General features: G+C 42.6%; 3 protein-coding genes and 1 long non-coding RNA gene across 8 annotated transcripts; 1 reads left to right on the forward strand and 3 right to left on the reverse strand.

Moving 5' to 3' along the window:
* Positions 1-15,679: 15,679 nt before the first annotated feature.
* RPS15A (ribosomal protein S15a) lies at positions 15,680-23,473 on the reverse strand. 2 transcript variants are annotated; one of them, XM_030577760.1, is made up of 5 exons: positions 23,301-23,473; positions 21,646-21,783; positions 20,050-20,129; positions 17,106-17,191; positions 15,680-15,813 (listed from the first exon to the last, which is right to left on the reverse strand). In XM_030577760.1, exons 1-5 carry the CDS (start codon positions 23,446-23,448, stop codon positions 15,720-15,722), a joined length of 546 nt encoding a protein of 181 aa, XP_030433620.1. In that variant the 5' UTR covers positions 23,449-23,473; the 3' UTR covers positions 15,680-15,719. The 2 variants fall into 2 exon arrangements, with proteins under 2 accessions (XP_030433620.1, XP_030433621.1); XM_030577761.1 differs by lacking the exon at positions 23,301-23,473 and adding an exon at positions 22,495-22,606.
* A 20,890-nt stretch (positions 23,474-44,363) lies between these two features.
* On the reverse strand, positions 44,364-57,089 carry ARL6IP1 (ADP ribosylation factor like GTPase 6 interacting protein 1). The gene is made up of 6 exons (XM_030578052.1): positions 56,925-57,089; positions 51,663-51,796; positions 48,958-49,077; positions 47,703-47,820; positions 46,903-46,987; positions 44,364-45,515 (listed from the first exon to the last, which is right to left on the reverse strand). The coding sequence occupies exons 1-6, from the start codon at positions 56,958-56,960 to the stop codon at positions 45,397-45,399; spliced, it is 612 nt and encodes a 203-aa protein (XP_030433912.1). The 5' UTR covers positions 56,961-57,089; the 3' UTR covers positions 44,364-45,396.
* A 9,940-nt stretch (positions 57,090-67,029) lies between these two features.
* On the reverse strand, positions 67,030-183,012 carry SMG1 (SMG1 nonsense mediated mRNA decay associated PI3K related kinase). Of its 3 annotated transcripts, XM_030578576.1 has the most exons (63): positions 182,808-183,012; positions 166,494-166,657; positions 161,206-161,361; positions 154,166-154,302; positions 149,186-149,244; positions 146,431-146,644; positions 143,332-143,457; positions 143,163-143,235; positions 142,162-142,259; positions 141,025-141,198; positions 139,091-139,315; positions 137,991-138,092; positions 137,035-137,304; positions 135,227-135,357; positions 133,593-133,754; positions 132,989-133,107; positions 129,342-129,429; positions 129,152-129,253; positions 127,227-127,367; positions 116,989-117,188; positions 116,466-116,662; positions 114,806-114,970; positions 113,737-113,891; positions 110,893-111,038; positions 109,954-110,155; positions 106,528-106,637; positions 105,969-106,116; positions 105,330-105,489; positions 104,721-104,841; positions 102,672-102,920; positions 101,946-102,230; positions 101,048-101,192; positions 100,459-100,594; positions 99,855-100,085; positions 99,558-99,735; positions 98,539-98,700; positions 97,821-98,038; positions 95,090-95,244; positions 93,264-93,486; positions 90,076-90,322; positions 89,097-89,326; positions 88,158-88,406; positions 87,578-87,716; positions 87,385-87,494; positions 85,712-85,930; positions 85,067-85,257; positions 84,555-84,727; positions 84,051-84,330; positions 82,467-82,739; positions 81,018-81,252; positions 79,273-79,499; positions 78,603-78,753; positions 78,330-78,519; positions 77,600-78,069; positions 75,937-76,074; positions 75,352-75,504; positions 74,836-75,015; positions 74,388-74,615; positions 73,630-73,841; positions 73,316-73,422; positions 71,301-71,480; positions 71,101-71,207; positions 67,030-69,720 (listed from the first exon to the last, which is right to left on the reverse strand). In XM_030578576.1, the coding sequence occupies exons 1-63, from the start codon at positions 182,894-182,896 to the stop codon at positions 69,643-69,645; spliced, it is 10,983 nt and encodes a 3,660-aa protein (XP_030434436.1). In that variant the 5' UTR covers positions 182,897-183,012; the 3' UTR covers positions 67,030-69,642. The 3 variants fall into 3 exon arrangements, with proteins under 3 accessions (XP_030434436.1, XP_030434437.1, XP_030434438.1); XM_030578577.1 differs by lacking the exon at positions 166,494-166,657 and having other exon boundaries at positions 182,808-182,948; XM_030578578.1 differs by lacking the exons at positions 166,494-166,657; positions 182,808-183,012 and adding an exon at positions 161,755-162,039.
* Positions 183,013-183,102: 90 nt separating this feature from the next.
* LOC115658732 lies at positions 183,103-191,175 on the forward strand. Of its 2 annotated transcripts, XR_004002371.1 has the most exons (3): positions 183,103-183,334; positions 183,762-184,229; positions 191,099-191,175. It is a non-coding gene; the product is annotated as an uncharacterized LOC115658732 (long non-coding RNA). The 2 variants fall into 2 exon arrangements; XR_004002370.1 differs by lacking the exon at positions 191,099-191,175 and having other exon boundaries at positions 183,762-184,605.
* The last annotated feature ends 97,183 nt before the right edge of the window (positions 191,176-288,358 follow it).

The raw sequence follows: 288,358 nt of genomic DNA on the forward strand, positions 1-288,358 counted from the left end.
TATTAATTAGGTATCTGCTCGTGTGTGTGTGCGCGCATGTGCGCGCTGAGTTAACAAAGATGAATTCCTGAAAGCAACAAATTTTTTGGTTAAATTTTTGGAGGCCAGTCCGATTAGGGAATCGTGTAACTAGAACAGTGTTATAACCAAAACCATTATGCAAAATGAACAAGAAAATGCCATCTGTTTCCAATACACAAATGTAACAATTTCTTCCCTAACAAGGGCTGTTAAAAACCTTGTTTGTTTAAAGGTATCACCCCTGTCCAGCACCAATTGAAGCCAGGCAGGCATTGGGGCCATTTTCCTTTACTTGTAAAGTTTTAACCCTTTGAGCAGTGGACTTCATATTAGTCAAGATATAGTATCCCCAGTATAACTTAGCTGATTACACACTGTGGAATGTAACACTCCTCCTCTGTGAATCATATCACATTTACAGATCAAAAAACTATGGCACAAATCGTTTGTTACCTTTCATAGGTCCCATAGGTAGTCCATGGCAGAGCTGGGAATAGAACGCCTGACTCCCGGTACTGACAGGTTTGGCCAAATCTAACTTACAAGGCCACCTTTCCAGAAATGGTGCTTAGATTTGTATATTTACATAGAGCTCCCTTGAGGAGCTGACAGGTTACTCTTTAGTCCAATCCCCATTCCTATGGAAGTCAAAAACTCCCAATGACTTTGATGGGACCCTATCTATGTCCAGTTCCTTTGTATATTATGACAGCAATAGGGAATTTTTCAGTAAATTCTCCTTTGTTTCTGTTTTGCCAAAGATTTAGCTTATTTGCTTAGCACTCATTTACATAATGTTAAGTATGTGCACTGAACGCCAGTATAAGTAAAACATTTTATCTACAGTGGTATTCACATTTCCTCCTCTGTTGACATTGGTCCTGTTTTCAACAGAAGGGGTAGACTGGTATTCAAATAAATGACCTCATTCAATTATCCAGTTATGCTTTTAATGCAGTCTGCCAACATTTTGGTATATCTTTGTGATAGAAATACAATTTATAAACAAAACCAAATTAGATGTTTGTACTCAGGTGACAAAGAAAAAATTTCATATACACCCATCTTTACAAAGAAATATCACAGAGCACTGTGGTATTCTGGACCATTTGAATTTGATAACAGATTCTATTTAATCTTCACTTACTTTAATACCAATTTCCCAGTTAAAGTGGAGCCACTAGTCCTTAATATTCTTGCTGTTATACTTTTCTGTCTGCTACGGTAAATCAGCATTATGTCAAATTAGATAATTCTATTTATGTTTTAGAATGGAACTGTGTGTATAAATAGATTCCTTTGGCGAACAGAAAGCATTTGAATAGGTGACTTTCAGAATGAATACATACTGTTTCTGAAATTTCCTGAAATGAATTGGCCATTCCTCTGGACTAAACATTCAGGTTCTGTTTACCAAACCTATTGAGACAATTTATCAAGCTCTTGGTCAAATCAAACCATATTGTGAGATATTTAACATTGGCTAATCTTATTTATAAATCTGAATTAGCCTTTTGAAAAACTCAGGAAACCTTGTCATCTGAGACTATGTAATTTGTAATCATGAACCAATTGAGTAGCTCTTTCACATTTTCTGTTTGCATTAGCTTTTTACAGGATACGGATTTTCCTGGGGAGAAAAGGCAGACAAAAGCACTGGCCTTTTTAACAGGAGAAGGGCCCAGCCACACCTGTGACTAATCATCTGCCTCTTAGCTCAGGCCAGGGTCCACGAGGCTGGAGATAGTGAAAAGCACTAGGTCTTTATAAAGGCCAAGAACTGCAAGGAGTAGTGAAAGAAAGGAAAACTACAGGAGCCCCTGGATCAAGGGAGAGAACCCAGTTCATCAGTGACTCTCAGGTCAATGATCTGCAGGGTGTAATATTATTGACTACCAGCATCACTCCTCTTTGACTACATAGAGTCAGAAGACGAAGCCCTCCATCATAATTTCACCAGAAGGAGAAACATCACACCCTCGCATCTGACAGTAGTGTTTTGGGACACAGAGGAAGCTGAGATGCAGGCCTCTTAGCTGAAGCTTCCCTGAATTGAAAGACCAGTTAATGTACAGTCTGCTTGGGCTGGCTCCTCATGAGTCAAAAACTAAATAGCCTACAAAATGTGATGAGAGAAACATCTGCCACCTATACTACCTGATATGCCACAGACAAACTGAAGGGGAGAGGCTCCCAGCAACTTCTCATCCAAAAGCAGAGTCAGACATGGCCTGAAGTTTGTTACTAGCCTACCATGCAGATCAAGGACATAATGTTTACAAAATGAGCAACTGGAAATACCAAAAACTCATCAGTTCAAACATCCTAGAAATGCAGCCCTAATATAGCTCTAAAGAAGTCAATCATCAGCAGGGTAGCTTCTTCGTTAAATTTATCTTTTTCCCAAATAATGGATGGCACAGTAGAAGAGAGAACTTTCCTATCCAAAGTAGAACAGAGACATGGCAGCAAGACTGCAATCCATTCCCAATAAGGATAAAATCCTGGATTCAAGTCAATGAGAGTGCTGCTATTGACTACAGGGGCCAGGATTTCACTCCTATTTCATTTTACCTGTACGTAGGCAATCTGATGTCTTGGAATGTAACTTAGGTACTCTCAAGTAACATTTAGCTTTGCTCTTCATCAGACCTTGTATTAATAGTTATATATTAGACCAAACTATACCTACAATATTAGTAACCACCGTAATGTTATGTCTCATAGATGTGGGAACGCATTTCAGATTGCTACATGTACCCATCGTGCCAAGTTGTGTCATGACCACAGAAGTCTGAGCCAAATGCAGCAATACACAGTGGTGTAAGTGCTTTACTGCTTCCTAGTTCTGGCCTAATGTAACTTGCACTGATTTGGCACTCAATGGGTAGGCCACCTGGGATTTACATATCAAAGTAAAGGCTGGATGTAGTGGGAAAGATAAGGAGAGCACAAGAGAAAACCAGGTGCTCTGTTTTATCTTCACAATTCTATGAGTTTCACTTCCTATTATACCCACTCTTATCCCTCAACTTGCAATGATGAAAGTCAAAGCTTTGCCACTTAAACTTACCTACATCCATTTTCTGTCCAATTTACACTTGATGACTAACATCCATCAGTGTTTGTCACCACTGAATTTGTCTCCTAGAATCTCAAAGGCATTGACAGGAAAGCCATTGAAATAATTTGACTTTGTTCAGTTTAAAGGACAGTAAAGAGCTACATGTAATTACTATTAGTATTTCTGGTAACTGACCCATAAGTAGGGCCGTACCAAATTCACGACTATGAAAAATGTGTTACGGACCGTGAAATCTGGTCTTTTTTGTGTGCTCATACCCTATACTGTACAAATTTCTCCAGGGAGACCAGTTTTTCCTCAAATTGGGTCCTGACCCAAAAGAAAGTTTTGGGGGGAGGTTGCAAGGTTATTTTAGGGGGGGGGTCCCAGTATTGTCATCCTTACTTCTGTACTGCCTTCAGAGCTGCGTGGCCGGAGAGTGGTGGCTGTTGGCCGGGCACCCAGCCCTGAAGGCAGTGCCCCGCCAGCAGCAGTGCAGAAGTAAGGGGGGCAATACCATACCATGCCACCCTTACTTCTGCACTACTGCCTTCAGAGTGGTGGCTGCTGACCAAGGGCTTAGCTCTGAAGGAAGCAGTGCAGAAGTTAAGGGTGGCAATATCATACCATGCCATGCTTATTTCTGCGCTGCTGCTCGCAGCAGCTCTGCCTTCAGAGCTGGGCTCCCAGCCAGCAGCCGCCGCTCTCTGGCTGCCCAGTTCTGCAGGCAGCAGTGCAGAAGTACGGCTGGCAGTACCGCAACCCCTCCTACAATAAGCTTCGGGGTCATTACCCCTATAATTCTAACACCCTGAAATTTCAGACTGAAATATCTGAAATCATGAAATTTATTATTTTAAAAATCTTATGACAGTGAAAATCACCAAAATGAAAATGTTAGTTTTTAAGAACCTGAAAAAGTGTGCCATTCTTGATAGAACTGCTTTGATTGGCTTCTTCCACAAAGTAATTAAAACATAAGGGATCAAAATAATCAGTCCTGGTGTAAAATGCCATTGAAATCATTGGCGTTCCATCAGGCTTCAGTTTGATCCAGCATTTTGTAGATCAGATTTCTTTTTCAGTCCTTATTCTCAGGGCTGACTCTACAGTTTTCGCCACCCCAAGCAGCACACCGAACTGCCGCCGCGAATGGCGGGGGCAGTCCGTGTGCCCTTAGGGCGGCAGGCGCGTTTCCACAGCAGCGGCAATTCGGCAGCAGCTTCTATGTTTAGCTGAAGCCGCTGCGGACAGCTAAACATAGAAGCTGCTGCTGAATTGCCACCACCGCTGAAACGTGCCTGCAGCCCTAAGGGCACACGGACTGCCCCCACCGCCCGGGGCAGCAATTTGGCTTGCTGCTTGGGGGCAAAACAACAGGGACTGCCGCCCCTTGCAATCTGCCGCCCCAAGCACCAGGCTGGAATGCTGGTGCCGGCCCTGCTTATTCTCATCTCACTTAGCCTTGTGCAAAACAAACAGAAGTACACTAGTGTGAGATTAGAGTCAGGATCTTTCCTTAGCTACACAAAAGACAGAAGGACCTCATCATGATCCCAGAGCAAGGAAGTAATCAGCACAACTAGAATAGATGGGACTTGCAGCTCACCATTTAGCATAACCTTTCAAAAACTCTGGATAATTAAATCATATGCTACCACCTGCTGGTAGAATCTCTCACTGCAAGAGAAATACATATCCAGCAAAATTAATTTTTTTTTTAAATAAATTAAACTCTGAAAAAGAAATGCCCACAGTCAGTAAGAAAGGAAGATGCAGTTTCTATAGTGCATGCGATCAACAGAATAAGATGACAGTGTTTCTCAACCATGGGGGTACAGAGGTCTTTCAGGGGGTACATCAACTCATCTAGATATTTGCCTGGTTTTACAACAGGCTACAGGAAAAGCACTGGAGTACAGACCAGAATTTCATACAGTCAGCCTGTTTATACTGGTCTATATAGCTATATACTGAAATGTAAGTACAATATTTATATTCCAATTGATTTATAATGATATGGTAACATTGAGAAAGTAAGCAATGGCAGTAATAGTGTACTGTGACATTTCTGTATTTGTCTGATTTTGTAAGCAGGTAATTTTTAAGTGAGGTGAAACTTGGGGTATGCAAGACAAATCAAGACTCCTGGAAAGGGGCCCAGTAGTCTGGAAAGATTGAGAGCCACTGGTCTAGCAGATCACCTCCATTCATTCCCTGACTGCCCCAGACTTTTTGGCTGATCTTAGGTGAGTTATTTAGCCCCTTTAACCATTCCACCACTTTGAAATAGGACTAATGATGCTTACCCACCTTCGTAAATTGTGGGGGCATGAAAGTGAGAATACACTGTACATGTGGGAAGAACGCCTATTATTCGTGGTTTACAAATACTAACCATTCCTCAACTAGGCAAGCAGGTCTGCTTCCAGAAACACTTTCAAAGGCAATTCATGCAAGGAGTTGGATTTAATATAGTGGACAGCGTGCAGGTTTACGAATAGCAACTAGATGCAGTCTTTCAAGTTTCTTAGTCAGGTTAATGCTTTTCTCTAAAATCCAGCTCTGGCTAGCTGAGGGGAGGGGCACACATGCAAGTTCAGAAAACTTGTGTGCTATTGGATTTGGAGCTCTTCTGGACAATCTGCAAAGATCAGATTTCACTCAGCGAAATATATAGCTAAACCTTCTGAGCGCCGCCACAGGTTTTCAGCACCTCTCTCTTCCCATTTTCTATAGCCTGCTTCAGAAAAGACGGTTACTCACCTTTGTAACTGTTGTTCTTCGAGATGTGTTGCTCACATCCATTCCAGGTAGGTGTGCGCGCCGCGCGTGCACGTTCGTCGGAAACTTTTTTACCCTAGCAACTCCAGTGGGCCGGCAGGTCGCCCCCTAGAGTGGCGCCACCATGGCGCTCTATATATACCCCTGCCGGCCCGCCCGCTCCTCAGTTCCTTCTTGCCGGCTACTCCGACAGTGGGGAAGGAGGGCGGGTGTGGAATGGATGTGAGCAACACATCTCGAAGAACAACAGTTACAAAGGTGAGTAACCGTCTTTTCTTCTTCGAGTGATTGCTCACATCCATTCCAGGTAGGTGACTCCCAAGCCATACCTAGGCGGTGGGGTCAGAGTGAGAAGTCGCGGCACGGAGCACTGCAGTTCCGAAGGCCGCATCCTCCCTCGACTGCTGGACCAGGGCGTAGTGGGAAGCAAAGGTGTGGACCGATGACCAGGTCGCTGCCCGACAGATTTCCTGGATGGGCACACGGGCGAGGAAAGCTAGCGACGACGCCTGCGCCCTGGTAGAATGCGCAGTCACACGGCCCGTAGGGACATGGGCCAAGTCATAACAGGTCCTGATACAGGACGTAACCCAAGAGGATACCCTCTGGGAGGAGATAGGAAGCCCTTTCATACGGTCCGCTACTGCCACGAAAAGCTGGGGGGACTTTCGGAAGGGCTTAGTCCTCTCTATGTAGAACGCGAGAGCCCTACGGACATCCAGCGAGTGGAGCTGCTGCTCCCTGCCTGAGGAGTGAGGTTTTGGGAAAAAAACCAGAAGGAAAATCTCTTGGTTGACGTGGAAGGCTGAGACCACCTTGGGCAGAAAAGCAGGGTGTGGTCTCAGCTGCACCTTGTCCTTGTGGAAGACCGTATATGGGGGGTCTACCACAAGAGCTCGGAGCTCCGACACCCGTCTAGCTGAGGTGATAGCCACTAGAAAGGCAGTTTTCCAAGAGAGGTAGAGCAGGGAGCAAGTAGCTAACGGCTCAAAGGGGGGCCCCATGAGCCGGGACAACACCAGGTTAAGATCCCAGGTTGGAGCAGGGGGACGGACGTTAGGGAATAAACGTTCCAGCCCTTTAAGGAATCTCGACACCGTCGGGTGAGAAAAAACGGAGCGACCGTCCGCACCCGGGTGAAAGGTGGAGATAGCTGCTAGGTGGACTCGCAACGACGATAAGGCCAGACCTTGCCCTTTGAGGGACCAAACGTAGTCTAAGATTTCGGTTACCGAAACTTCCATAGGGCGGAGATTTCTCTCTACGCACCAACAGGAGAAGCGCTTCCATTAAGCCAAATATGTGGCTCTTGTGGACGGTTTCCTGCTGCTCAAGAGCACCTCTCTCACAGGCGTGGAGCAGCGCAGCTCGGAACCAGTCAGCCACGCAGGAGCCACGCCGCTAGGTGCAGCGACTGCAGGTCTGGGTGACAGAGGGTCCCGTGGTCCTGGGTAATCAGGTCCGGATGAAGGGGCAGGGGAACTGGGTCGGCTATGGCCAAGTCCAGCAGCATGGTGTACCAGTGCTGCCTGGGCCATGCCGGGGCCACCATGATCACGAGAGCCCTGTCCCTGCGCACCTTCAGGAGGACCTTGTGGACCAGAGGGAACGGGGGAAATGCATAGTACAGGTGGGTTGACCACTGGATGAGGAAGGCATCCGCTATCGACCCCGGCTCCCTGCCCTGAAAGGAGCAGAACGCTTGGCACTTCCTGTTCCCTTTGGACGCGAAGAGGTCCACCCGGGGATAACCCCACCTCCGGAAAATGGAGAGAGCGACGTCCGGGCGAAGGGACCACTCGTGTGACAGGAAGGATCTGCTCAATCGATCTGCCAGAGTGTTCCGTACTCCAGGGAGGAAGGAAGGAAGCCTGAGGTGAATGGAGTGGGCTACGCAAAAGTCCCAGAGTCGTATCGCCTCGTGGCACAGGGAGGAGGACCTGGTGCCTCCCTGCTTGTTGATATAGTACATGGTCGTCGTGTTGTCCGTGAACACGGCGACACAACGACCCTGAAGCTGATGACAAAACGCTTGACAAGCAAGGCGGACCGCTCTCAACTCCCGCATGTTGATGTGGAGCCCCACCTCCTCCTGGGACCACAGGCCCTGTGTCCACAGGGTCCCTAGGTGGGCCCCCCAGCCTAGATCTGAGGCATCCGTTGTCAGGGATACCGAGGGCTGAGAGGGGTGAAAGGGAAGACCCGCACATAATACGGACTGGTCTAACCACCAGCCGAGAGAATTTAAGACCTTCTGGGGGATTGTGACTAACATGTCTAAAGGTTGCCTCGCCGGCCTGTAATGACTGATAAGCCACAGCTGGAGAGGCCTCATGTGGAGCCGAGCGTAGTCGGTCACAAAAGTGCACGCCGCCATGTGGCCTAACAGGGTTAGACATGTCCTCACTGACGTCAATGGGGCTGACCGCAAACGTTGAACGATCGCCGCCATGGTCTGGAACCGTTGCAGAGGCAGCGAGGCCCTGCCCACAGTGGCATCCAGGACGGCCCCGATAAATTCCACCTTCTGCGTGGGCCTCAGAGTGGACTTGTCTGTGTTTATCAAGAGGCCCAGACTTGCAAATATGGCGGTGATCATGCGGACATGGCTGTTGACCTGCTGTTCCGACGTGCCCCGAATCAACCAGTCGTCCAGATAAGGGAACACGTGGACACGGTTGCGCCGAAGATGCGCCATGACAACTGCCATGCATTTTGTAAACACCCTCGGGGCCGTGGACAGGCCGAATGGGAGGACTGCAAATTGATAATGAAGAGCCCCCACAACGAAGCGGAGAAAGCGTCTGTGGCGCGGCCAAATGGCAATGTGGAAATACGCGTCCTGCATGTCGAGGGCGGCGTACCAGTCTCCCGGATCCAGGGATGGAATAATGGTCCCCAGGGATACCATGCGGAACTTCAACTTCACGAGGTATTTGTTGAGTTCTCGCAGGTCGAGGATAGGCCTGAGGCCCCCCTTGGCCTTGGGGATCAGAAAGTAGCGGGAATAAAACCCCTTGCCATTTTCGTTTTCCGGAACCGCCTCTATAGCTCCTTTGCTGAGGAGCGTCTGCACCTCCTGCCGAAGGAATTGCTCGTGAGAGGGGTCCCTGAAGAGGGACGAGGAAGGAGGGCGGGAAGGAGGAAATGAAACAAACTGCAGGCGGTATCCCGTCTGCACCATGCTTAAGACCCAGCGGTCCGATGTTATTTGGGACCACGCCGGGAGGAAAAACGAAAGGCGGTTGGAAAATGGGGGGGAAGGATCCATAGGGGAAACTGTTACCGCGCCCTCGGGCGCACCTTCAAAATGAAGGCTTAGGACCAGGCGGGGGTTTTGAGGAGCCTTGGTTCTGCCCCCCTTGGTTCCCAGACTGCCTGCGCCTGCCGTTCCTGCCGCGGCGCCTGTAAAGGTCCTGCCGCTGGCGGAACTGGGAAAACGGCCTACGTTGTTGCTGTTGTTGCGACCTAAAGGGTCTACGCTGCGTCACGGGGGTGTGCATCCCGAGGGACCGCATAATGACCCGGTTGTCTTTTAGACTCTTGAGTCTGGGGTCTGTCTTATCAGAAAACAGGCCCTGGCCTTCGAAAGGAAGGTCCTGTATAGTGTGCTGGAGCTCCGGCGGAAGGCCGGAAACCTGCAGCCAGGAGATGCGACGCATCGTAACTCCTGACGCGAGGGTACGGGCAGCCGAGTCCGCAGCGTCCAAGGAGGCTTGTAAGGCCGTGCGTGCGACCTTCTTGCCTTCGTCCAAGATGGCCGTAAACTCTTGGCGAGCATCCTGTGGCAGCAGCTCCTTAAATTTGTCCACTGCCACCCAGGAGTTAAAGGCGTATCTGCTCAGCAGGGCCTGTTGGTTAGAGACCCTGAGCTGCAGCGCCCCAGCCGAATACACCTTACGGCCAAGGAGGTCCATCCGCCTGGCTTCTCTGGATTTGGGGGCCGGAGCCTCCTGGCCGTGACGCTCCCTATCGTTCACCGATTGCACCACCAGTGAACCGGGAGTCGGGTGAACATGTAGATATTCGTATCCCCTAGAAGGGGCTATGTACTTTCTCTCGACTCCTTTCGCTGTCGGAGGGATGGAGGCCGGGGACTGCCAGATAGTATTGGCATTGGCCTGGATGGTCCGTATGAAGGGCAGGGAGACCCTGGTGGGAGCATCAGAAGAGAGGATTGGATCCTCTATCTCCGAGACCTCCTCTGCCTGCAGACTCAGATTTTGAGCCAATCGCCTGAGGAGGTCCTGGTGCGCCCTGAGATCCAGCGGGGGGGGACTGTTGGAGGAGGTACCCGCCACCGCCTCATCCGGGGAGGAGGATGATGAGACCCCAGGCACGAGAGTGTCCAACTGAGGGTCTTCCTCAGCCCTCGCCTCTGCCTCCGGAGCTGCAGCGGAGTCCTGCTGTTTGGACCCTTCCTCTCCTTCCGGGGAGGGAGGGGGGCGAGACAAGGAGGCTTCAGGGGCCCTACGCTCCGCAGTCGCCGGTCTAGCAGGGAGCTGCTGGGGGCCCTGGGCCTGATGGTATGCCCAGGGTGTCCAGAATCCCCACTGTTGTGGGCCTTGGTCTTGCAGCGGCGGATCACCGAACAGCGCCGCCTGCCGGTCGGTGCCCAGCGCATACCCGCTGTCCGTCTGGGAGGATACGGACGGCTGTCTCGAGGGCCACGGTGGGGCCGACCCCGGATGGTAAGGGTCTGCGCGGGCCGGCACGGAGGATCGTCTCGGTGCCGGGGACCGGTGCCGGGAGTCATATCGGTGCCGGGATCGGGATCGGGACCGGGATCTGTCACGGTGCCGGGATCCTGATCGGTACCGGGCGCCGCTTCGGTACCGGGACCTGCCACCAGCTCGGTGCCGGGAGGTCGACCGGGACCTACCACCAGCTCGGCGCCGGGAGGTCGACCGAGACCGGGACCTGCCACCAGCTCGGTGCCGGGAGGTCGACCGGTGCGGCGAGTAGCGTCGGGACCTGCTCCTGGAGTCGCGGTGCCGGTGTCGCCGACTGGAGCCTGACCGCGACCGCCTCGATGCCGACCGTTGCCGCGAGTGCGACCGGTGCCGCTGAGGGGAGCGGTGCCGGGACTGCGAGCGGCGTCGGGATGTGGAGCGCCCAAGACGTCGGGACCTGGATGGCGAACGACTGTCTCTGGGCGGCGCCGACATCATGGGCTTGCCTCTGGACACAACCCGCACCGGAGGTACCGGGGGTGGCAGCCGAGTGGGCTCAGTCAGGGCAATAAGGTCCCGAGCCGAGGCGAAGGTCTCCGGTGTGGATGGGACCACTACCTCAACCCCAGATCTCATGGGGGAGCTCGGCGGCACCGGACTCAACGGACCCGCCGGGCCCGGAGTCAACGGTGCTGACGGTGCCGGCGGCGCCGCGGCCGATGTCGAGGCCGGGCGCTCAAGCCGGGTCTGCCTGGCCGGAGTATCAGACTTCGACGGCCTTGGCTCTGATTCCAGTGCCGGAGAGGGTCGGTGCCAAGGAGTCTTCTCGGTGCCGGAGCGATCCGGTGCCGGTGCCGATACCACGGCCTGCGAAGCCGACGGGTCAAGTGCCGCCTCCATTAGGAGAGTTCGGAGCCTCTGATCCCTCTCCTTCTTTGTCCTCGGCTTAAAAGCCTTACAGATGCGGCACTTGTCGGATCTGTGCGATTCCCCGAGGCACTTCAGGCACGCTTCGTGGGGATCGCTGGTAGGCATGGGCTTCTTGCAGGCCGCACACTGCTTGAAGCCCGGCGAAACAGGCATGAGCCTGGCGCCGGGTGCCGGGAAGGGCTAAGCCCCCGGCGAAGAACTACTTAACAACTATTTAACTAAACTATCTACTTAACAAACTAATTAACAACTATAATGGAACTAGAGATGAACGATAGATAAACGATAGAGAACTAGGAGAGCTAGGGACGTGGAGGACAGCTAAGCCGCGCTCCACAGTTCCAACGACCGACACGGCGGTAAGAAGGAACTGAGGAGCGGGCGGGCCGGCAGGGGTATATATAGAGCGCCATGGCGGCGCCACTCTAGGGGGCGACCTGCCGGCCCACTGGAGTTGCTAGGGTAAAAAAGTTTCCGACGAACGTGCACGCACGGCGCGCACACCTACCTGGAATGGATGTGAGCAATCACTCGAAGAAGAACTGAAAGATTTTACAAAACCTTCTAAAGCAGCTCCATACTAAGGCATTGTGCTGGGTGATGTAATCCAACATGTTAGTTGCTGAATCGTTTCAGAAATTAAATGCATCTCTAGCCTTCAGCAACTAGCTAGTAGAACCGCAGCCAGAGATTATGGAAATCTTATGTTAGGCAGAGTTAAATGGGGACTATTACTGAAGCAAAACTATGTAGACATGCAATTTGATTTAGTATTTTACAGCTTTCAAGATTCTCTTCATGTTACCTCATTTTAGCTTTTCCATGTTGTATTGTGACATTTCAATTTCTGACTATAGATGCATCGGATATAGGATTATAACTTCAAAGCAGTATCAGCTAATGAGGATGAGACAGATTCAAACACAGCTTCCACAGAAAATTACTTCCACAGTTGCTTTTGCAGTCTCTTCACTTTTCATCAGTACAAAAGTTATTTTTTTAAAAAATGCAACTAATGCTGCTTCTTCCCTTAGAATCACGCCAGTGCTTGTGTATATGGTAACTTCAAACACTACAAGTCTGCTTTCAAGTTTTCCATCTGTGGAAGGCTGGCTGACCACATGGGTCTGCTCTCCCTTACTTTTACATGCTAAATCACATTAAAGAAAGCTGTGATTGCCACCTGGGTTTTATTTGATCATGAATGGGAAGGAAGCCCATATTAGAACGTAGTCCATAGTAGGCAAGTCTGGAAACTCCTTCTCTAAAAGAAACTTATGTACAGTAAAATCTGTCCTGGGACAGTGCTCCTGGTGCCACTACTTACAAACATGCCCTTCCCTTCCATCTGGTGCAGGGACTATTAATGAGAAGGAACAGATGCTCTAGGCCTGGTGTTAATAGTACTGGATCATGAAATAAACTGAATATACTCTAATACATAAGACAGCCTTAGCCTAAACTGAGAAGTCATCCAGAGACATTAAAATATTCTTCCATTTCAGAAGTTTCCAAAGTAGGATCACATCAATGAGGTGCTTGTATGAGGTTAAAGCAAGCACACCTACTGCAGACAAACTATTGGATAGAGCTATACACATGTTAATGGCTGATTTTTGTAATTAGACTTGGGCTCCATAAGCCACCACCAAAAGAAAATAATTAAATTAGTGAGCTTAAAACCAGAGTGAACCTCATTCGAGGGAATGCCTACCACCACAGCCTTGATGTTACATCTACATTTCAATTATTTCCAGTCTGGATGGCAACACCACAAAGCAAGGAATTAAAGAAAACTATGGTATATCGTAAGGTGGTCCCAAGAGCTTTATGAACACCAAGCTGTAAGACTGAGAGCTCGCAATGGGAACTGCACCCATCACCACTAAATAGCATAAACAGATATCCCATGCTTACAAACAAAATAACTTGAAAACTTTTTAGGAATACATTAATGTCTTCCAATTTTCTCTCAGGAAATATTTTTACACTAGAACCATTATTTTGCATTTATCAGTCTACTGCTACTCTTAAGTTATTGAACTCAAGCACTATGAATAAGGTTAGCTTTCCATCTTAGGCTCAGTTAAGGATTCTGCAGTGGAAGACTTCCATCTGATCCACAGTTATTTTTAATACAGTGATTGCACTGATGCCCAGGACACAAAGATAAGGAAATCTGCAAGCTGTATACTTGATTATACCAAGGAAAACTATACATTTAATGATTAAAACGTAAAGATATTTGTCTTATTCCAACAAGTCTAAGTGTAAGACGTGGTCTACACTAGAAAATTAGGTCTATTTAACTACGCCAGGCTGGGGTGTAAAAAATGCACACCCAAGTGGTGCTGTTAAATCAACCTAAATCCCTGTGTAGACAGTGGTGTTAGCCAGTGCATACACAGTACCAATCCCTGACAAAGTTGCCCTGACCTATTAAGCTGTTTTGAATTTTTTGAGTTAGTAATTTGTTTTATGAGCTAAAGTAGTAAATGAGATTCATTTGTCTCAAAATCATGTTCTTTTATAAGCCTTCTTTTTTAGAAAATTAACAACCCGTGCTGTTCCCTTTAATTGCTTAGAAGAATGTATAGCTGTGAATTTGTTTAACTTCCTCTGCTTGGCTGTTCTTTGTGTGAATGAGGTACGCAAGGATGTGAGTAGATGAGTCTAATCCCAAGACACCAGTGTCATCCTGTCCTGATGGCCGAAGGAGTGCAGATTGACCCTGAAGTGCAAGGCATCTGCCCCAAACTAAGAACCAAGTATAAGGTAAGGAGCAGCTGTGTAAACACCCAGCAAGTAGTTTGTGATTGGGATCCAAACATCACTGATGAAAGATGACTAAGAACAGATTTGCCATTAATGGATCCCAGCTGACACAGCAAAATCGATAGACTTACATGAAGGACAACTACTATAATAGTGGGCAAGAGCCAGGAGGCTTTGGATCATTCTGCAACAACGGAGAATCGGACGCGTTCAACGGAAGCCCAGATTCCCCTACTTGTGTTCAGTATAGCTGGCCACTAGGCTGACTCGACTTACAATAAGGACTGGTACTATAACACCAGATGCAAAACCCTTGTGGGTGTGTGTGCTTGTTTGAACATATGCATATACTTACTGATTTTTAATACTTGTTTAGCATTTTAAATAAACACAGTGTATTGCCTTGTCCCCAGAAAAAGATTTGGTGAGTTTTTATAAGCGTAACAGTGCTGATCAACGGAAGGCTTCTTCCCTCAACCAAGCTATCACCTCTTGGGGAGGTGGATTACCTATGCCAGTGACAGAACCCCTCATATCAGCATAAGTAATGTCTACCTTGAAATGCTACAGCTGCGCAGCTGTGCTACAAAGAAGCCTGCTTCACGTTCTCTGGTACTGTTTGAAATGAGCTCAGCAGTCTCTTCTCCTGTTACGGCATTAAAAAAAAATCCATTTTATCTTGAGGGTACTTGGACTTTGAAGAATGTGACCGATAACTCGATACTAATCCAATTTTTGTTGCTGCCTGTTTGAGATCTCAGGGTTTTTTGTCATTCTGGAATGGGTTCAACAGTCCCAGAACCTCACAACTCTAAATTTGAACAATTACATTGAGAAGGCATATACATTTGCATTTTTTTAAACAAGTTTTAACAAAAAGATTAATTGGAAAACCTAGGAAAAAGTAGATTAATTGTCCACTGTACTTATTTCCTGGACTAGTAGAAACTTCTATAAAATTAGGATTTAGATTTCAAAGCACATAAGCTACTTTGTTATTCCCTGGACACTGTCTTCACAGCAACTTGCAAACTATCTTTCATTACCTATCCTTAAGGTCAAACAATCCACATTAACAACCCTAGGCACTAAATATTCATACTTCCCAATAAGAGGTGGCCCCAGTCATAGGCTATAATACTGTGCAGTTTAACATTCCAGAATTTACACAGAGGATTTTGGGGCATTTTGGAGTAATTGGCTATAACTTGTTTCTTGTTGAACTGGAATTAACAGCTTGGTAGAATTAGAAAATTGTAAGCAGAGCAGAAGAGATGCCAAATCTAGAACTGGCTCAATTACAATACGTTTTCCATGTTTTACAGTGTGTGGCGTATACCATTAGGTCTTAAGTGTTATTACATATTGCAGTGAATCAGTAAGTGTTCCCAAAGGAAGAGTTCCAAACCATTAATACTGAATGCAAACAGAGTCTATTTGAACAATTTATTAGTATGCCCGTTTTACAAGTTTTAGAAAAAGAATCCCAGGATTTTGCCTCCTGTGTGTTTGCGCCTTGCTTCCTCATGGTCCATGATGCCAGCCGAAGTTGTCAGCACTATGTACCTATTAAGTAAAAAGTATTTTCAGTAGCATAGTATGGCAGATTTTCCTACCACTCATACAGTTAGAAAAACCGTCCAATCTCATTTTTGTTGTGCAATGTCTGTTTCTTTAGCCAGTGCAAGGAAATGTGACAACTTAGACTACAGCAGTCCTAATGTAAAATAGTTACACAAACCCTACAAATATGCTATTTTGAAATGCATGAGAATTTAAAATTGTACTAATGTCAAATTCAAATTTGACAATATGCTCTTTAAAGCAGACTTCCTGACTTCCCCACAAACCTTATCTACACCAGAAATTTTCATTTGACATTCATTTCTACAATGTAACAGGAACCAGTATTACCAGGGTCATGAGTCCCAACTCTGCAGCTAGATCATGTCACCATTTTCAAGCCCATGTCAATTACCTGTGTATAGCTGGCATTATGCCAGATTGCTACCTGAAAACTTCATATGGTAGAACTCAAAGTTGCTCAGGTTGATGCTGCTAATACTTGAATATTAGTCATCAGCTGGAGATAGAAATAACTAAAGTTATCTTGGCTAACACCTATCTATGGTAATTAGCATGCCTTCTGGACAAAAGTTGACTGTTAAGATTAACCTCACAAGAGGTTCTATTTAATTCACACAAAATATGCTGAAGTATATGTACTAGAATACTAGAGCAATGTTTAGCTACAGTTAACTGTTTATAGTAACTGTACATTTAGCAATGAATCATTCCTTGTCTTGGTGTGTCTGTTCACTTATTCACAAGATTCAGCGTTAGTGGGATTCTACTATATTGATTTAATGTAACAGCCAAGGCCTCTATTAAAATAAAGTCCTTAGTTTGCCATCTAGAGAATTTAAAAAAGACCTCAGTCACTTCTGATACTACACCTATACCCAAGTACCTGTTAATCTGTATTTTTATTACAACTTTCTTTTCAAGTGTTTCTACAGAATTAAGACCAACATTTGAAGGAACAAGAGTGAGAATGATGTAGATGAAATTAACTATATGAAGTCTTGTCAGATGCATAAACTGAAAAACGGAGATGGCTGTCTCTTGGTGCAAACTTTTAGCAGTAGTTAAATGCTTATATAAAAACTGATTTTTAAGTGTGTGTCCCCTTTCTGAAGAAGTGATCAGAACAGAGATCTTCAAAACAATGCTAGTTTCAGTTATGAAATTATCTTAAGAGGTTTTCTTTTGCACCAACTACTTTCACTTAGGAGAAATGCTATGAGTTGTTATATTTGTGAATTTCATCAATTTAACTCTGCATATCTGGCACTTACCCAAACTGACGTGAAGGCAAAAGGTTGTTCTGCCACTTTTCCAGGTCCTTCAACTGAACATCAAATCTGGGACTGATCACACCACACTATAAAACAAAACCCCAACAGAAGCTGAAGAACTTTGATACAGGAGGACTACTACATATATTTCTTCCATTGTTGTATTGTAGCCCCATTGGGTCCCAGGTTATGAAAGAAAAAGTGAGTGAGGTAATGTTTTATTGGACCAACCTCTCCTGGTGAGACAAAAGCTTTCAAAGCTACATGGAGCTCTTCTTCATGTCTGGGAAAGAAAATTGTTGTAACAAGTTATAAAACCATCTATAACCCATTAACACGCACTTCCATTTTCATCCTATGACTGCAGAGGTGTTAACAGGTCATTCTCCCTTGAATGGTCCATTACAATCTGTTCCACCACGCATTTTACTGTGAATACCTTTCCCAGACCTGAAGAAGAGCTCCATGTGGCTCGAAAACTTCTCTCTCTCACCAATAGAAGTTGATAAAATAAAAAAAATACCTTGCCTACCTTGTCTCTCTAGACAAGCTTGCAGCATTTAAAGGCATTCAGCGCTATGTCTCTCTCTACATCATTGATCAGAAGAGGATTAGTAGTGCCAATCAAGCACCCAACTTCTATGACAGGGAAAGATCAAAGTGTCCAAGAATGGCATTCCATTACTGCATCAACTTCATTCACCGTGCATACTCAGGTTGTCAGCTGGACTAAGCAAAGAATCTAACTATTCAGTCCTGAGCGGCTTTGATACTACTACCTTCTTCCTTTCAACTAGGTAGGTTGAAACTACATTACGGCTGGGGCTACAAACTCAGAAGGCAAAGCCATTTTGTGGTCAGTTGAGTTCTCAGAGAGCATACGAGCATGCTGTATACTACTTTAAAGAAAGCATTAACTCCTGAGCATTCTTACTAAGGAACTGAGACTACTCCCAGGTTCTTAACCATGGCAAAAAAATTGAATATGTACAAAGTTAACTACCTGGACACAAACCTTTAGGTTTTATGTATGTTGGAGAAATTAATAATCATGCCTAGAAACTCACCATCTAATAAGAAATATTCAAGTTAATTATACTAATCTTATGCAAATGATTAAAAACCAGAAGTATACAGTATAGTTAGAACTGCGAATATAGAGTATATCTTAGGTCAATATCATAAGTATTGAAGTGCCAATAACAGGCAGTGCTAATAATCTGGCCCCTAAAATGGAGCAGATAGCAACTTTTATTTTCACCATTTAATTGGTATTTACATTTATTTTAACAAGTCTTTGCCACCTACGCATGCACAAAACGTATGCTGTTGTTGCATTGTTCAATGCTTGACTGGCCCAAGTAACAGAACTGCTCTAGAAAAACATATTTGGTTGTGCCAAACATCACTCAAAAAACAATTGCCAAGTAGCTCAGTGACAGCAAACATCCTTATCCTAAAATACAACAGACTCCAAACTGTTATAAAGTTCCATCTGGTCAAATTATGAGACTCTACTACAGCACTTTTAGAATACTCAGCCTACTCCAGACAAGTAATTTCCAGCTGAAAGACATGTTTATTTGAAGTTCTTTATGGAAGTGATCCAAAATATGCTTGTGAAGGATCAACTTTCTCTGCTACCAATTGAGAATGTTGACATACCAGATGGGCAGTGTTTTCATTTAAACTATTTCAGTGAGAAATGGTTTTGAACCAATGGAGGAATCTGTTATAACAGATCATGATGGTAACTGTCAAGTTATATAGCCCACAGGATTTCCAGACAGTTAAAGAAATCTTCTTGACAACACAAAAACACTACATGAATATTTAGGAAGAAGTTATGCAGTGCACTGACATATCTACAAGATGCACAGCTCAATAGTTCACAGCAGACAAAATTCAGTTAATAGCAGAAAGGCTCGGCTTCTACGATTTTCTCTAGTCATTTACTAGTACACCTCTACCCTGATATAACACGGTCCTCAGGAGACAAAAAAACTCACCATGTTATAGGTGAGACCATGTTATATCAGGGCAGGGAGAGGAACTGCTCCCCGGCAGTTGTTTGGCCTGGCAGGCCTGGCAAGCCTGGAAGGGAGAGAGGGGTGAAAGAAGCAGAGCGGCAGCGGCGCACTCAGGGGAGGAGGCGAAGATGAGCTGAAGTGGGGAGCAGTTCCTTTTCATTCCCCTTCCCTCCCCGTTACTTGCTGTGGCCCTTCTCGGCCCAGCTCATCTCCGCTCCGCCTCCTCCCACAAGCACGCCGCCGCTCCACTTCTCCTCCCTCCCAGGTCTGCCGTGCCAAACAGCGGGCGGTTGCAGAGGAACCGCTTGTGGTAACACAAATTCGGATATAAGGAGGTAAAGCAACCCAGTCCCCCAGAGCGCTGTTTTACCGCATTATATCTGAATTTGCGTTATATTGGACCGCATTATATTGGGGTAGAGGTGTATTATGCATCACCTGGGTACAAGTTTAAACTTCTTAAACATTTTCCAAACAAAACCATTCCAAATGAAGTCAGTTTAAATGTTTAAGTATTCAATTTCTAGCTGATTATGAAATAATTAGTCTGAAACTATAATATCAGACTACACAAATATAAACAGGGTGTATGAGTGGACAATGAGTACTTACTAGAAAGCTCCTAAGGAAAAAGCAGAGAAAGTGGTGCTGGCAAGCAAAGTTCCCTATATATATTCCCACACAAGTTTCATTTACTTTGTTACGGTTGCTCAAACACATTTTTATTCAGCACAATCATTAAAACAGCTTCCACTTACGCCTCATGCCCTTATCAAATCATCTATCATTACACAACCACATTCGAAGAATTCCTTCAGAAGATTAATATAAATGCATATGAAGAGTGTATATTTCTTAGAATTACACAGCTTTCTAGAAAGAAAAAAAGAATTCAGCACTAAATCAAACCCTACCTTGTTCAGTCTGCCTGTCAGATTAACAACAATTTTCCCAGCTCTGTGATCATCAATGATCTCAAATTCACCAATGTAACCTGTGAACAATTAAATCAAGCAAAACCTTTATTATCTAAATTAGTGCACAGTCTCAAATGCAGACAAGTCAAAAACTTAACATTTAGGCCATGTCTATATGAGAGAGCTACAGTGGTTTAACTTAAAATCAGTTCATATACCAGTTCTATTAAACTGATGCCAAGCTTTTTTGGGCACCTACTTTGGTTTAAGACTGACTTATTTTGGTTTCACTTAAGAGTCCTAATCAACTTAAGCTAAACCAAATAAGCATCCACACATAGTCTTTTGTCTTGGTGTCACTGAGTTGGGTTAACAATCACCCTTAAAACTATTAGCACTCAACTGTTAAAATAGTGCAACTTTTTCATGTAGACAAGTCATCACATTTCAGCTATTACTGAATACACAACTATTATTCTCCATATAATGTACTTAAAACAATTGTCTTATATCCAGCAATATTCGAGGCAGCACTAACTTTGTAAGGTTAGTCCTGCATCTCTCCAAGTACTCTTTTCAACTTGGAAGTTTAAGAAGTTGATTAGCTTACTCTACAAAAGAGCAGAGTTGTAACTGATCAGCTCATTTTCCCCCAGTCAAACTCAATGCAACTTCAGTTCACTTGAAAAGGCAATGCATGCTTTACCTAAGGAATCACTCAGACACTGAACACTGGCCACTGTAGATAGCTTCTAAAAAAAAATTGCATTGTTGATTTTATCTTGGCAGCACACCCAAGTTCTTCCAATTCTATCCTTCACTACACACACCAAGCAAAAGACAATACACAAAGTATTTGCTCTTGCCCACTCCCCACCCTAAAATGATTTTTTTTTGTGCAGTTTGAAACATTGCAAATGATGCAATACCTCTTTGCTACAGGATGTCAAGTATCAGAGGGGTAGCAGTGTTGGTCTGGATCTGTAAAAAGTGACTAAGAGTCCCATGGCACCTTACAGAACAGCGGTTCTCAAACTTGTTCAGCCACTTGTGCAGGGAAAGCCCCTGGCGGGCCCATCTGTGTACCTGCTGCGTCCGCAGGTTCGGCCGATCGCGGCTCCCAGTGGCCGCAGTTCGCTGCTCTGGGCCAATGGGAGCTGCTGGAGGTGGTGGCCAGTATATCCCTCGGCCCGCGCTGCTTCCATTGGTCCAGAGCACCAAACCATAGCCACTGGGAGCTGCGATCGGCCGAACCTGCGGACACGGCAGGTACACAAACCAGTCCAGCCCGCCAGGGGCTCTCTCTGCACAAGTGGCAGAACAAGTTTGGGAACCACTGTTATAGACTAACAGATGTATTGGAGCATAAGCTTTTGTGGGCGAATACTCACTTAGTCAGATGTCACTACATGCATCTGATGAAGTGAGTATTCACCCACTAAAGCTTATGCTCTAATACGTCTGTTAGTCTATAAAGTGCCACAGGACTCTGTCGCTTTTTGCTACAGGAGATAGTCAAGCTTTACACTATTTTGGTGCCTCTTACCTTTTACAGAAATAATTAGATATGAATTTTACTTTCTGATGACTTACCATGCTTCATCATCACAGTTAAAAACCGCACGATTACTTTAGAGCACGGTCTAATGAGAACTTGACGTTTTCCACGTTTCTCTGCATTGTTGATGCTCTTAAGGGCATCAGCCAGAACATTCATGCGCACCATGATGCCTGCGTGTGGAACAAAGTTAGTTATGTGTGCTAGCTTCTTGCTTTCATGTTTAAGCAGGGACACTTCTAGAAAAAGTTAACATTGTTAATTTCAGAATATTTGAACTCAGAACAGCAGATATTACTATTCTGACAAAGCTTCGTGATGTTTTATGCAAACAACATGCAGGTCGGATTATTATTTGTGCATGTCCACCACAATTCAAATCCATAACTATATTCAACAGTCTACATTTTATGCCACAAAAAGTTTATCCAACATATACAGCATAAAACTTAGTGTTTTACAATAACAAATGTTCAGAGACAAAGACTTACAGTCTAGACTTAAAGCATATTTAAAGATGCTGCAAGACATCCCGACCAGGATTTTTCATAAGTGACCAGAGATTTCAGGTGTTCAATATGAGAAAGATGTAATTTCCAGAGATTAGCTTTACTTTCTGAAATCAATCACTCCAAGACTGAAGCAGTCACTAGTTATTTTTGGACCTATTGGTTAATGTGGGCTAAAATCTCACAGTAGGACCTAGACCTGTTGAGACTGCACTGGAGTACTGAGCAACATCTTAGACCCTGTTTAAATTACAGAACTGTTATACCATTACAGTGACATGGCTTTGCACTTGGGGGTGGGGAGGGGGGGGGGTTTACTAAATTACTCTCAACTCTTCATAGTGGGTTTCAAGAATCATTTACCCCGCATTATACCTTGTCCAAAACAAGGACAAAATCTTTCAAGTATTGTCCAATTCACCCATCTTTGGCAGAAATCCAGTTGCACATTGAAGATACTTGGGCACTCAAGCTTGTGTCCTGAGGACTAGGGCAACACATCCCATAGTTAAACAAGGCATTGTACTGTCACCCTATTTGCCATTACACTGTCAGCGTTGGGGCTATACAATTTTACAATAGGCTCAGAGGTGCTTGGAGTCCAGAGGCTGTATCAAGCCACGTTGCCACACGCAATAAACTCCTGCCTGGTGTATTTATCTGCACTGTGCATGGGGGCATTTACTGCTAAACTCAATCAGCACCCAGCGACTTAACAGGAGATAAAGTATGGGATATTTAGCGCGAACTCAGAGAGACTGACTGTGCCCTCCCGCCCCCCATTCTTCCTCCTCTTCCAGGGCCAAGCCTACGTCTGAACCTCCCCCCCCACCACCGCCTCTCTCAGGCCCAGGCTACTGTCCCCCATTCCCCAGCTCCCACCTCCACTTTCCCCTGGCCCGATCCCACCATCACGCTCCTCGGGCCCAGCCTGCCACCCGAACTCCCCCTCCCCCCACAGCTCCCTTCAGAGAGCGGGACTCCGGCTAGGGAAGCGCCTCCCCCCTCCCTATTCGGGGGGCTCCACCGGCGGCCGTGGAGGGCGCAAGCGGCTCAAACAGACTGTGCCGCTTGGGCGGAGTCCGGAGGTGGCGGGAAGGCGGGTGAAGACGCCGGCAGGGCCAGGATGGGGATAGTACACAGCGGATGGCGCCTAGGGCCCAAAGAGGCCCGTAACTCACCGGTGCCGCAAGATGGCGGAAAAAGGAAGAGGCCAGGCGCGTGCAGGGTGTTATGGGAACTCGGGGTGGTGGAAGGAGATCTCAGAGATCTCGCGATACCTGCTCTCCCAGTCAGAGAGAAGCGCTCTCCTGTCTCTCGTGCTGTCATTGGCTGAGAGCGGCGCCCGCCATTTTATTTGGCCCTTCCTCGGACAGGCAGTCTATACTTCCGCCAGGTATCCAATAGCAACCGGAATACTTCCGGTCCGGGAGGGAGGAGGGTGAAGGCAAGTGTGAAAGGACAAACTTAATGCCCGCTCACCTTGACGCAGCCGAGTGACCGCCTTTTGGGAGGGGCTCGCAGTCCGACGGGAGTTAGCTGGCTCGCGGGGAGTAGGTGAACTCAGCATCTTGTGGGGGGTGAGGAAGGAGGCTCAGCGTGAAGGCCTTGGCCCAGGGAAGCAGCGACTCGTCGCAGTGAGGGAAGAGCTCGGAGCTCGCATGCTTGTGGGGAGCCCTGAGACTGAGCCGCTCTCCCAGTCAGGGTGCCGGAAGTGGGGAGCTTAGTGCCCCACATGGTGTAGTCCACTAAGCGGGGACCTCCTGGCTAGGAAGCCATGGGCTGAACTCTGTGACTTGCAGTCAGGGGGACCTGGTAAGGGGGAAGCTAAACACGAGGGGGTCACGCAATGAGCTCTGTGCCTTCCAGTCGGGGGGCTCTGATGGGAGGAAGTTACCCAAGGGGACCATGGGGTGAGCTTTGTGCTTTGCAGTCAGGATGTCCTGGTAGGGGGGGAAGCTAGACACCTTAGGAGGTCATGGGGTGAGCGCTGTGCCTCGCACAGTCGGGGGTGGGGCCGCTGGACTCCCTAGGAAGTCATGAGATGAGGCAAGGCACAGTCAGGGGAGCCGGACACCCTCGGAAGTCATGGGGTGAACTCTGTGCCTTGCCCCATCAAGGGTGCCTCACACGTTTAGAAACATTCACAAGGGGAGAGCTTGTCAGCCCACACAGTTAGGGAGTCCTAACAGAGAAGTTTAGTAAGTACTTCAGGACCTAGAAGTGGGGAGCTCAGCAGCCAGCACAGAGGTGGAACTGGGTGGAGGGGAGCTTTGTGTTGTGCATCTGACAGCATTCCAAAGACATTAGGGAAATGACATCAGATGGTAAAATTGTTAATAACGATGCAGAAAAAGTAGAACTATTCAATAAATATTTCTAGTTTGTATTTGGAAAGAAACAGTATGATGTAATCATATATGAGGTTGATGAAGTAGTTTCCAGTGCATTAGTAACTGAGGAGGAGGTCGAAGATCATATACTAGGGATAAATATTTTAAAATTAACAATCCTGAATAATTTGTACTCAAAAGTCCTGAAACAGGTGGCTGAGGAGAACTTTAGTCACTGATGCTAATTTTTAATAAAATTTGGAATACCACGGAAATACCAGAAGACTACTAATGTTGTGCTAGTATTCAACAAGGGGCACGTGGGATGACCCAGGTAGCTATAGAGCAGTTAGCCTGACATAAATCCTTAGCAAAATAAGATAAAACATGGGATTACACTGATAAATAATTAAAGATATGAATGTAATTCATCCTATGATTTTATGGAAAATAAGTTTTATGACACAAACCCAATTCTGTGAAGATTACACGTTTACTTGAGAAAGGTAACTGTATGTATAGACTTCTGTAAACTGTTTGATTTAGCACAACATAACATTCTGATTTAAAAAATAGCATTAGACAATGGATTGAGAGCTGGCTAATTTATGGATCTCAAAAGGTAGTTGTCAATAGGGAATCATCTTCAAATGGGGATGCTTCTAGTTGGGTTCTGCAGGGATCAGTACCAGATCCAGTACAGTTCAACATTTTAATCAATTGCCTAAAACTAAATATAAAATTACTACTGATTAAATGAGTGGATGGCACAAAGAGTGGTGAAGTGGTAAATAATAATAAGAACAAGGCAGTCACACAGAATAATCTGGATTGCTTGGTAAGGTAGACCCATTCAAACAAAATATTTTAATTCATCCATCTAAGTTGTACATCTAGGAAAAGATGGTTACTCACCTTTGTAACTGTTGTTATTCGAGATGTGTTGCTCATATCCATTCCAGTTAGGTGTGCGCGCGCTGCGTGCATGTTCATCGGAGATTACCCTAGCAACACTTGGAGGGCTGGCAGGCGCCACCTGGAGTAGCACTGCCATGGCGCTCAATATATACCCCTGCTGCCCCATCCGCTCCTCAGTTCCTTCTTGCCGGCTACTCCGACAGTGGGGAAGGAGAGCGGGTGTGGAATGGATATGAGCAACACGTCTTGAAGAAAAGACGGTTACTCACCTTTGTAACTGTTGTTCTTCGAGATGTGTTGCTCACATCCATTCCAGTTAGGTATGCGCGCCGCGCGTGCATGTTCGTCGGAAACTTTTTACCCTAGCAACTCCAGTGGGCCGGCAGGTCGCTCCCTAGAGTGGCGCCGCCATGGCACCTGATATATACCCCTGCCGGCCCACCTGCTCCTCAGTTCCTTCTTGTCGGCTACTCCGACAGTGGGGAAGGAGGGCGGGTGTGGAATGGATGTGAGCAACACATCTCGAAGAACAACAGTTACAAAGGTGAGTAACCGTGTTTTCTTCTTTGAGTGATTGCTCACATCCATTCCAGTTAGGTGAATCCCAAGCCATACCGAGGCGGTGGGGTCGGAGTGAGAAGTAGCGGCATGGAGCACTGCAGATCTGAAGGCCGCGTCCTCTCTGGACTGCTGGACCAGGGCATAGTGGGAAGCAAAGGTGTGGACCGATGACCAGGTCGCTGCCCGACAGATTTCCTGGATGGGCACACGGGCGAGGAAAGCCAGCGACGATGCCTGCGCCCTGGTAGAGTGCGCAGTCACACGGCCCGTAGGAACGTGAGCCAAGTCATAGCAGGTCCTGATACAGGACGTTACCCACGAGGATAACCTCTGCGAGGAAATGGGAAGCCCCTTAATGCGGTCCGCTACTGCCACGAAAAGCTGGGGGGATTTGCGGAACGGTTTGGTCCTCTCCACATAAAACGCGAGAGCCCAACGGACATCAAGCGAGTGGAGTTGTTGCTCCCTGCGTGAAGAAAGGTTTCGGGAAAAAAACTGGGAGGAAGATCTCCTGGTTGACATGAAAGGCTGAGACCACCTTGGGGAGAAAGGCAGGGTGCGGTCTCAGCTGCACCTTATCTTTATGGAAGACTGTATACGGGGGATCTATCGTGAGAGCCCGGAGTTCCGACACCCGTCTAGCTGAGGTAATAGCTACTAAAAAGGCAGTCTTCCAAGAAAGATAGAGCAGGGAGCAAGTAGCTAACGGCTCAAAGGGGGGCCCCATGAGCCGAGACAACACCAGGTTAAGATCCCAGGTAGGGGCAGGGGGTCGGACGTTAGGGTATAGACGTTCCAGCCCCTTAAGGAATCTAGTCACCGTTGGGTGAGAGAAAATGGAGCGGCCATCCCCACCCGGGTGAAAGGTGGAGATAGCCGCCAGGTGGACCCACAGGGACGATATCGCCAGGCCCTGTTGCTTAAGGGACCAAATATAGTCCAAAATATTGGCCACCGAAACTTCCATCGGGAGGAGACCCTTCACGCACCAACAGGAGAAACGCTTCCACTTGGCCGTCGCTCTAGTGGAAGGCTTCCTGCTGCCCAAGAGTACCTCACATACCGGGGTGGAGCAGCGCAACTCGGAACTGGTCAGCCACGCAGGAGCCACGCTGCTAGGTGCAGCGACTGGAGGTCCGGGTGACAGAGAGTTCCGTGGTCCTGGGTGATCGGGTCCGGGTGAAGGGGCAGGGGAACTGGGTCGGCTATGGCCAGGTCCAGCAACATGGGGTACCAATGTTGCCTGGGCCACGCCGGGGCTACCATGATCACGCGGGCCCTGTCCCTGCGCACCTTCAGAAGGACCTTGTGGACCAGCGGGAATGGGGGGAACGCGTAGAACAACTGGGTCGTCCACGGAATAAGGAAGGCGTCCGCTACAGACCCGGGTTCCCGGCCCTGAAAGGAGCAGAATGCCTGGCATTTCCTGTTCCCCCTGGACGCGAAGAGGTCCACGCGGGGACAACCCCACCTCTGGAAAATCGAGAGGGCGACGTCCGGGCGGAGGGACCACTCGTGCGCGAGGAAGGATCTGCTCAGGCGGTCCACCAGCATGTTCCGTACTCCGGGGAGGAAGGATGCCGGGAGGTGAATGGAGTGGGCTATACAAAAGTCCCAGAGTCGCATCGCCTCGTGACATAGGGGAGAGGATCTGGTGCCACCCTGCTTGTTGATATAGTACATGGTCGTCGTGTTGTCGGTAAATACCGCGACACAACGACCCCGAAGCTGGTGACAGAACGTTTGACAAGCAAGGCGGACAGCTCTCAACTCCCGCATGTTGATATGTAGCTCCACCTCCTGTGGGGACCACAGGCCCTGTGTCCTCAGGGTTCCCAGGTGGGCCCCCCAGCCGAGATCTGAGACATCCGTCGTTAGGGACACCGGGGGCTGGGGTGGGTGGAATGGGAGCCCCGCACACATGACAGACTGGTCTAGCCACCAACTGAGAGAATCCAACACCTCCTGGAGGATTGTGATCAGCATGTCTAGTGACTGCCTTGCCGGCCGGTAATGTGCAATGAGCCAAGACTGGAGGGGCCTCATGCGGAGCCGTGCATACCCGGTCACAAACGTGCAGGCTGCCATATGGCCTAACAGGGTTAGGCATGTCCATATCGATGTCAGGGGGGCTGCCAGCAAGCGCTGAACGATCGCCGACAATGACTGGAACCTGGGCAACGGCAGAAGGACCCTGGCCACGGTGGAGTCCAGGACGGCCCCAATGAACTCCACCCTCTGCGAGGGGAGCAGGGTGGACTTGTCCACGTTGATCATGAGGCCCAAGGTAGCAAACAGGCCGGTGATCCTGCGGACGTGGCTGTGGACCTGCAGCTCCAACGTGCCCCGAATTAACCAATCGTCGAGGTAAGGGAACACGTGAATGCGACTGCGCCGAAGATGTGCCACAATGACAGCCATGCATTTTGTGAATACCCTCGGAGCCGCAGAAAGGCCAAATGGGAGGACCGCAAATTGGTAGTGATGGCGGTCGACCACGAACTGAAGGAAACGCCTGTGGTGTGGCCATATGGCAATATGAAAATAAGTGTCCTGCATGTCGAGGGCGGCATACCAGTCTCCAGGATCCAGGGATGGGATAATGGTCCCCAGGGATACCATGCGGAACTTCAACTTTACTAGATATTTGTTGAGCTCTCGCAGGTCGAGGATAGGCTTGAGGCCTCCCTTGGCCTTGGGGATCAGAAAGTAGCGGGAATAAAACCCCTTGCCTCTCTCGTTCTCCGGAACCGCCTCCCGGAACCGCCTCTATAGCTCCTTTGTCGAGGAGCGTCTGTACCTCCTGGCGGAGGAATTGCTCGTGAGAGGGGTCCCTGAAGAGGGACGTGGGTGGGGGGCGGGAGGGAGGAAAAGATACAAACTGCAGACGGTATCCCGTCTGCACCGTGCGTAAGACCCAGCGGTCGGATGTTATCCGGGACCACGCCTGGAGGAAAAACGAAAGGCAGTTGGAAAACGGGGGGGAAGGATCCATGGGGGATACTGGTACTACGCCCTCGGGCGCACCTTCAAAACGAAGGTTTGGGTCCAGGTGGGGCTTTAGAGAAGCTTTGGTTTTGCCCCCCTTGATTGCCCGACAGCCTGCGCCTGCCATTTCTGCTGCGGCGCCTATTAAGGTCCTGCTGCTGGCGGAACTGGGGGTACGGCCGACGCTGCTGCTGTTGCTGCGGCCGGAAGGGTCTGCGTTGCGTCCCAGGCGTGTGCATCCCAAGGGAGCACATAATGACCCGATTGTCCTTAAGACTTTTCAGTCTGGGGTCTGTCTTCTCCGAGAACAGGCCCTGGCCTTCGAACGGGAGGTCCTGGATGGTGTATTGGAGCTCCGGTGGAAGGCCAGAAACCTGAAGCCAGGAGATGCGGCGCATCGTCACCCCCGAGGCGAGGATACGGGCAGCCGAGTCCGCAGCGTCCAAGGAGGCCTGCAACGAGGTTTGTGCAACCTTCTTGCCCTCGTCAAGAATCGCCATAAATTTTTGACGCGCCTCCTGTGGCAGCAACTCTTTGAACTTATCCGCTGCCACCCAAGAGTTAAAGGCTTGCTGATTGGACACCCTGAGCTGAAGGGCCCCCGCCGAATAAACCTTGCGGCCGAGGAGGTCCATACGCCTGGCCTCCTTGGATTTGGGGGCTGGGGCTTCCTGCCCATGACGCTCCCTCTCGTTCACCGACTGTACCACCAGGGAGCATGGTGTCGGGTGAATATGGAGGTACTCCTAGCCCTTGGAGGGGGCCATGTACTTCCTTTCGACGCCTCGTGCAGTAGGGGGGATGGAGGCCGGCGATTGCCAGATCGTATTGGCGTTGGCCTGGATCGTCCGAATAAAGGGCAGGGCGACCCTGGTGGGAGCATCGGAGGAGAGGATGCTGACGACGGGGTCCTCGATCTCAGAGACCTCCTCAGCTTGCAGGCTCAAATTCTGTGCTACGCGCCTGAGGAGGTCCTGATGTGCCCTGAGATCTAGCGGAGGAGGGCTATTAGAGGAAGTGCCAGCCACCGCCTCATCGGGAGAAGACGATGAGGAGACCCCCCGGCAAGAGAGTGTCCAGCGGGGGGTCCGCCTCAGCCCTCGCCTCTGACTCAGGAGGGAGATCAGGGTCTTGTTGCTTTGACCCGTCCTCCCCGTCCGGGGAGGGAGGGGGGCGAGACAACGACGCCTCCGGCGCCCTGTGCTCTGCCGTTGCAGGCCTAGGAGGAAGCTGTTGGGGGCCCTGGGCTTGGTGATACGCCCAGGGTGTCCAGAACCCCCACTGCGGACCCTGGTCCTGTTGCGGAGGGTCTTGAAAAAGGGCCACTTGTCTGTCAGTGCCCAGCGCATATACACTGTCTGCCTGCGATGACACCGACGGCTGTCTGGAAGGCCATGGAGGGGCCGACCACGGCTGGTAAGAGTCTCCGCGTCCTGGCGCCGAAGATGTTCTCAGTGCCGGGGACCGGTACCGGGAGTCATACCGGTGCCGGGATCGGGACCGGGGTCTGTCTTAGACTCGGTGCCGGGATCGGGACCGGTACCGGCCGCTGACTCGGTGCCGGGATCGGGACCGGGACCTGCCACCGACGCGGTGTCGGGAGGTCGACCGGGACCAGGACCTGCCACCAGCTCGGTGCCGGGAGGTCAACCGGGGCGCTGATCGACGGCGGGACTGGCTCCTAGAGTCCCTGTGCCGGTATCGGTGGCTGGAACCAGACTGTGACCGTCTGGAGGTCGATCGGTGCCGCGAGTACGACCGGTACCGCCGAGGGGAGCAGTGCCGGGACTGCGAGCGGCGGCGGGATCTTGAGCGACCATGGTGTCGGGACCTCGACAGCGAGCGTGAGTCCCAAGACGGCGCTCTCATCATAGGTTTGCCCCTGGACGCTACCCGCACCGGAGGTACCGGGGGTGGAGGCTGAGTTGACTCAGTCAGGGCAATGAGGTCCCGTGCCGAGGCGAAGGTCTCCGGCGTCGATGGGACTAATAGCTCAACCCCAGATCTTACGGGGGAGCTTGGCGGGACCGGACTCGACAGACCCTCCGGGCCCGGAGACAACGGTGCCGGTAGCGCCACGGCAGATGTCGGTGCCGGGCGCTCCACTCGAGTCTGCCTGGATGGAGTTGCAGACTTCGAGGGTCTTGCTTCTGCACCCGGTGCCGGGGAAGGTCGGTGCCAGGGAGTCTTTCCGGTGCCGGCACAATCCGGTGCCGGTGTCGAGGTGATGGCCTGCAAAGCTGCCGGGTCGAGTGCCGCTTCCATGAGGAGAGTCCTAAGTCTCTGGTCTCTCTCCTTCTTTGTTCTAGGCTTAAAAGCCTTACAAATGTGGCACTTCTCCGATCTGTGCGATTCCCCCAGGCACTTTAGACACGCGTTGTGAGGGTCGCTGGTCGGCATCGGCTTCTTACAGGCCGCACATTGCTTGAAGCCCGGCGAACCAGGCATGAGCCCGGTGCCGGGAAGGGCTACGGCCCAAACCGGCTAACAAATATCTACAAATATTACTAATTACAACTATCAACCGAAGAACAAGGAGAGCTAGGGACGTTGAGGACAGCTATGCCGCGCTCCACAGTTCCAACGACCGACACGGCGGTAAGAAGGAACTGAGGAGCGGGTGGGCCGGCAGGGGTATATATCAGGTGCCATGGCGGCGCCACTCTAGGGGGCGACGTGCCGGCCCACTAGAGTTGCTAGGGTAAAAAGTTTCCAACGAACATGCACGCGTGGCGCACACACCTAACTGGAATGGATGTGAGCAATCACTCGAAGAAGAACAACAGTTACAAAGGTGAGTAACTGTCTTTTCTTCTTCGAGTGCTTGCTCATATCCATTCCAGTTAGGTGATTCCCAAGCCTTACCTAGGCGGTGGGGTCGGAGTGAGACGTTGCGGAATATAAAACCGCTGAGCCGAAGGCGGCATCATCTCTAGACTGTTGGACCAATGCATAGTGCGATGCAAAGGTGTGGATGGAAGACCAGGTGGCCGCGCCGCAGATTTCCTGCATGGGAACATGGGCCAAAAACGCGGCAGATGAGGCTTGAGCCCGAGTAGAATGGGCGGTAAGATGGCCAGTCGGAACATGAACCAAGTCGTAGCATGTCCGAATACAGGATGTCACCCAAGAAGCAATCCGCTGGGAAGAGATTGCCATGCCCTTCATACGTTCTGCCACCGCTACAAATAGCTGAAGTGAACTTCGGAAGGGTTTGGTCCTCTCGATGTAAAATGCGAGAGCCCTGCGGACATCTAAAGTATGCAGCTGTTGTTCCCGTCGCGATGAGTGCGGTTTTGGAAAAAAGACTGGCAGGAAGATGTCCTGATAGATGTGAAAGGAGGAGACGACCTTAGGGAGGAACGCCGGGTGTGGTCGCAGCTGTACCTTGTCCTTTTGAAACACCGTATACGGAGGATCCACAGTCAAAGCTCTAAGTTCCGAGACTCGTCTAGCTGAGGTGACAGCGACTAGGAATGCTGTCTTCCAGGACAGGTACAGCAGCGAGCATGTGGCTAAAGGCTCAAAGGGGGGCCCCATGAGCCTGGTCAAGACGAGGTTCAGGTCCCAGGTAGGGGCTGGTTGTCTGACCTGGGGATAGAGTCGCTCCAAGCCGTTGAGGAATCTGGAAACTATAGGATGGGAAAAGACGGAACTGCCAGCCTCCCCAGGATGGAAGGTGGAAATAGCTGCAAGGTGCATTCTTAGCGAAGAGATTGCTAGACCTTGCTCTTTGAGAGACCATAAATAGTCCAAGATGGTGGGGACTGATACAGACTGTGGAGAAAGGTCCTGCTGAGCGCACCAGTGACAAAAGCACTTCCATTTTGCAAGGTATGTTGATCGCGTGGAGGGCTTTCTGCTTCCCAGCAGCAATTGTTGCACTGTGGTGGAACAACGCAGCTCCGATTGGCTTCACCAGCCAGCAGCCATATGAAGGGACTGCAGGTCTGGGTGGTGTAGCCTGCCGAAGTCCTGCGTGATCAGGTCCGGGCAGAGTGGCAGGGGAATCGGGTCTGACAGAGACAGGTCGAGCAGCATGGTGTACCAATGCTACCTCGGCCAAGCCGGAGCAATCAGGATAAGGTGGGCTTTGTCCCTGCGCATCTTGAGCAGAACTCAGTGGACAAGAGGAAACAGTGGGAAGGCATAACAGAAGTGGCCCGTCCACGGAAGGAGGAACGCGTCTGACAGGGAGCCCGGAGAGCAACCTTGCAGGGAGCAGAACATCTGGCATTTCCTGTACTCCCTGGAGGCAAAGAGGTCTATTTGGGGAAAGCCTCACCTCCGGAAATCTGAATGGAGACTGTCCGGACGGATGGACCACTCGTGTGTCAGGAAGGACCTGCTCAGATGATCTGCGAGTGTGTTCCGGACTCCTGGGAGGAAGGAGGCCACAAGGTCTATGGAGTGGGCTATGCAGAAGTCCCACAGTTGGATTGCTTCCTGACACAAGGGGGAGGACCGCGTCCCCCCGTTTGTTTATATAATACATGGCCGTTGTGTTGTCCGTGAAGACCGCAACACAACGGCCCTGTAGATGGCGCTGAAACGCTTGGCACGCCAGCCAGACTGCTCTCAGCTCCCGGACGTTGATGTGTACTATCAACTCCTGGGACGACCAAAGGCCTTGGGGGCACAGGCTCCCGAGGTGAGCGCCCCAGCCCAGAGAGGATGCGTCCGTTGTTAGGGACAGGGAGGGCTGGGGAGGATGGAACGGTCGTCCTGCACACACCCGGGAGGATGTTCACCACCAGTTGAGGGAGCCGAGAACGCTCGGCGGAATTGTCAGAATAGTTCTATGGCGTCTCTGCGCGGCCGATAGACGAATGCGAGCCAGATTTGGAGAGGACGCATTTGCAGTCTGGCGTGTTTTGTGACGAATGTGCACGCAGCCATGTGACCGAGGAGACCAAGGCAAGTGCGAGCAGAGGTTGCTGGAAAACGCTGAAGACCTTGGACAAGTGAGACTATGGCCTGAAACCGATGGAGGGGTAAACTGGCTGTTGCAAGGTTGGAGTCCATATCATAACCTAGTCCCAGATTTGGACCTTAGCATCCAAAATATGGGGGTTAGCATGAAAACCTCCAAGCTTAGTAACCAGTTTGGACCTGGTAAAGCTGCCACCACCCAAAAAATTAGAGTGTTTTGGGGCACTCTGGTCCCCCCAAAAACCTTCCCAGGGGACCCCAAGACCCAAATCCCTTGAATCTCACAACAAAGGGAAATAAACCTTTTCCCTTCCCCCCTCCAGGTGTTCCTGGAGAGATACACAGAAGCAAACTCCGTGAATCTAAACAGAGGGAGTCCACCCTCTCTATTTCCAGTCCTGGAAACACAAGCACTTCCCTCTTCACCCAGAGGGAATGCAAAGTCAGGCTAGTAAATCTAACACACACAGATTTCCCCCTGATTTCTTCCTCCCACCAGTTCCCTGGTGAGCTGCAGACTCAATTCCCTGGAGTTCTCCACTAAAGAAAAACTCCAACAGGTCTTAAAAGAAAGCTTTATATAAAAAAGAAAGAAAAATACATAAAAATGGTCTCTCTGTATTAAGGTGACAAATACAGGGTCATTTGCTTAAAAGAATATTGAATAAACAGCCTTATTCAAAAAGAATACAATTCAAAGCACTCCAGCAACTATAGACATGTAATACAAAACAACAAACCATCTTTGTACTCACAACTTGGAAACAGAAGATTAGAAAGCAGGAAATAGAAAAAATCACTCCTCATAGCCGAGAGAGTACAGGCAGAAGACCCCAGAACAAAGGACTCACACACAAAGTTCCCTCCGCCCAGATTTGAAAAAGTCTTGTTTCCTGATTGGTCCTCTGGTCAGGTGTTTCAGATTACTTCTTTCCAGGTGAAAGAGACGTTAAGCCTTAGCTATCTGTTTATGACAGTCCAGCATTGCCCCGATAAACTCTATCCTCTGCGTAGGCACCAAAGTGGACTTGTCTAAGTTGATGATCAGGCCTAGACACAGAAAGAGGTCCTTGATAATGGCCGCAAGGCTGATGACTTGCGCCTTGGAGGCCACTCGGATAAGCCAGTCATCGAGGTAAGGGAAGACGTGTATCCGACGACGGCGTAGAGAAGCAGCGACAACCGCCATACACTTTATAAAGACGCGAGGGGCCGAGGAGAGGCCAAAGGGGAGGACAGTAAACTGGTAGTGTCGATGGTTTACCACACAGCACAGATACCTCCTGTGAGGGGGATAAATTGCTATGTGGAAATATGCATCCTGCATATTGAGAGCGGCATATAAATCTCTGGGATCCAGGGAAGGAATAATGGTTCCCAGGGATACCATGCGGAACTTGAACTTTTTGATGAATCCGTTCAGTCCTTGAAGGTCTAGGATAGGCCGGAGGCCCTCTTTCGCCTTGGGAATGAGGAAATAACGGGAATAAAACCCCTTGCCCCTTAACTCCGCCGGAACCTCCTCTATAGCTCCGATTGAGAGGAGCTTGTGGACCTGCTGGATGAGTAGTTGCTCGTGAGAGGGGTCCCTAAAGAGGGACGAGGAGGGGGGGTGGAAGGGAGGGAGTGAAACAAACTGAAGACGGTATCCAAGCTCCACTGTGCGCAGGACCCAACGATCTGACGTCAACTGGGACCACGCCGGAAGGAATGGGGAAAGGCGGTTGTAGAACTGAAAGGGATCCGGGGAGGCAATTGGTACACTGCTGTCAGGCGCACCCTCAAAAGTTTGGTTTGAGTCCTGGTGTTGATTTGGCGGGACCGGAACTGTTGCCCCCTTGAGGTACAGACTGACGTCTGCGATTAGTGCGACCTCGCCTCCTGGCAAAGTCTTGCCGTGGCCGAGGCAGGGGGCGGGGGGTAAGGGCGCTGCAGTTGGGAGCGGAAGGACTGTCTTTGAGTCTGGGGGGTATGCATTCCCAACGAGCGCATAATCACTCTATTGTCCTTGAGGCTCTGCAGTCTGGGGTCCGTCTTTTGTGAAAACAACCCTTGACCATCAAAAGGCAAGTCTTGCACCGTATGTTGCAATTCAGGTGGCAGGCCGGACACTTGCAACCATGATATATGGCGCATAGCTATGCCAGAAGGGACCATTCTGGCTGACGAATCGGCGGCATCTAACGAGGCTTGTAAGGAGGTCCTTGCAACCCTCTTTCCCTCCTCAAGGAGTGCTACAAATTCCTGGCGGGAATCCTGTGGAACCAACTCGGCAAACTTCCCGACAGCCTCCCAGGTATTGTAACTGTATCTGCTGAGGAGGGCCTGTTGGTTCGCTATGCGGAGCTGGAGACCTCCCGCAGAATAGATCTTTCGCCCCAACAAATCCATGCACTGGGCCTCCCTAGATTTAGGTGCAGGGGCTTGTTGGCCGTGATGCTCCCGTTCGTTGACGGACTGTACCACCAAGGAACAGGGAGCGGGGTGCACGTAGAGGTACTCATACCCCTTGGAAGGCACCATGTACTTCCGTTCGACCCCCTTGGCTGTGAGTGGGATGGAAGCTGGGGACTGCCAGATGGTGTCTGCTCTGGCCTGGATCGAACGGATGAATGGGAGAGCCACTCTGGTAGGTGTCTCTGCAGACAAGATGCTAATCACCGGGTCCTCCACCTCTGGAACCTCCTCTACTGGCAGGTTGATATTTTGGGCGACACGCCGCAGAATGTCCTGGTGTGACCGGAGGTGGTCCCGATGATGACGTCCGCGCTACTGCCTCATCCGGGGAAGAGGAGGATGACAGCCCCGGGACGAGTGGGTCCTGCACTGACGCCTGGTCCGGGGGGACCTCCGTCTCCAGAAGGTCATGCGGTTCCAGTGCATGCGCACTGGTTTCCTCTGTGTCAGCAGGGAGAGGCCGGCTGACGGTGGCCTCGGGCACGCAGTGCTCTGAGTGACCTGAGCGTGATAGGCCAGTCGGTTCGCCTTGGGCTTGATGATACGCCCAAGGTGTCCAAAAGGACCACTGATGAGGTCTGTGGTCCTGGCCACGGGCATGCGCATCTGAGTCCCCATAGGAGACACTGTCCACATGGGAGGAGACGGATGGGTGACGCGAGGGCCACGGAGGAGCCAAAGACCCTTGGACCAGGTCTCTGCGTCCATTGGACTCCTGTCTGCGCGGTAGCGGTGAACGGTACTGAGAGTCATAGCGGTGCCGGAAGCAGGACTGGGACCTGTGACCAGCACGGTGCAGGGAGGTCGACCGATGCCTCGCATCGCCGTGCCGAGATCGGCTGCGAGAGTACGGCGGTGCTGGGATCTGGACCGGTGCCGAGAGTACCGTGATGGAGACCGGGATCTCGAGCGGTGCCACGAGTACGACCGGTACCGGGATGGAGAGCAGTACCGGGACTGCGAGCGACGCCGAGAGCGAGAGCGATGGCGGGACTGAGAGCGTCCACGGAACCTGGATCGGGACCAGTGGCGTTGCGCGGTGTTCGGCGAAGATGGCCTCATCATGGCGGGCTTGCCCAGTGACTGAACAACTCGCACCTGCGGTGCCGGGGGTTGGGGCAGCTCGGGCTCCGTCAGAGCAATTAGCTCCTGAGCCGTGGAGAAAGTCTCCGGCGTCAAAGGCACGACAAGCTCGACCACAGCGTGCGCTGGGGAGCTGGTAGGCACCGGACTCAACGGTTCCTGAGAGACCAGAATCAACGGTGCGGAGGCAAGCGGTGCTGCAGCAGTTGACAGTGCCGGACGGTCCGCTTTAGATGTATGCTCCGACTGCAGCGTAGATACAGGTGCCGCAGGAGCCTTGTGCCTCTTGCTCCTCAGGGAGAGGGATCGGCATCTGCCAGAGGGTTGAGCCGATGAAGGCTGGTGCCGAGGAGTCTTCACTGGAACCATGCGTTCCGGTGCGGCAGAAGCACTCGTCCCCAGTGCCGGAGTCGGTGCCAAGGATGGAGGAGTTAGAGCTGCCTCCATCAAGAGTTGCTTGAGGCGAATGTCCCGCTCTTTCTTCATTCGGGGCTTCAACGCCTTGCAGATTCAGCACTTGTCTGCAAGGTGGGACTCTCCCAGGCACTTTAAACAGGAGTCGTGTGGCTCTCCTGTGGGCATCGGCCGATGACAGGCCGCACAAGGTTTGAAGCCTGGTGAACCGGGCATGGGCCCCGGTACCGGGGGAGAAGGGGTTAGCCCCCAACTCTCTATTTACACAACTACTACTAATACAAAAGTTAACTAGAACTATGGACACACTAACTATATAAACGAGCGAAGAGCTAGGGAGGTGGAGATCAGCTAAGCCGCGCTCCACTGTTCCAACGACCGACATGGGCGGTAAGAAGGAACTGAGGAGCGGATGGGCCGGCAGGGGTATATATCGAGTGCCATGGCGGCACCACTCCAGGGGGCGCCTGCCGGCCCTCCGAGTGTTGCTAGGGTAAAAATCTCCGAATGTGCACTCGGCGCGCGCACACCTAACTGGAATGGATATGAGCAAGCACTCCATTGTATGAATGCAGGCCATTCATACAAAATGAGGGACTGTATCCTGAAAGGGAGTCACTGAAATGAAATTAAGGGTCCGAGCATACAAGCAACTGAACATGAGCTTGCAGATCAATGCTGAGGCAAAAAGGGCTAATGCAATCCCTAGAAAACTAAACAGGAGTAGGAAGGTGATTTTCTGTCTATTTGGTATTGGTAGGACTGATACTGGATTACAACATACAATTCTGATATCCCGCATTTTAAAAAGGATTTTGAAAAATCGGGGAGGGTAAAGAACCACAAAAATTATTCAGTGAGAAAATGCCTTACAGTGAGAGCCTTAAAGAGCTCATTCTGTTTAGTTTATCAAAAAGATTGAGAGATTACTTAATTGTAGTGTGTAAGACCTTCACCAGAAGATATCAGTGGAGAAAAAACAGAGTGCTTCCCTTTCTGTAAGACACACTGTAGTTCGACACAAGTTACTTGGAGCATAAGCTTTTTGAGGCAGGGACTGTTTTTTTGTTCTGTATTTGTACAGTGCCTACCACACTGGGGCAATATGGTTATACAAATTATACTGTTCTCAATGCAGGAGTAACAATGAAATGAAAATGAAGCAGTGAGAGAGAAAAAGGCATCTTTTAAAAAATGGACATCAAATCCTAGTTAGGTAAATAGAAAGGAGCATAAACATTGCCAAATTAAGCGTAAAAATGTGATAAGAAAAGCCAAAAAGGAGTTTGAAGAACAGCTAGCCAAAAACTCAAAAGGTAGTAAAATGTTTTTTAAGTACATCAGAAGTGGGAAGCCTGCTAAACAACGAGTGGGGCCCCTGGACAATCAAGATGAAAAAGGAGCACTTAAAGATGATAAAGTCATTGCGGAGAAAAAGATGGTTACTCACCTTTGTAACTGTTGTTCTTCGAGATGTATTGCTCATATCCATTCCAATTAAGTGTGCATGCGCTGCGTGCACGATTGTCGGAGAACTTTTACCCTAGCAATACCCGGTGGGATTGGAAGGATCTGCTGAGGTGGTCCGCCAATGTGTTCTGGACCCCTGGAAGGAAAGATACCACCAGGTGAATGGAGTGGGCTATGCAGAATTCCCACAGTTGAATGGCCTCCTGACACAGGGGGGAGGACCCAGCGCCACCTTATTTGTTGATGTAGAACATGGCCGTGGTATTGTCTGTGAAGACTGCTACACAACGACCATGCAGCTGCTCCTGGAAAACTTGACAAGCCAGACGAACAGCCATCAGCTCTCAAACATTGATTTGGAGGGAGAGATCTGACTGGATCCAGAGACCTTGTGTCTGAGTGTCCCCGAGATGGGTGCCCCATCCCAGGGCTGATGTGTCCATAACAAGGGATAAGGAGGGCTGAGGGATGTGGAATGGAACTCCTTCGCACACCAATCGTGGCTCCAGCTACCATTGGAGGGAGGCTAGGACTCTCCGGGAGGGTGACCACCAGGTTCAGGTTGTCTTGGGATCAGATGGCATTCATCCAAGAGTTCTGAAAGAACTCAAATGTGAAATTGCAGAACTATTAACTATGATTTGTTACCTGTACTTTAAATCAGGTTCTGTACCCAGTGACTGGAAGATAGCTAATGTAACGCCAATATTTAAAAAGGCCTCTAGAGGTTATCCTAGCAGCTCCAGACCGGTAAGTCTAATGTCAATACTGGGCAAATTAGTTGAAACAATTGTAAAGAATAAAATTGTCAGACACATAGAACATAAATTGTTGGGCAAAAGTCAACATGGTTTCTGTAAAGGGAAAGGAAATCATGCCTTACTAATTTATTGAAGTTCTTTGAAGGGGTCAACAAACATGTGGACAAGGGGGATCCAGTGGACATAGTATACTTAGATTTCCAGAAAGCCTTTGACAAGGTCCCTCACCAAAGGCTCTTAAGTAAATTAAGTTGTCATGGGATAAGAGGGAAGATCCTTTCATGGACTGAGAACTGGTTAAAAGACTGGGAACAAAGGGTAGGAATAAATGGTATATTTTCAAAATGGAGAGGGGTAACTAGTGGTGTTCCTCAAGGGTCAGTCCTAGGACTAATCCTATTCAACTTATCATAAATGATCTAGAGAAAGGGGTAAACAGTGAGGTGGCAAAGTTTGCAGATACTAAACTGCTCAAGATAGTTAAGACCAAAGCAGACTGTGAAGAACTTCAAAAAGATCTCACAAAACTAAGTGATTGGGCAACAAAATGGCAAATGAAATGTAATGTGGATAAATGTAAAGTAATGCACATTGGAAAAAATAACTCCAACTATACACACAATATGATGGGGGCTAATTTAGCGACAACTAATCAGGAAAGATCTTGGAGTCACTGTGAATAGTTCTCTGAAAACATCCACGCAGTGTGCAGCGGCAGTCAAAAAAGCAAACAGGATGTTAGGAATTATTAAAAAAGGGATAGAGAATAAGATAGTCTCTATCTTATTGCCCTTATAAATCCATTGTACGCCCACATTTTGAGGAGACCACATCTGTATGCAGTATTCATCTCAAAAAAGATATACTAGCATTAGAAAAGATTCAGAGAAGGGCAACTAAAATGATTGGGGGGTTGGAAAGGGTCCCATATGAGAGATTAAAGAGGCTAAGACTTTTCAGCTTGGAAAAGAGGAGACTAAGGGGGGAATATGATAGAGGTATATAAAATCATGAGTGATGTGGAGAAAGTGAATAAGGAAAAGGTATTAAGGTTCCCATAATACAAGAACTAGGGGCTAGCCAAATGAAATTAATGGGCAGCAGGTTTAAAATAAAAGGAAGTTCTTCATATAGCACACAGTCAACCTGTAGAACTCCTTGCCCAAGGAGGTTGTGAAGGCTAGGACTATAACAGGGTTTAAAAGAGAACTAGATAAATTCATGGAGATTAATTCCATTAATGACTATTAGCCAGGATGGGTAAGGAATGGTGTCCCTAGCCTCTTTGTCAGAGAGTGGGGATGGATAGCAGGAAAGAGATCACTTGATCATTACCTGTTAGGTTCACTCCTTCTGGGGCACCTGGCATTGGCCACTGTCAGCAGACAGGATGCTGGGCTGGATAGACCTTTGGTCTGACCCAATATGGCCGTTCTTGTGTGTTCTAAACATAATGGCCTATGGCAAGGGTCAGCAACCTCTGGCACGCAGCTCACCAGGCCGGGCCAGTTTGTTTACCTGCTGCGTCGGCAGGTTTGGCCGATCATGGCTCCCATTGGCCGCAGTTCACTGTCCCAGGCCAATGGGGTTGGCGGGAAACCGCGACAAGGGATGTGCTGGTCTTTGTTGCTTCCTGCCACCCCCATTGGCCTAGAACAGCAAACCGCAACCAGTGGGAGCCATGGTGTGCTGAACCTGCCAATGTGGCAGATAAACAAACTGGCCCGGCCTGCCAGGGTGCTCACCTTGGGGAGCTGCGTGCCAGAGGTTGCCGACCCCTTGCCTATGGTATACAGGAGATCAGACTAGATCCAATGGTCCCTTCTGGCCTTAAACTCTGAAATCTCTTTTGAAATAGCAGGAAAAGAAATTGAAAGGAACTGTGATAGCAAAGGGTACCGAGCAGCTTGTGCAGTCAGAAAGCCCCACAATGGGAGACCAGCACCACTCTGCCAGTAAATCTGATTCAAGCAATACAAAACCACAGCTGCCTAACCTCAAGCATTTGGGTCTGCTACTGTGGCTTAAAATACAGAAGACTAAAGAGGTGGCCTGCACAAGGAAATTTACTGGTACATTTATGCTGATACATTTCTTCATGTAGACAAACCCTGAAAAAAGTTTCTACCTTAAAGCATTTATTTATGATCTCTCCTTTAATAGCATGTACGATAGCACTCCTAATAAAGTGAGACAGCAATTGTGTGCTTTGTTGAAAAGGTCAGGTGTGAGTTTTGAGGCATTAGTTTCTCTGGTTGCTATATTTTCTTAGAGGTAGCTTCTTCATTGTAGCTCTTTCTTGACCAATATACTAGCAGCAGCCCTCCATACTCACTAGTCCCTAGCCTTATCAAAAAAATGTATTCAGATCCTAAAATTTTCTTTGTGAGAAAGGGGGCCACTTGTACAGATAACATTACAGGCTTTGACCCTTTCACTCTCACTCCCGCTGTATTCCCTGATGTATTAATATTCCACTTAAGTCACAGTGGTATGTTCACTCAATTACTGTGCTTGGTGCATGTTACTGCAGGTACATTCATCAGAAGTGAGGTTATTGAAATTAGTGCTTAAACCTAATTTCTTCCATTTTTCTTTTTGAAACATGACATTCACTGGGAGGTAGAAGTGCAGGCCCTTTCCACACACCACAAACTCTGCCGGAGGGTATTAATATAGCAGCTCTACCACTCTACGTTTGGGATCAAGAAGATATCACTTATTTGGATTCCTTCACAGAGCTGTCTTCTTCATTCTCTGCAAGTGAATCAACAGATCTTGGAAGAAAACAATGGGGTGGCTTCATTCACTGAACCCCTTTTAGGACACTCTGGAAATTGTATCCTTACCTACAGCCCTTTCTTGATACCAGGATCAAAAAAGCACAGGGAGTGGTGAAATAGTTATGTGGAGTGGGCTGCTCTAAAGAGAAGTGAGAAAGCCATCCTCCAAACTCTTCTACAGAGGGGACTGCAATAAAGGTTAAGTAGTTATACTCTTATGATGCTAAAGTAAGTGTCTTGTTCCTCAGAGACATCTCTTCCCACTCCACCCATCCAACAAAAGGTATTTCTTACCAAACTGCCACATATTTGGGTAGTAACATGCACAGAAAAATGCCAGATATAGTTACTTCAAAACAAAGGAATAGTTACTTCAGTATCCCCAAGGCTGATCTTTCATCATAGTCTTCACCCAGTTTTCAAACCACATGAAAGCATTCATAGCCAAAAGCCAGTGTAATCACTTGCAAGCCTAGATTTTGGAGTAAAACTCTTGAATTATGTCACACATCTGGAGATTCTTCAGCAACTTTTTTTTTTTTAAAGGAATGTTTTTCTTGTATATGAATGCCACAGTATTACTTATACCATTTAACAAAGCTGGTTGTTTTTAAACATGTACACCCTAAATGTAAGCTTTAGTATACTAGAGTTGTGTATCAATCCACATTATGGAAACTGATAAAGGACAAGCTGGAGGCCTGGCAGCTTGATAAAACATTTTTAGCATCTGGGAAGCCCATTAGAGGCTGTTTGGAATTGTGTTCTGCTGTTTCTATAGAGATCTTTAAAAGCGAGCAAGTTAACGATAGCATATATTTTTCAAAGCTGATACCATTGAAAGCTACTATTTCAGGCTACATATAGGCTTACACTATTAATCCTACACCAGTTTACATTTTAAAGATTCTCTGCAGCCATGGAGGCTAGGGGAAATTCTACATCATGGAGTAGTATTGCTCATTATATGGGACACTCATCATCATAGTCAGAATCTAAAGTTAGTTAAATGTCAGCTTTGAGTTAACAAATGTTTCATTTTCCACAGCAGTGTCTAACTTTTAGAGTTCAAACTTGTATTTTTTGTTGATTGGGCCTGCTGTGTCACTTTCAAATACAGCCTTTCCACACAGATTTATTCACAGTTCCTAAAAATTGACCTAGGTCAGTCATAAGCAGCTGCTACTATGAAAGCTATGAGAAGCAACAGTGGAAGGAATTCCATTTGCTGCAGAGAAGACATTAGTCTCTTCTGCTCCCATGACATTCCAGGCTTCTCAGCAGCCTAAGCACTACTTCTCAGATTGAAAAAACCAGCAGTTATACTAATAACTTTACTCTTTGAGAAAAAATCTCTCTCTCACACACACACACACTTGCTATCGTTAGAATAAGTGCAGTAGTTCAGTAAGAAACACTATTCTTTAAGATATATTTGTGAGGTGGAAGCATAGAAGTACTTTCACATCTCCACTCTCCATCCTGGCAAAGATCAGATACATTGTGAACCCATACCAGGGATGGGCAAAAGAGCAACTCTTCAAAATGGTTCTCAAATCTATATTTTAAATTAAAAGGTGACATCATTTACCTGTTTTACAGCTCAGACAAACATTGAAGAAAGATCATTTTAAAACAATGTTTAACCTTTAAGATGTCTTGATAGGTTAACATCTTTCAGCTTTTTACTTGAAGAAACAAGTACGGTTTTAAAAACAAGTCATAACTCAGAAGATAGTATTATTTACAAGAGACATCTCATACATCTATGGACAGTACAACATACATAAACACAGACTTGTTACATGGCTCCATGACTACAGCAGTTTTCCAAATAATTGACTGTTAGGGTACATATGCCCTAGCTCACTTTCAACATAGTTTCAGTGCAACGAGTTGACAGTTACACTACAGCTAGTGACTAAATTCACAATTTAAGTGTTCAGGAACCCTATTTGGCAGAAATAATCCCTGGTTTATTCAACTGACTAAGCGAGCCAACAGAAACAAATAAATACTATTTTAGCTAGGCCATAGATTCATTTTTAGCCATAATTCTGCACAAGTGCCCAGAGAAAGAACTGCATGGGAATGAAGACTTAATTGCTCTTCCCACTAGAATCAGTAGTAAAAATCTCCACACCAATTAACTAGTTCTTAAATCACATACTTCACTACTTTCTGCACCCACGAATCAGTAGCCTATTGATAGTGGGGCAACACTACTAACTTCATTATGAGGATACTATTCATACATTACAAAAGTGCCAATTCTTGTGCTTTTGTACCCAAGACTTTCCGCATGGTGTGGATGTTAAATAAGTTCAGCAGGGCTCCCCATTGCATAAAATAGGTATTTCCGATATATAATCATCAGCAGCCTACAAAACTATGTGCCTACCAGAGCAAACATGAGACACTCAACTGTTCAGGGAATGGCATTTCTGCTGAATAGGGACCCAATTTAAATTAGAGCCAATGAGCAAAGTAACTGCTTCTATAATATTAAGTATACATGAATTCTAGAAACTGTTCCCAGGGACATCTTATGCTGTAGCTTAATTAGCAAGTGATGCTTCATTCATTTTTCTTCTCCTTTTGCTTGAGAAGTTTGTTAATCTCCCTTTTTGCCATGCCAACATACTTCGAAATGATTCCATGTTGGTTTAATCCAGGAAACAGCAACAAAAAACTCACTAAAATGAGATCAGACAGAACATAAATTACTTAACAGTATATGTTTTCTTATAAAAAGTTCCTTTCACTATAACCCCACATGTTCAATGAACCCTATTAAGTGTTCTTTATACAGTAACTCCTCGCTTAATGTTGTAGTTATATTCCTGAAAAATGCTACTTTAAGCAAAACAATGTTAAGCTAATCCAATTTTACACATACCATATAAGTTTTAAACAAACAATTTAATACTGTACACAGCAATGATGACTGTGAAGCTTGGTTGAGGTGGTGGAGTCAGAGGATGGAATATTTCCCAGGGAATGCCTTACTGCTAAATGATGAAGTGGCACTTGGCAAAGCCCTCAAGGGTTAACACATTGTTAATGTGGCCTCACACTCTACAAGGCAGCACAAATGGAGAGAGGAGACACAGCATGGCAGAGAGAGACAGACTCGTGTGTGAGAGACACACACACGCATTGCCCCTTTAAGTATGCTGATCCTACTCTAAGTACACTGCCTTTTTAAGTAGATCAGCAAGTTAAGACAGGTATCAGAGGGGTAGCCGTGTTACTCTGGATCTGTAAAAGCAGCAAAGAATCCTGTGGCACCTTACAGACTAACAGACATTTTGGAGCATGAGCTTTCGTGGGTGAATACCCACTTCCTCAGATTTGATGAAGTGGGTATTCACCCATGAAAGCTCATGCTCCAAAATGTCTGTTAGTCTGTAAGGTGCCACAGGATTCTTTGCTGCTTTTACAAGACAAGACAGTAGTTGCTGTCAGCAAGCTCCCTCCATCCTGAGCACTGTTGTGCCCCCCAACCCCTGCTCTGCAGAGATGGGGTACAGAAGCAGGGGTGGGGGATACCCTGACATTAGCATTCCTCTCCCCCTTCACCCCCAGCAAGCAGGAGGCTCCTGGGAGCAGCTCCAAGGCAGAGGGTAGGGAGCAGCACATGGCAGTGGGGGGGAGGGTCAGCTGAACTGCCCAGCAATTGATAGCCTGCTGGGCAACTTCCACACAAGGAACTTAGTGGAGTTGTTGGGGGGCTGCTAGTCCACCTTGGTTCCAAGCCCCCACCACCTAGCTCCAACAGGCTGCTCTTTCTGCAAGCAGTGGACAAAGCAGGCAGCTGTCAAACAATGTTATATGGGAGCACTGCAGAACTTTAAACGAGCATGTTCTCTAATTGATCAGCAACGTTAACTGGGATGACATTAAGTGAGGAGTTACTGTATTGCTTTTCCTTTCCCTGGAAGTAGGAAATTAAGTCCACCAGAAAACAGTGAGTTTCAAACAAATTAGCAGTTTAGCGTGTGAACTTTTGGCTATCATGTCTCTTCAGAAAAGGGAAAAATATTCTTGCTTGCATCCACTCTGCAAAGTATAAACACTTACCTATAAGGTAGGTGAGGAAGAGATTATGAACTTGCTGTCCTACCCAAGCAATTCCAGCAAGAGAACAGAGCATAGTCATGAAGTACTAAGAATCAGAGAGAAAACATTAAGTTACTGAAGTCCTGTCCGGGATTTTACAAAATTTTAAAATTCCCAAATTTAAAAAGGGAAACTAACTTCCAACCATTTTATTTGGAAATACTGCTCGCTCACCCAACCACAAACACTATAGTTACAAGCATCATTTAAAATGCCTGACTTGAGATCAGACAAGTGTTCTCATATTTTCAATTTATCAGTTTCCCAGTATATTAACTGTTCCTTTTGTTTGCAAGGGTCTTTCACACTGATGTGTTAGAGAAATATTTGTGTGTAATTGCACCACCATTACAATTGGTAAGAAAACTGGCAAGTGCAGCATCTGAAGCTATTTTTAGGCCTTAAAAAGAGCCTGGTTTTCAGATGGCAAACGCTTACTGAAAGACGTCTATTTAAGATGGTCTCAGAAGTTGAGCTCTTCAAAGTTGTTATACTCTACTTTAAGGTTAAGGCTGGTCGGAGTTTGAGTTTACACTGAGAAGTGTTTTGAACCCTCATTTGGTAGATTCACAAAAATAAGATGCATTTCCTGCATTGCAAACTCAACCAGAGTTGCCATATCTAAATACAAGATGCCATTTCATAAAGGGACAAAAACTCTTGTTTCAAATATAAATAAAGCAGAATCACAGTTTAAGTAATTTTTTTCAACCCCCAGCCCCAGTATGTAAAAACTCTTCAGGGCCAAGTGTGCAATGTACCATTTTAGGCTTTTCTTCCTTCAACGTGAAGAGACGTTTCCACCAGCCAATAATTCTGCGACGAGTTTTTACCAGGTTGCTGCAAATTTCATGAAATCTTTGCTGTTGTTCTGTAGTCCTGTTTAAAAAGAAATTTTTTGAAATAAATTGACTACAGTCTGAAATATTTTGACCCTAAGGTATCATCCAAAGGTCAGTTTAAAGTTCATTCCTCTTTCAGTAAACACAAAGAACATGCAGAGATCTTACCTCTTCAACATCAGTATTACCTACACTAAAGCATGATCTTGATTTTGTTTACTTTTACATTTCCTTAAATTACTGCCATTTTATTGAGCACCCTATATTTATCAATTGACTGTATACTTTGAACTTGTTTTTGAATTCACTGTATACTGAATCTCTCAGAAATTGCGTAATCATCTTTCAGGGGCAATTCAAAAGGCTTGCATAATGCTACATTATAGCATGCACAAAAGACAGATGCACACTTCTACTGAAGTTTTATCCGCTACCAAGTCTGGCTATACTAGCTGATCCTCCTGCATAGAATTCTGCCCCCCTCCCAAGGTCTTACCCTGGCATTAGCCGATTATCCCACTTCAGGTTCTGTTTTTTTTAAAAACCAACATGCAATTCTCTAGGTTTTCCTTCCAGTAGGTCAGGTTATCGTTACTTTTTTCTGTAAAGATCACTTTCCTTCCCCCAAGTTGAAGTGTTATCTCCCACCCAAATTTCTACTCTAGGTCCCTGTGTATTACTTTCGTCATCCTTATTTATGTTTAGTACTACTCCATTTCAGTACCTACAGTTTTCATCCATGTGCTGTATACTTCCCTTTCCAGATTTTTAGTTAGGCCATATTTAACACGAATCACTCCCTGTGCAAGTTTGAATTGTTAAGACTTGAACCGTTAGCTTTAAAAGAATGAAGTTAGTAGTGGGGCAACATCTTAAAGCAGAGTGAGGCAATATTGCCCATCACTAAAGACATCTTTAGCTGGAAGGAGGCAGAGCTGGGAAGACATGCAGTACCCCACCTTCCTCATCTTCTAAAATAAAATGAAGTTCGACTTCTTAAGAGTGGACTCATCATCATCTTTGGGTTAGTAGGTGATGAGTGCCTGACCCTTACGTGCTACGGTATACACAACTGACCTGATATTAGCCACTCAACTGCCCATTTTGACAATGTTCATTTTCATAAACTGGAAAGCTATAAGGGGTTTATTTCTCTAGTTTTGATTTTACGTACCATTTATTAGAGCCAAAAATTCTAGGAGCAAGAGCAGGAACAAGATAGTCAGCCAGACACAGGAACATGACAAAACAAGAGACACCTGAAAGAACAGAAGGGTCCAGGTAGTAGATCATCCTGTAAAGAAAAGGCAATATAAAAATTGCTTTTTTGTGGATTTCTGAAAATTCAGTCTAAATCTTTAAATTGCTGCATTTAAAAAGGATGTTGTCTGAGTGCAACACAAATTTAGATTTAAACAAATGTAACAAGTGGTTCAAAGTTGCTCTCAGCTCGTTTTAAAAAAAAAAACCCAGTACAGAACTATTCCCCTGCAGTACCTTCCATTGAAAGATCACTGTATTGAAGACAAGTGAAAAGAATGAATGCAACAAGCAAAACTGACTTCTATTGTCTACTCTAGAACAAGGGAAATGCAATAATGGCATAAGTATACCATTTCTTTAGTTTGCAGGTAGTAAACAAGTGACTGTTGTATTTAAGACGACAAGCAACTTTTGTGGCAATCATGTGTACCAAACTAGTTAACACTAAAACCTGCAGCAAGGCAACGTGCTATGCAGATTGTTTAGCAATACAGAATGTTTACACTATTTCAGGAAGGGACAGTTACTTCACTTGTACTTCTTATTCTATGAAGATGTCATCTTAAGACTTGTTACTCTTGATTTGCAGTTCCCTAGCACAGGCATGCAAAACACCATCCCAAGGACAGCAGGTTGGGGATACTTCCCCAACTCACATTAAGTGTTGATACACCAAAGACCTTTTATGAAAACACAAGGCATGGGGAGTGCTAGCTCAAGAATCAAGAAACTGATAGCACTTTATCTCTACAAAAAGTGAGTTATTTTCCAAGCACCAAAGAATCACTATTTGCACATTTGTTTTCCATGCTCACTGAAGGTAGCACAAGTAGTAATCTTCTTAATCTAGAGCAGGGAAGATTTAGGTTGGATATTAAAAAAAACTTTAGGACAATTAAGTACTGGAATAGGTTACCAATGGAAGTTATGAAAACTCAGTCACTGAAAGTTTTAAAGAACAGGTTAGACAAACCTGTCAGGGATAGTCTAGGTCCTATGTCAGCATTGCAGGCTGGACTAGATGCCTCAAGATCCCTTCCAGCCCTATATTTCTAGATGGATGGAACTTTCTAGTGTAGATGCAGCTGTATCTGTATAAAGATATTTCTATCAGTATAGCTTGTTTTACTGTATGGGGAAAATCAAGAACTGTGTTTAGGCCACCCCTAGAATTTTTATCCGCAATTGGCCCTGATCATCTCAGATACATGGGTCCTCAACACTATTTAGAGGAGGTCATGAGTAGGTTTACTAAACTCTGCCCTCTCCTCACCATTCCAAGAGGATGCTCCCTGGGCCAGCTTCATGTCGGTTATGGAAGCACTCAGAGGATACAAGTCTATGAGATACATCATCTTGAGTACTCAACTGTTGTAGTATTTGTAAGTATATCTGACATCTGTGGCACTACAAGCCTAACCCAAGGCACAGCTGAATCTGTTCATCAGTGAGGTACACTATTCTGCCCCTCTTCTAAGAGTCTGAGACAAAGTGACATTTTAAGAAAACAAGTAGTCTGAAGTGGACTGAACTTAAGTACAAAGATCTAAAGTGCTTTGACAACAGCACTTAACTGCTGACAGAAAGACCTGGAGCACAGCAATAAGGTTCCTGTGAGGCTGTGTTTTTCAAAGTTTGGGTCATGGCATGTAAGGCACTGGGTTGCCTTGCTCAGCAATGAGGGACCCTAAGAGCTCTGATCAATGCTGTCCACCGGGATATTAGAAGTTTCACTGGTGGTGCTTCCCAGCTAAGGCAGGCTAGTGCCTACCTGGTCTGACACTGCGCTGCACCCCAGAAGTGACCAGCAGCAGGTCTGGCTTCTAGGCAGGGGGCTCTGCACACTGCTCTTGCTCCAAGCACTGGCTCCTGGCCAATGGGAGCTGGGTGCGTGTGTGCCTGCAGCCATGTGCGTGCCTCCGCATAGGAGCCAGACCTGCTGCTGGCTGTTTCCAGGGTGCAGTGCCGTCTGCAGTGCCAGGACAGGCAAGAAGCCTGCCCCTGCACCCCAACTGCGCCACTGATTGGGAGCCACCAGAGGTAAGCCCCCCCATCCAGAACCCCTTCTTGCACCCCAACCTCCTGCCCTAGCCCTGAGCCCACCCAACCAAACCCCTCCTGCACTGCTCATCTCCAGCCCCAAGCCCTGACCCCCCCACACACACTAAGCATCTGCCCCTGCCCAAAGCCCCCTCCCACACTGAACCCCTCATTCCCAGCCCCAGTCCACAGCCCAACCCTCTGCCCCAGTCCTGATCCCCTCCTATACCCCAAACCCCTCATCCCCAGCTCCACTGGGTTGTAGGCATCAATAATTTTCTTCAACTGGGTCCCCAGAAAAAAAAGTTTGAAAACCATTGCTCTAAGGCTTATTGGACTAAATCATCAGTGTTGCAACTGGCCTGTGTGTGGGTGGAATGTGGCTTGTGCTCTTTCCTGTTACCACTGTTCTCAGAAAGAGAAATCTTTAGAGCTGGGGAGTTCTGCTTTACTTGCATAAACAGAGATCTTGGAGAAAGAATCCTGCAAACATGCCTCTTTAGAGAAGTAAAGACTTGCTAAGTTTCACTGCATTTTTGCTATCAGATGTAAGTGGTCACAGGGTACTGCACTCACAGAAAAGCAAAGGAAACACCACCCATCAATATAAGTGGAAACCAAGCTCTCTCCCAACGAAGGATTTTGTCAGCTACCAGAATTACTTCTCCCCATCCTTGTAAATGTTCTTCTAAACTTGCAGTCTCTGCAGCCTGTATTTAAAAAAAAAAACACAAAAACCCACATCATTCATTAAGAAAATCAAATAATTCTTGCATCTAAAGTGCTTTATAGATACACAAATTATATTAAATAAGGACCCCTTGCTGTGAAGCCACTTTCAACTATATTATTTTTTATTAAGATACCAGATATGGGTAGTTCCTTTTTTCAGTCAGAAAATCAACAATTCACATCAGATCCAAGAGTACAGAATAAAGCGATACAGTCAGTTTCAATCAAAACAGCGAGAATGAAATGTTCCAATCAATTTGTGGAGAATGTCTCTCTAAATCCCCTACACTGTTTTGAGGCTCCCAACCTGAACAGGATCCCAAGACATACTGCTATATTAAAAGTTTGGTAATCTGCTATTTTTAGACATAGAAGAAATCCCCCAGTCTAGTGTTTCCCAACCTTTATTGGTTCCCATAGCACCTTCTTGAAACTAGGATATTTGAAGTACCACATGCAAATTTCTCTTTCCTATGCACATTTAATTTAGCCCTTCATAAGCTTAATTTAAGTATATCCAGACTGTGAAGTAAATGCCTAGCAGGCCTAAAATATTAGATAATAACTATGTCTGGCTAGAAAATAAAAAGGCCAAGAAAAATTCTTCAATGTCAACCTTTGTTTTTGTTCCAATATGAAACAAAAGCAAGACCTTTCTCCTCCCTCAATAAATACTTCTGAAATAGCTAACAGAACAGTGATTAGTGCACTCACCAGAATATAGCAGACTCAGATTCAAGTCTCTGGTCTGAATTATGCAAACCAGGTACTTGCTGAATATGGGTTTCCTACAACCCAGGAGAGTGCCTAACCACTGGGCTACTGGCTATTCTAAGGTGGGTTTCTGGTTTTGACCAGAAATTCTGTTCTGTACCTGAGAAACCTTCCTGATAAAAGTTTCACCTGAACGATACATTTCAGCTTTCAATTTCCAACAAAAAATTTAATCTAAGAAGTTCTCACCCAACAGCACTTTAATTATAACATACAACAAAAAACACATGAAACCACCACTAGGTCTTTTATGTTACTTAAATTACAACAAGTAAGTATATCAAATGATGTCCTGATATATTTTGATACGCTGCTGAGCTTCAGTCGGTAACTTGACTAACTTGTTTAATTTAAGTTTGATGTTCCTGCTAATTCTTATTTGGGTTATTGCAGAGTGAGAGCCAAAATTCACTTTGCTTCCTTGAAAAAAACAAAACCAAAAACCACACAAAACGTTTTGATTTTTTTATTAGCTTTTGCACACATTTTTAAAAGTGCTGTTAATGAGAAAATGGCTGTGCTTGTGTATAAGGTCAGGTGGCTCAGAAGGAAGGGGAATGGGGGAGTGTCATAAACAGATAGCTAAGGGTTAATGTCTCTTTCACCTGAAGCACCTGACCAGAGGACCAATCAGGAAACCGGATTTTTTCAACTTTGGGTGGAGGGAATTTTGTGTCTGAGGTCTTTGTTTTCTGTCTGCCTGCTTTCTCTGAGCTTTGGAGAAGTAGTTTCTACTTTTAATCTTCTGTTTCTAAGTGTAAGGACAAAGAGATCAGATAGTAAGTTATATGGTTTCTTTTCTTTGGTATTTGCATGAATATAAGTGCTGGAGTGCTTTGATTTGTATTCTTTTTGAATAAGGCTGTTTATTCAATATTCTTTTAAGCAATTGACCCTGTATTTCGTCACCTTAATACAGAGAGACCATTTGTATGTATTTTTCTTTCTTTTTATATAAAGCTTTCTTTTTGAGACCTGTTGGAGTTTTTCTTTACTTCAGGGAAATTGAGTCTGTACTCACCAGGGAATTGGTGGGAGGAAGAAATCAGGGGAGATCTGTGTGTGTTGAATTTGCTAGCCTGATTTTGCATTTCCTCTGGGTAAAGAGGAAAGTGCTTTTTGTTTCCAGGACTGGGAACGGAGAGGGGGAATCACTCTGTTTGGATTCACAGAGCTTGTGTCTGTGTATCTCTCCAGGAGCACCTGGAGGGGGGAAGGGAAAAAGAATTATTTCCCTTTGTTGTGAGACTCAAGGGATTTGGGTCTTGGGGTCCCCAGGGAAGGTTTTCAGGGGGACTAGAGTGCCCCAAAACACTCTAATTTTTTGGGTGGTGGCAGCAAGTACCAGGTCCAAGCTGGTAACTAAGCTTGGAGGTTTTCATGCTAACCCCCATATTTTGGACGCTAAGGTCCAAATCTGGGACTAAGGTTATGACAGGGAGTCTTGGCTTTACCTGGGCATCAGATATCACCTGGAGTAGAAGCTCTCTTGCTCCTCAGCAACTCCAGCCTCCTCCCAAGCAGGGATTGCAGTTAGCCAGTTCTGCTGCTGAAGAGCCAGGTGACTCTCCTTAGGGCTTAGCTACACTCGAAACTTCAAAGCGCTGCCGTGGGAGCGCTCCTGAGGCAACACTTTGAAGTGTGAGTGTGGTCGCAGCGCCAATGCTGGGAGAGAGCTATCGCAGCGCTGCACGCACTCCACCTCCTGCTTTACAGAGCTGTATCTTACAGCGCTCGGGGGGGGGGGGGAGTCCAGGCCCCTGAGCGAGAAAGTTGCAGCACTGTAAAGCGCCAGTGTAGCCAAGGCCTTAGTCTCAGAGACAGGCTTTTATCCAGAGAGTCTAGACCAGGGCTAGGCACTTTTCCTGAGGGCCACAACTGGGTGTGGAACATGGAAATAGCATGGCAGGCCATGAATGCTCACAAAATTGGGGGTTGGGGTGCAGAAGGGGATGAAGGCTCTGGCTGGGGGAGAAGGCTCTGGAGTGGGGCCAGAAATGAGTTCGGGGTGTGGGAGGGGGCTCCGGGCTGGGGGAGGGAGCATGAATGCTCCAGGGTGAGGCTGGGGGGTGCAGGAGGATGCTTTGGGCTGGGATCAAGGGGTTCAGAGGGTGGGAGAGGGATCAAGGCTGGGGTGGGGGGGGTATCAGGGTTCAGACTGCAGGCAGCACTTACCTCAAGCAGCTCCCAGCAGTGGCATGACCACCCTCTGCACACTGCCCCATCCACAGGTGCTGCACCTACAGTGCCCATTGGCCATAGTTCCCAGCCAATGGGAGCTGTGGGGGTGGCACTTGCAGCCAGGGGTCTCCGCCCACTGTCCCTGCCCCTCCATGCATACAAGCCAGAGGGGGGACATGCCACTGCTTCCAGGAGCTGTGCAGAGCCACGGCACGCATGGAGCAGGCAAAACCTCAACCCCCAGCTAGAGCATCAGAGCAAGATAAACCCCAGCCCCCGCTCCGCGGTGGGAGTTCGAGGGCCAGATTAAAACATCTGAAGGGCTGGATGCAGCCCCTGCGCTGTAGTTGCCCACCCCGTTCTAGACCCAACTGACACTACCCCCCACATGTGGATGTGCACACTTCCCTAGGGAGAGAGGAGGAAAATCCCCATGTGCCCCAGGTCTCCCAGTACTTCAGGACCCAGTCTGCAGCCTCTGCAGGGTCGGGAGTGAAGAGGGAGCTCACACTCTGCAGTGACTGTGTTTGTCACAGGCCCTTTTATCTCACCAATCCCTACAGCTGCATGAATTGAACCAGCCACGTATGTGTCTCTCTTTTTAAAGATGAGCTCTGAAGGGTGATATAGAACTTTGCAAATTCACTTCAGCAGCTCAAGTTGTGCAGCTTGGTGCAAGCAGAAAGCTAGGCTTAGCAAAAAAATAAATAAAAAAGTCTTATTCACCATTATGGCTCAAAGCAGGCAAGTGCATTTTGCTTCCCAAGCGTTTTCTGAAATGCTGCAGTGCAGGGAATGACTGTACATGAAACACTTTTTTTAAAAGATCTTTTGGGTATCACTTTCAATAAGGTCTCTTACCACAGAGTTTGGGAACCTTTTGCTCTAATATAAACAACAAAGGGGTTAACCTCTCATACAAAGTCATGGTTAATCCATCAGACTTCAAGACCAGAGAACACCACTGCAGTGAGAATGTATATTGATAAGTTTGTTGTTTCAGTTCTCCTCTTAAAAGTGAATTAGAATGATTTTTCCAGGTTGTTTTAGTTTGTGCATTTGGTAGCACCTACATCTAGTCAGTTTCACTATTTCCACCTTCCTATATTTTCAAAGAGTAACTTCCCCCATTTTGTCTACTTGGAATTTTTAGAATAAAACAAGTTGAAGAATCTTAAACTATAGTTATAAAACAGATGTCCAAGGGAGTACCCAAAACAACTACTCAGTTCTGTTTTTTTAAAACTTTACAGTGAATGGAAGATGAATTAATTCTTCCCCTGTTCTGCTACCACCACCCATCAAGTCTTCACTTCTTCCACCGTCAGCTTTGTAGCTATATCCATCCCTTACATTAAACTGTCCTACTAACCACCCTGCAACATCTGTGGTCTTCTTACATCTGTCAAACACCAAGTGACACCCAAAATAGGCTGAATATGAACATCCCCTGAAGAAAGGCTGATCGCCTGTAATCTGTGAGAGAACCTAAGAAAGAAAGCCTGTATATATTAGGTAAAAGACAATCGGATTTTAAAATTGCATACATGGCTGGGCCAATTAAAAGTGACCAAGGCCACGTGGGGGCTTTGTTTGGAAGCGCCCAGCTGATCCCTGTCCCCTTCCTTAGCGGGGCAGGTGCTGGCAGCACAGCCAGCGGCTGCAGCCCTTAAGAGCGCACTGCCCGAGGCCACCACAGGTTGGGGGAGGGGAGGCTGAACTAGCGGAGACCTTTGGCCACCGGCGCTTGGGCGGGCTCAGGCGACGCACACGGAGGCTGACAGGCCACCCTGCGGCTCCACGCCATCTGCCCGGAGAGCGGCCAGGGGCTAGGCTCGGCCTCCCGCAGCGAGCGCTCCGTCCCCCCCGCACAGACAGCCCCTGCTGCGCAAGGGGGAGCCGGTCCCCAGCAGCCTCTCCCGGCCTGGCCCCCGCCCCTACGGGATGCCGGAGGCGATACGTTTTCGTTGGTCGCCAAGCCCGGCGGGAGAGCGAGGGTTGAAGACGCGTGGGGGGTGGCGGGGGCAGAGGAGCCGCAACCCCACTGTGTCCCTCCGTCCCCGAACAGACCGCGCCCGGGGCTCAGCAGAATGGCGCAAAGGGCCGGAGACGCTCACGTCCCCTTCCGGCTTCTCCGACAGCCCCGCTCACCAGCTGGTTCGCGCTCCTGTTGTCTCCCTCCGCCATTTTGTGCGAATCTGTGCGCCGCAGCTGCTGCTGCTGCTGTTGCTGCTGCTGCTGCTCGGCCTCTGGCCACGCCCTCCCGCTCGCTGCGCTGCAGCCGTCAAACTGCGCGGCCGCGGCCAGCCAGCCACCCTGGCCGCCGCCCTTATAGACGCGGCGTCCAGTAGGGGCGGGGGAAGCTGCTGGCTCCACCCACACGCCGTGCCCGCCCAATTGGTTGGCCGACTGAAACCCGGGTCAGGCCAATCCCAGAGCGCTCAACTGCATCCGGAGCCTGCTGGCAGTTGTTGTTTGAATACAGACAGCGACCAATCAGGGAGCCGCTTCTCCCTCTCTCTGTAGCGTACAGGGCTAACTGGTGGCCGGTTCTAATCGAGCGGGTGGCGTAGGGGGAAGCGCCCCCGTGGTGACTGTACCAAATCTCCCTGGGGGTGTCGCTCCCTTGTCTTCCTGGGGGTACTGAGAGGGGGAGTCCCTCAGCTCCCCCACATTTCCCGGGGGCGGGGCAGGGGCATACTCCAGCATTCACAGCCCCCCCCACGTCTAGGGGGGAAGGGGCAGAGAGACTAAGGCTTCATTGCCATTCTAATGTCACTGTTAAACAGTAGAATGTCAATTGAAATTAAATAATTTTGGAGGCTTTTTACATTTGCAAATATTTTGATTTCAGTTACAACACAGGATACAAAGCAGACAGTGCTCCCTTTACGGTGTTATTTTTTATTACAAATATTTTTTAGTTCACCTCATGCAAATAGTGTAGAGCAATCATTTTACGGTGAAAGTGCAATTTACAAGTGTAGATTTTTTTTGTTGCAGTAACTGCACTTAAAAACAAAACAATGTAAAACTTTAGAGCCGACAAATCCACTCCAGCCTACTTCTTGTGCAACCAGTTGCTAAGACAAAGAGAGTTGTTTACATATGCGGGAGATAATGCTGCCCACTTCTTATTTACAATACCACCTGAAAGTGAGAACAGGGGTTTGCATGGCACTGTTGTAGCTGGCGTTGCAAGGTCTACCCCTTCATGCTTCGGCCAGAGGACATGCTTCCAGGCTGGTGATACTCATTAAAAATAATGCATTAATTAAATTTTTGTGGCTGAACTCAAGGGAGATTTGTATGTCTCCTACTCTGTTTCACCCGCATTCTCCCATATAGTTCATGTTATATCAGTCTCAGATGATGACCCAGCACATGTTGTTCATTTTATGAACATTTTCACTGAAGATTTGACAAAATGCGAAGAAGGTACCAATCTGAGATTTCTAAAGATAGCTACATCACTCAACCAAGGTTTAAGAATCTGAAATGCCTTCCAAAATCTGAAAGGGACAAGGTGTAGAGCATACTTTCGGAGTGTTGCTCTTTTAAGACTTCTGATGCAGAAACTACAGAACCTGAACCACCAAAGAAGAACATCAACCTTCTGCTGGTGGCATTTGACTCAGATGATGAAAATGAACATGCATCAGTCTGCAGTGCTTTGGATGGTTATCAGCTAGAACCTGTTATCAGCATGGACACATGTCTTCTGGAATGGTGGTTGAAGCATGAAGGGACATATGAATCTTTAGTGCATCTGGCACGTAAATATCTTGCGACGCCAGCTGCAACAGTGCCATGCAAATGCCTGTTCTCACTTTCATGTGATACTGTAAATAAGAAACGAGCAGCATTATCTCCTGCAAATGTAAACAAACTTGTTTGTCTGAGCGGTTGCCTGAAGAAGTAGGACTGAGTGGACTTGTAGGCCTTAAAGTTTTACATTGTTTTATTTTTGAATGCAGTTATTTTTTGTACATTATTCTACATTTATAAGTGAAACTTTCATGATAAAGAGATTGCACTACAATACTTGTATGAGGTGAATTGAAAAATACTATTACTTTAGTTTTTTACGGTGCAAATATTTATAATAAAAATAAATATAAAGTGAGCACTATACATTTTTTGTGCTGCAATTGAAATCAATATATTTGAAAATGTAGAAAATATCCCAAACTATTTAAATAAATGGTATCTATTGTTAACAGTGCGATTAATCCTCATTGTTTTAATCGCTTGACAGCCCTAGCCTCGTCACTATCAGCACCAAAAGAAATGGCACAAAAGGGGACATTTATGATACTCTGCAGATCTCTGAGCAAAATGGAAGGGATGGAAATGAGGGGCACGTACAGCTACTGGAGGAGAGAGGTATTGACTGACATGCTGCAGTACCTGTACAACAGACTAGCAGGTTGAATGAACTGTTGACAACGAAACACCAAGGACACCACCACAATAGTTCTATCCCACTTACCACATGGATAATACAGGTTACTGGCAAAGACTGTACTCTCACCCCTTCTCCAGCAACCAACCCTTTCCCCTTGCATCAGTGCCCTCTACTCCAGTGGACAAAAGTTCAGGGAACAAATAAATCTGTGATGAACTGACATTCAGTCCGTATGTTGCACTTTTTGTACATAGTTATAATGTGTAGTTAGTGAACGTGTAAATTGTTGCCACTTTGTGATATCTGGCATGTTGTGTTATTGCTGACGTACAGATTGTGGACAGTTAATGAATAATACGAACCAAGTCAATGTAGAGATAGCTGCAGATAGCCCCAAACTGCACAGCGCAGGTACAAGCTGTCCAGAATTCATTTCAAAGAGTTCAATTGCCATTACCACTGGTTTAGCTTGTGTCAGTATCTAAGCAGCTATAAATTAATATAAGTGGATTTGCACCAATTTAACTTAATTTTTTTTTAAACAGATTTAGCTAAACTGGTGTCAAAACTGCATTTAAATCAGCCCAAAGATGCCTCCGACAGTGGCCAATCTTTCTCGTTTCTGGATCTTACATAATGCTTTTCATCAAAAGACCTCAGAGCCTTTTACAAAGAAAGTCAGTGTCATCCCTATTTTGCAGATGGGAAAACTGAGGCATAGAGAGATAAAGTGACTTGGCTGAGTCACACAATAGGCCAGTATAAGAGTCAGAAACAGAACACTTGTCTTCTGAGTCCCAGTCTAGTGCACTATTAACTAGGTCAGACAGAGGAGAGGCAAATTAGACATTCCCTGTGGTAGCTGCCAAGCCATTTAAACAACAGCTGCATTTAAAAAGGAGGTAGCTACGTTGCCTGAGCCTCTTTGCCTCTTATTCTGGATAGTAATACATAGTCCAAGTTTAGGCAGCTGGGACAGTTAATTCAAACTGATCAGCTATAGATTTAAACATGGGCATGAGTATTACATTTTTAACAATTATCTAAACTGTTTCGTTAAAATTATTTTTTTGCTAACTGAGATTGCAGCTGGAATACTTCTGAATGGCTGTTTCCTACTCAGGAAAAATAATCTGTATATTGTTGATGACAGTTGGATTGTGTGTGTTTTAGAAAAGAGCGTAAGAAAGATAACAGTCTCGCTTTGCTTTAAATGTGCTTTTCTGAGTCAGTTCCTGTCAGCCTGTATAGGAGAAGATTGGGGAAAGCAGGGAAGCAGACAACAGCCAATGCCACCAAAGCCAGATCTGCTAGAGGCAAAAAAACTTAGGGTGGATAGATGGGAAGTGCGGCTTTAGGATTAAAGTACATCTAATCAATTTCAGCTTTATTTCTCACTCTCCCTTTCAGCATTTAAAAAAAAATGGATGAGTTTTAACATCTTTTATTGGACCAACTTCTGTGGAAGGAGACAAGCTTTTGGGGTCCACAGAGCTCTTCTTCAAGTCCAGTGCCCTGTGGAGCTTGAAAGCTTGTCTCTTGCACCAACAGAAGTTGGGCCAATAAAAGCTACTATCCCTAATCTCTCTCATAGCCTGGGACCAACGTGACTACAATAATGCTGCAGAGTTTTTTAAAAGTAATACTTAGCACTTTTATAGTGCTTTTCATCTATAGATTTCAGAGCATTTCCTATAAATATTATATCCATTTGATAGATAAGGAACTGGAAGTCTGACTTGCCATAAAGGCACTATGGTAAGGTTGAGCCTAGAACCAAGGTTTCCTGACTCCCGACGTGGTGCCTCTCCAGCAGACCATGCTACCTTTCTTAGTTTCCTACAAGATTAGTATAAAATCCCATTGATCACAAAAACCTAATTTAAAAATTTTGACTAGATTTCAAAGGAAGTTGAGAAATGATTGTAAAACCTTAGGAACAATTAATAGGGCATGTTATCCCCAAACTGATGATCTTCACTTATGGAGTTAAAAGTATGCCACAGCTGTTAATCATAGATTGCATGGTTTTTTCCTTTTAAAAAATGTTTTAGGGTATTTACATGTTAAGACTGAAGACTAGACTGATGGAAATGTAATGGCTTTTCAAGCTATTAGTCCACCAGGGCAGAACAACCATGCAATGGGAAACAGGCACCAACAAGGCACTCCAGACAACGTAACTATCAGGGACCAACAAAAAATATTTTTATTAAATATGTGTGTAAAATTGATAATACAGCTGCATTAAAGGGTCTTTCCTATCAATCCAGATAATCAAGAAGGAAAGCTAAAATAGGCAAAAGATCATGAAGCACCTACAAAGCGTTAAAGGAAAAGGAAAAAAAAAAGATATTGGTTTAGCAAAAGTAAGTTTGATTAATGGAAAATGTGTTCACAACTTCATAATTTTACCTTGAGTTTTATGATTTGATATTTTCATCATGGTTTCATAAAAGTATATTTAAGGTTATATATGATGGGCCCCATTACCACAGTAGCTGAGCACCTCACAATCTTGTAGCCTATTTATCTTCCTAACATCTCTGTGAGGTAGGGAAGTATTATCCACATTTTACAGATGGCGAACTGAGACTCCAAGGGACTTATTCAAGGTCACACAGGTAGAGTAAGGAATTGAATCCAGGTCTCCCAAATCCAAGGGTAGCACCCTAACCACTGGACTATACTTCCTCCATATACATGAACTTACAGTGCTAATTCTCTTTAGGGTATGTCTACACTATGGGATTATTCCAATTTTACATAAACTGGTTTTGTAAAACAGATTGTATAAAGTCAAGTGCATGCGGCCACACTAAGCATATTAATTCGCTGGTGTGCGTCCATTGTCCAAGGCTAGTGTCAATTTCCGGAGCATTGCACTGTGGGTAGCTATTCTGTAACTATCCTATAGTTCCCGCAGTCCCCCCCACCCCTTGGAATTCTGGGTTGAGATCTCAGTGTCTGATGGGGCAAAAAATCATTGTCACGGGTGATTCTGGATAAATGTCATCAGTCATTCCTTCCTCCAGGAAAGCAACGGCAGACAATCATTTTGCGCCCTTTTTCCCTGGATTGCCCTGGCAGATGCCATAGCACGGCAACCATGGAGCCCGTTCAGCTTTTTTTTTTTTTACTGTCACTGTATGTGTACTGGATGCCGCTGACAGAGGCGATACTGCAGCGCTACACAGCAGCATTCATTTGCCTTTGCATGACAGCAGAGACGGTTATCAGTTATTCTGTACCGTCTGCTGCACCATTGTAAATTGGCAATGAAATGACGGTTATCTGTCATTCTGTACTGTCTGCTACTGTCATGGGTGCCCCTGGCTCAGGTCAGCTGGGGGCGCAAAGACAAAAATGGGAATGACTCCCCTAGTCAATCCCTCCTTTATGGTATCTAAAAATAGAGTCAGTCCTGCCTAGAATATGGGGCAAGTGTACTAGAGAACCAGTGTATCAGAGAACCAGAGAGCACAGCCGCTCCATGTCAGATCCCACAGAAATGATGAGCTGCACGCCATTCTAGGGGGTGTCCCTGCAACAACCCCACCTATTGCTTCCCTCCTCCCCAAATCTTCCTGGGTTACCGTGACAGTGTCCCCCCCATTTGTGTGATGAAGTAATAAGGAATGTAGGAATAAGAAACACTGACTTGTTACTGACATAAAATGAGGGGGAGGCAGCCTGCAGCTGCTATGATAGTCCAGGCAGGACATTAAACGGTGTGGAGGAGAGGAGCAGAGCCCAGCATCCCGCTGCTATGATAGTCCAGGCAGTACAGAATCTTTTCTTTACACATGAAAGGGAGGGAGCTGACGGAGCTCAGCCCCCAGTTGCTATGATGAGGACAGTTACCAGCCATTCTGTACCATCTACTGGGAATGACCAGAAATCATTCCTATTTTTACCCAGGCGTCCCCGGCCAGCCTCACCTGAGGCCAGCCAGGAGCACTCACGGGCTGATGATGATGATGATGGATAGCAGTCATTTTGTACCATCTGCCACCGGGAAGGGGGAGCGGATACTGCTCTTCACTGCCGCAGCACCGCGTCTACCAGCAGCATGCAGTAGACATAGGATGACATTGAAAAAAAAGTCAAGAAACTATTTTTTCCCTTTTCTTTCACGGGGGGAGGGAGAAGGGAGTACATTGACGAGCTATACTCTGAGCCACCCCAGACATGTTTGACCCTACAGGCATTGGTAGCTCAGCCAAGAATGCAAATACTTTTAGAAGACTGCGGGGACTGTGGGATAGCTGGAGTCCTCAGTACCCCCTCCCTTCCTCCCGCCATGAGCATCCATTTGATTCTTTGGCTTTCCATTACGCTTGTCACACAGCACTGTGCTGTGGACTCTGTATCATGGCCTGGAGATTTTTTTCAAATGCTTTGGCGTTTCGTCTTCTGTAACGGAGCTCTGATAGAACAGATTTGTCTCCCCATACAGCGATCAGATCCAGTATCTCCCGTACGGTCCATGCTGGAGCTCTTTTTGGATTTGGGACTGCATTGCCACCCGGGCTGATCAGAGCTCCATGCTGGGCAAACAGGAAATGCAATTCAAAAGTTTGCGGGGCTTTTCCTGTCTACCTGGCCACTGGATCCAAGTTCGGATTGCTGTCCAGTGCGGTCACAGTGGTGCACTGTGGGATACCGTCCGGAGATCAATACTGTCGATTTGCAGCCACACTAACCCTAACCCGATATGGTAATACCGATTTTAGCGCTACTCCTCTCGTTGGGGAGGAGTACAGAAATCGGTTTAAAGAGCCCTTTATATCGATATAAAGGGCCTCGTTGCGCGGACGGGTACAGCGTTAAATTGGTTTAATGCTGCTAAAATCGGTTTAAACACGTAGTGTAGACCAGGCTTAGACTTGGAACTGGTACTGTAGCTGTTTTTCCTGTATTAAAGTTCCACTGCTATCAGTATTTGTGTTACAACTGAAAACTACAAAGCCACTTGGAATTTAACTTTTATGAGAAATCAATTCATGAGTACCTGAAAATGGTGGCTTAATGGTGGTTTTGCTGAAGGTAAAACCTATGGGCAAAATTCTGACATGAGTTACAAAGTACGGCTCCAATTATCTTAGCTGAGGAAAGTGCACGTGATGGATTGTATTTTCTAAATAGACAACCTACCCTAAGTTCTATAACTAAGGGACAATCTTCACTCCGTGATATGTTTTGCTTTGCACAACAAACTGCACAACTTTTCATGAGTGATGTACCCGAGTATTCGGATTCTAATATCTAAACTGTATTGTTAAAATTATATTCACCTACATTTGGGTTATTGCTGATCATGCATTATATGTATCTTATGACTTTTAAAACAAACTTTGTATTTGTGGATAATATCTAGGCACTATACCCAGATGTACAGACACTATTTTATTAACCTGTGTATTATATAAATGTTTTAACATTAGCTTTAATAAAATTTTTAATTCTGATTTTACATAGCAAAGGTAAACAGCTTTTCCAACCTGCAGGAAAGAATTCTGTTCTTTTAGTATGCCCTGAGGAAAAAATAGTTATTAAATGTCAGTTTTGTTAAGGATTATTCAGTAGTTTACTTATGTATATGGCTTTGTATCAAAAGATATGCTATTGTTGACCCTTTTTGGTCTTAGTAGGTAACCAGAGTTCAGGGCTTTGTGGGTTTCCAGTTGGAAACAGAAATTGGTGGTAGCCAGGTATTTATTTAACGTAATCTTGTTTATTTACAAGGAATGTACAAAGTCCTGTATCTCTGTATGCAGAAGGACCCAAAAACAATAAGGAGCAGTTTTTTAGCTTACCAGCCCCCAAACCACATTAGCCAACACCAGACCCAAAAGCTTTCTCTGAGGGTCACTGTGCTCACAGGCTACTGGTTAGCTTTCTTCCCCCGTTGCAACCTTGGATGGCTTTATGGGATAGAGAAAGTTATAAGAAAGGAACTTGATCCCTTGCTCCTAGTTACCCCTGTGTGATTTGTTTCTACCCCAAAATGCATTGTGAAAATTTCCCAATAATGTGCCAGGTAGTGGTGAGTGGCACAGGGATATCTACCTGTGCATTGACACAAGCACTCACGGCGAGTACTCATAGTGCCAACAAAGTAGCCACGTGTGCACATGCACAATGTACTAACTATGGCAGCTTTATGCCAATGTAAATTGCATTACCAATATTTATAGTGTAGACAAAATGACAGCCTCTTTTCTGGGCATAGGTCCTGCAACACAGTCAGAGCTGGGCCACCTAAATTGGTGGCTAATAATCCCCCTTTCTGTCCCTCTTCCAGTCATTGAGTTATAATGTTAAACTGAGCCAAATAAGCCTCCCAGAGAGTTTTCCCCTCAAAGATAGTGGGTCTTTTGCATCATTTGAGCTGAGACAACCTGATCTCTCCCTTCAGGGCACATGTGGGTTACAAATGGGATAGAAAACCATTGTAAATGTCTGGTCTTATCCAAGTTTTCTGGTTGGCTCAATTCCTCATTCAGGTAGTTGTCTTCCACTATGGTCAGTGAGTGACTCTGATTTCCTTCTGTAGCTGAATTTTTAGCTCAAGTTCTTACTGCAGTTCATCTCAGTTAGCAAGTTCCAGACTGGACAAAGCCTTTTTGGTCTGCATTATTTTGTGGAAAAACTTCTGGCCGATGACAGTCAGATTATTGATCACTTTGTCAATCTGTTTCACCATTCCATCCTTGGTGTCTTGCAGCTGGGTTTCTCAATCTGTCCTAGCACTCTGTAGCTGCTGCTCCAACAGGAATCTCATCTCAGCCTGCAAGCCATCTCTGGGCCCTTTCTGGGAAACCTCCAGGTCTTGTTTTAGATCTTGTTTTAATTCCATTGGCAGTCTCCAGTTCCTGTTTTAGGTCTTGTTTTAAATCCTGCTGGCCTTTTCTGATTTCCACAAGCACCTCCATTTATTTGGTCCATCTTGGTTCAAAAGGATACCAGCTCACAATTTCTCTCCTTGAAAAATGAATCCCACTCCTGACAACATTGAAGCCCCTTTTGAACTGAGCAACTAGTCAAAGTTCAGGACCCTGGGGATACAGAAATTAGGGGTAGTCACATTTCTTTGCTGTATTCTTGTTTATTTACAAAACCCACGTCTCTGAATGCAGAAGGAACCAAGAACAAAAAGAAGCAGTTTCATAGCTTACCCGCCCCCCTAATCTCTACAGCCAAACCCAGACCCAAAAGCTCTCTAGCTTTTTCCAGGGTCACACTTTGCTCACAGACTACTGTGTGTGTCTTGCTTTTTTTCTCTTGCAGTCTTGTCTGTTCCCAGTTTTTTCCTGTGTTCTCTCACACCCACACGGTCATAATACCCAGTCAATCTATCAACCCCCTTGGTAGTAGTTTCTGGGCAGACTCTTAGGCATGGCCCTTTAACTGTCTCTTACAACTATCTTAAATGTAGGATTTGTTTATGCATCAACTCGGAGGTTTAAACTCAGCCCATAACATGGTTTCACCCAGCTCATAAAGCTATGTCTTGTCTTTTAAAAAATGTAATTAGATTAAGTCCACTATTAAGATTAACTCATAAGCAGATTCTACTGCACATAGGTTTCCCTAACTTTATACTGAATCTGCATATTTAATCAAAAAAATGTTTACAACCCCAGTTCACTGAGGCTCCAATACTATAAAAACTTAGAATGTGAGAAGTCCTAATGAAGCTGACGTTACACACATGCTTAATTCTAAAGGTCTAAATTTGGCACTTGCAGGCCATTTAAGATGATTTAATTTTGTCCCTCTCCCTATAACTTACAAAAACAACAGTAATTTAGAATACCATACAAGGAAACTAAGAATACAAGCTGAGTTTCTTTTTAAACTTTATTCAGTTAGGCAGTAAAGAACCCATCTCCACACAAGCGTTTCATTTCTGGATAGCAGAGGAATAATACATGAGCCACAGGTGAGTGCGTTAACCCTCCCCTCCCCCCGCTTCCAAGAAATAAAACAGCATGTATAATACAGTCTTATTACTATGGTGCTCCAGTACAGATTGTTTGTAAGGTTATTTGAAAGTGGAGAAAAAGTAAAATGGACTAGCAGTGAGAGTGTCTTGTTAGGCATATGAATTTTCTTTGCTTTCAACATTCAAACACTATTTCTTGCAATACATGTCAGGGCAGAGGGTTTCGAAAGCATTGATATTGGAATGCATTTGTCATGAGTATCAATAAACATATAGCCTGTGACCTCCCTACCCCTAGTCAGGCAATCAGAATGCAAAAAAGGCCATAGTTTTGTTGGAATATCTAACACTAAAGTATGTCCATGAAAGACTGGCAAAAGGAGAGTGAATGCAGATCTGCCTAGGACCTACTGAGAAGGCATAAGAGGTAACACATGGTAAATATGTAAAATAATGTATGTTCTTCTGTTACTTATGCCTTTTGTTAATTTGTGTTATTTGATAATCACTACTCTAGCTACAGGCCAAGCTCTCCACTCACATAAGCAAGTGCAACTCTCTTAACATAAATGAAAATTGTGTCAGCTCATGCAAGTGATGAACTTGGCCCAAGATATTTAATTATGATTAAGTTTTGATTTAAAAAAATCATTTTGGGTAGCTCAGTATTTAAAGTGTGTTTTTACTCTGAAAAGTGGCTAAAATGGCACACATTCTAAGTGGCTAAAATGGAATTCCAAGTTTATCATCTTTCAATGGCTTTTAAACCAAATTTGCTAAGTTTACAAATAGAGAAATGATTTTTACACCAGTCCTGCAAATTCGTCTGGGATCAGAGAGTTCCAGCAATGTGCCTTCTATCTTGGACATCACCACTAGTAATAGATTCTGTAATCGGAACAGAATTGTGCTAAGTGCATGAGCCACAAAAAGAACCAGCTCATCTCTTCCATAGTATGGCACAGTCCATATAGTCTAAAGAATAAAACAGTGGAAAAATATTTTAGTCAATAGGCAGATATGGCACAGTATGAACTGAAAGTAGATCTGTTAAGTAGATGCCATTTTTATAGAAACTTTTCTGACCATAACCACACTTTGAGTGCAGAGCTGAATTTAAGAAAATCTTGATGGTAAGAAATTAATTATCAATGCATTATTGAACAACTATCTACTGAAGTCATATGGCAAAGCACAATTACTTTGCACAAATCTTTTCAAATGAGTTGAACAAAAATTGGATAGTTCTTCATTAATATTATATGTACAGGTCCTGAAAACCTCAGTAAACTGAAGCACAATAATTTACAAGTGTAAATTAAAGCATTAAGAACGTGAATTAAAAAGCATATCACTCTACCTCCACCAGAATATCACTTTATTGTTTGTTTATCTGTCATCAACAATGTAAAACTCTACTAGATACTCTATCCTGGTTTTTAAAAAGGTAAAGATTACATTGGATTAGCTACATTTTACCAAAGAAACTACAGCAATCACAGTAGAATGAGATTTGAGGGACAATTCTGAATTACAAAAAAGTGTACACTGCAAGCAGAGGGAAGTGCACATTAAATCAAATGCCTGCTAGATTCATTACTTTTAAATGCACAGTGACAATCTTGAGAAACTGTACATGATAAAAATCACAGAAATGATTTTAAAGTAACCAAAATTACATTTTGCATTTGATCAGCCAACTCAGAAATAATTAATGAATGTTCAATATTTTCAGTATTTTTGGAAATTTTCCTGTTTACCAAACAAAAAATTTTGTTAATTTGACTAACCTGTGAAATACAAGGATTGAAATAAAAAGTATATTGGAAGTACACCTAAACTACAAGAATAAGCCAAGGGGATGGGGCAAGCGGGGAAAAAAGGGGGAAGACACACAGGCTTTTTCTTCTATCTCAGAAGTTCTTCCAATGTAGTGTGTATCTGATACAGCTCTTTGCTTTCAGTCCATTTCTGAAGTTCATACCTTGTAGCCTTTTTTATACTAACTGGTCAACTCAACCAGCACTGTTGCCAACCAACAAGAGCAACAAGAATCTAAATGCATCAAATCTCCCTTTGCTGTGATTTCTTCACGGACCCATTTTCCTGTTTTTCTTTGAACAGGGTTTGATGTTTCCTGAATTGTTCACAGGGTCAGGTGGAATTGAGTTCCAATCACTCTGCGGTTTGTAGCATTCCAATTTCTTTTCTGCAGCTAACCCCCTGACACGTTTGCAGTTCTTCTGTAGCAGAAAGACAACCGTGTTGTTCAGGCGGTGAGCTTTCACCCTTGACCCTGGGGGGTTGCAGACCATTGTGTTTAGCATATCCCTGAGTGCAGCTATCCTGCAGGATTCACTTCCCAGTGCACCGAGATTTCCTAGGTTTCCTCAGATTAAGCCCCAGTATGCATCACCACCGACTGTGGTGCAGCTATGGATGCCTGAGGCCGAGTTGATTCTGGTGGATGTCTGACCTTGCTGAACCAGACTGATCTGCTTTCTTCCTATTCATACCCAGGCTGTCCAACCTTCATACAGCTGAGCCAAGTTATCTAGATTAGTTGCTTCCTTAATTACAAAGTCAACCTATTAAAGAGACAAATAAATACAAGCTATTAAAACTAGCGCTACTGAATGCATTTTCAAAATCAAAGTTAACCGATAAAGTACTTGCTGACTAGGCCGTAACATTTAGAAACTTTTTAGGGAATTTAAGTAAACGTTAAATATTCAGTGCATTTATTCATACAAATCTACATAAGAACAGCCATACAGGATCATACCAACGCTCCATCTAGCCCAGTATCTTGTCTTCCGACAGCAGCCAATGCCAGATGCTTCGGAAGGAATGAACAGAACAGGCAATCATTGAATGATCCATCCTCTGTCGTTCACTCCGAGCTTACGGCAGTCAGAGACTAAGGACACCCAGAGCATGGTGTTGCATCCCTGACCACCTTGGCTAATAGTCATTGATGGACCATCCTCCATGAACTTATCTAATTCTGTTTTGAACCCTGCTATAGTTTTGGCCTTCACAACATCCCCTGGGAAGAAGTTCCTCAGATTGACTGTGTTGTGTGAAAGTCCTTCCTTTTGTTTGCTTTAAACCTGCTGCCTATTAAACAGAGTTTCAGAAAAGGAAAGACCAAGTATCCTCTTTAAAGCCCCAGTGCTGCAAACATTTAAGAACACGCTCAGCTTTTCATATATACATAAATTAAATAGCCAAAAATGATCATTACAATCAACTAGCAACTCCTGCATAGCAGGCCATAGGACTTCCTTGAATTCCTGTTTGAACTAGATAAGTAATGCCATTGAAGTCAATGGAACCTATGTGTGTAAAAATAAGCATTTCTTTATAATGCTGAAATTCACAGGGAAATTATGCCCTTTATGTTACTTATTAAAGACAGGGAGTTGCAAAGGTATGCACAAAAGGCAACAATTCTGATGCATGAAAAAAACAACACACTTAATTGTGTTGGCTCTGCAGAGCTAACAAGGAGGAGAACTTTGGGTCACTAAAGTAAATATATATATATATGACAGTTTTTACTGAACTTCCTGCTGCCTAAATAGAATATTACAGATGCACTTTACACCAGAGCCTCTCTAATCTGCAGTGACTCTCTGCATATATAGCCTAAACTTGCACTGGGGGCTTTTGCTCCCACACTGTATTGCAAAGGCACATCTAATTTGTTGTTCCCCTCTTCCTGCTCTCCCAAACTAGATCTAGTGCAGCAATACTGCTTCCCATTCTATCCCTCCCACTGGTCCTCTTTCCTATAAAACAACTATGATTCCAATGTGGATTATATATACAATTCTGAGACCACTCACTTTAGGTTTCAGTTTTGCAATCAAGCTTTAATGAAAGATAAATAAGTAAATTGATAATTTATTGACAAGAATTGTTAACAAGGACTGTTACTTAAACTTTTACCAAATTCAACTCACCTGTTCAGCAACAGACATTCTCCTGTTGGGATCCACATCTCGGCCCTCTAACTTGGCTTTGACTCGCTTCCACACACTAACTGCATATGAATTCCTTTCTTGCACAGCTAAAAATGCAAATTAAAACAATCAGCTACATTTAACAGTACATATTGAAGCACATTAACACATTTTACAACCATTTTTACTCCACTATTTACCCTTTCCTGTTTTAGGGTCCCTGACGGCCTTTTTAGGACTACAGGCAACACCTTTGCCAGTTCCTGGAACTGTGCTTGGAGGCGTATCTGCTGACGTAGCAAGATTTTTCTGAATTGGCTTTCTTGCATTCTGCGACATGACCTCTGGCTGGGTCTTCTGTCCTGTATTGCTACGCACTGCTGTAAAGATAATGTTTAATCATTTGAGCAACAGAATGGAGAAAAGTATTACTAAAACTGATTTGTTTTTACACTCATTTAAATGTAAAAATTAAAATTCTAAATAAGAGGAAACATATATAAAGAGGTCATTAACTTCCTAGTTCTCTAAAACAAGTTTATGGGAGATGATTAGCAGCCAAGGTATTCCCATTAGTAACTAGCATATGAATGAATAAGCAAATGGTCCTGGGATTTGGATTCCTGACACTAAACAGATTTTTTTTTTTTTTAATTTGTACATTGGCCTTCTCATCCCATCCACAAATCCTGTCCAACTACTGAACAGCAGAATTAGCCTCGGCATATAGCTCTCTTCTGCCCCTTAAACCCTCTTCATCTTCTCTCTCCAGCTATTATGACCTTTCCCTCCTCCCCTTCTTTCTTCTGCACCCAGCCTGCAGCTACCTGTCTCTCAAGGCAGCTTCACTGTTATTAGCTAAGTAGATTACTGGCTTTTTGGTTTTCCATCCACCTTTTCTCCATATGCTCCTCTGCCCCACAGGCCTGAGAACGTGGCACTCCAGAAACTTTTTTAACCGGGCCATTTGCTAGACAGCTTGGTCTGAGTGCTTGAGGTCACCTCCATATGCCTACAGCATGTACACCTTCTGCGCATGTACATTACCATTGAACTGTGTGCACAGAATGGACTGAAGGAAGCTATACAGTTTACAAGGCAAATCAATGTTAATTTTAAAAAAACACATCCTTTAGTATAGAATTTGTCACGCTTATTTTCAGCCCCGACAAAAATTTGGGAAGTCTGAATGAAAATTCCATCAACTATTTAAAAAGTGTCCTTTCAGACTAACAGTTCAAACTGGGTTTGGATACAACTAATATTTTTTAATTAAAACTTGGTATATACACACACGTAGTCTGTAAGAAATACCTGTTTCACAAAGTTTGATATTTTCTCTTTGAGAAACAGGTGTAGTAAGAGTGCCAAAACAGTACACAGTAGAGATTTAATCCTTTATTTTTCTATATATGCACAACACATATCAGAGAGCCAAACACAGCATTTCAATACATATACAAATGCATGACCCTACTGCAGCTTTTCTCTCTTCTGCTCCCCAGACTTCCTCATTTCTGCTCCCATTTTACTTCCCCACCTCACAAAACTAAACCAGAATTTCTTTTTTGTTTTGTAAACCATGTATTTACATGAGGTTAAAAGATTCCACTGCCACAACTGTTGCGAGGAACTTATGCAACCTATTCCTATTATCAATAGGAGTTAGAATGTAAACTCACTCCAAGCACCGATTTTACAATAAACCCTTACGTGGGAATTCAAGCTTATATGGACAGCAATAATGGTCTTTGGGTGACTGCATTTTTACAAAGTAAGTCTTGTTGACGTATATAAATTCAGATGTTTTAAAATTAATCTCGACCCATTAAAAATTAGATTGTGAGGCTATTTACCAAATATCAGGGTATCAAAGCAAAGCACCACTAACTCATTCTTCGTTCGTAAGGTAGACAGAAGGTTCTGGACTAACAGGTTCTGGTGCATTTACAGCATATTTGATATGGAGCATGAAGCACAACAAGGAGTATAAAAAAATTTAATAAATTTTCTGGGATTTGTGGTTTGAAGTAGAGGCTACTTTATATGATATACATTTTTCAATTTTACAGTATATTTTTATTTAAGAACAGGACACACTCATGAACTAACTCACTGGCAGTAAATTTTATAAAGCAATTTTTGTTTTTTTGCTAAAAAAATGTTGTTGCTAAAAAATCCATCATGTTTGATTTGATACTTTCCCAAATGTTACCTGCAGCAAAGGTTGGCTGATATGTAGCAGCTGATGTTGGGCTTGAACATTCATTTGATGTATCCGTGACTAAGGGTGATGCAAAACTCACTAGATTATTGTAGACACTAGGAAACATAATAAAGTCCATAAATATTTATACAATCAGCTACAGTATGTTACTTGAAAATCCCAAATGAAAACCTGAGTAAAAATGAAGTGAAATTCTGCAAATAGATTGGAAAAGAACTAGAATGCTGTGTGTGTCTGGTTTTATTTACATATGTAAACAGTAAGTAAAATTCTGTACAATCATACAGAAGATATAGCTTTACCTTTGACTCTGTGTTTTGAGTTCTTTCAGGGTGGGAGTTATTTCCTGCAGCATTTCAACATGCTCCTGATTGCGGACCTGACCCATAGCTTGAACTAATGTAAACAAAACTGTCTGAATATTGTCTTGCCATGATTTATATTCACCCAAGAACTGCCTAACACTGTTCTCATAGGGAACATCTTCACCATCTGCAAGAGCGGCTTCTTCATCCTATAAACAAAGAAACTAGGTGTTAAGATTCATGTTTGCTTTGTTCTGTATCATAGAAAAGCTTAGCAGTTGCCCTGCTTCTACAGCCTTTGATGGGTTTTCCTATGAACACCACATACATAAGTGACTGTAATTTCAATAGATTAAACATGTTCTTCGGATTTATCTAACTTGAAAAGGAAATGTTGGACATTTACAAAATTTTTAAATTTGTGTGCGCATGTGGATTAAAACAGAAACAGAGACATGCATACAAGAAAGGCAAACCTTAGGTTTACCAATATTTGATCAAACTGTATCATTCTGACCTGATACCTGCACAATGTTCCAGAACCCCTTTACTCAATATACCCTTGAGTAAAATTTCTTTGATCTCAAAGTGTTAATCAGTTCAGCCCTAGGTACATAAGCAGGAACCACCATTATTAAATATTTAATTTTAGGGAATACCATGAGGTAGCCTAACATGAATACCCTGGTAATTTTATTTTTCTTGAACACTAGGTAGGTCTTCTATAACAAAACAATGGAAGTTTTGGGCATTACCTTTGCCATGGCTTTCAGCAGATGTTTGACATCTCCAAGTTGTCGGTTGTGACCAGTGAGCACAGTTTTAATACTATCAACCAGATTCTGAATTGTTTCACAAACTGTTTCTATCTGTTGTTCTTTCTCTGCTTGCACTGCCCTTTGCGTAGACATGTCCTGGGTTAGTTGTTTGTGAGCTGAGAGAAGCCATTCAGAGCTACCAATAGGATGTTCAAGATTGGTGCCCTGAAAAAAGAAAATTTTAAGCTCTATCTAGATACAATAATTTACTACACAAGTACTCCCATTTTATGTCTACTGCTAAACGGATTTAACCCAATACGCTTTCCTTGCTAAAACAAGCATACAAAACTAATAAGAAGTGAAAATAAAGTGGAGAAGCCATTCATAAGCTTTGTAATTATGTTGTATTCTACAATCCGTCTCCCCCATCAACTTTACTCACCACTCTCTGAAGTAAACGTAGCTCCAGGTCAGAGACTGAACTGTTAAACTGTGATGCAAATGAACACATTTGTTGACAACGTTTGATAAGTTCAAATAACGCAGTATCAAGACTCAAGGCTTCTGCTGTTCTAGTGCGTAAACTTTCAAAATGAATTATGTTACTGCAGAGGAAAGTAACCTACAAAGCAGAAAAAGTGAGAACCACCCCAATTAAATTGCATATTACATCAAATAAAAACACAATGATGCTTCTAGGCTTTTATCTGCAAGTCTACTTCTAGACAAGAGCACTCAAAGCAGGCAGTAGTAACAACTGTGTCAATTCATGGGCAATAACATTATATAATTTTTTCTAATTTAAAAGCAGTTGGGATAAGCTCTGGAATCCCCAAAAATAGTCAACTGCCCTTCCTGGCGCCAGAGATTTTTCCAAACCCTACCTGCAGTAGGGCTGAACAAACTTTCCTACATTCTCAAATAAACCAACACTAATCAGTGAAATAGCTTATACTACCTGACTTGCTCTTTGACTTTCTTTAAGGACAAGGTTTCTTCTTTCAGCAATAGTAGCATCAAAATCTTGTAGGACTGGGGCCAATGCAGGATTGGCACCTCCTGCCCATTTCAAACGCTGCTCAATGCTGGCTTCAAGTGCTGCTAGCTTCTCCTATATCGAGAAAATGATGATCAATCAAAAAACTGCAAAACACACAAAGCCTTTTTTTTTTTTTTTTTTTAAACCACTCTACCCATGGGACTATCCTTCCTATTGAAGGATAAGTGTCTCAGCCTTCAGGAGAAGTATGATTTGTATATCTGGGTATCTAGTCATGGAGAAAATTTTCTGCCAACCTAAGCAGAGAATGCTGTGTCTGCTGAGGCAGAGGGATGAAGTAATGGAATCATACGCAAAAGGTGGGACAGAGGAAGGCAACTCAAACTAACAGGTCCAGGTAAAAGATGTTAGCTCACAATGGCTAACCAGAATCATGGTGAGCAAGAGGTGGACACTTTTGGAATGTGTGGACTGCATTAGTACAATGAGAAAGAATTCACATTTATGCATGCTGCAAAAACACATCCCAAAAAAGAAAAATACCTGAACTGTTCCAATTGAAGCTTCGATCTGGCTGAGCGTATGAAGTTTCTTTTTCATGCTGGCTAAAATTGCAGAACGGGGTGGAGGAGTAATGGACATGGCTTGTGGGCGACTGATAAGGAGATCTTCATGCTGCCACTTTTTCAGAAAAATATTTGTATTGAAGTTTATATAATTTCTTTCAAAAATATTAAAAACTTATTATAAGACATTAATTCTAACATTATGGTTACATTTTGTATCAAGGGTACATTTATAAAGAGTTAAACAATTAATAAATAGCAAATATGTTACAGATATAAGCAGCAGGCATCATAGTTATAAACATCGGTAGAAGGTGATACAGATAGTTATAAGCCATGGATATAAATAATGTACTGCCCTGTTGGACTAAATTGATTAACTATTTATTATTAACCCTTCAGAAAATATGTGTACATGTACTGTTAATCTATAGGGAAAACAGATTACACTTTATACTTGGTTTTTAACCATCACAGGTTAACAAACAGAATATCTATGAAACAGTTTAGCAATTAACATTTTAATTGTTATTGCTGATTATTTTTAAAAACAATTCATTTACATTTAAAATAAAAACAATTTCCTGCTCCACTTTTCTAAAACATACAAAACATTTCAAAAGGAAGACTTATCACAATATTACACTCAACCAAATATCTCCATAGCAGAAATCATTAAGGGCTTGTCTTCACATGCAGTGGTGCAGCTGTGCCGTTTTAGCACTTTAGTGAAGATGCTACTACACTGATGGGAGAGCTTCTCAGGGGCGTTGATTTTTCACTGTGGGCACTGCACTAGTTCCTCCTTTCTCAGGGGGCTGGAACGGAATTTTTCCCTCATCATCAGATTGGACAAGTGGTTTTTTTCCTATGTTCCACCCAACTGGTTTAGGGTGAGGAGAGGCTCAGTTGGGCAAACAGGAAAAGGAATTAGACTGTGATATTGCAACTCATTATGGGAACATGGGACGGATGTCCAGTGCAGGTACTCCATCGGGAAGGGATACGGAGATCCAATAAAATGGATTAGTAAAGGATTTAAAGGAGATATCCTTTAAAGGAGTGGGAAAGGGGAGTGAGGATGGGGCCCCTTCAACTGGTAGAACAGGGAGCCAAATCCCCTCCCTTTATAGACCTCTCTTACCCCTATTCAGAGGGGGAAGTCCAGGCTGTGGGTTGGCTGAGGACCACAATGGGTAAGGGAGAGGGCTGACAGAAGCCCCTTGGGTACACACTGAAATGATTATGGAATTACCTGCACCATACACTTATATCTGCTGGGTACTGCTAGACATTTAATACATTTATAGCATAATTAAACGCACCCAGTGTCTCCGGTCCTTCTTCTGGCATAGCTGGACACTGATTTATATAAGTTTAGTTCCAAAACTTAAATTATAAATTGTCATGTTTGCACTCTTGAGAGCAGCTAGCTCCACAAGCTACTAGCATGTTGTGCTATTCTTCCATATCTATGTATTAAATAAAATTTAAAAACTGAAAACTAAATTAAGTCTACTAAAAATCCATCAATCTTCATTATACACTCCACAAGCAATATGTATTTTATGCGCCTGCATGACACAACTAAAGCATATTTTTAGATGAACAATTTTGGAAAGAGTTTACATATGGTTTACCTGGAACATGGCAATATGCAATTGCACCCTCTGAAGGCTAGTCTTGCAAGAAGAAATACTGGTTTCAAGTCTGCGCACTAAATCATGTTTCTTCCATGCTGTGTCATATGAACTGGCCAATACTGTTGCCCTGTTCATGACCAACTGTGAGAACTTGCCAATTTGGATATTGTGTTCTACAGCTTTCTTACACAAGTCATCCACAGAAACTTTGCTTTCTGCTCCAAAGTCCTTAGCTTCTACTTGAGCAATGATATCCACACCCAGAGCACTGATGAAACTGCACAAAGTAAGCCCCAAGGCTTGATTTGGAAGGCCAATTAAAAGCTGTCTCACAAAATCTGCTGTAAATGCCTTTATAGGTTTGGCCATTTGGTCTTCACTAAAACAAGAATTTCTATAAAGGGCTTTCACATTGACAATTTGCACAGGTCCATTTACTGTGTTCTGATCTTCAAGTGAACTTGATCCTTTAAAAAAGAAACAGTATTTCATATGAACATTTTGTATATCTAGAAAAATTTCATTTGTTTTCTGTACAGACAGCAATGTTATTACATGACAGAATTTACATTTATTTGCTAGGCACTAGCATCTTAAAATATGTAAGTTACAGAAATATAGATTAGTTTCATTCTGTACTCATTTCATAGGTAAAATGGTAGAGAGCAGGGAGATTTCCTATTGCTATGAAACAAAAATGGTTTCTTTTACATTAATGCATATTTACCTGACAAAGTTTTAGAAAATGTACCACAGAGTCTGAAAAACTCTTTAATTGTCTGTAGTCTCTTTAGAAAGAAAATCTCCTCTAGAACTTGTCGATTATCATCATCATCAAAGAAATTAACTTGAGTGCTCCGGGCTTCCCTGATTATGTCAATCTTACGCCATGCAACAGGTACTTCCATCTTGTTTAGCTGAATGAAAGTAAGAAAAGAATTATTTTCTTGTTTAATAAATGCCTTATGCCTCAAGGATATTTTGAAAAATAAAGCCATACCTTTTCAATTAACAAGCCAAATGCAGTTTCTACTTGGGCAAACATTCCATCAAATGCAACCAAAAGCATCTGGCCAGCTGACATTTTTGGAGTTTCATCAACGGAACCATTTCTTGGCTGAATTAATTCACCATACTGAGCATGAAGCATTCTAGGAAAAAAGATAAGGGGGTTAAAATATTTTTGGTACCAAAAATACCTATGGCCACTGGTGATTCTATCTGACCAGAAAGTCTTGTGCAGAAAACTCATTCAAACCATGGCTGCTGCAGGAACTGCAAAAACTATGAATTCCTCACTCCCGTTCACAGCCTTCTCAGATTTTAGAGACACTTGCTCTCCTGAAATCTCATCTCTCCATATTTTCCTAAGCTTTTCTTTTAAAATGTCTGGCTAAAAGAATGGCCTTGTATTGCCTATAAACTTTGGGAAATACCCCAAACGATCAAATGCAGCATAAGGTCTAATTTATGATGATTAAAATATAAAAGCTTTCATAATCTCACATTTACACTCATTTTACTATTAAAAACTAAGTATTATCCATTGTTAGGTGACATATGTAACAAAGAATCAAATTAAAGACAAACCAAGAATTACACATGGTGGGTGAGAATATGGCAAAACATATTGACTTTGAACTAAAGGAAACACACACAAAACTATTTACCTTGCAACATCAATGTAATGAGTATGTGTTTCTTCTTCTAGCCCCATAGCTGCATTTCTCAAATAGGCTTGAAGAGATTCAACCAGCGTTTGCAAAGGGACTCCATCAGTTGTTTGTTCAATAAGATTGTCCAGTTCATGAAGCATACTTTCTAAAGTGTACTCTCCTTTCATTAAACATCTAAGAGCTTCTGGAAAAATGATCTGCCTGAAGTTTGAGTTCAATTCCTGTCAGAAGTATGCAAGAATAAGAAAAAAAATAGCTTCTTCCCTTTTTAGATGTCATATGCAATGCCTTATTTATTTTATTATTATGCCATCTACAGTAAAAGGTTGTTTGAAGACAACAGACTATTGGGTAGCAAAAGGACCAGAAACTTGCTTCAAATATTTTATCATATAAATCGAGAATAGGAAGCCCTGTAACTTCGAGTGTAGCTGTTTTAAACCTAAACCAATGGCATTTTACATAAACCAAAAGGATTTTAAAACATTAAGCAGTGAACGCAGTATCTTAAAGAAAGTGTCCTGTTGCCCACCTTGTCACCTTTTCATGACTTATGCAGATTACCTAGTTTCCCACTGATGAGTGAACCACCACCCTGTAGCAAATAACCATTTTTAATATGGAAAAATAACTGGAAAACATTTAAAGTAGACTTAGATTATCTGACTGCTGTTTAGCAACTAGAAATGAGGAGTTATAGCACCGCAAGGACTAACTGCAAGTGCTCTGCAGATGATTGGTGGTACAGAGACTTCATTTTGAGAATCGCTGTTTTCACTAAGCAGAATGTATCAGAAGGCTAAAGCAGGTTGTGCAAGTATCAGCCAGTGCCCTCCATCTCCAAAACAAGACGAGATGCACCAAAAGAAAGGTTAGCTTAGTTTAGAAAGATTTTCAAGTCTCATCTAAGAACTCAAAAGGAAATATAGCCTTATTTGTGTGCAGTGCAATTAAGTTACATACATGTTTCTGAAACACAGGTTAATAATATAATACCACCTTTCTCAAGAAACTCTCAAAGCCCTTTATAAAGGTGGTAAAGAGTGCTTTTGAAAAGTGACTCAGGAGCACGAAAATCCTCAAAAATGTAACAGTCACACCTGTCAGTCAAATGGATGGCTGGTGAAAACCAAGTAATTGGTCCATATGATTCAGAGTTGCCCTTAAAGTCAAAAGTTTCTATGAGTGAGCACTCTTCTGTAGGTAAAATTAAGATCATTTCCCCCCTCCCACGTCTGGGAACTGAGGCCTGTAAAGTATTCCTTTAGCGTATTTTAAACAGCTTGGTTTTTTGGGGGCGGAGGGGTGAGGGAATAAATTGCAGCTAGAAATAAATAGAAGTGAAAAATTTTAAATACCATTTGGAAACCTTTTTGGACTCCCAGTGATAGGGAATAATATGAAATAACAGCAAGACATGGAGCTGTTGTTTTGACTAATTTGTTACTATCTCCATCTTCTATATCTCATGGTTAATAAATAGTAACATTTTTCAAAATTCTGGGTTGCATTAATAGTTTGTTTTAGTCATTTAAATATTAAGTAATTATAGTAAACGTAATAGGTTGAGAGTCAGGGAATAAATGGAATATTTAAGACCAATTCCTGATAAAAGACTTCTGGTAATAATGTAAAATAATTATAAATACTTTTTTAGGAGAATTTTTGGAACACAACATAAACTATATGGCTTTGCTGATGTATCTGGGAAAAAACAATGGCATAAAAGTACTGTTCACCTGAAGTGAGATGTAAACTCCATTAGCTAAGTGAACTGCTTCTGATGCTTCAATTGGGTTTGGAATGTCCAAGTCCTGTGGGACCAGATGACATTGCTTCAACAACTGCACGAGGCATGTAACATTCCCACTCATGCTACACAGCTCCTCCAAGAACCAGGCTCCATCCCTTGAAGTCAAATCAACCAGCTGCTCTCCAGCACTAGATGCGGCACCTTCCATCATTAGATTACGTCTAAACGAAGCAATATTTTTGTTAGACAAGTAAAAGCACATGTGCTAATGCATATTAAGTTTACTTTGCTACCACTTAAATTGACAAACTAGCCATAAAACACATGGAATGGAACAGATCTTAAAAAAGGCAACATTTTATAGCATATTCTAGGCAATATGGTAATTTAGATTTTTAATACTGATATTATATTGATATTAATATGCACATTTAATATGCTTTTCTAATTAAAGTCAATAACTCAAGTGTAAAAAAAATTACCTTTTTTTTGGCCAAAAAATGAATATAAAGTCATCTGTGATGACCTGGGAAAATGTCTGTTATATTTCTTATGAACAGTGTGTGACTGTTTCCCAGCAATTGTGTATTGCTGGCTGCCTAAATGCATAGAGTGAAATCAAAGGAGGCTGTAAAAGGGTTGCTGAGGAGTCAGGTAAGAAAGGGAAAACAAGGACACAGATAAGACAGTCTCTTTGGTAGGCAGCTGCAATTAAGATAACAGTGGCTGGGCCATCAAGTGTGGTGGTGTGGGGAAGGACCACCTAGCTGGATCCATCCAGGCTAGGGTGTTTTATTCTTCCAAAGTTAAACTGGAATCAAAGGAGAACCTGAAAGACCAGAAAATCCTGATCAGTTTAAAAGGTGCTTCTGGCATAAAAGTGGGGGGAAGTGGTCAGAGAGGCTGGTCAGGATGTGACAGTGAAAAGGCCGACAGTGAGTGACATTCAGGGACTGGTGGGAAAAGCTGCAAACAGGACACACTCTTTCACTCAACTCAGAGATAGGGAATAAGCCAAACTCACCTGAGCCATGGATAAAGAGGTTAAAAGCTTAGGTAAGGAAATATGCATGTAGGTTTCTTATTTTAAATCCACTTCTCTAAGCACTGGGTATCGTTAGGAAAAATAAATCATGCTCTTTTTTAATCAGCTGTTTCTGCATCACACACATACAGTCACAGGCTCCCCAAAGGGAAACCTCGCAGTATCCAACCCCAGCTGGCTCTCCTGAATTAGTCACAGTTCGTAGCCAAGGGGCTGTAACCCAGAGACAGTGGTTGGATCACAAGACCCGACCACAAAAAGAAGTGGAGGCACAGGTCTGGAACTTGAAAGGGTACACTAAGGGGGCTGAAAGAGGATCTCATAGGGGGCAGCCTATCCAGAGACCATGAGATCAACTACCTATAATGTATTTTGTAACAGACTACTCACCTTGTAAGGGTGCAAAGAGCAGATATAACAACACTTGCTAGGCTTAATGACCCCTCCTCTCCATTTTCATGAAGGAAAACCTTAATGCAACGTTCAATTTCTTTCAATTGTTCCTCACAAACTGGCACAGTGACTGCTTCTTGTTTCAAACGTTCCACCTGTCTGATTAGTCTGGTGTTTATATCTGCTGCATATCTTTGAAGAGTCATTTCTGTAGCAGTTATGAATTGACATACAGTTGGAGGTGGCTGAGGAGCATACTGCATTTCATACCTGTAAAACGACAGCAAAATGACAAGTTCTCCTTTCTGAAACTTTAACAAGCTGCATTCCATTCCATTCCCTAGGGAGAGTACTCCATATTTAAACACGAACTGAATCATCAAATATTTTAGGCCAAATTCTAGATGTGAACAAAGTAGAGGATGGCCACCTTTCTTTGGCTCTTCTGTCAAATCATGGACTGATAACTCATTCAATGGCTCCTGACATGGAGTACAATAGTGCATGGACAACACCTGTGCAGATCATGTCTCCTGGTCAAAAAAAGGATGGCAAAACATTCACAAGATTCCCCTTCCCCATCCCTTTCTGAATATTTTAGTTCTTTCCAACCAGTTTTAGTCTGCTGATACACAAGGGCCTGGCCAAATCATGATATCCATCCAGATTCCCCTGGCACACAAAAAAATCATGAGAGTTGATCTAAGCCAGGATATAAATGCAAATTAACACTGCTTTTGTTTTGAATACATCTCCTTTTATTGAGGTGGAGAGTTTAAGTTCACTTCCCCTTCATTAGCCAGAATGCGATCCTTTGTTTCCAGAACATTTCTAATACAGTAGATATATTTGCTAGATCAATATACTCAATGTTTATTTTAACTCAAAAGAAAAAAAGTCTTCCTTCTTTAGTGTCATCTTTCAACATTCTTTAGGGAATGAGTTGGCAATAAATTTAGAACAGCACTGATGTAAGTCAATGGACATCCTACCTTTCTTGCCTTTTGCTTATAATCCAGCATTAACACTAAAATCTATTCTCAAGATCAACTGGTGGACAACAAGCCAGAAGTCTCCTAATTTCAGAAGTACAATTAACATTAAAAACCACTAACCATGCTAAAACATCAGTTCACTGCACTTTAGTGTTTTTCTACCGCCCATCGCTGTAGTATTTGATAACAATACCGAAGTCCCTATTGGACCTCATGGAGTCTCCGGCACTTTTTTTCATGACCAAAACTCTGCTTGGTGTGGTGTAGGGTTTTGTTTTGTTTTAAGCCATGAAGGTCACTTTCCTAGAGCTGTGCACTGCCATTAATCAGAAAATAAAGCAACAATATTCATAGTTGTTTTGTCACTATATGGATGAAGCTGTGAGACCATACTTTAAAAGATGTTCTCTATTTTCTTTTTAAAATGTCTGCAATAGCACCTTAAAAAGGAAACACTCCTTGGAAAGACTATGGCACTTTAACATAAAACAAAACTTTAGTGTTTTACCTTTCCTGCTTAAAATAAAGGTATCTTGAAAGTAGCAAGGATTAAATTACTAGGGAAATCCATTGTGCTGTAACTTACTTCCCATAGAGATCCTGACAACGTTCTATTGTCATGTTACAGATGAGTTCTTCCATCCACGTCTTCCACTGCTCAATTCGGTGTTTCTGAAACACAGCTTTGGGATACTGAAGAGCTACTGTTGCGTAGTTATGCAACTGTTCAAGACAGCCACGTAAAACAGACCGCCTCTGTTGAAGAAGAGCACCAACCTCTCCCTCTAGCTGTTCACACTGACTGATCAAATGTGCCTGGCCAGCATTCTGCAGAAAGGCTGTTGCTGGTACATAACTTGGGGGACCTTCAAGAAAGAGATTACGTTTTAACTATTTTCCTGTAACTATTGGAGATCACATATGTAATATAACCATAATTTAAAATAATATATTTATATGTATAAAACCTGAGTATTACAAACAGTTTTAAGTCATTTGTTAAGAAAACATTTGGTTTTAAATACTAGTTCAATTATTTTTTCATGGATAAAAATATCAAAAGAAGGATACAATGCTATTTATTTCATACCAAGGTCCATTTGGGTGCTAATTTCTTGAAGAAGACTTGCAAGTTGTGTTGCCTCTAAATTATTAAAAGCAGCTTGGTAATGTGTTATCCACTGCTCAAATTCATTCAGCTTCACTTGGATTGCTTCCTGAACAGCTCTTTGCTGCGATTGCAGCTGGGTGTGTTCAGAATACCTGAGTTATAGAAGTCACAGAATTTATTAATATGAGAAATATTTAACTACACTGATCAAAGCCATACTAACTCAACTGATCTGAAAATCTATTTTATAATTTTCACAGATTACATATTAGAAAAAGTTTAAAACTAACACTTCTGTAAATTGTATTTGCACTGTGAGAATAAGTTTCTCACTGCTGTCAATCCCTGGTCCAAAGTAACCGTTATAAAATTAACCAATGTGCATACAGCATCTAATTCATAAAGAGCTGCAATGTGCTAACAGTGAAATATTAAACAAAGCTTTAAGATCCTCAAATAAAAGCACTGTAGAAGCCCAGCTATTTCTATACCTGTGCTGCAATGTGTGAGATGGGTGATCCACGCCTTCTGCTCCTTCTAGAAATTCTATCTCTTCTAGTAATTTGCCTTGCAATTTTTCAATGTCCGTCAACTGTTCTTGCAAGCTTAGATACTCTTCTAAACTGCTGTCCAGCTTAGGAAGCACAACCAGCATTTCATCTCTGTTCTTAAACCAGTTTACCTATAAATCAAGATACAGAAATTAGAAAAAATATATGTGCTACTTATTCAAATGGATAGAGGAGGGAGTACTTCATTTCTGTGCTACTGCTCAGCTGTAATCCATAGGTACAGATTTCCTCAACTCTCACAGGTTTTAAGCTTTTAAGATTGATCAAAATATTGATCTATGTCTCTAGGCTTCAGATTTCAAGCCTGTGGCACAATGCAGGAAATTACTTTAGCACATGCTTAACTTTCATGTGCTTAAAAGTTAAGCGTGTTCTTAAATGTCCTTTCTAAACAGTGACACTTTCCTAAATCTGGGCCTGAATTGCAAATACTATTTTCTAACATGCAAAAACTACTTTCAAATGTGAAGAATTTCTATTCATGACACTTTTAGCATTTTTAAGACGTTTTATCTGACAGATAAACATTTTACATGACATTTTACTGTAGTGACTCTAGTTCACCTTTATCTCAGCTACTCTTGAAGAAAAGAGGCTACGAGTGATGTCTCTTTCCATCTCTCTTTTGCTCTGTTTGTTTTCAGCCTGCTGGCCACCACCACCATACACAGCCCCAGCAAATCCTGCTTCCCCTCCTGCTGTCCAGTCCACAAGAGGATCATAAACAAAAGCCTCAAGCAACGTAAGCAAAGTCTCTCTCCCACGTCGCATAATATGTAGAACCTGTATTTTGTATATTTTAATAAGTTTAGTCAGGTTAAGCTATCCTCATAAAAGAGCACAGTTCTTAAATATGATATAGACATTAATATTTGAATAGCTAAATAAAGCAATCCATAACTTTCCTGAAGGCAGATATACTGAAGTATATACAATTATAGCTGCAAGTTCAAACAGCGCTTTCTTGAGTTACAGCTGCACCAGAGTTTGCATTCTAACCTTTCTTCACAAGCTCCTAACTCTTTGAAAAGATTTATTTCAGGGCTGAATTTTTCTATATTTGTCTCTCCCTAAAGCTGATTTTTCTTTTCTTATTTGTGCACAAAGGGTGCACAGAGATGGGAAGACAGAGAGAAGAAAAGTAGTAGAGAAAGAAGAAGAAAGATAATGACAACTAAGCAAAATCCCTTCAGTCATTTGAGTTATGGTTGAGTAAAAAAATTCTCACTTCCCCCTTGTGTAACGTATATATAAATAAATAAAAATCTCACCACTTTTTTAAAAAAAAACCTCACAACAGTACACTAAAAAAACCTGAAGTCTGAAATGTAAGTTTGACATACATATAGTCTTCTTGGAGGGCTACTTCATCTGTTTGTTATGCAGTAATAAAGAAAAAGGTTCTTAGCGGCTAAAAGAAGACTTTGAACATGCTTAGTAGTAAGCTAAGATTTCGGTGAAACTTAATGCCTTCTTTGTCACATCACCACAAGTTCTCCAGAAACGCCCCCTCAATTTACTTTTAGAATACAAAAACTTTTCAGGTATTAAATTCTCTAACTGTCTTATATATCCCCATAAGACATAATAGCTTCATAGAGCTTAAGGCCAGAAAATATAAACAGATCATCTAGTCTGACCTCCTATATATCACAGGCCAGTACATTTCACACAGTTACTCCAGTACTGGGCTCAAAAACCTGTGTTTGGCCAAAGCATGTCTTCCAGAAAGGCATCCAAGTCTTGATTTGAAGACATCAAGAGATAGAGAATCCAACACTTCCCTTGGTAGTTTGTTCCAATAGTTAATCACACTCACAGTTAAAGATGTGCCTTATTTCTAATGTCAGCAGGTATGTTAAGCTATGTGCTTCTTACATTGCATTTATCTCAAATTTTAACATAATATTCTAAACATAATACTTTATATTTCTGATCTGGAGAGCCTAATTTTTAGAAGTCAGTTAAACCTGCCAAACAATGGACTATGTGATCATGCCAACATCTGGAGCTAAATTTTACATACTTGCATACTTTTTTTTTTTTTTTTTAAAGTGTTTCACAAAAATATAAAATGTCCCCAAAATAATACTACTTTCTTATTTCCTCCATATCAAACAACATTTAAAGAATAAGAATAGAGTAAGGGTTTGAAAAGACAATAAGGAGAAGGGAAGCATTTCCAAAACAACCAACAGATCAGAGTTCCCCACATTTCTAGAAGTGTCACAGCCTACCTGTTCACAAGAAAGCCTGAAAACCCCTTCTACTCCAGTTACTCCAAGTGCTGTTTCAATATTGTGCGTCATCCGGAAAGGAACTTTTTCTGGTACTCTAAGGCTTTTTCCTTCAAGGGAAAGATTCAGATTTTTAATTATTAAGAAAAGGTTATATTTGAACTATGTATAAAACACAAAAATTTTTTTTTACCTTTTTCAAAACAAACATTGTAATCTATATGTACAACTTCTCCTGTAGTCATGTCGATAAGAACATTATCCAGATGTCTGTCTCCAAGACCAATTATATAGCCAACCATGGACATAACTGCAGTGGATCTCGCATATGACTTCAAAGAAAATTTCAGAATCATGTTTTTGGTTTTAGGAATCTTTAAAAAAATCACTTAATTACTTTATTATTATTCTTTTTAGGATAATTCACAGCAGTCAGTTGCAAGTTCTCCTTTACTGATTGTCTCAGGACATCTACCAACAGAGCATTCATTTCTTTAAGAACTTCGGGTAATAGGTTAATTAAAATACAGGTAATCAGGTTTTTCCACTTCTTTCTAGGGCACCATTTTTTCTGCTTTTACTCCCAATCTCTTGCTCTCCCTTCTTCCAACTATCCTTATTAAAGCACACACTTCTGTTAAATGATGATTCAATAGTACTAGCTCACCTGTCCCTACAAGAGTATCATTGCTATAAGCATCCCAAGCATCTGCTGCCCCTCCACTAAGTCAAAAATATGGTTTTTAAAAGGAAAATAATATATTTTAGCTTACCTGCGTAACTCTCCACCACTCATCAGGTGTAGCACATGACGACCAAAGTTCTTTAGCTAGAAGATTTGGTGGAGTTGCTTCCATAAGCTCCTCTAGAACAGCCTTCATTACGTTCAAAGGCCAGTCACGACGAGATACATCTAGACTAAGCCCAACTGCCTTCAAAGCAGGTCCAATTTTACTGTAGTAAAGTTCACTGGGTCTAGGTACTATTCCAGGATTTTGAGGGGTCTGGTAAGAATCCTGAGCCTACAAGAAATTGCATTATAAAGCTCTCTTATTTATTCTAACTACAATACTGAGTTACAAAAAGTTATCCTAAAGTCAGTTCAGACTAAAAAAAATTGGAATCTAAATCCTCTCTTTGGATAATAACTTGAAGCGCTTGGACTACGTCAAATTCAGGAGGTTTTTTTTTTTTGTTTTTTGTTTTTTTTTTTTAATTTATGACTGATTTTCAAAGCACTCACCACTGTCCTACCTCAACTTCTACTGAAGTCAATGGGACTTTTACAATTGAATTCAGTAGCAACAAGGTTAGGACAATAGTTAGCACTTTTGAAAATCCCATTCTAAAGCTACAGAAGCTAAAGTGACAAAAGAGCTAAGAATGGGAAAAAAAACTAAAATGGTTTAGAGTAACTAACTTTAGCTATCCAAAAATGCTCCTCCCTTGAAGTATCACACAAGAATAGTATAATTAAAGAAAGATATGCCTAAGAAATGTTCCTCTCACTAACAGAGAGAATTTGATTATACAGTTTTGTCTGATATCTGATCAAATTCCATGAGAGATGAACATACAGATCTACTCAGCATGAATGCATGTACAGATAAAAATCATAAAAAATATTTTAATATTTGGTTTAGGTTTTAAAGCAACTTGTGAAATATTCCACTTCTGAGAGGCGCTAATTAGTTTAAAAATACAGCACTTACCTTTTGTGCTTGTAAAGCAGCTTCTCGCTGCTGCCACCGCTTGTAAAGACCAAATAAAGGAGTGGCTCCATCCACCCATTGTATTAGGCCAGATCTCGTTCCCAGTGGTGTCACGGAATAGTGCCTAGCATGAAACCGTGGCGTCTCTTGACGATTAATTGTAGCAAACATGGTGTTCACAATTGATAAAAACTGCATGATTCTCTCATCCAGGTGTAAATCTTCTAAACCTGTATTATGAAATTTAAGAAAGTATTCTGTTTAAAATTTAGCTTCTACAACAAACTATAAAAGCTTTTTCGCCTTAGTGTAGCATTTCTGAAGTGCACGTTCCATTGTAGATTTAAAACAGCTACATATCTATCCAGGCCCAGAATGAGTTCCTAAGCAATGAGGTATTTGCTAATGGAACAGTCCATGGGCTTGGGCTGCTGTTATAACTCCATGGGAGAAGCATGCAAATGGAGTGCCGGCTCTGCAGAACACTTCCCTACCATTCACAGGAATGTGTGAAACCTCAGGCTGAGGCTCTCCCGGCTACTGCATGAGTTTTATGACAGAGTTCAGCTGATAAGGAAGATCAAAACAGGCTGCAGCTGGAATTCTGTTTTCTGTTGCAACAGCCACAAGGACCCACAGGCCTCTTCTTCTGCAGCTTATGTGAGTCAGAGAATCTTACAGCATTTGTGGAAAGAAAAACCGATGGATGATCGACACTATTACATATGGACACCTACAATGTCTCTCATCCACAGTTCAGGTATAATTTTAAGGACTGCCTGAAAGGTTTTTTGGCCAGGCTGACTATCACAATACACACTCAAGGTTCACAATACATCTTTCCAACTTTAGAGGTGCTACTCTCTAATTAAAAGAGAGTGTAAGCCTGAATAATATACATATAAAACAAGCATCTGCCCAATATTTTAGCAACTTCTCCCCCCACACACACAATCCTGAGGAAATTTCCAGGTCTTACCTTTGAAAAGGTATGGGTAGTTCTTCCCATCTGAACCCAGGAAAAGGAGTTTTTTGGGTTTGGTTTTAGTAGGCAGAATTGTGATAGTGCTCCCCACGCTTTGAATTGTAACTGTGTCTCTAGCGGACACTTCTCCAGGGAGTGCTATTTCAGTGTTCATCGTGGCAGCCAACCAAGGACTAATTTCTTCAAGGTGTAAGAGGTAACTAGCACGTTTCTGTGCTCTTTGTTGCAAACTTAGCATAACCTTTTAAAGAAATTGTTAAAAAGCTGAAGTTCAAGCTGATGTAGTGGTAAACATTTACAAAAACAAATAGATTTTCCACTTTTGGGGGGAAGGAAGGAATTGCTTTCTTAAGCCATGTATTCTTCCATTTCACTGATGTATTAATCTATATTTATAATAATTGGTGACAAAACATATCAGAGACAGTAACATTTTCACCATCTTTAACAAAAGGTTTTGGCTTAGAGATAACTGTATTTACAGTAAGGGAATGCTCTTAAAAGGGGTTAGTTCCTGTATTTATTAAGATTTGGTACTAGGTCTGTTTTGGGAACAGACAAAAAGGGCAGAGCAGAGCACTAGAGTGTTACTTGCTACCAAGAAATCTGCACGTTTCCTCACTTCTGTTTTGCAGAACAGGCTAACTTCAAGAAAACCACTTTACATATTAAATAGCATCCATCTACCAATCCTGTTCAATTACCAGGCTGGCTCTGGCCATTTAACAGTTGGACAACGTCATTTACAACCTCTCTCTCTTTAGGTATGTCTACACTTAAAACGCTGCCATGATTCAGCATAGACACTATCTACACTCACAGGAGCGATTCTGTTGCCAGTATATGCAAATCCACCTCTCTGAGAAGCAGCAGATTGGAAGAATGCTTCCATTGACCTAGTGCTGTCTAAGGAGGGGGAGGGTGGGAGGGGTTAGGCTGGTATAGCTTTGTGCTTGCCTTCACATAAAGCGCGTTAGTGGCACTGCTGCAGGGCTTTAGTGAAGATGCTACTATGCCAACCTGGAGTGCTTCTTTCATCAGCGCCGTTAATCTACCTCCCCGAGAGATGGTAGCTATGTCAACAGAAGCTCTCCTGTCGACTCAGCGCTGTCTACACATGGGGATAGTTATACTGACTTATGTTGCTCAGGCGTGTGCATTTTTCATACCCCTGAGCAACGTAGTTATACCGTAATAGGTCTGTTGTATAAATTTTTCACACCCCTAAGACACACAGCTACACCAATGTAAGATCTTAGTACAGACCAGGTTTCAGTTCTCTTTTCCAGCCTGCAAGAGCATTTTTGTTGCTACAACCTTCTAAGGCATCAGCAATAAAACAGGATAGGATATGACCAAAAAGGAGTCACAAGATATATCTTAAGACTTAGCAGGTATGAAGTGAGAGATATGTAGGTGTCAGAGGATAGTTAGTTCCCTGAAGGGGTCAGGGGCACAGTCTACCTCTTGAGGCTCCACAAAGGGGAATGAAACGGCTCAGGTTCACCTAGGAGAAGTTAACTCATGGAGGCAGTTAATTTGACAGTTTAGCACCTGGACATGATAAAAAGGTACCTCAGTTAGAGGGGGAACTCCTAAGGGAAAAGGCAGCTGCCAGAGAGGCAGGACTGCAGAGAGGATCCCAGGAAACTGGTGAGAAGCCAATGCTCCAAAAAGAGAGAAGCAGGAGAAGGTACTGGGTAAGCCTATAGAGGAAGAAAAGTAGGAGGAAGCTCAGGGAGCAGCAAGGGACTGAGAAGGATTGGTTCTGGATGTTCCAAAGAAGGGCTCTGAGCTGGAACTCAGTGGCATAAGGGGGATGAAGTGAGGTGGTGTAGCTCCCCATCCTGCCACAAAAGACAACTAACAGATAAAGGTCCCCATATTACAGTAGGTGATCAAGATGTTCTGCCAGGTCCAGAGCTGCCAGCATTGAAGATTGTCTCTACACAGTGCTGGGGATGAGATGTTTAATGAAACCATCTAAAACAACTCCAGGATGGTAGTTCATGGAACTTATTGAAGCTCCAAATGCAGGCTTCAACCAGTAGAAAAAATATCAGCCAAATGCACTGGTGGAGGGATTATAAAAAAAAGTCTCATTATTTCATAACCTCAAAGTCACACCAAAGAAACCTTCAGAAGAGAGCTGTATTTCCTACCTTGATTTAGCAGCCCAAGTCTTCCAGTACTGAGATGGCAAAGCCAGTACCTGGAGGAACTGGGAGAGACTGCAAGAATTGTGAGATTTTAGAGAAAGGCTGTCAGGTAGTAGAAAGCATGTCATGTAAAAAACTGGAGAGGCTGAGAACTGCTGTTAAAACTGACTGGAGCACTGCTGGACTTCCAAGAGAGGGAATGTGTTTGGTAGCAGATTCTGAGCTGACTAGGCTCATGGGGAAGGAGATGAGGAGAAGTTTGAAGAGATAGCATGGGAAAAAAACAGGAAAGAAATAGCTGCTTGCTCCTATCATTTTCCAGGATCCCACAGACTAGAAGGTAAGAGGTTAAAAAAGGAAAGTACTAACAATGGCTGGAAAGTTAGTAATGGACAGGGTAAAGATATAAGCTGTATTTGTGGCAGAGGCAAAATACCAGGATTTGATCACAGAGCTCTTATAAGGCCTGGAGAGGGCATAAAAAAAATGCATATGGAACATTAGCCAAAATTTCAAGGGATGAAGCCAACCTATAGTCAGATGACTCCGGAGGACAGATGCTTATTGAAGCAGTGGTAGCTCTCACATTGCTTCAGCCTGCAGTCTACTTAATCCATGAGAGGATATTTCCTTTGTCCTAACACACCTGGTTCCTAAGCATGTCATTCTGCAAACTATAATTTGAGCACCACTGCCCTAATTTGGCCCTACTATGATTTTAAACAAGTTCCCAATGTTAGCTTCCCCTCTTGAGACAAAAATATTTGCCTTGCAATGAAGATACAAAAATCTGTTCTTATTAATCTTCCCAGATTCAACCAGCTATGATCTAGCCCTAAAATAATGTGACATTCAAACTCATGAAACAGAGGAAGAAACTTTGACTGGTACATTAGTCATTCCACTAACAAGTACAAAATGAGTTTAATCATATGTAGCAGAAGAAGTTTAATCAAATGTAGCAGAAGAAGTTATCAGACTGTATATATAATTTTCTTTATTAGCACGTTGAAGATACAGTACCTCTTTAAACGGGATCCAACTGCTTCCAGGTTTAGCAGGATTAGAAGGGTTCTTAAGTTTTTCCAAAGCATTTTCAATTGCATCTCCATAGTTGTCCTGAAACCATTTTTCATGAGGAGTTTCTGCAGGAGCTGCAGTGATGCTTTGCACATGTTCCAAAGCAAATACAATGGGCTTCATTAGAGCTGTATGCTTTTCACGCATGATTGCTATCTTTTCCTCTCTATGTAGGAAGGAGAGAAAAAATAATTCGATATCAGCTTTAAAAATGAAGTATTTTAAAACAAAAGGCATATTTATTATAGGATACATCACACTGATGGTTACCCAGTTAAATAGAAAGACTAAAATTAAGATACCAATCTTTCAGGATAAATATAAAATAGAAGAAAATATGTATTTTAACACCACCAAGCAATATTTAAAAATCCAGAAGTGAGCCAAGCAGACATTAATACCAGGAAGAAAAAAAAAAAGGCTACTTATGTATGCCCGAAACACTTAACAGTATTTCTATATTATATTATAAATGTAGAAATAATTGTCAAAAAACCACCATTGTTGTTTTAAGCTCCTGTCTTCATTAAAAAAAACAGTGCAAAACAAACTTTGTGATGCCGTTCTGAAGAGGAGGCAATACACACTGGGAACTTGTCAATGGTTGATGTTTCAGAATAGGAGACAGATCAGTAGTACCAGAAATACTTATGTCTAACATTTCAAAAATGGACACACTAGTGTTGGGTACAAAATTATACCAAATAAAATGTCTTAGAATTGAAAAGACGAATTACAGAAGCGTTAGTAGTTAAATTTAAGTATATTTTGTCATCTTCAATCTTGCCTACCAGTGTCGAACTTAGAATCAAACAGATATATGATGAAGGTGATCTCATACATTAATAAGAGACAACAAACTGGACATTTCTCTCTTGACTGCTTTTAATCTTTGGTCCTCAGTTCTTTAAACTTGTGGCCCTTGAGGGTGACTATGTTAAGATGAAAATTAGTATTTGGTTACATATTGAAAATATGGTCCCCTGAGCTTTGGCTTCTAATTTTTTAAATGGAAGCCTTTGAATCAGCCCCATCACTATGGGGAATAAAAGGCACAACCTGTCACTTCTTTCTCTCCAGTCACAGGAGCAGCTCTGGTGTGCACATGGAGGGCTCTGAGCAGCTGCTGCTCCCTTCCCGGCTGCATACAGCACTGCATGTGAGGAAGCAGTAATAGTTTTGGCTTTTTTATTGTCTGCTTCCATGCTAGACTGCAGTAAATTACAGGGAGCGCAGTATTGAAGCTCATCTGATTCTGCCTGAGGCTAGACAAGTGCTTCAAAAGGCATAATGTCCCTCCTCCACACAGCCATCCAGGAAAACTCAGGAATGGAAAAAAACCCTGAAAACTGATAATCGATTAAAGCTTCCGGTACAAGCCTAACACGAGCTGTTAGCTGTCCCTCCAGAGGTGAATAGCTGAAGGATAGTGTACACCAGCCACATCCCTGACAAACCTCTACACAGCTGACGTGAGCCTGTACTGGGGCTGTGAGAAGGGAAGAAGGAGCAGGATATGAATATCTTAGCTCTACGCCCACAGGTGACTGCTCCATACTGGGGGAATCCACAGCAAAGAACGTGTTGGCGTATTTTGCTCCCCTTGTATCTTTTGTGTGGTGCAAATGGAGTGCAAAGTACGAGCTGTGGCACCCTGACCTCCGATTTAGGAGGAAAAGCATGACTGGTCAATTTAATAATTCTAGTGCGCAATGACAACCTGTCTTTTCTCACCAATTTTTACTTAGGAGTTATTCATGAAAACCTACTTCCGTAGAGTGTTGTTGTTTTGAACCCTCTTGACTTCATCTTCCAGTTGCTGAATCCGTCTGAGGACATACATGTGCTGCTGCAACAGCACTCCCAACCAAAGTTCATCCCACAGAACTGTAACTCGGCGCAGCTCTGCTACTAGCATCTGAACCTGTATAAAATAATTTAAAAATGTCCTTAAAGTTCAAGAATTTTATTTCTATTTAATAGCAGCTTGAATGTCTTTAAAGAATGACATCCTTACAGTACGATCAAAGTTACACTGAAAACTTTAACAACCCTCCACCCAAAAGAAACAGTTACTAAAACCTTTCTGTAACTGTTGTTCTTTGAAATATATTGCACATGTCCTTTCCAATGTAGGTGTGAGAGTGCCCAGAGCACATCTGCTGGAATGTTTTCCATCGGATCGGCTCCAGCACCCCTTGGTGCTACATGCTCATAGCACCAGTTTAAAGGTCCCCACTGCTCCCCGCCCCCTTTCAGGTTCTTCTTACCGATTGCTTCAAGAGAGGGAACGGCAGGCAGGTCTTGGAATGGATATGTGCAACACATCTAGAAGAACAAGAGTTATAGAAAAGTTTGCAAACATTTGTTCTTCGAGTGTTTGCACATGTCCATTCCAATGTAGGCGACTCACAAGCAGTTGCACAGGAGGTGGGCTCAGAGCTCAAGGACACACTGACTGCAATGCTGCGCGGCCGCAGTTGGCATAGTCTCTGGCTTGTTGGGTAACGGCACAGTGCGCTGAGAATGTGTGCACCGGAGGATGAGGTTGCTGCCCTGCAGATATCTTAATGAGGGACTTGAGCTAGGAAAGCAACTGAAGAGACCTGAGATCTGTGGAGTGAGCAGTCAGGTTAGGTGGAGGAGGGACTCCCACAAAGTCGTAACATGCCCAGATACATGAAGTAATCCAAGATAAAATCCTCTAGGCAGAGATGGGGAGCCTCTTCATTCTCTCAGCTATCTCCGTGAACAGTTGATCTGCGAATGGTTTGGTCCTTTTACTATACAATGCCAGGGCCATCTAACATCCAAGAAGTGCAGATGCTGTTCTTCCCCATCTGCATACAGCTTAGGGTAGAATATTGTTAGAAAAACTGCTGGGCTACAATGGAATTGTGAAACCAATTTTGAGAGGAACTTTAGATGCAGGCACAGCTGTATTTTCTCTCTGAAGATCATCATATATGGGGGTTCCAATGTGAGGCCTCAGATCTCTGAAACTCTTCTGGCTGAAGTGAGAGCCACTTTCCAGGAGAGGTGCAACAGCGAGCATGTTGCTAGCGGCTTGAAGGGCGGGCCTGTCACCTTTGGCAGGACAAGGTTTAGGTCCCAAGGAGATATCGGTTTCCCCTCCAGGCCTTTGAGAAAACAGATTACCATTCTGTGTGAAAAGACCAATTCATTGTCAACTTTAAGATAGAAGATGAAGTGGCCATTTCTTATTTCAAGACAGAAGGACTCCAAAAGAAGTTGCAATGAGGACTGTATAGGTGGAACCCTGCATTGGGAAGACCAGATGGAGAATCGTTTTCATTTTGCCAGGGTGGAAGATTTTCTGCTGCCTAGTAGTAATCTATGAACCTGCTCTGAGCAAGCTTGCTCTTCAGGATTCAGCCATGAAGATTCCAGGCCATCAGATGAAGAGCACTGAGGTTCAGGTGGAGCAGCTGACAGTGGTCCAGGGTGATCAAGTCCAGGTGCAGTGGAGCCAGACCAGGGGCTCCACCAAAAGGCTTAAGAGGATGGTGAACCAGTGCTATCTGAGCCATGCCAGGGCTATAAGGCTGACCTGTGATCAGTCCTGCTTGATCTTTGACAGAACCTTGTGAATTAATGGAAGGAGGGGGAGGGAGAGTTAATACAGGTAGGTTGTCCATACCAACAGGAAGACACCAATAAGAGACCCAAGGCTGTGGCCCCTCAGGGAGCAAAACTGATGGCATTTCCTGTTGTCACAAGTAGAGAACAGGTCTAGAAAGGTAGTCCTCCACCTCTGGGGGATGTCCCTTGCCATGTCTGGACGAAGGGACCACTCGTGGTGAGTGGAGGAGGACTTACTGAGGTGATCTGTGAACTGGTTCTGTGTACCTGGCAGGTAAGATGCTTAGGTAGATTGAGTGTGTAATGCAGAACTCCCGCAGTCAGATTTTCTCCTGGCACAGAGAGGAAGAAAGCACTCTGCCCTGCCCGTTGATGCAGTGGTGGCGATTTAGTGGGTCAAGTGAAGATGCAATTAGTTGACTTGCCACAGGAAGAGCAAGGCTTAAAGTCCGGTGATAGAGGCATACCCCGGCACTGGGGAGCGGACAAGCCTTTCCAACTAAGTACAGAGGCATCAAAAACACACAAACTACTTAAAGTACCACCACCACCACAACCACACTAGCTAAACTACAAGAACCAAGAACCACTGGAAGACATTGCCTGAGCAAACAGGGAAGTTCCAGCATCTGTCATGGGTGGTAAGAAAGAACTAAAGGGATGTGGGCTCAGCAGGGCTTCATACCAGCACTATGAGCATGCGGCACCAGGGGACGCTGGAGCGGACCTGACAGATACCACTAAGGGAAAAAATTCTGGCAACTGTGCTCAGGGCGTGCACACATCTACATTGGAATGGACACGTACAAGCACTCAAAGAAGCATACATAATTTCACAGACTGTATGTCTGGTTACAAGTCAGCCTGAATAAATTACAAAAAAACAATTTATTGTACCTGCAACACCATGGTTGGATTTGCAGTAGACAGTTTTTCTACAATTTTGCTGTAGCAGTCCTGCATCATTGCTTGGTCTTCATTTAATCCATTTTTTGGTTCATCCTTATTACTTTCTTGAGAAGCTGGGGGACTTCCTCCTTCACATTCACTACCTAATAGTTCTTCACCTTGAATGTTACCTAGCAAAGTGGGGATTGCAGAGGGCAACTTGTTCCCTACATTAGAAAAAGTGCATTGAGTAATATACATATTGCAGCAGCATCCCAAGGCCAAATTTTGAATCTGGGGCCCATTAAGCTAGGTACTACACAAACATATAGAAGTATAAAAGGCTTAGCTATAGTATATGAAATCATAATGAAAAAATTATGCTGTGCCAAAAGGGTCTCCATACAAGGTACTAGAATTTTAGACAGTTCACAGGTGTAGTCCATAATACTTCATGCCTTAAGGAGTGTTATATCAAAGGATATTACCGAAGTGATGAGACTAATCAGAACAATTTTACTGTAACGGCATTTGACTGTATAAACACTAAAAAGTTCAAACATACTGCAGTCTAGCTAGCAGCACATATACATAGATTTGCTGTATTTCTCAGCCAATTGTTTAAACTGGACCTTCTGAACATTATTTCATTTTGCATTTACCAACTACAATTACTTATTGGCATTAAGTAATAACCCCAACAACAACAAAAAGAATCCTTCCATACCTGAAGACTGGGATTCACTGCTAAGTGAAATGGTACCCACTATTGCAGGATACAATATAAGATGAGGAGAATCTTGAGCTACTCGACACAGTAAATTACAAATACTTTGACGGACATATACTTCAGGGTGGTTCAGGCGGGAGAAGAGCTGAGGAATAATACCTTTACAAAAAGGAACAGAAAAAGGGGCTACATTGATTTTTGTACACTGAAGCCACAGAAAGATATTTTCCGTGGTGTGTAATTTTTATACCAAGAAACTGAAAAGTCACATTCTCCTCTTCTTTAAACCACAGCAAGATCTCTATTTCTTAATTGTACGGGTACTAGATTATTTCACTACCACCACCACCACTACTATTCAAGAGCAGAGTCAATTATATTTAGTATATAAATCTTACAATAGAGCACTAGGAATTGAGTTCTGCACATTGGGCCTGTTAGTGTCATATAGTTTTTAGGGATTGCATCACTAGAAGCTCCAAAAACAAACGTGTTTTGTGACAGTGTAGAAAGTGGAATAAGAAGAGACCCATTTCCACTCAGCATCACTCTTTTATGGTCAGGTCACTGCATCTTGCTGACTAATCCTAGCACTTGAAAGAAGTGGTAGGAATTCACCCATTCCTGGAAGGGCTGCCACTGTCCAGCAGTTACCACTGTAATTTAGGGATATTCAGTGAATCCCTCTGGCCCAGCTGGGAAGGGGTCATTCACCTTCTTACAAGAAACTTAAAATAGTCTTTCAAATTTGAATGCAGGTTAGTCTTTGCAAAAGTCTTGGGAAATACCAAAAACTTTTTAGAAGTTAAGTTGTGTTAGATGAAGAGTACACAACAATCTGCTTATTAGGTGAGGGACAGACTATTGTGTATAAAAATGTTATAAATTTAGGGTTTATAAGGGTTGAAAGACAAAGGTTTGTAAAGGCAAGTTTCATAAGAAGTTTTCTGTTTATTTATATTTAGTAAAAAAGTTTGTCAAAATTCAGTTTAATAATTCAGCTAAAACGACCTTACCTCTCCATGGAGCAGTAGGGGTTGTTTCTAGTCCCTGCTCTAGATATTGTCTAAGTTCTCCAGCATGTTTCACAAGTAATCTCAACAATCTCAAGGTTGCCATCACAATAACGTCATCAGTGCTTTGTTCAGAAGTGTTTCTTAAAAGTAGTCTGGGATCATCTTCATCAAGAGGAACCTACATATTATACAAAGAAATAGCACTCTTAACTGACCATACTATTTTTGTCATGAGTCTTGAGCTTTAAAAATGTTTAGGAACTAGCTTTCATCACCACAGCAGAAAGTAATGCATACCTGACCAGCATTGAGTTTAAGGAAGGTAAAATATGCACTGCAGGACAGTTTATAGAGACTGAAGATTCTGTCTACTACTTTTCTCCACACTTTAATTAACCCCTCTGTTGCATTTTCATCAAGATCTGAAAGCCAGGGGCAACTAGTCAACAATTGACGCCATATAACATCCACCATGTCATCTTCTTCATTGTCTTCATTTTCTGTGATCTGTAGGGTCATGTCTTCATCCTAAACTCAGATTATGCAAGAATATTAACAGGAAAGAATGAGAAAAGTTTTGAACAAGACCACAAAACTTTTCCACAACGTATATTAAATTGCTGATCCTGGAAAGGGTAGCCAGGAATTTGAAATATGTACACACAGTTTTCAGTTGCCTCATTCCATAATATAGCTATAATCTCCCAGAGCAGACATAATGCCATACACATGTAATCACTAACATACCTTATTCCTTTGGGAATTTCTGCATTTTTTATGCAGTATGCTATTTTGGAAGAAGAAGTTTGATTGTATAGTCCGCTACACAATCAGGGAGGAAAGCTAAAGTGGCAAGCTGAATGAACTGGAATATTTTTCAAGAATGCAAGTTTCCACTTACCTGAATTCCAGCTGGACGACATACTGCCTGTCCAAGAATGCCATAGATTTTCTCTCTGTCTTCCTCTGAAATGTTGTCAGGAAGCAAGCTTTGAACCTCAGATTTCTCTTTTGGCAGAAGACGGACACCTCCCTGACTGTAACATTTAATAAGTCATCAACCCCAAAACCACAATTAATGTAAATATTTAAAGAGCTACACCTCTATCCTGAAATAACATGACTTCTGATATAACACAGTAAAGCAGCGGCTCCCGGGGGGCGGGGCTCCGCGCTCCGGCGGATCAAAGCAAGTTTGATACCATGCGGCTTCACCTATAACTCGGTAAGACTTTTTGGCTCCCAAGGACGGCGTTATATCGAGGTAGAGGTGTACTTACCCTTTTTAATACTGTATATTTAAGGCTTCATCTCAAGGTGAATTCACCCCTACTCGGAGGGCCAGCAATCAAAACAGAACACAAGTGGTACATCCGTCTTGTTTTGGCTCTCTGCACCACACAGGGGTGAATTACACTTATTGAGAGCTAAGATATACTCAACAAATGTGAAATTAATACTTTTTTTTTTAATAAAGATAATAGATTTACCTGGCATTATCAACTACTTTTCGGCCCCATCTGTAAGCCCAACTAGCCAGTGCTGCCCATGACTTGGCTACTTCAGGTGCCTGTACTGAAGACAGATGATACAGCTGCCCCAAAATGAAGTCAGGTTCTCCAACGCCAATATTTACTGTGGTGGTGGAAATAGAGCAACAACGGTTTACACACAAAAACAACACATCTGAGTCACATTTATGAGAATACTGATCTCCAAAATACCAGTATACTGTGCTTCAGAGACTGAGACTTCTATATATCACTTTAAAGAGAGTAGAGATACAGGAAGGGTAAAGAGAAGAGAATATAGATTCAAGTCAGGTAGACAGCATGTGCTGAACAGAGGCCTAAATTAGATAGGAAGCCCAGATTCAAACAAAGAAAAATTTAATTGTGACACTTGGAGAAGTCTCCTAAAAACAACCAACTTTACTAACTGCAAAACACATCACAGTTGTAAGAGAAATAAAAGTTGTTTAGAAAGAAGATCAGTTACCCCTCGAGGAAAAAAAACAAAACCTTATAATTATTTTTAAAATTTATTAAAGATATTCAAATATAGATCTTTTATATTCACAGTGTGGGTGCTAGATCTTAAGTGAGAGTTTAAAGTTATCACAAAAGCATAACAAAGCATAGTGCTGCCTGTAGAGAATTCATTCCAAGTTCCTGTATTTCCCATTAGTATTTAAATTCTACAACACACCAAAATATGAATTTTATGTAAAATCTTAAGTCTGAAAAACCTTTTTTTTTTTTAAAATAGCAAAGCAGTTGTACCACATTAAACTTTACCAGTGCAACTGGCTCCACCCCTTCTTGGAACCATCACATCTGAGTAACCATATAGTCCGGCAAAGCATAAACTAGAAGAAGGAAATTTTACCTGTAGATTCACTTTCAATCCTAGGATATTCTTCTTCTATTGTATTAACAGCCGGCAGGTCAATCAAAGTATATATGTTTTTAGACAATGTAGAAAGGCCAGTGAGATTCTGTTGCTGTCGTGCTCTGTATACTTGCTTTAGTTGTCCTGAAATCTCTTTCCATTCAGCTTGAATCCATTTAGCCAGTGTAAGAATAGACTTAGCTACTGCATATTCAGCTTTGGCAGATTTGCAGAAGGATATGGCACAAGAACTCAGCATTTCCATAGCATGTGTTGACTGACCTATATATCAAGACACACAGTACATTTTTACTAGAGATGTTAGTTTTATTCAAAGCACTTCCCTGTAATCTCAACTTCCGCAAATTTCAGATGCAGCTTTAACAAATTATGAACAGAAATGAGAGAATGCCTTTTTCTATCTGCTGATGTTACTGGGGTATTATAAGAGTCTATACTATAGGACCAAATATTTGTGAGAGTTAAACTTATAATATAGAAACAATTATATACTCTCAGCAATTTGTAATAAAGAGAGTTTCTCCTCCTTCAAATCTAAACAACTGAAGAGAAAAGCCATTTTAAAATACTCAAACTGAGACATTAGTTACTGGGATAAAAGCAATTTCTAGCTTTACTGAACCATTATGATTTCTTGGAAAAAACAACCTGGCAAGTACCACCATAAGCCATAGTATCTGTGTGAGGTTATCAAACACTAACCAGCTGTGTATAACAATTTTGTTTTCTCAATATCAAGTTCAGGACTCCATTTTTCATCTATTTGACCTGGTGCTGACAATTTTTTGAAGTGCTGAACTAAATCTTGAGCAGTAGTGGTTTTTCCCAGCTGAACTTCACTGCATTGAGCAAGCAATCGTGTGGCCAGGGCCACATTCCCCCGTTTTCTAGCAAATTTTGCTGCCGTTAGACCCAGTTCCATTAGATGACTTCTAACAGAGACAGTTTGTTCTGAAAAAGAAAGCAAATTTTTGTTAACAAAACCTTGTTTTACAGCAATAATTGCATTTGGAACACACAGTAGATGATTCCTCACCATACTAGCGACATACAGAATGCAATTACAACAGAGGAAAAAAACTGCACTCACTCTTGGTCTTTTCTTAGTCCATATAAATTCTAACATTCGCTGTATGACTGCTAGAGTTTTATCTGGAATGATTATAAAAAGATTTTGAAGCAAGAAAGATTTCCTGGGCAACAATATTAATAGCTAGCATTACAGATTTACAACTGCACATAAAAACCACTATAATTTATTTCAAGCCTCATGTTTCCTGACATCATGGATTTCTTTAGATACTAATTTTAAGGAAATGTTCATATTAGATACTATTACATCATTAGCACATAAAGCTATTTTCCGAGGTGTTGTCGTTCTTACTGTGATAAATTTGTTATTCTTTATCCTCTGTATGGAAATGTAAAAAGTAAAGGAAACAATGGACATCCTTGCCTAGCTCCCCCGTGTAATTCAAACAGGGGAGTTTTAACTCTAAAAGGGACAGCTGCCAGTATAAAATGCAGTTATCCATTTAAGGAATTGGGGGTCAATGTCAATATGATAGGACCAGATAGACAGAAAGTTCCACTCTATTCTATCAAAAGTTTTCTCTGTATCAAATTCTAACAAAAAGAAATGGACCTCTTTTGGATTTGGCACTATGTTGTAAAGCTGTGAAAACTTCCTAAATAAGTATTGTAAAAAACTGGTATGCTGACTTAGTCTGTATACTACTTGCTTTCTCTTCAAAGAGATGAGAGCTGCTCAAATATTTCTAATTGGTTTGCCAGAACCCACATTTGTACAGAGCTTCAGATCATGCTAAACCTTCATTATTCTCCCAGGAACCCTTTTTTTTTTCCCCCTTTAAATGATCATTAAGTGGGAGTTTTCTTTTCTGAAGATAGAAGAATGACTTAAGGGTTTTTAGATTCTTGACAAAGGTCCAAATTCATTATTGTGTGATTTTACTGATACGTTTTTAAATCAGAGGACAGATAAAATCCAGAGTATTAGATGGGTGATTCACAGCAAAAACAAAAAAAAATATCACTGACAACTAGTGAAGAGTCTATTAGGTCAAGTGACATATGAGATAGCTTTGGAGCAGAAGGCTGTGGGCTCTCACTCTTCTAATATGAACGCAATTTTACAGATGGCTGATGTCAGAGGCCACAAAACTAATTACGTAAGCAAAGCAATATTTTTGCAATTTGTTCACTTTTTTCCATTTTAAGAGTCTGTTAGATAATATAAAAGTAAAAAAACCTGTTTGGAGCCAGTTCTAAAAACATTAATCACTCTTCCATAGTATGCTCTCGTCTCATGTAGCTAGTTTTAATTCCAGTTTGATGTTTAAAATTTGAGACTCATGGATAACCAAAAGAAGAAGAAAAGTAGGGCGGAGATTTTACCCGTACCCAGCTTCTTTGCACACCGCAAGCATACTGCATACTTGAATTACTGTAAAGGAGCTTGTTTTTGAAAACACACTAATGACAGTACAAGATATGTCTAAGAATACAATGGACGTGTTTAAAAATTTGAGGATGAGCGAATTGCATTATAGCAATGTTTTCTAAATATTTTATAACATACATAAGCATTTACTAAATAAAACATGTTTATTTCATATTTCTGAACAAATTATTTGAACTATGAAAATGCAGGTGCTTCTACCAAAACAAAGATCTAAGTTACTAATTCTGTATAGACACTTCAGAACGCTAAAAGTAAAATTTAGATACCTTTAAGTTTTTCCAGCAATTGATTCTGGTACACAGTATATCTTAGGGCATGCATCCATGGTCTTACATCATGCTGTTTGCACGATCGTAAAGCATCACTAAAAAGAGGAATAAGACAATCCTGCGGAAGGCATAAAAAATGTCATGTTTGTCATGGAATAATGTAGAGCCTGTAGTTTTCAATACCTAAAGAATATTTCAGAGTGGAGTAAGCTGTAGTTTACTAATTTAAGTTTATATAGAAATATTTTTGGTGTTACTTTGCATTAGTTGGACTGTTTGAGAAGGAATGTTACTGCATGAGGGAAGTGTCTAAAGTAAGGTCTGAAGAGTCCTGCAATGAAGCCCTTTTTACTGTGGGATTACAAAGGTGCAGATTGAAGTGGTGTTAAGTAGTCAAAAATTTTACCAATAGAACAAAAAAAATTTTTTTCAAGTGCAACTATGTTAGGAAATTCAACATGTTCTCAAGTTAGTTTGAATAAGAATGAGCCCATCTGTGCAACAGTGGTCGTGCAATAACAGTTCAGTAGAAAGATGTTACCTGATGCATGTATTAACAAATGACCTTATTAATATTATTTTAAAAATCTACACACAAAAAAATACCTCTGATGAAAGCCTGCTTGATACTGTATTTTCCAACGCAGATGAACAATATAACTGCAGAGTGCTCAACACTGGCAATGACTGACACACAGTCAGCGTGGAAAGTCTTAAAGGTCCAACGGCTATTCGTGACGTCTGCTTCAGGTATTTTACAATATTTCTGAAATAAAGATTTAGTGTTAGAAACTAGAACAGTCCATTCCCTTGGCTACTAATTGTCCTTGTCTTTTTAATTAATATATATTAATATTAACAAAAAATTATCAACAGGCAACAGGCAGCAAAATTCAGCCTCTTCACATGGAAGAAAGGATCAAGTCTTGCATAACCTATAATTTATCATGCACAGTAGAGTCCACAGATTGTTACAAAGCATTGTTTACTGACAACAGGCTAGGTGAACAATGCATTAGATCTCTAAAATTAAAATCCCTCCTTATTCTTTCTCGTAGCAGTTTATACTCCTAATCCATGAAACACAACTTCATGTACTCTCTGAAAAGCGGCCAAACAAAAGCTTGATACTTAAATACAAGGAAGACTACAGTTTCTAGAAAGTGGTATTTAACAGGTTACAACTTCTCACACACACAAGTTATACAAGGTCACTGTATTCACTCAAAGGTTCTTTAAACTTACTCAGTTATCAATTGCCACTTTTGTTCCTGTTCTGTGTGGTTTATAGCTGTTGCCAGACATACTGAACTTCTCAACAACTGTACTTCAATTGCTTTCTGAAATTCTCTTGGATCAGGACTTAGCATATTAGGAAGCAGCTTCTTCATGTCTTCAAAGATTATACATAATTCACAAATGGTTAAAAATTACCAACCATTACCATAATTCTTGCAATAAAAGTTTTGAAAGGAAGTAAGTTTGTGATAAGAATTGCAGAACAAATTATTGATAATTAATGAGAAAATTACATTTCCAAGTGCAACTTCTTGTCTCAAAAAACACACATCCCAAAAAAACCAAACCAAACCAATAATAATAATAAAAAAATACAACCTACAATAGCATTTAGGATTACGATTGCCAATTATTTCTCAACTTGGTAAATAAAGTTACTCTGGAATCTGTATCCAAAAAGTCTCCAAGTATCATTTCTATACCGATATGGTACAGTATTTTAAGCTTATAATAAGAAGTGTTTAGGAATTACTTTGTTTATTATGAATTTTGATTTTATTTTTACCTATTTTTTCTTTGGATCCTCCAGTAAGTAGGTTGATGTTTTCTCCAGGTAGCAGTTCTAGCTGTCCTGTACAGTCAGTAAGTTCTCCACATTCAAAGCTGCTTAAAGATCTGCAATTCAATTTTTATAGTTTTATTTCCATACTTCTACTTCACCTTAGTTGGTGAATACCCTACAACTTAACAGCAATGAAAAGCCAGAAGGAGTACTACTAATAAACCAATTGTCTTTTAACATGTTTCTTCCATGTAGCCTTACAATATGTCTACATTTCGAGCAGGGGGTGTGATTCCCAGCTTGAAGAGATATTCACGCTAGCTCTGACTAGCTATATTCTATTGTTAACATGCTGGCTCACAGCAGCACAAGCATCAGGAAGGGCAAGCCACCCAGAATGTGTGTCAGAAACATCAGACAGGCAATCAGAGCAGCTAGCCCACTTGCGCTGCTGCAACTACATTCCATTTTTAGCATGCTTGCTCAGTCGAAGCTGCTGTAGGTCTCCTCCAGCTGTGCATTATGCCATCAGCTTCAAGTGCAGACATACCTTTATTCAAAGCCCTGAGGATTTTACACAGCACTTTAGAAGGTGGAATTCAGAGCACATTCACATAACTTTAAAACAAAGTTTTCCATCTTAATATACAACCATATTTTGTAAAATGAAGGTAACGTAGCAGAAAACACTTAATTCAATTGCTGACAGTCATGACAATTTAAAAAGCTATCAGACTATCAAAATCAAAGAATAAACATTTTAAAGTTTCATATTTATAGAAAATCATCAATTAGTCCACACACCTAGTGCTCTTCCACTAGGTGTAGGGATGAAGGAAGAAAAAGAGTAAGTACTGGCAAATTAAAATACAATCCTTTCAGGGGAATAAAATTAAAAAGAGCTTTCCTTTATGTCCAAGGGCTGGGGAAATCCTGGTTCCATACAGGTCAATGAGAGTTTTACCATTGACATGTACAGGGCCAATAAAGAGGCCCCGACATTTTTTGAAATTGAACTGCTTGGTGCACATGGCAAGAAACACAGGGCTTGTCTACACAGGAAAACACAGAAAAAATAATCCAAACTAAATTTTAAAGGGGATTAGTTAAACTGCATTAAACTCCTACATGAACCTTCTTATTCAGAATTAAAGTGAATTAAGGCCACTTTAATTCTCAACAGTAGCATCCACAAAGGTGTTTAAACTTGATTTAACTAATCCACTTTAAATTTACACCTTCAGTTAATTTTCTTGAGTGTTCTTCCAGAGACAAGCTCCTAGAACAATGGCTCTCAGCCTATTTACCATTATGGGCCACAATGTGTTACATGGGCCACATCCAAAACTACCTGTATATGGCCCTGAGGATGTCACATGGGTTGCAGCTGTGTCTTGATTGGGCTGCAAGTGGCCCATGAGCCACAGGTTGAGAACCACTGCCCTAGAGTCTTGTGTAGGGCCTAGTTTACACAGGAGTACGCTGATAGCCTGCAACAGCCAAAATCTAACTCCTCACCCAACCCTTCTACCCTGTTGACAGCATATCAGTTGAACATTTCAGGAGATTAGACTCTTCTAGAACAGTATCAGTCAGCCAATTGAGATAAGACATTGAAGACTGAGCCAACAAGCCCCTTAACAGAGAATGTTATGATTCAAATGTTCAAGTGTTCTGTTACCATCTGCCGGCAGAAAGGAAATATGAAGTGTCTGGACAGACAAAGAAGAAAAAAATCCATGTTCACTATGAAAATGTTTATATTCACATTACTACTGCAGATTTGTTTGATTAAAAATTTCTCTCTAAATACAGAGTTTCTCCCTTTTGCTTGATTCTGCAGTGAAGTCATAATCTTAAATGGGTATAGAGCAACCCTAAAAAGCTTTTTAGAGGGTATACAAATTTGGTGCCTAAAAACGTGGAAAAATATGTAGATTTGACAGACTATCTGGATAAAACTATACCTGCCCCACACAACTCAAAATGATCAAATCTCTGTACCTGCAAATAAACTATTTGTGGATGCCTAACATTGAAAATCTCTGCCTGTACAGACAAATGTATCTAAAAAGGATAAGGATATGAAATATTCATAACTATTTCTAAACAAAATATTTTCAGATACATTGTAAAGACTTGCCCACATTATGGATTAACTACATGGCAACTTTCAAAAACAAGCCATTTGGGTTATGTTTATATGAGGAAGGCCACCAGTTTCATGAACACAAAAAAAAGCACACTATCCTTAGAAACTAAAGTTTCTTGACAGACTTTATTTAAACTTTTCCCCCAAGAATTTACTTTTAGGCCAAGTCTGCATGTGAGAAACTTCAGACAAAAGATTTTTTTTTTATGAAGTTTATTGGAGAAGTACAGACTTGAATAAATAGATCTTCAAATGGAATGGCTACAGAAGTCTTATCTATTGCATTTCCAACTTCATTTTAAACTAGAGCAGTGGTTTTGGACCCTTGGTCCACAGATCACGTCTAAGGTGTTTACAAAAGACTGTCATTACCATAGAACAGTGGTTTTCAGCCTGTGGTCCCTGGGGATCCACAGACTATGTGCAAGATTTCTAAAGGGGTATGCACTTCCATTTGAAAATTTTTAGAGGTTCACAAATGAAAAAAAGCTGAAACCCTCTTGAGTAATAAGTCAAGTGTCTGCTAAAATCCTGGGTGCACTTTTTTTATATTTAGTTCAAAAAACCTAAAGACTATCATGATTCATTAGATATATGCAGGGTTGTTGTAGCTGTGTTGGCCCTAGGACATTAGAGAGACAAGTTGGTGAGGTAGTATCTTTTATTGCACCAACTTCTGATGGTGAGAGAGACAAGCTTTCAGACTTACACAGAGATCCTGAAGGCCACCACTGTGTAAACTTGAAAGTTTCTCTGTTGTCAACAGATGATGATTCAATATATTACCTCACGACCCCTTATATCCTTAATGAATCATTAGATATCAACCAACATAATCTTCTTTAGTTTCTGAAGAAAGCTTTAGAGTCAAAATATTTTAATTCACAAATCTAAAGAATAAAAAGATACAAGTGAAAGACAAGATATTTTAAAAATTATTCTAATTGTGAGAATGGATGAATCCTCTTACAAATTAAAAAATAACTAAACCAAATCTATTATCTTCTGCCTCCAAATAAACAATTTAGGAGGCCTTTATTAATCTTAAGAATCATCAAAGCCCCAATGGTATATCTAGGATGGTGTCAATTCACTACTTATCTGTTATAGCTACTATACATCAAGGAAGTTTTCCTACTAAATCATTATAGATTTTGCATCACAAAAGAAAGATCTTGGAAACCACATGGCACGGATATGATGAGACTAAGAGAAGCTTTCATGTAACAGTTTACTGCTTTCAGAGATATTATTGAATAAATTAATGAGAACCTTACTTTATGTAGTTAAAGTCTGCTTTTAAATTGACGGAGGTATTACTTGTGCTTTTTTTCAAGTCATGGACAGCATTCTGCCATTCTTGTACAGCAGCCCAATCAGCAATTGCAATGTAACATTCACATGCTTTGTTACCCAAGTAATTTATAACTTCAGGTGAAGAATCACTTGGTTTAGTCAGAACAGTTTTTCTAGCTTCACCTGTGAAATTAAGAAAATCAATATTTAAGAAAAATAAGTCTTACTACTTGACAAAGCATTGGAAATTATGTTTAAGACAAAAAGTTTAATCTGTTTCAGATAAAATTACACTATATTTATAGTACCTAACTTCTCATCTGTAGCACATTTTATTATCTGTAAAACTGAAATACTTATGCAAGAATTTAGTTAACATTTATAAAGAAACTGGAAGATAGAAAATAATCTGATCAGTATAGAAGAACTAAACTAATATGTGCACCTGATAATACACACACACAAAAGTGTACAAAATACCCTTCTCACTTCTCAAGATTTTAATAGAGTGCTGTGGCAAGGTCTCATTTAAGGCTTCTTTTTATACTATAGTACATTCATGAAGTATACAAACAACTGGAAATAATGACATATTATTTAAGTCTAAATAATTAGAGCTAAACTGCTTAAAATACAAAGTATATTTTACTGTGTGTTATCCTTACTTTTATCCATCTCTTCACTCGGCCCCAAACCTGCGAACATCTATGCATGTGCTTATCTTTTCATACCTGAGTAGCCTCAATATCTTCAACTGGATTTTTCAGTTAAACTTATAGGTAAGTGTTTACAATGTAAGTTACTAAGGTAATTTAACAAAGCTTTACTGTTGACTATATAACCTGTAAACCGCAACAATGTATGTACATATTCAGTACATGAGTTTCTGGCCATTTTAAAAAGCCATTAAAAATACTTACCATTCAAAGAATGCTTTGGGCTGGCATTATTGCCACTACTTGAATTGGCCAACTTCAGGACAGATTTATCAAAACCAGCTACGGAGCAATCCACTCCTGTCATGGAACTCAAGTGCTCTTGGTATTCAACAGTTGCTTTTTCAAACCTTAAATATTAATATTTAATGTTTAGTCAACACTTCATAGCAATGATTTTCTACTTTTTGTATACAGAGTTTGTATTAAAATTTCCTACACAAGAGAATGAATGATCCCTGCAATGCCACAAGAATAAAACAAAGGAGGACTACAGAGGATTTCTCCCTATGGTAAAAGGTGGAAAACAGAAGTGGTGGTGGGGGGAAGCTACTGAAGGTGGTGATATAGTTACCTCTCTCTTTTATTCTTGGAACTTACTTTATCCTTCAATCTAAAACATCAAACTGTGATCTTTAAAAAATAAGGTTGAATAAGATGGAAAACAATTAAGGTTGTCAGTTGATAGAGATAATTTCACATATATGAAACTATGTATCAGCTTTTTGTGCCAACTTCAAATTGCTATGAACTGAAGCAAAAATTTACTTGCTGGCACTGTTCTAGAGGAGCAGCTTTAATATGATTTTTCACGTGACAAGTCTGCCAGAAACTCCCCCTCCCTCGCAGGAGACAAAAGCAACAACACAGTAGAGTGAGGACGAGCAGAGCTCTCTCAGCTATGTTGGTTTGGGGAGACAGAATGGAAGCCATGGTTAGCAGAATGAGCTTCACAGCCTGTAGGGCCTAGTGATGTCAGCAACTGGCATTTTACAATTTGAATTCTAGACTTGCTTTTTTTGTTGACTGTTTGCTCCCCTTAACTTCATTCTCACCCCTACATTGCCTGTGTCGCTCTTCCTGCACTCCACCCTCTTAATGACCTTCCTGAACCCTTGTTCCTCACGTCTCTCTTGCTCCCCTGCTACTGTCCCCATAACATTTTTTAAAAGAACTAAGGAAAACCATGGAACAAACAGGACACATGCTAACTGCTATGGTCTCTTTGCTTGTATGTGTACCTCTCTCCCAGCCTGACAACTTTTTGTTTGTTTGTTTGTTTTTGTTTTTTACACTCTAAAGCTCTTGCAACAAGGGTCTCTCTCTCTCTCTCGTGTGTGTGTGTTCAGAAAGCATTTAGCATACTAGGAGTACTTCCACAGATGAAAGATGACGAGACTAACAGCTTTGTTATATTCACATAGGTTTGCTACTTATGACTAACAGAGAGGCAAATACTGGATTCTTTCTTTCTCTGCTTAGAAGAACCACAAGCAGGAGACAGGGAGCTGTAATCTGACAAGGTTACCTAACTGAGACTGGTATGGTAGGAGTGCTTATCAGACACTGCTGGTCTTGTGGAGGGAGCTGAGGTTGTTTGAAGGAGAAGAACCATGAAGTTCCCATTTCTCTCACTCAGTAGAGCAGAAGAGAAGAGAAGATCACCATTGTGACCTGCAGGCCTGATTTGCATCCACTCTGCCACTGACTCTTCATGCCTCTGACCAGATCCTATTTAAGGTATGTCGACACTTAAGGCAACGTGTCTATGGGCCCTAACTGGTGGCAGAGGAAGGAAGTGGTAAAATGTTGGAGGGTGAGAGACAACGAAGCTAGTCCTGCAAGAAGATGCTTCGACACAGGCCGAACCAAGCAGTTAAGGAGGGGCAGGGGAGAAGGAAGCACCTGTGACAGAGGTAAGAAGAGAGATTAAGAGTGTTGTTTTCTTCAGTATGCCAGCAGGATGAGATGTATATATGGACACAGAATGTGTGTATGTATGTATGTTTTTCCCTCAGGTGAATTTTAGTCTAATATGTAAGACAAAAGTACTTTGGTATGGGTGGAAAGGGTGCTTTTCCCTACATGTTCAAAAATCAGAAGACTGCCCACATTAAACACTATACAACAAAGTATCTCTTCTATAAATTATTAGCTCTGTGGGTTGGCAGTAGTGCTATGTATATAACCCATGAGGATCTTTAAAAAAAACAAAAAACAAACAGTGTTTTATTTTAGCTTACTGCACACACCTAACACAGCACAAATCCCAAATTTAGAAGTCTTTGCCCTAAATTAAAACACAACCAAACAAAACTAGTTACTTCTCAACATCCCGAAGAGCATATAATGATGGCTAGTTTAAGTAGCTCATCATCATGACAGAGAGGCTCGGAGTACTACCGGAAAACAAATGTTAAACCAAACAATGTAAACCAACATTTCCCTTTTCGCTGCTAACCTTCCTTTCAGAAAGCAGCTTTGATCCATGAAGCAACTTATATTAATTGAGATAAAAATATTGGCACTTCATGTATTTAGAAAATAAGCTCACATTTAGACTAGTTCTCAGGGCCGCCCCGGGGGGGGAGGGGCAGCAAGTGGGGAAATTTGCCCCAGGCCCCGCAGGGGCCCCCATGAGTTTTTTGGGGCCCCTGGAACGGGGTCCTTCACTCACTCCAGGGGCCCCAGAAAACTCTCACGGGGCCCAGGGCCCCGGAGCTTCTTCCGCTCTGGGTCTTCGGTGGCAATTCAGTGGCAGGGGGTCCTTCTGCTCCAGGACCCACCACCGAAGTGCCCTGAAAACCTGCGGCGGGGGGTCCTTCCGCACCAGGACCCACCGCCAAAGAGCTGGGTCTTTGGCGGTAATTTGGCAGCGGGGGCCTCCTGCTGTGGGTCTTCGGGCACTTCGGCGACAGGTCCCAGAGTGGAAGGACCCCCTGCTGCCGAATTACCACCGAAGCGGGGACCCCCCGCCATTGAGGACCCCAGGCTCCCTCAATCCTCTGGCTGGCCCTGCCAGATCTCCAGTCATTTGTGCCAACTTACCGTCCTTCTGCTTGCTGAGCTACAGAATTAATCCAAGACAGACTCTTCCCAACTACAGCAGAAGACCAGACAGCTATTCCTTGTATAGCTTCAGGGCAATGAAGCTCACATAGTGCTTCCACCAATGTCATAATTGTCACTTCTAATTCACTTCCCTAGAAATGAAGTTTAAGCTTAATTTAACAGATCTTGTTTGAAGAGAAAAGCTACGTACATTGTTAAATGTTTTAAATATGTAATGCAATATTTCATGTTTATATTTAATCAAGTATTCTCAATGGTCACAGTTACCCCACTCCCTCAAAGAGTAGAGCAAAGAATCTTTGAAAACCAGACACTGTACACTATGCTCTGAAAAACACATCCAGCTCATGGCCTATACTTATGTAAAGACATTACTTGTTCACAAATCCCCAGAAATTCATCAGTAGACAAATTACTATGTAGGCATAAATCTAGAAAGGCTTCTCTGCTAAAAAACACACATTTTAAGAAGGTCAAATAACATTATTGAACAAGTCATCAGTACCCTTCACCTTTTATACAAAGTGTACTAAACAGAGTGGTTTTTTCAACTCGTGCCAACATTTTGTAGAAAGAGCCTCTCCTGAACCACATCCTCTTCCAGTCCTCATCCCAGACCTTGGCCAGAAAAGGGTTGCTTTTCACGATACCAGGAAGGGCTCCACACACAAAGTTTGAAAAATACTGATCTAGTGGAAGTTTTTGATACTTTTGCAAGTTTTAAACAGAGGGTCCTTACTTAAACAGTGGGAATTATATAGTTCAAAATATGAGTTAGCTGTTTACTTTTAAATCTTTGACTAAATGTGTAACACACAGAATTTCCGAATTTTAATTATTTTGCTAGAAAAAACTCCACCCCCGCAAAAATAGATAACTAAAAGTTCAAAACTGCTGGTCTAGAATACAGTTTTAACAGGCCTTTTGGTTTAATTACCTAATCCATTGGTTTATCTTATTCTGTGATTCTATGATCTTTTAGTTTATATACAATACAATGGAAATCTTTTTTCTACAGCCTACTAAATTTTGAAAAACACAGTACCTGAGAGATATTATTGGTCTTCATTTCTGTGAGTAAATCAAAACCATGTCTGACTGTCACAGCAGGTTGACCAGCCAACAATCCAACCCGCATGATAGAAAGTCTAATCCGAGTTAGCCAATCTTGGCAGGTCTGGCGGTTAGTATAAAAGAATGTCCTGATAACCTTTACAATAGAAAGAAGAAGAAGAAAAAAAAAGAAAAAAAATCTTGAGTTTTATAAAACAATACTTTTTATTTTTGTATAAATTAAAATAGAGGCATTATAATATTTAATAATATGTAGAACAGCATAATCTTTAATCAGGAAAGGTTTCCCTCTCTAATTAAATTTTCAAGTGGTGTAATTTAACTATAGAATGATTAAAATGTAACAACATCCCCGTGGGAAGATTTCTGTCAGCAAGTCCATTACAAGAAGTTAGATTTAAATGTGTTTTAATTTGTCCTTTCAAATTCTCTTTCCCCATACCTAAGAAGCCCTACTTACAATGGATGATTTCTTAGAAATATTTTTGCTTTATTCAACCCTCTGTCAATACCTGCCTCTTGGAGGACCACATTTCCATACGAAAGAGGCCAGAAGTTGGGGGAAAAGAAGAGATGAAAAGAGAGAAATTCTGACTCATCAGTGACTTGTTGTTTCTTGCCAATCTGGGAGAAAAGTATTCAGCTTGATCCTTAAAATTTGATCCCCTGCACAGCAGCAAACTACACTAATTCTAGACTACTTCCAAATTCAGTTTGACCTGACACGGGGAAATTACAACAGATATCATAATTATAGAGATTCTAAGGCAAACACACATAAGTGGTGCAATATCTTTCTACTAAATATTATAATCAATCAGATTTGGATGGATTTGTTCTCAATAAACAGAAATGGTTTCTTTGGAACCCTTCCTATTACATATCTGGACAGGCAAAATAGCAAACAAATAAATAATTCTTGCAAAAACTCATTACAATTATGACATGATTTACAACGTTAACAGCTTGGCCATTTTACAGATTGTTTAAGCTGATTGTTTAAACTGATATGAGAAAATAGCCAAGTGGTCTTTTTAAAGCTATTTGTTTCTATGATGGCCAAATACTTCATAGATTCAACTGTAAATACATCAATTTTTATTTCATATCCAACAAATGGCACCTTGAATGTTGATAACAGCTTAACAGAGCAGTGGCTGCTGTACCTGTTTGATATTGTGTTGCTTTGTAAACAGTTACTCAAGAAAATGATGTTCCCTTTTCAGTAGTTTAATAGTAAATAACATTAAATCAAGTAAGGCAAAACAAATTAAAGGAATATATCATGTTTGTTTTAAAATAAATTAGACAAACAAGGTTAAATGAAAATCAGAACACAGACCGAAAATGTTTGGAAACAAAGTTGTCTGCAGCTGATCTTTTTCAAAAACAATCTAAGTTATACCAAGAGGGAGAACAGCTAGGCAATCCTGAGCTTTTTTATTTTTTAAAGTGGAAAAATTGTCGGCTTATAATCAGGGTAGTATATCAGACATTTCTATAGAAAAGTTATTAAAAGGAATCATTGAGAAGTGGCATATGATTCTTGATAAACATCAAGTGACATACAGTGAAATATTCCCACCTTTGTGGGACAGTTTGCAGTACTGTCAGCATTGAAGGACACAAACCTTGGGTGGAGAAGTGAGTGCATTAGCACATCCTTCATAAGCATTGTACATCAATTTCTCCAGATTCTCCAAGTACTGTAGAAGGAGAACAAGTCTAAGCTGATTACTGCTGTGTCCTTCATCATTGTCAGCTGTAGTCCACTGGCTAACATCTTGATCAGGGTTTAACGTGTGGGCTGCAAGACTTCTAATGATACCTATAAACATTTGGTCAGAACATTTCAACACATTGGTTATCAAATAATCAGGTATTTATATCTTTATATAATATAAAAATATCCATGAAAATTGAGTCTAAAATCATTAACGTGTACTTCAACAAATTTTAAAAACCTACATAAAGCACCTCCAAAATTATTATATAACTCTTCATTTTTTGACATTTAAGAAATGCCTAAAAAAGTAGCAAATTGTTGAAAAAGAAGGTAATTTTTTTCCTATCTTGGACATAATTTAAGAAAACAGCTCACTGCTTTATTGCTTAAACCAAATATACCTTTAAAAGATCCATTCTTTACATTACCTTCAATTGTCTGGAACGTATCTTGGGCTCTACCTAGAGGGGTTCTCAACTTAGAAAGGACTGTAAACTGAGCTGCTTCCCAAACAGCCCACTGCCAAAGGACAGCATCTGTCTTCAACAGATTGCGAGGAATGGTTGATTGGTCACGTTTATCTAATCTCTGGCAGCTGTAGAACAATCTTTCTAACCAATTGTCCTTCCTGAAAAAAAAGTTAAGACAAATAGACAAATACAGCAATTCATATCCACATACATAGCTGTAAATGTATTTTAGCTTCTAGTTGATTACTCTTGTAATCAAACCTCTAATGGATCTATGTTTCCTATGGTCATGCACACGTGTATACACACACAGGATTACTCTGCAGGAACAAATACAGAGCTCAAGAACATTGCAAAAAAATAACTTAAAGGCAGAAGAAATGGAGATAAAGGGTTTGCTAGCCAAAAGTAAAGAAAACACAGTGCAGAAGACAAACTTGAAAAAGAGGCATACACTTTTGGTTAAAAATGAAAATGAGCAAAGAGAAATAAGACAATTAAAATTCAGAAAGATAAAAATAGATGTGAATAGAAATTAATGAAGATGGTGAGGATTTAGCAGCATAAAATGTTGCATCCCAAAAACTGGATAGTTTCAGCTGGTGCCAAAAACTTGAAAAAGGATTTCAGACACTCTCTTCCAGGTGTACAAAATGACGGAGAAGGCCCACAAGTTAGAAAGACTGCAGTGAAGCCAACTGCAAGTAGTACAACTCAATATCTGTTCCAACACTGTCTCCTCTTCTAACATGCATCACCATCACCAAAACATGCCTCATTGTCAGTTTGCATTGTCTGCAGTCTCAGAATGCAGATGGTAGCAGTACAACTTCTTAGTGTACCATGTGTCAAATACATGAGAAGCAGATAGGCATCCTACAGAAATAGTATAAAGACATCTGTATTGACTACCTACACCTTGAGCTCATTTGAGGTGGGGGGGAGGGGGAGAGGCATGTATAACTATATGGAACATATGGTTCCTGGCAAGAAGGCTGATCGCATCTGGAGTATCTGAGGAAGCAGTGTGCTATACACCAGTCAACATTAATTTGTAGCATCTTTTGTGCACAATGGGACTAGCAGTATAGAGGAACTGGCTGCATTAAGCTAAGGAAATCCACGATGATGATGATGCGATTAAGACAAGAAAAAACTAACCCGATCCCCTCAGTTCCTTCACATTAAAAAAAGTACAAACTCCAAATGCAAAGGCCATGAAGGACAGGTCGTGGAATACACATTTGTATCACATCTGGAACTCTTTACTTCAAATAGATGCAGCCACGTAGTCCATATGGGTGACTTGCAAGCAGTACTCGCAGGACATGGGGCTCAGAGTCTGCTTAAAAGATGCAGCATGTCTACCTTCCCAAAGTTTGCATCTGATCAGGATACAGCTGTAATGACATAGCACATAGCAAAAGGTATGCACCGCAGACCAAGTGGCCACCCTGCAAATGTCCAATATAGAAATGTCTCATAGAAATGCTGTTGACGTTGCCTGGACTTGCTTGGAATGCACTCATACCTCTTGAGGAGGTGTAGCATGGGCTACTTCATATGCTGTCACAATAAATGATGTTATCCATCTGGAGATTGTCTGTGAATAGACCACTTGACCCTTCATTTGGTCTGCATATGAAACAGACGAAATGAGGACTGAAAAGGTTTAGTTCTAATCACATAGTAAGCTAGACATCACCTGACATTCAAGGTATGAAGACACTGTTCCTTTGGGGTTGAATGCAGCTTAAGAAAAAACACTGGTAAACATGTAACACTGTTTAAGTGACTCTGGGAAAACCACCTTTGCTTTGGGTGCGGCCTCAGGGTTACTTTGTGTTTTGAAAATTGCATGTGGGGAGGCTCCGTCATCAAAGCCTGCAACTTGCACACTCTCCTTACAAACGTTATCACCACAAGAAAGGCTGTTTTCTGACATAGAAGGTGGAAAGAAGAAGTTGCTAGAGGCATAAATAGAGGTCCCATGAGAGCCACTAAAACAGTATTAAGATCCCACAAAGGAACTGGCTCTTTAACTGGTGGGTGGAGAGGAGTGTCTCCTCCTTTCAAGGATCTCACTGCCGTAAAGTTTGAAAAACACCAATTTCCCCTGGCTAGGTGGATGAAATGCCAAAACTGCAACCAGATGGACTCTCAATGAATTAAGCAGAAGACCAGAACACTGAAGGTATAACAGGTACTCCAAGATGTCCTGGACACAAGCCAGCTTTGATTAAACTCCCTGGGCTAACAACCGTACTGAGAAGCTGTTCCACTTTGCCAAAAAGGCTGCCCTGATGGAGGGCTTCCTACTGTTAAGACCTACCAGACTGCCTTTAAACATTGTTCCTATTCCTCATCTAATCATACAGTACTCATGCTGTGAGATGCAGGAGCTGAGTACTGGATGCAAAACTGGACCGTGATGCTGAGTCAGGAGGTTAGGATGATGAGGAAAAGATATGGGAGGGCAAATATGTAATGTGAAGAGGTCAGAGAACTGACATTGTCTTGGCCATGCTTGATGAGTAAGAATGTGCTTGGCACAATCCAATTTCAGCATACAGGAGTGCCGATTATCAGCCCAGCAGCCCAGATTGAGGTGCCCTTGGAAGCAGAGCTGCTGGCATTTCTTGTTATCTCTCATGGCAAACCAGCTGACCATCAGGATGCTGCAAATTGCAGAGATGGACTGCACAGTGCTGGGCTTCAGAGACCACCCGTGCATCAGGGAGAAATCCCTGCCAAGGTGATCTGCCAGACTACTATGAATACCAGGCAAGTGACTGGCTACGGGGGTAATGTTTTCCCAGTGCAAAACTGCCAGATCCTGATTGCCTGCTGATAAAGCATATTGTAGTGTGCCTACTTGGCTCTTCACATAGTACAAATCAGTGGTATTGTCGGTGAGTATGACAGCCGCTGAGCCCCTGATGTGATCTCGAAAAGTATGACAGGCATTGTAAATGGCATGAAGCTCCAGCACCCTGATATGCAAAGAAGCTTCTCATTCTGATTGCATGCCTTGAACTTTCAGCAAGTCCAGATGTGCTCCCCAATCTATAAAGGAAGCATTGATGACTTATAGTACTGATCAGTGGGGGCCAAAAGAAAGTAACATCCTGGCACACATTGCCCTGAATTGGTGGGAGAAGTCAGACCAGTACATCCAAGAGGTTGCAACTCAGATGACAGACTAACTTCAGCCACATCTGAAGAGGACATAGGCACAGCTTGATATATTGAACTACCTGCGTGCATGCGGCCATATGGCCTAGGAACCTCAGGCATATGTGGGCTGTTGTTGAGTCTAAGGCTCCAGACATTCGCCTGGAATCACTGAGTCAGTAAAAATGCTCTTAAGCTTGGAGAGTCTATCAGGCCTCAATGATCTCAATTCTTTGAGTTGGAACCAACATTGTCTTCCCGCTGTTTAGGATGAGACCTAGATAAATCAAATAGGTGTAGTGTGAAGTGAACGTGAATGAGGACCTTCTCTCTGGACTTGCCTTTCAGGAACCAATCATCAGATGTAGGAAAATATGAATTCCCATATTCCTGAAGTACGCTGTTATCAGAGTCATACACTTGATATGAACCCAGGAAGTCGAAGACAGATCGAAAGATAGCACAGTGTACTGCTAGTTATAGCTAGCCATGACAAATCTGAGATACCTCCTGTGGCTCAGGAGTTCTGCTATATGGAAATAAGCATCCTGCATGTCCAGGGCAGCAAACCAATTGCTCTGATTCAAGGCGGGGACAAAAGTTCTAGAGTGGCCATATGGAATCTTACGTATCTGATGTATTTGAGACCGTGGATGTTGAGGATATGTTGTCTCCTTCCCTTGGCCCTGGGGATCAGGAAATACCAGGAGTAGAACCTCTTTCCCCAATGCTGCAGGGGGACCTCCTCTATGACCCCCAAAGCCAGTAAAAACTTAACCTGCTCAAGAAGCAGTGTCTTGTGAGGGGTCCCTGAAAAGGGATGGGGTAGAGGTGGGGAGGATGGATGGAGAGGAACAGTCTGGCATATCCCAATCTGACTGTGTTTAGGATCCAGTTGTCCACTGTAATTGACAAGTGCGCCAGCTTGTCCCTGAGCTGGGGGCATGGAAAAGGAGAGGTTACACACATCAAAATGGGTACCTGCTAGATGCCAGGGGGGCAAATGGGTGGGAGGGGCTGGTTAAACCCAGAACCAGAGGACGTCCTCCTTTGTAATCGCTGGCTCTTTCTGGAGTAATCCCACTGCCACACAGGATGGGACAATTATTCAAAAAAAAAAACCACTGCAAGTGGTATAACTGCTGCAGCTGCTGACCACTATAGTGGTGCCTCTTCATAGCTAGAGTATACACTCCCAAAGCACATAAAATAGCTCAGGAGTCTTTTTAAAAAGCGCAAAGTTTTGTCGGTCTTTTCTGAAAACAAAGCCCAGCCATCAAATATAAACCTTCAATGGTCTGCTGCACATTAGGCGCAAAACCTGAGTTCTGTCATCACCAGGCTCTCCTCATGGGTACAGACAATGCCATAATTCTGGCTGAGGCATCCGCCACGTCCCGAGCTGCCTGCAACAAAATTTTGGCCAACTGGCCTTCTACAATGAATACCTTAAACTCGTCCCTGGAGGTTTCCGGCAATTGGTCCATGAACTTAGATATGGCTGCCCAATTAACAGTCATATTTAGAGAGCAACACCCGCTGGCTGACATTCTCATCTGCAGGCAGCGGCACAGACAGCTGCAGAGGCACAGGAGCCAGAAAACAGAGCTGTGAACAGGGGAGTTTGAGTGGGAGTTCTGTTGGAGGAGAAGGCATTTGTAGAGGCTGGTAGGGGCAGTGTGCTGGGAGAGAAGCTGAGCCCTGATGCCAGAGGAAATAAAATGACGGCCAACACTCCTCCTAGAAAAGTCATTGTCACCTCCCCAAGCCCTGGAATGGGCCCAACTCATTTTTTAGGACCTCTTTCTCACTGTTCCAAAGATGGTTAACAAGCTCTTTTTCTCTTGGGGGGGAAGCACCAGAGCCCGAGCGCAGGGAGACATCATTTGCTGGATCCAAATGTGACTGCTGAGGAGCTGAGCGCCTCAAGGTTTGCAGATGGTGCACTTCTCTTTAATCTGACCCTCACTGAGACACAATAAGCTGTTGGGGATAGCCCCCCTACATGATGGACATTGCTTGAACCCTGGTGAGGGTATCACAGGGCAGCTAACTACTCTACTAACACTAAACTAACACTTAAACTTAACCTAGGGTACTAATATTACAATACAAAAGTTCTCAGAAAACTAGGAGTGAAAGTGTGACTGCTTAATGACTACAAGCTGCATGGAATCTTTTTTAAAACATGAGAGGTTCTTTTTAGATTTTTACCCCAAATTTTAAAAAAATTGTAAGAGGACCAATAAAATGCCACCATGGCTAAACAACAGAGTAAAACAGAGAGTCAAAAAGGCATCTTTAAAAAACTGGAAGCCAAATTCTACTAAGGAAAATAGAAAGGAGCATAAACTCTGGCAAGTCAAATGTAAAAGTATAATTAGGTAGGTGAAAAAGAATTTGAAGAGCAACTAGCACACAACAACAAAAATGTAAGTACAATAGAAGCAGACAGCCTTCCAATCTATCAGTGGGGCCACTGGACAATCAAGATGCTAAAGAAGTACTCAGGGAAGACAAGTGCGCTGCAGAGAAGCTAAATGAATTTTTTGCATTGGTCTTCACTGCAGAGGATGAGAGGGAGATTCCCATAGCTAAACCATTTTTAAGTACCAAATCTGAGGAACTCTCTCAGACTGAGGTGTCAGTAGAGGATGTTTAGGAACAAACTGATAAATTCAACAGTAAAGGTTACCAGGACCAGATGGTATTCATCCAAGAGTTCTGAAGGAACTTGTACATTAAGTTGCAGAATTATTAAATGTATGTAACCTATCACTTATAATCAGGCTTTGTTCAGATGACTGGAGTATAACTAATTTGACACTAATTTAAAAAAAAAAAAAAAAAAAAAAAAAAAAAGGCTCCAGAGGTGATCCTGACAATTACAGACTGATATGCCTAACTTCAGCACCAGGAAAATTGGTTGAAACTACAGTAAAGAACAGAATGATCAGACACAGACAAACACGATTTGTTGGGGGAAGAGTCAATTAGCTTTTGTAAAGGGAAATGATGCCTCACCAGTCTATTAGAATTCTTTGATGGGGTCAAAAAACATGTGGACAAGGGTGATCCAGTGGATACAATGTACTTGGACTTTCAGAAAACCTTCAGCAAGGTTCATCACCAAATGCTCTTAAGCGAATTAAGCAGTGATGGGATAAGAGGGAAATTTTTTTCATGCATCAGTAACTGGTTAAAGGGGATGAAATAAATGGTTTGTTTTCAGATTAGATAGAGGTAAATAGCGGGGTCCCCAAAGGATCTGTACTGGGACCAGTGCTGTTCAACATATTTATAAATGATCCAAAAAAGGGGGTAAGCAGTGAAGTGGCAAAGTTTGCTGATGGTAGAAAATTACTCAACATAATTACATCCAAAGAAGACAGCAAAGAGTTACAAAGGGATATCACAAAACTGGGTGACTGAGCAACAAAAGGGAAGATGAAATTCAGTGTTGATAAATGCAAAGTAATGCATATTGAAAAAAAAATAATCTCAAGTATACATACAAAATGACAGGGTCTAAATTAGCTTCTGCCACTCAAGAAAGATCTTGGAGTAATTGTGGATAGTTCTCTAAAAACATTCACTTAATATTCAGCAGCAGTCAAAATACCTAACAGAAAGTTAGGAACCATTAGAAAAGGAATAAATAAGAAGACAGAAAATATACCTTCACTATAGAAACTGACGTAAACTAGAACCATGCTATAAAAACTCTCCCACCTTGAATATTGTGTGCAGTTCTGGTCACTCATCTCAAAAAATATATATTAGAAATGGAAAAAGTATAGAGAAGGGTAGGGCCAGCTTTAGGCTGATTCGCCCGATTCCCGGGAATCGGGCCCCGCGCCTTAGGCGCCTTTTTAATTTATTTTTTTTACACTTACTCCAGCTGCGGTCTTCTCCGGGGTCTTCCGTGGCCCCGATCTTCTGACTAAAGTGCTGGCAAAAGTGCAGCTGCCTCACAGCCCCATGGCCCCGGCTGGAGCTCCGGCCGGAGCGCGGCAAGCCCCATGGCCCCGCTCCCCCGGCTGGAGCTCCAGGCCCTTTAAATAGCCCCTAGAGCCCTGGGGAAGCGGGGAGTCCGGGGACTATTTGAAGGGCCAAGGTTCCAGCTGCCTCTGCCACCCCAGTCCTTTAAATAGCTAATGGAACCCCGACGCCCCCATGCATTCCCCAGGGCTCCTGCAGCTATTTAAAAGGTCTGGGGCAAGGTAGCAGCAGGGGAGCCCTGGGCCCTTTAAATAGCCCCCAGAGCCCTAGGATTGCCGGGGGCTTGGGGGCTATTTAAAGGGCCAGGGCTCCAGCTGCCTCTGCTGCACCCCCTGCCCTGCCCGCACCAGCCCCGCCCCCCCGACCTGCAGCCAGCTCTGCACCCTCTGCCAAACCTCCTGCCCTGTCTCTAGTCAACCCCTGCCACACCCCCCTGCAGCTCTGCCCAAAGCCAGCCAGCCTCCCCCCCCCACACACACACACCCCTGCCCTGCCCGCCCTGCCCTGTCTCCAGCCAGTCCCTGGCACTGAAGCCAGCCAGTCCCACACTCCTCTGTCTCCAGCGCTGCCAACCCGTGCTGCACCCCACTGCAGTCCTGCCTGAAGCCAGCCCTCCCCACACTCCCCTGTCTCCAGCCAGCCCCGCACCCCTTGCCCTGCCTGCAGCCAGATCCTACCTCCAGTCAGCACCTGCCCTGCCTCAAACCAGCCCCATGTCCACTGCTGCCCTGCATTTCCCAGGGCAGTAACCTGCACATCCGCTTCAATGAGAGGGGCAGGGAGCAGCTGGGACCCACACATGTGCGCTCCCCCAGGGAGTGGCGGGGACCCACACATGTGAAACGGCAGTCATTAATAACCAATCAACAGCATATATGATGCAATGTACATAATATATAATATTATTTATATAGTTATGGAAAGTAAATAATACATGGAAGAAATGAAAGGCTTTTTTTTTTAAGTCATCCCTGTCAGGGCCCCACCGAAAAAGTGTTCAAATTGGGCCCCGCACTTCCTACAAACGGCCCTGGAGAAGGGCAACAAGGGTATGGAACAGCTTCCATATGAGGAGATATTAAAAGACTGGGATTGTTCATCTTGGAAAAGAGATGACTAAGGGGGGATATGACAAAGATCTGTAAAATCATGACTGGTGTGAAGAAAGTGAATAAGGAAGTGTTATTTACCCCTTCACATAACACATGAACCAGAGTCACCCAATGAAATTAATAGGCAGCAGGTTTAAAACAAAAAAGTACTTCATCGTACAATGTATAATCAACCTGTGGAATTTATTGCCAGAGGATGCCATGAAGGTGAAAACTATAACTGGGTTCAAAAAATAATTAGCTTAGTTCTTGGAGGATAGGTCTATAGATGGCTATTAGCCAAGATGGTCAGGGATGCAACCCTATGTTCTCAGTGTCCTTAAACCTCTGACTGCCAGATGCTGGGACTGGACAACAGAATGGATCACTTAATAAATTGCCCTGTTCTGTTCATTCCCTCTGAAGCATCTGGCATTGACTATTGTTGGAAGACAGGATACTGGGCTAGGTGGACCATTGATCTGACTCAGTATGGCCGTTCTTATGAGGTGAAGATATCACACGGAGCTCCAACTCTATCCACGGGCAGTGCAAAGGAACCGAGGTGGTGAGGGCAGCACCACCTTTATGTGGCCAGGGGAAGAGCTATGGCTGCAGGGAGTAAGTGCTGTCCCTATAGGTACTATGAGGCAAAGATCTCTGGCTCACCAGTATGGGGGGTGTGCACACCCACATGGAATACATGGCTACATCTACTTCAAAGAAGAAACTTATTTTCTTTAATTCAATGGAAAAGTGATTGAGGATTAATAATACCTTAAAAGGTCAGGATATATAAAGCAATTTTCCCACAGCGACTGCATTCCTGCAATAATTTATTATTTGTATTGCAGTAACATCTCAGTCTGTAACTAATCCCCCTTTGTTATATACAGTATTGTAGGTTTTGCTGTGTGTGATGTGAGGTGCATTCATTTCAATGTCTACACAATCATATAAATCACATTTGTGAAATTTCACACAAATATACTGGTATTTGCATTTAACTGAAAAAAAAGTACATGCAACTCACAAGGCTAAATTGTTATAATTTGGTGGCTACTTCAATCACACCCCTATGCGATTTCTAAACTAAATTTCTTCACACATATCTAAAGGCTTAAGCATGAGAAGTTTCATTTTTAAAAATAACCCCCCAAGTTAGCCAAGCGTAAACCTACGTGCTTGGGTGGAGCAACACCAAGTACAATGGATGTCTGCTCACATGCAGTTCTTTATAGAACTGGGGCCTAAGGCTGAAGATACCTTCCCACAAGCACTTCCTAGCCTGATAATTCAAACAGCTCAATGGAATTTTACCAAATTTTCAAAAATAAGTTTAGCCTTTGGGCTGAGAAAAAGAACGAGAAGTTAGAGCACAAAGTACACACACAGTTACAAATATCTGAAAAAGACAGTCATGTAATTGAAATGCTTGTTCAACTACATTGCCATTAGCACAACCCTATACACAGTTCTCACTAACTCAAAGGTTGAGAGGGTGAACAAAAAGAAGGTTTTTTTTAGTTGTTGAACAGGAGTTTTTGAAAGGTGGAAGCAGCCTTCTACCACCAAAAGTGACTTTCCATAACTCTTAAGAACAAGAGGCCCAAGTTCTAAAATGAATCCAATTCTTCCAAGGTGCATTGAAAAGAGCTGCTAAAGCTATTTGGTCTTACATATTTAATAAAAGCAAAGTCTCACATTCCATCACAGGTAATATCTATATTATGAAGCAAAACCATTTGTAATTAGTTACTACTTTTGAACTAGGTCTGTTGATGGGTTAATTTAATATTTCAGGATTCAAGATAACCAATGCAAACCAAACACATTAAACTTGTTGATAGGCATATATTTAGTAAACAGTCAAGCGTGGATTCTATGTGATACTTTTTTTAAATTTTAAAAGGTACAAAAAGTTCTTACCCTGTTCTGTGACAGCTCCCATACAAAATAAAACTAATGACATCAGAGAAGTCCTGTGGGTGGAATGTATTACTTGGAGCTTTGCTCATGTGATTTCTTACAGCCAAAGAGATTTCTAGTATTTCTGTGTGGTGGTTGTTACTACAAACAAAAAAAAACATGCAAGATGTCTGTTTCTCCTTAGACCAAACTATACTATAGAAGGAAGTTCACAAAACAAATTTAAATTATTCCCGGTATTTACTAACTTTAGGAAAGAAACTGCAACATTATTTCAATTTTAACTAGTTTTTGCATGTACAGCAAAAAGGCTCTAGAGCTCATTGGGCCAATCTCATCCCACACAGGCCTAGAGAGAAGGTGTAAACAAAAACTAAAAAAGTAATGTACTTTATCTCCAATTACCTGTAAATTTGTAGTTGTCTTTTTTACCTTTTTTCAACTCAGTGACCTCAACCAAGCAGAACTACATATTTTATTTTGGAGTACAATTTGTTGAACTGCTTTTGTATCTGTTTTATGTTACTGAAAGATTTTGAGACTTGGCTGGTTTGCTTGAAAACTTACTATACTAAATAGCTGAGAACTCCTCAGTGAAAGTTCTGAAGTTAAGGATTATAATCAGTTTTGTAACTACAATTTTGCCAGTACATTACTCACCCTTTGGAGTAAAGCGAAGGCTTTTTCTGTTGTGCGTGTTATTATTTAGAGATATGGGGATGACTAGTACATTTTAATTTTTTTAATAAATGGTGTGGAATTTTATATTGGCAGGATTTCCTTGAGGGAAACAATTGAGTTTCGGAAGAGCTTCTTAAGAGACAAAGTTTCCAGAGAAGTCCCGTCATCAAAAACCCCTCAACATTATCTGGACTGAGAAGAATAGGGGTAAGAGTCTCTGTCACTCGTACCTTTTTAATTTGCCAGGCTTTCCAAGCTCTGATAGATATAGACTTGGATAATACCACAAATTACTTAATTTTTTAAAAAGAATTTTGTATAACATTGCCACTTGTTTTTCCTCAGGTGGGAGAACACCTTAAAAAAGACGGCAATCTCTAGCAGAACAGGAGAAATTAGAGTAAAAAAATTCTAAAAATAGAGATTATTTAATTAACCAAGAATAAAAGAAAACAGGTCACAAATATATCTTAAGGTAGAATCTAAAGATTTATGTAAGGTTTGAGGGACTTGATACTTCAGAAATGCTTCTAGTATCTGCTAAATTTATTGAAGTTCTCTGCCTATACAAGTTGAATCATCTTATTGAATTATAGGATGGTCAAAATACTTAAAAATATATATATATATATACACACACACACACACACATATATATACACATATATATATATAAACTGAGAGCTGCCATACACGGTTTGTCAATATTTGACTCTAGATAGAGGCTATTTCAGCCCAAAAGAAGTTATGAAGGAAACACATTCATATGTTCCTAGATTAAGAATACAATTTGATATATTAAAAACAGAATTTACTAGATATGCACAGAGGCAACAATCTTCTTCCCAGTCAAAATAAAAATTATAACTGCTGGATGGAAATAAGTATGTTCTCAGATTGTGAGAATGAAAAATATTTTTTGGAAGCCAGGAGTCTGTGTCCTGGAGACCAAGAAGATGTTATTGTTGAAACACTGGGTGATACTGATCTTACAAAGTTCACATTTCATTAATCTCCAAGTCAATAACTGTCCTTTTATACTAAAAGTATACTAAGCACCCAGTAGAAAAAATAGTCTCACGGTACTGTCATGTTTCATATGACCTTTTAAAAAATATTAGCTCTGTATAGCTAAGCTATTTGGATACATTACAGAAGTGTACTTTCTTAAAATTAAAAATAAAGGTAGACTGTGAAACAAAGAAGTATAACACTTTCTAGATACACAAATATTTCCTATTTACCTCAGAACCACATCCAAAGGAATTGACTTTAACAGTTTTCCAAAAGCTTGTCTTATACGGGCACCACTATGGACTAGTTGAACACGGCACACATCAACACACCTGCATAAATAAATAAAAATAAATAGTCATAAAAAAATGTGCAGCCAGTAACATATGAAGAAAATTTACTGAATTTTTGGGGAAGTACCTTTGTAAAAGGTCATCTGGTAGGGATGATGACAGGGCATGGAGGCTACTACATGCTTGAAGACAGATATTCACATCTTCAAGAAGTGCTGCATTAAGGGTACAAATAAAGAATGCCATTTTCATTAAGAAGGAAAAACTCCTTCATCTCCACACAGACCTATCCTCAACGTTAAAGGACATTATTGTATAAAAAAGTCATTTCATTTGTTTGTTCTATTTTAGCTGCATGGATTTTATTAATACTAATAGAAGCCACATGGAAATCAAAGCAGAAATTGTATCCCTACCATGTATATTTAACGTAATGGTGTCATTTTAAAAATGCATAACCATAATTAATAATCACCCCTGGAACTTATGTAGCACTTTCTGACCTAAAACTGTGTTGGCAGATTAATCCTTATATTGCCCTATGTGATAGGGATAATACACATTTGTTTCCCCAACGGCCAAATAGGCAGAGGTAAAGAAAGTAAATTAATTGCCCAAGGCCAGAAGGATATAAGAGCAGGGCTGGAATACTTGTTTCCATAACCCTGTCACCATTTAGTTTTCCAATCTCTATCTAGCACAATACAGTGGAGTTGCATCATACGCGCCTTTAACTTACATGAATACAACTATACGAGCTTGGCAAAAAAAGAAAATTTAAATACAGTAGTGTGGGCGATTCCACCCACCATTCCACTCAATGAGCATGTGCCCCAGAGTGAGCGTGAGATGGGAGACGTGAATCTGCTGTTCTCTCAGTCAGTCTCAGTTCCCGCGTGACTCTCAGTGTGAGCATCTCGCCACGCTGAGTGTGATTCTAGTGTTTAGAAATACGTATTTTTCGAACATGGCCCCTAAATGCAAGGCAACTACTTCATCTGGTGCTCAACCAAACAAACAACGATCTGTTCCAACACTGGAGGAAAAACTGCCTGTGTTGGACTTATTCAGGGACAGTATGTTGGTCTGCAACGTGGCACATAAATATGGTCGCAACGAATCTAACATCCTTGCCATCAAGATTCAAGACAGAAATTCATCAAGCCGTGGCACCAAGTGCTCCAATAACTGCTAAGGTGACAAGTTAAGGTGAGTGATAAGACTTTAGTGAAGACTGAAAAGACATTAAACTTATGGCTGGAAGACACGAACCATAAACATGTGCCTATCAATGGCAACATGTTACGAGAAAAGACTTGTAGCCTCTACGTGCTGTTCAAACCTCCCGCCGAAGAGGGACAGCCTTCTGATGAGAAGGAATGCAAAGCCAGCCAAGGTTTGCTTAGCAGTTTTAGAAACCACTTCAACCTCAAATACGTGCAGACTACTGGTGAAGCTGCATCTGCCAATGACGAGGCAGCAAAATCCTGCCTTGAACAATTAAAGAAAATCATAGAAGAAAAAGGCTATCTTCCGGAACAAGTTTTTAATGCTGACGAGACTGGGCTCTTCTTGAAAAAAAAAATACCCAACTGCATTTACACTTTGAAATCAGAAAGACAAGCCCCTGGCTTCAAAGCAGCTAAAGACTGTGTGACTGCATTGTTTTATGGCAATGCGGCTGGGCATTTAATACAGTTGGGCTAGTTCTACAGGGCTGTAAATCCCTGTGCCATAAAAGGCAAGAACAGAAGTCTCCTACCCATGTTCTGGCAATCAAATAAAAAGGCTTGGGTGATGGCACCATTATTTCTGGATTGGTTCTACAAGTGTTTCATTCCAGAGTCAAGCGGTACCTTGAAGAGAAAGGACTTGACTTTAAAGTGTTGCTGATCATAGAAAATGCTCCTGGCCACCCTGAGGCACTCTGGTTTGTGCATAATGACACTGAAGTCATCTTTCTCCCCTCCCGCTCCCATATTACCTCCATCCTCTCAACCAAGACGTGATTTGCTGTTTCAAGGCCATGTACACAAGGCTTACGTTCTCACAGATACGTAGTGCTATGGATGCTGATCCCAATCTTAATGTGATGGAGTGCTGGAAATCCTTCAACATTGCCGATTGCATTGCTTACATTAAACAGACAATGGATGCAATCAAGCCTGAAACAGTCAATGTATGTTGGTGAAACCTATGGAAAGAACGTGTGAATGATTTTAAAGGTTTCCTGACCATTGACGAAGCAGTGAAATGCATTGTTCAGGTGGCCAAGCAATCGGGTGGTGATGGCTTCGTCGACACCCTTGAGGAAGAAATTGAAGGCCATAGAGAAACATTAATTGAGGGCCACGGAGAAACATTGACTAATGAAGAGTTAAAGGAACTGATAAAATCATCAACAGAAGATGAAGATGACGACGATGAACAAGAAGATCCAGCAAGTTGGAATCTTCATAAATTTGCTGAAGTGTTCCAAGCAGCGAAACATTTAAATCATTTAATTTCTGAATACAACTCCTCTATTGAACGAAGCTCAAAAACACGTAGTAATATGGACAATTTGAGATCGTATCAAGAAACGTTTGAGCAGCTCAAGAGACAACAGCGACAGTTGCCAACCACCATGTTTTTCAAGAAAAAACAACCAGCAGCAGACAAGCCTATGCAGTCAACTTCTTGAGCTGAACCAGAGCCAACCACTTTCGACTCGCTCTCCGTCACCTCCGTCATCAAGCCTGAGAACCCCCTCCCAAAAGTGTTGTCAGGAGAAGAGGAAGACTAATCATTGGAGTGTGTACAGAGCCCATCTTCATCGTCTCATCGTTCATCATACAGGCACTATACTAATCATCGTCATCATTCATCGTCGTCGCAACACCACTGTCACAGTCGTTGTATCACCATTATTGTCATCATCATAGACAAGCAAGACTATCCAGGATGAACGGTGAGTGGTTAGGTTTACTGTTTTCCTTTTTTATTCTTTCATTCTTTTGTATGTGTCTGTCTCTCTCTCATGTAATTAAAAATACTGTAAAATTATATTTTGCATACGTACTCTTTATTCTGCTGTACACTACTGTACACATTATACATATTACTGTACAGGGTTGTATACACAAAACCATGTACAGCAGTGGTCCCCAACGCCCGCACCCGTGTCCTGGCCTCCGGGAGAGCACCCGTCACTTGACGCCCGTCGACAAGTGATGTCATCAAGAGGCGTTGCCACCACGGCATTTCAGCAGGTGCTCTGCTGCCGCTGTGGTCCTTCGGCTGGCGCCTGCCAGTCAAAAAGGTTCAGGACCACTGATGTACAGCACACTGTACTTTATGGGTGATTTAAGGGATTTTTCAAAGGTAATTTTGACGATATGTGATTTTTGCCTTACGTGCTGACTTTAGACCCCTGCGTAAGATGCGACTCCCCTGTACCTCAAATTATGGTAGGATTCCTTATCTTTTGTCAAACATATGCAATCTGACTTCCAAATATCTATCATTTCACTGAGAACCTTATTCAACCTCATGATTGTAGTCTCTTCATGCAAGGATATTATCTTCTCCAAATAACTGACCATTTGAGGAACAAGAGGAGAAGGCAAGGGAGTGATTATGCAGCTGCAACCAGAGCTCAGCAAAAACTGAAAATCAAAGATGACCACAGTTGTATCTATCAACCAGCTGTCTTCACCCAAGGACACATCAATACAGTTAAAGGCAGCTTATAAAGGGTAAACAATAAGAAAAAACAATTTTGTGTGATCTTACTGTTTCCTAGAAGTCCTTTACAAAACTTGTGGAAAGATGGAAGAGAGAATAACGGTGCATATGTTTCTGATTTTTTCATTAGAACAGCCACTTCCAAAGCCCAGGTCATCAGTAGTTTCCTAAAAATGCATTACAGAATAGTCATTCTAAACAACTAGATAATAGAACAAAGTTACTCATAAAACATTAAATACCTTAAGTTTTCACATCAATGCGGTAATGCAAACTTGCAAATATTTGTGAAAGAAAACCATTAAATAAGTGAAAATTACCTATCAATTGAGTTTTGGAAGCTCTATATTCAATATTTGGCCTAGAAGAGTTTCACTTTTGGTGTTTTCATGAATATGAAAACATGATCAATTAATTTTTTTCAGATGTTTTAGCCTGAATCCTATGAACTAATTATGGTGAGCATGATCGATCATTTTAGTTCATATGTTTTGTATAAAACCAAAATCCTCCAGTTTGAAATGTTTAGTCCTCCTTCCTCCTTTTTTTATTTTAAAGAAATAATGCAAATATTTTCTTGGTTCTAAATCAGAACTAACAATGCTCTTGAAAAAAAAATCTCAATCTCTGATATGAAGAAAATACTATTTACCTGGTATCTTGAATAAGGTTATCCTTCTTAAGCAATAACCCCAAAAGGTTTAGTATGATAGAGAAATGTTTCTTTGTAGCTGTGGTTACAGTGCTAATCACTGCTCCATCAAACAAAGAAGGAGAGGAGGAGCTGAGGCTACTGGATATGAAGTGGTCATGCCTGAAGGAAAATTAGAAAAAAGTATTTTATTTCCTTAAACATACAACTAAAATAAAAAAACAAGTGTTCTACTCAGATGTGTTGCCCAGAAAGTAGTTTCAATGTTATAATCGCATGATAGTCTAAAATTTAAAAGCTCCAATGCAGTATGAAAGCGTAGCTAAACCAGAATGGGTTAAATTATTTTTAAATAGTTTTTATGCTAACTACAGCCTCAAATCCTTTGAAGTACTGAAAATAAATGTAATTTCAACATTAAACTGAGTGATAGAAAAAATATAAGGTATATAAATAAGAAAGGAAGCTAAAGCTAGATAACCTGAGAGGGTCTGACCCAGATGTGTGCCACTATAAAATCACTACACAGTCTGTCACATCTATTAGCATCTGCTCAAAAATGTCCCAACTCTAGAATAATGACAGTACTGCCTATGTCATTCAGTCCTGACCTGCAAAACTGCATGCAGATTCTGGCACAATGCTTTTGTGCACCATGGTTCTAGTTTACATCAATGCTACTATCCCTCATTACCCTCATTAACGCTGGATTCAACCACAAGACATACCTTGCAAAATACCTCAAATAATGAGCGGCAAGGATGGTGAGGTAAATATCTTTTATTGGACCAACTTCTTCAACTTGTCTCTTTCACCAACAAAGGTTGCTCCAGTAAAAGATATTACCTCTCCCACCTTGTGTCTCTAATATCCTGCGAACAACACAGCCACACCATCACTGCAAGCATTAAGTAACAAGTGACCAATCATGTTCTATTAATTCCAAGGTGGTACAGGAGCAACTGGCATCTCAGCAAACTGTTTCCCCCCAGATTTCTTCTATTTAAAGCTGGATTTTTTACTTCAGCCTTGCAGTCACTCATGTTATGACTACTTGTTGATCTGAAATCTAGAAGTTTTTTATTCATAGGCATTTTATTCCTAATACAACAATTAAAATCTACTTTAATTTTTGCAGTTGCAATGTACAATGTTTCAGTTAATGTCTGCATGCAAGATGCCATACAAAATGAAGCACTGTTTAATGCGTATTGAAAAGTATATGCTAAATATCAGAGGAATCATGTAACATACCAGAGGTTAATTTTTTTCAAATAAGGAAAATCATTAGTTTACATCATAAACTGCTTGCAAAATTTTAGACACACTTAAATTAGACATTATAAAATAAACTTAATTCTCAGTCTTAAAAATATCTAAAATTATGTTTTGTACAAGATTTTTAGGAAACTGGGAATATGCATGGCCAATTTCAATCTAGAACCATTTGTAAAGGGTGATCTCTAGTACCTATGAAAATAAAATCAATGAAAATAAGAATTTATAAGAGAAATGGTGGCAACACATTGATTACACTACCGTCAATGCTGCTATAATAAAATTATTTTCTAAACTCAAATACGGTTTACATCTATTTATGCTCTTAAATATTAATGCCTTAGTGATCTTCCTACCTGGTACAATGTGAATACAAAGTGTAGAGAACTGCATACTGGACAGCAGGAAAGTGAACAGCTATGTCACTGTGAACAATCATCAAATTCTTACTCAACAGTGCAAACACAGTTGGAGAAAGGGCCCACATCTATAAAACAATTGTAATAAAAGCACAAAAATATGTATGTAAAGGATACTGTTATTCATCATATTTACATGTATCTGTTTTATAAAGAAATAAATGGTCATAAATGTGCTTTAAACAAAAAATGTAATGCTGAAATCATAAAAAACCTGCTGAAATTAGGACATTTTTACTAGTAATCTTTACTGTTTTTGTCTGTCTAGAATTTCTCAAAATGTGAATGCTTTCCTGCCCATAGTTGAAGAAACACAAATCAGTCTTTTCTGATGTAAAAGTTTTCTTTAAAAGGTGATGCAAGAGTACTTTTAATCAAAGTGGCACGATGTGAAAGTTGGAGACGGTGCAGATTTCTTCATCTTTCTTTCCTACTCGATAATTTCTGTATCGGGGTGGGCAAACTACAGCCCACTTGCCGGATCTGGCCTCTCAGGGCTTTGGATCTGGCCCACGGGACTGCCACCCCCATGGTGCGGAGACCCCGTGCCACTCCCAGAACAGCCGGCACGATGTCCCTGCGGCCCCTGGGGAAGGGAGGGCAGAGGGCTCCGTGCACTGCCCTTACCTGTGGGTACCATGCCCGAAGCTTCCACTGGCTGGGAACCGAGAACTACGGCCAATGGGAGCTTCGGGAGAGGTACCCACAAGCAAGGGCAGTGATCAGAGCCCTCCGCCCTCCCTCCCGCAGGGACCGCAGTCAGCCACTTCTGGGAGCGTCGCAGGGCAGGGGCAGGAATGGAGCCTGCCTTGACCCCGATGCGTGCCACTTCCACCCTGCAACCCGCACCCCAAACTTCTCCTGCACTCTGCACCCCAACCCACTGCCCTGAACCCCCTTCTGCACCCCACAGCCCTCCTTCACCCCAATCCCCTTCCCTAAGCCCCCTTGTACACCCCGCACTCCTCTTCTGCCTCAACCCCTTGCCCTGAGCCCCTTCCTGCACACCACATCCCCTCCCACACCCCAACCCCCTGCCCCAGCCCTACATTCATGGACATGCACGCAATTTCCCCACCCAGATGTGGCCCTTGGGCCAAAAAGTTTACCCACCCGTTCTATATATTGTATTCAAATACATTGGCTTTTTGGAGGGGAGGGAGTGTTGTTTATATTTTAAATAGTTTAAATGAAAATATATCCTTCATACTTCTGACCTTGTTTGCTAATCTTCTATTTTGCTGTCCCTGTTTTTTTAAAGCACCCTATACATACACTGCCCCAAAAGGTTTATATTCTACCTTGAAAAGACAGAAAACACATGACATCAAATGCAAGGTAGCTTTTTACTGTCAGTGAAGATCACTGCAAGATATGCCAAAATTACTTTAGTCTCTTTCTTGTCTCACCAAGATAGTAGAATGTCCTGACACTATCAGAAGCAATAACCAATCACCCCAGTAAAGTATAGTAATGTGGAAATTACATTTCACCGCACCTTTAAGACTAGAAATAATTATCTCAAACAATTTTGCACCATGGAAGTTAATATTAAAACTCCTCCCTCAAAAGTAATGAAGGATCAAGAAAGAGACACCTTAAGTACATATATGCGTGCACGAAATGAAGATTATGTGCATTACATGAGTCCACAGAGACTTGTATCTATCAATAAAACCAAAACATCATGGTTTATTGAACAAAATTTTTAAAAGTATTTATTTTTACTGCAGTTAAATACTTACCCCAATCAAAGAGTTTTTAGCATTTCCAATAGTAGTTAGGGCACTGAGGTCAAATATAACTACAAACTTTGCATTAGCCACATTGAATACATGGTTCTTAAAAGCATCATGCTGGATTTCAGAACATGCCTCAGGAAGTTGTAGGCTACAGAGAAGACTATTTAGAGCACAGGTCATTTCTCCCAGAATCAACCTGTAAGCAGTCTCTAAAACAGGAATGTTTTTCAGGCTCAATACTGCTTGATAGACAGCATGGGCTGCTGCAACAACCTTGAAAATGAAAAGATTCAAAATGTTATTTAAGAGTGAGATATTTCTGAAGTGAAGCTTTCTCGTTAGATGAATGAAAGACTTATGAACATGCATGGTAGGACAGTGTCTCACTCTTCAGTTTATTATAATTAACTGTTTCTTTAATTATTCTAGGCAAATTAAGCTGATCATCATTTTAGGATACCAAAACTACACCAGTCAATAGTAAAACAAATTAGACTATTTGCCACAAGTAGCTGAACTTCCATTAAGAATCAACTGTAAAACTAAAATTAAAATTGAGTTGATCTTCAAATATATGCTAAAAGCCCTACTGAATAAATATTAAGTTAAGATATATTTAGCGTGCACACAAAAAAACCTCCAAGTAAAGACTGGATTGTAATCCTTTTCCATTTTCCAATTTATATTTGCTAAAAATGATGCCTATGCAAATTACGAAAACAGTTGTAGAAAATAATTCTCTTCTGTCTAGTATGTGACAAAGTATGTTTCCTCACATGCCACAACCGAATGAACAAAAACCAAACCTGAGTTTGAGCTTCTGTTTTCCTAATGAGTTCAGACATCTATGCAGCTAACTGTTTTTCTTATGGGGCAAAATTCCATAAGACAATATACCAGTGCTCTAAAACGGTATTAGAATTGCTGTAGCATATTGGTAGCAACCATCCACTCCTTACCTCTTTCTCCTTATGGTAACGGAGTACAAGCAATTTAGATTCTGGTATGAACAATTTCTCTACAAATGTCGATGGCAATTTTGTATTTATTTGTTCAACAATCTAGAGACAAAACATAAGCACTGATAATATACATCTTCAATTGCCTGAATTCTTTATTCAGACACACACATTTATGGCACTAATTTATAGAATTTAATAAATCAGAGCCTCTTAAAGATATTTGACTACATCAGAGTTAAGAAATTAGTAACAAAAATAACTAATCTATATCTATGTAAGTTAATGAAAAAACATAATTGCTCTCCCAAAATTCAATATTCAGAGGACAGGCTATTTTTATGCTATTTTATCAATCTAAGTGGAGATCAAGCACATGACCAATATAGGTTGCTGGATGTAAGTTGTATAGCAATGTACTAATATAGTTATTTAGCCAACAGAAGGCTAAAATAGTTATTTAGCCAACATCCGGGTTGTTGAGATCAATATTCTGAAGTAATCTGGTATCCAAAGTGTTTAGCCATGGCAGAGTGGCTGCATAAACATTCTAAATCCTGGTCTCTCTGGCAGTTCATCAAAAATACTGCTACCAATTGCAGAGGACAGTTAACCTATTGGTTAAAGCATAGGCACTATCCAAAGGTGAAAGGAAAATTATTTTGGATAAACTGGAAACTATTCAGTAACGGGACTAAGTAGGAGGGATAGCTCAGTGGTTTAGCATTGGCCTGCTAAACCCAGGGTTGTGAATTCAGTCCTTGAGGGGGCCACTTAGGGATCTGGGGCAAAAATCAGTACTTGGTCCTGCTAGTGAAGGCAGGGGGCTGGACTCGATGACCTTTCAAGGTCCCTTCCAGTTCTAGGAGATAATAATAATTGGAGCTATACCTATTATAGAACAAGTTCTACCAGCTTTTCAAAATGATTTGATACTTGTTGGGGGGCGGGAGGGGGATACAAGACACTGAAGTAGACGAAAAGTAAGAAAATATCGCCATTTACTGTTAAATCAGTTTGTCATTCAGGTGCCTGAATGAGATACGATAAATAATTTTTTCTAATTAAAAAGCCCGACAAAAATGAGAATTTGTATGTACCAGTGTCAATAAATTCAAGACTGAGATGATATAATCGGTACCACAAGTCTGGCAATTCTCCAGTTGATCTAAGCCATATGTGATGACCATGTCACAGTGTATAGTCATACTCGGGTCCAGACTACCAAGTAAAACCCCAGCACACTCATTGGCAGCCGTCAGTACAGCCTCAGAGAAGAAAACTTGGTTCGCTGTAGTCACACATCTCATTACTCTGTACAGAACCTAGAAAAGAAGGAAAGTGAATTCAAGTCAGTTTAACTAGTATTGGATGTTATTTAAGCACAGGGGAAAACCCACATTCATTTGAAACTACATAGACTCATAGAAATGCAGGGTTAGAAGGGACCTCAAGAGGTCATCTAATCCATGCATACCCCAATGAGGCGGCAAGATTAAGTACATCTAGAACATCCCTGCCAGATATCTGTCTAATCTTTTCTTTAAAAACCAAGAATGGGGATTCCACAACCTCCTTAGGAAACCTGTTTCAGTGCTTAACTATCCTTAGAGTTAGAAAGCTTTTCTTAATATCTAACCTAAATCTTTTGTGCTGCAAACTAAGCTGATTACTTCTTGTTCTACCCTTGATGGATAGGAAAACAATTGATCACCATGCTCCTTGTAACAATCTTTTACATATTTGAAGACCGTTATGTCTCCTCTGAGTCTTCTCTCCTATAGACTAAACATGTCCAGGCTTTTTAACCTTTCCTCATAGGTCATGTTTTCTAAATGTCTTATTTTTGTTGCTCTCCTCTAGAGACTCTCAAATTTGTCCACATTTTTCTTAAAGTGTGATGTCCAAAACTGGACAAAGTACTCCATCTGAGGCTTCACCAGTGCTGAGTAGAGTGGAATAATTGCCTTCCGTGTCTTATATGTGACACTCCTGTTAATAATCTCAGAATCCAGCACTACTATGCACTGGAGCAAGTTCTTTGAACATTTTTAATATTTATTTTGACAATATGCATTTATATTTTCATTAAATAGAAAAAAAAGCAACAACTCCAAATTTAGAATAATTTTAAAGACAATGAATTAAAAGAAGCACTGAAACACAGAGTTAAAGTAATTACTCTGGGTCCTATCCAGCATGAAACTGAAGTCAGTGGTAGAACTTCTAATGTCTTCAGTGAGAAAAGAACTGGGCTTCTTTTCTTAAATATGAGACCCTTGTCGGACAAGTTAAGTGCCTGGGCACATGTCAAACAAAGACAACCTTAGACCCCAATAATGAAATCTGTGCAGGTGGACCCTTATGCCTGCAAGGAGTCCCAGATTTATCAATGGGATTCTCTACAGGCATAGGTCCACTCACTCAGATTCAACTGCAGGATCAGGACCTTAATCTTGAGTGTCCTTTTGATGAAATTGGATCCTTGTTGCCTTAACTGTGATTGTAACCCATTAACTACTTCTGTATTACAAATGTAAGAATAAACATCTCCTTCTCAAACTGTACAACACTACCTATTCCAAAAGATACTCTGAAATAAAAGAACTTCTTATATATCAGATTTCAACTAGATGAAAATTAGAAAGTACCAACCTCTAGCTGGTTATAACTGCACTCCAGTTTTTTTAAAGCACCATGATAAGTTGCACAAATGGTTACATGAACAAATCATAACAACAAAATGTCTATAGCCAGGTCAAACTGAAAAACCTTTGCAAAAATACTTACATCAAATACACTGTGGTTTCTGGTACATATGGCTATCACAGGCCTCTGTCACAATCACTACTAAATATTAAATCAGATTCTGTTAGCTGTCAAACAAATCTAGTGCTTGAATAAAGTTGCCCATGAGTACATTTGTATGCTGTCAAATTTTGCAAAAATATGGATGTTGGGTTTCATTATTTGCAATAAATTTACCAGCAAATACTTCTTAATAAGTAGCATGAAACAAGTATGGAAATCTTACATCAGTTACATATGCTTCAGTAATTGGTTGTCCTCTAATTGGGCTGAAGCGTTCCCCAATACTCCTCACAACAGTGCTGAAAACCCGAAGCAGCGCAGCTAATTTAGGTAGTGATACTGAAGGAGGAGGAATATCTTCATCCACTGATTCTCCAGAGGCCACATGGCTGAGGTCCTAGATAGGAAAATTTATGTCATTAGGTAATAAGTACAAGCAGCTCTAATATAGACAAAGTATATATAAAATTCAGTTTTAATATCAGACACATCCATGTGTATCACAATAAACATAACACTAAGAAGCCCAGAGTTTCCTTTCATAGCTTCAACAAGCTGTTAATTATACTTGTTAATTAAAGATTACAAGCAACACAAAATGTCTGGAAAACTGTATTTACATTAGCCCTGTGTACATAGTCACCACAAATTTTGAGACAGATTACTGGTGTACAAATTACAGATGCATTATTGTTATGATTTATAGCAAAATAAAACCAGTTTCCATATTAAATAAGATTTAAGAGGCAACTTTTTTTTATGTTGTCTTTTCAATTATTGTGAACATCTCAATGTAGTCTCATCTGTTTTAACAGGAAATCATTACGATGACAAGATTACAAACTAGCGGAAAATGCTAAGAAAAGCTTGTGTCTCTCACCAACAGAAGCTGGTTGGTTCAATAAAAGACATTACCTCACCTACCTCATCTCTAAGAAAATGCAGTATTTCACACCTGTGTTTCAATACACGTGTCTTAAACACATCCCATAGCTACTGACTAATCTCTTACAAAAGATCATTGTTACTTCCCTATTCCATCTCAAAATTACAGACCTCCTAAAAACAAGGGTTGACTTCAATGGGGCTAGGTTTTCATTCAAAAAGTATATCAGTATGCAAGCATCTTTATTTTATATTCTACAAGCATATGCAGTATTTGAACCCCCTCCCATCAACTCCACAACTTAACAAAACAAGGTAATATGAACAGACACACAAAGTGGGTGAGGTAATACCTTTTATTGGATAAGCTTATGTTGGAGAGAGACAAGCTTTCAAGCTTACACAGAGCTCTTCAAACAGGCCTTTATGCTTATATTATAACTCTTAATACTGCTTCATAATAAACTTTGCTTACCTCAGCATATGCCTCCATATCCTCTAGAAACTGACCCAAAAGTGTGGTGGAAAAAGCAAGATCAGCTACCCAAAATGGCTCCAAGCTCTGTAGCCATCCTGTATAAGTCAGACCAAGTGAAATAGATTGTTACAAGCAAAGTAGAACACAGGTATCAAATTTCAGATACATATTACTGAAGGACGAAAAATATTACTTTTTTTTTTTTTAAGAACAAAATTATTTTTATTTATAAATTATCTGTATTACAGTAACACAAAGAGCCTCAAGGAGATTGGGGTCCTACTGGGCTATACACTGCTGAAATATATTGTAAGAAAGAGTCTACAGTTTAAACAGACAAAGGAAACATTATTCCCCTTTTACAGATGAGCATCTGAGGCAGAGAGAGATTAAGTGACATGCCCAAAGTCACCACAGGAAGTCTGTGATAAAGCCAGGAAATTATCTTCAGTCTCTTGATTCCCAATCCATCCTTCCTTTTTTCCAACACAACATTATTTTTAAAGATGCTCAAGAAGGAGGTTATGTTTTCAGAAGTTCACTTGAGGGTTGGTAACTGTAAGAATGATTTAATATTCTCTAATAGAGAAAGCAAATGGCATCTAAATGTAGACTGGCTAAAATGTCCTTTAATTAAATTTTAACTGACTGACATGTAGGGCATATGACAATAGGTTTTTTGGTTCTGAGTTCTATGAATACATTAAGTCTCCCACATATCCAGACATTTTTATTTTGTTCTTATGCAAACTCCTTTACCCTAGGTGGGGAGGAACTGTATTGGACTTTTAATAATTCATGAATGCCACTTACTTGGAGGGGTTGCCAATGAGTGACAAGAGGTATCCTCTTTCTGGGGATCAGGAAGGTTGCCTCCACAGTAGTGTGCGTGCAGTGACAGTGAGCAACACTTAGAAAAAAATCCTCATCCTCAACAAGGTGGAGCAGAACACTAATAGCATGTCACCACATATAACAATTTTATACGCCAGACTTACCAGATACCTGCTGTGTCAGAGAAGGTTTCTGAGTGTGATCTATATGCCACCCAACCAATATGTCAACTGTGTCCTTGAAAGCAAAGCAAAAGGTAAGTCACCTATGTGATGTGCTAAGTCAATGTTTTATACAAGAAGAGGGGGCAGAAGAAAGTCAGGCACAACTTACCCTAAAATTGGTGCTGAAAATATGTGGGTAACATCGGGAGACCAGAAGGATGCACTTGACACATTTGCACAGTAACTCTGGTGTATCCACATTTTCTAGAATGGACTGCAGGCTGGTCATTACAAGCTTAAAAAGAGAGTCACAAATAAAAAAAATTACTAGTCTTTTTAATATTTTTGACTAAGCTGAAATGTCATGAATGTTGTTAAATCGATTGTAACCTTGACTGGCATAAGAAAGGTCTGCTATAAAACAGATGGCTGCTCATTGTTAAGATTCAAGCAACAGGTATTTGTATAGCATTTTGATGCCTAGTATATATTTTCTGCTTTCCTATGAAACATGGAAATGCCAAGGTGTGAAAGGGGGAGGAAATGATAGGTTAACAGTGACAAACTTATTTAAGCTTACTAGGAATTACAGAGACTAATAAGGGTACCAGGGGAGAGGGGTTGCATGGTGTTAGGGTTTCCAATGAACTACAAAAGACTTGAAGGTTCCCCTAACAATCGTTTTAAAACTTGCATGGACTGAACATGTGGATGAGTCTTCCAAAATACCTGAGGTTCACAAACGGCTTGTCTTCACTAGACTTTTTACATCCAGTTAGGAGATATTTAACATCCATAAAGACTATGTGGTCACGCCTCACTTTGATCCAGGCTACAAGCATTCGTGCTTTAGCCTAAGGATAGAAGCCTTGTCTTTCCTAAGGCCTGGCCTACACACTCACAAGTTAGGTCTACATAGCTACCCTGATATGGGGTGTGGGGCGGGGGGGAGAAAAAAGACATATCCCTCATCAACACAGCAATGCTGACCTTCCCTCCCCCGTGTAGATTCAATTATGTTGAGAGACAAATGCTTCCATCAATGTAGCTAATTTCATTCGTGGAGGCAGTGTTCCTACATGGATGGAAAAACACCTTCCAACGTCAGCATGGCTATGCCAGCATAGCCCTAGAGCACAGACGTGTCAATAGAAGGGTTTTTTTCATCTGGGTAGGAACACCACCACCCAAACTAATATGTCTACACTACACAAACTACTATGGCACAGCTACAGCACTGCAGCTCAGTGGTACCTAGGTTGATGGAAGAACTATTCCATCGACCTAACCACATCTACACCAGGGTTAGGTCAACCTAATTACAGCGCTCAGGGGGCGAAATTGTTCACAGCCTTGAATGACGTAGCTATAGCCACCTAATTTTTAAGTGTAGACCAAGTCTCCAGACTGTAGACACAATCTAAAGGTAAAGCATAAACTCTAGAGAAAGAAGGCATGAGTTTATCTTGACTTAACTGACAATTAACACCTTTTAAAGACAGTTTGAATACTTTTTACCCAAACACTTGGGATCTACTGTAGGCTCATCCCCAGGGTAAATCACAAATATTTTTAGCTTGGAGCAACTGTCTGGAGAAGGGAAGGGTGGAGCTATAGCCACTCCATAATAAAACATTTAAGAGATGGAAAAAAGTGTAAGGTACCTTAGGCCAAAGGCTAACTGATGTGACCGCTAAATAAAATAAGCTCCTTAACTATAACTAGCATTTTTTCCTACAGACGACTTCTTCCACTAAAGGAATCCTCATGAGTGACAGTGACAAAGAAGTTTAGTGTTTCAAAACAAGCATAGCAACTATGCTACAGGTGTGGACCTGGTCTACACTTAAAACTTCTGTCAGCATAGCTGTATCAGTAAGGTGTGTGATTTTTCTCCAACCTTGACTGAGATAGCTATGCCAGCTAAAGCCCAAGTATAGATGTAATTAAACTGGCAAGAGTCCTTTTGCCAATATAGCTTAGGCCTGGTCTACACTACAAAAGGTTTGCCAGTATAGTTATACCACTATAACTATTTTAGCATACTCTTCTAATATAGATGCAACTTATACTGGCAAAACAGTTTTACTGCCAGTATAACTCTTACCAGTTCCCTGAACAAAATAAGCTATACTGGCAAGATGACTTTTCTGCCAGTGTAACTGCTTCTATACTATGGCTTTTGCCAGCAGAGCTGTCGGTCAAGGATTAGAGGACAAAAAAAAAAAAAACCTTGTGTAGACACAGCTATACTGGCAAAAGAGTCCTTTTGCCAGTAAAGCTTATTTGGGAACAGGCGTAAGGTATATTGGCAAACTCTTTTAAAACTCTTTTACTAATATAATTTCTGTCACGCTAGAAGGTTTGCCAGAATGGCTATCTATACTAGGGCTTTTGCCAGCATAACTATGTCAGTTATAATTATGCTAGCAAAAAACCTTTTAAATACAGACCAAGCCTTACTCCATTTTAGAAACTGGTTTAAACTATACTAGTGAAAGAACATCTCCAATTAGGGCAGTTTGCCAATACGACTCTACCAGTATATCTATACCAGCAAACCCTTTTAAGCATAGGCAGGTCTCCCTATCAAAAACAACCCAGGAAACTGATGAAATCATGAATACTCACAAGAACAAAATGGGATGAAGAGTAAAAAGGTACAAGTTAAAATACAAGGCAAACACAAGCTAGTGCTCTAGTGGACCTTCCAGCCACCAGGCTGATTTTAAATACTTCACAGCCCTCATTCTGGACAGATGATATTTCAGATGTCCCTATGACTGAAAATAATTTTTTTTCAAGGGGAGGGAGGGTCTGGCAAGTTTTGCTGCCAAGTCTTCCAGTTTAATCAAGTAAAAAGGTGGAAAAAATTGCTACAATAACCAAGAACAGGCAGCAAGAAGTGAGATAAAATAGTAGTTTTAGTTCTAAAATACTTACAGACTAGATATTAAACAAGAACAGAATAAAGAAGGACATTTCATACATCCTTACTACGTAAAGATTTTTCAAACTATAACCCAGACTTCAAATTCAAATCACATTTTTAAAGGAAAATTACATTTAAATCTCATAAAATATCCAACTTTTTTATTCCAAAGTGTAAAATGTGTTTTTCACAGGGTTATGTATCTCTTTTATTCTAACACCCCGACCGCTTACTCTTCATGTCTTCATTTTAGTAAAAGCAATTATTTGATTCAAGCTCTGCATCAATACAACACCGGAAAAGCAATAATGCCCCAATTTTAACTTTTATTCTTACCTGCATTACAGATGAAAAGGCTTTCTTTTCTCCCACAGTCTCTAGTGCTTTGTAGGTTGCACGCAAGTAAAGAAGTTTAACTTCATCTTTAGTGGATGAGCTAAATTTGCTAAAAATCCATTTAAAGATCTTCTCAGCCTCGTAGCTCAAAGAAGCACAAAGAAGGCCAAGACAGCAAGCTCCCTCTTGTCTCAGTTCTTGAAGCAATTTGCTACTGTATTTATACAAAAAAATTTAATTTATACTTTCAGAGGGTAAAAGCAGTTAGACCTTTTACACAGTGAACAAGTACAAGAAAAAATCTTGAATATATTCCATAAAAAAGTTTTGCACAAGCATCTTTTCTAAAGCAAAAACACATGTATATATGAAGCTTTTGTATTCCTTCCACTAACAGCTGCACCCGCCATTTAGATGAGTTATATAAAAATGAATAATATTAAATGGATTTCCACTAAACAAGTCTATATAAATATGGAAATACTACCGTTAGATTGGCAAAACTATTTTAGACCTGCCATCTGATGAACAAATCTCCCCTTGTAAACAGAGAGCTGACTTTAGACACAATAATATATCGCGGGGCCAGGCTATCTGAGACACCACCTCTCTCCCATGCTCCACTTGCAAGAGATTCTATCTGCTCATGTGCTCTTCTGGCAACCCTACAAAATGACCTCATTGTGGCCTATGGCAATGCACTCTTAATGGGAGATCCTCAAGAACTCACTCCCTCTCACACTACATGAGAACTTATGTTTGGCCCTTTCTAGAAGCCACGTAAAACAGCCTTCATTTAGCTTTTAGTTGGATTGTGTTTCTTTGCTTGTATGAAGTTTGTCTATTGGTCAATGGGGAAGCTTAAGAAAATACTAGTTTATTTCTCTCTTTTATGTGCAACATTAATATTAATTTTATTTTAATTTAAGTTCTAGCACATAGGTACCAAGGTTGCATTTGGCACAAAAATTCTGTAATCTGTACATTCCTATATTTAGATATTTAAATGAGTAAATCTTGGGTTCTCTTGCTCCCCAATCCCAAGGATAACTTACTTCCTTTACATTATAATAAAGCTCCAGTATTCTATGTCTAACATTTAAAAACTTGAAGAGTCCAACTATTTAATTCAGTCAGCAGAAAACATAGCAAAATAAAACTGACAGATTCAGAAGCTACTGTAGTGAAAATGAACTTTCAAGTTAAAAATTGCTAATGCTTAAGGTATGAATTATTTTCATTATTTAGGAAGCCAGGAATTAAGTACAATACCAGATCAAATCAGCAGTCTGTGTAGATCAGTATCCTGGTGAGCAGTTGCACTAGATATTTCAAAGAACAGTGCCACCTGCTCACAAAAGAAGCTTCCTTCTAATCCTTGACACTTAGCGGGTTTGCTTATGCCCAGCAGCATGAAGGTGTGGGTGTGGGTGTCCGTGTCCCTTCTAAAAAGGTATTTTGAGTCTAATGCAGTTATGGATTGTCTTTTTTACCCATACAAATGGATCACTCTCTTTTGAGTGCTACTTAAATTCTTAGTCCTAATGATTTCTAGCTGCATTTAGTTCCAAAGGTTAGTTATGTGTTGTGTAAAATTTTACTTCCTTGTAACCATATTTAATGCTCCCTTCATTATATGTATAGCAACAGAGACAAGAGGTGGATTTGGGTGTCTGTAGAAATTTTAGAAAAAAACTACTATATAAACAAAGGAGTATGAAACGATTACGGAGAGATACAAAGTGAAGATGGATATAATATCAAGCAGCTTTTAAAAAACAAGCTAAAGTTAATTTTTTTTTATTTTGTAGAATTTGTTCATATTATCACCGGACAGATCTCCTGAATTTGAAACAAAGAAATGTAAACTGAAGGATTATTCTAAAAACTCACTCTGAACAGGAATATTAGTGACTTTTACTAAACAATAGTCAGCTCAATATACATTGTTAAACAGGACCAGTAGCTTTGTGAAAGTATCCTTGGCAACTTGACAGAATTAGAAAGTTGATCAGAATACAATATATATAACGTGTCATGCTGGATGAAAGCCAAGAGAGGCTTTCTGCTGCAATGACCACCAAATAAAAGTTTGCGAAAATTCCTATGGCTACTAATGAGCCTTTATACTAATCTTATACACTAATTCACATTTTAATTATAGCAAGTGAGAATTAATAAGTGTCAATGATGTTATACAACCTTTCAGTTAGAGATATCATAACCCTTTGCAAAAAACAATCACATTTCTACATGAAAATTCTGTTCATGTTATTGTTAAAAGTAGCATCTAAGATTTTTTTTAAAAAAGTAAACACCTCAGAAATATAAGGCGTGTCATTTTTGCACTTCAGCACTGTGCGTGGGATTTTCTGACAAGCCTAGCAGCTGGAACCCCAACTCCCTTAAGCATTTTTTAAAATCCCACTGTACTCATATAACTTGTCATGCCTATGAAGCATGACTTCACAGATAGTTGGAGAAAAATGCCTTTTTGGACTGTGTTTACTTTGTGAAACTAACTCTACATACTTCCAACAGTCAATTTCATCCTTGCTGCTAACACTGGAGCAGAAAAGCACTTAAAAATGTTTAACAGGATTTTTTTTTATTTTAAGTCAGGGCACAATATTTGAAAAGGTGTTCTATAAGAAAATGGATATTTTAGAAATTAGTCAATTTGCAAAAATTCAAGTGGACAGTTTCCCTTTAAAACTTTCGGACTGCTTCGTTTTTCTAGCTTATTGCAGCTTACCTTTCATTAAGCACATCATGTATGGCAGTCAGGATATTATCCAGTTGTTTAACTAGTACCTGCAATAATTAAAGGATATACACTTAAAACTGTCACAATTGCTACTGCAATTCAGATCCTTCCTACACTCATATTAAAACATTATTAGCAACAGTGGACTGCTATTATATCTTCCCTGAACATCATACACAGCTATGAATTATTTTAAATAGATTTGTAATACTGTACTACAGATTTTTCATACCTATCTGCACTTGCTAGGAAAGCTTACTAACACACCGCGATTAAGCCTAAATGCGGTTCTCGCTAATATTGTTGCATCACAAATATGAAGAGAGCCTTATCTCCAGTACAGTAGAACTTTAGAGTTACGACACCAGAATTACAAATTGATCAGTCAACCAGATGCCTCATTTGGAACCAGAGGTATACAATCACGCAGCAGCAGAGACCAAAAAATCCCAAAACACAGTACAGTATTGTGTTAAACATAAACTACTTAAAAAAAAAAAAAAAGGAAGGCAGCATTTTTCTTCTGCATAGCAAAATTTCAAAGCTGTATTAAGTCAATGTTCAGTTGTAAATTTTGAACAAAATGTTATGGTGGTTCTTCTAAGAGTTACGAACATTTCGAACAACCTCCATTCCTCAGGTGTTCGTAACTTTGAGGTTCTACAGTAATATCTTCTATAGGTACACACTTTTGTGTCGACCATCTGGTATATCAGCAGAATAACCCTTTAACTGATGAGTGAAGGCTGTGGGGTATTTAAAAAAAAAATTTAAAAAAAAGTTGTTAGGTGATCCTAACTCTGGAAAACAGTAACATCTCTGATTCTGCAAAGGGAATTATTGTGGAAGCTAGAGGAATAGTTATTTGCATGGTGTATACTGCAATGCATTGTCAAACAAATACATTAATTGCAACAGTATAAGGCGCTATGTAGCAAAAAAAGACGTTTTAAAAATGAACACTCCTACTTTTATGTTTTCTTTCTTTATAAAACATGTTTACCTTCTAATATGCTTTGGGGAAAAAGTGTGTGATCACTTCAAAAAATCTTACATTCTGATAAACACTGATTCACTTCAGAAAACAATGGCAAAATAAGAGGGTCTGTGTGCTTGACTCCCTCAGAATTCCATGGTGTCACTGCAAAGGCTCCCCAACTTGTTTTATTTCTGGGAAAGAAAGTATGAAAAGGCACAGGATACCATGGAACAAGGAGGGGGAAGTCTTAGGCAGGCTTTGTGAGACAGAACGCAAAAACAGTGGTGGCATCTGGTGCTTACAATCAATTTGGGCTTGTCTACACTATGCAGCTTTTAGTGACAAGTCGGTGTCGACACAGCTTTGTCGCTAAAAGTCAGTGCGTGTGAATGCTCTCTGTCAGTATTTTGTCGGCAATTTTGCCAACAAAATACTTCCAGCCCTGCGAGCGACGTTACCTTTGTCGGCAGGAGAGTGCTCCTGCCGACAAAGCCATCTTCACACTGCCACTTGCGTTGGCAAAACTTTTGTCTTTTGCCTGGGGGGCGGGAGGCAGGAGAGGGCAGCTTTTTAAAGTACCCTTGAAAGACAAAAGTTTTGTCGACAACGTCGCAGTGTAGACAAGCCCTATGGCTCACTAAAAATCTTTGTTTTGAGTGTGTTTTAAAGTTTTGGCTCAAGATTATGTCAGGAACATTATCTGCTAATAGCTAAAAATTTTAGTCATGACAAGTGTAGTTCCTGGAATTGTCTAAGTTAAAAAAAATTTCCTTTATAAAAATATTAATGGTTTAACACTGATGAGAGGCTTTGACAGTGTTCTGATAGGTCACATGTGAAAAATATGATATTTAGCATTCTAATTGTTTGTAGATCTACTTCCTTCACTGCTGAGTTAAGGACAAGTTAGATGGCTATTGCCACTATGTTCTGAGAAATACAGTTGCACATCTACTGTATCTTCCCTAGTGTTATAAAAAGTCTAAATTAAGAAGATTATGAAAAACTGAGGTTGGATTGAGGATGGAGAAGGGCATGGGGGAAAAAGAGGTTGACTAATAAATAATGGGAGCCTGAGCCAAGACCCTACAAGCAAAACGATATGAAGAGATTTTTAGCAAGCGCTCATACTTTCAGCTAGGCTAACCCTTAAATTTTGAAGCCCTGCTGTCATGCTAGCATACTAATACTAAATGACAGAGCTCTCAACTGTCCCATTTTGAGGAATCTTAACTTCTCCCACATTAAAAAACACACACATACACTCCACCCCAAAATAAGCAACATGAAGTGCTCAGATGCCCATTAGTATTTTTTTCCTGAGCATACTTGTGAAAAATCCCAAGGCCATTGGAGAGCTTGAGAGAGATAACTAAGCCTAAAACATGAAAGATCCACAAGAGGTGGGGGGTGGAACAGGCCTATGTTAAATTCCAAAAAGATGTTTATAAATATATGTGAATTAAAATTCACATGTAAAAGTAGTCTGGCCTCCCAGCTACTTATGCTTAATTTTTATTCCAGTCAGCAGCAGATAAGGTTTCTTATGAGTAACGGGTTCCTTCAGAAGTTTTAACAGCACTGTGGCTATGAAAAGCGTAAAACAGGCATGCACTTCAATGGGAATATTCTTATGCCTTAGTCTTTCAAAATATATATATAATAGCTCCTCTCACATGCCTGATAGACAATAGGAATCCTTAATGAAATATGCATTTTCTGGTATTTAATTATCAAGACCAAAACACAAGATTTATTCAACAAAAAAAAGATAATATGATGTAGAAATCAACACCACACTGATTTTCAGAAGGAAACTTTACAGTTACTGTTAAATAAGCTAAAGGAGAGTAACTGATGTAGGTCTCATTTGCATGAGGAAAGCGCACTGGCTCAAACTTTAAAAAGGAAAACATTTATATGATCTTCAAAAGAAGCTTCTGATGTTGATAGCAAGACTGCTGAACTCAGCACCAATTGCTGCAGAACAGGAGATTTGTAAATATCCCATGTAGATGTTTTATTTGCAATAGATTCATTCTCTCTCAAATATGTAAATACTGGCAAATTTGCTCTTTGCTTCTCACACCTCAGGTCTATAATGCCAAATCTTTGTAAATTGCAGAATGGAATTAGAAGATTCTTATTGTGTCTAACAGTGATTCAGAGGAGGTAAAACACTTTCTTCCAGAACAAGGAAACCCTATCCACCAGAATTTCTCTGAGAGGTATACTGTCCACTGAATCAAGACTGCCTTCTCCAAGAAAGAGTAACATTTCTGTTGTGGCCAAAATGGATGCCTTCGTGGTAGCAAATGTATATTTAGAGGAGACAAATGCAATTTCTTCTCTGTTTCAGTTCAGTTTTAAAATACTAGATGGCTCACAAAGCTTTGGACTTCCAACTTGCAAACTGGACTATTACTAAGATATCAATTAACAACTTCCGTGCAATCTCCTGTAGAGGCCTGCAGCCAGGGTTTCATCGTGAGGACTGCCTTCCGTGCCCTCTTGCAGCCTAAGGTCACTCAACAGGCAAGTATGCCTCAATTTCCCCACTTCAAGGGGCTCCTTACATAACACCCCTTCTCCTAGGATCTAATTTATTGGCATGAAACACAAAACTATTCTCAGTCCTGGGATTTCTCTTCTCCCCCGTCTTGGCAAGCCACTCTCAGCCTACCCTCCTCTCATGGAATCTGTTCTCTGTCTTTCAGGCCCAAACCCTTCTGCCTGGACAAAGGTCTCCTGTGCACAACCAGCTCTTCTGCAGTCTCTGTCACAGCTTCTTCCAGTTCTCTTTCCCTGAGCATCCCCTCTCTCTGCAGCTTCCTGCTGCTCTTATAGGGGACTAACCTGATCCTTGCTAAGGTGTGCCTACTTACCTAAGAGTGGCTGGCCCCAGGCCTCTCATCTTTAAAAGGTGCAAGCTATCCTGTTACATAGGGTCAAGGATGAAGGAAGTCAGAGAACTGCAGGCGGAACTAAAGCTACTTTGCCACAATCTTTCCTATTTAGGCAAAGATATTAAGATGGCTATAGCAAAATTAACTCCTCCATGTAAAGCCCTTTTATGACCTTGCCCCTTTTAACTGGCTTTAAGTCTGGTTTGCAACACAGAGACTGTCCTTTAATCATTAAATATCAATCCAAACCTGGTAATGAGCGGGATTCAGATTTACTATATTATACAGTTAACTATGAAATTTTGCTAACTTGGCAGTGATCCCTGGCAGGAGTAGAGGGTTCATGCTTCAGCGGTTCTATTTTGCCCTTCAGAGAGATCTGAGAGGTTGGTGTTGAGGAAACGTTCATTTTTCTGAAATAATCTATCACACAAATTTCACAGAATTCTACTCTATCACCCGTCCCTGTTCAACAGCTGGGAAGCTACTGGTAAGACAGTGATATTTGCATCAAGCTAGCTCATAATTGAAGTGGGGATGGGGAGCTTCTGGTTCCCCAAGACCATTGTAGGAAGTTCTTCTCCCTTCCCTCCCTAGCCATCTGTATTTTCTAGAAAATTGCATTTCCTTCAGACGTGAACCTTGTTACAGTAATCCATGATTTATAGTTGTATTCAATTTTCACTGAAAATATTCAAGTTAATTATAATTTTGGATATAAGAACACAATTTAAATGCAAGTAAAAATGCACTTAGTGCATTAAGAAAACATTTCCAGGAGCAGTCAGAAGAAAAAGAACAGACTGACTGTTGTACAATGGATGTCATATTTACATCTTGGGCTCACACATATTTTGTGGTTTTGCTCCGAGGCAAACGTCTTAAGTAATCAGGCTATAAATCATTTCCTGAACGCTACAGAAAGGGCACATGGCCCAGAAATGTTTATCCTTTGAATTTAAAAAAAAAAGTGCATTAACCCAGCCTCACACTTCAATAGCCAAACTTTTATACAATTCATTTAGAAAGTGAATATATTACACATTTTAATGATACATGGACCAGCATGTTAACATTACTAACCAGTTTGTTTTCTGGTTGCTGAATAAATTCTTTCAATTGCTTTACAGTAGCCAGTCTTCGGTCTCTGTCGTCTTCCCGAGTAATCCTCCGAAGAAGATTTGACAGTCGAGACTCGTCAGAATAAGACAACGATCGCTCTGAAAAATAATATTTTATTCTCTATATGTGGTGTATCAGTATTTACTAAGAAAGCTGAACTTAAACTCATGGATATATTTTAATAGTATAGCCATTCCTTGTGAAAAAACAAAACCCAGTTTTACTTTTGTTTTTACCTTAGCCTTCAAATTAAAAAAATGAAATCGAAAAATGGGTTCAAATACCTGAAAATTTCTTCTCTTTGGCAAATAGGAGACACCCTATAATGTGTCTCTTCTGTCTCCTTGTTGCTCTGAGGCAGAACAAAACCTGTGGTTACAGCATTAGGCTAACCCTGACTGCTGAAGAGCCCTATTAGTGAAAGAACTTCAAAATTGAAAAATTTAAATTTTATGATGGATTAACAATAAGAACAGATTAATTGTTTTGTTTTATAAGTAGAAGACCCTGCTGTAGAGGCAGGAAAACAGAGCTGTTCAAAACAGAATATCTTTAGTGTAATTATGTCTCCACTTCTTATAGATTCACTAATCCTATTCGCCCTAACTATTAAGAGAAAAAGTTTTCAGGTGAATATAACTTTCCTAATAGCCCGTATATTCAGGTCCAAATGAAATTTTAGCAGCTGGTGTCCCAAGCAGGAGAGATTTTAACTGGAATGGAATGATAACACATTTTCAGAAATTCAGAACAGCAGAATACAGATTTGACATTCCTTTATTAGTTTTCATAAAGAAAAAAAATACAAAAAGTAAATAATGTACAACTTGTATATGTTACGAAATACCGCCCATTTTACAGGCTAGTCAATAAAATTATGCAATTTTACAGCTTGTCAAAGCTGCAAGACTAGATAACACAAAAATAAAACAATATTACACAGAGACAACATGTTAGGGTTGGGGAAAAAATAAAAATACACACAATTAAAAACAGGACGGAAAAAACTGGGGGGGATGAAGGAGGAGAAAAAAAAGCAGAGGGGTCAGATGGAATGGAAGCCTATATTCCTTGAGCTGTCTATATTCTTTATCCAAATGTATCAAGAAACAGGGTCCAAATTTCTTCCAATTCATATAAGTGCTCTCCACATTGGTAAGATATTTTCTCTTTCGCTGCTCACTCAGACAGGTCCAAATACCACTGCTCTATTCTGAGCATAAGCCTACTCCATTTTTTTGTAAAATCATGAGCTTCATAATTATGGCAACCCTCAAGAATCAAAGTCTTGTGTGGAGTTAAACCTAGCACAGCAATTTTAAGCTGAGGTCTGGTTGCAGAAGCATAGCACCAGCATCACTTGTGTCCACCTCTTTCCACAACTGCCTGACTGTTCCACAGTCCCATAGCATGCAGAAGTGTTCCTTTTTCTCTATTACAGCATCAATTTACATCAGAGGACAAGGCCCCCATCTTGCAAAACCTAAGTGGAGTCCAATACATTTTGACTAGAATCTTTTGCTGTATATCCGTCATAGCCTGAGATCCACAGAAGCATTTGTAACATTCTGCAATATGCTCTGCCACTGAGATTCTTTTAAGGGCTGTGATAACTCACCTTCCTATGCTTACACAAGGAACTCCACACTAAAGGAGTTCTTCATTAGTAAAGTATATATAGCAGACATGGACTTGGGGAGTTTGTGAGGCATTTCCAAGGTTTCCTCTAGCTCTGGGGCCTCTGGCAGGCCCAGGGTATCCACACCCTAGGAAAGATTAGCAACAGTTTTCATTTTAAGTATTGCCACTCCACTGAGGGTGGCAGGACATATTGTTGTTTTAATGTTAGAAGAGAGACAGATACAGAATTTTTAATCTGTAAAATAGGCATCATACTTATTTTTTCCATCCTCTCTATGTCAAGCTCTTCTGGGCAGGGACTGTTTACAATATGTGTGTATGTACAGAGCAATGAGACCCTGATTTCAGTCGGGGCTTCTTTTGTGCCACAGTAATATAAAATAAAAGTTAACAAGTTACTACATGCAAACCTTTTCATCCAAATGTCGTGTTGAGTATGGACTCCACATAAGTTTTGTATTGTTTAGTGAGTGATCGATCAATTTACTACCTGACTAGTACCTTCATTCGAGATGTACCATCCCATGGTCCAGAAGGTTATTACTGATAGGTGAGTTGGAGCCCTAAATAAGATGGTAACCTCCTAGGTTTCAGGAATCTTGAGGATTTTGCAATTGTCTAAAATTTGTCAGATTTATTTTACATGGAGAGAATCTTACCAAAGGAGGTCAGAATTACTGCAAAACTGAAAAGTTTGGTTTACTTTGGAAACAGAATCTATGTTTGGTACCTGTTTGTCTAAATAGAACATACAGAAGTGAGTTTCCCCGAGATCCCTCACTACAAATCAGGTCATGAGGAGGTGAAAAGACTGATAAATAAAACGTACAGTGAAACTTTAGGGAAACCTAAACCAATTTTCAGTAAATACTTTTAATATCAGATAAAAGAATTGAGGTGAATGAACTGCTCATCTATCAGAAGTAATAGAGAGTCTGCTTTCAGATATATCTTGACATCTGGATGTAAGGAAAATCATAGTCTTATTACTATGAGGACAAACAAGGATAGAGTAAACATGCACTCCACATGGATTCATCTTTATCCATACCATAGCGGTGAAAATCCCACACTTATACAATCTTATGAGTGATATGTCCGACCTTGCTCTAGTGTTTGAACACGAACTGGCATGCATAGACTTTATTCATAATTCTTTCTTTGATGAGAAAGGCATATTAACACTGGGGAAAAAAGAATTGGATGACCTAAACAACCAGTCAGATAACTTCGACCTGGTAGGATCTTGATATGGCATTAATTCCCATGCTAGCAGATTCTTCCTGTGTGGAACAAACAGATTATTTCCCAGAGACTTGTTGATCCCCAAATACATGGCATCCTACGTCAGGTTGCATGATGAGAAAGACTATTGCTCTTCTTCCTCTGATCTTCAATAGGATCTCTGGTTCTGAAGAAAAAAGTAAATGTGGACAAGAGCTCTGTTGGTTGTAACTGTGAATGGCTACTGCTCCATGTTTTGGTCTAGTGCATAAAAATACAAAAAAAAAAAAAGTATTGTAGTTTTGCTTGGAAGCCCTCAGGTCTGACTAAAGCCGACCAATATTATTACTAATATTAAGACAGGAGGTAGCAACTCCAATCCATAAAATTCACCAATTCTTTGTTTAGCCAGCCAGCTGTGATGGTGTTCTCTTGAATGGGGGAGTTCAGACGGATAGTAGTTTTTCTTCCTCCGTTTAAAGGAGAATGCAGGACTCCTTCTGGAAGACTGGTTGACTAGATTTTCCCTGCTGTTTAAGAGATATGGAGCACAAGAAATATTAGGGTTAGTCATCACTGACTACTAGATCAATGGTTTGAGACCATTGTGGACTGTCACTCTTTGTTCTGGTAAATATTAATTGGTTATTTCACCCTAGATGACCATGCTCCTTGTATTATTCTGGTTGGGAAAAGTGCTTCCCAACCTTCCAAACAGTATCAATTGTTGTAACTACCCTGCCTGGTTTAAAAAAAAAAAAAATCAAAAGGCATTTCAGAATCTGTTTCTCATCGGCCATTAGTTCAGAGTCTTAAAATCTTGAGGACATTTGACCTTACAGGTGATTGGGCATCTTTATGAAAAGGAAATGGCAAGGAAAACTTGACACAGTCTAATGTACATCTTGTTTCTGGCCAGCATGTCTATACATCCCCAAAAGCTCAAAGAATTTCACGAAGGCCTATGGAGAACATGTTATTTCCTTATTGTAATTTCTTCCTTGGAACTGAGCAAAATGTATTCAACCTTACTGATTACTATACCCATGTAGACGGAATTCATTTTCCTTTGCTCTTGGCTTATCTGGAAATCATGCTCTTAAGAAATGGAAAAGCACACCATACATCCAGGGAGGAGTGTTGAAGGAACCACAGTCAGTGCTTGGTGTTCATAAGGCAAGAGCTGGAATTTCTTCCATGAAGTTCCCACTCTAGGAACTGGAATCCCTGCTACAAGGAGATCACTCTAATTTGAGACGCCTCTGGCTGCTGGACTGATTTGGCAGCTGCTCTGCAAAGATTACCTGCCAATGTTCCATACATGGCTGAGCTACAGAGATAGAAGAGCACGGTACAAACGCACTGCAGTGACTCATCTGAAAAAATAAAATCACCAATCTCTGACCCACCGTGGAAGAAAGGAGAGGAACAGGATGAATAGTTTTGCCCTAAGTTTTCTTTTGCCTCATCAGCCAATTTCTGTAGCATTTAGATTGCAGAGTAACATTGGTCACCAGAGCCTTAGAGAGAAACTACTTTTCTGAAACGCACTCTGCACTAATTATACTACAGTTAGGAGCAAAACCAGAGAGCAATAAGAATATAAGTACTCTTTAATAAGTAAGTAATTTAGAAATTTCTTTAATTAGGCAGTGCTTAACCTGCACAGAGGGATTTCTATCACCAATTGCAGCTCTGGAGATAGAGCAAACTGGCAAGCTCTTCAGTTTTAACTTGCAGATCTAAAGTTAACAGAAATAATTAACCCTGTAATAGTAAAATCTTCACCTCTTGACTTCCTGGTGTCTCATCTTGTGTGTTCATCCTTTTGTTTGTAATCTCTTTAGAGCAAGAACCATACATTTCTCAATAAAATGCAGTTGTGCTATTTTATATACAAAAATAAACTACAATATGAAACTAAAAAAAGACAAAAAGTTTACTGGTTTAGACAGATGTACTTCATTTCTCCATAGAAAAGTCTTCCACTTTATAATTCTGTTAAAAACAGCTTTGTTTTCATTTCATTAATAAATGAAACTTTGATCTTTAATACATAATAAAATGTTGAGACTGGCAGTCAGTTGAGCCTAAAATCATAGGCTGAAAACCAAGTCAAAAGGACAAAATGAACACCCAGCAACATGAATGAAATTGTGCAAAGCAAAGCACTAAACACAAGACATCTGCAAAAGAATTTGTTTGCAAAATAGGGAAGTTTCTGCAACATGCTAATTACCCCTCATACTAAGACAACCTCCATATTTCAAAAACTGCAAAGAAACCACATTCAGATCATGGCAACAAAGAAATTAAAAATTAAATCTTACTGCAACACAATTATTCTATATTTCAAAGGAGACACCAAGTTTCAACATAACTTGCTAAGAGACTACATCACTCATTACATTAGTGAACTCTCCTCAACTAAAAAGGTGCCCTCAAACTGTTGAGTCCAAAGACAGATGAAATATGAACAGATGTGTACTAGTCACAGATGGCTACTTTTAAATGTCATTCTTTAAAGACTGTCGTTTTTGCACTTTAAGAAGCAAATCAGAGATGTGGCTAGCTCAAAGGAATATTAAGAATGAAGACAATTCTGCTAATACCGAAAAATATTCTCTCCTCTCGCCCTCAAATTTTATTAGTAGAGACATATGACTTAAAACAGGGATAGCTATTAGTCATTCATCTACTTCACTTGCTTATGGCTCATTTGAAGAGATCAGAAAGACAGGACATTCTTGTTCAGAAACTAGATTGGGACTCAGGAGGTCTAGGTTTATTTCCCGGCTCTGACACAAAATCTCTATTTGAATAAGTCAGTCTGTGTGTCAGTTTTCTGATCTGTAAAATGGAGATAATATTCTTCTCACAGCCTTTGTACGTCTTGCCTAAAGTAGGCTGAACTATCTGAGGCAAGGACTGTCTGTTACTATTTGTTTATAAATTGCATAGCACAGTCAATTTTGGTGGAGGACTTTAGGACAGGGATGGGCAAATTTTTTGGCCTGAGGGCCACCTTGGGGTTCTGAAACTGTATGATGAAGGGCCAGGTAGGGAAGGCTGTGCCTCCCCAAAAAGCCTAGCCCCCATCCCTTATCTGCCCCCTCCCACTTCCCGCCCTGACTGCCCTGCTCAGAACTCCTGTCCCATCCAACGCTCCCCCATCTCCTTGTCCCCTGCCCCCAACCACCCCCCAGGAGCCCACCCCCTATCCAACACCCTCCTTCCCTCCCGCTCCCTGTCTCCTGATTGCCCTGACCCCTATCAGGCCCCTATCCAACACCCCCCTCGCTCCATGTCCCGACTTTCCCCCAGGACCTTCTAGCAGCCACGACACTTGGCCTGAGCCAGCCACGCCTCTGCGCTGCCCAGCAGGAGCTTGCGGCCCCACCGCCTAGAGCGCTGGCGACATGGCGAGTTTAGGCCGCGGGGGTGGGGGGACAGCAGGAGAGGGGCCAGGGGCTAACCTCCCTGGCCAGGAGCTCAAGGGCTGGGCAGGACAGGACAGTCCTACGGGCTGGATGTGGCCCACAGGCCATAATTTGCCCACCTCTGCTTTAGGAACTACTAATTAAAACAACTAATTAATTATAACAATCAGCTGTTGTTGGAATAATTAAGTAACACAACTGTAGTTGGTGTTTATGACTTCATTTAGTCATAAAACAAATCCTGTTTTCAAGCAAAGGCAGTTCGAATTAAACCATCATAAAAAATAAGGCTGAAGAACTGTTCAACTTCAAATAGGAAGTCTCTGATGCAGCAGGAGCAGAGCCCATGACTGATTCCCATCTTGCTCTTATCACTAAGTAGACCACGCTCCTCACTTTGGAAGAGGAATTGAGTTGTCAAATTAGAGTCCTATTTTGATGTTTTCTTTTTCCCATGAAACAATATAGCCAAAACATTTGTTTTTAAATTGCGTATTTTTTCCCCAAATATTTTTCATCTGCAGTCAACCTATCTTTGGAGGTTTACAATTTTAGAGTACAAAATAACTGAAAAATATGTACACAATGCCTAGTCAAAAAACTTCTGCTCCTTTCACTCACTGAATATATGACAGAGATTGGCTAAAAAAAATTTTTTTTATTGTTATTCTTCCTGTAAACACACAGCATTCTTACCCTGTGATTTCCTCATGTCTTTTGTGGCTAAAGCACGATTTCCATGCTGAACACTGGTAAAATCAGGGTTGGTCACATTGTTAACTCTCAGCTCTTGCCCCACCGACTTCCGACCATAAGTATTTTCCCCAGATCCTCCATTGACATTGTAGCCACCTGGGAAAAAATTGGTTTGAAATCAGAATGTTATTGCCTTGTCTATTTAGTAGCATGTTAAACCTATGTAATAAAGTGTTTCAATTTTATTCACAATTAAAACTGGAAGCCTTTTAATTATTTTAATTTGTTATTTGGCTTGGTTTTAGACTTTCATATGTAAAAGTGGTTTTTTAGGCCCTTTGAGTTTCTGGGTCACTTGTTCAGATTAAAGGGACGCTATCAATTTGATTTTTTTAAACTCTAATTTCAAAGCGTTCAATTTTCAAAATAATACACGTTTGATTTTTTTTTAATCCCTTAAAAAGATTAAGGGTGTTTTGCTCTTAATTATACTTAGAGAGGTCTTCTGGGTGGGCTTAGGGCCCACCCATCCTCTATGCACATACCCACCTGTTCCTTGCTGCCTGCTTATTTCCAGTTCCAGATCTGCTGCTGCTATTAACAGGTAAACATTATCTTGTACACTCTGGGAAATGGTGAAAAAGACTGAGAGGAAGTTCTCTAGTTTCAGTTATAAAGATGTTAGGGATTATTTGTAACAAAAGCCTGTAAAAAATTCCAGGTAAAAATGCAATTTTTCAAATTGACAATGTCCCTTTTAAGCATGTGTCAACAAATATCCTCACTCACACGTGGTGTACTAACGAGTCTATTATTTGGAAAAACATTTTTAAATATGGCACAGTCTATTCCAGAGGTTCTCAAATTGGGGGTCATGATGCCTCAGGGGGTCACAAGGTAACATGGGGGTCACAAGCTGTCAGCCTCCACCCCCAAACACCACTTCACATCCAGCATTTAAAAATATACTTAATGCTATTATAAGTGTTTTTAATTTGTAGAGGGGGGGCCACATTCAGAAGCTTGCTGTGTGAAAGAGGTCACCAACAAAAATTTGAGAACCACTGGTCCACTCTAAGTGCACAATGTATACTAAACTGGGAACACTTCCTCTAACAGCAAAATACAATCTAAAATTGCCTTAAATTCTAAAACCCTTTTTGAACAAACACATTTTCCCTAATGGATCATGTTCCTTAAAAGTCTGCACATTTCTAGGCTATGCAAGCCCTGGAAGTTAATTAGATGCTGATTCACTATTGACCAACTAACCCAGAAGAGAGGATGGTCTCTTGTACATGACCTTCCCAATGCCCTGCAACCCTTCTTCATTGCACAGCCCAGTGGTGTTCATACCATCCTACGGTGACAGCCAAATGCCACTGCCAGCCTGAAAGAATCAGTTCTCTGAGAATTTACACAGTGAACGGAAGAAACCTTCTGCTCCATCATGTTTGCTGCAGTACTTTGTGTGCTGGACTTCCCTCTGCCCATCTCTCCACAGGATTGCCAATTTGTACACTGCAAAGAATAGTCTATTGGGCTTTCACAATCGTTTGGCTGACCAGCAAGAACTCAATCTTGAACTTCTTCCCTATCTAACCCATACAATCAACCAGGGAAGAACATATATTGTGTCAAAAAATCTAGATCACCAATGGTTGCTAGGCCCACTCTCAGCAACATCACTTCCAGAAGCCAAACTGCCTCACAATATAAGGAAGATGCAAAAGAAATATAACTGTTACATAGATGGTCTACATCAGTGTTTCCAAAACTTGGGACGCTGCTTGTGTAGGGAAAGCCCCTGGTGGGCCAGGCCAGTTTGTTTATCTGCCGCATCCGCAGGTCCAGCCGATCGCAGCTCCCACTGGCCGCAGTTTGCTGCTCCAGGCCAATGTGGGCTGCTGGAAGCAGCACAGGCCGAGGGATGTACTGGTCGCTGCTTCCAGCAGCTCTCATTGGCCCGGAGCACCAAACCACGGCCAGTGGGAGTCGCAATCGGACGGACCTGCGGATGCGGCAGGTAAACAAACTGGCCAGGCCCGCCAGGGGCTTTCCCTACACAAGCGGCATCCCAAGTTTGGGAAACACTGATGTACACCATCTTCTAGCAGCCACAGCAGTTGCTTGGAACAGGGATGTCTTTTAAGGCTGCAGGAATTAGGAAATTTAAAAACTAAAGTCCAAATGATGTTGAGATACAGTGGTCCCAAAGAGCAATTATAAAGCTTCTCTCCAAGAGCAGCACATCTGAGATGTTAAAAGAAATTTCACCATTCCCTCAGGACCCCACAAAATTCTACACAGAGACCTATAACATCCTTGCTTTGAAAATTCTAGTAAAGGATAATCTTTTATATACTTTTATTTGATCTGCAACATTTCTCCTCCCTCCCCCCCCCCCTTTTTTTTTTTTTTTGCTCATACAGAAAGCATATATGTCATCAAGGCCTTTTTGCCACAAGTCAAGCAACACTCTACTCTGGTACAGTTTCCTTGTTTGGTGAAGGCAATTTAAAGAGAAATAACAAATACAAACCCTGCAGATGTAATGAGCCATAAATCCGGTGGAGCTACAACAATCTGTAAACTACTAACCCTCCTTTGTCCTATGACTCTAGAGATGGTAACTGCTCACTTCACCTTGAATAATCTCCTGCACCATGGGTTAACTCCTTATCTGTCACACCTTCTATTTAGCTGTGACACTGCATACCTTCCTCAGATCTGAATAAGAGTTGTGTACAAGCTTGAAAGTTTGTCTCTTTCACCAACAAAAGCTGATCTAATAAGACATATTACCAAGTCTGTCTAATATCCTGGGACCAACATGGCTACAACACTTCATTTAATTGTTATGTTTATAATATATTTCATGGTTAAAGGACAGAATACCACATTAAAATTCAAGACTAAAAGCATGTAATTTAATTGTCATTTAATCAGGTAACATCTGAATTCACAGTAAACCAAAGCCACATTTAAATAACCACATTGTCATACACATAAGGAGGAACAAGATATGATGGGAGGAAGGACAGAGTGTGGCACATGGAGCTGCTGGGGATGGTCACAGACTGGGGTTCAGAAGGACTAGTTGGGGGAGACTGGAGCAGGGGCACATGAGCTAGTGGGGTAACAGTATTGAGCCAGGTGCTGAAGGAGAGTGGGGGTGCAGGAACACATGGGGACAGGGGCAGATGTGCCTGACTGAATGGGAGAGGCTAGGGGCCAGCCAGGGTCTGCATGGGGAAGGCTTACTGACTCCTTTACAAAACCCCCCCCAAAAAATAAAACACAACACTGTTCCATTTGTCTCTCATCCAACAACCCTCCAAGTTTACAACCAGGGTCCTTCCCAGCAATTATTTCCCTTTCCCTCATCTCCTTTGTTACCCCTGACTTCCCCAAGCCTTTGCACTCCTTCTGAGGGGTACAGGAAATATGTTCCTGTATTGTAGTTTAAATGAATTATTACTCAACGTTCTATGTTAATATGCCTAGTAAGGAATCTATTTGTCAACAAATATTTCCTGAATCTTTTTTTGTCATCTGTATTGCTACAGACATACTTGCTGACAGGTATTTTGAAATAAATTACCAAAATAATTGAAGCCTGTGTGATTATAATGTGATAATTTGACAAATAAAATATACAGAATTTTACAATATTGTGCACATAATTTGTAATATTTTGGTGCAGAATTACACCAGGAGTAATTCAATATGTTAATATTATAGTGTTGTTCATTTCAGCAGAAACATGCAGACATAATGGTGGAAACTGGGGCAGTATACAAGCGATAGCTGGCTCATGTGAAAGGTTGTGGAATGAACTTCCACTACCCTCACAATCAAATGTAATGTTACCTGCCTATAACAGGGAGGAAAGAAGAAATGTACTCTCCCCTCCCTGCCAAAAACCACCTCCTGGACTGTTGCTCAAGAGTGGTGTAACCTCTCAAATCTCTTGTTACAGAGCTGAACCACCAATGGCAGTCCAATAATCACTACTGAGTCAAAATTGTGAATGAAGAAAAAATCAATTTCTGACAATTATCTGTCAACAGGTTATTAGCCTGGACAAAAAATGACAACTTATTCTGATCAGGTTAAATATACATGTCCTAGTTCACACACAAGCAGCCACAAGTACCTGGACCTTTATAAGCAGACTCAACGGAGAGAAGTTTGTACCATAGACATACCCAAAAACACCACTAGTGCAAAGATCAGAGCAAAAACAAAGCTAGACAGTAATATGGATTTCTTATCATAAAATACAAGTTTCTTTAGTGGATAAGATAAGAATGTGGAGGTATGTATCCTTTAAGTCTACTAGAATTAAATACTTCCCATGCCTGATGACCAAATACACTGATTTTGGTAATTTCCACAAAGAAAACAGCAAAACTATGATTTTTCTGAACTGGGGCGGAGGGCAGGAGGGAAGAGATGATCACGGACTTTTCTAACTCAGACTCTATCCTATTAGGGAATTTTTAGTGCAGACAGTACAGAGTCTATGCATGCTAGTCACTGCACAACACTGGTAGGTTTTACAATTCAAACTACTCTAGTGCAATTGCTGTGCTATGTAGACAAGGTGTTGAATCTAGAGAACTTTCCCAAACAGAAAATAGCTATAAAGTTGAAGTAGACAATGTCACTTTCAGATATTTTATATATATATATATATATATATACACACACACACACATATATATACACACACACACACACACACACCAATTTTATAATAAAGGTAAGATGAGGCAGAAAGAAGTTAAACCATTTGCTCAAGATTACAGCGAGCGGGAAAGTACAGACTAGATCCCAGAAGTAAATTATAAATCCACTGATATCACTAGAAAAATAGTGATTCCCATAACAGATCAGACCTATGGTCCATCTAGTTCAGTAACCTACTACCAACAGAAACTAGTTCCAAGTATTTCAGAGGAAGGTGCCAGAAAGCCATAGCAGACAATTATGGAATAACAGGACCACAGCAAAGTTTCTTTCTAATCAGTCAATTAATATCTGTTTTTTAAAAATTTTATATAATATAATTCTGGATTTTCTCATTATCCATATAAAATGTCTAATCTTTTTTGAATCCTGCTATGTTTTAGACTCAGTGATATCTTGTGGCAATGCATTCCACAGATTAACTATGCTTTATGTAAAGACAATCCGTTTTATCAGTTTTAAGTTTTCTGCCTTTTCAAGGTTTTTTCTGGATATCCCCTAGTGCTTTACACATGAAATAGCAATCCATATACCTTTTTCTTCATTCTGTATGTCAGTATGGACTCTGATATCATCGTGTCTTTGTCGAGACACCACAGCTGAATTTGAGGGTTGTAATCCATAGGAGGCAGAGCTGCCCCGGTCTCTGGATGCAGGGTATTTTAAATTGTCTTGGTCAGCTGATGCACTGTCAGTTCTACAAAAAGAAAATTATTTTTACGTAAGAGTACACTAAAAGAGGGATTCATATTTATGAACACAACTGACATTTAAAAACAATCAATTTTCTTAGAAAGAAAAATAAAGTTACACTGTATACCCTAGCTACTTTTAGAAGAAGCAAGCACCTTAAACTTGTGCCCTGAATCAGAACTGAGTAAGCACAGTAACAGAACACAAAGGTAATGAATGTGTTCTAGTGTGTTGATGCCCTGCTGCAAGAACTACCTGGTCAAGTGCTCAGACTTGGATGGACTGTATGACTGCATAGAATGTTAGATCTTGATCAATTTGAGAAGAAAGAAGGAATGGACAAAGAGAAAAGCAGATTGATCTCTCTCTGTCACACATACACCATCTAGTTAACTGTGGAGGAACTTAAAATTGCTCCAAAGTAATTCCTCCTTGTAAGCAGATATATTGTTTGTGATGAGCTGCGTAATACTGAGATGTGACGAGATTTAAAAAGAGAACGTGACTGCGGGAGAATTAAAGCTGTAAAGAGTTGTTACCCTTTTCAAGGGTCCGGAAATTACACAAGACTTTTCAGGCAATTCCTTTGCAGTATGAAGTGTAAACTGTGATGTCCCAGAATTGGAGATTTTAAAAACCAAATCATAATAAGAGGATCACACTAACATGTCTCAAAATAAATATACAATATGAATTTTTACCAAATAGTTTCAGTACCTCTCAAGTACAGTGTAAAAGTATTGCAGTAAGTTTAACGTTAGGAAGTTATTTAGCAAACACAAGGTAACTACATAACAAGAAACTGGGGAAAAACTATTAAGATGCATTACTTTCATTAAGTGTGTTGGATATACTTTATAAACTTATTTAACATGATGTAATAAAAAAAAAAGTGTGGGGGGGTGGCAAACCAAAACCTCAACATTCATTTTCTCTCCATATGTACCAAGCAAATTTGACTCTGAATGCTGTAAAATTTAATAAATATTCGAAGTTATTGGTTTTGCATATCCAAGTCCACTATCTTAAGTTAATTAAGACCAGACTCTTTTAAATGCTTCCTTATAAGTAGCATTGGAGGTTTTACTTTAAATTCAGTAAAACTATATTCAACAAAAATGATTTTTATACAACCCAAGTTTACATTGCTGAAAATTATTCACAGAGGGGGCTGTTCAGCAAGCCCTAATGATCTCCCGTACTCATTTTGAGCAGGGCTTTGGAGCTGTGCTCCGGATGTGCTCAAGCTCCAGGCAAAAACCTGCAGCTCCACTGCTCTGGAGCTGTTCCACACTCCAGCTCAGAGCTCTGATCCAAAGCCCTGATTATGAGCTTTGCTTATATTTAATAAATCAAGAAAAAAGTGACAGTCTAATTTTTCTACTCTTAAATATAACACCCCACCCCCCCAAAAAAAAATCAAAAAAGAGAAAAATAATACAAATCCTCAATGGTCTTCCAATAAAAACAAAAAAAAGTTCACTGTGGTAAGAGCCAAGAGGCAAATTCAAAACAGTGGAATTAAATACACTTTGCAGGCAAAAAGGTTACCAAAGCAAGAAATATTAAAAGACTTATTTCTTCAAACATTTCTTAAAGATCTGGTGCTCCCAAAGATCAGCTTCCCAATCTACAAAACAGAAAAACAATCCTGAGAGTTAGTGCTTGTCAAGCACTTTGCAGGTGAAAAACCACTACAAATATTATTGGGGATTTAAACAAAACAAAACACCAGAATTTTCCTGAATTCCTCAGTGCCCATCCCAAATTACAATTTTGTCCCCAGTCTACAGACTCAAGTAGATAAGTGTCCCAATTAATACTTTCGTATTGCAGTAAAGACAGATGTCCCTTAAGCCCAAATCCAGATCCAGCAGGGAAAGCCTGAATAAAAGATTTTGCTCATGAGAACTAACTGGGGACTGTGAAGATGTCCACACAATGGACTACAGTCACTACTACAGCATAAGGTATTAAGTAGCAAATGAAGCCGATTTTATGTCACATGTATCTGTATCATACTTCAGTTCCACTTACAAGGCCCATGCACATTTTCTCCCTCCAGGGTGAACTGCAGAAATTTCTAGTTCACGCTCAGTGAGATGGAGAATGTCTCATATAGGGTCTCTGCCGTCTCAGCCACTCAATGCAACAGAGCAGCAGATTTTCAGTTGCTATGAGCTTAAACGTCCAAAAGTTTCATAACTGTTGGCTCCTCTGATAAGCATGGCCTTCCAGGAAAGGAACTTCTCACTTAACATTGTAGTTATGCTCCTGAAAAGTGCGACTTTATGCAAAATGATGCTAAGCGAATCCAATTTCCTGATAAGAATTAATGTAAATGGGGGGGTTAGGTTCCAGGGAAATTTTTTTTGCCAGACAAAACACACTCTATACATATTCAGGACAAGTTTTAAACAATTTTAAACAAACAGTTTAATATTGTACACAGCAATAAAAGATTGTGAAGCTTGGCTGAGGTGGTGGAATAAGGGAATTCCTTGCTGCTAAATGATGAACTAGCACTCGGCTGAGTCCTCATGAGTTAATACGCTGTTGTTAATTTAGTCTCACACTCTACAGAGCAGCATGGACGAGGCAGGAGGGAGGAAACACAACAGATGCAGAGCAGTAGCTGCAAACACTTCCTTGCAAAAACTGAACATAATGATGAGCCCACCCTATCCAGCTGGAGCGCACCACTCCTTCCTCCTGACAGCACATGCACAGCTGCAAACGGGTGGACTTTTCAAAGTGCTGGGGGGGTGCAAGCATGAGTGAGAGAGTGTGACGTGCATTGCCCCTTTAAGTATACTGACAACACTTCAAATACATTGCCCTTTTAAGCAGATCAGCCAGTTCAGATAGGAAACAACAGCTTCCAGCAAGCTCCCTCTCTTCTGTCCCGTAGCCCTGTCCCCCTCCTCTGCTTTGTAGAAAGGGGGTATGGAGTAGGGGGGCAGAAGCAGGGGCACATCATAATATCAGCACACCTCTCCCCATCCCCCAGCAAGTAGGAAGCTCCCCGGGAGCAGCTCCAAGGTAGAGGGCCGGGCAGGAGTAGCACAGCAGTGGGGGGGGGGGGGGGGTGGAGGGCCACCTGAACTGTTGCTGGGCAGCTGCCAAGCCACATAACTTACAGCGAATTTAGGGGAGCTGATGGAGGGGGGGGCTGCACCTCCTCCACACTCTAATCCCCATAAGAGAGGACTGCTCTTCCAGAGAATCATGCAAGCAGTGGACAACGCAGGCAACTGCCAAATGACTTTATAAGGGAGCATTGCGCAACTTTAAACAAGCTTGTTTAGATCAGCAATGAAACAACATTAACCGGTACAACATTAAGTGAGGAGTTACTGTACAGTACACTGTAACATCTCCTACTGTCAAAATGGGGAGTCAACAAAACTTAGTTCAGTAAAGCATTAATTGACTTAGCACATTTTAACTCTGGGGGGTTTTGTATGACAGTTGGCCTGAGAATTGCCCACGTTCTTGACGAACCTCACTTCCTGAAATGTTGCCCTCTTTTTAAAAGTGTTTTAGAATCTTTTTATTGTGGTGAAGCCTACATGCTCTACAAGCCTGCAGATGCTTGGGGAAAGGGGAAGGGGTAGCTCAGTGGTTTAAGCATTGGCCTGCTAAACCCAGGGTTGTTGGTTCACTCCTTGAGGGGGCCATGTAGGGATCTGGGGCAAAAATCTTTCTGGGGATTGATCCTGCTTTCAGCAGGGGGTTAGACTAGGTGACCTCCTGAGGTCCCTTCCAACCCAGATATTCTATGATTCTAAATATTATGTTACTATTGCGGTTCTGTGTTTGGGAGCAGAGTCTTGCAAACTAACAGAATCAAGAGATGCCTGGTGTAACAGCCCATCAGCTGCAGAAGGAAGAGCGGCATTTTGTTTAAATAAAAAAGCTGTTTTGCCCCCACGCATCTTTCTCAAGCAGGCATTATCATCTCTTTTAAAAAGTCTGCGCCTCTCCTTTGCAATCAACATGCTCATTTCAAACAATCATCAACTTCTGATCCTCTCTCAGCAGGCACAAAAGGGCCACTTCAATACAAGTTATTGGTTTCCTGAGAATAGACTTAACAGTTCAACTATGACTGGTCGTGCTTTGAAGAGGGACTCTCACACGGATGTAAGCTTGGAATAAGAAAATTTAGGCAAAAAGCAATTTTCTTAGCAGCCATTTCGGTATTACCTTGTTATTTATTCAAAAATGTGTGTTTAAGTAACCGTCATACAACCCACATTCTCTTTTTGATTTAATCTTATGAGTTCCATGTGTGACAACATAATACGTCACTACGGAAATTCAGCCTCTATAGTTCACTGAAGGAACAAACAGCAAGATGACTGCTGAAATCATGGCTTGTGCATGCGTATCCAAATATTTTTGTACAAATACTGGTAAATACTAAAGAAGAAAATCATAAAAATAAACTTATTTTCCATCATTCAAAGTTTAAAAGCTTCTTCCTATATTAGAGTACATGTATTTTGGAGAGAGTCTAGACTATTTTACCCACTTTAAAACCATAACACGCTTTATAAAGATACTTACAAATACAGAACCAGTGACTTGCATTTAAAAGGTATACTTCCTTGACCTGTCTCCCCATTTCCTCTTTTATGATGCAATACAACTGTGCCATCAAACATCAAGCAAATTAGATATACAAAACTTGTATTCTTGCCTTTCTAAACTCATGCCTGTATGATGGCACTTTTCTTGTTCATAAAGTAGTATTTCTATTTTGACTAGACTGTAGCAGGCAGATAAGTTTGAGTAATGAACATAATATGCAGTCTCATAGTCTTGTGGAATGCCGATTTTACATCAGTCACATATTTTGACATGACCTCATAAGATAGAACACACATGCACGTGCGTGCACACACAGAGTGTGCTGACCAAACCATTATGTAGTGGTGCCAGTAGCCCAGCTCAGTCACAAATACAAGATGAGATATCAGAATAAAAATTGTGCAGCTGGAATGAGAAGTGAACAACCAAATGAAGGTGGATAACTATAACTATCCTATAAGGTGTTGGATGCACTTCTACAGTCATGACTAGAGACTAGACAAAGAACACAGAGCATTATGGATAGAAGATGCACTATCAGGTAACAGAAGAGAAGCAAATCAGCACAGTTGCCTGCTGGGCAATTTTCTTGCCCACAGGGTGATTATGAATGTGAGCTGCCCCCAATATAAAAGTGCAGCACAAAAACAAAGCAACATTCTGAATTCTCTTTCCCCAGGTATTGGAAAAAAGAGCAGTACAGTTTATTAAACACTCAGAGTCATGGTATGTTCACAAAAGTTACTGTACTCACGTTCTAACACATAAGTAAAGAGACAGGCAGAAATCTCTTTGGAAAAGGGGATCATTTAATTGATAGTCAAAAGTAGAGACATTGTGTCCTGACTGCACAAATTTATGATTGTGTGATTCATCATGCTGTGAAGAATCAGAGGGTCAGTGACCTTATAAATAGATTTGTTTCTTCCCTCCTAGATAAATATATTGATTATTGTTCCAAGTCAGTAATAATAATCTGTCATCATAGTAGGGTGGAGATAACACTTATACATTTTTAGGACAGCCAGAAGGGTTTAAGATTTCTATGGCCTTGTCTACACAGAGGAAATTCATTAGCATGGCCACTCCAGATTAACTATTCTGCTGTAATTTAGCTATCCCAGAACAACTGCCCTCTGTGGACATTACTCTGGAATAAAAGTGATTTTATAGCATATTAGTTATTCTGGAATAGCCTTGTTGGTCAAGTGTTCCATGCAGACAAATGCCAGTACTTACGTGCCCAAGGTAGCAGAGTGGATTTATTTAATTCTCCAACTGGAAGGCCTCAATTTAAATCATCAATTTTAAGCAACTTTTCCATTTGTACTTCACTTATTTTCTAAAGAAAGGGGCATTCTTACTGGTTGATATCACTATTAAAACATGTTGATTTAGAACTAAATAGAGCCATTACACTAGATTTGGTACAACTTATGCACTATAACTGAGGCTGCATATCTGTCACAGATTCCGTGACTTTCCATGAACTCCGTGACTTTTGCAGTGGCTGGGGCAGCTAGCTCAGGGGTTGCCTGAGCACTCAGGCAGCCCCTGGCCACCAGCAACAGCAGTCTGGGTGTGCAAGCAGGCTCAGGGATGGGTCAGGGGGTTGGGGTATGAGGCAGTGCTTACCTCAGGGGAGGTGGGGGGCTCTCCGGAAGCAGCCAGCATGTCCCTGCAACTCTTAGGCAGAGACCAGGGGGCTCTGCATGCAGCCCCTGCCTGCAGGCACCGCCCCCGCAGCTCCCACTGGCTGTAGTTCCCAGCCAATGGGAGCTGCAGAGCTGGAGCTTACAGCGGGGACAGTGCATGGAGCGACTCTGGCCTTTGCTTCCCCTAGGAGCTGCAGGGACATGCTGGCTGCTTCCAGAGAGCTGCGCAGAGCCAGGTAGAGAACCTGCCAGCCCCTCCAACCTCCCGTCCCCCAGCACCAGTGGAGTGCCAGGCCACGTGTTGCTGCCGCCTGGTCCACCCCAGCACCAGTTGCGCTCCTGGACCCCCCCGACCCCACCCTGGATCCCCAGCCCAGCCCACCCCCTCACGGCACCCGCCCTGCCTAAGCCCATGTCCCTCCACCCCACTCCCGGAATGCCTGGCCCACGTTTTAGTTAAGGGTATATAGTACAATGAATTTTTGTTTACGGCCCGTGACCAGTCCATGACTTCTGCTAAAAATGCCCGTGACTAAACCATAGCCTTAAACTATAGCATTTATTTAAAACAACTATTAAAAGTTTAATATTTTCAGATTATTAATTGTACATTTTTAATATATTAGAAAATGGTGACTATATTGCTTATTTACTAGATAATGAACTTTCTGCTCATGATTTGTGTTCAGATGCATTAGAACAGCAATTAAAATTTAATTAAACAAACAAAATAGCATATAAATTGTTTTAAACAAAACAAGCCCTTAATACAGTACATGACCTATTGTGCCATATTCATAAAGCTTGACACCAAAAGTTAGATTTTTTCCCCGATTCTTTTTTCATACAGAAGAGCAGCCTTTAACATAGTTTGTCATAGAGGCTCATGGATTCAGCCTACTTATTTTCTATTTGAATGTTTTGAAAGATAATAATAAATTTAGGCCTAAAACTAATTTAGGACTAAATTCAGAACTCATTTTAAACAGGTTTACTTATTAAAAGAAAAACAATTAAATCAAACAATATTTGTTTAGTTTTTGTTTTTTTTCCCCCCTTTAAAGTCAGATTTGTACCCACCCTGCAAGGTAGGCATTCTGTCCAGAGGAAATGAATTATTAAAATATTCACTCTTAGCAGAGATTTTACAACCTGCAAAAGCACAGGTGAATGACTGACTGAACATCTAGCATGTTCACTGGTTTGAATTAGCCAAGAGACTATCAATGCTTAATAGTCTTCACACACACTCTGGCATACTGCCATTCAAATTCAATCCTCTATACCCATCCACAATGGTGCCAGCACTAGGTTTATGTGATCCTGGTCAGTTTCACACTGTGCCAACAAAAAATGACAATCACTACTGTGTTAGAGCACAGGGTGGTTCACCAAACTGCTTGGGGTCAAAAAGACACAAATGAAGGGCAGAAAGGAGTATGGATAACAGACGAGGTGACAATAGTAACTGACCTTTTTGATAATATCTATATGTTGACAATTCAAGATGGAAACACTGAAGGAGCAGAGGAGTTATACATCCATCAGGTAGTCTATTTTACCTTGAGGGAATATATGAATTTGAAAATGTTAAAGTTGAGTACATTTCTACAATGAAAAATAAATCCCTGTGCGACACAGAACTGCTCTTCTTTCTCCAAAATACAGAGAAAGAAATTAGCACTGAAATTCAGTTAAAAAAGGGGGGGGGGGGAGTTTGGCACGCTTTGATCTGTGTTTCCTGGCCTGTTTACCAAAGCTGTTTTTTGAAAGCAAGCTCCCACTTCCTAAAAGTCCATGCATCTGAAAAATGGGAGAAAACTTCCACTGCTATTCCACCAACCCCCATATTTTAAGGAAAATGGGAAGGAAAAATTATCACTTTCTCACTCAATTTTTATTTCACAGAAGTCAAAAGACAAACCTAAGCAACTGAAAGAAAAAGGGATTTTTAGTCAGAATGTTTAAAATGGTGTTTGTTGATGTCTATTTAAAAACAATTAGAAATGTTGTGGTTAAAGAATCCTCCCAATGACAAGAAGACAATGTCTACTTCTGTATTTGTAGTGTCTAGCACAATAAGAGCCCCAAAGTGATTTGGACCTCTAGCTGTAGTAGCAGGGATGATTATAGAACATTCTGAAGAAAGGGTATCTTTATCAGAAAATTCACCTCCACTGATCATTCAGTCAAGACATGAGAGATCAGTCCATTTGCTCTGAGACTTGGAAGAGGTCTTCCAGCAAAACCAGAAAAAAACAAGATCAATATTTCAGTTATTTTCCAGATTATTAAAAAGGAACAAAAACCATCATCTCCTCCCCCCACTCCCATCATCTTACAGGCCACTTTTATAAAGAATTAAAAATGTATAACTGAAAATATATACTTAAAAAACCATTGCAGGTCACCTTTAAAGACTAGTAAGATTGATGACGAAAATTGTTCACAAGTTTTCATGAATGCTTAGATAACAGTACTAATGTGGCCAACAAGGATGAAGTATTATATGTCAGTCACTCAGATTTCTGTAATGCATTCAGTGAACAACTCAACTGACTGATTTCAAGGTTAGAAAAGCATGGCGTTTGGGACGAACTACTGAAACTGATTCAAAAAAACAGACAGAAATAGAATACTTGTTTAAAAAAAAACAAAAAACCACACAACACTTCGAGGAGGCCAGCAGCAAAATGTGACATCTGAGTCATAGGGAAATATCCATCATATGAAGGACATTCACGTTCTCTCACCGTAATTTTACTAATGTGATCACTGCTACCCTGCTACCTCGTTTCCTTTTACCTTCATTTTACACATCAAGTCTTATTGCTCTTTCTTGTCATATAAAATTAAAACATAATCCCCAGTAAAATTGCTTGAATTAGAAAAAAGTATTGTTGAGCTCGTTATAATCTCTTCATTCTGAGTGGAATAGGAGTCCAATACACTGCAATATTTAAAAAAGGGTTACTGTGCTGGGAAAAGCATTCTACTAGAATTTTGCAGTATCTCTGTTGGCAACATGAACCACTACTATCAGTTGTTACCTCAGTAAGGCCATGTCTACATCTAAAATTTTGCAGCGCTGGTTGTTACAGCTGTATTAGTACAGCTGTATAGGGCCAGCGCTGCAGAGTGGCCACACTTACAGCAACCAGCGCTGCAAGTGGTGTTAGATGTGGCCACACTGCAGCGCTGTTGGGCGGCTTCAAGGGGGGTTCCGGGAACGCGAGAGCAAACCGGGGAAGGAGACCAGCTTCGCCACGGTTTGCTCTCGCGTTCCCGGAGCCACCCTGCAAACCGCAGGGAAGGAGACCTGCTTGCTCGGGGTTCCGGGAACGAGAGAGCAAACCGCGGCGAAGCTGGTCTCCTTTCCCGGTTTGCGCTCTCGTTCCCCGAACCGCCGAGCAAGCGGTTCTCCTTCCCTGCGGTTTGCAGGGTGGCTCCGGGAACGAGAGAGCAAACCGCGGCAAAGCTGGTCTCCTTTCCCGGTTTGCTCTCTCGTTCCCCGAACCGCCGAGCAAGCGGTTCTCCTTACCTGCTTGCTCGGGGTTCCGGGAACGAGAGAGCAAACCGGGAAAGGAGATCAGCTTGATTACCAGAGGCTTCCTCCTTCCACGGAGGTCAAGAAAAGCGCTGGTAAGTGTTTACATTGGATTACCAGCGCTGGATCACCAGCGCTGGATCCTCTACACCCGAGACAAAACGGAAGTACGGCCAGCGCTGCAAACAGGGAGTTGCAACACTGGTGATGCCCTGCAGATGTGTACACCTTCAAAGTTGCAGCGCTGTAACTCCCTCACCAGCGCTGCAACTTTCTGATGTAGACAAGCCCTAAGTTATCTTTTCAGTACAAGCTGGCACCAAAAAGGCAATAGAGCATATACACAGTAAATGGACTTGTGCAGGTAACTCTCTGTATACTACACTACATGCTTACATTATTTCTATACAAGTTTGAATCCTTGACATAATTAGCAACAAAGCACTGTATATTAGAACACAAAATCTTGAAATCCATGTGCCACACTTGAAAAGAAACTGAAAGTGACACCCAAGAACTTTTAACTTGCAGAAAAAGTAACAATGTTTACTGGTTGCATAAAAAGCTTCTCCATGAAGGTTACATGAAACCTACAGAACATCTTATCAAATAGGAGATACTGATCAAATTAACTATAATAAGCTTTAATTCTTTGCTACATACAACACTGAAACATTCAGAATATTCTGTGACTTCCAGTCTATCAAGGTTAATAGCTTCTCATCTGCTCTCAGCCCTCACCTCCCTTTTTATCCACTGATATGGTGGATGATTCTCCATGGTTCATTTCCCTCCACACCTTGATTGTTTTGCAAGACCCATCCTGTCTATCTGAAACCTTGGCTCAGTCACAACATCCACTTCCTTCTGTCCCACACAGCAGAGCATCTCTGGCAAAAAGCCTGTGATCAAGCTAACTTCCTTCACTATGAATGCAATCTCCCCTCCTTCACTTCTGCCATCTTCCTAAACAACTCTACTTCTCCAACTTAACGGGATGTCATGTCCTCCATCCCAGCCACTTTTTCAACATCTTAGCCTCAGTCCTCAAACCCTCCCCATCTCCTGCCTTCATTTCTCTCTCTGCACAGGATGAACTTGTACAAGAATAAGTTAACATAGTTGCCATATTTTGCCTCTCTCTCTCCCCTAGCTTCCTTCCTTTCCCAATCCCCTCCTATAGCTCACTCCTGGCAGAGACAGAGACATAGAAGTTTCTTGTCTGACCTTCTCCCTAATCCCTCCACTTGCCTCAGTGACCCCATCTCATGCCATCTCTAGGGTACACCAACTCTTCTAGATAGTTGCCTAGATTTACAACAGGCTACATAAAAAGCACGAGCGAAGTCAGTACAAACTAAAATTTCATAGAGACAATGACTTGTTTATACTGCTCTGTATACTATACACTGAAATATAAGTACAATACTTATATTCCAATTGATTTATTTCATAATTATATGGTAAAAATAAGAAAGCAAGCAATTTGTCAGTAATATATACTGTGGTATTTTTTATGTCTAATTTTGTAAGCAAGTAGTTTCTAAGTGAGGTGAAACTGGGGAGGCAAATCAGACTCTTGAAAGGGGTACAGTAGTCTGGAAAGGTTAAGAGCCACTGCTTTTGTCTTAATAAAAAAAACAAAAACAAAAAACTTGACCTCACTTGCCTCTCTAACCCCTTCTCCCACCTATCTGTAAATTCATTGAACACGCTGTTACAATTGTTTTCTTTTCTCCAATTCCATCCTTGACCCTTTCTAATCTGGCTTCTGTCTCTTGCACTCCACTGAAATCCTTCTCACCAAAATCTCTAATGACCTCTTCCTAATCAAAGTTTAGAACCAGTATTCCATCCTGATCCTTCTTGACCTGTCAGCCACCTTCAACATAGTCAACCATGCTTTTCTTGAAACCTTGTCCACCCTTGCCTTTCATGATTCTGTCCTTTCCTGGTTCTCCTTCTACCTCTGTAACTGGTACTTCAGCATGTCTTTTGGCACATCCTCTCCGTCACCTATCCAACTTTCTGTGGGGGTTCCACAGGGCTCTGTACGTGGCTCCTTCTCTTCTCTCTCTACACCTTATCTCTGGGGAATATTATCCACAAAGACAAACTGAATGAGTATCTATATGCTCACAAATCACCTCTTCTTGCCAGATATGTCCTTTTGACATGTCTTTGTGACTGTCTGTCAGCTCAAGCTGAATACAGCTAAAGCAGAGCTGTTAATCTTTTCCACCAAACCCTCCCCACTACCCCCTTTCTCAATCACAGTGGACAACGCCACCTTGCTATCTGCAACCTGCATGTCATTATCTTGGATCTCTCTCTCTAGGTCCTCACATCAAGTCTATGTATAAATCTTGCCAATTCTTTCTGTATAAAATCTAAGATACAGCCTTGTCTCTTATGGGGTCTCATCTCAATCATGTCTACACTAGGGTTTATGTCAACTAAACTACAGCACTCAAGGGTGTGGATTTTCTAATGTAGCTCAGGCCTAATACTTAGGCTATAAGCACTTTGCGGGCAGGGACCACGTTTTTGTTCTGTATTTGTACAGCACCTACCACAAGTGGATCCACTAATTCATGACCAGGGGTTCTGGGTGCCATGGTAATACAAATGAGTAATAATAATTCAGAACACTAACTTACATTGCATGAGAATGATAATTTCCATTTTCAAGAATTAAATTCCAGGACTGAAAGTGTATCTATCAGAGTAGTTTTGGAACTGTTACCAGTCAGAGTTTTTGTTTCTTACTTCTCCATATACATCCACAGCTACCGTATTATTTGTGTCTTTTTCTGTTCATAAAGAGAAGTTCAGTTATTCCAGAAGTAACTCCTGATTACAGGAGCAGGCTATTTCTCTACTCTTTCTCACAATGGCCCGAAAAGGTGAATGTTAAAACCATGGTTCTAGTCCTTACCATTATGCTGTATCAGTAGACATCAGTTTGCTTAATGCTTCTGTGTTGCACAAAGCCTGCTTTTCTGTGAGTGTGAAGAAGTACTGTGTGTTGCACAGTTAATTCAGCCCAATGTTAAAGATAAATAGCAGATAAATTAGCAGGAGCTATACAGTAATATGCATTTTTAATTTTTAATTTTTTTCCCAAAAGTCAAAGGAACTGGACGCTTGAAAGGGAAACCGAGGTGGCTGAGGCCTGGAAGTTCAAAAAGGCAGCAATTGAGGGTCTAAATGTGATCAAGTCTCCTGATCAAAGTTCTACCACATACACTCACTCAGGTCTTGTCCATACACAGTTAGCTGTATCCATTTAGAAACCGATATAGTTCAATTGGTACAACCACCCTAGTGTGGATGCAGTTATTCAGGAATAAAAGGAGCTTATAGTATATTATATAGCTTATACCTGTCCAATATACAATGTTACAAAAACTACGTAAACCAGCCCACACACATCTGACAGATATTGCCGCATTCCCATGGGCACAAAATTCAAATTCTTCTTCACCAACTAGACTTTATTAGAGATGGATCTGAGCTGCAAAATTCAGAATCAGATTTTTCACACCTCAAAGTTCGGGAGGTTTTGATTCTGATGATATAGTTCAGATTTCATCTCATTTATCATGTTTTCAGATAAACTTCAAAACACAATATCCTAATTAAAGGGATACAGTCAATTTCAAAAAATAGTATTTCCATTTGAAAGTTTTGTACATACTATCAGCCATGAAAGATTAGTGAAAAAAGCTCTATTTTCTTTTTTCTTGCACTGGAAATTTGATAGAATTTTTGCAATTTTGGTGCTTGCATACAACCTTCTTCTGCCCCTGCAAGAAGCTATTTACTACTAACCAGCAGCAACAGAGCTAGCACTGAAGTAGTAAACAACAGACAGGTGTATACACAGAAGGAAAAAAAAAAAATTCTGAGCATATTTTGTGTTGTTATAATTGCTATCCAAAAGTTCATTCTAAACATAATACAAGGAAGCCAAAAAATTCACAGCTATTTTTAAATTAAAAAAAAAATCAGAACATACTATTTAAGGGAGCTCTATCAGAATTTTTTTAATTAGCTGACAATATACCTTTGCAAAGATTTTTTTTTCTTGTTGAAGGCTCATCTAAATAACTGTATCTTGATTCATATGGTCAAAGTGATCTTTGTATTATGGTAACATTTTTAGACTTCATATATATGTAGCATTAGCTCACAACTCTCACTGTGCATATTTTTATACTCTTTGGGGTGCCTGGTAGATAAACTAAGGGGTAAAGCTAATTGGTGGAGGTTCCGGTTGCTTCCAAGGACAGCTACAGATCTCACTCATTCCTTTAAAAATGCTCCAATTTCATGATCCGGTGGATGCAAAAGAACCAGGCCTCATTCACATTGAGAAACTTACTCGTCAGTGACAATGGTTCCCCTCCTCTCAGTCATACTTTCTGTAATACTGCTGATTACAGTTTTGTTCTTACTGTGCCAACAGTTCCAGTTCAATGGTTTTCAGTAAGACAACTTCCTAGTACAGACAGGGCTTCAGCATCTGTAAAGAACATTTTCTATGCTGAAAGTAAGATGGGTCTTGTGACAAATTAACATGTCCTATCAGGAACCTGTTATCACAGCTGTCACCATATCAGCAGGGACAAAAACTGTACATCTAACCCTTTCCTTTAGGGGGAAAACTCTGGGTCAGGAGCTTAAAACTATTATGAGTCCAGGACTCCTCTGCAGGTAACTATTTAGGGAGGTACCAAACTGTAGGCCATTGGAAGTCCCCCATTGTTACTGAAGAAATAGGATGCCACAAGAGGACATCAATATGATGGCTTGCAAATTTCTAACTTTTAAACCTGCAATTTACTACACCTCAACAACTAAAGACAGCAGAATTTAGTGAGGTGAGACCATGTGATCATTTAAATGTTGCATGCTTACTGCATACTTAATATCCCTAACACCTGGAGTGCTGACTACTTAGTCAAAATGAACTTTTGTTCTTTTCACATATATGAAACTAACGTTCCACCCATACAATTGCAGGATGCACTTCCACAACCATTCAATCTCCCCATTCCAATGACATCCCATCAATTTAAGACACTACATGATACTGACAGCAAACTACAGAACTGCAGTCCCTTTCTCTGTCAACTTAAGTTTTAGTAACGTTCAAACAAAGCCAAAAATGTTCAACAGAGAAACAATAATGAAGTCAAAGGACTTTGATACTTCAGGCTAAATTACAACAGTTTTACAAAAACACCTTTAAAAATTAATACAGTAAACTAAAGCAGTTTAGCAACTACATGTTGGGAATAGTTCAGATGCAAAATAAACTTTCACTGAGTGAAATGTAATAACTGCAACACTCCACATACAAAAATCCTGTTAGTTTACTTACAGCTCTGGACTACTTTTCCTGATTAAAGAACAAAATTTATATATACGTTCTGTGTGCTATTTTTTCAGTCCTTGAAAGTCCTCCAGTATGTTTACAGCCTCTATTCTCCTTCAAATAATTTCCAATTAAAAAACACAAAGTGCATTTTTGTTCTTACTGAAGATTCCTGTAAATTCTGTTCCAATATAAGCAACTTAAAACGTCTGTTTACAACTAAAGAAAAGTGTCTCCTACTATAAAAGAAGTCGCTGAGCAACAAAGTTGCTACTTACAATACTCTGTGGGGTACCAGCATCATCATATACTATAAATCACCTAGGACAAAACCCTGAAAGGGGAAGGAGAGCCTGGACTAAATCAGCATAAACCCAACCAAACTAGGATTCTAAGAAGTTACATGTTGTGTGATAAAGAAACATTTTGTCTCTTCAGCCACCAACAGATAAGGAATTGCTTATATAGCAGGAAATACCCTCCACTGTCCACACGTCCTACCCCAGCTCTTTCCAGTATCCAGTAAAGTCTGGATCCTTTATATCTGAGGTATCCTGGCGTTTCGTTCCCCATCTGACTAGGCCACAGTAGAGAGGCAGAGCCCGTTCACACCCCCCCCCCCAATCCTGAGTGTGTAGGCCCCAACAGTCAGGGACTGGGTAACTCGCACCTCCCCCCCCCCATCTCCCTCTAGGTCCCAATAGTCAGGGAATGGGTCACACACCCCCCATCTCCCTCTAGGCCCTAAAAGTCAGGAGGTGGGTTACTACCCCCTCCCCATTTCCCTCTAGGCCCCAACACTTAGGAAGCTGGGCCTGCCTACGTAGAAAGCCGGGGTTTTCTCCTCTCCTCCACACCTTCCCTCCTCCCAATCTCCACAGGCCCCAGCACAGCGGGAACAGCCCAGGCCAGACACCCCCATACCCCCGGAGGCCGCCTAGGCCGCGCCTCCCCCTGCCCGAGCCCAACCCACCTGGGTTGCCAGTCATTCCAGCTCCGCGGGTGATAGTGCTGCCTGGTGCCGATGCCGCTCAGCCGAGACCCCGGGGCTCTGCGGCTCATTACCTTGCCCGAGAGGGCATGGCCGGCCGGGCAGCGGCGCAGGGCAGGGGCGGCAGCGGCAGCGGCAGCTCTTCACTCACTCTCCTCAAGCTGCTGCTGCTGCTGTCTCACAGTGAAGGAGGAGACGACGGCGGCTCCGCCTGCTGCTGCTCCTCCCTGGCCGAACGGCATGCTGGGATCGCGGGCCATGGGGCCGCCCCGTTCGCCCGCCCTCCGCGGGGTACCATGGGACGGCAGCCACCGACGGGGGCCACCTCCTCGGGGTCACGCGAAACCCCCCCTCTAGTGGGCCGGCCCCCCGCATAACCGGCTTCCCTAACCCTCCCCCACGCCGAGAGGGCACACGCACCTGGGGGAGACTCAGCCTTCCGGCCCCCTCAGGACGGGTGTCCCCCTGGTGTAACTCTCAGGAGGAGTCTCCCTGTCTCCCAATCTTTGGTGTGTTGGGGGGGGGGGGGGTTTCACCTGAGGGAGCCTCCTGGCCCCCATCCCACACGGAGAGGGATTTAATCCTTAGGAGGGGTCATCCTGTGCTGAGGGTGTTTCCTATCCTTATGAGGGTAGGGCACGGTTTCGTGCCCTCCCACCATATTGAGGGGACTGCTTCCCGAAAAGTAGTTTCCAACCTCCCCAGGCACCTTGATGGGTCTCCTGCCTACCCACCCTAGCCCAGTCCACACTGAGGGTGTTTCTCCCACATGTAGGGCAGAAGTTCACAGATTGGTGTGCTACAGCATATTGGGGGTGGTCAGCAGGAAGCTGGCTAAACCCACTGTGCTGGTGTCTCCTTTTTACTTCCAGCTGCTAAAATGCATTTTAAAAGAGCTAAAAAATACATGACACCTTTGTCTTGGTACTTTTCTAGGGAAACAACTGCTGTAGTTGCCACAAGGATGTGACTGAAAATGGAAGGGGAGACAAATCTACAAGAAAATACCTGCCTATTACAATGTGGTCCACACTTGAAAGAATGTGAGAACCAGTGCAGTTGGATACATTTTTAAGGAAGATACTAGGGCTGGGTCTACACTAAAAAGTTAAGTCAACCCAGCTAGGTCACTCTGGTGTGAAAAATTGACACCACATCCTACAGAGGCTATGTCTGTACACTTACCATTTAGAGTGCAAAAAGTCCTTTTTTGTGCTAAAACCGAGGAAGCATCTACAAGAAAACCACCCTCACGAGGCATATAGCTCTTACCGCTGTTCTTTTTGTGCTGTTGTGAAAGTGAAAAACCGTTCTACCATCGTAAACACCTTTTGGCCTCCGAAGGATATTGCACAGTTCCAAAAGTGACCACTCTGGCCAGCATCTTTACTGGTCTGACACCAGGTAAACGGACATCCATCCCTCCCCTTGTAAACCCTGGGAAGTTTGAAACTTCCTTTCCCTTTGCTTGTAGATATGGCAGGGAAAGCAGCCAGACAGCAGGGTCGGGTAAAAAAAAAATGCCACAAAAGAAACAAGGAAGTATTGGGGCTGCTGGAACATGAAGCAGGGCAGCATGGAGCACTGAGCAGGGACCCGGAATGCCTTCTGCTCACCCTTCCCACAAGACCTATCGAGAGAGCTGCACTGTAGGATAGCTGCCCTACAGCGCTGCTCTCATCTGCGATGGAAGTGCTGCTAGTGTAAACACTCTCTGATGCCTGAGGAATTAAGTGAGTACACAAACCAGCACTTTTCTTTCACCAGTTCCCTATCACCGGTGAAACTTAGAGCACAAAAACTCTGCAAGTGTAGACACAGGGTTGGCTCCAGGCACCAGCTCAGCAAGCAGGTGCTTGGGGCAGCCAAGGAGAAGGGGCAGCACATCAGGCTCTTCAGCAGCAATTCGGCGGCGGGTCCCTCGGTCCCCCTCGGAGGGAAGGACCTGCCGCTGAACTGCCGCCGAAGAAGACAGTGGCGTGGTGGAGCAGCCGCTGATCATGATTGCGGCTTTTTTTTTTTTTTTCCCTGCTTGGGGTGGCAAAAACCCGGGAGCTGGCCCTGTATAGACATACCCATGATTAAGCCAACCTAACCCCCCAGTAGACAGCATTAGGTTAATGGAAGAATTCGTCTGTCAAACCATCTACCACCTCTTGAGGAGGTGGATTAACAACAGTGACAGAAGTACTTCTCCCTCACTGTAGTGAGTTTCTATGCTGAAGCGCTACAGTGGTGCAACTGAGACCTGTATTTTTTTCCTCCTCCAAGAAATGGATGCCTTGCATTGGCTTATTTGGTCACTCTGTGTTTCTGTTCTTATTGAGTATTCCTCAAGTTTTCATGAAATCTAATACACTCAAGTAAAAGACTCAGTAAAGATACTCATAGGCCTACGCTTTCATGGGTAAAAAACCCACTTCAGATGCATCTGAAGAAGTGAGTTTTTTACTCATGAAAGCTTATGCCCAAATAAATCTGTTAGTCTTTAAGGTGCCACTGGGCTCCTTGTTGTTTTTGTGGTTACAGACTAACACGGCTATCCCTCTGAAATGTGACATCATAGGCCTAACTGCTCTTATTTATTACTGTATCCAAAGTTGAACAATGACACGACTTGGAGGCCTTGTTAATATCAGCCAATAAACTGCAGTTGTGTTGGTGAATGAACTTGAGTCAACTGGCATATTCCCACTTCTAGCTTTTTATTGGACAGTGCTGAACTTACTGGTGTGGTTTTGCATCCCTCAAGCAATGCTTCCAGGACATCCACAGGTTCCAATAAAATTCCAGGGCTCAGAGCCATCACATCACAATGCTGAACTGCAACATAATTATATTTTGATGTGATGTAACCCGGTGTTATCATAATGCATCACAACATGCTGACAGTGTCACAAACGGTAACCTTGGGTAGGCACTGTGTGTGTACTGTTTTACCTACTAGTTTTCAAGTGCTTAGCAGTTTCAGGGCAGTACTATATATCAGGTTGGTTCAGTTCCAATACTTAAATACTTGAGGCAGTTTTGCAGATATAACCCATTGTACACAGCATTATAAATCCTTTCATTTGCTGTCTTAGTTCTACTACTTTTGGTATTTAAATTGAGAAAATTAACCAGTAGCATTTGATATTCAGCAAACAGAAGAAATAAATTTAAAACATCAAAGTCAAAATCAGATTTTACTGGAGTGCCAGCAATATCTAGTGCAAAAATTCTCTGACTTTCACAGAAAGAATCTTGTGGATCATATCACCACCAACTGATAATGGAGCAGATCACCTCCCCTCATGTTCATGATTTCATAAAATCCTTGCAGCAGCTACAGCAGTTGCCTATGGGGAAAGGAAAGATAATATTAAGGATGTATTTTTAGCCTCCTTTTAATGTGGTTTAGCAGCTGGACACAAGGAATAGAATTAGCACCATGTGACCAGCCTCTGTCTATAGACCACCACAATTTGAGCACTGCTGATTTAGCGGGTAGAGCAGGGAGCATTGTATAAGAACTGGATTCTAGTCATGAATCTGTTCCTGAATCTGTGTGGTCTTGTGGAAATAATTTAGCCTCTCTGAGTCTCATTTTCTCCTTTTGTAAAACAGGGATAATAATGGTTAATTACATTTTGAAATCACTGTACAAACATTAAAATGCTATATAAGTGTCAAGCACGATTAAATATGTAATTGAACTATTTCTGGTTAGAATGACTACATTGTGAAATTTTGATAGTCTTTTAGGTAATAATTAAGCTTTTCATCATGATCAATGAGATAATAATACTTGTCACATAGAACTTTTTCATCTGTAGATCTCGAGGTGCTTTACAAAAGTGGATAAAAACATTTAATCCCCATTTCACAGAGGAGATAGCTAAAGCACAGGAAAGTTGAGGCCCACATTTTCAAAACTGGCTTTTAAATTTGCTCTTCTTGGGTTTTGGGGCCCAGATTTAGATACGTAGGTTTGCTAATGCCAGCCAGAGCTTTTGTGAAACAACTGGAATGCAGAAAATATGAAACTCAAGTTAAATATACAAATATTATATAAAGATATAAGAACTGAGAAACAAGGTCACTGAGTTACAGGCACAGTGTTTTACAGTTCTGAGGCTTTGAGTGAGAATGTGAGTCTCTGAAGGAGCAGAAAGCATTCTGCAAGCACAGCTAAAAGCAGTTCATTTGGAGAATAGGATTGATGTCAATGGGAGCTACAGATGCTCAGCACCTTTGAAAATAAAGCTATAGGTGTGTAAAGCTGGATATCCAAAAAAGGAGGCACCCAAAATTAGAGACCATTTTTGAAAATGTAAGTTAAGTCACTTGTCCCGTGTCACAGAATGAGTCAGTGGGAATGTTGGAAATAGGGCTCTGGTCTTCTGACTCCCAGCAATGTGCTCAGTCCACTAGACCACATTGCCAATGTTCTTCATAATGCAGAATTTTGCAGCTGATTGACACCACCAATTCTTTTGCTGATTTGCAATTTATCCTTATGATTTACTGACTTAATATGTAAAACTATTACTCCAAGTGTTACTTTTAGTTGTAATAAAAAGCAATTTGTATACTTCTACTGTGCTTAAATAAGACAGCATATTATATCTTACAACCCTCACAAGTTTGCTGCCTTACCCAGCATGGCTTTTCTAAAAAATCTGTGCATGCTAAGGAGCAGAAGCCAAACCAAGCCATTTTCTTGGCTCCATGGCTCCATGTATACCCTTAACAAAGCCACATATTGAAAGAACAACAATCACCACTGTGAGTAACGGAAAGAGATGCTAACGATTTCCTAGTTTGGAAACAGGACTGAGGCCAAGGAGAAAAACAGTGTTTGACTAAAGCAGAGAAAAACAATCCACCAAGATTCTGTAGTTTGAGTATTACAAGTTGGTGCCTATTAAAGATTGCAAAGGATTCCTAGAATAGAGATTCCCAGTAAAGATAACACTGCGATGCAACTATGACTGTGTATCATCTACAGATTGTACAATTTACTTTCATTTAATCCAAAATCTATCTTTATAAAACCTCCTTCACACTAACATATAAACAAACTGAAACCAATAACATACAAACTGAAACCAATAGACGTCATAAGATAATACACTAATTCTAGATTGTTGTTGCCATTGCAGATTTTGTTCATTTAATGCCAAGAAATCTTATAATAGCTTCTTTGAGTGATATGGTAAATTAAGGCTGTCAATTAATCAAAGTTAACTCACATGATTAAATAAAAAAATAGATGGCAATTAAAAAAATAAATCACGATTAATTTTAATTGCACTGTTAAACAATAGAATACCAAATGAAATGTATTAAATATGTTTGGATGTTTTTTAACATTTTCAAATATATAGATTCTATATGACAGCTGAGAATATAGTCAATTTCTAGTCTAATTGCTTTCCAGTCGTGTAAGCATATTTCAGCAAATTTCTAGTGTAGCAGAAACTCCATCTGGGGCTTGAGGTTCAACAACAGTGCAAAGCTGCTTGGTCTACCTTCACAGCTGACCAGACCTCTCCATTCAGCAATATGTAGAAGTATGAACATTAGCAGAAACGTCTCTCTGGCATAGATTGCCAGATCTCTCCACAAGACTGGAAAGCCACCTTTCTTTTCCATTCTGGTACCTTGAAAACTGTCATGTTCTCCAAATGTTGGCCAGCTTTTAAAGAAGAAATGTCAAACTGGGAACTGATACATTATGAACATTTTAATTTTTTTAAACCATTAGTACATATTTCTTACCATTAATAGCCTCTGCTCCTTCCTCATGGGCTGCACAAGTTGTCTGAGAACCAAGGATAGTCTAAGGCTATGTCTCTACTGCGCACCTTACAAGAGTGGGCTGTGCCACTGCAGTCACGCCGTTGCAAGATGTGCTGTTGTGGCTGCACTTTATCGCGAGGAGAGAGCTCTCCCAGCAACAAAATAGAACCACCTCCAACAAAGCGCTATCCACACTGGCACTTTACATTGCTAAAACTCTGTCTGTCTATCTGTCTCTCTGTGTGTATCACATTCCTGGAATGCTGAAAAGTATCAAAATTGTAGGCTTCTGCCGCACAGTTATGTTATAAGATCATAAGAATGGTCATACTGGGTTAGGTCAATGGTCCACCTAGCCCAGTATCCTGTCTTCCAAGTTCTGACAGTAGCCAGTGTTGGGAGTGAAGTATCAGGGGGTAGCCGTGTTAGTCTGTATCCACAAAAACAACAAGGAGTCCGGTGGCACCTTAAAGACTAACAGATTTATTTATTTATTTATGCCCAAATAAATCTATTAGTCTTTAAGGTGCCACCGAACTTCTTGTTTTTGTTGGGAGAGAAGTGAATCTTAATCCACCATTCTGGCAAGCCAGTCAGTATGTAGATTGGGGTTAACAACCAATATCCAGGGGCCGTGACCTAAGAGTATTGAGGGGTTTAAGGAGTTTTTAAGTGACTGTGGAGTCACTGGGGCATATATAGATAAGTATCTGGCTTGAGGCAGAGGCTAATCTGCTGAAATGCTACTTATTTGGCAACAAAAAGCTGCCAAGAAGAGGTAAAAGCTGTAGTTGTTTAAGGTTTGCTAATGGCAGCCAGAGCTTTTGTGAAACAACTGGAATGCAGAAAACATGAAACTCAAGTTAAATATACAAATTTTATATAAAGATATAAGAACTGAGAAACAAGGTTACTGAGTTACAGGCACAGTGTTTTACAGTTCTGAGGCTTTGGCCTGGTCTACACTACGCTGTTAAACCGATTTTAACAGCGTTAAATCGATTTAACGCTGCACCCGTCCACACTATACTGCTCTTTATATAGATTTAAAGGGCTCTTTAAATCGATTTCTGTACTCCTACAAAACGAGAAGAGTAACACTAAAATCGATATTACTATATCGGATTAGGGTTAGTGTGGATGCAAATCGACGTTATTGGCCTCATTATTTTACAGTAGCTACCCACAGTGCACCGCTCCAGAAATCGACGCTAGCCTCGGACCATGGACGCACAGCACTGAATTAATGTGCCTAGTGTGGACGCGCACAATCGACTTTACAATATCTGTTTTATAAAATCGGTTTAAGCTAATTCGAATTTATCCTGTAGACGTAGCCATAGAGTGAGAATGTGAGTCTCTGAAGGAGCAGAAAGCATTCTGCAAGCACAGCTAAAAGCAGTTCATTTGGAGAATAGAGAACTGACAGGCACTTTTAATCAGACAGTGAAACTTTTGGGAGGAGAAAGCATTATTATAGTCAGGAGGACTATATTAATAGTCAGGAGGCTCCACCTTTTTATAATCCATTTTTTCCTTCCTTGAACAATCTGGACTCTAAAATGCTCATAGGTGACTGTGACAGTCCAAAACAATCATGAAGGTGGTACATGAAGGGAAGTGAAGGTTAAAAATCTTTCATCAGTGGAGATATCAGCCATAATGAACAAAATAGGTCCTTGTCCCAGAAGCAGGGTCATAGAGGAAGTGTTAAAGTGGTTTCTGAAAATTAGGGTACAGGCTGAATTTTGTAATCTGACTAGAGGAGACTGCGAGACAATTTTGGAGAAGGAAGTGGACCCTGGGGTTTGGCTGCATATTCCACAGGGCTAGAGAGTCAGGGACAGTGGCAGATCCGATGCAGCAATCACCCTGTTGGTGCTGTGGAGCTGAAAATTTAGGAACCCCCTGCAGAATATGAAGAATGAATTTTCTTTGCTTATTTTCTGGTCACTAATAATCCCTCTTGTGATGATCCAGACTACCCACCACAAGTTGTTGTAGATAGGCTACTTGCAGAGGTTAAAGAGGCAGTTAAAATGGGGTTTGATGGGATAGTACTAATGTTCAGACTTTGTCTGAAAAAATGACGTGCTTTTTTCTGTGCCCTGGAGGGTAAGAATAAGGACACAGTGGATGAGGCTAAAGCATTCAGGCTTGAAAGTGGCAGAAACCTAATTCTGAGGGAGGGTAGTCCAGGACCCCTGGTTATCAGAGAAGGTGTGGGTGAGAGTGGCCTTGGGCACCCATGGATCACCTTGCATGCAGTGCAGAGGCTTCAGGAACTGACCCCAGGAACGGGAAGTGGTCTGCTGTCTAGAACCATTTCCTCCATCCCCCAGTAGAGATACTCAGCTGCCTCCCACTCATCCAGGATTCTTACCTGCATTACCTTGGCTGGGTAGGGATGCCCCCAACATATCAGTTAGAGGAGGCATTCGTAGGCAAGTTTTGCTTATTAGTGGGATGTCTGTCTCTTTAACGTCTAGAATCCAGGTGGGAGATGTCACACAACAGTGGACTACCATGACTGAACTGACAAGGCACGGAACCACGCACTGGCTTGCTAAACTCTTTGATGTCATGGTGAGCAGCTTTTCTGTCACTCAAGTCTTTGTGGCTGATGCTTGTAGGGAAATTTTAGGAGCGGAATGAATGAAAGCCTGGGGTTGTAAGGTGGATTTGGCTAACCTTTTGCTGTGGAATTCATCCCAATGTAAATGAGAACATTTCCATACTAACTGCTCACTGCAGTTAAAGGGGTTTATTCTTCAAATTAGAGGGAACATGTGACAGATGCTGAGGTTCTGGAATGATGCGTGCTATTTCTTGAAGTTTTTGTTTGAAGTTTTGAGTGTGGGAGTATGGATGTGTGCATCCAGGTTGAGGGACAGGATCCCCTTCACCAGCAACAATATCCTTACCCTAGAGGGGAGGGGATTCAATCCATGTGGTTATTGACTGCTTAAGACAACAAAAAGCAGCTGTCCTTAAAGGGCTGTGTCTGGAGTACACCTTTGCAGACACAGTTACAAAGTGTGCTAAACTGAAAAATGGGTATAAATGGCACCAAGATAATTTTAAGGCTGTAGAATACATTGGCTGAAAACTGTGTCACTCTGGCCAAAAAGGTAAAAAGTTTATATCTATCTAATTATGGAAGTGTCTACACTTAAATTTCACTCCCACTGACATAACTGCTCCACTATGCATGCCAATTTAATAACTCCATGTCCTCAAGCACCATAGAGTCAAGATCGATGTAGTTAAGTCAATGTACTGTCACTAGACACTTCATTTCTTACATCAACTATTACTGGCTTTTAAAAGCTGTCCCACAATGCCCCACACTGATAGTACAATTGATACAAGTACTCCTGGTGAGGATGTGCACCACCGACAGGAGGAGCAAAGTGTAGACACAGACAAGCGATGTAATTACTGTGGTGGCCGTATGCCGATGTAAGTTAGGTTGATCTAATTTTCTAGTGTAGAAATGGCCTTGCACAGACTAAGAACACTGCAGAACTTGGACAGAACCAGACAGTCGGGGTAGTGCAAGTGTTAAAATATTAAAAATGTAAATGTCAAAGAGAATGCTGATAATTTAAAAAAAAGGAGGGGCATGAAATACCTGGGAAATTCAGTCAGAAAAACATGAATAACACAGCAGCTAACACTGCCTGTCAGAAGAACTGTTTAAGTTTGGCAGCAGAGATATTGATATCTAAGTTGGCTGAGGAAATTAGGTCGGTATAACTACATTGCTAAGGGTGTGAAAAATCAATACCTCTGAGGGATGCGGTTAAACCTACCTAAACCTGGTTTGGGAAAGGATGAAAAGGGTGGTGAACCGATGGTTGCATGCTACACAACTGAAGCCATATAGTGGAAAGGAAAGAAGGGAATCTACTGATGTAAAAAGAGGAGAGGCAAGGACACAGGTGCAGAGACATTAACATGTCATTGCTCACGGATTCAGTCCCATTATGTTTTACTAGTTTACATGTCTTTTAAAAAATATTTTACTTACATGTTTCAAAGTATTTTTAAAAACTGTTATAGTTTCACTGACTTGTGTGTGGACTCTTCTTCCTAAGGATGATGACTGCAAGATGATACTGCAAACACTTTTCTCTCTGTCCCACACCCACAGCTCCTCCCCTCCCCCAGGTTTAGAAATATCCAGAGTCCCAAGGATACATGGGAGGGATGGAAAAAGTGCAGTCAATGTGGTGCTTACAGAATGCACTGCTAGTTCTCAGCGCAGCAGAGGTCACAACACTGAAAGTGGGTAGATAAGTGTCTTTATGGCTTGGTTAACTTGCAGTAAATCAAAACACAATTCAAGTATCAATACAGGCAGCTGCCACTGCCCTCTGATTAAACAACCCCTCCTTTCTCCCTGCTTCCCCAAACCTGGCCCAGTTTCTACCTTAAATAGCAACCTTAGTGCTCAATAACAGCCGCTAAGTGCAGTTAGCACCACTGACAAAGAACAGTTTAAAAAAATTGATGCACCCTCTCCAAAGCAAATGTAGATAAGGCCATTCAGAGCGATTGAGTACTCCCAGTAACAGAGATTTGTAAACAGGTGTGAACAGCAAAGAGGAAAGCATTGCACAGCTGCTACCCTACACAGCACAAACCCATTCCTAAGTGTTAACCCTGTCGAAATGCCCTATTATAATTGTCTGTAATGTGTGAATTGTTACAGGAATGAATGGCTAATGATCTTCTATTACAAGGGAACAGAACCCTCACAAAGGTACGTAGCGCCACCAGTATGTGCCAGTGTTCCCTCATGTGCTTTTCCAGCAGTTTTACAGGGTTTGAAGGTATTCCTTGGCACAGATATGTCACCCTCTGCCTCTCTACTGTGCCAAGAGGTGAACACCTACAGAATCCCTGATTTCCCTTGCTCTCTGGGTGCCAGGATCAGTGTGCATAAGGCTGTGATCTGGTTGCCTGTACAGAGTTTGTAAACCTGACTTGTCCTGAGTCCACTCAGGATGGAAGCACTTCCATTTACTCTCACATACATAATGGAGTGTGCAGCAGGTGACGGCTATATAAACAGTGTTTTCCACATTGGCACCTAGATGGGTGCATAGGCAGCCCTAATGAGATAATCAGTGGGACACAGTAATACCAGGGTACAAAATATATTGGAAGTACAGGTCGTGCTGGTGGGGGAGTAGAACTATATGTGAAAGAAAGCATAGAATCATATGAAATACAAATCTTAAATGAACCAAACAATGCCATAGAATCTCTATGGATAGTAGGCATTGAGCAGCTCTGCCTTCCTATCATCTTTCGTTACCAGCTCACCTGCTCCACTAAGCAGTGGACCCATACCATCCTTGATCTTTCTTTTTTGTCTGACATATTTGATGAACCCTTTCTTGTTGTCTCTAACATTTCTTGCCAGCTGTCACTCATTCTTTGCCTTGGCTTTCCTGATTTTGTCCCTACACACTTGTGCTATTCCCATCTATGCTTCCCTGGTGACATGCCACTCCTTCCATTTCCAGAATCTATCCCTTTTGGTTTTTAGATATGTAAACAGGGTCTGCTGAATTCTTCCCTGACAGCTAACTGGGAGAAGGCGAGACTTAGGCCATGTCTACATCTAAAATTTTGCAGCGCTGGTTGTTACAGCTGTATTAGTACAGCTGTATAGGGCCAGCGCTGCAGAGTGGCCACACTTACAGCAACCAGCGCTGCAAGTGGTGTTAGATGTGGCCACACTGCAGCGCTGTTGGGCGGCTTCAAGGGGGGTTCCGGGAACGCGAGAGCAAACCGGGAAAGGAGACCAGCTTCGCCGCGGTTTGCTCTCGCGTTCCCGGAGCCACCCAGCAAACCGCAGGGAAGGAGACCTGCTTGCTCGGGGTTCCGGGAACGAGAGAGCAAACCGGGAAAGGAGACCAGCTTCGCCGCGGTTTGCTCTCGCGTTCCCGGAGCCACCCAGCAAACCGCAGGGAAGGAGACCTGCTTGCTCGGGGTTCCGGGAACGCGAGAGCAAACCGGGAAAGGAGACCAGCTTCGCCGCGGTTTGCTCTCGCGTTCCCCGAACCACCCTGCAAACCGCAGGGAAGGAGACCTGCTTGCTCGGGGTTCCGGGAACGAGAGAGCAAACCGGGAAAGGAGACCAGCTTGATTACCAGAGGCTTCCTCCTTCCACGGAGGTCAAGAAAAGCGCTGGTAAGTGTCTACATTGGATTACCAGCGCTGGATCCTCTACACCCGAGACAAAACGGGAGTACGGCCAGCGCTGCAAACAGGGAGTTGCAGCGCTGGTGGTGCCCTGCAGATGTGTACACCTTCAAAGTTGCAGCGCTGTAACTCCCTCACCAGCGCTGCAACTTTCTGATGTAGACAAGCCCTTAAGGAGCAAACTGTATATACAAGCACACACCTACTCTGCTTAGATATCCAGCAGATAGAGCTGTGTTGCTCAAAATGATCAACTGTGGCTGGTGTTGGGTTACAAATTACCTTAGTACTGAATGCAGGGGTAGTGAAATGCTGTTACCAATGTTGGCATTATTGTATGAATAAAGGGGAGCAGAACTGTGCTTACCCTGTCTCATATGAGGGGGTCACCCTCAGCTGAAAGGACCTTGTTAAGCCAGGGGTTTGAAAGCCAGAGGCCTGTGGAAATAAGAAGGGTAGGGACAGGTGTCCCAGCCAGAAGGTGTGTGGACCCTCCCCCAGGGTCCTCCCAAGACTGGTTTAACCTGTTCCTCCCCACTGTTCAAAGAAAGAGCTAAATAGGCTTCATTAAGAGCTTCTTCATTATGTTAAATGCCCAGTCAGAAGTGAAATCAGTTGTAGTAGGGGAGTGTTTCTGCCCTGCCTGCTAAGAGCTGAAAATTACTAAGAGACTGATGTGCAGAGCTCATAGCAGAGAGGCAGGTGGCAGCAGAAGATGACTGACAAGTGGCTGGTGAGGCAGTGCACAGAATGAGCAGCTGAGAAGGCAGTGAGAAACTGTAGCTGGCAGGATGGCCAGCGGAGAGGAGCAGCAGCTGCCAGGACAGCCAGCAGAGGCATAGCAGGTGGTCGGGCAGCCAGCCAAAGCCAGTGCTCAGATGCCAGAGCAAGCATGGTGTCTTCTTCCCCCAGTGGGAGGTGAACTCACACAGATGTGCCTCTGAACCCTGGGGTCCTCTCTGACCAAGGATAACCACTGTGAGAGGGGTATGGGGTGAGGGAGCAGAGAGGGGCACAGAAAGGAACTGTTGTTTGTAGAATTCAAGAACATGAGGCAGAAGGCACTGCCCCACGCATTCTGGGGTGGGTGTCCTGCTCACAGTTTTATGAGTATGAATCCCGCTTGAGGCATTTTCCCTAATTAAAGTCAGGTGACTTCCCTCCTTTCATTAAAAGTTTCTTTTCTACAGTCAGACTCCGTGCTTGCGACTGGAGAAGTATTGCCTCACAAAGGTGCCTGGGGTGATGTGTAATTTTCCCAGGTTACTGGGTGGGGGCTCGAGATGGTTCTGTGTTGTGTTGATGGAAGGGAACCCCTAAATATTGAACCTGGCCCTGGTTGCTGCTGGCTCCACCTGGCAGCAGGGTTACAGATAGCCAAAAAACTCCATGTGCAGCCACACTGGCCTCCTGAGGTTCTTCTTATCTTTTTTCTGTGCTGGAATAGCTTGTTGAGCCATAGTAACCAATACAATACATGTTAAGTCATAGTAACTAATACAATATTAAACATGACCTAGTATTCAATGTTAACCCTAGGGTTAACCACAACCAGCTGACGCAATATTAAATATGACAAGCTCTCTCTACACTGAATGTTTAACATCATGTTAGTTACCATAACTCCCCAAGTTGGGGTTCTAACCCAGTGCAATTTTCCAGTGCAGAAAAACTCCTAGTGGCATTGCTAACTTGTGTTGAATTTGTGGACAAGTGTGCATTTGCAGTGATTTCCTGAACAATGTGGAATGGGTCACATCACAGGAGGTCTGGTCATGTCCTTGTGATCTTAAAAAAACAGGTGCTAAGCTCTGAGGATTTGTCTGAACTTTGATTTTGTTTACGTTTTAATTGATCTATATTTTTGATGTTGTTTTATTTATACTTCTTATATTGTCTTTCGTCACCCAAAGCTCCTGAGGAGGAAGGCAGAGAGTACGAATCCAATAAATATATATAGTCGTTTAGTATTTATGCAATCTACCTTATCCTGTTATAATTAAAATATACACGCGAAACTACCTACAGTTCTCCAGATAAATTAAGAGCTACATTTGTCCCTCCATAGTCAATTGCCTTAATTCTGTCTGTGGTTTGTTTATTTTTTGTTATTAGTTTTAAAAATAAATAATGTTTCTTGTTCATTGATTGATTACATTTTCCCTTGTCAGACTATTTACAAAATTCAAAGTTAATGGATTTTGGGGTGAAAAAAAAGAAGCCATCACTGTAAAGACTCCAGGCCAAATCCTCAGCTGTAGCCAATCCGCACATAGTGCAACTAAGAAGGAAGAGTGCTCTGCATCAGCTGTTCCTCTGCCAGCTGCCAACAGTCCCAAGAGGCCAATAAATGCAGAGACATTAAACAGTAGCCCTGTATAGGCAGGGCCAGTGCTTCCACTAGGTGACCCTAGACGGTCACTTAGGGCGGCAGGATTGGAGGGGGAGCGGCATTTCACCGCCCTCAGCGGAAATTTGGTGGTGGGGGTCCTTCCACTCCAGGTCTTCAGCGGAAATTCGGCAGTGGGTCCTTCACTTACTCTGGGACCGCCGCCGAACTGCCCCCAAGACGTGGAGCAGAAGGACCCTCACCGCTGAATGCTCAGAGGAGGAGCACTGCCGCTTAGGGTGGCAAAAACCGCGGCGGCGCTCCTGTAGATAGGCACTGATAGAGCATTTAGCACTTAGCTGAGACTCAGGAGACCTGGGTTCTTTTCCTGGCTTTGCCACTTACCTACTGTATGACCTTGGGCATGTTACCTCACTTCCCTGTGTTTGCTTCTCCCCACACCCTTAGTCTGTTTTATATGTTTAGAATATAAACTCTGTCCCCCTACAATGTATCTATACACTAGGTCAGTAGGCCTTTGTCCCAGTTGGCCCACCACGTGTTATTGTAATATGAATAATATTTCTAAAAGGCTTATGATCTAGTGGATAAAGCAAAAAATTGAGAGCCAAGAATACCTGCAAATGATCCACTATTCCAGTATTAGTCTATGAAGCAATCATAAATGCGTCCATGTCTAAAAAATGTTCAGAAGAAGTAATTCTTCAACAGTGCCAAAGACTAAGAGGAACAAACCGGAAACATTATTTATTGAACAAACGTTTCAGGATTATGTCCTCCTAAGACACTCCAGTGGCTAGAAGTTCTTCAAACTGCATTTGTAAGCATTTCTTTCAGTAGACAATGCCACCCTTGTGAAAATTATGACAATTTGTTTAGGGACTTGAAATGATTAATAATGAGTTTCTATGCAGGCTTCCAGGGGAAATTATCTACAAAGTGGCTTTTCTACATAAAAGGAAGGTCAATAAGGGAGTAACCCTCTGCTGACCCTCAAAAGAAAAGGGAAAATCCCTTAGCAGGAACATCTTTATCAGGGTCACTTTCAGTTGTCACATTTCATACCATAACCCATTCCCTCAACTCCATCAATAATGACAGCTTTGATATTTGTTTCTCCTACAACCATCTTCTCTTTTTTCTATACCTCCAATCCAAGGAATGCCCTTCCTGAACTGGTCTGCAGGCCACTACCTACTCTGCATTCATATCCCTCCTGAAGACCCATTTTCTTCATGATGGCTGCAGGATACAAGTTCATTGAAGTCAATGGAAAGATTCCTATTGACTCCCATGGGCTTTGGATCAGGTCCTGACTGACTAAATCACCCATATATTTATTTCATTTATCTCATGAGTGAACTAATCTGTGACACGATGCCCCACATTCTTCATAGAGATAAGGTTATGATATGATTATGGCATAACTAAGATTTATTTTATGCAAGATGTATCATGTGAGATATCATTGGAAAGGTTATGATTTACAAATATGATTATCCTATTTTTTGCATGTATCATTTTTGTATCAAGTTAGGAATATTGCCTGTGGAATGCCCACCAGACAGAATGCAATCAGTCTAGATGGCCAGTTGGGAAAATAATAGGTCTTTCAAGATGCTAATCACCCACTGAGAAGTCTTCCTTAGCACGCTACAAACAGCCTCTGAGTTATGGTTGCAGGGTCATGTGATCAAGTCACCTGGTACTAGACTCCATGATAATACTAGTATTTTTCTGCTGGCTGGGGGTGGGATTCACATTGGGAGACAAAGAATTTCCGCCCTATGTAAAAACTATTTAAAGGTCGTAACATCATCGTGGTTCATTCTTCATTAACTCCTCACCCAAGAAAGAAGGCTGCTAGAAACACCTGAGAAACAGAGACTAAATGGGGTTGGGGGGGGGGGCTGAGCTCAGGCTAGAGGGTGTCTGGCCTGTAAAAGGAATATCTGGAGTTTTAAGCTGCAAGCGAGGGCAGCTTGCCTTCAAGAATCTCTGCAATCTGCCTAGAACAACATTTAGGGTGAGAATTTGCTGTTTATAACCAGTTTCTACAGTATATTAAGCTTAGATTGTGTGTTGGTTTTACACCTCTACCTCGATATAATGCTGTCCTTGGGAGCCAAAAAATCTTACCGTGTTATAGGTGAAACCACATTGTACCAAATTTGCTTTGATCCGCCAGAGTGCACAGCCCCGTCTCCCCCACCACTGCTTTACCGCATTATCTCCGAATTCATGTTATATCAGGGTAGAGGTGTATTTGCTAGGCAATCTGCTTTGATCTGTTTGCTATCCCTTGTCACTTAAAATCTATCTTTTGTAGTTAATGAACTTGTTTTTGTTTTGTCTAAATCCCAGTGTGTGGAATTCATAACTGGGAGGCAAACAACTATTGCATATCTCTCTCCACTTTAAAAGAGGGGCGAATTTCATAAGCTTATGCTGTATAGTTCTCTGTGCAGCGCAAGACAATATAATTTTGGGTTTAGGCTCCATGGAGGGTGGCACTTGAGTACTGGGCAGTTCCTTAGCTGAGCCTTCCCATGCAGAGCTGATCTCAGCATCTTTGCGTAAAGCTGCAGCTGGGTGTGTCCCTACTTGTATGTGTGCTGCTTAAGTGCAGTCTGAAGCCTGAGGGAGGGCGTGGCTGGCTTGCCTCGCCTCAGCAATAAAGGAAGCCCAGGCTGGTGGGTCAGGCACACTCAGTGGGACCCCAGTTCCTGGTGGCAACCCAGGGGAAAACCTGTCACATAATTATCTATGCTGAAAGAAGGGATCACATGTTAGTAGAGAGGGGAGGAAGGATCCTGGACTTGAAGCTGAGGTTTGGTTTGGGGATAGCCTGACTAATAGCACCAGGCCTTCCTTTTTTAAGAGAAAGGTGAGTTAAAAAAGTCAAATCGTGTAAGAAAAACAGATCCATTTATATGTGAATTTATTCATTCTGAGTGAAACAGTCCATGGCTGGAAAACAAACAGAGCTGAACTCCCTTGTTTGATCAGTGTGCATACAGTGCAAATAAAATATGCACAGAACATTGAAAACCTGCTCAGTAGCAGTTAGCCAAAGAAACAGCCTGGGGAGGAGTATAAAATAATTAATGCGTTAAAACACGTAATAGTCGTACCAGATAATCTCCACACATGAGACAAAGTGATCATACATAGTGGCCCGCATTTGCTTGCCATGGGGCACAAACTGGCCAACACTCCCTAGGCGGTGTAGATCCAGCCAAACCAGTTCTTATGCCGCTGCTACATACCACCATTGGGTGTGAGTATGTGAGTGAACATGTGTGGGAAGTTTCACTGGATGGAGGTTGCTATGCTCTGGCTAAACTTGGCAGCTGAATGGCCTCTTGGAGGCCATAGCTAGCAGCCATAAATTAGAGCAGCCCTAATGAGAGTTAAAGTTCTCCACACTGGGAATTTGAGCCATTTATACAACTTGATTAAAACTGCATTTATGTCATCGTCATACACTTTGCCTTAGTGAGGCGTGCAGGGTCAGTGTATAAATAATAACAATACAATATAATTGAACAGGATCAAATAATAATTGGTCTCTTACAATACATAACCGGGACAAAGACTTGATGTTAATTTCAGTCTTCTCATTCTATGGAATACCCTCACAATTAATTATTACTTCAGAGCTACAGTTTTGGGCTTAAAAATAAAAATCACGATGTATATGCCTTCAAAGCAAAGCAAAGCAATATAAAACTAACGGATAATGACAGGCTAATATTTGATGGGAGATAAAAGCAAAAGGAAGACATTTTACAAAATCACCCCTTTGGCCCTTAATTGTTATGGCCATCCTGAGACATTGGTCAGTCTACTTAATCAAAGAATGAAGCGTTACCTTTGCAATAAAAGAAAATCTCTAATCTTCCTAGGAGTGTCATATACACACACAGCTAGTTTTGGGATTTGTAAACTGTGCTATGTTGTTTCTATCTAATATTCCCATTTATAAAGATATTCTATATGACTTGTAAACATTTTAAATCAATGCAAGCTTGGGTAAAGTATCCATTGTGTGTACCCACTTGTTTACACTTTCAGCTAGGAAATAAATCAGTCCTAGAATCCAAGCCTTCCTGGCCTGTTGGAAGTTATACATCTGTCTGTTTGTTTACATTAGAAATTCAGGGCTTGGCTACTCTTGTTTTTCTTGGATAACTCTATGGACAACAGGAGAATTAGTAGGTTTATGACATTAGTATACCAAGAAGTAAAACCTGATTATTTGGAAGAAGCAGTAATGTTTATGCACCCCCCTTTAAAACTCTTTGGACCAGATCCTCAGCTGGTATAAACTACGTAACTCCATTGACTTCAGCCATTTGGTTGGTTTTTGCTTTGTTTTGTTTGTAGGGGGTGGTGGGTTTTTTTTTTCAAATGCCTAATAAAGTACTGAGTTGGCACCAATGACATCCTCACTAGTACTTTGTCTACTAATTCACAACAGGCAGCACTACTTCCAGCAGTCAAAACTTCTGAGCAGCTTTCAAACAGCTGAAACATTTAGCAAATTAATAAGAAAAAAACATGCAATTTTTCCCTCTTTCCCCAAAGATTGGAGACTGGAGTACAGAATAGGGAGAGAGAAGTACACTTATCTACTGTCTAGGACTAGCCAGGCTTGGACAAGTGACAGCTAAAGGTCTGATATCTCACAAACAACAAGCACAATAAATACCTTGTATAGTGTATGGGAAATAAGAATTCCAGGCTTTCTGATGGCATACAGTATTCATGTCTAGGTCTGGCTAGTTGTAAAATATCATGCCTTACTACTGTGACAATGTGCTTTAGAGAAAAATTATTTTAGATTATTTGTTAACATTTTAAAATCTGCTCATACAAATGTTTCTGTCACTCAGTGGTCTGCCCATGGTAATGTAGACAGGCTTATTCTATGGGCAGAGGAATTCAAAACTAAAACCATAAAAATTTGGAAACTCTGGAAATATTTTCATAATTTTTTTTCCCTGTAGAAACTGGCATCATTAAAATACACAGTGGGTTGTGGTGGTAAGCAAGTTCTATTGGTGTTTGTTTGGGATGACCTGGAAAACTCACTCATACTTATACTACTTGTATACCCAAACATATGCCAATAAAACTGCTATACCAGGGGTTCTCAAACTGGGGATTGGGACCCCTCATGGGGTCACGAGGTTATTATATGGGGGATCCTGAGCTGTCAGTCCCCACCCCAGACCCCACTTTGCACCCAGCATCTATAATGATATTAAATATATTTAAAAGTGTTTTTAATTTATAAAGGGGGGTCGCACTCAGAGGTTTGCTATGTGAAAGAGGTCACCAGTACAAAAGTTTGAGAATCACTGCACTATACCATCACAAATAAGGCCCCTCACACAGTCTGTATTTATAGTTCATTTACAAAATACAGTGTATAAAGTGAATTAATCCACCATAAAGAGAAGGAAATCATGCAATTGATGCATAAAATTAAATTTAACAGAAGAAATTTTTCTCTTTAAATCACTAATTAAAAGGAAAAATGCCCAAGTATGTGTGTAATTTCTTCTACATACACATGTGTGGGTATTTATAATAACAATAATTGTAGGCAGGGCTACACTTCAAATTATAAGTCTTTGTTTTCAGTTGCTAATAACTTGGCCGAACTTTAACCATTTAAGCTGGAATTTTCCATGCCAGGTGTCTGCTTCATGAAACATTTGTTTGGAAAATTTCAGCCAAAATGGTTCAACCATTTTTGAGAGGAAAATGCATTGTTGCCAGAATTAAGGTTGCAGCAGGAGTCTTGTGGAAAAAATAGTATGTGATTATGTAATTAAAGACTATCATAATGCATACACACAATAGTATGTAATCATGTAATTAAAGATTATCATAATACATACATAAAAGGGGACCAAATTAAAATTGTCCAGGCAACCTTAATTCAGGCATTTCCTAATTTTGGAGCGCTTGACTTTGCAACGTTAATAACATTCTTTTCATGTCATTTTTGTGTGTGCACATTTTAATATTATAATTGCTTTCCTCCCCCCATATCCTTTGTAAGTGACCTGTCTTAGATTGCAAGCAGCAGGAACTGTTTTTGTATGTGTCTGTACAGTGGCTTGCATGATGGAGCCCAATCCTAATTAGGGTCTCAGTGCTACACTAATATTAATAATAATTTTACTGTAGAAGTCTAATGCTAGTCTGTTGAAGTCAAAGAAAGTAGAATCATGTCCTTAATCAAAGTCATCTTTTTTTTTTCTTTTACTAGGCTGTAGCTTACATTGCTCTGTCACACATCCCCAAATCCCACACCACTGTCCTCCTCAAGGCCAGCCTTTCTATAGCTAATCTACAGAACAGTTATTCTAGCTACTAATGTCCTTTTTAGTAAACAGTCTATCATATAGTTAGGAAATAATTAATAAGTGACACATTTACTCCCCTTTTACACGTAAATTACATTAAATACTTGAGACATTAGATGGTTTTTAGAATATGGCATGGAATCACATTTTCCTAGGTTAGTTTATTCCTCAATCTTGCAGCTAAAGAGATCATTCCACTTAAATAATATTAACCTTGCAATAATATATCACCCACAAGCTGTTTCTTTCAGCATATTGCTTTTTCTCACTGCCTCTGTTCACAGAGTATAACACTGAAGCATTATTTTGATTCCTCCCCATTAATTCAGATGTACATGTGAAACACTGAGACAATAAATTGCTTTGTATTTGCTCAACTGTTAATGTGTCCATTTGTTCAAATCAACTCTCTGGATAAAACAGAATTCAGTTTGAGATGTTCTGACCCCATTCTCCAGCCCACACTGACACGTTCATACAGCCATAAATCATAGATGCATGCATGCGTGCACATGTGCTGAAGAACAACTGAGGTGTTTGAACAGGAAAAATCACAATGAGACAGAATCAATGGGCCAGATTTTATGGTCCTTACATAGGTGTGCAGTGGATGTGAAGAGGTGTGCAGGAGCCTTCCCCCACCTTCCTGCAGAGTCCATATAAGGGTGAGGCAGAATTGCAACCCCTACACTGCTCTGTCCCTAGTCCTGCAAGAGGGCAGAAAGGAGTGGGACTAGCATAGAGGAAAATAGGCTGCACTCCACAAGAGATGTAGTAGTGTGTATACTCCTCAGTGCTCCAGGTAGTTTCAGGAGATGTGCCACCTGGAACAATGTGTTTCTGCACCATTCTGAGCTGTGAGTAAAATGGTACAATCTGGGCTATGTAAATAACTCTAACTAAACATCTGCTCAAAATACATCAGAATGTTAAAGCAACCTCACATGTAGCTAATTAATTTATCAGTGAACACAGGGCTACTTACATAAGTGACAGGCATTTTTTTTTTCCCTCTTGTTCTCCACCTTCTAGTTCATTGCAAATATCATGCCTTGGTAAAATATGTAAATTAGACTTTTTAAGAAATGCCTGCTGTGATTAATTACTTAACTTTTCTTACCTGAAATAAGATGTGTTTGATTATTTAAGGGCCTCTCTTCTGTTTGCATTACAGAAATACAGGTCCTCAGCTGGGGTAAATCAGTTCTATGGAAGCTGGTTAACAGCTTCTGGCCCAGTTTTTGTTTCCCCAGCTACACAGATTCACTCCAGGTAGAACTTCAGAGTCTCAGCTCATAAAGAAATTGAATTCCAGACAGACCTATTCAACTCTTTTTAAGTTAGGGGAATGTCAATTGTTTTTAAATTGATACACTTTCTTTGTGATAATAGTTCTGATCAGGAGCGCTGCCAGCTTTTTTGCCACCCTAGGCGGCGGAAGGTTCTGCCCCGTAATGCTGCCTCCAACAGAGGCAATGGAAGGTCCAGCTGCCCCCCAAATGTTAGCGCCTGAGGCGACAGCCTAGGTCGCCAAATGGGTTGCGCCGGCCCTGGTTCTGATTCTCCTCTCTTACCTGTTCTATAGTAGTATGACTCAATTGACCTCAGTGGAGTTATTCCTGCTTTACACCAACATGAAAGGCAAATGCAGACCCATTTTGTTTAATAAGAAAAGACCTGCTCCTGACCTATCCAAGAACATCTTGTATACAGGTACAGGACTGGGCTCAACTCTTTTATCACAGCAATAAGCAATGTAAAATCTGCACAGGACACTTAAATACAATACACAGTGAAGCAGGACAAGTAAACCACAAATAGTCAAAAATTAGTAAAGCATTTGTCCTCTCTCATCAGACTCCAGATATGTCTCAACTTCACAGCGGCAGCCTTTATATATAAAAACATTCCTGTTACTGTCCTTCGGATAGAGACCTTACTTGGAAAAAGGCACTGGAAGTGATTAGTCCGGGAAGGCAATCAAAATAAGCACCTACAAAGGATATGAGTATTTATGTACTGCATGAGACACTGGTTAGGGGCATGGTCCTACAAACTGCTGGGATATTATTTATTCCTTTTTGTCCACCTGTTCCCAAGACCAATTCTTTTGTGTAAAAGGCCCATACTAGTGACTTCTGCAATTATCCATGTTGTGTGTGAAGATCTGCTGGATGATGTCACAGCCTGCCACACTTTAAATATACAGAGCTTGATCCTCCACTGTCCTGAACTGGTATAAGTCAAACACAAACAAGAAACCCCGGGTGTCACACTTAGCATAAATCTGGTATGGCAGATGGAGGATCAGGCCCATAAAGTCTGCTTCTGATCTCACAATCGTTTGTAATAGTATGGGACAGAGTCTCCACTCACACCGATGTAAATCAGGAGTAGCCTCCCTGAAATCAATAGTTACACCCATGTGAAATTGGTGTATTTGACAGAAGAATCAGGCCAGCGTCACTCCATTTACCAAAGGAAGTTCATCCTGATTGACACCAGTGTAAGATCAGACTCAGAACCAGGGCCCAATTCAAGCTATGGCTTTCTACCCTGCAGTAGCTCAAAGTCCCCCAAAAGCAGTGCACAAAAGCACAAGCTGACTGCAGTTCACTGCAGCTCACACTGGCCAGAGAAGAGACCAATATGAGCAACCGGGAATGGAGGCATTAAGTTAAACAGGGATACAGACAACAGCAAAAGGAGTGCTCATGGCTGATGGGCCAGATTCAGGGCTGACAGGCGTCATATGTCGTGCATGACAATCACTCATCCAGTGGCCCTGTACCACATTTTTTCAGCACTGCTGGATCGCAGTGGAGAAGCAGCAGCCTATAAATGCAGGTGACACCAACAGCAGCAGCCAAAGGGAGAGGCCCAGTACTGACACCAGGCTCCTCTACAACCCTGTCTCTCCCCAACTTCCATTTTAGACATCCAGACTGAGCGCATCTTAATCTCCACTTTAACTATAAACTTTCCCCCCAAAAGTACCTCTATTCCCAGGTTATCCCCCAGCCATTCAGCCTACAGCTTCCCCTGCAGAGACCCCCTCGCCCCTGTCACACTCCAGTGGTTCCCCACCCAGGCCTGGCCAGTTTTGGGTAGTGCGTGTGTGAGTATGAAAGTCGATTAGGGCTTGGGGCTCTAATGTTTCTTTCTTCCCCTGAGTGACATGGGAGCATTCCCAGCACTCTCTGTTGTATTTTATTATTTTATTAATAAAGCTTTAAAACTTAGACCCTTGGTGTGCTTCATCATGTCCTCCCAGAAAAGATCCTGTGGCCGAGCCTGATCAACTGTAGCCCAGGCAGATTGGTAACAAAAATCTGTCACACCTCCACAGTTTACCCACCAGACATTTGGCTTCCGCGCCCCACCCCTCCAATAGCCCTCCAGGCAGCCACCAATGTTCCTCCCATATCCCCATGCAGCTTCCAACTGCCTACCTCATGACAGGAAGATATCCAGCACCCCCAGACATCCTATAGCAATTCCAAACTCCCTCCAGCACCCACCCCTGTACCCAGCACCCCAGGCACCTTCCAGCACTCTCCTACCTCCAGACACCTTACCACTGACCTCCACACACACCCCCAATGCCACATCCCCAACACCCTCCTGGCCTCAACCAGATATTCCAGCAGCCCTGAAGACCCCCTACATCCACCCTAGCCATAGCTGCCAAATTTGGGGCAGCTCCTTGTCCTTTCCCTACCATTGCTTGGGCAGGAAGTGTTGCCCATGAACAGAAGATTTTGGTCAAAGGCATATGGTTCAGAAATACGCAAATTAGCTCATGATATTGTTGCCAATTTGTTCCATTCCTAGGTGCTGCTTTGTTCCCCTGTTAGTCACACTCTCTGCCTTGCTGGAGGTCTCTCTGGACTGACTGCTGATGACGCCATGCTTTGTGTACTGTGTGCTGGGTAATAACATGGGAAGACCCTTTATTCAGAGAGCTAGCTACAGAGATGCTGCCACTACAGCTAGCATCCTAGCCAGTGCCCACACACAGACTGAACTGTTGGGGCCTCCTCCAATCTCTTCCCTCCTGCACCTGTGCACCTCCCTCCAAGTTCAGTGTAGGTTGCTACACTCAGGGTCAGTGGCTGCCTGGAGAGAACTCTCCACATGGCTCTCACCTCTCTAGTACAGCAGGGGGTTTGCCACCTGTGCTGCACTGTGGACCCCATAAAGGGAGAGACAGGTGGGCAGGGAGCAGGAACTAGGCTACCTGCACTGGCGTGAGACAGAAAAAACACATATCATCGCCACTCATGATCCATGATGGCTCCTATGAAAGGAAATACAGGCTGAAGCTGAATTGTCTGTTCCATGGAGCCATCTCAATGGGCAGGACAGGCCTCTTAAGCTTGCTGTGAAACTGGCCCTCTGTGTTTTCATTGGGGGTTACATACAGCCCCAGTCTTCTCTGAATTAACAGCAGAGTCTAATGACTGTAGCACATATTGCACCCTACCTCATGAGATCAAGAGAATTTGGATCCCATGAAGGCTGGGAGCACCACAAGGCTAGCAGTGTTTTAATGTATGGTTTATCCTAATCAGTTTTGATTTGGCCCATGTGTTTGCAGGAATTATTTTATCCAGCCATGAGTGATACATCAATAGTGTCAGTCCCTTAACTTTACTGAAAAACTCAGCAGAATAATAACTGAAGATTTGAAAATTAACAAACTTGTCTATGCTGGGATTTTTTGGACTGGTGTAGCTGCACCTGACTGCAGAAGCACTGCAGCAATGTAAAAAGTGACTCGCACAGGCACAGATGTGGTTTACCACACTTTGAAACTGGGTTAAGTCATGATATTCACTTTTCCCATCTTAGCAGTGCATGTACAATAGGGGTTTGCACCAGTTCAACTACATCAGTTCAAAAAAATTCCCAGTGTAGACAACCCCTTTAATATTCTTAATGTTCAGTGCAGGTGTGAAAGCAGAAGTAAAACAGCATGTTTCATTCTGAGGCAGTGAGATATGAAATACGCATTCATAGTGGGGCACTGGGAGTTGCTAAATGAGTTTCTGATAGTCTCCATGGCAATGAAAAAGCATACTAATAAGAAAAACCACACAGAAGATACAAGCCGGAGATATGTCTCCTTGACAGCAACAGAGGCGTGTGGGACTAAAAGAGCTGCATAGAAAATCTAAAGCTAGATCCTTGGCAATCTCTGCAGGTAAGGTGACTTATACATCATAAAATGACTACACTAAAGACAAATAATAAACAACATGAGGAAACCCTATTATTGAGCATGAAACTGTAAACACTTTAAATGAACTGTAAATGTGTGTATATATGCACAGTATATATATTATTACACACACAAAAACCTATCATTGCAAAGTTAAGCACTCAGAAGTTAGGAAATGCTAGAATTAAGATTGCCTGTGCAACCTTAATACAGCCCTCCCCCCATACGTATGTATTCTGATGCAGTTTTTTATTACATAGACTCATAGACTCTAGGACTGGAAGGTACCTCGAGAGGTCATTGAGTCCAGTCCCCTGCCCTCATGGCAGGACCAAATACTGTCTAGACCATCCCTGATAGACATTTATCTAACCTACTCTTAAATATCTCCAGAGATGGAGATTCCACAACTTCCCTAGGCAATCTATTCCAGTGTTTAACTACCCTGCCAGTTAGGAACTTTTTCCTAATGTCCAACCTAAATCTCCCTTGCTGCAGTTTAAGACCATTTCTTCTTGTTCTATCATTGGAGGCTAAGGTGAACAAGTTTTCTCCCTCCTCCTGATGACACCCTTTTAGATACCTGAAAACTGCTATCATGTCCCCTCTCAGTCTTCTCTTTTCCAAACTAAACAAACCCAATTCCTTCAGCCTTCCTTCATAGGTCATGTTCTCAAGACCTTTAATCATTCTTGTTGCTCTTCTCTGGACCCTCTCCAATTTCTCCACATCTTTCTTGAAATGCGGTGCCCAGAACTGGACACAATACTCCAGCTGAGGCCTAACCAGCGCAGAGTAAAGCGGAAGAATGACTTCTCGTGTCTTGTTTACAACACACCTGTTAATACATCCCAGAATCACGTTTGCTTTTTTTGCAACAGTATCACACTGTCGACTCATATTAAGCTTGTGGTCTACTATGACCCCTAGATCTCTTTCTGCCATACTCCTTCCTAGACAGTCTCTTCCCATTCTGTATGTGTGAAACTGATTGTTCCTTCCTAGGTGGAGCACTTTGCATTTATCTTTATTGAACTTCATCCTGTTTACCTCAGACCATTTCTCCAATTTGTCCAGATCATTTTGAATTTTGACCCTGTCCTCCAAAGCAGTTGCAATCCCTCCCAGTTTGGTATCATCCGCAAACTTAATAAGCGTACTTTCTATGCCAACATCTAAATTGTTGATGAAGATATTGAACAGAGCCGGTCCCAAAACAGACCCCTGCAGAACCCCACTTGTTATACCTTTCCAGCAGGATTGGGAGCCATTAACAACTACTCTCTGAGTATGGTTATCCAGCCAGTTATGCACCCACCTTATAGTAGCCCCATCTAAATTGTACTTTCCTAGTTTATCTATAAGAATATCATGCGAGACTGTATCAAATGCCTTACTAAAGTCTAGGTATATCACATCCACCGCTTCTCCCTTATCCACAAGGCTCGTTATCCTATCAAAGAACGCTATCAGATTAGTTTGACACGATTTGTTCTTTACAAATCCATGCTGGCTATTCCCTATCACCTTACCACCTTCCAAGTGTTTGCAGATGATTTCTTTAATTACCTGCTCCATTATCTTCCCTGGCACAGAAGTTAAACTAACTGGTCTGTAGTTTCCTGGGTTGTTTTTATTTCCCTTTTTATAGATGGGCACTATATTTGCCCCCTTCCAGTCTTCCGGAATCTCCCCCGTCTCCCATGATTTCCCAAAGATAATAGCTAGAGGCTCAGATACCTCTTCTATTAACTCCTTGAGTATTCTAGAATGCATTTCATCAGGCCCTGGTGATTTGCAGGCATCTAACTTTTCTAAGTGATTTTTTACTTGCTCTTTTTTTATTTTCTCTTCTAAACCTACCCTCTTCCAGTAAGCATTCACTATACTAGACATTCCTTCAGACTTCTCAGTGAAGACTGAAACAAAGAAGTCATTAAGCATCTCTGCCATTTCCAAGTCTCCCGTTACTGTTTCCCCCTCCTCATTGAGCAGTGGGCCTACCTTGTCCTTGGTCCTCCTCTTGCTTCTAATGTATTGATAAAAAGTCTTCTTGTTTCCCTTTATTCCCATAGCTAGTTTGAGTTCATTTTGTGCCTTTGCTTTTCTAATCTTGCCTCTGCATTCCTGTGTTATTTGCCTATATTCAACCTTTGTAATCTGACCTAGTTTCCATTTTTTATATGACGCCTTTTTATTTTGTAGGTCACTCAAGATCTCGTGGTTAAGCCAAGGTGGTCTTTTGCCACATTTTCTATCTTTCCTAACCATCGGAATAACTTGCTTTTGGGCCCTTAATAGTGTCCCTTTGAAAAACTGCCAACTTTCCTCAGTTGTTTTTCCCCTCAGTCTTAATTCCCATGGGACCTTACCTATCAGCTCTCTGAGCTTACCAAAATCCGCCTTCCTGAAATCCATTGTCTCTATTCTGCTGTACTCCCTTCTACCCTTCCTTAGAATTGCAAATTCTATGATTTCATGATCACTTTCACCCAAGCTTCCTTCTGCTTTCAAATTCTCAACAAGTTCCTCCCTATTTGTTAAAATCAAGTCTAGAACAGCTTCCCCCCTAGTAGTTTCTTCAACTTTCTGAAATAAAAAGTTGTCTGCAATGCAGTCCAGGAACTTATGAGATAGTCTGTGCCCCACGGTGTTATTTTCCTAACATATATCTGGATAGTTGAAGTCCCCCATCACCACCAAATCTTGGGCTTTGGATGATTTTGTTAGTTGTTTGAAAAAAGCCTCATCACCTCTTCCACCTGATTAGGTGGCCTGTAGCAGACTCCCAGCACGACATCACCCGTGTTTTTTACCCCTTTTAGCCTAACCCAGAGACTCTCCACACTTCCGTCTCCTATGTCCATCTCCACCTCAGTCCAAGTGTGTACATTTTTAATATATAAGGCAACACCTCCTCCCTTTTTCCCCTGTCTATCCTTCCTGAGCAAACTATACCCATCCACACCAACATTCAAGTCGTGTGTATTATCCCACCAAGTTTCAGTAATGCCAATAAGTCATACATGATCACCTCCTATTTTTTTCCATGGAACCCTGTCTCATTCAGTGCACAGACTGAACAGTGCTCACTTAATGAGCAGCTCATCAATATTTTCTTTTCTCCTCAGTGTTCAGCCCCATGCTCTATTTACTACACACCATTTAAGCCCTGTTCTGAAGTCAGTATTATTAATTTCCTCATGAGCTCTTCTGTGGCACAGAATCTGACTGGTTTGCAAACATTGATTAATCTTCACAACACCACTGGGAGGCGAAGGGCTGGTATTTTCCCCATTTTGCACATGGGGAACTGAGGCACAGAGATTAAATTAAAAATTTCCCACTAATTTGGGATGCCTAGGACCTGAAATTTCCGAGTTCTTAGAATTATATAGAACGTTATATTTTCAAAGACCAGTTCACAGCTGGGAATGCTCAGGACTTTGCAGATCAGACCTCAGGCTATCAAACTGCGCACCCAGAAAATGGAGAATGCACAATTAGTGAGCGACCTGTGGAAAGTTTGATTTAAGTTACTTGCCCAGCATCACATGTGAGCACTATGGAAAAAGCAGGGAAAGAATCCAATTCTCCAACGCAATATTCAACTGCCTTAACCAGGACTGTCTTTTCTTTTCCTGAAATCTCCTGCCTCATTCACTGCCCACCTTCCAACTTCTGCTACAAGTGAAGCAGGGTCGCTACAGTCAAGGATCTCCTTCACTGCATAACCCTGATTCATGCACAGAGCAGATTCCGTGGATCCTGTGGACGGAGCTGTGGAAAAAACAGTATGTGAGAATATAATGAAAGCCAGTATCCTAATGCACATGCACAAGGGGGCCATATTAAGGTTGTACAGGCAACCTTAAATCTGGCATTTCCTAACTTTTGGGTGCACGACTTTGGGACTTTGATAATTTCTTTTAACATAGTTTTTTGTGTGTAACTTGCTAGGTTTTAAAAAGAAAACAAACTGAGATGCACCGCAACCAGGGCCGCCCAGAGGATTCAGGAGGCCCGGGGCAAAGCAATTTCAGGGGCCACTTCCATAGAAAAGAGTTGCAATACTATATTCTCGTGGGGGCCTGTAGCGAGGCGGTGGGATATCCCCCAGCCCCGCTGCGGGATGAACCTTTCCCAGTCCCTCAGAGGTCACGGCGCAGACCCGGAAGTATAAAAGCTCACCGGCGGAGCTCAGTGCGGCCCCAGCTGCCAGAGAGACCGGACGTCTGTGACCGAGCTCCTGCTGGGGAGACAGCAGAAGGTCGCGGCCGGCCTGACGTCGCATCAGGCCGGCCAAGCCTACCCCTCGCTCACTACCCCGGGGAGGCCTAGCTGAGCCTGCCCCTAGCTCGTTACCCCGAGGAGGACTGGCCAAGCTTATCCCGCTCCTGCTACCCCAAGAAGGAGCCGAGCCTGCTGCTTGCCCGCTACCCCGAGGAGGAGCCGAGCCTGCCGCTTGCCCACTACCCCGAGGAGGAGCCGAGCCTGCCGCTTGCCCGCTACCCCGAGGAGGAGCCGAGCCTGCCGCTTGCCCGCTACCCCGAGGAGGAGCCGAGCCTGCTGCTTGCCCGCTACCCCGAGGACCCGCTGAGTCCACCAGTGAACACTTACCCCGAGGAGCCGATGGTGGTTGACCCTTCTGCTGACAGCACAACGAATCAGGTACTTGATGAGGGGGAGAGTGGAAGTGGCCCAGGGGTAGCCGACCCCAGTCTGGCTGCAACACTGCCAGAACCAATGTCAGTGTGTTGCGGCTTGGATCCCCACTGACAGCAGCGACTCCCCGCCGCTGCTAGGGCCCCGGGCTGGGACGCAGTGGAGTGGGAGGGCCTGCGTCCCCCCTGCCACCCCTCTAGAGGTGGCAGACTCCCCCTTTTCCCTGGCCTGAGGAGGCCACAAACCCCCTATTGACTTACTGTGTTTGCTGCCCCGCCCTGACCTAAGGGCCGGGCCTAGAACTGTTACTGCTCAGCCCTGCCTAAGGGCCTGAGCCTATTGACTTACTGTGTTTGCTGCTGGAGCGACAGGAGGCGGCCCAGCTGCAGCAGCAGCAGGAGCAGCAGGCCGCCCAGCTCCAGCAACAACAACAGCTGGTCGAACAGCTAGGAGCCCAGCAGCAGCAGCGGGTTCAAGACTGGACCACCCAGCACCAGGACTTCCAGTGACAATGCTTACAGCAGTTCATGACGGCGCTGTACCAATCCGTAGACCCCCAGCCAGGAGGCCTGGAGGGGATCCCTCAGCTAAACCCGCCTGTAAGACTAACCAAGATGGGCCCACTAGACAACCCTGAGGCCTTCCTGGTGATGTTCGAAAGGGTGGCCCAGGTCACTGGGTGGGCCCCTGACCAGTGGGCCACCCTCCTGGCCCCTTACTTGACCGGAACAGCACAATCCGCATATCGGGGTTTATCAACAGAGGAGGCCAGGGACTATACCCATGTGAAGGCGGCAATTTTGGACACTCTGGATGTCAGCCCCGAAACCTTTCACCAGCGGTTCCGGAGTCTCGCCTACAATGCCGGCACCCGGCCCCGGCTGGTGGCGCAGCAGCTGAGAGACCTATGCAAGAGATGGCTACAGCCGGACCAGCGGAACCCTGAAAAGCTCCTGGAACAGGTTATTTTGGAGCAGTTCCCCGCGGCAGGAGGATGTGGAGGAAGAGCCGGGGTCCTCCGGCACCAGCCCGACAGTGGCCACCGCTGTGGCCCTCATGGAAAACTTCCTTGCGGCAGAAAACCCACTCGGGCCAGGGATGCGGGACCGTCCTCCAGGGCTCGAGCGCCCCAACTCCAAGCGATGGGTGAACACCCATGCCGACCCGCGGACAACCCCGTGGAGTCAGGAATCCCGGGCTTGGCGGACCGGTGGGCCCCCTCGGCAAACTCCTACAGGCACCGGACCCGGGCCTCTATCAATTCACTCAGATGCCTTTCGGCCTCCATGGGGCCCCGGCCACGTTTCAGAAACTCATGGATCGCCTCCTTCACCCCCATCACGAGTATGCGGCCGTGTACCTGGACGATTTTGTCATCTACCGCGACTGCTGGGAGAACCACCTGGAGCAAGTGGCAGCGGTCCTGCGGTCCCTACGAACCGCGGGATTGACCACCAACCCGAAGAAGTGTCGTATCGGGTGGCAGGAGATGACCTACCTAGGGTATACTAATGGGAAGGGACGGGTGAGGCCGCTCGTGAGGAAGGTCCAAGCCTTACCCACCTGTCCACCCCACACTACGAAGCGTCAGGTGCGCCAATTCCTAGGGCTGGCAGGCTACTACCTGAGGTTTATCCCCGCCTTTCCCTCCATCGCGGCCCCGTTAACAGGACTCCTGACTAAAGATAGCCCCGACGGGTGGAGTGGGCCCTGGAGTGTGACCGGGCCTTCAGGGCCCTCAAGGACTGCCTTTGCCGAGAGCCCGTCTTATACGGCCCAGACTTTTCCCAAGGGTTCATCCTCCAAACGGACGCCTCAGACGTGGGCTTGGGAGCAGTCCTGTCCCAGGAGGTGGACGGGGAGGAGCACCCTGTTATATATCTTAGCCGGAAATTGTTTCCGCGAGAACGACACTATGCCATGATCGAGAAGGAAGCCTTGGCAGTAAAGTGGGTCCTGCAACACCCTGCATTATTACCTACTAGGGGCCCCCTTTGTACTTGTCACGGACCACGCCGCGCTTAGATGGCTGGCTCAAATGAAAAACCATAATATGCGGCTCACACGATGGTATCTGGCCCTAAAGCCGTATGCTTTTACCGTCCGTCACAGGGCCGGAAAGGACCATGCTAACGCAGACTTCCTGTCCCGCCTGGGAGACGTGGATGGGGCTGGCCCCGACGACTGGGAGCCAGTCTTGAGGGGGAGGGTGTGTAGCGAGGCGGTGGGATATCCCACAGCCCCGCTGCGGGACAAACCTTTCCCAACCCCGCTGTGGGCGGGGCCACCGGGGCCTGTGCCCGCCCCTCAGAGGTCACAGCACAGACCCGGAAGTATAAAAGCTCACTGGCGGAGCTCAGTGTGGCCCCAGCCGCCAGAGAGACCGGACGTCTGTGACCGAGCTCCCGCTGGGGAGACAGCAGAAGGTCGCAGCCGGCCTGACGTCGCATCAGGCCGGCCAAGCCTACCCCTCGCTCACTACCTCAGGGAGGCCTGGCCGAGCCTGCCCCTAGCTCGTTACCCCGAGGAGGACTGGCCAAGCTTACCCCACTCCCGTTACCCCAAGGAGGAGCCAAGCCTGCCGCTTGCCCGCTACCCTGAGGACCCGCTGAGCCCACCAGTGAACACTTACCCCGAGGAGCTGATGGTGGTTGACCCTTCTGCTGACAGCACAACGAATCAGGTACTTGATGGTGAGGAGAGTGGAAGTGGCCTGGGGGTAGCCGACCCCAGTCTGACTGCAACACTGCCAGAACCAATGTCAGTGTGTTGCGGCTTGGATCCCCACTGACAGCAGCGACTCCCCGCCGCTGCTAGGGCCCCGGGCTGGGACGCAGTGGAGTGGGAGGGCCTGCGTCCCCCCTGCCACCCCTCCAGGAGTGGCAGACTCCCTCTTTTCCCTGGCCTGAGGAGGCCGCAAACCCCCTATTGACTTGCTGTGTTTGCTGCCCCGCCCTGACCTAAGGGCCGGGCCTAGAACTGTTACTGCTCAGCCCTGCCTAAGGGCCTGAGCCTAGTGACCTACTGTGCTTACAGCTCAGCCCTGCCTAAGGGCCCAAGTGTAGTGACTCATGTTAGTTGTTGCCCTGCCCTGACCAGGGCCCGGGCCTAAGGCTACTAACAGCGAGGCGGTGGGACAAACCGCGGCCACGCCGCGTCACAGGGCCCCTGCGAGGCCCGGGGCAAACTGCCTCACTTGCCCACTCCCACCCCAGGCTGCCTTGGGAAAATAAACATTTTAAAACCTTCCACATCTCGGCACAAACCCAGTTTTGAGAAAACTTCTTTTCACGTCACCTTTACAAGGTATCACTGGTTCTCAGCATCAGCTAGTACTAAAAGGCACTAAAGTTCATTAAAAGGGTTGTACAAATATTTTCCGTCAAACCTTTTTTTGGATCAAAAACTAGGGGTTTTTAAAAAGCAGAAAAATCACGGACAGTGTCTGCTTTCCTTCAAAATTTGTGTAGCAGCTATGAGGGGATGGAGCATGCTCAGTTGCTCTGTGGGGATGAGGCATGTGCAGACTAGTCAGCACTAGGAACTCTGAGAAGCTTGAGCATGTTCAGTGAGGATGGAATCTTCAGAGTCTTTAGCTGCTAAAACTGAAGAAGTCTTTACTGAGCATGTGTGAACAGTGAGGGTTCCAAGGCTTATAAACTTGGCCAAATTTGGGCAGAGTTTTACAGGGATTGCTGATGCAAAGCCCCCCTGCCAGCTTTCAAGTCCCTACTCCACAATATGGGGGCTCTTCAGCTTTGCAAAGCAAAGATCACCATATTTCTTTTTTTAACGTGAGCAAAACAATGTATTTTTCCCTTGTCTTATTTGCAGAAATGGCTAAACTGTTTTGGCTGAAATAATCAATCAATCAATCAATCAATAAAAAATCATGCTGAGGCAGGCAGCTGGCATGGAAAATTTCAGCCTGAGCAATTTTAAGTCTGGCAAAGTTATAAGCAAGTGAAAACAGGGTCTTATAACCTTAATAAGAGGCGGTGCTACCATCCTCATCTATAATATAGGTATTACATACATTTGCAATTTCTTTTGCTGATTATTATTAACACAGAAAGTAAATTCCAATTCTCTTATTTGATCCTCCTCAGCCAATTGATTGGCTGATTTATTTTAGGCATCACAGCAGAGTTGGATCATGAGCAGACATTTGGGAGAGGGGAGGGGTTTTACAGATTAGTTCAAGGAAAGTTTATTCCATGCTTTAGGGGCAGCATGGAATAAGGCCCTGAGATGTTTGCAGGACAAGCTGACAGGAGAGCTGTCCCTGGCATGGTAGAGGCATGATAACAGGGAGAAGCAGGCAAATAGGGTCTTGAAAGAGAGAACAGAAAGCATGAACTTGTAAGAAACAAGGTAGAAGTGAGTGGAGAGATTCAAAGAAGGAGTGCTTTCAATTTAACTGCCCTTTAATTTAAATTGAATACACTGTACAGCAGGAATCAAACTTTTAGCCGGGATTATTCCCTTTCTCCCTTTCGCAGGAATAAATGGTGCCCACAAAGCCTGCACCCACGAAAACAGATAACATGTCTGAGTACATGACCTGAGTGTTCAGGCAAGTTAGTAAAGACACAAGTACTTACAATAGCACATGCAGTTCAATAGCAGGTATAAAAATACAGGGCTAGCTTTGCAGAAATACATGGCACCCCGTAAATGGTGGCGACCTTTCTATGAAAAGAACGTAAGACCAAAAAGATCACTAAAAATAAAGTGCTTCTCAAAAATATATTAACATCTGTGAAAATACAGTACTGAGTGGCACCTTTCAGTTTAGGTGATTTCCACTTCAGGCTGTATTCATCTTCCCCAGAGAATATAAGAGAAGTTGAAGTGGATATTTACAACAACAGGGAACTCCTGAGCTCTAGCAGGAGTTCTGAGACTGGTTCCCTTTGTGACTTACTCTCTCTGCCTTAGTCTCTAAAGTGTGGGACAATAACAGAGTTTTTGCTTTGCAGGGGTGTTGTGAAGATTAATTAAATATTTTAAAAGCACTTTGAGGAGGTCACCTTTCTCCATCAGGTGCATCCTGAAAATTCACTCCTTTTGGCTGCCCACTACTTGGACAGCCCTGCTTTCGTGCTACCCATCTCACAATTCTTTCATTTAGCTCCCATTACAATATAAAGACAAAATGTAACTGGAGAAATAAATGAAGAAAACCTATTTGGAATTAACAAATACACATGCCAAATACAGCCACAATATCCTTTAAATGTATAAAATACTCCCTCCCACACTGTCTATATTTAAAATGGGCCAGACAATATTCAATATGAGTAAGACTGACTCCAAAGGCAGTCACAGTAAAGCCAATGAGACTACCCATGGAGTAAGCTGCTACTAAATTAGAATAATGCTATCAGACTCTGGCCCAAAGTAAATAAGACATTAGCTAAAAACATATGCTAACTACAAAGACAAAAACAGGAACAGAAACAAACCAAACCCCCCTGCAAATCAATTACCCAGCAAGGTGTGTGTTTTACTCTAAGCAACTACACATTCTTGCTGTAACTCTCGTTCTCCTTTCATTTTCTATTTATATATCTACCCACACAAGGTCACCTGGGTATTGAGCACCTTTCACTTTCCTCCCATTTTTCTCATATCTTTTGGCTGTGTCAGGGTCTCATTTAGATTCTAAACTCTGTGGGGCAGTGACCAGGTCTCCTGTCTGTTCTGTAAAGTGACTTGAACACTTTTGGGCCCCGCACTGGTAGGCAGGGGTTAAACCTTCCCTCTTAGCAGAAGCAGCCCTGCCCCTGAGGCTTTGCAGAGCATACTCCACCTGGAAGTCAGGTATAAAAGCTTGCAGAGCTGCTCAGTCAGGGCAGACCACCAGAAGGGAAGGAGGCTCGTCATTCTCTCCAGCAGAAGAGTGGCCCGCACACCAGGATGCAGAGGCCAGACATGCTGCAGAGGAGAAGCAGAGGACGCCATGTATCTGGTTGAATCTGAGGAAGGTGTAGGAAGAGACGTAGGGAGTCCTTAAAGCTGAACAGTGTGAAGATCATTCAGGCCGGCGTGTTTCGGGATGATTCTCACCAGACCACTGGTGAGGAGAACTTGCCACCAACAGGGCCCTGGGTCGGGACCCAGGGTAGGGGCGGTACCAGGTCCCCCTACCTTGGCCACCCACCTTTCATGCCTACTGGGGTGTTGTCACTTTCCTTAAACAATGCATCCGCACTTCAATTTAACCGTCATGTTTTTCTACAGCTCCAAATTGCATGGCCCATTCTCTCCTGTATTACATCCCCAACAAATACTTGGACCTGTGATATGTTTCTTTCAGGGTGGAGTGCGGGGAAGAAATAATCACATGCAATAACCGAAAGGCCAATAGTTGGTATTTTGCTTTGATTATTATTAGAGAAGGATCTGAACAAAAATCTCTAATTTGGGCTGCATTCACTCAAACTGGATTCAGATCCAAAATTCCAAATTACTCATTGTTATAATGAGGTATGCTAAAAATCCCAGGAACAAACACCCCTGAAGTTTGAAGCTTCAGTCCACCTCTATTTCGGGTTTGAAAACCAGCACATCTATAGTTAACAGCACTAGACTATCTTTTTCTGGTAAAGTGACAGGGAAATGCAATGAAAAATCAGTAGCTAGGATAAATAAGAACAACAGCTAAATGCAGAGGCTTTTTATCTCAGCTCCGGGCTGAAAAACAGAATGGGCAGAAGTGAATCAATACCTTTGCTGTCATGTCCAGAGGCAATTTTTTAAATGATGGCAGTTTGTAGTGGACAAAGACATTTTTCAGACCCAGTTGGTAAGACTGGTCACTGGTGTAAATTCCCTGATATCAGTGGAGTTATTCTGGGGAAGAATTGGACCAGTGGTTGTTGAAGGGGTTGGGATGTTTACACCTAGTTCTTTACCAGTATGTTGGGGTTCTTTTCCTTCTGACACGGTTACCTTCAGAGTATGAATTCTGAATATGCTGACTGACAGACTGGGATGCGGGCAGAACATTTGTCTCACGAGGGGATTCTTGAAAGAATGGGTTAGCATCAGTTATAGGCAAAGTTTCTACATCTCCACAATATTCAAGCCTTATAATCCTAATATCAAGAATCACACCGGGCTGCTGCTTAATTGGAAATTAATGGAGATCCTCACCAATAGAATAGCTATATAAGGCTTTTCTGCCCCAATCTTTCCACTGTTGCCACACTTGGCTCAGCTCCACCCGTGGTCATGGTCGCATTAGGGGGAATGTTGATCTGAAAAGGCTCCGATGTTTTAAGCACAGTGTCACTTGACCCAACTCAGAAAGGTCAATACAACACAGTGCTTAAAGAGCTGTTGGATGCCGGTACCTTATCTATATTAGCACTCACACCAGGGAGCTGATCTGGTGATAGCAATGGTAGGAAATGTTGGGGACTAAAGCTGAGTGTAGAGAAGCTTAGAGTGATGAAGTGATAACATTAGAGAGCACAGAGAAAAGGGTTTGAGACTGGTGGAGTGGGGTTTGATTTAAAACAAATATTTACTGGGATCTTTTCACCCAAATTTTTGCCTGGCCTTCACCAGTCGAAATAAGTTTAAGCGAGGGCTGGGCAAATTCATCTTGCATAATTATGAACTCACTGGAAGTTCGTTGATCCCGTATGTCAACTCTGACCCGAACATTGTTTTTTTTTCCCCACCAAAGAGAACATAGTGAAAAAGAAAAACAAGAATAATTTGGGGAGGGAAAGAAAAAGAAAAGCGGTGAAAGAGCACAGGGAAAATTCAAAAAGAGTAAAAAAACACAGAGCAGAGAGGAGGAGGAGAAACTGTCTTATAAAAAAATAAAACCTATAGATGAATTCCTGTCCCTTTGAAGACAATGGGAGTTTTGCCATTGGCTTTAATGGAGACAGGATTTTACCCTTTCTATTTGCATATCAATCTATTGTATTTTTGAGGCACTCATCAGCATAGTTCCTGGACACCAACAAATTACATCAAACAATATTTTGCCTGAGACTGTATTTTCACCACTCTCTCATTTATTGCTGCATTCTTTGTTTAGGTGAATTATATCTGTTTGGCCACGTCTATGCTGCAAGCACTACTGTAGCACAGTTACGGCACTGTAGCTATGCTGCTATACCGTAGATGCTTCCTACAGGGATGGAAGGGGTGTTTCCATTGCTGTAGTAATATACTGCCCTGAGTGATGGTACCTAGGGTGACAGAACCATTCTTCTGTCAATCGAGCAGAGCCATGGGCATCAGGTTGCTGTGATCCTGTCATGATGTGGGCCTGGCAAGGCCAAATCTGAGCCAGTGGTGTTGCAGCCTAGCACACAAGGTTGCAGCACCACTCAGGTTTAGGGTTGCCAGGTGTCCAATTTTCGACCAGAACACCCAGTTGAAAAGGGACCCTGGTTGCTCTGGTCAGCGGCTGTTAAAAGTCCAGTTAGAGGCACAGCAGGTTAAGGCAGGATCCCAGAAGCAGCAGCAGCATGTCCCCACTCTAGCTTCTAGGCACAGGGGCAGCCAGGGGGCTCCACTTGCTGCCCCCGACCCAAGCATCTGTTCCGCAGCCTCCATTGGCTGGGAACCATGGCCAATGTGAGCTGCAGGGGTAGCAGCTGAGGATGGGGCAATGCCTGCAGACAGAGCTGGAGGGGGGGGACACATTGCTGCTTCCGGGAGCTGCCTGAGGTAAGCACCACCTAGAGCCTACATCCCTTCCCATGCCCTAACCCCCTGTCCCATGCCTGATCCCCCCTCACACCCTCTGAGCCTCTTGATCCCAGTCTGGAGCACCCTCCAGCATCCCAAACCCCTCATCTCCAGCCTCACACCCCTATCTGAAGTCCTCAACCACCCCACACCCCAACCCCCTGCACCAGCCTGGAGCCCCCTCCCACACTCCAAACCCCTCAGTCCCAGCCTAGAGACCCTCTGCACCCAAACCCTTCATCTGCAGCGCCACCCCAGAGCCCACACCCCCAGCCGGAGCCCTCATCCCTTCCTGCATCCCAATCCTCAGCCCAGAGCCGTCTCCCACACCCTGAACTCCTCATTTCTGGTCCCACTCCAGAGCCAGCACCCCCAGTTGGAGCCTTCACCCGCTCCAACAACCCAACCCCCTGAGCCAGCCCAGTGAAAATGACCAACCGAGTGAGTGAGGGTGGGAACAGCAAGTGACAGAGGATGGGGAGGATGGAATGAGTGGGGGGGCAGAGCCTCAAAGGAGGGGTGGGGCAAGGGTGTTCAATTTTGTGTGAGTAGAAAATTGGCACCCCTACTCAAGTTGTCACCAAGTTGCCATGCCACTCACTTAAATTTGGAAGGAGCTGGAGTAGAGCCTCATGGGTCAAGGGGGGTCAAGATGGTGGTGGTGGTGGCAGTGGGGAACCTGAGAGGGGAAGAGGAGGCCCATGATCTCTTAAGTGCATTGCTTCCCAGTACCCTTCTCCCTCAGAGCAATGTGCTCCAATGGGAACTGTGCTTCTATGTGGTCAACTGCTTCAAAACCCTCTCTGTGTAGTTTTCAGTGCACAGGGGGTGTCGTCTGTCTGTGTGGGGAGGGGAGTACTACAAAAGTCAATGCTGGCAGGATTTGATTTTTGCAGGAAGACAATTCTGTAGTGTTTGACTGCGATAGGGCTCCGGGTGAGCACACGGGTCTCTCTGCATGGAGTCAGTTGCAGGATCAGGGCCTTAGTGAAGGCATCTTTTTGTAAATGCTCTACCACAATGAATGAATATCAACTAAGTGGGCTCCCTTCAACTAGCATAGTTATAATGCAATTCTTATTTACACCAGCAGATGGCCAAATATTACCGTGTATTCATAACATTTACAGAGAAAGGGCAACATAGTGTGGAACAGAACTCTAAGCATCTACTGTATATTTAAGAAATGTCATGCACATACTTGGCATTTATTTTTTTATAAACAATATTGCAAAATGCATGAAGAATTATACAACTTCTGTTCCTTCCAGGAACAACCTCACAAGCTCACCAAAGTAGAGATCAATATTTTGACCTGCAAGATGCTATATTAAAGATAGACCTTTAAAACAGATAAATATTATTTCTCATTTCAAATATTTGTGATTAAAAAAAACAAACCTAGAAAACACTGATAATATCGGACTAGACCTACCTGCAATTAAACCAACATTCTCACTGCCTACCAGTAGGTAGCAGAACAGAACATTTATTCTTCCAGTGCAGACTCAATAGATAAATGAGATTTGAATTCATTAAATGTTTCATTTAAAAGGAAATGTGTTGAACTAGTTAAAAATATCTGGCAAATTTTTTTTATATAAATACTCAGTTAAATAGTCTTGCCCTTAAATAAAAACCTGCAATTTCACTATAATATTGCACTGGATTATGAAGGTTTACCATACTATATATTTTCCGGTTTAATGTTGCAAAATGTCTTATAATATAGATGCTGATATGATAGCTTAGAAGACTGATGTGAACATAAAGCTAAGGAGGTAATATTTTTAAAGCACTTAAGTCAGTGAGCAGCCTAAATGATTTAGACACCTTTTCAAAGTGTTACATAAGGCCCTGGTTCCAGTGGTTATCAAAGATCCCATTTCATTTTTTATAAGAGTAGCCCTAATAATGCTCGTGTCCTAAGCTGTTTCCAATTTGAGAAATTTCTTTCTTGTTACAAAAATTCCCTTGGCAGTTTCAAGTGGGTACAAATTTTTTCATTTTCTGTCTCTAGCTCTTGTGTATTGCTGTGTATTATTCATCAGTTTCTGTGTATTACTGCAGAGGTGGCTGAATGACAGTGGTGGATGGAGTAATTTCCGGATATAGAGAGCTTTTACCCCTGAGATGAAAGGTGCTGTATATATGCAGCCATTCCAATTCCTTTTCAAACTAGTCCTTGAAATTTCTCTTCTTGTACCTTCTTTTCTGTTGTTAATCTTTCTGAAAGCAAACTTTTAGGTAATAGAGGTGGGATTTTAGGCTTCGTAGAAAGAAAAGAACAGCTAAAAAATATGACTCATCTCATGAAAGATAACAAAGAAGGAGATGAACAGTGAGATGGCAAAGTTTGCAGATGATACTAAACTGCTCAAGATAGTTAAGACCAAAGCAGACTGTGACGAACTTCAAAAAGATCTCACAAAACTAAGTGATTGGGCAGCAAAATGGCACATTAAATTTAATGTCGATAAATGTAAAGCAATGCACATTGGAAAAAATAACCCCAAGTATACACACAATATGATGGGGGCTAATTTAGCTACAAGAAGTCAGGAAAAAGATCCTAGAGTCATCGTGGATAGTTCTCTGAAGGTGTCCATGCAGTGTGCGGCGGCAGTCAAAAAAGCAAACAGGATGTTAGGAATCATTAAAAGGGGGATAGAGAATAAGACTGAGAATATATTATTGCCCTTATATAAATCTATGGTACACCCACATCTTGAATACTGCTTGCAGATGTGGTCTACTTATCTCATAAATGATATTCTAGCACTAGAAAAGGTTCAGAAAAGGGCAACTAAAATGATTAGGGGTTTGGAACGGGTCCCATATGAGGAGAGATTAAAGAGGTTAGGACTCGTCAGCTTGGAAAAGAGGAGATTAAGGGGGGATATGATAGAGGTCTAGAAAATCATGAGTGATGTGAAGAAAGTGGATAAGGAAAAGTTATTTACTTATTCCCATAATACAAGAACTAGGGGTCACCAAATGAAATTAATAGGCAGCAGGTTTAAAACAAATGCAAGGAAGTTCTTCTTCACGCAGCACACAGTCAACTTGTGCAACTCCTTGCCTGAGGAGGTTGTGAAGGCTAGGACTATAACAGCGTTTAAAAGAAAACTGGATAAATTCATGGTGGTTAAGTCCATTAATGGCTATTAGCCAGGATGGGTAAGGAATGGTGTCCCTAGCCTCTGTTTGTCAGAGGATGGAGATGGATGGCAGGAGAGAGATCACTTGATCATTGCCTGTTAGGTCCACTGGGGCACCTGGCATTGGCCACTGTTGGTGGACAGAATAAATGGACACAAATCTGACATCAGGAATCATAACATTCAAAAACTAGTGGGAGAACACTTCAACCTCTCTAACCACTCAGTGACAGACTTGAAGGTGGCGATTTTGCAACAAGAAAACTTCAAAAAAAGACTCCAAAGAGAGACTGCTGAACTCGAATTAATATGCAAATTAGATACAATTAACTTAGGTTTAAACAGAGACTGGGAATGGTTTGGTCATTACATTAATTGAATCTATTTCCCTATGTTAAGTTCTCCTCACACCTTCTATGGGTCATCTCAACTATCACTTTAAAAGTTTTTTTTCTCCTGCTGATGATAGCTCATCGCAGTTGATTGGACTCTTCCTGTTGGTTTGCATACTTCCACCTTTTCATGTTCTCTGTATGTATAAATATCTCCTGTCTGTGTGTTCCATTCTATGCATCCGAAGAAGTAAGCTGTAGCTCACAAAAGCTTATGCTGAAATAAATTTGTTAGTCTCTAAGGTGCCACAAGTACTCCTGTTCTTTTTGTCGGTAGACAGGATACTGGGCTAGATGGACCTTTGGTCTGACCTGGTACGGCCGTTCTTATGAGTATTGAGACTCAAAAGTCACAGAGAAGATTTATTCTCCATAGCAGATTAGCTCCAGCAGACTCTGCTGCAAAAGTGGCTAAGGCATATTTTGTTGAGCAAACATTCCTCAAAGTGACGGATGAGGGAAGAACAACTTCCTCTCTAAGAAAGGGCAAAGAGCACTGGAGACTGTAACATGCTATTGACCTTGAGATTTTAAGGGCTTGAGCATGGCCCCAGCTTTGGCAGTTTTGTGCCACTCTGTTTGAAGGTGGTACAAAGCCAGTTTACCCAGTCACTTGAGGCTTTCCTCAGGGTGGAGAATGCTGGGCGTTATAAAGATGGTGTAGCTGGCTCTTGCCCACTCCGCCTCTCCAGCCTCCAGTGTCTGGGACATGATGGTGACATGGCTAGAACATTTCCCAAAGAAATTGACTTACAGACTCTTTGAGGGCTGTTAGCAGGATTTGGGGTGTAGACGTGACAGGATTCTGGGTGCTATCTGAGTTTGAATATTATATAATATTAATCCCTGTCAGAATGGGGGGCATACTTTATACTAAATAATTATAAAGGGTTAATACCTGCAAAATTGTTAGTCAATTATTATAGAGCAGGTCAATAGATTGCTTATAACAATCCATAACACTGTCTAGCAGCCTGCTTCCAACCATCTATAACACACACTGCTCATGTCTGTAACATGCTAATCATCTCTTATTAACCATTTATAAACTATTTTTACATGGTGCCTTAATATAAAGCGTGATTCACTATGATATTACTCACAGAATGAATGTTGGAGCTCAGAATTGAATCCCCAACTTAGCTTTGTCTGTGGCAATATTTTTTCCCTCATTATCAGTGGGTAGCTTGAAATCAGCATCTCTATCTCCTGATAAAGTGAGGAGGGAGATACACCTCTAACCCAATATAACGCTGTTCTCGGGAGCCAAAAAATCTTACTGCCTTAGAGGTGAAACCGTGTTATATCGAACTTGCTTTGATCCACCGGAGTGCGCAGCCCTGCCTCCCCCCCCCCGGAGCACTGCTTTACCGCGTTATATCCGAATTCGTGTTATATCGGGTGGCGTTATATTGGGGTAGAAGTGTATTCATTTGGTAGTCTAAGAAGAGAGCTTTTAAAGCACCTAGGCTATTTAGAACCACAAGTCCAATTAACTCTCCCCCCCCACTGAATGAGATTAAAACTCATGAACCTTCCAATGACTTGTGCTCCTAAATCCCTTAGGTGATTCTGAAAATCTTCTTGATTGTAACAAGACGGCATTTTGTTGAAAGACAGTCATTTAGGCCCCATGAGATTGAAGTTTCAGCAAAGTACTTAAGCTCAATTGGTGCCTAAGGCCTGATCCACACTACAGCGTTAAATCGATTTAAACAGCGTTAAATCGATTTAACGCTGTACCCGTCCACACTACAAGGCACTTAAAATTGATTTTAAGGGGTCTTAAAATCGATTTCTGTACTCCTGCTCAACAAGAGGAGTAACCCTAAAATCGAAATTACTAAATCGATTTAGGGTTAGTGTGGACAGAAATCGAAGTTAATGGCCTCCGGGAGGTATCCCACAGTGCACCAGTGGCCGCTCTGGACAGGTAAATGAACTCTACTGCACTGGCCAGGTATACAGGAAAAGCCCCGGGAACTTTTGAATTGCATTTCCTGTTTGGCCAGCGTGGAGCTCTCAGCAGCACAAGTAACAATGCAGTCTCTTGAGAATAGGAAAAGAGCTCCAGCGTGGAACACACAGGAGTTATTGGATCTGATCGCTGTATGGGGAGAAGATTCTGTGCTATCAGAACTGCGTTCCAGTAGATGCAATGAAAAAACTTTTGAAAAAATTTCTAATGCCATGAGGCAGAGAGGCCACACCAGGGACTCAGTGCAGTGCAGAATTAAAGTGAAGGAGCTCAGACAAGCGTACCAGAAAACCAAAGCAGCAAATGGCAGATCCGGATCTGGGCCAAAAACATGCCGCTTCTATGCGGAGCGGCATGTAATTTTAGGGGGCTGCGCCATGACAAGCCCCCCCCTTGTCTGTAGATTCCGAGTTGGGGGTAATAATCTCACCCATGGCTGAGGATTCAGCGGAGGGGGAAGATTACGAGGAGGAAGAGGAAGAAAACCTTGCTGAAAGCACACAGCATTCCATTCTCCCCAACAGCCAGGAGCCTTTCGTGACCCAGACAGAATTAAACTCCCAGCCCTCCCAAGCCACTAGCCCAGACAATGAAGCCATGGAAGCGACCTCTGGTGAGTGTACCTTTGTAAATATAAAACACAGTTTAAAAGCAAGCATTTTTTAATGATTGATTTGCCATGAGGGCTTGCATGCATTAGCTGGCATTAAAGTTACTGGAAAAGTCTGTTAACATGTCTGGGGATGGAGCGGAAATCCTCCAGGGACATCTCTATGAAGCACTCCTGGAGGTACCCCAAAAGCCTTTTCAGAAGGTTTCTGGGCAGGGCAGCCTTATTCCGTCCACCATGGTACAAAACTTTACCACGCCATGCCTGGAGCACGTAATCGGGTATCATTGCATGACAAAGCCTAGCTGCGTATGGTCCTGGGGATTGCTGGCATTCAAGAAGCATTATTTCTTTTTCTCTGTCTGTAATCCTCAGGAGAGTGATATCGTTCATGGTCACCTGTAAAAATTAATGTATTTTATTAAGGGGACAGAGATGACCATTCCTACGGTGATGCTTTCCTGCGGCTTAAAAAAAATCCTTCCCTTGCAGTTAGCCATGTGGGGGGAAGGGAAAAAGCTGCCCATTCCTACGGGGAGGTGTCTTTAATGGCGCTGAGCTTTTTAGCATTTGGGCAGCAGGAATTTTCCCTGCTAAAAGCCAAGGTGGGGGGGGAAAGGGGGTGCGGTTTCTGTGACCTGCCATTACAGCAGACATGCAGAGTGGGGGGGGGAACACAATTCACAATTTCCTCTAGTGCTTAACCTTTCTGAAGGCATAAGAAAAAAAGCAAAAGATGTGCTTTTTAGCAGTTTGGTTGCCCAGCATGAATTTTACCTGCTAATAGCCGGGGGGGGGGAGGTTGTAGGGTGATCTGCCATTAGATGTAGGCCTTACCATGACCGCCTGCAAGCTGAATTGTAATCCCCAGACCTGCGTCTGTGTTGATCTGTTACACCACAGCCGCAGGCACTAAATACTAAAAGAATCCAAAGGCGACCTTGTAGTGAAGTAACGTGCTACGTACGGTGAATAGTGTAGTTCACTGTGAAAGAGTATAACCATTGTTCTGTGAAATGTATCTCTTATGATCCTTCTATCACTCTTTTCCCCCACTCATGCAGCTGCAAATGTTTCAAGCCTCCCTACTCCAGTCCGAAGGCTAGCTCAGATAAGGAGGAGGAAGAAGACGACACGGGATGAGATGTTCACAGAAATCATGGCAGTAACCCACAATGAAAGAGCTCATCTGGGGGAGTGGAAAGACGTGGTAGCAAAGTACAGGAAATATGCCAGTGAACGTGAGGACAGGAGGGCCCAACGTGAGGACAGGAGGGACGCTCGAGATGAGATGTGGCGGCAGGAAGATCAGAGGTGTAGGCAGGAAGATCAGTGGTGGCGGGATGCAATGCTGGAGCTGCTGCGCGATCAAACTGACATCCTCCGAAGTCTGGTGGAAGAGCTGCGGGGTCACCGAGTGCCACTCCAGGCCATGTTTAACCTCCCTCAGTACTCACCATGTTCCATATCTTCCACACCCAGATGTGTAAGAACGCGTGGGGGAAGGCTTTCTGCACCTGCCCACTCCACCCCCGTGGACAGTCCAACCAAAAGGCTGTCATTACAATGAAATGTCCTTAATGGCCTTTTTCTTCCCTCCTATACTCCTACCAAACCACTCCCGGGGTACCTTTTTATTTCTCTTACTCTTCTTATAATTACATGCTATTCAAAGCAAGTGGGAGGGTGGTTTGGTTACAGGGAATGACTTTATTTCCATAAGCAAGCTGTTATGGAAGGGTGGAGGGTAGGTTGCTTGCAGCAGGAGTCAATACAGAGGGGAGGTTCATGAAGGGGAAAGAAACACAGCAGTCACACCGTACCCTGGCCCATGATGAAACTCGTTTTCAAGGCTTCCTTAATGTCCTTTTTCTTCCCTCCCATCCTCCTCCAAAACCACTACTGGGGTACCTTGTTATTTCTCTTTAATCTATTTTTAATTACATGCTTTTTAAAGCAAGAGGGACGGTGGGTTGATTACAGGGACTGACTTTTAATAAAGAATACAAGGTTTTTAAATGATAGTAACTTTATTTCCATAACCAAACTGTTATGGAAGGGTGGAGGGTAGGTTGCTTGCAGCAGGAGCCAATACACGGGGGAGGTTCATGAAGGGGAAAGAAACACAGCAGTCACACCGTACCCTGGCCCATGATGAAACTCGTTTTCAAGGCTTCTCTGATGCGCACCGCTTCCTGGTGTGATCTTCTAATCGCCCTGGTGTCTGGCTGCGCGTAATCAGTGGCCAGGTGATTTGCCTCAGCCTCCCACTCCGCCATAAAGGTCTCCCCCTTACTCTCACAGAGATTGTGGAGCACACAGCAAGCAGCAATAACAAAGGGGACATTGGTTTGGCTGAGGTCTGAGCGAGTAAGTAAAGTTCTCCAGCGACCTTTTAGATGGCCAAATGCACATTCTACCACCATTCTGCACTTGCTCAGCCTGTAGTTAAACAGCTCCTGACCACTGTTCAGGCTGCCTGTGTATGGCTTCATGAGACTGGCATCAAGGGGTAGGCTGGGTCCCCCAGGATAACTACAGGCATTTCAACATCCCCAACTGTTATTTTCTGGTCTGGGAAGTAAGTCCCTTGCTGCAACCGTTTAAACAGAGTAGTGCTTCTGAAGACACGAGCGTCATGAACCCTTCCTGGCCATCCCACGTGGATGTTGGTGAAATGTCCCTTGTGATCCACCAGTGCTTGCAGCACCATTGAAAAGTATCCCTTGCTGTTTATGTACTGGGTGCTCTGGTGCTCCGGTGCCAAGATAGGGATATGGGTTCCATCTATGGCCCCCCCACAGTTAGGGAATCCCATTGCAGCAAAGCCATCCACTATGACCTGCACGTTTCCCAGAGTCACAACCTTTCGTAGCAGCAGCTTAATGATTGCTTTGGCTACTTGCAACACAGCAGCCCCCACAGTAGATTTTCCCACTCCAAATTGATTCCCGACTGACCGGTAGCTGTCTGGCATTGCAAGCTTCCAGAGGGCTATTGCCACTCGCTTCTCCACTGTGAGGGCTGCTCTCATCCTGGTATTATGGCGTTTCAGGACAGGGGAAAGCAAGTCACAAAGTTCAAAGAAAGTGCTCTTACGCATGTGAAAGTTCCGCAGCCACTGCGAATCGTCCCACACCTGCAAAACTATGCGGTCCCACCAGTCTGTGCTTGTTTCCCGGGCCCAAAATTGGCGAGCAATGGGTAGAACTCCCCCATTACCATCAGGAGCTCCAAAGCGCAGGGGCCCGCGGTTTCAGAGAAATCAGTCTCCAGGTCCTCATCACTCTCGTCGCCGCGCTGCCGTAGCGGCCGCCTCCTCTCCTGCGTTTGCAGTTCATGGCTCAGCATAGACAGCACGAGAATGCGTGAACTGTTTACAACGTCCACGATCGCGGTACCGATAAGAGCAGGGTCCATGCTTGCTGTGCTATGGCGTTTGCTCACTTCACCCAGTAAAAAACACGCGAAATGGCTGTCTGCTGCTTTCAGGAAGGGAGGGGGTGAGGCTGTACCCAGAACCACCCACGACAGTGATTTTTGCCCCATCAGGCACTGGGGTAGTAACCCATAATTCCAAGGGGCAGGGAAGACTGCAGGAACCATGGGATAGGTACCCACAGTGCAGCGCTCCGGAAATCAATGGTAGCCTGGGACCATGGACACACACCACCGAAGTAATGTGCCCTAGTGTGGACGCGTAAAATCGATTTTATAAAACCTGTTTTATAAAATTGATTTTATTAATTTCGATTTTACTCTGTAGTGTGGACGTGGCCTTAGTTTGGACATTACATTCCCACACTAAAACAAACCCAGTTGTAAGCTATTAAGCATGACTCTGTCCATCTCTCATCTGTCTAAAACAAGGATTCTTTGTCAATTGCCTTTCCAGTGACATGAGATAAACCAAAAGCTCTGTGACTTTCTCCATGGCCAGCACTCTGGACCTGTATCCTTCCTGGCTGGCAGCTTCATCCCTCCTGAGGTCAGTCAGGAAAAGCAATTTCGCAGCTATTTGCTTCTATCTCCTCTAGAGAAGAACGCAAGCAGCACTAATGGCTGTGAACAGCTGGCTCAGAAACCAGTCTTTCTAGTGTCCACTCAGTGCATAATTTTTCCTTCAGTGGCTTAGCATATGCCATTCAACCTCCCAATGGATCACACTATAAACCCAGTCATTAGCAGACCGAGATACTTCCTTCTTTGATTAAATATTTTGTTTCACTCCACAGCAAGCCATTCCAACTCCGCGGCAGCTTGCCAGCGGGCTGGGTAAGAACAATTCCCTGGATCCACTTGAATACTTTGAATGCAGTTCAGTTGAAGGAATAAATTACAAAATCCCCTCTTCAGACACAGTCAGAGGAATTCCTGGGTATTTTTTTTGTCTATTAAGACTGGTAAACAAATAGCTGTTCTTTATATGAACAGTATGACAACTCTTAAAGCTTATAGGTGCAACTCTGTGGCATCAAGAGGGAGAAAAAGGTTGAATTCATAGAAGGTCTCAATGTTCCATTTAAAAAACCAGCAAATCTTAAAGATGCACCCTAATATACAATGCTCAGATGCTCTGCTCTGTATGCTACCAGGGAGCACGGGAGGCTGCCAGGAGCCAAGAGCTGGTATGGAGACACAGGGCCTCTGCACAGATGTTCATCTTCTAGAACCCAGATGGACCTATAGGGATCCTTCAGATTTAGAAGCAGGGCCCTTTGTACATTCTGCAAGATATGTGAGCAAAGCCTACCTCCAGTTGAATAACTGGGGAGGAATGCCCAGAAAGAATCCTCAGCAAGATTGCTTCCTTTGACCAGAAGGGACCCAGTGCAGGCCACTATTTTTCTAGCTGCCTGAAGATTTATCCTAGGAAATTATTGATATTTAGTAGCCAATGGAGCTAACTGACAGAGCACATACCTTCTTATACCGTGTCTGAATTCAGCCCAGTGCCTGCAGAAGACATCGAGCCTCTTGAGAAGAGCTTCACATAAGCAAAACAGCCATTATTGTACAGACTAATCCAATACTGACAACTGGACACCAGTTTACCGGATGTCAACAGTTGCAGCCTTCAATTTCCCAATAAACCCCCTTTGCCAGATGGAACAAACAACACTCCATCCCACAACAAACATTCCTGTGCTACATGGGAGTTCTATCAACTCCCCTCTAGCAGACTTTACAAACATCTTTCAGGCCTAGACTGTGTACTCAGAAGTGGAATCTTGCAAAGATCTCTGGATTTGTTTGACCTGGACACTACCTGATCTATTTGGTTTATCAGAGTTGGCCTAATTCTGCACTAACTCTCTCTTCTACCCTTCATCCTTCAATTTTGCCCACTGTACACTATTCAGTCTCTTGCTTCCCACAGAATAATACTGTCTGTGCCATGCTGGATTTTGGAGATAGTTAACAAAGTCCTTATTATAGCATAATACAAAAAAGGATTACTGAAAGATAGATCAGGTAGCAGACTAAAAGGAACGTTTTTTGTGATCAAGGAGAGAATTAAGACATTATCCAAGGGGATTGTCAGTATGATGCATGTCCTTTTGCCCATCCATGGATGATCTGTTTTATGCAAACTAAGCTTAATCAAATTGCATGATAACCATTTTTGGGCATCTTGCATGCAGCAGTCAGTTGGGAAAATCATTATGACTATTTGTATTATTGTCTCGTCTAGAGGCCCCCGTCAGATTTAAATTGGGTATGACATGGACAAACACAGCGTGGAAGACAAGTCTGAAATCTATGTAATCAGAGGTGGATTAAGATTTACTGGGGCCCTGGGCACAAAGAACAACCCCCTGCAACAGAGTCCTGCCCCCTGCTCCCCTTCCTCCCCCTCTGACCTGGCCAGAAACGGGGCTGTGATAATATTTGCACAGGGAGCCTGGGCTGCTGTGGGGAGCCCCAGATCCTCCCCCTGCCCTAGGCGGCGCGCCTTGCGGGGTAGGAACACAGGCTGGTCCCCCATCCAGGACTGGTGGAAGGGTCTGCAGCTTTCCACAGCCACTTGGTTTCCCTGGGGGGCTCTTACCACAGCCTACGGTGACCATATATTCCATTTTAGCTGGGACAGTCCCCTTTTTAAGTCCTGCCACAGACGTTCCAACTTTTTTTTGGCAAAAGTGGGCACTTTTGCCAAAAAAGGGGCTGTGGGGTGGGGGGAAGCAGCAGGGCTCGGGCCAGCTCCGAGTGGGGTGGAGAGGAGGCAGAAAGGGGCTTGGGCTTGCTCCATGGGGGGAGGAGCAGATGGGGAGAGAGGGGCTCTGGCCAGCAGCTCAGTGTGGGAGGAGGAGTGGGGAGGGGAAAAGCAGGGCTCGGGCCAGTGGTGGGCCAGCTCTGCGTAGCAGGGTGGCAGGAGATGAGCAGCAAGGGGTGGGGCCAAAGTTCCAATGATCCTACTGGAGGCTCCCAAATTGGTCTGGGCCCCTGGGCACAGGTCCCATGGGCCATACGGTAATCCGTAATTGTAATGTGTAATGCACTTTACAGTGTAATGCACTGTAATGATTCCCAGGATGGGCTGTACTAAGCAGACTCAGTTGCACAGCAGGAAAACTCCAGTAGCTTAACTGGTTACTTACACATGCAAATATCTGTTCTACACTCACAGCTGTGTTAACTGCATTTACACTGAGCATCAGCCTGGGTATCTTCTGGAAATCAGCCCTAGAAATTTACCTCAGGTGTTGTATTTTTGTGTGGGGTAACTCATTTAAATTCTTTCCAGATCTAAAAGAAGTTTGTCAGAGTATGGAGACTTAAAAGAATTGTCATTCAGCCTAATTCATTTATAAAAGTATTTGTGACTCAACAATTTGATTTGAGCAATTTGAGTGGATACAATTTAAGTAATAAACTTTTCAATTTGAGACAAATCACTTTTTTGGAGGAGTGGTCTTCTGGGAGCCCTCATGACTAAGACTATTGCTGACTTTATGGCAAATATAATTCCACATGGAGACACTAATAGCCCTGACAAGCAGTTTTTGAAATGTATGATTCTATAATATGTCAGAGAAAACAGATCATCTAAAAGTAAGATGGCTCACTAAAGAGAAAACAAAGTGCATTGCCAATCTTTTATGGGCTGCATTCTCTTGGCACGTCCATAAGGTGCCAGTTCCCAAATATACCAAAACCTGAGAGAAAAAGCACTTCAGTTAAATGATAACAGACCAGATTCTCCTCTCAGCAACAGCACTTCCATCCTACTCAGTTTAGGCAGCAGAGTCAGACTGACTGAAGTTGCACTGGCATAAATAAGTGGTGCACTTGGTCCAACCAGCCTTCCATGATCCAGAAAGCAATAATGAATTAGCAAGAACCTTCCTCTCTTACATCACTAGAACAAGGACACTTTGGGCGCCAAAAAAGAAACCGATTTATTATTGTGTGTGTGTCTAGTCACTCTTTGTATATAGCAGAAAACATTGCTGTAATGACTAACAAATTCCATTTTATATCCCCCCAGTCACTTCACTTTTCATTTTTGTAGTTTTCCCCATTAATGTCAATTTTGGATTTCATTTGAAAAGGCTAGAATACAATCACAACAGTCCTCCATGCACGATTTGTAATCAGGGCTGCCTGTGCTGATCAGCTTGCCACGCTAGCTGAACAGGAAATGAAATTCAAAAGTTCACCGGGCTTTTCCTGTCTACCTGGCCAGTTAATCTGAGTTGAGAGTGCTGTTCAGAGCAGTTACAATGGAGCACTGGAGGCCAATACTGTTAAATTGCGTCCACACTACCCCAAATTCGACCCAGCAAGGTCGATTTCAGCACTAATCTCGTCGGGGAGGAGTACAGAAATCGATTTAAAGAGCCCTTTAAGTCAACAAAACAAGCTTGGTCGTGTGGATGGGTGCAGGGTTAAATTGATCTAATGCTGCTAAATTCGACCTAAACTCGTAGTGTAGATCAGGGCTAAAATTACAATAAATGGAAGTGACTACAGGGAAAAAAAAGTTCCTCTATTTTTTCCAGCTGGCTTTGTGCATTTGCCAGCTCTTTTATCTGATCAGTTTCACTGCTTCTCCTGTATTGTCATTTCCCTCATTGTTCATGTGGGTCTTTCACAAAGCAAGCAAAGAGAGAAAACATTTAAAAATATAGGAAAATTAGATAGTAAAGCCACATACCTTGGCAGGTGATTCAGGGGCAGATGGTGTACCTGATCTAAAGATGACTGTGTCATTTTAAAATAACTGGTCTGAAAAGAATGCAACTGGTTTTTGCTCAGCAGAATCCTCACGATATAAAAGAAGTCAGTGACAACAGGCAACCTTTAAACATAACTGTTGAATCAGACACTCTGGTAAATTTTCTTCCTTTTTGATTAAATGGAGGAAGAAAGGAGAGAAAAAGCATTAAATTTACAATCCTGCTGCCACTCCCTGTGAGGAAGTGTGATGCTTCCCGGGGCTACCCAGGGATGTGAGGCACTTCACTACCACCTGCCCTTAGTGAGAGGAAGCCTTATCTGTGCCTTTCAGGGGTCAACTCCCCGACTCCACCAGCCTCAAGCAACATAAGCACCCCCCTCTCAGCCTGTGCAGGCTCTACTGTTCCCCTCCAGGTAAAGGGTAAGCACACTCCAACCCCCAAATCCTCTGAGCAGCCCCATGGAGCCTCCAGCCCCTCTTCCATTGGAGAGTCACATAATTCACAGATTCCCAAAGGAACAGTACACCCCAGCTTACCAGTTACACCTCGGGATCACCGCTCATCTTAACAGACAGTACTTAGATATGTTTATGGAGCATGGGGCACAGGTCAATTGCTGGAGGATTCTCTGAAGCTTGAGGTCTTCAAACCACAATTTGGGGACTTCAAAACTCAGACATAGGTTAGGGGTTTGTTACAGGAGTGGGTGGGTGAGATTTTGTGGCCTGCGTTGTGCAGGAGGTCAGACTAGATGATCATAATGGTCCCTTCTGACCTTAAAGTCTATGAGTCTAAGTTTATTTAACAAAGAATAGCTATTTGAGAAGAAGCAAGTAGAATTAATGGAAACGAATGGCTACATTTAAAATAAAACTACAACATGCATTTTAGGGCCTAAATTTAACTAACAAGACATCTCCTGTCTCAATCAATGTCTCTCCCCTAGCATTAAACAGCCAGATCAGGTGTGATCCTCAGGTCATAAGACAAGCCCAGATGGCAGCTTGTCCCTAGGTGAATGATACCTGGGGTGTACCACTGTACTTCCAGATATAGTTCCAATGGTCCACTGTCTTCACTTATAAATAGGGTAACCACTGCTGCTTGTTTGCCCCACAGAGAATCTCCCATGGAGACTTCACAATTCTTGTTAATTCTTCACTATTCTTGCCCAGACTGTAAATGGTCCATCCAATGTGAAGCACACAATACTCAATATGCATATAGCCAGACAGGTAGATAAGCGTCTCCCCCCTGAAAGAAACTTGTTGATCACCTTCTGTTGACCAGCCTTATCTCACAGATGATAAGAGCATAACTTTCAGTCTATACACATAACTCCTTACATATTACCTGTACATACATTTTGCAATGGTTATGAAGAGCAGTAGAGACATAAGCTTTCAGTAAAGACTTTACATTACCATTATTATGTAGAGACCAGACCCAGGGAATCCTTGTAACTCTGTGCACCCTTGTGCCTTCTGCCACTCGTCACCAAGAGGGATGATGTCTCCGGGTCACAGGAACACCAAAGATGTCAGTCCAGACAAAATGCAGGATCAGTCCTTTGGCTGATGCTGTATAAAGAGCAAACCACATGGCTTGCTCGCTGCCTCCGTTGACCAAAGAAAACATGCTCCCATCCTATTCTTTCTTGGTGGATTCCTTTTTAGAGATCACATGTATTAGAGTTTTTATCAAATATTTGCCCCCATTTTTCAGAATCACTTGGCTGATTCTAGTTTCATGCCACTTTTACACTGGAGTAAACTCAATGGAGTTTTTTTTTATTTACATTGGTGTAAGTGAGATCCAAAAGGTCACATCCTCAGCTGCTGCAATTCCAGCTGCTACAGTTACACCAGCTGAGGCTCTGGCCCATAGTTTTTCTATTCTTGCAGCACTATATAGCAAGGTTTTCATAATGGCATGTGAACTAAACTGTTTTCTAGGCAGAACATACCCTTTTGTAATTTAGGTATATTTTCTCTTCTTTCCAGTAATTTCTTTTTGGATAAATATGTAAATTTGCTCAGATGACGAAAACTGCAGAGCTTGAAACTAAAGTTTCAGGTTCATTACAGAATAAATGGTCTGCAAGCAGCTGTGTGAAGGTACATACATTTCCCAGAGTGCCGTGGCAAGGACATGGGCACACATATGCCTTCAAAATACCAACACCGTTTTCAGTAGGAGGCAGAAGTAATTGAACTTTAACGTACAGCACTTAATTCCAATGACTTTTTTGCACAGACACCGCTCATGAAATAAATACCAGATTTTAATGAAATGTGTATGTGTCAACATATTGGTGACTCATATTACTGATTTCAAAAGAAGAGTTTGACTTGCTCTGAAGGATTATGCTTTAGTCCTTTTTATTAAGCAATGATAGAAACCTCCAGGCTGGAAACCCCAGAGTTTTTGGGGTATCTCTCTGGAGCAGATGTCTCAAACATTTCAAAAGGGAAGATGTCTGAGTGAAGAATCTTATCCCCATTAACAAGTTTGTTTATTACACCAACTGCAGTACCAAAGTAAAAGACTCTTAATACCCCTGTGGTACTTCTAGGGTTGGTCAAAAAATCAGGATTTCTGTTCTGCATGATATTACAATTTTTGGAATTTTTTTTGACAGGCTGCATCAGGACAAAAAGTAGAAAATACTGCAGTTTTTCACAGAATGGCAGTGCCCACTTCCTCACCAATGTGCTTCAACCTTGACCTGCAGGGACCACTTCTAGGGTCATTTTCAATGACATTCAACCCCTGGTCTTCCTGAGGAGGCTAACATTTTCAAAAAATTGCTGCGGAGGGGTTAGCTGGAGCAACAATAACAAGTGGAGACTGATAAGCACCATGCAGAATGATAAATGAATGCAGGCAATGCCCGGTCCAAAATGGAGTGCTTCTGTCATATCAGAAATTGAAAACTAAAGGCAGCAGACTCTTCTCAGACCATATGGCTCACAGTTTCCACCTTTGTGGAATCCATGTGAGGTTTTAGCCAAAACATATCCAACCAGTAATATTTTAGGATGGACTTTGCACTAGAGGTCTCAAATAAACACACTGATATATTTATGAATACCCACCCAAGGGGTAGTCAGCTCGCACTGGTTGCTAGGTGACAGTGTCCTATCCTCAAGGAACGTCCAGCCTGTTGCATTAGCTGGGTGTGCTGACACTCAATAGCCTGCTTAGAGAGTTGTATGGGCAGAGACAGAGACTGTGAGAACTGCTGTGAACTCCCTCCTGCTCTTCTAATTGAATTTGACTCCATTAAAATCAGCTGTTTTTCCAATTAACTTCATGGTCCCCAGGGTGGATTTCAAAGTAAGAAAGTTAGATATTAAGAGCTAGACTGTGCCTTGAAATGCAGCTGGGGGAGGAAGTGCCCTTTAAATGGGGTTATGCACTCCCCCACTGTGGCTGGTTGGCTCCCCTTGGTAGCCTTTGGGGAAGGGGTCACTGCAGATAGCATGGAACAGTGGCCCTGCTTCACAGACCCTGTACAGAGACATGTGGGGTATATGTGTTAGAAGCAACTTGCCCCACTCTCATCTTCCCTTTGCACCTGCACTGTGCCAGGCCTGGCAATCCAGATGACATTTGCTAAGAGGCTAATGAGGTCAAAAGTACTTGCAGGTGCCTCTTCTATGTGTGATCAACAATCCACAGCATCTTGCAGCTCAGGATCTCAGAATGAGAAAAGACAAGGATCAGGCGAGGAGGCAGATAAAGACTGAATATGAAAATAATGTAGGTACCTTTGTGCCATATGTAGTTGTTTAGTTTTGGGTTGAACAAAATGTTTACTTTGACCTAAAGTAATTTTTTTTTTTACTTTTTATAGAAAAATCTCATTTTTGGTTTGAACTCAAAAGATTTTTGTTTTAGTTGCCAGCAAACTGAAAAATCAGTTTGTCAAACTCCGAAGAACATTGTTAGGTATTGCATTAGCGGCACGGGATTCAGGATTTTCAGCCTCAGCTAGGCGATGCTCTCTGTGAAGTGGAACCCTGCTCTCGGCAGAAAGGCATGTAGCTATCCCCCTCCCCAAGTATTCTTGGAGCTCCCCCTTTCAGAACATGGCGAGGGGGAGGGCCGCACAATACTGAACAGACACAACAAGAAAATTGAGAGCTAGTGGTTTGTTGCCCAGGCTCCATTACGATGTCTCCTCAGTAATGTTTTTATGATTCCATCAATCTTATTTAAACTTCAGTGTAAATAAATTGCAGCACATTCACAGTCAGAGCACAGTGCTCTGACTCACCCTGTCCCAGCAGACAGACATTAAATTAATTTTAGAATGAATTCAAATAAATTCTGTTTCAACCTCTGCAGCTAAGAGATCTCCATTTCATACATTAGAGCACAGCAACACAGGCTATCTAATAGGTGGGCTTTCATTAGGTTGAGATAAGCCTCATTAGAACTCAGCTCATGAATTATGTAGGTCTGAAACTACACATAAATACTCCCTCCTAGCCCACCACCTCACTATTTGGTGGGGGAGAGGAGATAACTGTCATGCCAAGCTTAAAAATACATTTGTTTCTCTTTCCAAAGCTGTACATAGATGAATTCCTCCTTCTCCCATGTAGTGCCAAATTCTGCTTTCCACCTGGAGTAATTCCATTAAACTGGATGGACTTCACATTTACTCTGGTGTCACTAGGAGCAAGATTTAGCTCCTAGACTAACATTTAGATTTGAGTAGTTAAAATATTATGTAAATTGCCTTTTCCATACAAGTTTCTGTTCCATTCAGTGCACACAACTCCAGTTATTCGGGTGGGAATTGTACAAGAATGAGGAAATTAGGGATAGACATATAAGGCTTATCTTTGAATGTTATGTTAAAAGAAACAGGAGAGATGACACGAATGGCGACAATTATGCCATTTTCTCATCCAATATATTTCCTGCAAAGGTACGTTTGGGCCCCTGGGAAGATTGATTTATTTTCAAAGGTTGAAATGATCATGAGGTGCGGGTTCTGAAGGCAGCAGTGGTAGTGAGTTGCGGTAACACTTTTCCAGGTGATTATCTCATGGGAATTCAGCAGGTGGGATTAAAATCTTGACATTTATTGTTTGCAGTAGTTACATTTACTCCACTATTTCCAACTCTGTGTCAAGGGAGCAACAGGATAAACACAAATAGGATGTTGCTGCGCCAGCCACTGTGCAGGTGCAGAAGGGCGAGGCAGGCGCTGTGTCACTCAGTGCAGCCACCCCTCCTATGCTCAGGGCCACTGGGGGGGGGGCAAGTAGGGCAATTTGCCCCAGGTCCCTGGCTCCACAGGGGTCCCCATGAGCATGGCTGAGGCTCCCTCCCCGGCCCCGTCTCCCGGAGCCTCAGCCCATCCAGCAGCGTCCCGGACAGCTGCAGTTGGCTCTTGCTGGGCGCCTAAGCTCCTGCCCGCTGAGAGCCGTGTGATGAGGGGACGGGGCTGTGAGCTCCTAGCCCCGCCCCCTGACCACGTGGCTCTGAGTGAGGAGGGGCTCGGGCCCCGCCCCCTGACCACGGGCTCTGAGCGGGGCAGAGCTCAGGCCCCGCCGCCTCTGTTGAGCGAAGCTCCTAGATGTGCTGAGGCTCCAGGTGAGAGGGAAGCCAGGGGTAAGGGGCCAGGGCTGGGGGGGGGGGGGTTGGCTAAGGGGCAGGGAGTCCCGGGGACAGGGAGGGGGCAGAGGTTGGGGGGCAGTCAGGGGACAGGGAATGGGAGGGTTGGATCGTGGGCGTTCCAGGGGTCTGTCAGGACTCAGCGAGGGGGTGATAGGGGTTGGGGCACTCAGGGCACAGGGAGCAGGGATGGGGTCCCGGGTTGGTGGTGGTGGGGTCTCTGAGGGACGGTGAGGGGAAAAGGAGCAGGATGGGTTGGGGATTCTGAGGGGGGTGGGCAGTCGGGGGGCAGGAAGTGGGTGAGGGTCGGCTAGGGGGCAGGGCTCGGCTGTTTGGGAGGCACAGCCTTCCCTACCCTAATGCTCATTCAGCAGTTTGAGGCTTGCAGAAGAGCCAAGCTTTTCCATTAGGGCTACCATCCCTTTCACTTCTCAAATGCCAAATTGTAGTCTATATTTAATTTCACTGCCATAGGGAGATTCATGTCAGGGGAGGGTAGCTTCATTTAAAATTAGCCGCTGGGGGAGGGATCACATGAGAAGAGCAATATCCTACACCACCTATCTCCTTCCCAACCCTACCAAGGGAGACCCCCCACACACATTTCCTGAGGCTCCAGAGGGGTTAATTCAGTGGTTCTCAAACTTTTGTGCTGGTGACCACTTTCACATAGCAAACCTGTGAGTGTGACACCCCCCCCCCTATAAATTAAAAACACTTTTAAATATATTTAATGCTATTATAAATGCTGGAGGCAAAGCAGGGTTTGAGGTGGAGGCTGACAGCTCGCAGCCCTCAGTAATAACCTTGTGACCCCCTGAGGGGTCCCGACCCCCAGTTTGAGAACCCCTGGGGTAATTTAATTTTAACACCCTATGTCCATTCACATGTATGTGTTATTTTGAGCATTTCGGTTTTCACAACATAGGCTTATCCCAGATTCTGGAACAAGCCCAAATGCTCAGTTTGTGGAGTATGTATATAAGCTATACTAAAGACAAACCCACAGTAACCATCTCCAGTTTGTGAAGGACCCCATGGAGCCAGTCTCTAGGAAACAGATAAATGCATGGAGGTTAAGTCCATTAATGGCTATTAGCCAGGATGGGTAAGGAATGGGTGTCCCTAGCCTCTGTTTGTCAGAGAGTGGAGATGGGTGGCAGGAGAGTGATCACTTGATCATTACCTGTTAGGTTTACTCTCTCTGGGGAACTTGGCATTGGCCATTGTCAGTAGACAGGATACTGGGCTGGATGGACCTTTGGTTTGACCCAGTGTGGCTATTCTTATATTCTAACCTAAATGAACCCAAAGTTATGGCGACAGATATGAGTCAAGGAAGCCAGCAGAGTATCAGAAACCTGGAAAAATCTCTGACTGGATGGGCTCAAGCGTTTGGTCACAAGCTGAGGTGATTCAAAAAGTTTTGGATTTTTTTTTAAGCAGAATTTTTTTTATTGTTTCTTTAAACAATCAAACACAGCAAGCAGCAGATATTTGGCCACAACTTCTGAAACCCCAAACCATATTCAGGTTTTGGCAGACTAATTTCAGCTTTTCAATTTAAAAAAAACAACAAATTTTGGAGGAAAGCAGATTTTCTGCTTTTTAACCCCCCCTAGTTTTCAATCCAGAAACAGTTTTGATGGCACATATTAGTCCAACCCTTTTAATGAGCTTTAGTGCATTTTAGCACTAGCTGATGCTGAGAACCAGTGATACCTTGTAAAGAAGTTCTCTCAAAACTGGATTTGTGCCGAGATGCAGAAGGTTTATTTTTCCCAGGGCCGCCCATGGGGGGGAGCAAGTGGGGCAATTTGCGCCAGGCCCCACAGGGGCCCCCATGAGAATATAGTATTGTAATTTTTTTTATGGAAGGGGCCCCTGAAATTGCTTTGCCCCAGGCCCCCTGAATCCTCTGGGCGGCCCTGCCTATGCTGCACAGGATCATGTAAGGTGCGGAGCACCTTCAGCTCCCAGTGAAGTTAGTGGGAGAGGAAAGTGCACCTGCCCTTGCAGGCTGAGCTGTAGGTGTGGTACATAAAGCGATTGCTGCAGGGAAGAAGCTTGGCTATGCCGGAGCAGTGCTATATTTGGCATTATTTTAAAATCCACCAGTTATCTATTTTCAGGTGACTCCAACTCTGTGGGTGCAACCAAGAGAATACAGAAGAGCTCAGGGATGTGGAATTCCACTGCTAAAGGTCACATATATCGCACTTGAAAAAGTGATCTAAACATTTCCACTAGCAGCAAACGGAGCCAAATCCCTCCTCTTGCCAGTGTGTATCATTATGATTTGCCATTTCTGTCGCTACCATGACAATTTGCCTATAGCGTTGCTGCAGCCTGGTGGTTTGTCAGTCTGGTGTACATGTGGCTGACCTCTGTGAGCACATGCATGCTGGGCCTCCTTCCCCCTCCCTCACACTAGATTTACTGCTGTAAGGAAGATGAGATTCCAGCGAATTGTATTCTCTTTCTTTGGGGTCATGAAAGGTGTCAGAGGTACATGACAACCACCGTAAACTCTGGAGAGGTACATGATAACCAGCATAACCTTCCCCAGCACTTTACCTCTAGCTTCAGCTTGAGGAACCACCGTTATAAAAAAGAAGGCAGCTTGGTCTCAGTGCCCATTAAATCTTTGTCCTTTCTGCTGAGACTTCCAACAACGCTCCACTATCCTGGTAGTTTGCCGTCATGCCACACAAGCACTATGTCCTGACTCTGATGCGTCCGACCATTGTGGCTCCAGACAGTCATCAGATGGCTCCAAGGGCTGCTTTACCTGCACCAGCCCCTGAATAGTTGAGGCATAGAAACATAAGGACTGCTGTACTGAATCAGACCCCAGCATCCAGATAGTCCAGTCTCCTGTCTCCCACAGAGATGAGCCTGTGTGGTGTCTATAGAATCCACAGAGTGGATGGTTTTGTTTTCAGTTAAAACAAGCAAGTAAAGGTTTTATTTCCTGACATCACCTCTCAGTCGTGTGACTTTATTTTTTATGCAGAACATGGATAGAATTGGAATCCAGCCTCAGTTCTCCTCACCAGGAAAACGACGCTTTTGCTGTGAATACTGTGAAACGTTGCAAGGGCTCTGCTAGCTGTCGGGGTCTGCCCACAATGACTCACCACCGCTGAACCATGCAAAGGCAGGAACAATGGCTTGAATGGGCCAGTTCAACATGCTGATTATAAATGATAACGGCCTTCACTCAGAAAAGGCCATTTATTTACTTTTTTGGAGTTCAGCATCTCAACAATTTATTTTTCCTCTACTAGGGAAGTAATATATTGACAGCCTTACATTCATGATATATATGTACGTCACTACACTAAATGTCAGATTCAAATAGATAATTTATAAAATCCTGCCCCCGCATAGCACGTTTTACTAGGGTAGGTGCACATAACTCATTTTTTCATCACCATCTATCACCATGGGAAAGGTGGAGAGGTAGATTTGGTGCCTGGGTTGGTGACTGTTCATAGTAGCTTTTCAGAGCTGATGTATTGATGCTCCTTTACAGATGACTGCATCCTTGCTCCATGCTAAGCTGCACGGCCAATGGTCAGCTATCAGGGCGAATGGCAGAAGCGGCCTCCCTAGGGGGCCTTCCGCTTCCCCCCCAAAAAACTCTCAACAGGGAGGATCTTTGCAGCAGTGCATACTGCAGCCCAACCCATTCCCCTCCCAGTCTCTCCAGCTTGCCACTCCCTGCCTGCCGCTTCGCAGCACATTGGAGACCCACACAGGGGCCTCCCCATGGCCTGTCCCCGCTGACCAGTGGAGTGGCACCAGTCCTATTGCAGCAGAGGGGACCCCCGGACTTGCCCCAGAAAGCAATGGGCAGAAGGGAAAATGCCACAAGCAAGTCTCTTACCAAAGATGCCCCACTCAGATCTACACAGCAGTGATCAAAATGCATGGCATGAGATCTACCATTTGTTAGGTGCAGCTGAGGATGCCAGCTGTGCCACAGAACCTACAGCTCAGTGTTTTCTAGCCCAGAGGACATACCAAATAAAGGACAAACAAATCAGCTCTGTATTAAAAATGTTCTATTCTAGTACAAGTAGCATCTAATTAGCTGTTTAACAGGTGGGCTGAATTAGTGAAGGAGCTGTGTGAAATAAAACCCAACTGATCATTTCATAAATATATTGGGATGAAAACTACTATTGGCATCTGACAGCAGAATACACTTCAGAGCTTCCTCATCCCTTCCCAGCCCTGATATTAATTCACTTCCCACGAGAGTCTACATTATGTTTGCTTAGTTGTGTCCATATCCCTCAGTCCTTAAGCAGGCAGAAGTCCCACTAAACCTATTACTCCCAGTAGCAATTGCAATTCTCATGAGCCTTGTAATAACTGAAAAATAAATTCCATCAACCAGCAAAATTAAATATTGAATCCTTTAGAATTATTTTTCAGATGTCTATTTTTTCCCTTCAAGACACAGCATATTAAAAATACTGTGTCTGCATGAACCTAGTCAGTTTAAATACTTATTGAAGCATGACCTATCCCAGTACTGTTATTCATCAATAAAGACTGGAGTTACTATAGTAACTGGATGATATCACAGTTGCTTTTGCTCCATATTTGTCCAGCACATTTCTCCTTTCTTTCTACCCTTTGTCTCCAAGGCCACCCAGTGGATCAGTGCCAGAACCTGGATCAGAACCCACATCTCCCAGTCCACTAACTACTAGACTCAAATGTTTTTTCCTCCCCATCTGAAGACAAGATTGGATTCTGCTGGTGATTGATTTCCCCCGTAAAAGTACTGTCGGTATTTCACCTTTTGATCATATTATAAAACTGAAAAATTCTTCTTGTCAAGATTTTGGAGAAAAGGTATCCATAAATAGCAAAACAGAAGCAAGCAACTAATAGACCTAAAATAGCTGAAGTGTTTAATAAATATCCATCGACACCAAATTTACAGCCTACAAAGGATTTCTGGTATTTCACTGTAAGCCTGTATTCTGCAACCTGCTTATCAGAAATAGTTGTGCATCTCTCTTGATTTAGTCCACAAATCTCTATTTTAATTTTCTTCTAATATTTTCTGTTTCCTTTCCTCTTTTAAAAGGCAAGCCTTGTAGATAAACCCTTCTGGAACTATGTAAGTGGGGGAAAAAAAGGCTTTTCTATTGATGTATATCATTGTATCTGCTGGTACTCTGGAACTGTCAAAATAGAATCCATTTTCTCTTTTGTAAGGAATCTAGCTGGTGGATTTTCATGGTTATGCCTACTGATGGATGGATGTGTCAAACCCATACTCTGGGTAATCATGCTTTGCTCCAAACATGATGCTAACCAGAAAATGAACAGATATTATGCTTTCTAAAGTTCAGTTTTGAAAACTACTCTGACTTGTGACGGTATTTATCATTCAGACTTCAGCAAAGCACAAGCAGTAAAAAATAAAACCAGCAGAACAATGCACACTTACTAGTGCACTGTAAATTCCACCACCAAACCCTAAGGAAAGTGCTAACTGTATAGCTCTGGGGATTACTGATATTACAGTGGGACTGTACCGTGCACGCATAACAGTGTGGGACAGGAATGCAATACACACTCATGAGAACGTTAATGAGCTTGTTTGGAAGGCTTTAAGGACAACGGAAGATTATGTGGGGCTAAATCTTGCTTTGTACACCCATGCAAGGCCTATTTGTAGCGAAAGCAAAGAATTTCTGTTGCATTGTGAGTCTGGGGAGTGGAGGGCCCACGCAGGGGCTAGAAAGCAAAGGAGACATCCTCAATGGCTCTACATCGCCCGGTGGAGTGGATGTTGTGAGTGTAACAAGGGCAGAGCCAGGCAGCTGATGTCCAGCATGAACCCACGGTTGCCAAACCCTGAGTAGGCAGGACACAGCAGGCCATATTCTCTTTCCTTCTGTGACCTACTAGCTGCGTAGGTCTGCCTATCCTGACACACTTGTTGGGGCTGAAGATTCTTTTCGAGGACCTCATTGTATTTCGCCAAGTTCTCTTCAGAGCAGCCTCCTTTCACCCAGACTGTGTGTTGTGCCATTTCCTGGGATTTGTCCCTTGAAATGAGTGAGAAGGGCAACTCCCAGCTCTGACAAGCTCAGTGCAGCTTCTGCCTGCATAGGTAGAGAGAGGGAAGCTCCCTTTACATTCCCTTGGTCGGGCAGCCAACTGGCAGCATAGCCCAGAGCTCCTGCTTTGAGCTGCAGCTGCAGGATGTGCACAGCAGTTCTGGCCAGTGAAGAGGAAATGCTGCTAACTGGTGACATCTGCTCCAGTGTCTTGGCCCCCGCTGAGCTGATCACCCCACACTGCACTCATTGCTTAGGCATGTTTTTTCCGAAGCAGCAGGCTGTAGATTCAAGAGTGTCTCTGCTGGAATCGGGACCCTGCCAGTTGTCTAAACTACTACAGGTTGCCTGGAGGTGCTGTGAACAGTCGGTAAAGCACTAATGAGAGCTGAGTCTGGGAAGCTTTACAGACGTCACTCAGCTGCACACACCGCAGCCGGCTGGAACTTCCTGGCACCGGTGCAGACAGAGGCCAGGCCCTGCAGCGCCAGCAGCACAGCTTCCTACCAGCTGAGCAACAGGGAAAGCTCTGTTAACTCTTGGAAGCCGGTCATGCCTATGAGAGTATGAATATTTCATGATGAGACCGTTTGTCTGATAAGTTATGCTTTAGCCTTGCGGTATGAACATCCCTTTTGGCAAGGCTCCGGTTACACGCTGAACTCAGAGCGTGATTCCCGGCTCAACGCGAGCTGGCATGAGGGTACATATGTAGCTGCTTAGCTGAGTACAACAGTACGTACCCAGCATGGCTAAGCCAAGCAGCGCCACTGTCACTGCCAGTGCTGCTACACTGCTCTTTATGCTGGTGCCTGCTCTCATCCAGCTAGTTCAAGTACGCCTATGTGAGCTGCGTGTGGTGTAGACGCAGCCGCAGACAGTGGTGTGGAGTGGCTGGGCACTGGAGAGGGAGTTAACTGAGCTGGGTTCAGTTCCTAGATCTGCCATGGACCTGCTGGGCGACCGCAGGTCAGGCATTTCATCTGGGTGTCTCACTGTCCACATCTGAAAGATGAAGATAGTGACACTGATCTACCTGGGTAAAGCACTTGGAGACAGACGCTTGATGAGTGCTGCTGGTATTATTCAGACACCATCACCTTCAGAGGCAGTAACATGCAGGGAGTGCTCTTCTGAGAGGCACTGGTGAAAGAAAGCCAGTGATGACAGTGGTCTGATCAGCTAAGTTATTTAGATGAAGAAATGAGGCACGAGGCAACCCAATATTTTTGTAGGTACTATCTCACTGCAGCAAAACCAGTGACTCTTTGGCCCACTAGGAAAAATGTGCTGAGAGTTTTACACTTAGAAATGAGTGAACTGCATGTCATGAGTAACCTGGATAAGGTGCCAGACACTAGCGTTAAGCACTAGAATTGTCTCTCTCATCTCTCCTTTCACTGTTGTGCTCAGGTCCCTATGTGGCTTTTAAGTCACAGCACGTAGCAGTGGGGAACCATAGAATGCTGCTCACAGCATCTCCCAGAGCATTGTGTCAGAGCTGGGAGATATGCCCACAGGAGCACTGGGGAGCATATATAGCAATGGTCACAACTGCACCACAGAACAGGGTGCAGCACAGGCCCTACCATGCTGGCAGCTGTCTGATGTAGAAGCGGGCATGTAGCAATGGGGTTCTTCTGCACCCAATCCCCTCTGGAGGAATCTGGAAGTGTCAGCAGTGCAAGAGCTCGTCACATGGCAGGCCCCTGCAGAAGTGAGGACTCTGCACCTACCTTGGTGGACCCACACAGGGTCAGCCATAATCTGCCCTTCAGTCTCTATACTACCTGGGTGGAATTGTGTGCTGCACTTCCAGGAGGCAGAGCACCTTTAAGCCACTGGCACACTCTTGGCATTCTGGGCTGGTCAGGGCCATTGCAACCTCCAGCATAATTTAGAGCAGCCCAGGGCTGCCTGTGGACAGCTGGAGCTGCCCAGAATCTTGTAGTGACATGTGCTGCAGGAATCCCTCTCTAGTCCCCCTCACACCTCCTATACTTGTAGGGGCCCTTTTTACTTGTGCAACCACATACAGAGGCCAGTGTCTGTGGGGAGGGGTTGGGGGATGAGAATCTCTCTTTGGCTTGTTGGTTGGACAAATAAGTAAGTTGATGGGAATTTTTCCTGCATAAGGACTGCAGCACTCAACAGTTAGTGGAGAATAATTTAAAAAATAGCAAAAAAAAGCTCCACAGCGTAACATGACTTAGTTTAGCTTGCCAAATAAGAGGTGGTAAAGCTTTTCTTGCAAACACTAGCTGCAACATAGCTCCTCTCTACCCTTCCTGATTTGCATAACCAAAAGATGGCAGCACCCCACCACTTATGTGCAATAGCATAATGAGCATCCTCCTTTTAAGGACACATCGCAGGCATTAAGTTAAGATATGCCCATTAATAATAATTGCTGATGCTAGACTAGATGGGAATTTTTTCCTGTATCATCTGCTGTGGCAGGTCTGGCTGGAACAATAAAGCCACCAAACTGTACACTCATGTTCTTAGATTGTAAGCTCGTTGGGGTGGGGACCATCTTTTGGTTCTGGGTTTGTATGGTGCCAAGCACACTGGGGAACTGGGTTAAATACTGATAAATAAATCCTAATTTACATCTAAGCATCCTCAACTCCTGTTGAGCAAAAACTAGCCCATTGTGAAGTCGTTTGGTATATTTCAGAGCTTTAAGGACTTGCTCCTGAACCTGTTGAAGTTAATAGCTGAACTCCAAGAATTCATAGATTCTTGCTTCAAATCCGCTATGGCTAAATGAGAGCATCTCTTGTAGAAGAACACCCAATTCTGATTATAAAACTTCCAGTGATGGAGAATCCACCATCACAACCCTTGCTAATTTGTTCCAGTGGTTAATTATCCTTCCTATTAAAAATGTGTGCCTTGTTCCTACCCTGAATTTGTCTACCTTCAACTTTGAGCCATTGGATCTTGTTATACTTTTGTCTGCTAGATTGAAGAGCCTCTATTATTAGTTTCTTGGATCCCTGTAGGTACTTATAGACTGTAATTAAATCGCCCCTTAACCCCCCTTTAATAAGCTAAATAGATTGAACTCCTTGAGTCTATAACTATGAGATGTGTTTTCCAAGCCTTTACTCATTCTTGTTTCTCTTCTCTAAATCCTCTCCAAGTTTTCAATGTCCTTCTTGATGTGTGGACACCAGAACTGGACACAGTATTTCAGTAGCGGTTGCGCCAGTGCCAAACATGCAGATAATATAGCCTCTCTACTCCTCTTCAGTATTCCCCGGGTAAAACATCCCAGAATTGCATTAACCCTTTTAGCCACCATGTTGCAGTACAATTCATGTTCAGCTGATCATCTACATCACTCCCAAGGCTATTTTTGGCTTTCTAGCCCACGAAAGCTTATGCCCAAATAAATTTATTAGTCTCTAAGGTGCCACAAGGGCTCCTCGCTTTTTTTGCTGATACAGACTAACACGTCTACCACTGAAACCAGGTTCCCAGGAGAGATTCCCCCCCATCCTAATTATAGCCTTACATCCTTTGCTCCTACCTAGAGGTATGACTTGCTATTAGGCCATATTGAAACCCATATTGTATGATTGTGCCCAGTTTACCAAGTGATCCAGATAATGCTGAATTGGTGACTTGTCATTTTCTTTATCACTCACCCAATTTTTGTGTCATCTGCAAACTTTGTCTGTGATGATTTTATGTTTTCTTCCAGGCTATTGATAAAAATTAAGGCTAAGATTTAGTCATGGGCATTTTTAGTAAAAGTCACAGCTAGGTCTCAGGCAATAAACAAAAATTCCTGGTCTCGTGACCTGTCCATGACTTGTACTATATACCCTTGACTAAATCTTTGGTGTTCTGGAGCGGTCCAGGGGCGCAACTGGCTGCTCTGGAGGGAGGGCTCCAGGGTGCCTGCTGGTGCTGGGAGGCTCTGGGTTGCCCCCTGGTGCTGGTGTGGGGCAGCATAGGACCACAGCTGCTGATGTGTGTGTGGGGACATGGGACCACCGCTGCTGCTAGATGGGGTCAGCCGCCCTGGCCCAGGACTGTCACCGCTGCTATTGGTAGGGGGCAGCCCGGGACCATCACCTCTGCTTCTGGCGGGGGGTGGCCCTGTCAGCCCAGTACCGCTGCTGCTGGCGGGGGACAGCCAGGGACTCCCACTGCTGCTGACAGGGGGTGGCCCAGGACTGCTGCTGTTGGGGGGGGGCAGGAAGGGGGGGCACGAGAAGCACACCTACTCCATAATGATTCCCCAGTTACCACTACATTTAGTAGTACATATCAATTTTTAATCCATTTAATGTGTGCCGTGTTGATTTTGTATCATTCTAATTTCTTAATCAAAATGCCATGCAGTAAGTGTCAAATGCCTTACAGAAGTCTAAATATGTTACAATAACACTATTACCTTTATCAACCAAATTTGTGATCTCATAAAAAAAAAAAATCAAATTAGCTTTCTTCCACTGCTCTGAAACTTCCTCAATGTTACAAGACATGTTAAAAATAAATATAATGGTCCAAAGGGCTTCTCAGCCAGCTCTTTTAAAATTATTGGATGCACATTATCAAGACCTGCTGATTTAAAGATGTCTAATTTGAACCTGCTGTTTAATATCCTCCTTAGTTACCACTGAAATTGAAAATATCTCATCCTCATATGATATAAGTACATTATCTGCCTTTTTCCCCATATACAAACCAGAAATATTTATTGAACACTTCTCTGCATAATTATTGATAATTCTACTATTTCCAGCTAGTTGTGGATTAACACCATTGTAAGGGTTCCTTTTGTTCCTGATATATTTAAATGACTATTGTCCTTAACTCCGTTGACCTTAGATTTCTCCTTGTGTTGTTTTGATTCACTTATCAATGTTCTATAATTTATAGCTTCTAATTTATATTCATTGCTATCAGCGTCCCCTTTCTGTCTTTTTATTTTTATTATTATTGCTGCTTTCACTTCTCTAAGACAGACAGGTATCCCAAGCTGCCTCTCCTCCTGGGTCTTATCCCTGTTTTAACTTCAACCTATCATGCCACCCCCGGTGCAACAGGTAAGGTCAATCAAGTCCTCCAGGATTATCAGATGGGGTTATAGAGCTCTCTGAATCCCTTTAAACCCTTCTGAGCCTGTGTGGAATCTATGCACCCCATCACACCTTCTGTCTGGACTGCAGGGATGTGACTTTTTAGAACATCTAGAAAATGTTCTTAAACATTATCATTCCCGTTTATTGTCAGTTTCCAATCATCATTCACTTTTTTTCTTTTTAAGTTCTTTTTCCCAGCTGATTTGGCTTATAATTGTTTTCAGCTTTATGAAACTGTCCCTTCTAAAGCATCAGGTACATAAGTACCAACTGGGACTGTATTGGGTTTGCACATAACCAATGTGATCAACCAATAACTTTCAATTCAGTTATCAGTTTCTCTTTATCTCTCAAGACGAGGTCCAATATAAAATTCTCCTTTGCTGGATGAAACACTTTTGGAGTTAGGAAGTTGTCAAATATAATGTTTAGACATTCCAAGAATTTTTTAGTACTAGTGACATGATACCTCCAGCCTATATCATTCAGAGGCAGTTTCCTCCCTACATTTTATAGCTCGGTACTTAAATAGTCGGTCATCCTCCTCTCTAGTGTGATTTGGTAGTCTGTAGCAGACAGCAACTAATATTTCATCTTGTGCTTTATCTATAGAACATTGATCCGTAAGGTTATTTGCTTCCAAGCTGTCAGTGACTTGGAAACAGAGAATGGTTGGCATTTTTAACATAGAGTTCCATTCCTCATCCTCTTTTGCCCACCCCATTCTTCCTAAATAGCTTAGTGATTTTAACATTCCAGCCATGACAATCTTCCTGTCAGGTTTAAGTAATACCAACAAGGTCAAATTTATGCTCATAAATAAGCAATCCCAATTCCTCTTGTTTATTACCCAGGCCCCTAGCATTAACGTATATACTATTAAAGAATTTCTTCTATTCATGTCCCTTGGTGCCTGGATTAATTTTTTTCTTGACATCTTGATTTTGTGCTACAAGATTGCTCATTCTGCAGAAAAGGACCTAGGGGTTACAGTGGACGAGAAGCTGGATATGAGTCAACAGTGTGCCCTTGTTGCCAAGAAGGCTAATGGCATTTTGGGCTGTATAAGTAGGGGCATTGCCAGCAGATGGAGGGACGTGATCATTCCCCTCTATTCGACATTGGTGAGGCCCCTCTGGAGTACTGTGTCCAGTTTTGGTCTCCACACTACAAGAAGGATGTGGAAAAATTGGAAAGAGTCCAGCGGAGGGCAACAAAAATTATTAGGGGGCTGGAGCACATGATTTATGAAGAGACGCTGAGGGAGCTGGGATTATTTAGTCTGCAGTGGAGAAGAATGAGGGGGGATTTGATTGCTGCTTTCAACTACCTGAAAGAGGGTTCCAGAGAGGATGGATCTAGACTGTTCTCAGTGGTAGCAGACGACAGCACAAGGAGTAATGGTCTCAAGTTACAGTGGGGGAGGTTTAGGTTGGATATTAGGAAAAAGTTTTTCACTAGGAGGGTGGTGAAGCACTGTAATGGGTTACCTAGGGAGGTGGTGGAATCTCCTTCCTTAGAGGTTTTTAAGGTCAGGCTTGACAAAGCCCTGGCTGGGATGATTTAGATGGGGATTGGTCCTGCTTTGAGCAGAGGGTTGGACTAGATGACCTCCTGAGGTCCCTTCCAACCCTGATATTCTATGATTCTATGATTTGTTCCTCCCATTTGCCCTCCCATTTTGTTGTCAAGTTTAATAGCCTACTGTCTATTTGTGCACTAAATTATCAGAAGAGTGCCGAAGTATCCTAAGTTGGACAAATTTGGAATTCATCAGCTGTGCAAAAGGAGACTGGCTTCACTTATATGCCATGGAGCTGGTAGAAGTGGAGGTATAGCTCAGCCTATTGAAAGAATGACATGCCGGGACATGTCCTACTTCAGTTATGTAAGTGACCAAGACCTTGTCTACACACAGAAGTTGAACCCATTTAACTAATAATTAGTTTAAAAACACAAGCTAAACTGATCTGTGTGTGTCAAAGAGGGGTTTGCTCCGGGTTTAATGAGTCATGTCAAAGATATTATGTTAATTAAGCTGGTGCCATTTCTGTATTTAGACAAGACCTAAGAGAAAGGTGTGAGATGGTAGATAAGGCAGCCCTTTCTTTCTTGAACTTATACCTGCCCCTGGGATAGTCATCCATAACATTCCCAGCACTATGAAATGCCCTCACATAGCCTCTTGCTGGTGTTGTGGAAAGGTCTTCTATCAGATGAGAATTTCAGTGCTGAAAATATACCTTTAATATTATGTAACCAGTAACTTTCCATAATGCCTACATACGTCTGGCTGTCTATTTATACCACAATCTGGGCTTGCTAGAGATATATACTGAACATATGGGAATCGTGCATAGCAATAGTGTTTTGACCTGCACCTTATGTGGTTACTTACATTTGTGCAAAGGGAATGCAAAGGGATGTGAAAATGCTACCATCTGGGTTTAGCTACATTTATATCCACTTCATACTGGTGTTGATGACTGCACAAGACGCAACAGAGGCAATGGAGAATTAGTATGTACATAAATGAATACTGGCTAAAACAATTGCATATATCCAAGACATACCGTTCACATACAGGTCAGCCAATCCCACCACCACCACTCAACACCCAATGACTTGGATTACTTTTGCCTACTCAGCAAAGCTGGCACTTAGGAAATGAACGATTTCCTAGTACATCTCCTATAGGAGAAAACATTCCATGGTAGTCCTCTTCAGTTACTGGACTATAGACTGATACGAAATGAGAGAGGTCAGCAGTTTGCTCCACTTCTATTTTGACTAATTTAGCCTCATCAAGATGGCTCAGAGCAAAAAAGAAAGCCATTCTATAGCCAGCCGTAAAAGTGACTAAGGGAAGAAGCAATTTTTGCAAGACAAACTGTAAACTATGCTTCAAATTAAGCTTTTTGGCTGTAATTGGAATTTCCACAATGGCTATGGGAGCAGCCATTTTACTGAAATGTGACACCAGTCACGACACGTGTGTGTAGGAACCCAGTAGAAGAAACCATAAACCATTTTTCACATTGCTTGAATAAAATGGCCCAATCCTGTAAAAGAGCCAAGGACCTAGAACTCCTGTTGAGGTCAGAGTTGAGGATGCTCAGCATTTTGTAGGATTGGGCCCTTAATGTTTACTTTGTAAGAACAATTTTCAATACTAATTTGTTTTTACATCAGGAAAGTAACATGAAAAAAGTGATTTACATTCTCTTTCATGAGATTGCAATAATGCCGACGTGGAAGGATGCTGTCCCTCAGTAGGATGGCCACATGGACCATGGACTGAGCAAACAAAGAACTAGGGCTTACTTTGAACCAGTTTGGTGCTGGGATTTACTGTATGCTTTTTCACTGTGCCAAAATAAAAGAAAGTGGGGGAAGGGAACAGCAGTAAGGAATTCAGAGTTTGTACCACAGTGCAGCTATATTGTATTAATTTGTCAGGTGAAAAGCTTGCGAGCTATATGCAACACATATTGTTGACCAGAGAGTACTACTGTGCTAAACAAGACGTAGGCAGGTCAATGGAAAGCTAAGCCTGGTATCTGAAGTTGTTAATATTAAGGCTCTTATCTGCAACATGGGCTAATGGCACAATAAGAGCATGTTGTGTTAAGATAATCATATCTATGGTACATTAAGGTCTAAGTCAGAGCTGAGCGTATCTAGCCCCTTAGGCCTATTAAGGGCCTATTTAGCAGAAATCCTGAGTACTACGCTCATGGTGGAGGATGCTACACAGGCTCTCATGATGCAGCTGCTGCAGAGCTGATTTAAATGAGGCAAAACTGTCTTTTCCTTTCCCATGGAACTCAGAGCTTCTCCGCACAGAGTAGCAATGAATGCTATGGGGAGGGAGGGAAGCGATTTCTAAAGCGCACTAGCATGCTGCTCATTCATTGGTCTATGTAGACTCTGCTGGGGTGCACAGAAGGTTCCCTAGTGCAGTTAGCATAGTACTGTTTTGAACAGCACTCCGTTAAAGTGCACCAGGGAACTGTTAGTGTGCACCAGTAGGGTCTACAAGGATCAATTAGTGTGCAATGTGTTTAGAAATCACACCCTTGTAGCGTGCTTTACCCTGCCGTAGGGGCAAGCCCTCAGTCTCTGGGCTTAGAACACATTCACAGGACCGTCAACGGAGAGCAAGGCTGTGTGGGCTACTGAACAAAACACAGGGCATCTTGGGGGGAAGCTTCCAGAAGGGAGTGAAGTGGAAAAGCTTGAGGGATTTGGAAATATGGCCCTGTCCATACTAAGGGAGCTTAACAAAAAGCTCTGCTGACAGCACTGGTGGGAGACCTGGTGAAGGATTTATTGTTATTTATATTACAGTAGCATCTAGAGGCCACAAGTGAGATCAAGACCCAGCTGTGGTAGCTGCTATGTAAACTCTTGATCAGGCTTCACTGTCTTTGGCCTGATCCTGCAAACAATGACTCCTGTGCTTCACTTTTAGTATATGAGTACTTCCACTGAATCACTGGAACTACTCACATGCTCAAGCACTCGTGTAATCGTTTGCAGGGTCAGGTACTAAATAGACAAGGTAGATAGAGGGGGATTTGGGAGGCAGTATTCCCATTTCACTAAGGGAGACTAGTGACAGAGTGACTTGCCCAAGATCTAGGGTGACCAGATGTCCTGTTTTTATAGGGACAGTCCCAATTTTTGGGTCTTTTTCTTATATAGGCTCCTATTACCCCCCAACCCCTGTCCTGATTTTTCACATTTGCTGTCTCGTCACACTACCAAGATCTCACAGGAAGTTTGTGCTCAAGCCAGGAGGTCTCTTGAATCTCTGTCCAGACAAGCCCACCCTCCCTCTGGATCAGGGAGCTCGTAGAACTATTACCACTATTTCAGGTACCTGCTCTGATTTTTTGCTAAGATTCTGACATAGGCAGTGCCTAAATCAACAGAGGGCATTTTTAAAACTTTGCTCCAGATTGCAGCAATCAGGGGAAGATACAGCTATTGTAGTTTTGTTGTGGACCCACTTCTTGGCATTAGTACCCTATCAGAGAAGAGTTAATTGTTCACAAATCTTGGAATGCTACAGAAAGCAGAGCTGGAGGGAAAGTGACCAGTTTAGGGACAATGGTCAATTAGACACTAAAGTCTATGCACATCTGAGAACAGTGGTCAGGAATTTTAGGTCCTATTAATGCAACCCTTCTCTTGGGTAGCACCTAGTCACATGTGTTGTCCCACCAACTTCCAGAGGGACTAGTTGTTTGCTTCTGAATGTGAGGAACTATTACAGAACAGGGCTCAGCGTTACCACGAATTACAGGGCTATGCCATATGCCATTGCCTTTGCCATTGTTCAATATGAGGGCACAAAGTCGGCTCTGCTAAGCATGGACCCTTGGGAGTTAAACTCAAATTGCAGCATCAGGCACATTGCTGCAGAGAACATGGGAGAATCAAGGCTGGAAAGTTCCCAGGTCAGAAACCAATTAATGACAGGAACTGTGACCTGAAGTCCATAGTTCTGTATTTCTCACATTTAAATGTCACCATCTTCCATCATCACCTTATAACAAGTCCCCACTGAGTTGTTTCAGCATAAAAGGGTCTTTTATTATGTGAGCATCTCTGAAGATTTTGCACTGCGCAAGTGTAATGCCGACGGACCACAGTTGTCAGTGGGCGGGACTGAACCTGGGACCTCAGTGCATGAGCTAAAAGCCAGCTAGCTATTAGCTAAAGCTGTAGAGCAAACTCATTAATCTCTCTAGGTGGTCTCAGTGCCACTAGATGGGACAGAAGATGTGTGGGTTACACTAGCAAAGGGAATGAGAGACGAAAGCAAGGGGCCTGCTTGTCAGCTACAAAGCTAGGTTGTCCCTGGTCCCTGCTTGGGTTTTCTACAATGGCACAAACCCCTTCTTCCATAAGCTGCTGAGTTGCCACCAGGTACGGCTCAGGCCTCTGAACTCTCCTAAGCATGGGGACTGCACCCTTCTAGTGCCCCGCAGAGGAGCCAGCCACTCCAGAGATGTCCAGGAGGTGGTAGGGCCATGGTCCTAACCCTCCTCTGCACCAATCAGCAAAGCTAGGCCTGCAAACAGAGAACATGCAGCAGCATTTTAAGGGTGTGTTCCCTCTTGTGACTGAGAGGCCTGCATGCCCCTGGAACAGAATCCATCCCTGAGCTATCCCAAACCACTATGGCTCCATGTTGCCCCCAGTCAGGTTAAATTAAGCCCATAACATACAGCAGTGTTCAGGTGGTATTCCAGACTAGGATCTCTCTGATATTGTATCTGCCAGTATTCTAAAAGTATTTGAATCCAGCATCAGATCCTGTTTTCAAAGAACTACCTCTCTGGTCCTTCATTTGGTTTTAAGCACTGCACTTTACTGTACGGGCTGCATCAGAAAAAGATTCTGTGGGTGGAAGGTTATCACAGCATAACTGTCTGTGTTCCTATACTCATGGATTTTCATTTGACAGTGACAAGATGGCTTAGCCTTCGAGCAAAATCTCTGTGTGCAGCTCATCTGTCAAGTGAAATTGATAATGTGGATTAATGATAACCTTCCAGTTTAGTGTGTGGCCTTAAAGACAATATTTTGAATACTCCCCCAGAAGCCAGCATCTCAAAGACTGGTCTGGAAATATTTTCCTGGTGCTCTTTGTTTAAGGAAAATTTGTCAAATGTTATTCCTGCTATGGGAAAAAAATTGCCACATGTGAGATGCTCCTTCTCCACACTGCCAGATTAGCACTGCTCCACTCTTTCTGTCTACAAAGCTAATGCAAATAGCGAAAGACATGGACTGAAAAGTTCAGACTCAAGCTTTTCAAAGGAAGGGAATGTGAGATCTGGGGTTTTGGTTTGGATCTATCTCAAATCCAACCAATGGAGGAAAGGCATACACACACAGCATTCTTGGGCTGTGTTTTTTCTTCAATATTTCAAACAGAAGAGATTAATTTCCATTACAAGAGTTCTTAAAAGCTTCAAGACATTTATTGTATTTTGGAAAAAAATAATTAAAAATGATAATTTAAAGAAAAACGTCAAGACAAAAGATGGGGCCAAACATGGACTAAAAGTGAGAAAAGCAGAATATTAAATGTGAGAGGATCCTGTAAATTGAACTTTTCACTCAGTGGAAGTTTTACCCAGTAAAAATGAGCAGATGAAACCATAAGAAAGGGAATGGAGGACTGTGGGAAAACAGAAGCACTAATAGGTCAGGAATGAAGACAGGAGAAAGGTATTTAATAGAATAATGTAACACACTGGTTAAGTGTGTGACTGTGTCTCGCTTTAGTCCAACATCTAAGATAGATGCTACAATTGCTAACTATTGGAGCAACTTTAGGACAGCATAAGTGGCAAAAGTCTGTAGTTTTCATCTGAAGGTCACAAATAAATGTAGAACCCAGAAAAGGTTCACAAAAAAATGCTAAAGTATATATACCAAGTGTACTACCCATCTGTTAGCCAATACATATATGTTAGGTGTAGAAAACACCACATTAATGGGTATTTCACAGCATGATATTAATATGCACATATATGGACATGTTAACTGAATGCATTATGCTCTGCCCAAAATTCTGTTCAGCCATATCAAATGTCCCACAACACTTTGCAAAGCTGAAATCAGCTTTGGCTTTAGAAAATAAGAAGCCAGCCCAAGTCAAGATACATGAATGGTGTGCCCTAGCACAGGTTGGGATGTACTGCTATACCCAGCCGGTTTGGAATGGAATATCCAAAAAAAAAAAAAAAAAAAAGAGAAGACAAGTACTGAACAAAAACAACCAGTTAAGCAACTCTTCTGAACTGGGGAGTTGGATTTTAGTGGCATGTAAAGAGTTTTGTAACATGCAAAATCACATTATAAATGCTACTAGCTGAAACATGTATCTCTGAAGCACACCTTCTGTGTAAGGTAAATACATGATGAGAATTTGCTTTCCAGAAGGAGGGAATCTATTTCTCCTTTTCTGCACTGTCTTTACACAATACATTTAGCTAAGTTCAGTTAGTTGGTCCTTTGAACATTTTTAAGAATGGGCTGTGAGTGTAGTCTAACAATTGGCTACTGTGGGGGTTCTAAAGCTTCATTGCACTGTGACCCCCTTCTGACAACAAAAATTACTACATGACCCCAAGAGGAGGGACCGAAGTCTGGGCCTGCCCTAACCCCCCTGCCCCAGATGGAGGTGGGGGAGGGGATAAAGCCAAAGCCTGAGCCCAGTTGCTTCTGGTGGGAGGGCCAAAGCCAGGCAGGAAGCCTGTAACCTGAGCCCCACTGCCCAGGGCTGAAGCCCTCGGGCTTCGGCTTCGTCCTCAGGCGGTGGGGCTCAAGCTTCAGCCTCAGGCCCCAGCAAGTCTAAGCCAGCCCTAGCAACCCCATTAAAGGGGGATCACAATGAGGACCGCTGGTCTACCCCATTTAGGCAATGCCATCAAAGTGCAACTCTCTTCAGTAGAGCTGGCAGGGGTATTTACTTCTATAAAAGAGATGGGGTTTCCATTTACCCCTTCTGCCATTCTGGCAGTGCAGGAAACCTCACTTTGTTAATGTAAGCTGGAGCAAGATCACAGATCTGTCTCTGTCTGGACTTCGCTGCAATGGCTTCTCTTTTCAACGGCCTCTCTTTTCTCAATAACTTTCCCCTCCTCCCAGTAGCAAAGTTCTCCTCTTTGCTCTGTAGCAGCTACCATAGCTAAGTACTGCCCAGCGGTCAGGATCTGTTTCTCGGTCTTTCACAAATGCTGGCAGGATTTGTATTCCCTCTGTCCTGCTTCCAGTACCTCTATTTGCATCAGTCTCTCTCTTCCCTCTCTGATGAACAAAGACAACTAATTCATTCAAACAACATTTCTCCATTTCCCCTTTGAGAATCCTTGTTTGTTTGCTTGTTGTGGGAGGAGACACTCTTTAAGGTTGTGTCTTCCCACAACAAGCAAACAAACAAGGATTTATAGCCAATTTGCTTTTCTGAACTGTCTGCCAAACCAAAGAATGTAATACACATGGTGCCACCGAGGAGATGTTGGAAACTATTGGAGAGGCATCAGGGATTTGTATACGAATGATACTACATATCAGCACCACTTAGGAAATAGCATATGACAGTCTGGTCAAGTACTGTGCATGCGTTCTTCAGCCAGCTATGGCAGGTTATGATCCCAGCTCTGCTTATCTTCCTCAAAAGTCTAAGCACTGTTACAATATTCAGCTCTTGTCAGAACAACAAATAATCAGCCTCATTACCTATAAGCAAAGGAATGAATGGTGGAGCAATGTGGATTAGCCAGAAATGACAGCTCTCTCCTACTTCCTGTATTGTAACATTTTAATTCTTGTAGTGTTGTCAGTTTTAGTTAAATGGTTGTCATGGAAAATGGCAAGATAATCTTCAGTTCTGTTCCTTATTTCATTCACCCTTCTGTCCACACATGAGGTGCTGTAGGACCAAACAGAATCCTGTGGTCAAAGTCTGAAACTTCATGAACTCTGACAGATTTGCACCCACTTACATCAAGGATGGATTTGTCCTGTCAGATCCACCATGACATCAGCGATATTGCTAGGGTAGAACAACCACTGAACATTACAGCAGCCTGGCTCCAAGAGAAGTGCAGTATTTTTTTTTTAATCTCTTGCAAAAAACATAGCACAATATCTTTCTGTATTTGCTTACATTGGCAGACACGTCGTTTTCCTGATGGGTACTTTGAGATGTCTGGTCTGAATTAATGAAAACATATTGCACTTGGAGAATTGCATATTCAAAATTAGGCTAATGTAACAACTGAGTGATGTCTCCCTTGCATCGGCAAATGTACTGCAGGCACTGAAATTGGTATTGCACCAGTATGAGTCTGATTCTGGAATTCATTAGTATACAGCAATTTTTATGTTAGCAACTAATAGCTGTCCAGTGACTGAAATAACTGATTTCTATGCAGGCTTCATACTAACAAAATTATGGGTTGAAGACGTGTAACTACAAGGTGTAACTACACATTTTGTGTAGTGTCAGAGTGTAGACTATATACACAGCCTACAAGTTCAAGTACATAAATATTATAGAGCACTAACTTTCTTTCTTAAGGAAGAGTGGATATTATGGCCAGCAGCTAGGATTTTAATTCAATAAATAATCGGAATTTTCACCTTTCGATCAAGCTGCATCGTTACAATAACTATTTTTGTATTATTCATTTGTCAAATACAGATGCGCATCCAGGTAGCCCGACAAAAACAGCACTAAGTAGCAAGGCAGTGAGGTCCTGCAAGTTGGGCACTGATTAGGAGACAGGGGTTCTACTCCTGGCTCTGAAACTTATTGTTGTGTGACCTTGGGCAACTCATTTCACTTCTGTCCATCTTGTTTATTCACATTATAAACTCTTTGGGATCAAGGACTGTCTCTTTGATGTGTCTACATAGGACCTACAACAATGGGGCACTGTTTTCAATAGAGGCTTCCAAATAGCAGCTAGAGCACTGGACTGCCACTTGGATCTACTCCCAGCTCTCCCACTGCACTGCTAGGTGACCTTGGGCAAATCACTTCACCTCTCTGGGCCTTGGTTTCCCATACGTAAAACCCAGATAATGTTATTTACCTCCTTTGTAAAGTACTTTGAGATCTACAGATGAAAAGTGCTGTATAAAGGCTAGTTATTATTGACATTGATCACAGTAAGTATATAACCTTGAGTGAGGAATATTTTATGAAAAAGAAAAGATCCTTTGGGAAACCATTTAAATGCTAAGCATTAACTGTGTTTAAACGGTTTCCTTTTCCTCATTGCGGAAGACAAGCATTTTGCCCATGGATTAGTTTAAACCTTACTGCTGCAGGGTTGAGAATGACAGGCCTCCCCAGAAGCTCATCTGTTCTCAGTTAGCGAGTGCACAGAAGAGAATCCCTGTTGAGATTCCAATGTCTGAGTAGATTACAGATAAATATGGGTTCCCCTAGGAACTTGGCTGCCTGGGAATAAAGAATGTGTCTGAAGTGTAAAATTGTTACTTACAGTGATGACACGTTTTAATAAAGGAGGCGGATGGTGTCAATCATTAGATTTCATAACAGCGCTGTTAGTTCTTTGTTTTTAAATGTATATTTAGCGACAAAGATACATTTTATACAGCACTTTGCCGTTCTTAAAATGAGAATATCCCTCAATCTGACGGGCTGGATTCTGCATTGATTTACATACCCTGCAACACCAGAGAAGTCAATGAAGGTGCATGGAATGAAAGTCTGAGTAGAATTTGTCCCTGTGTCCTTTATAGAAATCTAGCATAAGTAGTAGTAGTTGTCGTAGTTGTTTGTTGTTTGTTATTATTTTTACACGATCACTTTTCAGCTTATAACCATATTTTAACAAAGTTCACCTAATACACGGGAGCCGGATGATTCAGGTGAGTTATTTTAAAGGACAATCTTGCTCACTCAGTAGATTTCCCCATCTTTAATTCCCGCCCCCCACCCCCCTTAGCCATAAAATCCTCACGTTAGCTGGATTTAAAGCAGGTAGTGGAGATTTCCAAAGCTAGAGTGTGATCCAAATTCCATTGAAATCAATGGAAGATCTTTCCACTGGCTTCAACAGGCTTTGGATGATGCATTGGCAATGGGAGAACCATCATACACAATGCCTATTCCTGTTGTTATTTGGATAATTTATATTCTCCCTGCCTAAATTTCCCATTGTAGTTTCAAAGGCCCATATATTCAAAGATATTTAGGTGCTTAATCCCTATTGATTTCAATGGGAGGCATCAAAATTCCTTTGACGATACATGCAAAACTGTTGATGGTATTCTTCATATCCTAGTCTAAATGGTTACCTGGTGTTGTGGGGTGTGTGTGCAAAGTTTCGCCCCAGAGATGGCCTTATTTCAGTGATGGGAGAAATGATTCCTTTCCTGTAGTTTGGAAAAGCAGATGGCAACTGGGATCCTTTGGGATAAAGAGAGCTATGTAACTGAGGGCCGCTATCAAGATAGTAACTCTTAATGGCAGCATCATTGCCGGATAATTCTATTTTCTTCAGTGGAAATGAGGTTTCTAGTATCTTGATCCAACAGGTGATCTCCATGTAACCGTCTCTGACTGTCCTCTATTCATATTTCTGACTCTAGTGCTATTAAAAGTGATTATCTGCACAAAAGGAACAATGGTGGAATGCACTCCTGGAATGTGATCTTAATCATCCAATCAGCTCTGGGCAATTACAGATCAATAAGTCAATTATTTTCCTAGGAGACTCCAGTCATGTAAACTAATTTTTTCTCCACTAGGTCATACTAATAAAGAACAAGCTTCTCTTTCTACTGATATGTGTGTCTATTAGTAAGTATGAAACAATTACACATTTCAGTATTTGTTGGGTATTGCTTGGTTCCTAAATTCAACAAATTAAGAAGGCTGGGAAGTGAACTGCCTGAAAACAGGGTTTCTTGTTTTCATGAGCAAGTTCCATGTGATGGCAAACAGGGCTGTGCTATTAAAAGTATCATTTTTTAATGCACAAGTCACTCCACGAAAGAAAATATTTGCAGCAAATAGTTCTATCTACTGGCTAGCTCAGGGAGATTTGCTCCTAAGCAGAGTTTTCATGGGGACAGCCGAAGAGGGGGACTTTCTAACAAGGATCATAAACCTTGGTTCCGGGCTCTTCTTAGCTCCTGACCAGCTCAACTTACAATATTTTACATTCATTGTCATGGACTGACATTTGTCATTGACTGTTACCCCACTGGTCCAGTCGCCTAAATGACCCGTATCTTTCTAAATCTTCTTGCATTGTCTTCCAGTATGGACTCAATCCAGCTGTTGAAACATGCTGAATGCCACCTCCACCCCTGTACACTTTGCACTCATGTCCCACCCCCTGAGATACAATCCCTTCCTCTCCCTGAGCTGGTGCTTCTCCACACCACTTCTTCCATAGGCCAGTGGCTAAATGCCACAGTTTGGCACATAAACATTTTATTTTAAGCACTAGTTACCTACCTGCCCAAATCTGAGTCCATTTAAAGCAGAATGGGCCAGCGTCTGACCTCAGCTGCACAGGCATAAATCTAGAGGTAATTCTATTGACATTAATTGAGTTATGTCTGATTTACACTGATGTAATTGAGATTGAAATCTGGCCCACTGCACACATGTCTATCATTGACATGCTTATCTCTTCCTCTTTCCTGAAGCAACTCTGAGATGATCTACTGTTGTGACACACCTTAGTTCATGGCCATCATCTTCTGTGGGCTGTTTGTGTCATGCATTACCACCAATCCACTAGCAATCAGTCTGGCAAATTAGGATCTTCAAAAGCAACATCAATATAAATCCACTTGGCCTGGGATGAATCCAATTTAAATTGAGCTGCACTAAAAATTCTAGACTACATCATTTAAAGAAAGTTGAAAAACACAAAAACCAAGCAGCCAGGGCAATATAGAAAATACAATCTGAAAAGCATTTAAGAAATCATTCTGACAAATGCACCGAATTTAGCACTGTAGTTGTGTAAGTACTACTTAATTAGCAGTTTTATTGTATAGTCACACGATAGTTCAAAATTGCATTAAAAATGGGCAGTAGAAATCCTACCGATGAAAGAATTGCCAGTGATGAAGTGGTGAGATGCCATATCATCTGCATTATTATTACCTGTAATATGGTAGCTTGGGCCAGTTATTTATTGATTTCGGATTGTGATGACAATAGCCTTTCCAAAAGATGAGAAACTTAGGCTGTGTCCACACCACAGCTTATGTCGGCATAATTTATGTCGCTCGGGGGTGACTAAATCACCCCCGACTGACACATGTTATATCAACATAAATGCCAGCGTGGACAGTGCTATTTCGGTGATATAGCTTCTGCCGCTCAGGGGCTGAAATAGTTAAGCGACAGGATGGCTCTCGCGCGTCGGCTTAGAGCGGCTACATTAGAGAGCTTACAGCAGCGTAGCTGCATTGGTGCAGCTGTGCTATGGTAAACTCTGGTGTAGCGGTGCCTTTAGTCATTCTTACAACTGAAATGCTTTTGAGTGTCTATGAGAGAGCGAAAACCAGACAAAGGGTCCAAACCTCAGCTCTGGTCAAGCATTAGGAACACAGGAATTGCCATAGTGGATTGGACTCAAGGTCTGTCTAGTGCAGTAGCCTGGCTGAGTGGCCAATGGCAGGTGCTTCAGAGGAAAGTGGTAAGAACTCTGCAATAGGCAGATAAACCCCACCTTAGGTCTCACTCTGCTCTCCAATAGCTGCAGATTTACCTAAGCTCTGCAGCACAAGTTTAATATCCCTTCCAGGATTTTTGTTGTCATTGATAATGAGAACTCTGGATGTTCTTTTTACCCATATACACATCCAATCCCTTTCTGAATCTTGTAAAATCCTCAGCCTCAACTGCGTCTTGCAGCAGCGAGTCCACAGTTTAATCACTTGTTGCAGGACAAAGTATTTCCTTTAATGAGCTTGGTATTTCCCACCTTTTAATCTCATTGAACATTCTGCTGTTCTTGCTCTTCTGCTCCTGGTTTCTCCAGGTACTGGACAGATCTTTTTTGTAAATTAGAGCAACCTAGATACTGTTCTAATTTACTTTGACTGTTTATGGCTCCAGAAGGCTTTTATGCAGCCAGGAATGCCTGAGGTGGATGTATACACCATTCACACATTCTTGCACTGGCCACAGTGTAGAAGGTGTCATAGAAACTCCTATGGTGAGTCTATAGCATCTGAGGATCCCGCACTATGCGGAAAAAAATCTGACAGGAGGCAGCTAATTTAGGGCAGAATGGTGCAAAATGGTCAGGCCCCAAATCTTCAGAAACAGTAATATTCCATCCTGGCATTACACCTTCTGGTGGGACAGATCCTCAGGTAGTGTAAATCAGCACAGTTCCATAAGATCCAGTCCTCTGACTCTTGCACACTTCATATTCCAATAGTGGGCCAGATTCTATTCCCACTGACACCACTTCTCAGGGTGGATAAAAATTGGATTTTTTGTTTAAAGCAGATGTTTAAATACATTTAAAAAAATAAACACATTTAAAATTAATTTTGAAATTGACAACCTAAGAGAAGGCCTAAATTTATTATAATTTATTAAAATAATTTAAACTAATTAACAAACAAATAAATAAATAATAAGCAGTATGTTTGCTGCCAAACTTTAAGACAATTAAAGCACTGAACTTGTGGAAGTTATTAGCTAAGCACCTGGAACCAGAATTTGGTCAAGTGCTTAAGCAGTAGACTCTTCTACTGGTGCAGAGGGAATATTTTCTTAATTTCAGGTTATTCATATAGTTCATTTAAGTGAATACAGTAGTTCATTCAAAATTAAGAAACCAATTAGGAGTTGAAAAACAGGAAAGCTTGTGTTCCTCTTAAAATCTATGAATAAAAACTAGTTGTGAGAAGATGAGATCTACTAGTTCAAAAATCCTGGAGGATCCGGTGACCAGAAAGGATTAGTTCAATTCTCTAACTGTTCAATTCAGATAACACTTCCTTTGTTTAATAATTCTGTTAATTTTAAATGGAAAATATGTTGTGATAATTTTTTTGATAAAAGCATATTCCTTATGTATCCAGCACATTTAAGGAAGTTAAAATACAACTAAAATGCTGTTTTTGTGCATTTTAATTGAATTTGCATTTCCTTCCAAATTGAGTTTTACAACAAATCATAAGTAAAAAAAAGTAATAATCATCTAGTAAAGAAGAAATGCATCATTCACCATTTTCTAACATATTAAAAAATGTAAAAAATTAAGAATCTGAAAAAATGTAAGTTAAGCTGTCTAATTGCTTAGAATGTGTACAGATACAGTGTATCCTTCTGCTTTGCAAAAAGAAGTACCAAATTTACCAAAAAAGACTATTTTTAGTTGCAAATCAATATATTTTAATGCTCATCAGTCAATGAGACTCAAACTTCCTTTTAGAAAATAACTAAAAAGGACAAATGCAAAACATAATTGAAATAAATGATCTAAATAAAGGTTTCCTTCTTGCTGATTTACATCATGATTAAAATTGGTGATTTAAATTGTTTTGATTTAAGTCAATCCATCCTGCAACCGGCCCCCTAGTTTACCGTAAAGAAGTGGGAGGAGGAAAAAGCCTGTTTATTTATTTATTTTTTAAAAGAAGACATCAAAATATTTTCCATCAGTCAGTGGTTAACTCCAGTGAACTGATGTCCATAAAAGCTCAGCATTGATTTAAAAATAAAAAAATCCCAGTTAACCATTAAAATAGATTAGTTTAAAATAACTCAAATGAAAGCATTTCCTGTGCCAGCATAACTCACATTCATTAGTATTAATGGCTCTTAATAAAATCGACTAGAGGGGCAATGACACTGTGGGCCTGCTGAGATCATCTGGTTCCTGCTGGTAAGCAGACAGGACTGAGTACTGAATTTTTTACAAAATGATCTCAGGCAGTGATTTGCTGTTTACAGATGGATTAATCCAGAAACCCGTAATTCCATGCCCTGTGCATGAGAAAAAACCCAAACCGCGGAGCCCAGTGTTTCGCAGAGAGGGTGTGCTACCTGTTTGATCAGACATGTCATCTAATGCAGGTGGATATTTTGACAGAATTGCTTGTAAGGTTTGTTTGGAGCTACTAACACCTTCTAAGCTTTTTTTGAAAGCATGGAGCCAAAGGATCATAATCTGTCACGTAATAAAAAAGACTGATCCTTGCTGATCTACCCAATCTGAATAACACTGTATTTGTATATCCAGGGGGAGATTTTCAAAGGCATAAATAAGAGATAAATGACCAACGGTCACTGACTTTTAACGGCAAAGGCCACCCAACTGGCTTTTGTGCCTTTGAAAATCTCTTGCAAAATTCATAGGGGTAAAACTCCCACTGTACCACAGCTTATCCCAACTTGACATGCAGGGGCAGATGCACTTAGCATGCTCCGAGCACTTTGGGCTGCTCCAGCGATGCTGAGCAGCTACAATTCTAGTTAAATCAGTGGAAAATCAGTGGGATTTAAGCATGTGCTTAAAGTTAAGCATATGTTTAAGGGCTTTGCTGAATACAAATAAAAATGATTATAATGGCATGATTCTAGCTTCTGTTTGCACACATCACCAGATTGCTATACAATTAATCACACTCCAGTATGCTAACTGTTGTGGACAGGACCAGAACTGGATTACCAGGGTGATTGATGTGCACTGTTGGGAGGACTTTGTACATGGCATGACCACTCGGTGTCTGCTCTTATAGAACCTGATACAAATGTCATTGAAGTCAAGTAAAAGACCCATTAGCTTGAAGAGGACTAGGACAGGGCCAATAGTCCCTTACTTGGTCCAATTTTCAGTGACACAAAGTAGATCCACAGTATCAGAAAATCATACAGGGATCCCAGGTTTCAGGCATAGGCTGATAGACAGGATGTTGCAGTCCCTCAGACAGAGCTCAAAGCAGCACTTAGGTGCATAGCCATTTTATGTGCTTAGTGGTTAATCTGAGCATCCAGTTGCACAATATGGACATCCCATTAAGATCCTGATCTTTGAAAATTAGCCCCAGCTAGCTGATTTGCCAGTCTCTCTAGAAAACTTTACTGGAACATATGACTTTTGTTTTAAATAGCATTTCTTAATAAAAATTCATACTTCAGCTCAACCAGTTAGTCAAGCCAATTTTTGCTAATGAGATGGCATGTGCAGCAACTTCCTATGGTATATAAACAGCCTGCAATTAAGATTTACAGCAAATCTATCTCAGAAAACAAATCACTCAGAACTTTAAGATAAGATAACTGAACACGCCGTTTCTGCAGGAGAAGGGCTAGCACTAGTTATTCTGCAGTAGTGTACGGTATGTAAAGTGTGTGTGGAGGGGCAGTTGCCGTGGATGACAGTGAAGAGAATTTAAGTTTTTTTAAAACTAATCACTACTTTATCTGGGGGACATTTTCCTCTTTGGGTGAGATTCTGAACTCAGTTGCAGTAAGGTCAATCAGTTCCTTGCATCCTATCCTTGGAGAACTATAGAGGCAATGAGCCAAATTCCTCCTTGGTGTTACTTCCCTGACCTCAGTGAGTTGCACTTACACCAGGTGGGGGAGGGATAGCTCAGTGGTTTGAGCATGGACCTGCTAAACTCAGGGTTGTGAGCTCAATCCTTAAGGGGGCCATTTAGGGAACTGGGGTAAAAATCTGGGGATTGGCCCTGCTTTGTGCAGGGGGTTAGACTAGATGATCTTGTGTGGTCCCTTCTGTCATAAACAGATAGTTAAGGGTTAATGTCTCTTTTACCTGTAAAGGGTTAAGAAGCTTAGTAAACCCGGCTGACACCTGACCAGAGGACCTATAGGGGGACAAGATACTTTCAAATCTTGGTGGAGGGAAGTCTTTGTTTGTGCTCTTTGTTTTGGAGGTTGTTCGCTCTTGGGACTAAGAGGGACCAGATGTCAATCCAGGCTCTCCAAATCTTTCTGAATCAGTCTCTCATGTTTCAAACTTGTAAGTAATAGCCAGGCAAGGCGTGTTAGTCTTATTTACAAGTTGAGAAAACAAAAATGTTCCTTTTTTGCTGAGAGGATTTTACCTCTGTTTGCTGTAACTTTGAACCTAAGGTTAGAGGGGGTTCCTCTGGGCTATATGAATCTGATTACCCTGTAAAGTATTTGCCATCCTGATTTTACACAGATGATTTTTTACTTTTCTTTCTTTAATTAAAAGCTTTCTTTTTAAGAACCTGATTGATTTTTCCTTGTTTTAAGATCCAAGGGGATTGGATCTGGACTCACCAGGGACTGGTGGGGGGAAAGGAGGAGGGATGGTTAATTTCTCCTTGTTTTAAGATCCAAGGGATTTGGATCTGTGTTCACTAGGGAACTGGTGAAGTCCCTCAAGGCAACCCAGGGGAAAGTTTTGGGGGGACAGAGAGTGCTCCAGACACTGGAATTCTGGATGGTGGCAGTGTACCAGATCTAAGCTAGTAAAAGTGTCCATGCAGGTCCCCACTTCTGTACCCTAAAGTTCAGAGTGGGGGAGGAACCTTGACACCTTCCGACTCTGATATTCTCTGATTCAGGTCTGAGTGGGCCTGGGGGTGGGTGGTGAAAAGGAAGATGTGCCTTGTTCTGTTTCCACAAGGTGGAGGCATTGACTGGTTCGAAAGGGAGCCCCAGCCACTTTGTGGGTGTACAGATGAGGGCAAGTGCAACCCAATTTTAACTGCATACTAACTAATACTAAACACACAAATTGCACATGCTTTATCTTCTGGCTGATAATAATTATCTCAGATTCATAAGAGTGGCTGCTAGCTCAACAAGTCACAGAATGCCAGGGAAACTTTCCTCTGCAGGCTAATTTGATTAATTATCTCTCCTTCCTCAGAACACTTTGCAGTCCCCTTTGGAGATAGCAGATGGTAATTAAGACAACACGATTTGCACATGACCTTGAAGGGCCAGGCAATGCTTCAGCTTTTTTCATGGAATATCTTATGATCCACACCTGCATCCAGTTGATTTGTTAATTCTGGAGGATGGTTTGACGTTGAGACCAGTGTCTACAAAAATGAAATTATTAAAATATTGAGAAGCAGGAAGGGAACAACCAGCACCATGTGGCCTGGATTTGGCTCTGAATCTCTCTTTCTATAAGGAACAGAAACAGCTGTGCTTCCATGTGAGGTGATTATACAGTAGCCTCTTGATTTATTTGCTTTGAAGCCAAGCTTTTATACACATCAAACTTCAGCAGAGATTTTGTCATTACAGAAATCAGCCACTGTCCTATCTGCTATAAAAATGGTTTAATTGTAGGACCCGAGTGGAGGGAAGATAGAGCAGATTGTTGGTCCTCCAAATGTGTGATCTGTAAGCGCAACACAGGTGGAAAACATTAGTAAAGCTGGGACTTTGCTCTCACTAGCAGAGCATCCCCAATTGTACTCTGCCCCCAAACAATCTTTCTGCTTGTCAGTCTCTCTGATATGGCAAGTTATCAGCAGGGCCAGTGGTGACCTGCAGATTCCTTGCAATCTGTATCCAGAATTCCACAAAAATGTGAAAGGGGAGGGGTTCTGTCAGCAAAGGGCATCCAGTCTGTGTTCAAATGGATACTCTATATTTTTAAATGATCAAAATCATTTCACATGAGCTAGAAAGGCAAGTTAGAAAAAGTAGAACTCAGCCACACAAGCATAAAGATGTGGAGGCAGGAGCTGTGCATCAAGTGAGGATCTAGCCTGGGATATCTAAAAATATGGGGCCCAGAGGAGCAGGTAGCTCTGATTCCGTGAGGAGTGCAGCATGACAACCTGAAGAGAGTACCTGTTTGGAGAAGCAGTGTAGCACACCAGTTTGTCTCACTTACAGGCATGAAGCCTAGGAGGGGGTCCCAAAGAGCAGCTGTACCAAAGAGAGACATTGAGGGGACATATGGTAGTGTTGTGGCTGCTTGAGAAAGGAAGAAACCAGCTCCCGCTGCCAGGGCATAAACTGAGGGGCACCACATGCATTTTGCCTTCTTGAAGGCAAATGACCACTCCGAGGCTTCACATCAGATCCTCTCCTGGTAGATTTTTATGTGATGGGAGAATCCAGGGAAAGGCCTGTGTACAAACCAAAATAGTAGGTGAGTATGTGTTTCCTGAATTGCTATTTGTAGAATGAAGAACTCTGAAAAAGTAAAAGCACATGACCCTAAAGGGATCTGATTCCTACCTAATGGAGATGGGAAGGACCTGTTGGGGGATCTAGTACCACTCTCTGCTATCAATGCTCCTACTGCTAGAGCCCTGCACAGATACAAACATTTGAATCTGCATCTGCAATAATTAACTTGTATCTGACCCATGATCCACGTTTCACCTCTTATATGTACAGTAACTCCTTGCTTAACATTGTAGTTATGTTCCTGAAAAATTAGACTTTAAGCAAAACGATGTTAAGCGAATCCAATTTCCCCATAAGAATTAATGTAAATGGCGGGGTTAGGTTCCAGGGAAATTGTTTTCACCAGACATTTGAACTATGAGGGTGCTATTATATCTGCTAGGCTAAAAAGACTTTGATTAAGATGCATGGGGAATTTCAAACTGCTCTTTGGGTCTCCAAAGACAGAGTATGCTGTTGCACAAATATAGAAGAAATTTATTTAGACCTACAAGCAAAAAATATAATTAAAAATTTGAGCATACCACATACTTCCAGAACTGCAGAGTTCAAACAGAAAGCCTCGATTGCAACGGTTCATCTTATTTGTTCTGCTTTTCCAAGAAAACATTTGACTTACTTTTACTCTATATTTCTTGATAAATAGGGCCTCTCTTACAATGACTTCTTTAATTGTGTGTGATTAGTCTAATGAGGTCTGTGCCAAAACACAAAAATAACATTTGCTATTATCAGCGTGATTCCAGTTTCCCCATCAACACTGGTGCAGCAAACACGATAGCTCCTTCTCTCTTAGGGTATGTCTACACTGCAACTGGGGTGTGTGTGATTGCATATCTGAGCTAGCTTTAATCTCGCTAGCACAGGTACCACTAGCAGTGGCAGCATGGGCTTCAGCACAGGCTGGCCACCCATGTGAATACTCTGGGTCCCAGCCAGTGTTGTACCCCACAGAAACATATGCTGCCAAGACTTCACTGCTATGGGTACTCGTGCTCATTAAATTAAAGCCAGACTGGGTAGGTCTACACATGCTGCAATCGCACCTCTGATTACAGTGTAGCCAAACCTTTAGCTTTAGATCCCTCTGTGATTTTCCCCAACAAGGCTATTTTTGGGTGTGGGGGGGGTCCTTCTGTGTTTCTTTTTGCAAGCTGTACCATTTTGGGAAGGATTTTCTCAACATGGCAATGAAGAGGAGGTTTGACAAATCACTAACAAGTAGTAAGCTTAATGCTTGTTTGTCATACTTAACAGTATAAGTGCAGTCCACATAAAGCAGTTTGTCCAGTGTTCGAATTTTTCCATAGGTTATGAAATGGCACAGTGTCTTGGCATGCATTGTTCATGGTGTCTAATCCATTACTGAACGTAAGCAAGCCCTCTTTAGCACTGGTGGAAAATTCAGATATATTCCCCAAATGGCACATTAATGAAATCTTTCACAGGAGGATCCAGGACTCAACCAGCAAAAAATTGAGTCACTTACTGCATTTAGCAGACTGAACAAACAGCAACATTTTTTTGTTTTATTTGCATGACTCTCTCCATCATTCTGGTGTAAGTGCACAGCCGGACAATGGTAGCATTGTGTGTGTGTTGGCATTTTGAAGTGAAGCACACACAGGTGCAGGTCCATGCATGCGTGCACACACACGTTTTACACCTAGTTTGACTGCCTGGGGGCCAAAATCTGGCTTGTGAAAATTATAACAATATAATTCACAGCAGCTTCTCCTGAGCCTCATCCAATTCCCTTTAAAGTCAGGTGAGTCTTTCCATTGTTTTCAACTGGTGCTGAATCAGGCCCTTGGAAGCAGAATTTCACTCTGGTTCTCCAAATAAGTCAATTCCCCAGATATTTTAGCATGACGTCTACACTCCAGTTGTTATGTACTACTCTTTCTGAATGAAGAGATTGCCAAAAATACTAATCTCTCGTTGGGAAAGAATACAAAGTTCATGCCAGCAGAAAGTACACAAAGGGCCAATTTCTGCCATCAGATATTGGCACACAACTCTCATATCTTTACTGGGAGGTTGCACATTCCAAATGCGGGGCAGAATTAGACTTCAAGTAGTGCTGCTGCTATGTGAGGCAAGCAAAGCAAGAATTTCCTTTGGGGCAAAACACTCATATAGAAGTTTAAAATAATAACAATTCCCTTCTCCTAGCCTGCCTGTGTACTGCCTGCTGGGTTTTCTCATCTTAATTTAGATTGTAAACTTTCTGGGGCTGGGGATCGCTCTATATCTGTATTGTAAACTGCCTTGCACATTTATGGTTTGCTGAGTAATGAACAATAGTATGAGCTAAGTGCTGGTTTACACTGAAATCTGAGGTGGTAGCACCAGGGGTAAGTCAGTGCAGAATTTGGCACTGTGGTGAAGCTGCTGAGCCACTCTCTGCTGAGCTATGGCTGCTCAGCAGATTCATGGCTGTCTTCAGTGTTATTGTAACTGTGTTGGTCCCAGGATTTGAGAGAGACAAGGCGGCTGAGGTAATATCTTTTATTAGACCAACTTCTGTTGATGGGAGAGAGAAGCTTCTGAGCTTACACAAAGAGTTCTGTGTGACTCAAAAGCTTGTCTCTCTCACCAACAGAAGCTGGTCCAATAAAAGATATTACCTCGGCCACCTTGCCTCTCAGCAGATTCCTCACAGTGCTAAAAGTCTCATTTATATATTTTTAAATGGCAAAATGTGGCTTTCAAGATTACCTCACTCTTTCATGTTTTGGTTCTGCAGCCTATGCAATATGTGTGACCACGTGCTCTATTGCAGTGGCTCCCAAACTTTTGTACTGGTGACCCCTTTGACATAACAAGTCTCTGAGTGTGACCCCCCCCTTATGAATTAAAAACATTTGTTTTATATATTTAACACCATTATAAATGCTAGAGGCAAAGCAGGGCTTGGGGTGGAGGTTGACAACTCGCAACCCCCCATGTAATAACCTTGCAATCCCCTGAGGGGTCCTGACCCCCAGTTTGAGAACCCCTGCTCTATTGTATTACTTCATAATTCACGATGGAGAGCAAATTGCCATAGCAATACGTTCTTCTACTCTATAAACTGATTCACTGGATAAAATGACTACTGGAAGTGACCGGAACCTTCAGTGTTCTGATTTGGCCCATTAAAGGGAGAGGCCCAAGCTGTAAAGTTCAGAACCAGACTTTCCTCCAAAGTTTGATGGGCAGGATTTATCTGGAGACCATCTCTAGTGACACTTTAAAGGTCTTCTGTAGGAAGCTGACAAAACAAGAACTCATTTGTCATTTTTCTGAAATAGGCCCATAAAATCCTAAGAGTGCAGAGAAACCCTTGAGACGGCCTAGGAGTTAGAACAGAGTGGAACTCCTTTGGACCCCATAACATTGTGGTTGCGCCAATAGTGAGAACTTAGAGCACGTAAGGCTTTGGGGTTTCTTCATCTGACATCTGGGTGCCAGGGTCCCCTAATAAATATGTAGTCAAGACCCTGATTTTAATACTGTGACTGAGCTGGTGGCATTGCAGGGCCTCTCAGGAGCATGCACTTGGTCCAACTGAAACTGAAGTGAATGTGAATCTTTTTGTTGACTTCAATGGTGTTGAATTATGCCCCACAAATCTGCACTCATTCATATATATTCCATGTGGGCTTGAAAAGCCAACCATGATGGCCATAACCAGCAGAAACAACTAAATTCTACACTCTGAAGTCATGGCAAAGGAACTTTACATTTGTCATCACTTAATATGCAAATCAAGCCATCAGGCGATATTAGTCTTATGACACACAGTGTATAACACATTGAAGAGAATCTTGCACAATTCTGGTTCTTTAGAACTTTCCCTAGTGCTGAGAAGTAGGACCTCAGGGACATATAATGGGAAAGCTCTGGATTCCCATGGATCATTTAATGAAACCAGTGCGGAGAAGAAATGTCAGTATGGTGTGGTGGGATAGGAGTTTCTTTTTGTTTGGCTCTGGGTTTTTTCGCAGTGCCACTACTGTGCTACGAGAATTGATTTGAGGGAAAAGAAAAAAGACACTGTGTCAGAGGAAATGTCCTGTAATGAATCTAAATATATGGAGTTCTTTCAGCTCTTGGCTGATGTTTTCAAGGACTTTGATAGGTAGTCATCCTGAGTGCAGTTCTTCCTACTGTGACTGTTTGAGACAGCAACAGTGGTGGAGAAGTGCTGGCTGATGCTTGGGCCAAATAAGTAAAATAATTGAAGGATGCTGAGCAGGCTGAACTGACTGTTTTTAAGTGTTTCCCTTTCTAAGCCCACAACATCTCCTTCATGCATCCAACAAAGTGGGTATTCACCCACGAAAGCTCATGCTCCAATATGTCTTTTAGTCTATAAGGTGCCACAGGACTCTTTGCTGCTTTTACAGATCCAGACTAACACGGCTACCCCTCTGATACTTAACATCTCCTTCATCAGCTAAAAAGAAGCATTGTCCTCCCTGCTGCTAGTCACTCAAATCTATGCATCAGAATTATTTTTATTAAGTCTTCCAATTAATAACTGTTGGTAAATTACTACCTTATGATCAGAAGTAGCTGCTCAATGCATTAGCAAAGAAATTATCTTTATTTCATGACTCTGACGACTAGCTGCAAGGCACCCTATCCAATCATTAATATCATTCCTTCACTGTCATGTCAAAATGACATTTCATGGTCAGGGAGCCTGCATTCACTAAAAGCACATTGCATATTTTTACTGGTATTCCTAAAGTATGCTCCTTAGTTGTGCAGTATGACCAGAGAATAGATGTCCAGACCACCAGAGAATAGATGGCTACAGCAGGTATTGAATCTTTGAATTACCTAAGAAAAAACATTGGGCAAATAAAATTACTAAGTTGGCCTTAACGGTGTATTATAGTTGTAAATTTTATTTCTGGCTTGTTTCACTGTGGCAGACTTGCACTCCCTTCCGTTTGCCCAACAAAATAAAATCCATAGTAACTTTCTGTAGTAGATATATTCACTCTTTATTCTTGTTAAGCATTTATTTGGGGTCATAACATTGCAAGACACTTTACAGAGATTAATAAAAAGTACACTCTTGCCTCCGAGAGCTTCCAATTCAAATTGCACAAACAGAATGTGAAGGTCACAGAGAGAGGAAAAGGGTGAAAACAGCAGGGATGAGGGTTAGAGCAAATAAAAATCTGATATTTTATAAATCCAATTCAACAGAGACTGAGTCTGACAAGAAGGGGAGGAGAAGATAGCACCAGTGTGGAAATAATCATGAAAGTAAGACAAAGAAATTGGGACTGAAAGAAGAGAGTGAGAATTTTTGGCCTAGAGGAAAAGGTCTGAGGTATTACAAGAGGAGCTACAAGAGCATGAGGTGCAGAGCCAGTGGGAAATAAGAGGGAGGCAGGACCGGAGCTGTACCAAGCATTAAGAGCAAGGTGTTATGCTGGAAGATGTTACTGGCTGCCATCAAGTGTGTCTTTGCAATATAGACAATCACAGACCTGGCTATAGCCAATGGTTGTGCTAAGTATCCTTCTTTCAGGCTAAATGTAAGGAACAATTAAATGCCCCTTTAGGTACTGAGATAGCTGAAAACAATAGAAGCTACCACCCAAGGCAATAGGCCTCATGGCAAGGCCTGAGCAAAAACTAATCCAGAGAGATTGAGGGATTTCCTTGGGACTGGTTTCAAATGCAGGGGCTAGGGGATCTTTTGTCAAAAAGCTGTGCATATGAGAGGCAGGAAAGACAGGAGAGAGATGCAGTCATGTACATGGCCCCGAAAGGGGGCAGACACATTGTTGCTTGGACATGGAACTCACTGAAGAGGCAGGTTTGGGGATTTCTGAGCCAGAAAACTGCCTGCTGCTGTTTGTTCCTACTGTGGTCAGGGAAACAGGACTTTGTGATTCTTTGTCAATAAACAGGATTGCTCCAAAGAATGTATTTGATTGTATCATACATTTTTCCTTCTAGAGGAAACAAACCTTCAAGGCCCCAGTATTGACTAACCACTGAAGCCAAAGGGGAAAGGGAGGACAAAAAGTTTGAATTTTATGAGGAAAGGGACAGGGAGCAGGTGAAAACGCTTGGGGAGTGAAGTGCACTTCACTCCCCAGGAATTCACAACAGTGATAGTTCTCAGGGCTCTTTGTAATGCCAGTCTATGTAGCAATGCACAGCAAAGTGCTTGCTTAACATTAAATTAAATTAATATTTCATCATGCAATTTGAAGTGTCTCCTGTGTTGAAACTTATATTCCAAAGGTTAGTAAAAGTGAATTTTAATAGCTGCATTTATATATAAACTCAGAGAAGCAAAAGCCTAATGATTCCATTAGTTTTCCATAATGGATTAGATATCCATTTTGTACACAAAAGAGATTTATCTGCAGATCTGACACAACATTCTCCTCATTCCTAGTTTATCTTGTCTAGATTCAAAAAGAGAGGTGAGAGGCACTGATGTCAAATGTATTTTAGAAATTAAACAAATACTCTGCTGCTAACACTGAATTCTTAAAGTACAGTTGTACTCTGGATAACTAGCATCTTGAGGTTCCATGTTGATTATGTCTCAATAATGTTCAGCTCAAATCTACTCAATTTACAGATAAAAAGATGTTAGTTCCTATCTACCAGCCCTGAAAATGCAAGCGGAACTCTGACAGGGCCTGATTTTCAGAGGCATTGAGCATCAGCAATTCTTACTGAAGGCAATGGGAGCTGCAGATAAGAGCATAAGAACAGCCAGAAGTCAGAAAATCATCACCTCTGCAAATCAGGTCCTAAAAGTCAAGCTGGATACTTTCTAATTTATTCCTCACCTGCAATAAAAATGGGAACTTAGTTAACAGGATTCATGGAACAGAATAGAATCCAGCTTCCTCTCCCACAAGTGTGCTGGATTTATAAAGCGAAACAGAGAAAAGTAGTTTTAACTTAACTTGGTCTGAATTTTCCAAAAACACATAAGGTTGTTAAACCATCCATCTCCCATGGAAAGTCAAAGTCAAATACAGTGTTTATATTGTATGTGAACCACAGGATGGAGTCAAGGAACAGCTCTCACTTTACAGCACTACAGAGTCCCTGTGTAAGCTGATGACATTCCACACCCCAGGGGCATTGATCTCACCAAGGTTAGTTGCACTGGGCAACTTTAATGTTTACACAGGGAACATATCTTGAGAGTTGGGTCAGGATTTCATGGCTGTCATCCCAGAGGATCATTTTCTCAGTGCATACGTACACTCATGATCTAGTGTAGGGATTGGGGATTGAAGGGAAATTTTGTCCCTGCCATGGACTGCTCATTACCTCCTGTGGCACAAGATGAGGATTCAGGTTTCTTGTCAGGGCAAAGCATCAGTTTGGATGGTCTGCCCTCAGAAGCTAATGGAACTAGACTAGTATTGGTGATTCATTGGGACTGCATACCAGTCTTTTGTCTCTACTATTGATGAAGTGGCCCTAGGCATCCTCTCCCACAATTTCATCCTCAAAGGTCACCTTGGTTTACAAATGACCTTCAACAGATGAAGCTAAAGGGAAGATGCCAAGACAGCTAGTCAGTACATTAACTGTGTTCTGAAACCCTGGTAGATGATAATCCATGATAAATATTATTGGCTTTCATGTGAGGGGTTTCTAACCATATTCTGAGATCTAACCGTATCATGAAATCCCAATCACATTTTTTTCTGAGGAGTCAGACTTTCAGCTAGCGTTTCCCAAGCCAGTAGAGAAAACCACTAATACATTCTCCCTATTTGTTTGGAAGTGGTTAGTGAGTCAGCAGTGAATTTGATGATTACACAGGAATATTGGCAGGGAATTTGTGGAGTAAAAATAGAAAACGTATCAGGTTTAACCTGCTAGCATTACAAAATTCTGTACACTGCCGTATGCTGAAAATAAGGGGCATTATATTAGTGCTCCCTTGCAACATAAAGGTTGGGATGCAAGGCGCAATCTCATCTGTCAAGCATTTCCCCTTCAAATGTAACAAACACAATAAAGTCATTATGTTTGGAGAGTTCTCTCAAGAAGAGAAAATGAACCACTGAAATATTTAGATAATTCCAGCCAACGGTTGAATAGTGACAATACAGCATATAGAATTGGATGCATTTGTTGTTTGCTCGGGTTGAAGTGGGGAAATACGAGGCCAATTTAGTCCATACTAGATTTACGCGAGAGGGACCTAGTTGTAACGTTCTGTTTCAGTTCAGAAATCTGCTACATAATTATAACAAAATCATCCAAATACAAGCACTTACGACAAGGAGCAATACACCAATGCAGCTATTTCCAAAGTTGTAAAATGATGTAATCCAGGGCCAATAATGACATTTTTGAGAAAAACAACAGAAACAATCTGTAATTGGCATGGCAACTAGAACAGTTGGGCCTATATTTTTACAGACCATGAACTACAGCCATATTTAAAAGAAAGACGCGCTAACATTACATTTGTACACTCATGAACTGACACAATTCAAATATTTCTGATAACTGTCATCTTTGGTTTTGTATCCTTTCTGAACCGAGGAAAATAATTATTGTGCTTAACTAAATCAGTGGCACTGTACGTCAACGGGCTACATTCTGCCCCCGGGACACATGTACTATCCCTCTGACTTCTGCTTGCATGAGCAAGGCATGCAGGATTTTGCCCATGATTTGTATTTGTGTATTAGCTCTGAATTTTTAAAACTCCATCACCGTGCTTACATTGTGTGTTTTCCTTTGTCCAAGTTAAAAGGTAAAAAGATTTTTTTCAATTAACACACACATTTATCCAGCATCACCCCTGACATGACACTTCACAGACTAGAGCAGAGGTGGCCAAACTGGCTTGCGAGCCACATACAGCTTTGTTACTGTTAAAGTACGGCTTGCAGAGCCCCCCAGGCCCTCCCCATTCTCTGCCCAGCAGACTGTGGGGGGGAGGGGGTCAGCTCAGCACCTCTGCCTTGCAGCAGGGTGGTAGGACAAGGGCTTCTGTCCAGTGGGGAGGGGAGGGTTCAGCAAGAGCAGGGCTGAAGCCCTGAGCCCCAGCAGCTGCCTCCCACGTGGCTGAAGGCCTGTGCCCCAGCTCTCAAACTTCTGAAGATTGTCCGATGTGGGCTTGGAGGCTCAGTAAGTTTGGCCATCCCTCGACGATAGAAAAGAGATGCAGCCAGTTTCGCTCTCCAGTGGTGTCCTCTTTGCACCACTCCAGCAGTGCAAAAGGGTCATATTCTGGCTCAGCCCCACCAGTTGAGGATTCTCCTCGGATAGAGGAATCTCCTGCTGGTATAGAGCTGGGGGCTGGCTTCTACTCCACATCAACAGTTTGCTGGGGGTCTTTCATTGAGGAAAAGAGTCATGACTGGAACTTGCTATGCTCTATTGAAACTGAGCAAGTAGATCGCCTCACTGGAGGATCATAGCCAGCCAGTGGAAATTAGAGCAACTCTAAGACTGCTCTAAACTATGCCAGGGCCACATACTCCTCTTTAATAAAAGCATTATGACTGATTCACAATTATTGTCATGGTTAGTAGCCATTTCTCTATCATGTTACCTACATTCTGGTACCTTGGACTTCAATGAAGATTTTTTTTTTTTAATAACTAAGAACCATATGAAAACACAAGGAGGGGAAACAAACATATCACTGCCCTCTTGAGCAGAGACAGCTGTATCCACAGCTGCCGCAGAGCACTGCTGTGAAAAGTACACGGTAGCTTAGCAATCTTTTCCGTAGCCTTCTTGAGCATGAAAAATGTGGGGGAAATTGTTATGGAGGGCAATGTATCAACCAGCAAAACAGCACTGTGAGGGTGGCCTCAACAGGCAACCTTCTCCCTTAAGTGACTGTTTTAAAAGATCCTTAGAATTTTACAGTACAATTTTGTTCAGCTTTCACTTAAAGGCCATGTCTCTGCTAAACAATCAATTTGTGCTGGTATCTTGGTCAGTCATTTAAGGTTTCAATGTATTTCTGAAATTAGTGCAAGTAAATATTTAATCAAAGGTGGCCACTTTGCATAGTATGCAGATCTTACTTATGCAGATGTCATATTATTTCTTCATGCTCTACTCAGCTTCTGAAGAATGGAAGAATGACCAGCTATCTTTCATGCTTTAAAATCTGCTTTTCTCACCCTGCTCCATACACCAACGTGTCTAAAAGGACGTTTGTTCTATAACAAATCATTTTCTTCATTAGCCTAAAGTTTTTCCGGTTTAGCTGTTAATAGCACAAAGAATAGCTTTTAAAAAAGACAGAGCAAGATAAGCCTCCCTTCGAACAAAAGAAAAGCCTGAGTTAAGCAAACATGTGTTGGACATCAGAAGAAGCTGGGAACATCACGGAGAGCCAAATGCAGCTCAGCTCATTCACAGGAGCACACTTGCTGACTTCCCTGAAGCTGCCTGTATGGGGAAAGAAAGCGGGATGTGGCCTAAAAGGCTTTTTAAAATAAATTTGTAATGCAGGATGGGAAAGAGACAATGTGATTAGACATGCTAAATAGTGTATTTTAAATAGTAAAAGCATGGACTAGGCTTTACCCTTCAATCCCTATTCTAAATCGGGGCAGTTTCGAAATTTAGGGAGATTCCAAATGCAATAGAATTGGCAAACAATTGTGTTACAGATTACAGCTGCATAAAACAATGTGTACTGAATTATAACTGAAAGGGAACCAGTACTGACATTCCATGGACATTCAATTCATTTTCTTTGATTTCAGTCTCCTGCCCTTGGGTAACTCAATTAAAACTACAAGCAACACATTGCATTTAATTTGGATATTAATGTTTTTTGATTCCATCTATGGAAAAGCATGAGATCTGGTAACCAGAGACCACAGCTAGTTCAAAACTGTATCAGAAGAGACATAATTAACCTATTTAGCTCCAAATATTGCTAACTAACTTCCTTACAGCCTAGTATATCTTATTTAGCAGGATTTTTGGAGGGCGACATCTATCCACACTTCAATTTGTTCTTGTTTGAATTACATTTTATGAGCCCAGCTTTTTTATGTTGTCCTTTAGAATGTTTTTATTGTATTATGGTACAGTGTCCTTAGCATCTGGGTGGTAGGGCATTTAAAATATACAACAATCATAATGATTGTTGCTGTGTTGTTGTTACCATGTTGTAGATGTTGGTTCCAGTATACTAGAGAGACAAGGTGGGTGAGGTAATATCTTCTATCGGACCAACTTCTCTTGGTCAAAGAGACAAGCTTTCAAGCTCAACAGAGCTCTTCTTCGGGTCACATATCATCTTGTCTCTTTCACCAACAGAAGTTGGTCCAATAAAATGTATTACCTCACTACTTAGCTTCTCTAATCATAATTACTGTATTTACGAATACAAATAAGTATTATGTATAAGGATCTGATCCTCTCCCCGATTGACTTATATGTCAAAACTGCTACTAACCTGAAGAACAGATTCAGATCCATAGTCTATTGATGGACATGCACACAGCCTGCTTAGATCCTCACCAGCAACCCAAAGATAATAAATTGTTGTAATGCATTCAACTCATCACAGAAGTCATCCCCTAGAATACACAGTGAGCTTTACCTTCTCTACAGGAAATCAAATTGTGGGGTGAGGGAAGAAATAGGTTGACAGAAACCCTTTAAACAGGAGGAAATGTCTGATGATAGTGGAAAAATAACCAAAGCCAATAACAAAAACATGTTAAACTTAGTACTGGAGCAAATTCAGTCAGTAAGCATTGCACCAGTGCTCATCAGGGTCTTCTTTCATACCTACTGAATACTGATGAATGCTGAGGGCCAGATCCTCAACTGGTATAAACAGGCGCAGCCCCATTAACTTCATTGGAGTCTCACTGATCAACACCAGTGGAGGATCTGGCCCTCTATTTCAATCAGCATCAAAAGGATTGTGTACTAAGTGGCTATGTGTTACCGCTTGCTGACATATGAATTTGGTAACGTTATAAGTCCTATGTGGCTATTGACATTAAGTATTAGCTTTTACTGTAAAACCATTCTACTTCTTAGTGCATATGACAAAAGAAGTGGTGGTAACTATCCTCCAGTTAATTACATTCATCAGCAAGGAGGCATCTTAAAATAACTAAAGAACAGTGCATCATCTAAAGTGAACCAAGGAAGGGGAAAAGGGCTTCTGTGAATAAATCTTGACACAGGGACACGTGCCTTTGAAACATCCTTTTGAAGTGGTCAAATGTGAAGTCAGCTGTGACAATCAAAGCTTCTGATGGGAAAGCAAGGGTGAATCATTTGCACTGGCCTCTGTTCGCAGCTATAAGTCACGTTCGCCAGAACTTCACTTGAAACCCAACTGCAGGACCTGAGGCAGCAAAAGCAATAATCCTGAAGAACTAATTAATAATAATGGAAGTGCTTGTGTCTAGCAGGACTGAGCTGAGCCTGAGGAAGGTGTCATGGCCCAATGCATGAACACTCTTCTGGGAACCAGCAGAGCCTTCTCTCTCCATACGCCATATTTACAAAATCCTAATCTACCTATTTTAGGTACTTATATTACAGTACTGTCTGAACACCTTACAATCTTTAACGTATTTATCCTCAACACCTTCATCAGGTAGGGCAGCGCTATTATCCCCAGTTTACAGATAGGGAACGGAGGTACAAAAAGACTAAGTGACTTGCCCAGTGTTACATAGGAAGTCTGTGGCAGAGCAAGAAAATGAACTTGGCTCCCCTATTTCCCAGGCTAGTCCCTTAAGCATGACTAAGCTATTCTTCTTCTCTTAGGCCCTAAAGTCCTATTTCAGCAACTTACTTAAGCACAAACTTCACTTTAAGCATGTGAATAGTCTCAATTGATTTTAAGTGCATGTGCTTAAGTATCTTGCTAAACAGGGTCGAAGTGTTGATATTAGTGACTAAGCATACATGGAGGGAATCTCTCTGGTTTGTCAGCATCCACGTCTGGCAGCCAGCGCCGGCCATGACAGGGAGTGGATTCATTTTGTTCAGTTTGTGTTTGATCTGTGCAAGTGTCTTGTGCTGTTTCATTTTTGATTGCTCAGTTTATTTTATTCTTGGTTATTTTATTACCTGGCTATCTTGTTTTTGGGTGGCTGCAGCGATGGGTTTTTATCGAATGCTCACCCTAGTGTGGGTAGCTGATGTAATTTATCTTTAGATTTGTTTTTACAAAGGGCCTCACTGCCACAGTAAAGGAATAAATGTAATCTACCTTCTGAGCTGCAAGAAACTGGTTTTCCCCCAAAATATTTTCTCACATTCCAGAACTAAAGGCTTATGAAATAAAGCAGGATATTAATGAGGGAGAAAGCTCATGGAACAAAGAACTCTGATGAACAGTGTGGCCAACTGGGGAAACGAGGCCTGCAACTTTCCTCATCCCAGAAAACAAAGTATTTTCTGGTGACCATAGTCTTGCCCAAGGTTGATAATCCGTTTAATAAATAGAGGGACAGCAATGCAAAAGAACCAGGGCCAAAGCAGCTGCACAGTCTTTACATTCCCAGTAATAGTGAAGAAGAAAGAAAATGACAAAACTTTTAGAGAAATTCAGCCCAGACCACCTGAAAAGTCACAGTTAGAAATCAGAGAGGAAAATCATGTACAGATTGCTCCCAGGGCAGGCCTGCTGCTTGCCATTAACTCCGGTGCATGTTATGAAGGGGCTAATAGAAAAAGTAACTCATCTTTGCAAATCCCGGCCGTTGCAAGTCAGGAAATAAAAGAAAATAGAATTAAAAGTGAACATGAGCGGTGTTGTCTTGGTCCTCTTCCAGTGCCCTCCCTTCTATCATGTATCTAAGGGCAGCTCTCATCCTCTCCTCAGCTTCCCTACTATCATTCCAGTCATCTCCCTCTTTCTCCTTCACCAGCATCACTCCAGCCTCTCCCCACTGTCCTAGGACTTCTTACATGATCAGTTATATAATATGGCACCTAACAACCCACTCCAAGATCAGGGCTCTTTTGTGCTAGGTGCTGTACAAACACACAGGAAGAGACAATTGCTTTACAGTCTAACTGACAAACAAGCACAGAGAGATAAAGTGAATTGCCCAAGGTTTCACAGCCAGTAAGTGGTAGAGCCAGGAACACTACCCAGGATTCACGACTGCCAGTCCAGTGCCCTGTCCCCTGGACCTCACTGCCTTCCCCCTTGCTACCTCTTAAGCTCTACTTTGGTCACCTCTTTTTTCACACAGACCTTAATCCCTTCCCCTAGACCAGTGGTTCTCAAACTTGTGCCGCCGCTTGTTCAGGAAAAGTCTCTGGAAGGCTGGGCCGGTTTGTTTACCTGCCAGGTCTGCAGGTCCG

This window comes from Gopherus evgoodei, chromosome 10 (assembly GCF_007399415.2).
Source record: "Gopherus evgoodei ecotype Sinaloan lineage chromosome 10, rGopEvg1_v1.p, whole genome shotgun sequence".
NCBI lineage: Eukaryota > Metazoa > Chordata > Testudines > Testudinidae > Gopherus > Gopherus evgoodei.

Excerpts from the sequence above, each read along its gene's own strand:
- RPS15A (XM_030577760.1), bottom strand. The coding sequence starts at position 23,448 with ATGACAGCACGAGAGACAGGAGAGCGCTTCTCTCTGACTGGGAGAGCA. Across the intron at positions 17,192-20,049 it reads TGACAGGCAGACTGAACAAG|TGTGGTGTGATCAGTCCCAG; the intron begins GTAGGGTTTGAT and ends TTTGTTTTATAG. Across the intron at positions 15,814-17,105 it reads TTGCCTTCACGTCAGTTTGG|GTACATAGTGCTGACAACTT; the intron begins GTAAGTGCCAGA and ends TTTACTTAATAG.
- ARL6IP1 (XM_030578052.1), bottom strand. The coding sequence starts at position 56,960 with ATGGCGGAGGGAGACAACAGGAGCGCGAACCAGCTG. Across the intron at positions 51,797-56,924 it reads ACAGGAGCGCGAACCAGCTG|GCTGCAGAGACTGCAAGTTT; the intron begins GTGAGCGGGGCT and ends TTTTAAATACAG. Across the intron at positions 47,821-48,957 it reads ATTTTTGGCTCTAATAAATG|GACTACAGAACAACAGCAAA; the intron begins GTACGTAAAATC and ends CTTTTTAAACAG.
- SMG1 (XM_030578576.1), bottom strand. The coding sequence starts at position 182,896 with ATGAGCCGCAGAGCCCCGGGGTCTCGGCTGAGCGGCATCGGCACCAGG. Across the intron at positions 116,663-116,988 it reads TACGTTCCAGACAATTGAAG|GTATCATTAGAAGTCTTGCA; the intron begins GTAATGTAAAGA and ends AAATGTTTATAG. Across the intron at positions 90,323-93,263 it reads GTTGGATCCCGTTTAAAGAG|GTTATGCTAAGTTTGCAACA; the intron begins GTACTGTATCTT and ends TTTCTTTAAAAG.